Genomic DNA, 286334 nt, shown 5'->3' with positions numbered 1-286334 from the left:
ACCCAGACAGCTTAGAGGTGAGCACTCACTGGGCCCCTGACCAGGAGCTTCAGGAGAAGTATGTGCTGGAGACTGAGTGCATAATAGTGCATAATGGACACTGGTTCCAGCGAAGAGACGGTCACTGTGTCCTTCCCGGTAACCATGTATGATGAGGACAACTCAGCACCCACCTTCTCCAGAGGTGTGGGGCTGACGATTCTCCATGGGACTGGACTCAAAGATGGATTGATTCTAGTAATTTCTAAATGTGACTGGAACAGCCTCCTTTTGGAAATCATCAGCTGTCTTTGGGGGTAGGGGTAGGGAAGGATAACCCTCTCTTAGTTCCTTTAATGGGTTTCTTAACTCTTCTCTCTGTAGGTGTTCTTGTCAGTACTTCAGATAGTAAAAACCTTTTCTCCTGCCCACGAAATTAGTAAAAAGAGACTTTTTAGAGAAATCCCCTAAAACTTTTGTGTTTGCTTAGTAATTAAATCCCCCAGGAACAGTAGCGCTGATCTGCTAACTGCTTTTCTGTGTTCTCAATAAATGTTGGGTTTGACTTAAAAGGGGGGGTTGCCAAACAGGTAAACTTCATAAAGAAGTGCCCTGAGCCTGAACCTTAAAATAAGGTAGGCTTGTTTAAAAACAAAAAGGGGGAATCTGTGGGGCGTACATGAGCTACAAAGATGGTGCTGAGAGGAAGTTAGCCTAAGTTGTTTAGCAGAGATTAGATACAAATGGTGCTGAGAGGAAATTAGCCTAAGTTGTTTAGCAGAGATTAGATACAAATGGTGCTGAGAGGAAGTTAGCCTAAGTTGTTTAGCAGAGATTAAATATAAATGGTGCTGAGAGGAAGTTAACCTAAGTTGTTTAGCAGAGATTAGATATAAATGGTGCTGAGAGGAAGTTAGCCTAAGTTGTTTAGCAGAGATTAGATACAAATGGTGCTGAGAGGAAGTTAGCCTGAGTTGTTTACGCAGAGATTAGATACAAATGGTGCTGAGAGGAAGTTAGCCTAAGTTGTTTAGCAGAGATTAGATACAAACGGTGCTGAGCAGAAGTTAGCCTAAGTTGTTTAGCAGAGATTAGATACAAATGGTGCTGAGAGAAAGTTAGCCTAAGTTGTTTAGCAGAGATTAGATACAAATGGTGCTGAGAGGAAGTTAGCCTAAATTGTTTAGTAGAGATTAGATACAAATGGTGCTGAGAGGAAGTTAGCTCAAGTTGTTTAAGCTGAGATAAGATACAAAGATCAGGAGATGACGTCAGTGCAAAAACAACTTGTAAACAAGAAAATGAATATAGGGTAACCTTTAAAATGATTGGTTGGTTCCTTCACCCCCTCCTAGGGTTCTGAGGTTTTTTGCTATAAAAGATGCTTACTGCCTAACAATAAACGAGTTCTTGCTTGACTTGACTCCTTGCTTAAAAGATGCTTACTGCCTAACAATAAACGAGTTCTTGCTTGACTTGATTCCTCACTGTGTCTGATTGACTCTGGGTAAGAGGAAGGCTGTGAAATGGGTGAGCAGCACACTTACCTTTCCTTGGTTTCAGGCCACCTCTTCAGAGGTGACCTAAATTCCCGGTGGGGCAAGACCCCACAACTGTCCATCTTGATAGGGAAGGCACCACTGCAGAACCATGAGGAGGGTGGTCACATTGTGTCTACAGTCTGGAACAGAAAATACACAAGATGTAGGGCAGATTATAAAACCTTAAGTCATGCCCCCATTGCCCAACTCTTTCCAGCAAAGCTCTACCTCCTAAAGATTCTACAGCTTTCATGACAATTCCTGGAAACCAAGAGTTAAAACCTACGAGCTCATAAAGCATTCCATATTCAATCCACAATAGTGGCTAAGCTAGGATTTGACAAAACTCCTTAAACCAAGATTTTTAACTTGGCATTCTTGCCTCTTAAGTATAGCTGTCCTCTTTCTTCATTTTTTAACTTTAAAGGACACCAAAAGACCGTCTCCTACTGGTTGAAAGAGCAGAAGGGATTGTTTGCAACATATATGGCTTGGGTCCAAAATTATCTTAATTTTTGGTCTGTAAATTTTATTCAAATATAAGAACTCTTTGGATGAAATGCATTGGCAGTTTCAAAGTTTGTATCTAAGACTAAGAAGATGCCTTGGTGGGTAAACATGTACTTTATATAAATATGAAGAAGTGAGTTAGAATCCCTAGTGCCAATGTCAAAAGCCATTCATGACCATAAATGTCTGTCATCTCAACACTGGCTGGAGAGGGGTGGGGACAAGATTGATGGAGCTTGCTGACCAGTTAATCTAACCAGAATATAGTGAGTCCCAAGTTCAGTAAGAGACCCTGTCTCAAGGGAATAAGATGGAGAGTGATAAAGCAGGGCATCCAGTACCCACCTCTAATTTCCAAATGTTGTGCATGCATGGACAAATGTGAGTGCACACACATAAACACACACAAGTGCGCACACACACATTTTAAGTTTTCTTCTGTTCTCACACAGTGTTTGGTTGCAGCTTCTCCATTTTGAATGTGGCTTTTATACACATATTTGGTGTCTTAATTAGGGTTTCTACTGTTGTGAAGAGATACCATGACCATACCAACTCATAAAGGAAAGCATTTATTTGGGGCTGGCTTTTAAAATTATCTTCAGGAAGTTCTTAGGACATGACAAAAGGCAGATGCTTTCTTTGCCAGAATATCAGAATAATGGACCTGGTTGCTAATATTGTTACCCACTGAAACCCCTTGAGATGGGCCTTCCTAGGCCTCATTGCTCTCAGCACTTTTGTCTTGCAAGCTCCAACTAGGATGACCCACTAAACCATGCTTAGAGTGTTCAACCTCTTTCCTAATCCAAAGTCCCCAAGTCTTCCATATTCCTCTCCAAAACAGCATGGTCAGGCCTGTCACAAGCAATAGCCACTCCCTGTTAGCAACTTCTGTTTTAGTTGCTTTTCTATTGCTATGAAGAGACACCATGAGCAACTCACAGAATGAAAAGTTGCTTTAGGACTTACAGTCTCAGAGGATTGAAGTCCATGACCACCACAGCAAGGAGCATGGCAGCAGGCAGGCAGGCATGGCACCAAAGTAGTAGCTGAGAGCTCACATCTCCACTCACAAGTGGATGGCAGAGAGTTAACTGGGAGTAGCATGGGCTTTTAAACCTCAAATGTTACCCCCAGTAACAACCTCCTCCAGCAAGAACACACTTCCTAATCCTTTCCAAACAGTTCCACCAATTGGGGACCAATTCAAATGCATGAGCCTATGGGAGACATTTTTTTCAACATAACATTTTTATCGATTCTCTGAGAATTTCACATCATGCAGCCCAATCACACTCACTTGCTAGTTCTTCCATGTCATCCCCCACCCTTATGACCTCCCCCTACCAAAAATGTAAAAATAAAAAGTAAGAATTAAAAATAACAAGAAAAACTACCAGAGTGATGAATAAAGGTATTCTGAGGAATGATATGGAAGGGCTAGCCAAGATGGCAAACTGGTTAGAAGATACCCTTTTGGGGTGTCAAACCCAAAGAAACTACAGAATTTGAAAAAACACATTCATTTCAATAATTACCTCACTAGTAATAAAAGAGATCAACTAGTGGAAGAAAAGCAACACAGATGAGAAAAGATTAAAACAAAGCTTCATGAGTCAGTGTGCATTTGAGGAGTGAAAGGCCAGCTAAAGAAAACAGGAAGAAACCATGTTCAGTAAAGAACAGGATAGAAGACAGAGACTCACTGTGTCTTGTACTTCAACTCTCTCCAGTTCTTGGGAACTTTCCTTTGTACCAAGTCTGATTGTTGCTTCCAGTGTTCATAAGATACTCTCAGAGCAGTTCAAAAGCCTCAAAGACCCAAGGAATTCATACAAACACATATTCACTGAGCAGCTACCCAGGATATTCATGCCTCTTCTCAACTCCCAAAGAACTGGTGGGTTTTAAGCCGTGATGGTTTTCCCCATCCTAAAGTCTTTCTTCACAAAGTCTCCTAAGTGTTCATGTTGAAGTTGTCCTGGTAGAATAGCAGTGGAAGGGAAGACCCAGTGTACTTGCATGGCAACTGCATCTTTGCCCTTTGACTCACCTCCTTTATTTGCCTTAAGTTACCAGAACTCAAAAAGTTAAACTCCGGCCTTCATTCATTCCCCCATAGATGTTAGAGATTCCCAAAAAGGAGCTTTCAGGACAAGGCCACTAGAAGGTTCAAAAGATAGCTAGAAGACAACAAAGTATACCCTCTGCCAGCGATCAAGAAACACTGATGAATCCAGAAAGCTATAAAATATATGTTGAAGGACTTAAATGGCACTGCTTGAAACACAGAGGGAAAACAAGGGACCATATAAAAGAGCCCAGTGGGACGACAGGTTCTAGAAAGGCAATCGCTGAAGTGATAGTAGGCACAAGAGTGAAAGTAAATACTGTTGAATTAGTGACACGGACACAACTTTCAAATGAATTAATGAAATAGAAAATCAGATTTTAAATCTCTCCAGAAAGAAATTATATTTAAAAAGCAGAATATCAGAACTGAGTGACAAAGATAGAAGCCTCAGTATCTGGCCAAAAGAAGTCCCAAAAATAACACAAAAGTGAAAATAGAGACTTGAACACACATTTATTAAAATGTGGTTGAAAATCCCCACAACTTGATTAAAAGAAAAGGTAGGAAAAAGGAAGTTAATAGAGAAGGGAAAACAAAAATATCCCATGTTTTCTCTCATATGCAGAATTTAAATTTAAATATATAAAACCAAAAAGCTAGATGTAGAGAAGAGAGAGTGACAGGGGGTTAGAAGGTACAGTCAGTAATGGAGAGGTGAATATGGGCAAATTATGAAGTTATTTAAAGGTCACAGTGAAATCTATTAATTTGCACACCAAAAATTTTAATGCAAAAGGTTAAAGACTCTAAAAAGGAATCACTCAAATATTCCCAAATAACTGCACAAAACTAAAACTCTTCTTAATGTTAATAAGATTAAAGTGCAAAGAGATCAATATGACAGACACACAAACCTTTCTCTTGAAAAGTAAAAGCAGAGAAGCAAGTGATTTAGGAAGGAATGTGAGTACATAGATGAATGAGTCCTTGGTCACGTGAGACCATAATAATTATAACAATGTAGTTATGGTCACCAACTAACAAGAGAGAGAATTGCATTTCAAAAATAAAATAAAGTTTTAAAAGCAACAAGAGACACTAGAAAACACAAAAAGAAAACTGAAAACCAAACGGAAATGAGAAAGGTTGTGGCAGAAAAATAAATAAAAGATGGTGTGGTAGTTTGAGTGCAATTGGTTCCTATAATCCCAAAGGGAGTGCACTATTAGAAGGTGTGGCCTTGTTGAAGTAGATGTGGCCTTGTTGGAGGAAATGTGTCACCATGGGGGTGGGCTTTGAGGTCTCTTTTGTTCAAGCTTCACTCAGTGTGGCTCTCAGTCTACTTCCTGTTGCCTACATATCAACATTTAGCAGATACCTCTTCAGCACCATGTCTGCCTGCACACCACCTTGTCTCACCATGATGATAATGGACTGAACCACTGAACTGTAAGCAAGCCACCACAATTGAATATTTTCCTTTGTAAGAGTTGTCATGGTCATGGTGTCTCTTCACAGCAATAGAAACCCTAACTAAGACAGAGGCTGTCTTCAGATAATATCAGAGTACATATAACATTAGGCAAAAAATCATAAAGGGCAATGTGTTAATTCCACTCAAGCAGCTATAATAAAATACTATGGGCTATATAGTCTAAAAGAAAAAAAAAGAATTGCTCACAGTTGTAGAAACTTGATTTCCAACATCAAGATACTCAGCAAAGTCAATGTCTTATAAAGTCTGCTCCTCACAGATGGTAGCATTTCCAATTCTTGACATGGAGGAAAGGAGTTACAGAACTCTCTCAGGCTTCCTTTCATGAGGACACTAACCTGGTTGATGAGGTAGGTGCTTCCATGACTCAGTCACTTCCTACTTCTTGGCATTGTGACATTAGGGATTCTGCCTCAATACATGGATTCTGAGAGGGCACAAACATTCAGACAACATCACATAAAAATGGAAATTATATCCTAGCAAAAGTAATAAGTATATAGAAAATTGATAACTACAATAAACTCATGTATGCCCTAAACTAATGCTTCAAATTACATTAAGCAGCATTAAGGTAACAATAGAAGAAATCAGTGCTATGACAAGGTGCTAATATGGCTGTCTCAGAATATCAAGCAGATATGAGCAGTCTTACAAAATATCTGGGGAAAAGGTATCAATCTTGAGAAATTATAAATACATTAAGCAGTATGCTCAACATATAGAAAAAAACATTCCTCTTGAATATGTAGAGTTATAACACACCCATGTTTAAGAAAAAAATATAAGTTGCAAACGATTGGAATCACACCATAGATTTCTAGCCATTACACAACAGAACCTAACATCAACTACAAAATTATAGTTTAAATAATCAAATGTTGGAAACAGTATTTCTGAATAATGCTTATTTCCAAGGATATCAGTAAATATTATATATATGTATATATACATATATATGTATATATACACAAGACTTATTTGTATTACTGCCACATAGATTTTCCTATTCTATTAATTTGTGGGTGTGCATGTGTGTGTGTGTTTGTGTGTTTGAGAGAGAGGGAGGAGAATGATTTACACATCCATACAAGCACAATACAGTGCACATATAGAGGTAAAAGGTCAACAATATTGGGCCAGTTCTCCTTTTCACTTTTATGAGTGTTTTGAGGATAGAACACAGATAGTTAGCCATCTCTCAGGTCCTTTTGTCTTAAAAAAAATGTATAGGTCCAGCCTTTTTTTCTAAATTTTATTTATTTATTGTGCTTGTGTGAGTATATGCATTCTTGTGTGGGAGCAGGCACATAGGCCCAAAGAGGGCATTGGATGCCTCAGAGCTGGAGTTACAGGACTTAGTGGGGTGGTTGGCTTGTTAAGTGGGTTCTGGAATCAGAATTCTGGACCTTAGGATTGAACAAGTACTCTTAACATCTGAACCAGCTGTGAAATTTTTAAAGCATTATTATTATTTCAATGCTTGTAGTGTTGCAGTTTTAAATGTTTGTGCCATGCTTAAAATATAGAAAGAAACTCAAACATTGGGTATATTGAGAAGAAACAAGAAGTTGATCAACAGAGTCAAACAAAAGAATCAAACATGTTGATTTTGAATTTTTAAGGATAAATTGATAGGGGGAACAACAAAACAAAGACCAATAAAATATTTAAAATAATATGATACCTAGGGATGGAGAAACGGCTCCAAGTTTAAGACTGCTTGTTACTCTTTCAGAGGACCTGTGTTCAGTTCTCAGCACTCATGTGGTGGCTCACAACCACTCATAACTCCAGTTCTAAGTGCTCCAAGCCCCCTTCTGACCTCCACAACATTAGGCATGAATGTGGGGCACATATGCTCATGCAGAAAAAATACTTATACACGTAAAAATGAAATAAAACTAATATGATACTAAAATAAGAGAAGTACCATTCTACAATCCTGAATCTCATTTTAAAGCAGGAGATATTCATAAACATGCTTTCAGTATCAGACTGTTCAGAAGTAATGCCAATTTGACCTTTGGATAATATATTGAAGAAGAAGATCTCTAATGAGATTGATCAAAGAACAAAAATTATTATTTTAAGAATATTTAATAAGAAGATGAACAATTAATATACCACAAAGAGTATAAAACAATGTGGTCACTGAGGTATTTGCATACTCATTGGTAATTATATTTAAAAAAATTAAAGTTTATATCCAAAATTAGATTTTAAACTTAAAATTTAGATTAAAAAACTAATTTTTAAATATGTATAGAAAAATAAACAGAAATTATAAATCTTATGTAAAATAGTAAATAACTACTGTCTCATATGATGTGACTTTACAGATATATCCTATCAAATATATTGAGGAATAATTCATATCAATCTTAAAATTTTTATATATATTCCAAATATTCTACTTGTATAATTAAGGGGGCAGTACAAGTCAGAGAGGCAATGTTTGCCAGTAGTTTTAGAAAAATAGACCAACATAATGGGGCATGTGATGTCTAATCCTACACAAACAGAAAACTTCAGGGCTATGAATATCTAACTGTAAAAGGTGAATCTGTATACTCAGAATGCATAAAGAAATGCTTTAGGCAGAGAAGTAGATCTTGAACACATGTCATAAGTCAAATCCATCATTCTAGTGTCTACAATAAAATCACCTTACCTTCAAAGATAGGAACTGTAGATGTAACCATCTTGTTAAATAAGAAGCACAGAGCTAATGCAGAGATGAAAGCACAAGAGGTCAGAGCAATAGCTAAGAGCTAAAATCCTTACCCTTCACTGCCACTGCTGTCCTCCTCAGCAAGAGAACTACTTCCTGTGTGTTTGTCTTCTTATAGACTTTCTGTCCTGCCTTCTCATTGGTTGTAAACTCAACCACATGTCCTCCTTGTCACTGCCCATCTATACAGACCTCCAGGTCTTCTACGGTTGGTATTGAGATTAAAGGCAAGTGTCTCCATGCTGGTGGTATCCTTGAACACACAGAGATCTGCCTATCATGTGATCAGGATTAAGGGTGTGTGCTACCACTGCCAGACTTCTGCTATGGCTTGCTATTAGCTCTGACCCCCAGGCAACTTTATTTATTAACATACACATAAAATCACATTTCAGTACAAATAAAATATCACCATAAGGAACCCCCTCAAAGTGAGAGGATATTCCAAGCAGATATAGCCAGGAAGCAAGCAGGTGTTACTATCCTAATATCTGACAACATAGACTTCAAACTAAGATTAATCATAAGAGATAAAGACAGACTTTATTTTAATCAAGAAAACAATTAGTCAAGTAGACACTATAATCCTAAGCATATATGCACCTTTATGGGTATAGACAATTTCACAAAGTACACTACCTACTGGACTTAAATACATATATTAATTTCAACTAAGTAGGTGATTTCAGTATCTCACTTTCTCCAATAGACAAGTCACATCTAGATTAAAAAAATAAACAGGAGCTTCAAAATTAAATTATAAAATGCAGCAAATTGATGTAACAGATATCTACAGAATAGTCCACCTGAGCATCAAAAGACACTTGCTATTCAGCAGCCAATGGACATTTCTTTAAAAATAGACCACACACTTAGAAACAAAGCAAACGTAGTGAATTCAAAAACATTAAAATAATTTCATTTATTCTGACAACAACATAGTAAAGTTTAAAAATCAGCGGTAATTATACAAACTCATGGAGATTAAATAACTCAGTATAGAATGATGAATGAGTCAAAGAAGAGATCAAGAAATAAATAAAAAGAAAATTTCAGAATTAAACAAAAATTAAAACACAACAAAACAAAATCTCTGGGACACATTAAAATCAGTCCCATGAGGGAAATTGTCTGTAAGTACCTACATTTTAAAAACAGAGAGAAAAATATCAAAGGAAAAATAAAAACCAACTGCTTCCATGTTCCAGAATTTAGGGTAACCTAAATCTGTGTTCCTGGGCCATGTTCTTTCATGTTTGGCTTTAGAGCAAACTGTCTCTTATTCCCCTTGAGAATAAAGAAAAACATAATTTCATCAATTAAAAGCAAAAAGGACACCATATTAAAGACTCCATTCTTCTAAACCACTCATGGACTACAAAATCAAGGTGATTTTAAACTGCTCCACATGAAACATATGCCAATTTTGTCTGAGGACACACTTGTGTAGCCTTCAGAAATGTTGAAATCTTCAACACCATTTACAAGTGAGTACCCAAAGCAACTGAACATTTCTCTCACTTTTCATGTTTCCTAAATACTTTTTAATTAGACTTTTGAAAATCATTTTATAATATTTGCTATTACACTTGGTTCTAAAGGATAAAATAATGCTAATTTTGATTTAATAAAGTTATAAAGGGAGATAGTGACCACGTTTTATTAACCATGACTTTATTATGATTGTTTAACACAAACCCTTACCTTATTCAAAACTAGTTTTCATATTGAAAAAAGTCAACTATTTTCACTGTCTTGATTTTTAAAACATATTTCCCATTATTCCATATAATTTGGATTTGTTTTTTGTTGAAATCCAGTTTTTTCAATTGAACTTTAACTCCATTTCCTCTAGCTAGAGGTACCCAAAATTTTGGGTTAACTCTTCATAAATGTCTAATAACACATCCCTGATGTTTTGTACCTTAAGTACTGATGTTTCTTAAATTAGAATCTACTTTGTCTAATCTACAATTGTCCTGTAGTACAATTAGCTGAGATTTTTTTGAAACTAGTTAATGTTCAATTTTGCTAATTAAAATAAAAGGAAGTACCTTGTTTTACAAGTCACAATACCACAGTGACTCCTTCTATAGTCCCGTTTCCATTTCTAACTATTAAAAAAATGTAGGACTTAGTTATGCCTGCAAGGACTATAATATTCTGATGTCTAACAGATTTAGGTGTTTTTACCGCTGTTACTGATATTTAGTGCATAAAAAAATCTTAATTTTTAAAGGTTTAAAAACTACTATATTGTTATCTAATTTCTTCTATAATGTGACTTTCCATTTGTCTTTCAAACTAAATCTAGTACAATACCAATATAGCAAAACTGTTCAATACAGTATCCACAGGTAAAAATTATGATAATATGGGGATATAAAAACCAAACTTTCCTAAAATTAGAGTTATCCACGTGAGGCAATAGCTATGGCATCAAACCAGCAACAAGAAAGACTGGAGTGAAAAAGATAATGAACTATTTCAAGTGCTGCAAATATCAAATGAAATGTTCCATAAGGTACAAATGACTGTAGATATCACAAGAAACATATATCATCAGTCTAGTTAAGGAATACTATGACCCATGTGAGAGATTTTTTTCCATTGGGTAGGATGTATAGTTCCTTCATCTGTTACTTTAACTTCATTGGGCAAAATGGTGTTCTTGGTTATTTTAATTTTAAATATAATAGCCTCATTATATGTCAAATGTAAAGCTATGTCAGATACAGAATACACATTTTTTTAAAAGTCAGAACCAGGTCATGATAGCTAGAAGTTTAGATATGATCCAGGAGTTTCTTTATTAATATCTTTACCAGTTACACTCTCTTATGAAGACTACCATTTTGCCTGCTACTCAGACTCATCTATATCAGGTCCTAGGAATGATCCTTCTTAGCTATGTGGGACATTATAATATTTAATAAGTAATGTGTGTTTACCCCTTCACTGCCCACATGCACAAAATGTGATGCTTAGTCAACAGGGGGAACTGTAAACATGGAAGGAAACTCTGTTTACAAAGGATAATTTACTGGTTGAAATTTCAGTGACTGTGGAGAATTTTGCATGTTGCAGCTCCAGAGCCTGATTACAATTTGTTTTGGGCTATCTCTGACCCAATAGTCATCCCTTGCCCACCTCTGTGTCAGACCTATTACCTTTGAAATATATTAACTTTTGTTTGTTTTCTGAGACTGCTTTGACTGACTTGAAGCTCACTATGTGAACCAGACTTGCCTCAAGTTAAAAGATCTGTTTGCTTCTTCCTTTTAGGTGCCATGATCAAAGGTGTGCACCACCATGCCCAGCCCTGGAATGTATCAACTTAACAAACCCTTATCCTCCAGCATTCAAAGGGCAAAGAGTGCTATCAGATAGCATCTGAGGTCTGTAGTTGAGGGTATTCCACCTACCTGTAACTTGCTTCTACGATGCGTCCACCAACATATATTTTAAATGTCTTGATGTATTACTCTCTTTGTATGTTTTAAGAGACTTCCAGGCTGCTGCCTTTGCCATTGGTTGTCTCATACAACTTGTATGTAAGACCCTATTGCTGAAGACACCACACACTTCAGACACAGGACTTGAAGGAATCAAGCTGAAACTGACCTAGAAGCTATCTGCCCGAGAACTAACTCTTAGAGTATCAGAAGGTGCTATGATGCTAAGGGAGAAAAACAATCAGTAGTCCTGCCCAGCTGTGATGCCTACAACCTACAACAATAACCAGCATGGCAAGGTATCCCCAAAGGTACAAGAGTAGCACATAATCAACAGCCATCTAACTAAGGCTCACATAATAGAGAATCCATGCCTGGTGCTGCAACAGCCAACAACCATTGGCCGGTGAACTCATGGAGTGCAGTAAAGAATTTCAAATGCCACTTTCCTAAACCAGTACAACTCCTAACCATGTTCTAAATATTTATCCCTTTACTCCCAGATAAGTGTAGATCTTGCCACTCATCATAAAATCTTATTTTGTAGTAGATGAAAACCATTACAAAATTCACAATTAGTCAAACTACAGAGAACCTGTGGGTTGTGGGTTGTCAAACCCAGTTGATACATCTAAACACAATCCATCTACCCAAGGCTCAGGTAATATCATAGAAGAGTGGACAGAAAGATTGTAAGAGCCAGAGGATTAGGGTGTCTGTTATGAGATAGTATCTTCTATAGATTATAGGAAAGCTGCACTCATGAGATCTCAAGATATGATCACCTCAACAAATCCTGCAAAATGACAACACCAGATGATATGCCAATATTGATGCAGAAAATTCACGAGACCCTAAGCCCTAGATGAAGAGGTACAAAGGACTGACTGATGCGGAGAAAAGGGAAACCAGTCTTTTCCAGGGTGTATCCTCAGATATGTTATCCAATCCCAAGCAACCAGCCCTAAACATATATACATATGAGCAATGCTAAATGTACACAGCAGACTGTGTGGGTTGTGGGGGGGGGTTGTGGGTGGGAATAACAATAATTAAAGAGGAGGTGATGAATTTGAGAGGTAGTAGTTAGGACAGGGGAAATTTTGTAAATATAGTACGTATGTATGTAATTCTCAAAATATTTAAATTTTAAAAAAATGATAGAGTTGGATAAAGCACAGGGACAAATAGCCAAACGAACGGAAACACATGAAATATGAACCAATGGCTGAGAGGTCACCAACTGGATCAGGCACTCTGAGTGGGTGAGACAGTTGATTGGCCTGATCTGTTTGGGAGGCATCCAGGCAGTGGCACCGGGTCCTGTGCTCATTGCATGAGTCGGCTGTTTGAAACCTGGGGCCTATGCAGGGTCGCTTGGCTCGGCCTGGGAGGAGGGGACTGGACCTGCCTGGACTGAGTCTACCAGGTTGTTCTCAGTCCTCGGGGGAGGCTTTGCCCTGGAGGAGGTGGGAATGGGGGGTGGGCTGGGGGGTAAGGTGAGGGGGGCGGGAGCGGGGAGAACAAGGGAATCCGTGGCTGATATGTAGAACTGAATTGTATTGCAAAATAAAAATTAAAAATTTAAAAAAAAGAGTATCCATGCAGTAGAATGCCCTGTATTTCTTAAATAAATGATTGTGTGTGCTTCTATATGATTTTCTTCAACAAATAGTGTTAAATGAAAAGCAAGTCTGCAAACAACACTGTGATCCAAACGTGAAGCATTTGCATAGGCTCCCGTTTGGTCCCCAGGTGGCTGCAATGCTTGAGAAAGCTGTGGGACTTTTAGGGTGTAGGGCTTCGCTGAAAGCAGCAGGTCACTGAAGAGAGGCCTTGAGGCCTTCCAGCCTGGCCCTGCTTTGTGTTCACCTGTGCTTCCTGGGCACAGGTGTGAATTAACCAGGCAGCTTCCTGCTCCCTCCCACCGCTGGGCCTTCACTGTTTGCTGTCATGTCTTCCCTGCCATGACAGACTGGATCCCTGAGGAACTGTAAGCCAAAATAAACAATTCTTCTTTTTGAAAAGGAAAGAACAAAATAAAAGTAAACCAAGAATGTAGATGAAAGAAATCCACCCGTAGTCAGGCAGAGAGTGCAGAAATCAAAACATAAGAACTCTGAAAGAGCAACCAAAATTCACCCGATGGCTTAATCGGGTCAACAAGAGAACCTAAACACTAGTAACAGAAGCCAAAAGGTGGAAAATGATATTATCAATAGTACAAAATGAAGTGAAAAACCAAGCTAGAATGTGAGCTACCTGGAAGGAAGTATGTTGTAAAACTGAGGGAGAAATAGAAGCATACCCAGAATGACAGAATAGACCTTCCAAAACTCTGCTCCTCCATAAAGCAATGAGAAGAGAGGCCACAAATATACCCAAAATTCAACACTTTCAGAAATCTGGAGATTAACCAAAAGCTGAAAGTAACCTCTAGTAGTGAGTGGCAAATCAAAATTCAAAATCTAACCTGGAGCCTCTGTTCTTTATCTTCTGATGTCTCTCAGTGTGTGCTGGCAATGGCATAATCACTAATGCATCTATTTAATGTTCTGATTCCTGGGCTCTGTTTGGGTCTCTGGAATTGGAATAACTATGAAGAATAATATAAATATAAACTTCAGCTTCTTCCTTCTCAAATGATAATGGGCTGAGGAATCATCAAGACCCTGGCTGAAGGGGTAAGGAGGCTGGTGCCTGGGATTCCACTTCTCCTAAAGTCCTCGGATGCTGCAAGTGCACTGAGTGGTTATAAAAATGTACATGCCTGCAAAGAAGTCTATGCATCAGTAGTATGAACAGTATATTATCTACAGCTAAATATTCATTGTTTTCCAGACAATGACAAATAACTTTTCACAAAATTACAAAAATGCTTTGATAAATTTTCACTATTGACTTTATCCCAAATCTTTATATCCCCAAAGCATACTGTTGGGTTGACGGGGTGTTTATAATTCATAGAAATTTCATGAAAAGAAGTCCATTTTATTTTATCCACATTGCATTTGCAATCAGCCCCTAAACTCTTACCTTGTCTCTTTACAATGGTAAACAACATTCACATTGTTCATGATGAAAAATGATAGTATTCAGTCCTCAGAACTGATGTCAGAAAGAGTTTGCTTACAAAAGTTTCTTCATAGAAAAGGGAATAAAGCCACATTTTGAAATTCTTCAGACAAACCCATTCATTTTAGGGTTTATAATTTATGAAAGAAGTGTGATCTGATCTGTGAGTAAATCTCAGCTGTTCCTTCAACATGCAGGAAGCCCTGTGTTTGATTCCCAGTTTTGTGCAAAATGGGCATGGTGGTACACTTCTGTACTCTTAGCACTCAGGGAGGTAGAGAGAGATGGACTGCCTGTTCATCAGCAGCTACATAGAAAGTTTGAGACCACTCTAGATTACATGAAACACTGTAGCTTCCTACAAAACATTGTGACCTTCCTGCTGAGAAAGAATCCAGTATTTAGAAACAGGGGTCCTGTTTGTAGTTGGAAACATCCCCACATTAAAATAAGGCAAAACAGTTGGAACAAGACACTGTATCTTAGCACAAGACTTTCACCACAACAGTGCCACAGATTGCTCTACCAGATGGCTCCAAAGTGTGGTTACAGTATCTGTTTGCAGCACTCCCATAACCAGGTATAAATTTACATGTGGCATACTAAGAATTTCTAAAAGTATAATTTGTTATGACCACTCACCTACAGTTGTAGTTCTGTGTGTTGTTACAATTGACAAAGATCATTTCTGAGTTCTTTAGAAAAAAACAATTTTAAGAGTTTTAATTTCTACATGTTGTAGAAATTGCTAGATTCATCATATCCAGTTCTTTGAGTCATGGGCAGATTGGACATTCTCTTGGTCCCTGTGGATAAATGTGCTATTTCTTGCCTAAGAATGGAAAATGACACCTGTCATGTTCAGTGCAAAGGAGTGAAAGGCTTTCTCTCCTGCTCTTCCTACTATGGAAATTCTAAAAGTCACAGCAATATGATAAAGATGGCTGGCTTAGGGTTTCTGTTGCTGTGAAGAGACACCATGACCATGGCAGCTCTTATAAAGGAAAACATTTGACTGGAGTAGCTCACAGTTTCAGAGGTTTAGTCCATTATCGTCGTCGTGGTGGGACATGGCACCGTGCAGGCAGATACGGTGCTGGAGAAGGAGACGAGAGTACTACATTTGGATCCACAAACCACAAGAGGTGAATTGTCTACCACACTTATTTTTTGTGTTTTGTTTTGAGACATTCTCACTCCTGTAGCCCAGGCTGGCCTGGAACTCATTATGTAGCCCAGGCTAATCTCACACAGCAATCTTCTTTCCTGACCCTCCCAAGTACTGGGATTACAGACATGAACTCCTACATCTGGCTAAATCTATATTTTTTTTTTATAAACTTCTTACACCAAAGTAGAAAATAAAAAGAATGTCGTGGCTTGATATCCTCCATTTTCCCTTTGTCAAGCTATGTCAGTTCTCTAGATATAATTTTTCATATTTGTAACACAAGGGATGTAGAATATGCTAAATTCAACACATGCTTTTGAAATGCATGATATTCTGAGATGAAAGGCACTGTGCTAATGGCTAGACATTGGATGACCGTAATCATTCCTATTTCTAATCTCAAACTCAAGCCTTTCACTCTATCACTAGCTGCCACACCATCTGCACTTTGGTGAGTGTTATGGGAAGCAGCAGCTGGCCTACACTTCGGACAGACACTAATAATAAATCCCTTGTGTGGTTTATTGATACTCATAGGAGACCTGCCCTTTCATGGATGGAGACAGAAGAGGAGGGGATGGGGGGATGGGGAAGAGGGACTGAAAGAGTAGGATGAGGGGGACGCTTCAGCAGGGATGTAAAATAAATAAATAAATAGAAAAAGTGACTGAATAGCACACAGAATCACCATTGGCATTCTCACAATCCCCCAAAATAGATTTGAGTAGGATGGAGGTCAAAATATGAAATAAACTGTGTGTTATGCATGCTTAACAACATGTAATTCAAAAGAAAAAAATCTGTTGTATGAATAAACATACCTTGGGAGTGAAACTACAAGGACTTTCGTTTCCTCCACTACTTTCTTTAAATTCACTTTGTAAATGGGGTTTTCCCCTATGTTCTGTAATGTTTGAAATGGTTCGCTCTCATTCACAAAAATGATGTCATTTTGTGAATTAGATACTCACAAAAATATATTAATCATAAATGCCACATTTCAACATAAAATCCCCCCTCTCTATAGTGCCCTCAGGCTAGACCAAGCAGAGAGCAAGGCAGCCACAGGATGTGGGGTCTGATTGGCTTTCTCTCCTCCTAACCATAACTGTTATCTCTGCCCCTCAAGTGTTGGTCTTTGGGAAGGCAAGAATAAGAGAGACAGTAGAATCTTGCCTGGGTTACTTCTCTGGCCTCCCTACCTCTGGGTTTGCAGAATCTACCGTTTCCTGTGAGGTTCTTGGAAGTCATTCCCTGGGAATTCCTACCCCGTCACAGGATCCTTTCCAAAGATAGCTCCAAAAGGCATAGCTCTCTTACCGGCTGACATTTTCTTACCTGGAGTATCTGACGATACCCACTCTCACGCCAGTGTCTCCTCACTCCAGTGTCTCTTTCATTGGGCCAACATTAGTTTCCTAGAGACCATTCATTTCTGCCTCACTTAATGGAAACTCTTTCCACCCACTGTCAGGCAAAGGTAACTTGGGTCAGTGTCAAAGTCACAGGCTTCTTGATGAAGGTCACAATCAGCCTTTGCTTAAGCCTCATTAGGAATTTCAAGTTTTCTCTAAGGGTGCTCTTTCTTTCCACTTCTATAACCCAAAGCATGTCCATTTGGATTGTAATTGGAAGCATGCAATCATCCTCATTCTGCCATTGATAAGGGCAAAGGAAAACTGTGGAGTCCAAAAAAACAAACTCCCTGAGCCTCTTTATCTCCATTTTTATCCCCTCAAATAGAACAATATTGGGAAAGTTGGTTTATAAGTTTTGGAGACCTCCAGAATAAATCTTGGTTTATGTGTTCAATGGCTATGTAGGATATCAGACATCTAACATTGTTTTTACCCATTGTAGGGTCTGATAAAGAATATTATTTTGACATTCTAAACATATATGTATTTGAATTACCTTATTATTAGAGAGAAATTAATATAAGAAAAATAATACAGCATCCAGATTTGAATATAACTTAGTTCACATGTACCTCACCAGTTAGTAACTGAGCATCACACTATTCATCGGTCTAACTTAGACAATGCCTAATTCAACAGCAATTTGAAATTTAAAATAGGTAGTGTTTACATAACACATCTACATATTAATTACATAATTAACTTTATTGACTCATTGAAGGAAGTCAACAAATCAATTTCATTTCCTCTCCTATCAGATGGATACTCTCATTGTCAACTTTCCAACAGCATTAGTTATGAATACATTGACAGTAGTCAGACGTAAGCAAACTTTCTACCTCAAATTTTTTGCCACAGCAGGTTGCTTTTATGTGACAGAGCTTGAGACATAAATACATAATTCAGATGGACGTTCTCCTCTATTGATCATTCCTAGCTTTTAAAACTTAGTAGAGATGGTAGAAAACGCATTATACTGTATTCAGGTACTTTCCTGGTGGTGAGATATGTACCATACATCCTGAATAAGATAATCTGTGTTTAGAATATTGATTAGTTAGCAAATTAACAATTAGAAGATAATTTAAGATTCAATTCAAAGCTCTAAGGACAGATGTTAATGACTAAATTTATAGAGATTGGTGTGCTGAAAACATGATGAGGGTTTGCTAAGTTCCAAAGACCACCATTAAAATGTATAAATTAGCTTTGTCCCCAGTGTTCAAAATTTTCATGTCTGTAGACATTTTCAGTCAACAAAATAAAATAAACATTGATTTCAAAGGTTTATTTATTTATGCTGTGTGTGCCCATAGTTTTCCAGATTATTTTTGTCATACATATACCCATAATTTTATAGATTAAAAAGAAGTAGAAGATGATTGAGACTTTAGCAGAAATGAGAACATTGCTTTGTCTCTCCTTTAAGAAAGAACTGGCTGTCCAGGTGTGTGGTTAGTGAACAACCAACTACTGTAAACTCCTTCTGGTCCCTTCATTGTTGGAACTGAAAACACACTTTCAATGGTGGTCCTGGCCAGTACATAAACAACATTAAATTGCTTTAAAGAAGTCTAGCCGGGCAGTGGTGGCACACGCCTTTAATCCCAGCACTCGGGAGGCAGAGGCAGGAGGATCTCTGTGAGTTCGAGGCCAGCCTGGTCTACAAAGCGAGTTCCAGGAAAGGTACAAAGCTGCACATAGAAACCCTGTCTCGAAGAAAAAAAAAAAAAGTCTAACGGCTAACTCACAGATGAGAAAAACTCAAAAGAGCACAAAAATCCTTATAAATTTTAGCATTATTCCAAGCTTCACAGCCATCTCACATTTAATGCAGTAATATCTCTGCATATTTCATGCACCATCACGTGGCAGTCACTGAGTTTTATAATTACAATAGCAAAGGTATCAAATGACTCAAGAGTAAATACTTCTTAGACAGGTGTACTCATCCAAGTGCTTCTTAAACATGGGCATGCTGATGAACCATCTAGATGCTGTGAAAATGCAAGTTCTTCATGAGCGAGTCTGGAGCAGGCATTCTATCACCAGGGGATCATCGGGGTCATGCTAATGCTGTTGTTCCTTGACCAAATCTTCTTGGCTATATTTTAGCATGTCATGAGTATTGAAAGTATTTTACAGAGAGAAAGGAACATGGCTTCACAGACAAGTCAATCATGACAAATGGAGCTCTTACTTTGGTCAGAAGCTATGCTAAGCATTCTAGAGCTATCATTTCATTAAATCCTCTGAAAAACTACATCAAAGGAAGCAATGTTTCTTTTTTGTGTGTAACAAAATTAAGCTAACTTGACTGTTGTTCAACAACCACTAAGTGGCATGAGGTGCTGTGACTAGAGGAGAAGCAATTATTTGTTTCTTGTTGTGTGATGTTTCGATTCTATTCTGACAAATAAAGTTTGCTTGGAGTCAGAGGGCAGAGCTAGCCACTAGCTGACCAAAATTAACCATAGAGATTTGGAGGACTGTAAACAGATAGGAGACAGGAAGTAGTAAAGTGGGACTGGGAGAGGATCTCAGACCTTTTTGGAGGAAGGGATGGAAGAGGTAGGAAGTCACTAGTGGCTGTTCCCAGGCTTCTCTGATCTTTCAGGTACTTACCCTGATATTTAACTCCTGGTTTTTTGCTTTTGTTTTTGTTTGTTTGCTTGTTTGTTTGCTATCATGATAAAGAATAATTAGATCTGGCATCCAACTTGGGGCACAAATTCACAAGATAACTGCTTGCCTCTAGCTTTGCAGTCATTGACAGGCAAGAGAGCTGTACCTTCTAGAGCCTCCACACTACCAGCTAGCTTTTCCTTTTCTTTCTCCAAGCCCTCTGAACAAGTCTGGGATTTTCCTGTTGCAGTCTCTCTACAATAGTCTCCGGCTGCCACTCAAACTCCACAGACCCCAAATTCCAGAGGCACCTTGGCTCCAAATGCTGCCAGACTTATCTTCCCATAGCTGGTTGGCTCCTGCCACACATGCTTCTTCTGAAAGATCCCCTGCATCCATTTTTCAGACAGCTGTCTCCCTCTTACCGTGGGTTGTAGGCATCCCATGGACCCCCTCCTCAGGCTGTTGCCACACTAGGTAGCTGTCTTGACAGCCACTCAGGATTCTATTGTTGCAATCACCACACACTCTCAGCTCACAGTCAGGTGGTACACCGTCTGTGTTCTCTGCCCAACTGTGCCACTCAAAGACAGCCACCTTCACACTTCACTGTCATCATCAGCAGATTTGGTGAGACAACTGGGAAATCTTGTTTTTTTTTTTTTTTTTTTTTGGTTTTTTTTTTTTTTTTGGTTTTTCGAGACAGGGTTTCTCTGTGTAGCTTTGCGCCTTTCCTGGAACTCACTTGGTAGTCCAGGCTGGCCTCGAACTCACAGAGATCCGCCTGGCTCTGCCTCCCGAGTGCTGGGATTAAAGGCGTGCGCCACCACCGCCTGGCTGGGAAATCTTAAAGAAGGAAATTAGTTAAAAAAAAAAAAACAAAAGAAAAGAAAAGAGGTTTTTTTCCCACATTAAAAATGGGAAACAATACTGTGATGGAGGCACTTAGGTCTTGGTATGATTCTGCAATGAATGGTTTGAAAATGAAATTAAATGAGGGGATAATTAACTTAGCTGGGATTTATGTAATATCAATTATAATCATTATCACTTTGGTGATTCTTGTTTTATCCCTAAAAATTTAGTTGACATCAGTGCCAAATACAAGAAATTGATTGATAAGTTATAAACCTTAAAAAAAAAAACTTGCTATTCATAAAATACAGGTCTTAGAAAATGTTACTACTGGTAATATGCAATCCCTACAACTAATTACTAAAAAAAAATGCAATTTTGACTGATAAGTTACAAGCCTTAGAAAATACTTACTAGAACAGATCGTTGAGATATTCAGACACAGACAGAGGAATTTAAAGGAGAACCAACCTCACCATTACATTATGAAATTAGAGAGGAGTATCTCAAGGATATTAAAACACCAACCTTAATTTATCAAGTCATCATATAGGAACAACCGCCAAATGGCAGATATCCCCAAGGCTATGGAAAGCTCACTGAATTCCTGTGGAAATGTTAGATTTGAGGAGATTTAAGGAAGAGATAGTCTCATATGGCATGCATTCACCTTTTGTGAGGCACATGTTAAATCCATGGGCAACTAGTAACAGAATTATCCCACAAGATTAGGAAGACTTGGTTACAGCAGTATTGGAACCTGGTCCTCAATTACAGTGGGAAACCTGATGGAAAGATGAGGCTAGGACCATTGGACAACAAAGTAGGCCTAGATATATTGAAATTTCCCAAGACCAACTTCTTGGAAAGGGCGATTATACTGATATACAAAGATAGTCTATATATGATGAACACACATTGCCTCTATGCAATACAGCAGCTTTGAATGCTTGAGACAGAGTTGAAGTTGGAAAGAGTTATTTACCAAAGTTATACAGGGCCCAAAAGAAAACTTCACTGATTTTTTTTTTTACAATGATTGACCTAAGCTTTAAATAGAATGATACCAAATCCAGAAGCTAGAAAAATACTAATTGAATCTTCAACCTTTGAAAATGCTAATTCACAATGCCAAAGGGTAACTAGGTCTTTAAAGGCAAGGTCAGCACCCATAGAGGAATGGATCCAAGATACAGTTAATATTGAATCTCATAGCCATGATGATACTTGGATAGGAGAGGTAATTTCCAAAGGCTTGAAGAAAAATCAAAATTTCAGATGTTTTAATTGTGGTAAACAAGATCATCTAGAAAGGGATTGTAGGCAGGTCATTCCTAGAAACAATATTTTTTCTAGAGATAATCCAAACAGAAGGCCCCTGTGTTCTGGAATATGTAGAAGGTGCTGCAAAAGCAGACATTGGACCAGTAAATGCAGATCAACAAGGGACAGACAAGGTAACTCTTTGCCATTGGAAAATGCCTTAGGGAGCCTCTTACAGGCCCCCATGTCAAATTTTGTTCAATCATTCCCTGTCACCATGGGGGAAACTCCTCCACAGAGCAATTAAAGGACCTAATTCCTATTGTAAAAAACAACATACTGCTCTGGATGATAGAACAACTTTAGAAAATAAAACAAAAATTTCAGGAGAAACCATAAAGCAAATATTTTGGCAAACTTCTACAAATGATCAAAGACCAAAGCTAAAAATGTAAATAAATGTCATTGTAATTGAGGAGTCAGTAGACACAGGGGCAGATGTAACAATAATTGCACCAAAATCCTGGCATCCAAACTGGCCTCTTTATGAGGTAAATGTTCAGCTTTTAGGGATTGGAACTTTGTCTCAGATAAAACAAAGTACAATATGGGTCAAATATATAGGGCCAGAAAGACAGAGAGGAAAACTAAAGCTGTATGTGGCTAACATAGCAAGGAATTTATGGGGACGTGATTTGTAATAGCAATGGAATACCTAGATTAACATTCCTCCAATCTCAGAAACAAACTATAGACTAACGTATGCTTCTGAGAAAAATATTAAAAGGCTTTATAAAAAACAGTCATCAATGATTCAAGTTGTACATAAACAAGACACAACAGCTGTTGATCTTTCAAAGGACCAACAGCCCTACCTTTAAGACAATTAACTGACAAATCTATCTGGGTGGAACAATGGCCTTTAACAAAAGAGAAACTGCAGGCCTTAGAACATCTGGTACAGGAGAAGCTAATGCTGAACATATTGAAGAATTGACCAGTCCTTAGAATTCTTCTGTATTTGTTATTAAAAGAAATCTGGAAAATGGAGGGTGGTTAGAGCTCTAAGAGCTATTAATAAGGTGATTCAGCCAATGGGCTCTTTACAGCCTGGAATTCCCTTGCCTTTTCTATTACCTAAATAATGGTCTATTATAGTGATTGATTTAAAAGCTTGCTTTTTTACTATACCTTTGCAAGAACAGGATAGAGAAAACTTTGCCTTCACAGTGCCTACTTATAATAATTCCCAGGCTATTAGATGATATTGGTGGAAAATTCTTCCACAAGGAATGTTAAACAGCCCTACATTGTGTCAATATTTTGTACAACAGCCATTGGAAATAATTTCTGATCAGTTTCCTCAATCTATAATTTACCATTATATGTATGGTATCTTACTAGCAGATTCAGATGCAGATACCTTAGAGAAAATGTTTGAAAAAGTAAAGAAAATTTTGCCTTTTAGGGGATGACAATTGCTCCTGAAAATATACAAAGAGAGATTCTATTAATTACCTAGGATATAAGATAGGTTTACAAAAGATTCAACCACAGAAAGTACAAATCAGAAGATTAATTACAAACTCATCATGATTTTCAAAAATCTCTGGGAGATATTAACTAGCTGTGGACCACAATTGGATTGACAACTCAAGAATTAAGAAATTTAGTTCAAACCTTAAAAAGTGATAAGGACTTAAATAGTCCAAGAAAATTATCAGCTGAGGCTGAGAGAGAATTGGCTTTAGTAGAAAAGAAATTACAGAATGCTAATGTGGATTGTTTGGATCCAAAGCTTGGTTGTATTTTGGTTATTTTACCTTCTACTCATTCTCCTACAGGAATTTCAATGCAGAGAGAAAATAATATCTCAGAATGGATATTTTTGCCACACAAACAAAGCAAAAAAATTAAATACCTATGTAGAAAAGGTTTCTGAGTTGATTCTAAAAGGAAAATTGAGACTTCTTCAATTAAGCATGAATGGACCCAACAGAAATTGTAGTACCTTTTACTAATGCTGCAATTTCCTCTTTATGAGCAGAAAATGAACATTGGCAAAGATCTTGCAGTAATTTTTGGGGAGATATTAACAAATATCCCAAAGGCAAGAGACTTCAATTTATAAAAAGAACTAATTGAGTAAGTCCTTCCTCACATTGTATGGGAAACACCAATATCTAGAGCCCTACATTCAATACTGATGCAAATAAATCAGGAAAAGCAGATTATAAATCAGGAAATCTAAGTAAAGTGGCTCAAAGCCCTGATGATTCTGTTCAAAAGTCAGAATTATATGCTATTCTCATGGTATTATTACATTTTCCAGAACTACTTAATATAGTTACTGACTCTCAATATGCAGACAGAGTTGTTTTACATAGTGAAACTGCTGAACTTATTCCAGATGATTCAGAATTGACTTTGGTGTTTGTTTAATTACAAGAAATAATTAGAAATAGAAATCATCCCTTATATATAAACCATATCAGATCCTGTACAGGTCTACCAGGCCCTCTAGCACAAGGCAATGATGAAATTGATCAACTATTGGTAGGAAATGTGCTAGAAGCCTCAGAATTTCATAAGAAATACCATGTTAATAGCAAGGGTTTGAAGAAAGATTTTCCATCACTTGACGACAAGCCAAGGAAATGTTCTGCTTGTTCAGGTTATGTGTTTCATTAGAGAAGAGGTTTTGCTTTTGTTTCCACAGGAGAAGAAAAGCTATGAATACCTTCAAAATTGATAAAGATTATATTCAAACAAGAGAGACCTCTTGATTAGAAGAGGCAATAGTTCGTCAAACAGCATGACCATTCAATCTGAACTAATCTACAAGACTAACAAATTCTTTTCATTTGATCAGATATAACTTGTCAAAAGGGAACCTCTCTAAAGTTAGGGGTGTGGCAGAGTTTTTGTTGTTTTGTTTTGTTTTGTTTGTTTGCTTTTTGTTGTTGTTGTTTTGTTTTGTTTTGTTTTGTTTTTTTGTCTTTCCAGGAGCATGAAGACATCCAACTAAGGAATCTGAAGACCACTGGACAAATGGCACATCTGAAGGAAAAGGACAAATCATCCAGAGAAAATGTCCCAAGAAGAAGAGTAAATTGGCCTATTGGAATCTCACATTTTCAACAAGATAAAATTTCATATATCTCCCCAAATGTTTGTTTCTGTGGTTCTCCACAGACACATAATGCAAATGGTCTTTTTGTAGTTCTAGTTCAATTAAAAATTAAAGCTGGCTTTGGAGTTGGAACATGGCTGTCTCCTTCTCTAAACCCAAGCACGCTTGTTAAAGGAAAATCCAAAATCTGTTTCATGTCAGAAGAGCCACCTGACATGGGACAAAAGAAAAGCCAAAATTAAGGGACTATTCTATTGCTACTAATCTCATAATTCTTTGGTTTTATTTTGACTCTTTAAAATTTTTCTTAAGGTATAAAAATTATCTCAAAATTTATAAAATTAATAGATATTTTCAACTTTTCGTCATGATATTAATGGTGATATAGAATAATAAATAATTATAGAAAAAGACTTCATCTAGCTTCTTGTACATGATTTCAGGTTTGTAGTCAGAAGTTTCTCAGGTCCTGCCCAGCCCCAGTGGTCCAGACAAATTTCTCTCACCCACAGTCCTACAGTCACTTAGACCCAAATAAACACACAGAGGCTTATATTAATTACAAACTGTATGGCCTAATGGCTCAGGCTTCTTACTAGCTAGCCCTTATAACTTAACCCATTTCTATTAATCTATAAGTTGCCACATAGCCATGGCATTAACCAGTCTGCTGACATCTTGCTTCTTGGGCAGCAAGCTGGCATCTCTCTGCTTCTGCCTTTCTTCTTTCCTGTCTCTTTCCTTGGATTTCCCATCTGCCTCTAAGCTGCCTTGCCATAGGCCAAAGCAGCTTATTTATTAACCAATGGGAACAACATATATTCACAGTGTACAGAAAGACATCCCCAGCACTTCCCATTTTCTATCTAATCTGAAAGGAAGGTTTTATCTTTAATATAGTAAAATTATATATAATAAAGTTATCAAGAAAGAATTATAGTTACAATATGTAGTCTATTTGTATTTGGGAAAATTAAAGAAAATATTCTATCATCTATCCTATATTTGTGAGTCTAATGCTTCATAGGCTGACATCTTTTTGCTCCTTTGGCAGTGGCCTAGAGTCTCTTTGCCTCTGCTTTTCTTCTTTTGTCATGATATTAATACTCATATAAAGTACTAACTAAATCTAGAAAACAGGCTTCATCTAGCTGACTGTACATGTTTTCATGTTTGAGTCTATATCAGTTTTATGCAGGGAATTATGGCCATGCCTAACAGCAAATTTGAGGTCTCCAAAAAGATGATGGGGCCTCACAACAACGATTCCATCATATGGTAATACCACTAAGCTGACAAACACCCCCCAAAGATCAGCTGTTGACTACAAACTGCTCAGGACAATTTTGAGATGGCTAGCTGAGATGATCCAGCCTCACAGACTACTCGAGCAAGGACTTGAGATAAGCCCTGCACTTTTGAAATTATGCAGAGACTGGACAACAAATAATACCGCTACCTCTCCCAGGACTTGACAATTAACCCAATTTTTTTCTTTTCAGAATCCCCTAAAGATGCCTTCACCCCAGAGAGCAGGAAATTATTTTAAGAACATGACACCCACATTCCCAATAGGTGCGGTGGGTGGTTTTTGGTCATTCAATGGATTATGGATAGTTGTCATTGCTTAGGATGGTTGGTCACATGTTGTTAATTGTTAATGGTCAGGAAAAGGGTAAATAAAGGAAATTAGATTCAGGGTTCTTGTTTGAAAAAAAAGGAGGATATAGATAAGTAGATTATTGAATCTACTTAAAAAAAGATGTAGAAATAATTGATAAAGGGTAGATTATTGAATCTACTTTTAAAAAGCAATGACTTATTTAAAATGTTTTACATTGCTATGGATTTTAGTTTATTGATACAGATTTAGAGTTAATTTTGTTATACTTTATGTATATTTCTACTCTTTTTAATCTATTATGTTTGTATAGCTCATTAGAAATTGTAATGTATAATTAAGAAATACAGATTGATAATTAGTCATCTATGGTAATCAAACTTATAGTCATGTTAGTTAAGTTTTCTAGGTATACATAGATATATTTCAATTAGATAGGTTATCTTCAAACACTTCAAAAACCTACAGAATATGGCATTTAAAATGTTTTCAAAACCTAGATTTTCTTGGACAATAAGACATGTCTGCTCCTGGCAGCACTGATTTACTTTGAAGAGGAGGATGAGCATTGAAGATACTCCATATGGAGTTTATCTTCTTGGCAAAAATAGCCACTTGGGCAAGAAACTGTTCTTGTCTGGACTGATTGACAAAATGTTGTATAGACTGGACATGCAGGACCCATTGAAAAATGACCACTAAATTTTGCCAAAACAAGGCAAGATGGTCCTTCAGGATTCTGCTTCACAGAGGAAACTGCCAGATTGTCTACAGGACACAGGGAGAAGTGACTAATAAACTCTAGGCCTATAGGCTGAAGATGGATGCCCCAACATTGCAGAGAAACGTTGGGTGGCTGTCCAGGCAGCCAGCTGTCTCTGTCATTCTAGATTTTTGGAAGTTGCTTACAACACACTTCCTGTTTATTTAGGTGATATGATATCTTTCTAGGGTCCTTAATGTAGTTGAAGACTAAATAGTATAATTATAATTCTCCTTTGTTATGATAAAAGATAAATTAGATATGAAACTTTAGTCTCACAAATAGATAGCTAGCAAGAAGTCTGAGGCATTAGCTCATACAGTTTTTAAATAATATAGGCCTCTGAATGATCATTTTATAAGCAGCTGCAGGATCGCAGGGCTGGGTGGGACTGGAGAAACCTTCCGGCTAAACAGGTTTGAGTCTCTGTCAGGTACCTAAAAATTAAATTTTTGTACTCTGGAGGAATGTAATGAATTATGGTCCTTTAATCTTTTCAAGATCTGCTGCATATGACGTTTAAAATATTTAAGTTTTCTGCAGTGAACCATGACCATGCCTAACAGCAAACTTTGATGTCTCCAAAAGGATGAAGGGACCCCACAACAATGATTTCACACAGATTGTGGTAATACCACTAAGCTGGCAAACACCACCCAAAGGTCAGCTTTAGACTACAAACTGCTCAGAACAATTTCAAGTTGGCTAGCTGAGATGGTCTAGCCTCATAGACTACTCTAGCCAGGACTTGGGATAAGCCCTGCACTTTCCCATTACACAGAGACTGGACAAAAAATGATACAGCTACCTCTCCCAGGACTTGAAAATTATCCTAATTTTTTTCAGGATCTACTAAAGATGTCATCATCCCCAGAAAATAAGAAATAATTTTAAGAACATGGCCCACATTCTCAAGAGGTAGGGTGGGCAGGTTTTGGTCATTCAGTGGATTAGGGATATTTGTCATTATTTAGAGGGGTTGGTTACAAGTTGTTATTGGTAATGGTCAGGAAAAAAGGAGATTAGATTCAGGGATCCTGTCATGAAAAGAAAAAGGGGGGGAATATAGAAATGACAGTATAAAAGGCTAGATTATTGAATCTACTTTTAAACCAAAAAAAGCAACTACTAGTCTTAAATCTTTTACATTGGTATGGATTTTTGTATATTAATACAATTTTTAGGTTATTTTTTATACTGTCTATATGTTTCTACCCTTGTGTAAGATATTTTTGTATTTTGATACAAATTTAAGGTTATTTTTGTTAGAACCTACTGAACATATGTTTCTACTCTTGTTCAAGATATTGTACCTATACAGCTCATCTAACAATGTAATGTAAATTTCTAGTCCTTGAAAGTTATTATTACAGACTATTAGGATAATAAAGAAATGAAGGTTAATAATTAGTCACCTATTACAATCAAACTTATAGTCATGTTAGGTATATTTTCAAGGTCAGAGATGTATTTTAGATAGACAGGTGGTCTTCAAACACTTCAGAAATCTACAGAATGTGGCATTTAAGATATTTTAATAGCATAAGGCAATGAGATATGAATGCTCCTGGTAGCACCAATCTACTTCAAAGCAGATAATGGTATCGAAGAAACTCCATATGGAGTTTATTTTCTTTGTGGTAAAAGTTAGACTCCCTAGCAAGAAACTGCCTTTGCCTTGACTGCTGGCAGTATGCTGTCCAAATTGAACAAGCAGGACACAAAAGAAAGTGACTGCCGAACTTTGCCAAGACAAGTCAAAAAATCCTGCATCACAGAAAAGTCTGTCAGATATTTTAGACCTACAGACCAAAGATGATTGCCCCTAATGTTACAGAGGAACCTTGGGTGACTGTCTAGGCAGCCAGCTGTTTCTGTCATTTCTTAGTTTTGGAAGTTGTTTGATCTGTATTAACTGTTTACTCAGGTAATATTATAACCTTCTCAGGTCTCTGATGGAGTTGAAGACTAGATAGTTATAGTTTTTCTTGTCACTGTATTCAGAAAAGAAACTCACTAAAGAAGTATGAAGTATATAAGGTTGAGAGACATAAAAGGATGGTTTGGGGTTGGTAATACAAGTTAGGATAGAAAGTGAATTAAGTACAAAAACTTTGGACTCACCAAGATAGGATAGATAATGGAGTATTTTCTCTGAATTTGCCAAATGCAAATGGGCTGGACATTGTTAATGTAATTCTTACCTATATATATTTGTATATGGTTATTGTATTTATTGTATATCATTTTACTATGTTAGTTAAAACCTTCACTTTTTTATTTAGATGGAGAAGGGGAAATGTTGTGTGATATTTTGATTGTGTTCTGACAAACAAAGTTTGCTTGGAGTCAAAGGGCAGAGCTAGCCACTAGCTGACCAAAATTAACCATAGAGGTTTGGAGGACTGTAGACAGATAGGAGACAAGAAGTAGTAAATTATGTCTGGGAGATGATCTCGGCCCTTTTTTGGAGGAAGGGATGGAAGAGGTAGGAAGTCATGGCTGCTCCCCTGCTTCTCTGATCTTTCAGGTTCTTAACCTGATATTTGACTCCCAATTATTTATTGATAAAGAATAATTAGATAAGGCATCAGTTTCTAATTAAGATTTTGAGAACAGACTAAATAGAAGGAAGCTTCATGAGGACTATGCAACTCTGGGATGTTTCCCCCAAAAGGAATGAAAACAACAGAATGAACAGTGGTAAATTCTTAGTCTTCTCAGCAGACTCTTGGTGAGGTAAGCCTGTGACACACGTCAGTTACTAAAGGCATATTGTTATCCTTTTTTATCCTTTTTTTTTTTTTTTTTTTTTTTTGGTTTTCGAGACAGGGTTTCTCTGTGTAGCTTTGCGCCTTTCCTGGAACTCACTTGGTAGCCCAGGCTGGCCTCGAACTCACAGAGATCCACCTGGCTCTGCCTCCCGAGTGCTAGGATTAAAGGCGTGTGCCACCACCGCCCGGCTTGTTATCCTTCTTAATAGAAATACTTTTCATGTGTGAGGTTCTGTCATGTTAATTCATAATGTTGTAAGATTTTGAATGTTCATGAGTAAAGTATACATATTACATTAGCCACAAGATGCAACATCAAAAGTATTACTGGGATGAATCCTATTGTTGTTTTTTTTCTTACTCTTTGTTCTTTGGGGGGCCTGCCACCCAGTTCCCAAATAAATACATGGAGTCTTATTCTTACTTATAAATGCCTGACCTTAGTTTGGCTTATTTCTGGCCATCTTTTCTTAACTTAAATTAGCCTATCTACCTTTTGCCTCTGGGCTTTTATCTTTCTCTATTCTATATACCTTTCTTTACTTCTTACTCCATGGCTTGCTGTGTAGCTGGGTGGCTGGCCCTGATGTCCTCTCTCCTTCTTTTCTTGCTCCCGGATTTTCTCTTCCCAGATTTCTCCTCCTATTTACTCTGTCTTCCAGCCCTGCCTATCCTTTCTCCTGCCTAGCTATCCACTCACTGGTCAGCTCTTTATTAGACCAATCAGGTATTTTTAGACAGGCAAAGTAACATAGCTTCACAGAGTTAAACAAATGCAACATAAAAGAATGCAACACATCTTTGCATCTTTAAACAAATGTTCCACAGCATAAACAAACGCAACACATCTTCAACTAATTTTACACAAAAGAACCCTAAACATTTACATAGTTGCTGAGTAAGTCAGCCTTTACAAAAAATCTTATAAATTCTCTTTTCTTTTAGTAATTATGGAAAATGAAGAGTCACTTTTACATTTTATCCTATTTAAATCACTATCTTTTCATCTAAAAAAGGAAAAAGCAACATAATAAACTAGGACCATGAGCTAAGAAAACAGAATCCAGATGTTTTCAAATCGTTTTTCTTACACAATAGTACAACTAAAAGTAATTTTCAATTTAACAAAAAAACTTCTACTTCAGTTACATTAATTATTAGTTGGCAAACAGTTAAGGAATGCATTTAACTTTATAATGTACTCTCACAGAAAAACATCTTGAATATGGTAATTTCAGTATTCATGGCAACTCTTACTGAAACTGGCAAATTAATTGAGTGTCTGCTATTAACTTAAAATGGTACTACACAATGAGCATTCATCTGTTTTTCAGTCAGCGAAATCTAGGATCCTGCAGACTGCCTTTGGAGTCTGGCTGTCACTTGAATTGTTTTCAGAAAACTGAACAGCACTGGGAAAATAAAATTGAAATTTAGTCTCTTATTTTTTATTGTAGATTATAAAATTTTCTTTTATTTTCTTTTAACACAACAAGAAAGCAATGGTCACTAAACCAGAGGTGAAAGAGAACCTGCTGGAAGGATCTTGAGTTTGGTGTTCAAACAATAATGTTCTGACCCTGTGGCATGCCATGTGTTCATTGCCACAGCTAAAATTAGGCCTATTCTGGCTTTACAGTCCAGGCAACATGGAGAGTTTATTTAATAGTGATCAGAATTTTGAAATTGTAAGTGTAGCAATTGTTTTTATTTTGTAGTAGTCTATGCAGAAATGATTATTACCAGAGATTAACTAATGCTAACTCTGGATGATAGAATATACTATTCAGTGATTTTTATTTTCTTTAATTTCTTTTGTTTCTGAATTTTCATAGTAACCACGTATTTCCCCTCCATTCTGAATATGTTGTTTCAAATTTGAAAAAGAAATCAAGTCACAGTTCTTTCAATAGTGTAAGCTATATGCTATCTCTGAACACTTTCTCCCCTATTTGATTCATTCAGTAAAATGTTATTTATCATTTGGAATATCTTATTGCATCTTTAACACTTCTTTTAATGAGAATATATCAAAACCAGAATGTTCACTTTGTTTGCAAACAGATTACAATAATGGAAGGGGAATAAGGTGTCCACCTCTATGTCCCTGCAAAGACTCCCAACCTTTCTACTCCCAGCTATGAATTTGGACAACTTGGTCAAGCCAACATTTCTGAAGACTGGGTAGATGAAGGTCTGTGGATAGATGTCTCTTGATGCCAACCCTCTATTCTGCTTTTAGATGATAAATCAGAAACTCTGGGCACTACCACACGTATCCCAAATTTCCTTCATAGCTAGGTTCCCATGAGAATTCTGGCTGGTGGTTGAATGGTCAGTGAATACTTTCAGCATCCTCCTGTGAGTTATGGATGACAACATCAATGTTCATCCTGTTTATTCTAGATTCTCTCAGCTCTCTCAGAACCATCTGCACTGAGCCCCATCAGAACTATCAACCAGATGCTCTGCAGCAAAGTCTAAGTACTAAGCAGCTTAGGCTTCAGTCACACCAATAACACCTCTTACTGTGTGTTTCTACACCAAGATATAAGAACTGTGAGGTCCTCACCTCAGAAGGGCAAGCATCAGCTCTGAAGGTAAGATAGGCTATCTCTCCTTTGATCTCCTAGATTCCAGTAACTAACTCTACCTGCCTTTTCCCCATCATATTTCTACAATATCTCAGATAGCTGAGAAAGCCTCTCCATCATCTACTCTTACAATGCCTGTGTAAAATCACACATTTTAGATCTTTTGAGTTGCTTAAGAATGATCAAAATATTTCACATAAAGTCTATCACATCAAGGTCTACCACATTTCTATTAATAAGAGATTGATTAATAAACATGACTATAACTACATATCTGCAAGAATATTCTAGAATGCACAACTTCTGCCCTCATTCCATGGGCAATTATATCATCCTAAGTCAATCAATGAACAGATTCCTTTAAATTAATACACTATCCTCAAATGATTGTGTAGCTAGAGTTTTCCTGCCTGGCCCATAGTCAGGACAAATCTCTCTCACCTGCCAGTCCCACAGCCACTCAAACCCAACCAAGTAAACACACTTATATTGGTTACAAACTGTATGGCCGTGGCAGGCTTCTTGCTAACTGTTCTTACAGCTTAAATTAATCCATTTCTATAAATCTATACCTTGCCACGTGGCTTGTGGCTTACTGGCATCTTCATATGCTGTTTGTCATTGTGGTGGCTGGCAGTGTCTCTCTGATTCAGCCTTCCACTTCCCAGCTTTATTCTCCCCCTTGTCCCGCCTATACTTCCTGCCTGGCCACTGGCCAATCAGTGATTTATTTATTGACCAATTAGCAACACACTTGACACACAGACCATCCCACAGCACTTCCCCTTTTATTTTTTCTTTTTCTTTTTTTTTTCAAAAAGGAAGGTTTTAACCTTAACAAAGTAAAATTACATATAATTTGGGAATTTGGGCATAGCTTCTTTTACTACTTCCTGCTGGAGGGGGGCGCTATATCTTATGGGGACACAAAGAAAATTTTAGGATTATGTAATAGTCCATGAGGCATGCTACATCTAGCACTCAGCATTCGTGGTACGAATTCATGAAGAAGCCTCTTGTCTGGAGCATTGTGGGCCCCAGGCTCAGGCCTGAGCTACCCTCGGCCAGTTGTGGTGGCACACGCTGGTAGGATTTGCTGAAGGAGACAGGCAGGAGGATCCCGAGTTTGAGGCCGGCCTAGGAGGCTTGCTAAGGAGAAGTTTCTGCCCAGGACTGAACCAAAAACAGCAGTGGGACCATGGAGGCAGTGGCTACTACTCTACATTGCCAGCTCCTTCTCATTTTGGTGACTGCAGTGATGCTGCTCCCTGGGATGAAGGGTTTACTTCTGCTGGTTCAGAGAAGAATTGCCAGGACCATTGTGTTACAAGAAAACATCATCAAAGGTCAGTTTGGAAAAGTTTGGCAAGACAAATGGTGGGGAGAAATTGCTGTGAAGATTTTCTGTTCTAGGGAAGAATGTTCATGGTTCTGAGAGACAGACATTTATCAGACTGTGATTGCTCCAAACCACAGAGGAGGCACACACACAAAAAAAAAGTCTGCAGTGAACCATGACCAAGCCTAACAGTGACTTTGAAATCTTCAAAAGGATGATGGGACCCCACAATGATGATTCCACATGGACTATGGTAAAGCCATTAAGCCAATTAACACCATGGAAAAATCGACTTTGGACTACAAACTGGTCAGGACAATTTCGAGATGACTAGCTGAGATGATCCAGCCTGACAGACTACTCGAACAGGGACTTGTGACAAGCCCTGAACTTTCCTTTTATGCAGAGACTGGACAAATGATACAGGACTTGACAATTAACCCAAAAATTTTCTTTTCAAGATTCCCTAAAGATATCTTCACCCCTAGAAAGCAAAAAGAAAAAGAGAATAAGATATGAGTTAGATCATTGAATCTACTCTGAGAAAAAAGATAAAGAAATAATAGGATAAATAGGTAGATCACTGAATCTACACTGAAGAAAAAGGGGAAGATATAAAAATGACAAAAGGTAGACTACTGAATGTATTATGAAAAGAAAAAAGAGAGAATATGGATATGATAAGATAAAAAGGGAGATTATGAAATCTACTTTTAAAAAGGAACTACTTGTTTTAAATAAGATAAGTAATGAAAATTTTTTGGTGTGAGTTTATCAGATGTTACTGGACTGGACATTATTATATATTAATGGAATTTTTTATCTGAATCTGTCAAATGTTAATGGACTAGACATCATTAATGTAATTTTGGCTGTATATATTGTATATACTTATTGGATAGTTTTTATTGTATTAGTTATAAGCCTTTTTTAATTTTAGACAAAAAGAGAGGAAATGTGATATTGTATTCCCCAAAATATTGTGCATGCTAATAAACTTATCTGGGGTCAGAGACAGAACAACCACAATATTAAACATAGAAGTTAGGCAGTGGTAGCACACGCCTTTAATCCTAGCATTCCAGAGGCAGAAATCCATCTGTTCAAGGATACAGCCAAGCATGGTGACTCACACCTTTAATCCCAGAAAGCCAGCCTTTAATCCCAGGGAGTGATGGCAAAAACAGAAAGATAATATATAAGGTGTGGAGACCAGAAACTAGAAGCATTTGGCTGGTTAAGCTTTTAGGTTTCGAGCACAGTTCAGCTGAGAGCCATTGGGATGAGGACACAGAAGCTTCCAGTCTGAGGAAACAAGATCAGCTGAGAAGTTGGCCAGGTGAGGTTAGCTGTGGCTTGTTCTGTCTCTCTGACCATCCAGCATTCACCCCAATAACTGGCCTCAGGTTTGATTTTATTAATAAGAACTTTTAAGATTCATGCTACAGATTGACTTTTGACTTCTTACACTCTCATCCATTTTTTCCTTGGGGGAAAGAAAAAAGTAAGACAAAGAAAAGAGTAAGACAAACAGTATTACTTTTAAAGAATCTTTAATTCCTCAGGAAATTCCCAAGAGATTTTTCAACTAGTAAGACTTCTTTTATAAGAGTAATCAGAATACAAAATTTTTGTCTATACGTTTAATTTTTAGTTGTGACATGGATTGTCACTCAAGTGAAATATCCCAGACAGATACAATTTCTCTCTCCAGGTAAAGAAAAAAATTCAATATATTTCCAACATTTCCTGACAGACTCATTAATAAATGAATAGAAGAAATGTTATCAAGCCCAGAAATTTGGTATTAGTTGCTATAACCTTATGATGAATTCTGAAGCCTCTGAAATTCTTAAGAATAGAGAAGGAACATACCTGAATCTCAGCTAGCTTCTGGGTCCCACTTTTTTTTTTATAGAGAATATAAAAGCATATTATTTGTCTTTTTAAAAATAATCTTTATTTGTATGTTTTGGAGGCTTCTAAGATGATCTAATGGGACACATACAGATAATAAAGTGGTTATAAAAGTGAAACAAATTAATATATACATCATCATATATAACAAAGGCAACTGAAATCTTATTTTTGAAGCCTCAAATACAAGACAATTGTGTTATGCTACATGGATCTTCTCTCTCATTTTCTTGATGAGTTCAGTGTGAATTTTCCACTGCCCCCATCCTCCTGCTGGGTATACAGAATGTCCCTCAGTGGTAAGAAGAGTAAGAACATAACTCCGAGAAAATGTAAAGATGATGTTGTAGTAAAGTAAGAAAGTCAAGACTCAAACCAGATCATCAAAATGCAGCTCTGTCCACAAGTTATCCCAAGCAACAAAATCTGCCATTTAATCTTCAAAATAATCACTAAACCTTAGGGATAAGAGGACTACCTATATGCTGTACCAAAGATAACGGACATCTCAGTCAGAAACATCACATCTTCCATTGTGGGCTGACCAGGGCAGAGAAGCCCACATCCACCCACAAGGCCTGCATTACATTACCAATGAGTACACCACCTGGTTAGCTCTCACAGAGCCCCTGAGTGTTGCCTCTGGTGTTCAGGATCATCACACCTTTTCAGCATACAACTGTTAATATTTCTAAATCCTGGCAAGCAGTGGGGTATCTCAGATTCTACCGTTCTGAAGTAAGGGTAAGCAAAAAGGTACTGCCCGAGCATCAGCAGTAAGCACCTTCCAAGATCAACTCAATTGTTTTATTGTTTGGACCGGGAATGATTTCATTTCCCATCAAAATTATAAAATAAAACATATTGTAAAATGACTAAAATTATCTATAACTTTTCCTTTTTTAAAAAAATTTCAAATATTGCTTCAACTCTAAGACTCTCCCTCAATTACTAGTTACCAGTTGGATTTGTAGCTTCTGTTTATAGTTGGTTACTCACTTTAGACTGATCACCTGAAGATATTATTCTTTTAGGAAATATTTTTAATTTCTTCTCACACTCAGCAAATTTAAGATAAAAGTTGCTTTATGTTACCTGCAAAGCAAGGGGGATTACTCATGGGACTTACAAATTGGTTGTCCTGTCTTCATCTGTAAATTTGCTAACAATGCTGATAAAGTTTTCATTCGAAGATAATTCAGCCTCTTTTCAGTCCCTTAATAATCCCTCCTGGGGTTGGAGAGATGTGTCAGCAGTTAAAAGCACCTGCTGCTCTTGCAAGGGACCTTCGCTCAGTTCCTAGCACCCACATGGTGACTTACAACCACTTGTAACTCCAGTTCCACAGAATCCAAAACTTCTTCTGATCTTCCTGAGCTCCACACATGCACACAGTGCACAGACATACATGTAGGCAAAACACTCAAACATATAAATAAAGTAATCTTTAAAACAAACAAATACTTCATGAGCTGGATTCAGTGCATTACAAATGGAGTAATGTATGCTGTTCTCCATTTTCTCTTGATTATAGCATTTTGCTGTTGGTCTTCTGTCTGCCTGCCTGTCTGTCTCTCTCTCTCTTCACCTCCCCGTGTGTGTGTGTGTGTGTGTGTGTGTGTGTGTCTGTCTGTCTGTCTGTCTGTCTGTCTGTGTTTCTGTATGTCTGTATACATGTCCTGAAGTCCACGTGGCTTGTTATATAAACTAAGTAAGGAAGAAAAGAACCCAATGCATAACATAGTGCTGGCTTCCTCTTCAATGGTACCATCGACAAGGGTGCCACCTCAGAGCTGTCTCCTTCAACAGTCTACCCAGATGCAATAACCCAGAGTAATTTTCAAATAACTCATCATAGCTTAAGTCAATTCTGTTAGGTCTAAATGGGGTTTTTTAATGTCAAGGTCTGCCAATAAAAGCACTGTAGAAATAAAGAAATTAAAGTTAAATATAGCTATTTGCTTTTTACCATAATGAAGGAGACATATAGGCACACTGTATTATCTTTCCAAAACATAATGTTCACTCTTAGGAGATGAATGCACTTCAGACTTAATAGCCCTTGTATTTCTGTTAATCAAAGCAGGGGAACTGTCACAGTTCATAGCCCCAATTCTATTCCATCCTTCCCCAAATCTAAACCTACCATTTGATTGATGTGTGATTTTATTTTTGAGACAGGGTCTCTCTACGTAGTCCTGGCTGTCCTGGACCTTACTATAGAGACCAGGCTGGCCTAGAACTCACAAAGATCCTCCTGCCTCTGCCTCCCAAGAGCTAGGATTAACAGCATGTGCTAGCACATCCAGCCTAGGTTGTAGTTCTTAACACCTAGCCATCAATCAAGGACTACCAAGGCTGACGTTCTTGTCTGTCCCTCTGGCCTTTTCCCTGGTATCATCATATGAGTATCAAGATTGAAAGTTTAGTGATTTCAATCTTTTCAGTTAATCACTTTAGTGGGATATTTTGAGTAGCTTATTCCCTCTGTAATTAATAAAATACTACCCAAGAGAAAACAAAGAAGTAAAATTATCTCTGTGACATAATCTTCTACATAGAAAATCCTACATACACACACATATACAGAGAGAGAGAGAGAGACAGAGACACAGAGACAGAGACAGAGAGAGAACCAGTAAACAAATTCAATAAAATTATTGGATATAAAATCAATACAAAACTCTGTGTGATTTCTATATATTTATAGCAAACTATCCAAAAAGTATAACTGAGATGTTTATAACACAATCCCACTTATCATAAAAACTACAAATAAAATAATTAAATCTAAATTTAACTAACAGTGAAAAACTTTTATACTGAGAAATACAAATATTGGTTTAAAAACACAAATAAATGACAAGATAGTTCTTGTTCATGGATTGAAAGAATTAATATTCTTTAAATGTTCATCCATACTACTCACAGTTAGCTTCATATTTAGTGCAATCTTAATTATAATTCCAAAGCGATTTTTCACAGAAATAGTAAAACAGTATTTAAATCTGCATGACATTACAAATACTACAAGTAGTAAAATCAAACCAGAACAAAGTTGAAAGTATCACAATACCTGATTCAAAACACAAAGTAATTATAAGCAAAACAACATGGAAGTGACATTTTAAAAAATCATCAAGGGATGGACATGGAACAATAGAAACCTACATGTTTATATCCAATTGATTTTTGACAAAGGCACTAAGACATACAATATACAACTGTCACTAAGTCAATGAATGTTGATGAGAAAAGTGGCTATTTATTTTCAGAATAATGAAAGTAGAACATTGTATCAGAGCAGGTATAGTAACTCAAAACAGACGACAGCTTACACATAAGACCAAAACATAGTGGGGCAGCCTCACAATATTGGTCTGAGAAAACTTTGCTTGGGAAATGACCCTCAAAATTCAAGTGACAAAAGTAAAAACACAGTGTGGGGATGCTTTTTCATAGCAAAATAAACATTCAGCTGAGAAAAGAGGCAAACTATATAGGAGAGAAGTATTTGCAAAGGATACATCTGAGAGAATGTTAATATTTGAAATATATAAGGAGCTTAAACAACCAAAAAGCAAGAAAACAACACAACTAAAGTCAACAAAATATCAGAGCTGACAACTCTTTAAAAGAAGACATAATAATGTCCAACAAGTTCGTTTAAAAATGTCCAGCATCATTAGGAAAGATGCAAATTAAGATTAAAGGGAAAATCTCGCCTCAGAATATATATATTTTAAAGAAGATGATAGAAAACAAAGCTTAGAAAGTATATGGAGAAAAGAAGAACTTGGTACTGTCTGTTGAAATGTACATTAGTAAAGCATTGTAGAAAACCACATGGACTTTTCTCAAAAAAAAAAAAAGGCTGTCTTTTTGTCTTGTTGACCATGTCCTTTGCCCTACAAAAGCTTCTCAGTTTCAGGAGGTCCCATTTATTAATTGTTTCTCTCAGTGTCTGTGCTACTGGTGTTATATTTAGGAAGTGATATCCGGTGCCAATTCATTCAAGACTGCTTCCTACTTTCTCTTCCATAAGATTCAGAGTAACTTGATTTATGTTGAGGTCTTTGATCCACTTGGACTTAAGTTTTGTGCACAGTGACAGATATGGATCTATTTGCAGTCTTCTACACATTGACATCCAGTTATGCCAACACCATTTGTTGAAGATGCTTTCTTTTTTCCATTGTACAGTTTTGGCTTCTTTGTCAAAAATCATGTTCATAGGTGTGCGGATTAATGTCAGGGTCTTAAGGTTGGTTCCATTGGTCCACATGTTTTTATGCCAGTACCAAGCTGTTTTTATTACTGTAGCTCTATAGTAGAGCTTAAAGTCAGGGATCATGATGCCTCCAGAGGTTGTTTTATTGTACAGGATTCTTTTGGCTATCCTGGGGGTTTTTTGTTTGTTTGTTTTTCCATATGAAGTTGAGTATTGTTCTTTCCAGGTCTGTGAAGAATTGTGTTGGGATTTTGATGGGGATTGCATGGAATCTGTAGATTGCTTTTTGGTAAGATTGCCATTTTTACTATGTTAATGCTACCTATCCATGAGCATGGGAAATCTTTCCATTTTCTGACATCTTCTTCAATTTCTTTCTTCAGGGACTTAAAGTTCTTGTCATACAGGTCCTTAGTTAGAGTTACGTCAAGGTATTTTATATCATTTGTGGCTATTGTACAGGGTGATGTATCTCTGATTTCTTTCTCAGCCTGTTTGTCATTTGTATATATGAGGGCTACTGATTTTTTTGAGTTAATCTTGTATCCTGCTACATTACTGAAGGTGTTTATAGGCTGCATGAGGACATGGTCAACAAGACAAAATGACAGCCTACAGAATGAGAAAAGATCTTCATCAGCCCAACATCTGACAGAGGCCTGATATCCAGAATATATAAAGGACACAAGAAATTAGACATCAAAATACCCAACAGTCCAATTAAAAAATGGGCTATAGAGCTAAACAGAGAATTCTCAACAGAAGAAGCTCAAATGACTGAAAGACATTTAAGGAATTGCTCAACATCCTTAATCATCTGGGAAATGCAAATCAAAATGACTCTGAGATACTATCTTACACCTGTCAGAATGGCTAAGATCAAAAACATTGAAGACAGCTTATGTTGGAGAGGATGTGGAGCAAGGGGAACACTCCTCCACTGTTGATTAGAATGCAAACTTGTACAGCCACTTTGGAAATCAATATGGCGCTTTCTTAGAAAATTGGAAATCAACCTCCCTCAAGACCCAGCTATACCATTCTTGGGCATATACCCAAGGAATGCTCAATCATACCAAAAGGACACATGCTCAACTATGTTCATAGCAGCATTATTTGTAATAGCCAGAACCTGGAAACAACCTAGATGCCCTTCAACTGAAGAATGGGTAAATAAAATGTGGTACATATACACAATGGAGTACTACTCAGAAGAGAAAAACAATGACATCATGAGGTTTGCAGGCAAATGGATGGAACTAGAAAATATCATCCTGAGTGAGGTAACCCAGACTCAGAAAGACAAACATGGTATGTACTCACTCATAAGTAGATACTAGATATAAAGCAAAGGATAACCAGACTGCAACTCACAGCTCCAGGGAGGCTACCTAATAAAGAGGACCCTAAGAAAGACACAGGGATCGCCCAATGACAGAGAAATGGATGAGATCTACATGAGCAAACTGGGGGTGAGGTGCGGTAATGGAGGGCAAGGGCAGGGGGAAAGAGAGCTTAGGGGAGCGGGAGATCCCAGCTGGATCAGGAACAGAGTGAGAGAACAAGGAAAGAGATACCATGATAAATGAAGACCCCATGGGAATAGGAAGAAGCAGAGTGCTAGAGAGCTCCCCAGAAATCCACAAAGATATCTCCACTATAGACTACTGGCAATGGTCAAGAGAAAGCCTGAGCTGACCTACTCTGGTGATGGGATGGCCAAACACCCTAACTGTCATGATAGAACTCTCATCCAGTGACTGGTGGAAGCAGATGCAGAGATCCACGGCCAAGCCCCAGGTGGAGCTCCAGGAGTCCAGTCAATGAGAGAGAGGAGGGATTGTATGAGCAAGAGATATCAAGACCATGATTGGAAAAAGCACAGGGACAAAGAGCTAAACTAGTGGAAACTCATGAACTATGAACCAATAGCTGAGGAGCCCCCATGTAACTGGATCAGGCCCTCTGGATAAGTGAGACAGTTGATGAGCTTGAACTGTTTAGGAGGCCCCCAGGCAATAGGACCAGGACCTGTCCTTGGTGCATGAGCTGGCTTTTTGGAACCTACAGCCTATGATGAGACACTTTGCTCAGCCTTGGTGTAGGGAGGAGGGGACTGGACCTGCCTCAGCTGAATCTACCAGGCTGGGCTGAGTCCTCAGGGGAGACCTTGCCTTGGAGGAGGTGGGAATGGGGGAGAGGGGGCTGACTGGGGGAGAGGCTGCGGGGTGGGAGGAGGAAGGACAGGGGTATCTGTGGCTGATATGTAAAATTAAATTAATTATAAAATAAAAATATAAAAAAGAATATTCTATGATCCAGCAGTCCTACATCTTAGAATACAGAGGAATTGAAATCAGTTGTGGTCAATGGGATTCTCCTACTCATTCAGCATTGTCTACAACAACCAAGACATGAATTCAAAGGAAGGGTCCCTCAGCAGCTGAATACATGAGAAAGTGTGGTACAAATACACCATGGAAAATTAGCCAGACTTTCAAGAGAATGCAGTTCTGTCATTTGGAAGAAGATGGATGAACCTTGAGGACACAAGAATAAGTGCCAGTCACAAAAAAATGCAGCTTCCACACTGTCTCATCTGAGTGTAGAATGTGAATCAGTAAAACTCATAGCATACTTGGGAGCAGGAAGGAGGCTCTGTGACGTTATTAGTTTAAGCCATGGAAAGTTTCAGCTAGATAGGGGGAACAGTTTTGTGAGATTTTTCACAGAAGGATGACTACAATCAATATCAATAGTACATTTTAAAATAGCTGAGTAAAATTTAAATGTATCATTACAAAAAATGTCCAGTAAATGAGATAAAGCATCTGTTAATTTGCTTATTAATCATTCAACATTGTATACATATGTTGACACTAACCATAAATGTAATACAGTTACATTTTGTCAGTTAATATAATTAAAATTTTTAAGATGCTAACATTGGAAAAAATGGTCAGGTATACACAGAACCCCCATATTATTCCTTACAACTGCATGCCAATCTATAATTATGTCAAAAAATTTAATGTCTTTTGTTTATATATTGTAGTTTCAAATTTTGTTGTATTTTTGTGCGTATGAATATGTGTTTCTCGGTGTCTGTATGTGTTTCTTGTGTGCTTTTCTTTGTCTCTTTTTGTTTTTTCTTGTTTGTTTTGTCCTATTCTGGCTTGGTTTTATTTTTTATTAATATTATTTTTAGATGCCTTGATTGTCTTCTGATGAGAAGAGAAAGAAAAGATGTGGATATGGGTGGGTTGGGAAGTGAAGAGGGAAAATATAATCAGAATATATTGTATAAAAAATCGATTTTCAACTAATAAATAAATCTCAAAAAAGCTTAAAAAATTTTAATGTACCATACCACTGCACAAAGTCACCAACTATATATTATATGGGGACCTAGAAAATAAAGAGTCAACAATCTGGCTATTGCCGAGGCTAATTGGTTGCTCTACACAAACTGATGATAAGACCCTTTTGCTGAAGACAACACCCACACAACTCATTGAACACAGAGAAGTTGAGCTGGTGCCTGCCTAAAGCCTTCCTCCCTGTGGACTAGTGTTCATTGAAGACATTCTGCACATTATCAAAAAGCACCAACCCCGCAACAACTCTTCGATCTACAGTGCTGACCTGCCTGGAAGATGAGCTAGTGCAATAGTGGCATAAAGTTTGTGAGAGTAACAACCACTCTCTGATTGGATGTAAGGTCCACTCCATGAGACGGAACCCATCCCTGACACTGCTCGGGTGGCCAAGAACCTGAGACCATATAGGCCAGTGTCCTAAGGGAAAACCAAATACTAGTGTTCTGCTAAAAGAACATAGCCATAAAATGACTCCTAATGACATTCTGCTGTACTCATAGATCTAGTGCCTTGCTCATCCATCATCAGAGAAGCTTTCTTGTTCAGTAGATGGGAACAATACAGAACCCCAGCTGGACAATGTACCAAGAATGAGAGATCTTAGAACACTTAGTCCTAATGGAATATCTCCATCAAATCTCTCCCTTCTGGACTCAGGGAATACTTCGAAAGAGTAGGTGGAAAAATTGTAAGAGCCAGAGGGGATGGAGGACACCGAGGAACACAGCAGGACCATGGCACATATGAACTCATAGAGACTGTGGCAGCATGCTTAGGGCCCCCATGGGTCTGTATCAGACAGGGTCCCAGCACTGAGTAGAAAAATGGACACATGACCCCATTCCCTAATCCATAAGCCATCTCCAATTGATATCTACTCACAAATAAAACATTAGTTCTTGCCAACAGTCTGATGAAGATACAGACCACTCTTAAGAGCAGGTCTCATACCTAGCAGTAGATGTCCAACCCAAAACGAACTCAGTGACATCTTTGGAGATTGTCTCATTATGTGTTCTAGGGCATTTTCTTTTCTTTTTTTTTTTTAACTTACAGTCCTTTACATATATATTATGGCTTTTGGTTTTGTCTTTTTATGGGATCCCTGTGTGTATAAATATGTGTGTCTTTGTACCTATACGTTTTTCTCATGCTTTTTCATTGGCTCATTTTCTTTTGTTTGTTTGTTTTGTCCTATTCAAGTTTATTTGTTTTATCTTATTTTATTTTACTATTATTTTTTATATGCCTGCTTGCTTCCTAATGAGAGACAAAAAGAGTGTTGATTCAGATGGGAGGGTAGAAGTTAGTGGAAGGGAAACCGTAATCAGAAAAAAAATCAATTTTCAATAAAAGAAAAATAGAGCTGGCCAGTGGTGACAGTGATGCATGCCTTTAATCCCAACACTTTGGATACAGAGGCAGACAGATCTCTGTGAGTTTGAGGCCAGCCTGGACTACAGAGTGAGTTCTAGGACAGTCAGGACTGTTATACAGAGAAACACAGTCTTGAAAAATGGAAAAGAAAAAAATATAAGAAGGAAAGAAGAAGAAAAAAAAGTCAAGAGTCCCCTCAGTGTTGATAAAGAAATTAGGGACAAAAAAGAAAAGAAAAGAAAACCAAACCAAAACAAACAAACAAAAGCCATGAAATAGAAAAAAGAAAAACAACTAAGAAACAAGATAGGAAAAATCTGCTTTCTGTGATTTGACTCACTGTTTGACCCTCATGTGGTAGGTTAGAAATCTAGTGATCATGTTGTACTGCAAGTCCAAGGCAGATTGGAGGTCAATTCTATCTTCCTTAATGGAACTTCATGTCTTTCTCTTAAAGCTTTCCACCAATTAGATAAGGCCCTGCACATTATGGAAAGTGATAATCTTTTATTCAACATTTCAATGATTTAAATATTAATCTCCTGTAGGTGGAGTCTTTTATTGGGACCACTAGCAAGCTCCCAAAATAACCATGCAGAAACTTATTAATAATTATAAATACTCAGCTGATAACTTAGGCTTGTTACTAGCTAGATCTTACATTTGAAATTAACCCATATTTCTCATCTGTGCTCTGCCATGTAGTGGCACCTTTTTTCAGCAAGGCATGTTCATCTTGCTTCTTTCCAAGTCTCCTGGCAACTCCCCATGACTCCATCCTTCTTCTTTCCAACATCCCCTCAGTTTGGCTCTCCTGCCTAACCTCTTCCTCTCTAGCTATTGGCCAGTCAGCTCTTTTATTTAAACCAATCAGAAAGCAGCTTATCAAAGACACATCTTCACAGTGTACAAAAAGGTTATTCCATAACAATCTTCTCTTTAAACATGTGTTCACACAGACAACTAGGCTAGTGCTTGTCCATACAATATGTTATGGCACAGACAAGATTCATAAAACTAGCCACTATGCTTATCTTTTGTGTCTGAGTCCATACTTTGATTCCACAGCCTCAGTCAGATTCCTATTCATCTTCAGGCTGAAAACTGTTATCATGACTGTTCCTATGACCACATTCATCAACCTTAATTTATCCAGCAAACATTTTTATGTATTTTCTCTTGGGTTTTTAACCCTGGGTCAAAAACAGAGCTAGCATCTGCCTGTAGGAAGTGCTCTGATGCACTCATTAGCTCCAGGGACAGTATTCCATGCCTCAGGAGCCCCTCTCCTGCTGCTTCCCAGGTAAGCTGCATGCCTTCTCTCCCTGACTTTGCTGTCTATACAGTGAAACCATTCTGCTCCTTCTGCTATAGTAACCAGAGTTGAGAGTTGGCCCCTTTGAAGAACTCAGGGAATACTCTACTACTTCTAAATACTTCCCCACTGACTCTCTTAAAGGCTGTGAGGACTGCATGTGAATTCCTATCTTTACTTATAGGCAGACATTTCAACAGTTGGGGTCCTGATGAAACCAGACCCCAAAAATCCCCCAAAGCCCAGAGTTAATAACACAAGATCTAATAACACAAGAGTTTCTGTTTACTTATATGTCTAGTCCAGAAAGTTAAAGGAGAAAGGGGCATGGTTTAGATACTGGTTTAAATAAGTCATGCCTCTGGGAAAAGACCCTGCCTTTTGTGGACATAGGAAATGCATGTCACCATCTTTGCATCCTCCATAGTATTTGAATGCCTGTTTTATACAAGCCACATCCATCATGTACTTCTATAGACACAAGGTTTATAATCTATAAATAAAAACAGACATCTATGACAAGATGCTGACTCTATCACCTTTGCTGTGCACAGGTATTTTCCTGGCTTGAAACATTGGTTTAACTCAGCATACTTATTAGTTTTTATGCATTAAAGTGAATGAAGTGTTTAAAATCCTACGAAATAAGTCATCCCTCACCTTGTTGAAGCAGGCCGTAGTCATCAGACAAGGAATCCTATAGTTCTAGGAAGTCTTTATTCCTAAGTGGAAAGGTCACTTTTCCAGAAAGCTCTCTGGCTGTTTTTAAACCGTCAGTTCTTATATTTGTCTCCTACAAATCTCTTGGGTAAAAATCTACTAGACAAAGTGTCATTCCTGTAGGCACCTGAGAGTGATGATTGGCTCAAGAATTTTTCTCTTTACTAATTTCCTCCTATGTCTCCTTATTCCTTCCCACCCCCTTGACCAAGACATTTATGAAACTAGGACAATTTTTCTATTTTACTCCTAAGAAACTCTAAGGGTTCATGATCCAAGACAAACAGAGAAACTTACCTATCTGGTTGCATATCACTGAGATAAAGAATTGACTGCATTTTTTATTTTGTTTCTCTGCAAATGATTCTATTTATTACTGGACTGTTTTCCCAGTATTTTAGAACTAAATTTTTGGTTATAATATCTCACATATTAATACAGTGTGATATTTCAGGCCTTTAAAATGGTTAATTTTAGACTAAAATTACCTCAGATACTTTTTTTATAAATTAAACAAAGATATGAAATGAATACACATTCAAATGCTGTGATAGCTTTCTTGGTTTTGGTCAAAAAGATTGTACACAAAAATCTATAGACAAGTATGACCTTTGGAACATAACTGAGCTGGCCCTATTCATCAGGGTCATCAACACATACAGGTCCTTGAGCCAACTAGGAAAGTGTGCCTGTTCAGGGGGTAAGGGGCAGAAATTGCCTGTCCTTTGCATGATTTCTTAGAACTGAAATCTTTGTGGGAACTGGTCCTGGAAGAAAGGAAGAGCTTATGCTTCTGAAAATTGAGCAGAGAGTAAAATAAAGCAAATCCTTCATTACAATGAAAAAAATTTTATATCACAAGTGAAAGAAGCTAAGATTCTGGCCCTGGGTACATGTTGAAGTTGTTTACTTGGCATCAGGTATAGGGAAGGCCAATGTGTCTGTAATGTGTACTCCTAAGTTTCATTCTCCATGTTTAATTGCTGTCTTGCCCTTCCCACAATCCCACTGAGCTCAATTCTCCACTTGCTAATGAAGCTACTTCTGTCGAACATGTTGATGTCACCACGTGTTTCCTCCTGTGACCCAGCTCTTTCCAAACTGGACACTGGCTTTTTGCTGTGTCTGTCTGTGTAGGTGCTTTGTCATAGCTGGTACTTATCTCTGACCTCCTTCCATTTTCCCTGCAACTTGAAGTTAATAAGGTGGCCAGACTGAATATGTTGCTGTGGTAAGACAAAACAGATACCCTCCCTTCGGCAGCTGTGATGAAAGCCCTTGGACTGTACTTTTTTTAATGCCACAAACATTCATCTTCCATTCAAGATTTGAATATAATCTTCTATCTACTAATAATACCAATTATGTTTCTGTTCCTCAGGTTTATCCCTCTAGAGCAGTGGTTCTCAACCTTTCTAATGATAGGACCCTTGAATGCAGTTCCTCATGTTGTGGTGACCCCCAACCATAAAACTATTTTCTTTGCTGCTTTATAACTATAATTTTGCTACTGCTATAAGTCAATATTGTTGGAGACAGGGGTTCCCCAAAGGGGTCTGGATCCACAAGCTGAGAACTGCCGCCCTAGAAAGTTCCATATTATTTCAACATTTTTAGTGTTTCCATTTTTAATCTGAACATGATGGAAATTTTGTAAGTAAGGAATAAAAAAAAAATACTTTTAAAAGCAAAATTCTCCAAGTTACTCTATTTGCAAAACACCCCATGTAGAAAATGCCAGGCTAAATCTATTTACATAATAAGTTCCTACAGATCGCTTTGAAAACAAACAGGATTACAAGGCATTATAATTATTAACCTTTTGCTTTGACACACATCAAGTAACAAAGCATTTGCAAGCTACATTATTTTGTTAATAAAAATATGTTCTCAAATGTGTCATGTCAAAGGGTGAATTTTCTGTTCTGATAATTTGAATTATAGAGGTACATATAATTTTAGGGCATGTAGGAAATGTGAAGTAAACAATAAAATAATTTCTGAAAAATATCATAAACTCAAAATGTATGTATCCTTCATGATTTATATAAAAAATTTAAAAAAAATAAAAGCCCTGTTATCCTAGGCATCAGAGGAACGCAGATTGAGTTCAGTCCAACAAAATAAAATGTTATTATCCCAAAAGTGAAGAAGTATTCTGTCATTAAACTATCAAAATAAGAAGTTATGCTGTAACAAGGAAAAACTCTAATTGTTGGGTCTTAAAATATTTGTCAGTTATTCCTTCTGTTGGACTGGGCATATTTATGTACAGCATTTTAGAGTAAAGGAAATATTCAGGAGATAAAATGTCAATCAAATGTTTGTCTAAATTTCTCTGAAACAGACTTTTCTTTTCTTTTTTCTTTTTAAATAATTACTGTTTAAGTCCTGAAAACAAAACAAAACAAAAATAGATTCACATCATTTAACTGAAATATTGTCTCATTTTCATCTAAATTTTCTGAGAATATTCAGTCTTCATTACAAAGTGTTAGATCAATGAAAATAAAAGAAACCAACACCAATTATTGCCTTGCATAGACAGTAAGATAACTCATGCCTTTAACACAAATGATGTAATTGATAATTACTTTATCCTTCCCAGGGATGCATTAGGTAGCACACTGTGATTGTAAGTGGCTTACTGTTGACACTCCTATTGAGGAAGGTGGAAAGCATGTTCTAGTTACATATTACTGCTGTGATAAAAACACTGAACAAAAGCAACTTGGGGAGGAAAGGGTTTGTTAGACTTACAGTTATAATTCTTCATCAAGGAAAGCCATGTAGGTTACAGTTCTCCATCAAGGGAACCTACATAGGTTATAATTCTCCATCAAGGGAACCCACAGCAGGAACTAAGAGGCAGGAATTTTGAGGCAGGAACTAATGCAGAGACTACAGAAGAATGTTCCTTATGGCTTTGCTTCCATAGCTTCCTCAACCTCAACTTGCTTCATTCATTTTTTTCTGCCTTTTTTGAGTGGTGTGGTTAGAGACAGGGTTTCTCTGTGTATCCCAGGCTGTCCTGGAACCAGCTCTGTAAACTCGGCTGGCCTTGAACTCAGAGAGCTGCCTACCTCTGCTTCCTGAGTGCTGTGATCAAAGGTTTCTACCACACCACCCAGCTGTTCAGCTTACTTTCTTATCAACCCAGAACCACCTGCCCAAGATGCTGGCACTGCTCACAGTGGAGTGAACCCTCCCCACACCAATCAATCAAGAAAATGCCCACAGACATACTGTGGTGGTTTGAAAGAAAATGGTCCCCAAAGAGCATGGCACTATTGGGAGGTGTGGCCTTGCTGGAGGAAGTGTGTCACTGTGGGGGGCCAGCTTTGAGGTCTCTTTCTCTCTAGCTTCCCTCAGTGTGACAGTCAGTCGACTTCCTGTTGCCTGCAAGTTATAGCACTCTCAGCTCCAGCACCATGTCTGCCTGCATGCTGCCATGTTCCCCTTTATGATCATAATAGACTGAACCTCTGAAACTGTAAGCGAGCCACCCTCAATTAAATGTTTTCTTTATAAGAGTTGCTGTGGTAATGGTGTCTCTTCACAGCAATAGTAAACTCTAAGACACATGCCTACAGGCCAATCTGATGGAGGCAATTTCACAATTGAGGTTCCCTCTTCCCAGGTAAATAGTTTGTGTCAAGTAGACAAAAACTAACCTTCACAAAGCATCTCTGAGAAAACACCAATCAAAAATATTTCCTGTTGAACTACAATGTATTTAAATCTGTTTTTTCTACCTTGCAATGGCTTGATTTGAGGTTTAGCAAGAATAAGAAAATTCCTAAATTTATATATGAAGTATAAAGATGCCATGTGGTTTTTCTCTTCAGCAACACTGAATACAACAGGAGTAGTTTGGACCACATTATTAAGTGAGAGACTTAGTTGCAAGTACAGAAAAGCAAGCCAGTTTAAGGTTAGAAAAGGAGTGCACTGGAAGACATACTGCTAAATGATCTTACTAATTAAAAAAAAAAAAAACTCGGAGCCAGATATTGGGGTGAAAACCGAGAGATCAGAGGAATAGGACAAGCCACAGCCAACCCCACCTTACCGACTCCTCAGCCTCCAAAGAGACCTACTTCCTGTATACCCACACCTATATGCTTTTCTGTCCCTGCCATCTCACTTCCTCTCTCTGCCCAGCTACATCACTTCCTCTTTCTGCCCAACTCTGCCACTTCCTGTCTGTCTGTACAGACCTCCAGACCTTTATGGTTAACTAGTGTTGGAATTAAAGGCATATGCCACCATGCCTGGCTCTGTTCCCAGTGTGGCCTTGAACTCACAGAGATCCAGATGGATCTCTACCTCCTGAATTCTGGAATTAAAGGCATGTGCTACCACTGCCTGACTTCTATGTTTACTACAGTGGCTGGCTTTTTCCTCTAATCCTCAGATAAGCTTTATTGGGGTACACAGATAAAATATCAACACAGAGTATTGGCTCACACAGCTGAAAAGGCTGACATAGAACTGGCTTAGACAGAGTGAGTTTGTGACACTCAAGGTTTCCTTTGCAAGGACTGAGAATGAAGTGGGACAATCCCTAACTATAAACTCAAAGTATTATCACTGGAAAAAAGAGGACAAGAAACAAACAAACACACAAAACCCTTGCAGACGTCGATCAAATGTGGGCAGACACCTTTGACTACATGTAGTGATCCCAGCTCTAACTGAAACCAAGGGAGATTTTTGATTCACAAAATTAAACACAAGCTACAGAGCAGCTGGGCTTCAGGGCCTCAGACTAACAAAGGCTATCTCTCCATCCAACTCTATACTACTCCTTTGAGATGCTGGCTTCCTTGCCAGACTAGACTCCTCTGGAGTGGAACCATGGGCATCTACCACTCTCAGTCTGTTCTCCCAACTCATCCAAGAAAGGATATATGTTAGTCTTCTTTGGATTCAGTGTTTACAACCCTAGCAATGGATTTTAGTCAGTTTAGCTCAAAGTAGGTGCCATCTTGGGTGAGTTATTATATGTCAACCCAGAAATGGTGACTGGATGATACCATGAAACCCCACAATTTGGGGAGTAGTAAACACTAAAGGCTGTACTGCACTCGATATGAAGATCCTCTTTTCTAAACATCCTGTGGCATTATGAAATTCTTCTGCTTATGTCCATCTTTTTTAACAATGCTATTGCATAAGAAATGGTGTGGAAAATGCATGGAAAAGCCGTGTTTTCCACTTGAAAATGTGTGGTCTTCAATTCTAAGAAGTGGGAATAAACTGAAAATCTAACTGAATTAGGAACTCAAATTGGTTGTGGGGGCTGCTTTCGTTGAGGGCTTGTGCTGGGATTTCTTATGGGTGTCCTTCTGAAAGCTTAGGATTCCACAGTCTGGGGGCTCTGGAGGATACTCAGCACTGAACATAAGCTTTCAATGACTTTCTTGTGCCCCCACAGTGACTTCAGATCTACTCTTAGGAGTCATGATTTCTTTTTCCTTCTGACTTTAACCACTCATTTCAGACATCCATTTACCACAAATCTACAATAGACATTTTTACACAAATCTACCACATAGGACATTTTTCTCTCCAAACCTGTGCATTTATTTTAGAATACACCTTCCGACATATTTTGTCTAGAACATCTGGCACTGTCCAACTGGCTCTAGCTGATTTGTCAGTCCGGGAGCTTCAAACCATGCTCAGTTTTGTATTATTTTACTTATAAACTGATATAGGAATAAATGCTCACTGTCAGCAGTAGAATTGGGGGGGGCTATCAATTTGATTAGACATACAGTATAACTCCTTTTGGATTGAAAATATGTCCTGTTTTTCAGGTTTACTCATCTGGGGGTTGAGTTTTCTTCTGAACAGCAAGATTTTCCTGGAGCAGCATGGAGGCAAGGCTTTAGTCAGAGCAGGGCTTTTTAAAATCACGGGTCTGTTCCTGAAACAGCAAATTTCATAGAATCTAAAATTGTTGAGCTCAGCAGGAACAATGACACCAGAAAATCTAACCCATGTTCATCTCTCTACAGGGTCTAGAAGGCATATTCACACTAAGGAAATGTAGAATTGTGCCTTTCCTGAGAAACAAAGACAATGGAAAATGTGTGCATGTGTGTGTGTGTGTGTGTGTGTGTGTGTGTGTGTGTGTGTGTTTGAGAGAGAGGGGAGACACAGAGAGACATGGAGAGACACAGACAGAGACATACAGAGAGAGAATACACAGAAACAGAGACAGAGAGACAAACATAGAGACAGAGAAAGAGACAGGCTAATTTATTACAAGGAACTGGCTTGTGCAGTTATGGTAGGTTGTCAAATCCTAAGATTTGTAGGGCTGGTTGATAAGCTGGAAAGCGAGGAGAGCTGGTGGTATTGCTACACTCAGAATGGCTGCAGGTCTAACTAATATTTTAGTTCAGATCTGAAGTCAGGAAAAGCTGTTGCCTTAGCTCAAAGGCAATCAGGCATGAGAAATCCTGCCTTGAGGACAGTTAAGCAATTTGTTCTAGTTAGGGCTACAACTGATAGGGCAAGACTCAAACACAGTAAAGTGGGTAATATTTTTTATACAGTTGGCTGATTTCAATGTTAATCTCACCCAGAAATGTCAAAAATACTGTTTGACAAGATGTCTGGACACCCAACCCCCACCTAGGAAAATCGATAAAATTGACAGAGAAAATTAAGCATGATATTTCTAAATACAAATATACCTTAAATCAATCACCCAAATCAATTATTTGATGATGATTCCAAAGCAGAAGATTTCCCTTGCTCATCTAATCAGTATCCACTCATGGCATCCTCAGAGGACCAGGAATCAAACTGAAAACAGTAGTTCTGTGCTGTGAGTCTATGTACGTGCTCTGAGTCGTGCCTCGGGACATTTTGCACAATTAGGATTTATTGATATTATTGATATTATTACGGATTCCCTTTATATTGTGTCTGACATTAAGGAACTATATCATAAACCTCCTCCATTAAAGATCAAATAGACTACACCCCAGCTGACCGCTCGAGAATAATGACGAAATCTCAACCATCACCCCTATCTTCGTCCACCTCATTCTTTGGGAGAAACAGGTACATTTAGAGAAGCACAGATCATAACACTTAGTTAAAATACCAGCCCCCAAGAGAAAACAGACACAGTTGATCTCTTGTATTGCAACTGACAGGTTTGAATACTAAGAATTAATTCTGAGAATGTAGTCTTCAATCACTGTCAAACAGAAGACACAAAGACAATCTCCATTAACCCTGCTATTTACTAATGGCAGGAATTGGCTGGACTGAATGAATTTTATTTTAAAATTTATATATTTTTTATTGTGTGTGTGCATGTGTGTGTGTGTGTGTGTGTGTGTGTGTGTGTGTGTATGCCAATGGGATGATCCCTTTGAACTGAAGTTATAGGTGGCTGTGGATTGACCAATATGGGTTCTGAGAACAGAATCCAGGTCCTCTGCAAGAGCAGCAAATGCTCTTCATTGCTAAGCCATCTTTCCAGCCTGGACTGAGAATTTAGAAATATTCTGTGAAAAATCATCAACAGGCCTAGAAATGAAGCTTGAGTCAAGCCATAGAGGACAGCATGATATCAAATGGGATGTTTTGTGACAGTAGCACGTGCCACTCAGAGGCTCTGTGTGCTTTGTCCTAAAGAAAATGCCAACAAAGTGTGGGAGTAATGTTCTGCAAAGAGTGGCTGCCCTTCCCCAAGGAGATTCTTCAAGGTTTTGTGTATCACAACTGATGTAGAAGTTACTGGGTATTGCCTCTGCATAGAGCCTGTTTTTATGCAGGACACAAAATGGTAAAACACAGCAGAGGGCCTTGGGTTGGTGCCCGTGGAGCCCTGTGACACTCAGGAGAACTCTAAGCCTCTTGAATTCATAAAGGACAGCAAACAGATTGTCTCTGAGGTAACTCTAGTATAAGGCACAGTTGTGAATTCTGCATCAGAGTCTGTATTGATGAAATTCAAAGTGAACAGTAGAGACAAGTCCCTCATTCATTTGCAGGAGCCCTGAAGACCCTTATAATTCTTCCAGGTTCTTAGTGGAGGGGCGGGCTGAAGACAGGACAGATGTTAAGTGTCTTTCTATGGCCCCGTTGTCAGTCAGTAGATCTTTTAGAGTGAACTACAGTTTATTCAAATAGTTTGCTGATTTAATTGGATTTTGGCTCCCCTGATTAGAGAACCTGCTTCTATATGACTCTAATTGAAATTCCTTATCAAACACATGGCCTTTTTCTTCATTTGTTTTTTAGAAAGCAGAAGTTTTTTAGGGAAGAAAATGTATAAATATTTCCTGTTTTGAACTTGGCTTAGGACTTTTCTTTAGAGTGAATTTTTGTATGTGATATACACTGCGGATTAAGCCTGATTACTTTTGTTTTGGGGTATGTTAGGCAATCTTTGTGTATGTTCTCTTTGTGTAGAGATATCCACTTTCTCTGAACACTTGTAAAGGGTTTCATTCTTTCTGCAATAAATTATCTTTGTGCTCTGTTGAAAACCCATTGAGTACATATATGTGGGCCTATCTCTGTACTTTCAATTATGTTTCAGTGGTCTATATGCCCACCCTGACAATACTACCAAACCATCTTGATGACTATTTAAATAAATCCCAGGATAACGGTGAGTAAGAGTGTTTAGGGCCAACATCCTTGCTTTCTCCCCAGTCTTAAGGGAAAACAAACTCAACCTGTCACAGTCAACACCAGCATCACTGGTAGCATTTTTAAGGTCAACTTGAGTAGGTTCCTTCTACTTCCTTCTGTGAGTGTTTCTGTCATGAATGGGTGTTGACTTTTTTTTTTTAAATTGCTTTTCTGGCATTCTTCTCTCTGTGCTGAACTGATACCAAGCGGATCAATAGCAGACAAGAATAGAGGTATCTCTAACCACTTGGAAGCTAAGCAGCACACTTATAAACAATCTATAGATCAAAGAAGAAGCTTCGAGGAAAATCAGAAGACAAATTGAACTGAGTGAAAGTGAAAATCGGACATAATAAAACTCATGGATAGAAGGTAAATTGGTGCTGAGTGAAGCTTACAACACTAACTGCCTCCATCAAAAAGGAGGCAGCATCTCATGGTAATAATGTTTGTGCCCAACAAAACAGAAGATCAAAGAAATAAAAGATGGAATATTAAAATTAGAGCAAAAATCAACAAAATTGAATGCATTAAGGTGATTGAGAAAGTCAATACAACAAAACTAAGATTCCTGGCAAGACTGGCTCAATGGGGCTGACAAAGCTCTAGCAAGGATTACAAAACAAGAGAAAAGCTAGCCAAGTATGCTGGTAACACTACAAAGAAAATGGGTACTAGTACAGACCTTGTAGTCGTAAAAGGATAGACGATATCACAAATGATTCTACATGATTAAATTATTTGAAATCCCTCTGTGCATTAAGAAGAAAACTGGAGCCGGGCGGTGGTGGCGCACGCCTTTAATCCCAGCACTCGGGAGGCAGAGCCAGGCGGATCTCTGTGAGTTCGAGGCCAGCCTGGGCTACCAAGTGAGTTCCAGGAAAGGCGCAAAGCTACACAGAGAAACCCTGTCTCGAAAAACCAAAAAAAAAGAAGAAGAAGAAAACTGAATTTGTAATGTTAAAGTTGTGGCAAAAAAGAAATCCTGAGAGCCAGTTTGTTTCTGACTGTAAGCACTGTACCAAATGCTTAAAGGAGAGTTCATACCAACTCTTCTAGAAGCAAGCTCTTCTAGAAAATAAAAGAAAAAAGTCCCCACTTCATTTTATTAAGCTATTAACTGATACCAGAACTGTTCAGAGCTCAGGAAAGAAAAAATACAAACCAATCAATATTCCTCTAGAATATAAATAAAAGACCCCTAAAAATATTACCAAATCAGCTTGGCAAAGAGTGGGAGAAATTGTGTATGATAATAAAGAAGGGCTTATTCCAGGGATGCAATATTTCAATAAACTTAATAGGAAGTCATGTGAGGACTACAGGCCCTCCCTTGCCAGAAACAAACTGTGTCATAAACCTGAGGAAGTTTTTCCTCCAAACCTTTTTGCACATCACTCAGCAAACGAGTTTATCTACTCACGTTTATCATGTTTATCATCTGTCTACCCACCTACTGCATCCCTAGCTGTCCACACATACATAGGTTAAAGCATGCCTTCAAGAGATAGTCTTCAGAAAGAGTCCATGGCGTTCCAGTGAGGCCTTTCTGAGAAGCAGAAGTGAGAAGCTGACAGAGATATGAAGGGAACCTCTGGACAGATCAAATAGCAAATCTTTCTGGGAGTCTGCTGGAGACACCACCAGAGCCAAGTTGCAGAGTGAGAGTTGAGCTGAGCATCAGCGCCAAGTGAAATACTCAATGCTGGATGTAGGACCATAGAGGCTGCAGGGATGGAGGGCAGGACCAGATCCAGAGGGAGCAGATCCAAGCATGGATTCTCGCCTATGGAGTGGGTCTCCAGTGTAATCAGAGAGTAGCCAGTTATCCTGATAACAGCAACACCACCATTTCTCTGTCAGATGTTTAACTAACTGGCAAAGTGTTGCTTTCTTATTGTGTGTATTGCCTTTTCGCTCAGTGGACAAGTCTCCTTTGCTGTCCAGAGCTTATTTATTTCATGAGATCCCATTTGTTAATTACTGGGTCTTATTTCCTGTGCCCTGGAGTCTTGCTCAGAAAGTCCTTACTGGAACTGTAAGTCGACACATGATTCCTACTTTTACCTTGTGCACTTTCATGGTATCAGGTCTTGTTTTGAGGTCCTTGCTCCAACTGGAGTTCAGTTTCATGGATGGTGAAGGATAGGTTCTAGTTTCATTTGGCCGCATGTTAAAATCCAGGTTTCTCAGCACTGTTTGTTGAAAGGGCTCTTTTTTTTCCAAGGCATCTTTCGTCATCTTCAAAAATCAAGTAGCGGTAGTTGTGTGGAGTTTGATCTGAGTTCTCTCTTCCACCAATCTGTGTCTGGTGACCTGCCAGTGCCCTGCTGTTTGTACTACTATGACTCTAGTATCTGGAAATCAGATATGGAGATACTGCCTGCACTGTTCTTTTGCTCAGAATTGTTTGGTGATCCATGAGCTTTGGTGGATCTGTATAAAATTTGAGATTGTTATTTTCTGTATCCATAGAGAATAACTGCAATTTTCATTGGAATCACATTGAATCTGTGGATTGCTTCTGGCAGGATGGCTATTTTTACAATATCAATTCAATCAATGAGTGTGGGACATCTTTCTGCCTTCTTGTATCTTCCTCAAATTCTTACTTCAGCACCTTAAAGTTTTTATTGTAGAGTTCTTTAACTTCCTTAGTTATCTTTATTTCAGAGGTGTGTGTGTGTGTGTGTGTGTGTGTGTGTGTGTGTGTGTGTGTGTGCCTGTGTCTCTGTGTGTGTATTTGTGTGTGTGTTTGTGTGCTTATGTGTGTCTGTGTCTGTGCGTGTGTGTGTTTGTTTGTTTGTATGCCTGTGTCTGTCTATGTCTGTGTGGCCATTGTGAATGGCATTGTTTTACATATTTCTTTTTCAGTATGTCATTGGTGTATAGGGAGGCTACTGATTTCAGTCTGTTGACATTGTATCCTGCTACTTTGCAAGAGGTTTATCAGTTCTAAATGTTTTCAGTGGCATGTTTAGAGTCTCTTATTATTCGAATCACAAAGTCTGCAAATAGGGATATTTCAACTTCTTTTCCCTTTTGCCTATTATTTCCTTCTCTTGATTTATTATCCAGCTAAGACTTAAAGCACTGTGTTGAACACAAATATAATTCCTTACATAAACAGATGTGCAGACAAAAAGCACATGATCATCTCAATAAAGTCTTGTCCTATCTTTGTGGAAATGCTTCAACTTTTTCTTCATTTGCATGATGTTGGCCATAGGTTCATAACATATAGCTTTTACTGTGTTCAGGTGTGTTACTTCCATCCCTAGCCTCTTAAGGACTTTGATCTTAAGGGGATATTGGATTCTGTCAAAGGCCTTTTCTACATCTGTTAAGATGATCATGTAAATTTTGTCCTTGTGTCTGTTTATGTACCAAATTACATTTATTAATTTATATATGTCAAACCACCTCTACATCTCTGGAATGGAGCCTAATTGGACACAATGAATGATCTTTTTAATGTTATCTTGAATTCTGTTGCAAGTATTTTATTAAGAATTTTTGCACCTGAACTGGGCATAGTGGCACACTCCTTTAATCCCAGCACTCAGGAGGCAGAAACAGTTGGATCTCTATGAATCTAAAGCCAGTCTAGTCAACAAAGTGAGTTCTAGGACAGTCAGGGTTGTTACACAGAGAGACTCTGACTCAAAAAACATAAAACAAAAACAAAAAAAAAGAAAGAAAAAAAATTTTGCATCTGTATTTATCAGGAAGATTGGTCTGTAATTTTCTTTTTTCATTGTATCTTTATGTGGTTTGGGTATCAGGATGAGTCTGGTTTTGTAAAAAGAAATCCATAGCAATTAATCTAATACAAGATTTTTCACGTATGTTACTTCTAGGTAATTTGATTGGTACAAAATATTTTAACACCAAATTACTCTTCTGTTACTCTTTATTTTATTTTATTTTACAATACAATCCAGTTCTACATATCAGCCACGGATTCCCTTGTTCTCCTCCCCCCCCCCCCACCTTTCCCCCAGCCCACCCCCATTCCCATCTCCTCCAGGGCAAAGCCTTCCCCGAGGAGTGAGATCAACCTGGTAGACTCAGTCCAGGCAGGTCCAGTCCCCTCCTCCCAGGCCGAGCCAAGAGACCCTGCATAAGCCCCAGGTTTCAAACAGCCAACTCATGCAATGAGCACAGGACCCAGTCCCACTGCCTGGGTGCCTCCCAAACAAATCAAACCAATCAACTGTCTCACCATTCAGAGGGCCTGATCCAGTTGGGGGCCCCTCAGCCATTGGTTCATAGTTCATGTGTTTCCATTCGTTTGGCTATTTGTCCCTGTGCTTTATCCAACCTGGGTCCTAACAATTCTCGCTCATATAAACCCTCCTCTTTCTCGCTAATTGGACTCCTGGAGCTCCACCCAGGGCCCAGCAGTGGATCTCTGCATCCAGATCCCTCAGTCATTGGATGGGGTTTCTAGCATGAAAATTAGGGTGTTTGGCCATCCCATCACCAGAGTAGGTCAGTTCCGGCTGTCTCTCGACCATTGCCAGCAGCCTATTGTGGGGGTATCTTTGTGGATTTCTGTGGGCCTCTCTAGCACTTTGCTTCTTCCTATTATCATGTGGTCTTCATTTACCATGGTCTCCTATTCCTTGTTCTCCCTCTCTGTACTTGATCCAGTTGGGATCTCCCTCTCCCCCAAGCTCTCTTTCCCTCTACCCTCGCCCTTCATTACCCCCACTCATGTCCAGGCTGTTCATGTAGATCTCATCCATTTCTCTGTCATTGGGAGATCCTCGTGTCTTTCTTGGGGTCCTGTTTTCCAGGTAGCCTCTCTGGTGATGTGAGTAGCAGTCCAGTCATCCTTGTTCCACATCTAGTATCCCCCTATGAGTGAGTACATACCATGTTTGTCTTTCTGAGTCTGGGTTACCTCACTCAGGATGATTTTTTTCTAGATCTATCCATTACCTCAACATAAATCCAGCTACTCTGAACCTGCTAGAAGTGAAAGTAGGAAGTAGTCTTGAACTCATTGGCATAGGAGATCACTTCCTAAATATAACACCAGTAGCACAGACACTGAGAGAAACAATCAATCAATGGGACCTCTTGAAACTGAGAAGCTTTTGTAGAGCAAAGGATACAGTCAACAAGGCAAAGCAACAGCCTACAGAATGGGAAAAGGTCTTCACCAACCTCACATCTGACAGAGGACTGATATCCAGAATATATAAGGAACTCAAGAAATTAGACATCAAAATGCCCAACAGTCCAATTAAGAAATGGGCTATAGAACTAAACAGAGAATTCTCAACAGAGGAAACTCAAATGGCTGAAAGACATTTAAGGAATTGCTCTTCTGTTACTCTTGACTTTAAAAGATTAAACATGTTTTAAATTAATTGTCTCAGAACTTGTTTGGAAGGAAATCCTTATCAAAACCTATGTAGCAGTTGTAACATTTCAGGACTTAGGGAAACTTACTTTTGACTCCAATGAGCGCTGTTTTATATAAGCAAATAGCATTTTAAGGTTTCATAAAACACCTAAGAAACTCCAAGTCCCATTTCAATAGGTTTTAAGACATTAGGAGTATCTAAGTTTATAACTATGTTACCATAGGTCTTTTAATATGTGTATCCTCAAAATATTCACATTCACACGTACATGCCTACACACATGCATAAAACAGGCATGCTAAGAAATAAAAAATAAAAAGTAACAATTTCAGCATAAGACAGAACGAATGGGAAGAACAGAAGTGGTCACAGGTTTTGTTACTCAGCTACGTCAGGGAATTTGGGGGGCAGACTGAGGTTTGTACATTCTGTGTCAACATAGAATGACATACAAAGAATTACATAAAAAACAATTACATAAAAAAACACACATGGTACAGTTACCTTAACAAGGTAAAAAGATTTTCTTTCCAGCCATCTATTTTTGGAGAGAACAAGGTTAACTCTTGGTACATCTGTAAGTCTGCCTCTTGTATTTCTGTCCAACAGTCTATGTCAGTGAAGATGTCCAGACTCATAAGGGTTTTTATCTATGCAGTGAGGCCCTTTTTCGTCACGCTATGCCTATGGATCCCTGATGGATATCATATACCCAGGCTGTACAAATGTGGAGTAACTTAGAGCAGGTCACAGCCTGCTCTCAGCACTCTACTACAGCAAAACCACCAAACCACCATGCTCTTCACAGAGCTCCACTGTGATCGACCTGAAGAAATGAGGTTCTCAATAACTCTCGGTGGAACTGAAATCGCTAAGACGCCTCGGACACGCACCAGTCTTGGCAGGTGAGGAAAGACAGGAAGCCGTGACTGAAGTCACACTGCACCTGGGAGGGGAGAGACAGGTGAAGAGAAAACAGTGAGAGGCAGGTCCCTCTGTAGAGAAAAAGGTCTACAAGCATGGGAAAAGTGGCATTGGGTGTTCAGACAATGCCAAACAAGGAGCACTGGATAAAAGGAAATCAGTTTCAACTGGCGCATTCATGTATTAACCACCAAACTACAGGATAGAGAGCTGTCTGCAGTTACTGAACAGAGCATGGCTGGTGTGAGGAGCTGCCTAGAGTACTTTCACATACATTGGCTCAAGGTCTTCGATGCAGATGTTATAATTCTCACATTACAGATGTAAGAAGTATGCTTAGGAACACTTACAAAAGTAAAATTCCCAGAGTGACACAAATAATAGTTAAGTGTCAGATTCAGGCCAAGGCTTTTCCTTAAGAAGACAGTTGTGCAGCTTGACCTGCTTAAGGGGCCCCTGGCAGTGGGATCAGAATCCATCCCTGGTGCATGAGCAGGCTTTTTGGGGCCCACTACCTACGATGGGACACCTCACACAGCCTTGAGGCAGGGGGAAGGGCTTGGACCTGCCTCTACTAAATGTACCTCCCCATGGGAAGTCTTACCTTCTTGTAGGAGGGGATGGGGTGGGTTAGGACAAGGAGGCTGGAGGGGTGGGAGAAGGAAAGAGGGGGATCTTTGATTGGTATGTAAAATAAATTAAAATTTTTTTCTTCATTAAATAAATAAATAAATCAGTTGGGACCTGAAAAAAAAAAAAGAATTCAGGTCCTAATGAAACACACACACACACACACACACACACACACACACACACACACACGCACGCACACACACACACACTCGCACATGCACACACACTCACACATATTCACACTCATTCACTCTCTCACACACACACTCTAACACATGCACACACATTCACATACATGCACACACATTCACACATATTCACACTCTCATTCGCTCTCTCTTCTCTCTCTCTCTCTCTCTCTCTCTCACACACACACACACACACACACACACACACACATACACACATACACACACACTTCTACATAAAGGGTTCCATACAATCACTCTAAATCAGAAGAATCAGCAGAGGACAGAATGTCTGCACAGCTTACCTCCCTTGGAAAGACAAGAAAGCACCAGAAGTGTGTACCTGGAGTCCATGTGAAACACAAATGAGTGGCAGAGACCCTCCAAGGGGATAGAATGTATAGAACTGTCTATGATACAGGAAGTCAGCACAGTTCTCAGGGGGTTGCATGCACCCCAAGAAGGAAAAATGGAGAAAAATAAGTCATAGCTGAAGGTTTATGAACTCATATCAGTTAGGTTTTTTTTTAAAATGAATACTCACAATTAGAAAGGGAATAAAATGCAATTAAGATAAATGAAAGTCAGATGTTAACACCATTTCATTAAGTTAATAAACTGTTGGCTACTTTACATGAATTCAAATCTCCTTGTACTTATAAAAGAACTAGAAATGAGGGCTAGCAGAAACTTCTGCAAATTATATGAATGGAAGAGACTTCCCCCAAATTTGGGATTAATGAATAATGTTCAATTTATTAAGAGGAATTAGACTTCCTGTCCAACTACCTTGTTACCTTCTCATGGAATACTTGGCAGACTTTAAAAGTCAAATATTAAAGAATAGTTCATGAGCATGTATAAAGACACACAGTCAACACTGAAAAGTGAACATGCTGTCAAGTAATAAGAATGTCAGAATATTAGGTGAGGCACAGGAGCCCATACTTGTGATCTCGACACTCAGGAGGCAGAGACAAGAAGATCTTTTGTTTCAGGCCAGCCTGAGCTGTACACTGAGATTTCTCTCAAAAATCTCTGCAGCCCTCCAACAAACCTCACAAAAATATTTCCACTTTCTATATTGAAGGTGTTGTTAGTACTTTATTTTAAGTAAATAATTTTTATCCACTTGAATGAAGACCTAGGAATAAAAATGGGACATATTTCATATTTTGAATGATGCAATTTAAATTTAAAAAATCCTAGATAGTCTGCAACCTGACAAAAGCAGTTATCTTTTCCATCACTTTGACCAGATACTCCACAAAGGCAACTTAAAGGAGGAAGTGCTGACTTTGGCTTACAGTTTGGTTTGTACAGTTTGTCATGGCAGGAAACGCATAACGGTGGGAGTAGAGGCAGCTGACTGCACTGCACCCACAGTCAGGAAACAAAGAGAGATGAACGCTGGTGCTCAGCCTGCTGAGTCTTTTTTCCCTAGTCTAGGACCTCAGCTGCTCATGCTGAAGGTCATCTTGTTTCAGCTAAAATTCTCTCCAATATTATCAACTCCCAGGTTACTCCAAATCCAATCAGGTTGACAATGAAGTTTAACCACTCAAAAAACAAAATGATATTTAGAAGGAAATTACTTTAAATATAAATTTAAGGTAATCCACTCTACAAATAAACAGCAAAAGAGATAGATTTTTCACAGCTCTGATTAACTTAATTTAAGATGTGTAGTTGACCACATGCTCAAAATGGCTAAAATTCTGTATGTGATTTGTTGGCCAACAGTCATTACATTTGTAGATAGCATTAATGGAAGGGAGATACTTCTGGACAGAGGCTAGAACACAGCCAATTAGTGTTGGGACTATGAGGTGCGACTTTATGCCCTCTGATGATTAGGGCTATCCCTGAAAAACCCTCATGTTGAAAAGAAGCAAGTTTACTATCACTGGAAATCCTCAGAAAGTATCTGGGGTTCCTGCAGAAAATACTTTTCTTCCTGGCCATACAGGTCTATGGACATGGGATATCTGATTGCTAAGTTTCCTACCTGCTTCAAAACCTATTTTTGTCTAGAAGCTTCCCAGCACTGTATCTTGTCCCCCTGACAACTGCCTATTTTAGCTGTCTCTGTCATTACTTGATGCTGATGAATGTTATGATATTGAACTTTTGCTTCACAAAAGACAGCCAACACCACCTGCCCTTCACCACTCCCTCCTATATGAATATCCATCATGGAGCTCCCACAGCATGGAGAGGAGAAGAGATCTTGTCCTTTTCTATATTCACAAGAATATCTGATTTGAGTAAAATACTATTTACTGTCTACAAGCAGACAATTTTAGTACAGTAGTATCACTGCTAAACCTGTGCCTTCTACACACATTTACACATTGTCCCCAAAGCATAGAAAACAAGAGTGCAAACAGTCATAGCCTACATGCTTCCTCTCTGGTACAAAGCCTTATATGACATCATCTTTTTTTTTTTTCCAAAATTCCTTTTCATCAAATCCTTAATATAAACTTAAATTCTGAAGGCAGGGGTGATTGGAAGGGGGCAAAGGAAAAGAAAAGAGTTGACAAAACGTATCTGGGCTTAATTTTTTTTTAAATTACAAAGATGCTTTAAGCATTTTAAACCTAAGATCCAAATTCTTATCAGTGTGATTAAATACTAGTCAAACATCTCACACTTAAAAGACACATATAATTCTTTACTATGCTCCAAGTGATTGATGAAATTTAAATTATAAAAATCATAATAGGTTTATTTCCAAAGTGTTCTGAGAAGCATTAAATGGCCACTCAATAAAATATTTTATAACAATAAAGTACTTACTATGTCAGCTTCCAATAAGGTACAACTTACTGAGTATGTCAGTTTCCAGTGGTAAGGTACTCTCTGAGTGCATCAGGTGCTGCCAACGCTGCATCTGTGGATGGTCACTAGTTATAATCTCATTTAGAATTTTATTGACACACACTTAAATCTCAATGACATGAATTGCAGTTATTTTGCTTACAACAAGCCTTGTTGCAAAGATTAATGACTCAGAAGAGGTAACTGATGCACCTCAGCCTAAATAAATTTTCAAATAACCACCCCATTATCTATAGAAACAGATAGCAGGTGGCACATTTGTTTGTTTAGTCAGTGAAGCAGGGAGAAGGAGGGATGTATGTGTAGACATATCAGACTGGAGGGGGAAATATCGAGTCCTTTGAGTTATAAATCTCCAACTATGAAGACTCCTACTGAAAACAGTGACAGACATTGATCAACACCAGCATCGTTTCCCCATCACATGAACGCAACTGCTGACTTTTTGCACATTTTCATTTTCTTTGCTTCTCCCTGGCATTCAGTGTCATTTGGTCCAACTTTCAAAAAATTTGAAACAATGAATCTGAGACACTGTTGTTCTAAGTGTGAGCTAAAATATGTTCTCACACCACCCGCTTCTTCTGTGGCTTTGATCATCAGATAGGGTTGGGGATAGAAGCACAGAACGCAGTAAGATGTCTGGGAAGAAGAAGGAACAGAAGAAACGTAGCAGGAACTGGGGACAAGCCACCATGGAGCAAGGGGACAGCATGGAAGGAACTCATTGCTGAGCTGCCCCAGTATGACATTTCTATTTCCTGCAGGTCTCCTTTCACTCAGCAGCCCATGCTTCACCCCCCTGAATGAAGGTTGGGAGAGGAGTATACCTTAAAGAGAATATTTTCTCCACAACTGAGGTAGAACTGAGCATACCAGTTAGAATTTCCTTTGGAGCTGGTATGGCTGGCAACAGTGACAGTGTCACATGAATTTCTTAGCAGTCAGAAGAGGGTCCTTCAGGGAATTTTCCACAAGAATGCATAAAAGACAATACTCTCGAGCACTCGCCTGTACATGGTGTAACCATGGATTCTTACATTTACAAAGCAAGGCCTGTTATTTTTTTGCTAGCAATAGGCTCTAATATTAAATGTAGAGGCACACAAAATTGAAGGGATCTCACCAAGGATCCACAGGCATTGTGCACTGTGCTAACTAGCCCTTTGGGAAGAAGACAAAGACCCAGCCAGGAAATGGATATGGCCATGAAATTCAAGCACACCAGGTGCCCTGTGGAAATGTGATGAGGCCTGACAGTGGGCAATTTCTGAGTCACGTGGCAATAGATGCAGACAGGAAGAACACTGGATTTAAGCTCTGGTTCCACATTTGCTGAGTGACTTTGGAAAACGAATAACACTCCAGCTGTGATTTCATTGTCCACAAATAAAGTTGATGATGCATATCATTTACTTATATACTAAGCCCTCTTCTAAGATGTTTTCATATTTCCTTTCTCACCCCTAGGAAGCAGGTACTATCCTTCCCATTTTAGAGCAAATAAAATGCTCTCTCACATGATGGCATTAAAAAGGTGACCAGAAACCAGGTAAGGACCTAAGAATGCCATCAACACACACCCAGCTCTCAGTAAGCTAGAGGCAGGAGCAAATCCATATTAGGAGAAAATCCACATTAACTGCATAGGATAAGATATATATTTTCCTAAATTAACCAAACAAAATTCACATACTTGGAATGCTTTATAGGGTAGTAGGCAAACACATAGGTTATGAAATCAAAATAGACTCCTACATATCTTACCTAAGTCCACCTCTGCATTTAACTCATTCTGTAAGAATTAAGCAGAAGTAAGTGGCTCTCCTAGTTTCTTCCCTCGTAGAATCTGGGGAAGACAACAGTGGTCATACCACGCAGATTTTAGGGTCAAATAGATTGGTGACAAGGAATACCAAATAGTCTTAGTGACTGTCAGCTTACATTTTGATTGTTACTATCAATTATAAGTGCATACATATTCTTTTGGAAAAGGGATACATATTTAAAACTCCTCAGAAATTATAGTTCTTCCAATTTGCTTCAGAGGGAAGGAGAATATGAACACAAAACCAAGGGCATACTTCAGGCATTTTCAGAAGTCACTTGTCCCCATGACTCTTTCATCTGTGGAATTTTGGCTGATGCACTGGTGAAGATGGTCATCCTGATATACTCTGTTAGGAAAAAAAAAAATCCTAACAGTATCTATGTGTTGTGTGCTTGTGTGCCCGCATGCACACATGTTCATAGAGCTTTAGGGAACTCTTAGAATATCTTTAGTTTAGCAACCCAACTTTTTTATTTAAGGAGTGAATAGTACTTCAATGGAGCACGCATGCCTCCTGCAGAGCCCAGCTGTGGCTTTGGAATAGAAACAGGTGCCTCCTCAAATGCTGCAGGATTTGTAAGGACAGTTGTGGATGAACCAATCCTGCCAGATGTTTGAGTCCTTCCTATATGTGAGGGACTACTAGGAAACTGAAAATTTGCAACCAGCTGATTCTCAGACAATGGCCATCTGGGTGGTTAGCTACCTCCACCAAATCATAGTTTCTGTCTCTGTCTGATTCACTTAATCAGCGAATCAAAGACTGAATTGCTGTAAAGTATGATACTTCACATTAGCTGTCCTCACGGCTCCACTTGTCACATCACTCATAACTCAGGCATCAGTTAGAACTCCCCCAAGAAGCATCTTTCCCATTCAGCTGTAGTCTGTGCACATGGCAGCCAGTCTAAACACAGGTCAGTGTTCTACGATTCATCTAGTGGAAAGAACTACATTTATTATACTGAACTAGGCAAAAGAGAAATAATTGTTGTCTAAAAATGGAAAGAAAAGTCTAGCAGCAGTCTGATGAAGTATCTGGACTGCACTTTTGTCATCAGAGGGAGGTTCCAGGCAAACAACTTGCAACACGTCCATCAGGCAGCAAGGGTGAAGATAGGTGGGGGTGGGTTATGGTGGTGTGGTTTGGGCCTTAATTTCCTCCTTTATTTAATTTAGGTATTATGTCAAAGTGACAGAAAAGGGACTGGTCAGCACAAGTGGTGAAGCCAAATGCAATGGTTCTCAAACTTTGGTGTACCCTAGGGCTTGATAAAACAGTGCCGAGCTTCTTCCCACAGAACTAGGCAGGGCACAAGAATCTGCATGTCTAACAAGTTCACAGGTAATCTGAAACTGTTGGGTTATTGCTTTTGAGAACCACTGGTCTAGGACAGTCTATTAAAACAAGTCAAGTTTCACAGTCTGCAGACCATAGGTGATTTTAAAAATTAAGGAAGTGAAGTTAGTTATTGTTTCTTTTAAATTGCCAATATTTCATCTTAAATTGCATACACACATATGTGTGTATGTATGTCTATCTTCAATGGGCATGAGAGGATCAATCTTTTTTTTTTTTTCACAATGTTGAGAAGTCAATAAATAAGAGTCCAATCATTGTTAGATCCAGGACAGGTGCTCTGGAAGATAAGTATGTACCTGACCATCCTACCCCAAAGGAACAGACCAGCTGCTCAAGCCAGGTAGGAAGGAACTCCTGTCCAAGGGCCTGGGTGCTTGCATTTCATCCGTCCTAGAGTTTTGAGTGAAGTAAGATTCTGTCTAGATAGATGCTGTTTAGGCTGTACCTTGACACACACATGGGAGCTCTAGGCCATTCTCCTCTATGCACGGCTCCCGCCAGCACACCAGCTGACAGGCCAGCAGAAGTGGTCCCATCTGCTGATGCAGTTCTAAGTGGCAATTCAGTGCTTTAGATATTGCCTGGCCTGCACTGTCCACTTCTCCAAATGCATGCCTGTCACTCAGTACTGGCCTACATCTGCTGTTTACAGACCTATGCTTCCTCCTTGGCTGCACAACACGTTCTCAATACAGCCCTCACCCACCCCCACCCCGGCCTCTTTCTTGGGCCAAGGTACTGGCCTTTCTGATCCTCAAGCACACTTTTTACTTTTGTTTTGTTTGTTTGTTTTTGCTCAGTCTTTTCACCATTTGTCCCCAGGCTCCACCTGAATGGCAGCATTCCTGAGTTACAGCTGGCACTTTGATATATGACCTAATGTAATGGGGATTGTACCTGCTTATCCTACCAGATTTAGGCACCAAGGGCAGAAGCTGTCCAAATGCAAGAGCAATTCAATCCAGATAGTACCTGACGGCAGATGCTCTAGTGTAGCTGCCTCTGGACCTCACCTGGTTGCCTGGATGGCAAAACACGTCTACCCAGAGACACAATGGCTTCTTCCTAGTGAAAGAGCTACAAGGCCCGAGACTCCAGGTGGGCCTTAGGTGGTGAACTGCTCTCTCTCATATTTGCTTTAAAAACAAACAAAAAAATCCTCCCTCCAGCTCTCCCTTCTCCTCATTTTCTGTCTCCACCCTCCTACCTTCCCCCCCCCCGACCATTTCCCCCAAGAATGACTTTTGCTTACCCACTCCTGTGTGATGTGGAGTTCTTCCTGATCAGTTGCCTGGCAGGCAATCATTAACTCAGAAGCAGCGCCTTGGCCAGCTCCACTCGCATTCCTGGCTGCAGCACATTGGCCCCATTCATGCTGGCTTTGGGCCACATTCGAACTCACCTTTGCATTGGCAGCTCTTCCATCTTCTGTCAACTGTCTCAGGTGTCTTCAGCCGCCTCAACACCTCCACCTTAAGTATCTCAAGCTTCCACACCCGCTTGATTTTCAAAAACTGAGCTCTCAAAAGACTTCTATTTTCTCAAGCAAATCTTAAACCAAGTTTAATTCTTCCCCTCGGGCATCAACAGATTCTACTGTTGCTGACTTCCAAAGTCCTCTGAAGTCTGACAGCATCTCACCACACCCACCACTACCACTGTGGCCATACTCAGCCTTACACTCCTATGGTAATCTCGCTTTGCTGGGGACCCTTGTATGGCCTCCTTAAAAACAGTGATTTGCTAAAAACTGAAGTCACCACCTCTTTGGTCAGGTGTTTCGTATTTGAGTCAAATCTCAATCTGTTTCTGTTCTCTACAAAGTTTCACATGGGATCCTTCTCGTCACAGCCTGTCTGCTCATTCTCTTACTGTGCCAGCCACAGGGCCCCTTTGCTCTTCCCTCCACAGCATCCCGATCATGTTCTCTCAGCCTACCACAATCTACCCAACTTCCCAGGGGCAGCCATTCAGCTCCTTTCCCAAGACTCCCCACACACATTAAAAGTGGATTGCCCTAGTGTCCTCCAATGCTCCTGACCCACCTTATTCCATCACACCTGTCCTTGAGAAGGTAAGTTTCATAGAAATGACACATTTTGGTCAGGGGCTTTATTAGTAACACAAGACAACAGAAATAAAGTGAGGTAGACAGCAGGGACCCCCCCCCCAAAAAAAAATGTCTTCTGATACACGATAGTACACTTGTGTAGGCTCTAGAATTGAGCTTTGCCAAAATGAAAATGTTCACTTGTAATGCCAGCACTGGGGAGGCAGAAGCAGGAGGGGCCTCAGTTGGAAGCTTTCTTGGGCTGCATAGTAAAAGATGTAATCTAAAAATGAACTTTCTGATAGCCTTCAAAAAAATCTGTGGACCATTAGAACTGAAATATTTTCCATAAGGAAAAAAATCCATTAGAAGCTGAACTAGTCTTAACATTTACAATGATTACACCAGAGTAATAATAATTCACTAATCATTAATCACTGTCAAGAGCTAAATGCCATTAAATCAACTATAAAATCTATATCAAAGTTAATTTTCAAAGTAATATGATACATGTTTATGTCTCCCTACCCCTCTACCACTTCTGTTGGCTTTGGATACGAATGGAATTCATATTCAGGTTCAATTTTTTTTATTACAGAAAATAACTATGTTTTCAAAGCGAATTGAATCATAAGCCTTTTTATGACTACTTTTCAGTAGGTAAGTGCAAGAAAGCTATTTAAAGTTTCACTTTAGCATTCAGTTAAATAAAAAAAAAATTAAAAGGAGATTCTTCCTAAAGATTTGGTAAACTACACAGGCTTTTCCTCAACAGAAATTTCATTTGTAAGAGGATTAAATGAGATGATTAAGGTGAACATGAGTGCTCTGCAGGTCTTTCTAAATAAATGGATACCAATTAGTTCATTTGATCTGATGTGTATCTTCCTAGCGCTTTGAAATGTGATGCAATATATTTGTGTAATTATAATTTCTCAAAGGATACCAGGCTCCCATATGAAGTTAAGATTCTGAATTCTGCAAGACACTTTCACATACAATCTCTGAATTAAGAAAAATTTATAGACTCTGGGTAGGGGCTACCTGCAGTCATTTTTTAGAACAAATTAATTCCATTTAATTTCTCAGCTTTTCAGTTCTGTTTACCATAGTTCACAAAATATTATAGTGTTGTCACTCAATGTCACCAAATAATGTATTCCAGAAATGTCTGGTAGCTCTCCTGTTATTAGGTAATTTTGTGATTCGAGTCTCCTGTTACTGTTTTGATGTTGAGCTTATTATGGTGCCTTTCAATGCAAAAACAAAACAAACCTTTTTCAAAAAGCACAAAGAAGAAAAGCTCCCACTTTGATTCTGAAGATGGAAAGAGTAAAGCAAGGGTGGACGTACAAGTCTGCAGAGCATGCAGCTGAGTCTCTCGTCTCAAAGGAAGCATTTCTTTTCTATCTAGTCCTGGAAAGAACCAGACTCTAACAGGCAGGTCATTGTTGTTCATTTTACCCAGCAGTAGCTAAAGTAGAAATGAATGGAAATTAAAAATAAAATCCCTATTTTTATTTTTAATTTTTATTTTTTGGTTTTTCGAGACAGGGTTTCTCTGTGTAGCTTTGCGCCTTTCCTGGGACTCACTTGGTAGCCCAGGCTGGCCTCGAACTCACAGAGATCCACCTGGCTCTGCCTCCCGAGTGCTGGGATTAAAGGCGTGCACTACCACCGCCTGGCTGAAAATCCCTATTTTAAAAAAATTAGCAGTTCCTAGTCAATTAAGAAATAAATAAGACTGATCAGCTCTTTATGTGCCTAACTGAATATGCCATTTAAACATCAAGACCAAGGTGATCTCATGTTTGTTTTTAACTAGTTGCAAATAAATGAAGGCTAAAGGGGAATTTACCTTGTAAGTACCCAACTTCCTATCACAAGGAGATCATAGCGCACCAAACTCTTGTTACAAGAAAAAAATTTTAAATGGATGACAGATGAACTGTAGAGCCTAAGGCTGGATTCAAATAAAACGCATCAGTGATACCTCCCTCCCCCTCCCCACCCAGCCAATGCTGAAAGGGTTTCACATCACACTGTTCTGTCTCTTGGCTGAGGGAAATAAGTGGCAACTGTCTTCTTACCAGCCCCATGCCCAACCATATGCCAACCAGTGCTCCTCACCTCATCCCTAGACACAAGGCCAATTTCTAATGAAGTTCCTCAGAGTCCTGGGGGCCACTGATGTCAGGATCCTACACAGTAATCCCTGGCCCAACACCACCCAGCTTAGATAGCTCTACTCCTAGTGAGAAAGAATACACATTCAACATTGACTTTCATTATCAGAAGATGCTCGACTCCAAAAGGTCAGAGTAGCAACACACAGCAATTAGTTGGGTTCTAAAGCTCCGCATTGATACACTCAAAGATTTCACTGGGTTACAAAAAAATATTTAAGGAAGGCATATGTGTGACCCATACTTATACATGACTAACAACAGCTCTACCTTCAGCCATTCAACCCAGATTTTGCTGTCCTAAAAGTTGAATTCAGAGAGAGCAAAGCTTGTGTGTGTGTGTGTGTGTGTGTGTGTGTGTGTGTGTGTGTGTGTGTATGGAAATTTATAACAGTCATTCAACACGCTGCTTGTGCACTGGAAAAGTACGTGCAATGAAATGCCCTCCCACTAGGTGTTTCAGGACAGAAGAGAACTAAAATGAGAGCACAGTAAAAAAATGACATTACTGTTTCTTGAAATCTTCCTGTCAGGTAGAAATATCAAAATGCAGTTCACACAGCCGATCATTTGAGTGTAACATTTATTAAATTTCATCATTTATGATCACTGTTATAACCAAATCAACCCTGGCAGAAGCTCTGACAGTTAAAAACAGAGAACATACTGATTTTCAACTATTTTACTTACATGTTCTTTTGAGATTCTCATGCAATGCTCATAATTAGGAAATACTGTACATTCATCCTCTCATGTTTATTAAGACACTCTCTAAAAACTATTCATAGACACAATAGTTACTGTTCCTTCTGACTATGTATTTATAATACACTCTTCTGTAAAATGTATAACTGTGGCCACATAATAATAAGTATGACAATAAGATAATTTCAGGAAAAGGTTACAACAAAAAAGAGCAAAATTTGAAGAGACTGGGGCATATAAAAGTCACTTGAGAACACCACACACACTTGAGTATTTTCATTTTCCAGTTCAAAAGGACATGCTCAAAGTTTTCTTAGCAGAGAATTGTCAGGAATGCATGAAAACGGCCTTTCATGTCTTATCCGCTGGCAGATCATCAGTGCCTCTGAGGAAAGAGAGCTGTGGCCATTATCTTTTAGGTCTGTCCACATCATCTATGGCTGCTAGGAGCTTTTGTCTTGCTTTCTTATTGATATGAGATCCCAGGCAAACATTCACCAGGTTGGTCAGCTGCTTTGTTGAATATTCCTGCCCAAAGAAAGCAAATTCAAGTTCAACACCCAATCTACGAAAATTGATGCATCTGATGAGTACAAGCGGAGAGCAGGCAGATATCAGATGCCGGTGAGTGGTTCTGAGCACTGTAAGCCAGGGTGAACAGTGGACGGATGACGTTATAGCTGGAGCACCAAAGGCAACTGTCTACTGTGCTGGGAAGGTGGGAGCTAGGGCAGAATACACTGGAGGAGGCAGCAACAGAATCTGTTTTAATACTACAAAGTGATGTAACATGCTGTTTATTGCTTTAAAGGGCACTCATGCTTTATACTTGTTTCTGTGGTAGTCTTTATGTTATCAAAATATACTGCCAGTTCAAATTTTAAAATGCACTCTACATTTTATACTTCAGTTGGTATCTCCAACAGAACAATGATTCCTTTATGATATGAAGACAAGGCAGTGAAGCAGAAAGACACCCTAGAAGACTTAAAAGATTTATTTATTTTATTTTTATGTATATGAGTATTTTGCCTTTATATAAGCATGTGTAGTATACATGTGCTTGGTGTCTGCAAAGGTTAGAAGAGGGTGTTGGAGTCCCTAGACCTGAGTTACTGATGTTTGTGAGCCACCATGTGGGTGCTGGGAGTCAAATCTGCAAGAGCAGACAGTGCTCTTAACTGGGGGGTCACCTCTCCAGCCCAAAGTCACTCTTTTTCAACTTCTCATATTATAACTATTAGGCAATTAGTAAAATGAAGATGAAATATCTTTCACTGTCCAAGTCTATCTAGTTTATGTGTTCAAGAGGAGATTGGGAGGATGGGTAGAGGGTTCCTCAGAAATGCTGCATAGTGTTTTTCTTCTAGAACAACAGGAGTTAAGATAGGGAGGGACAATTGTGCACTTTCACCTGAAAAGAGACAAGAAGGCCTGTTTATAGTAAAGACATTGTTAAAGAGAGCAGCATGGTAAAGTACGAGGAAGAGCTCATTCTAAACCTCAGCAGATGACTTCACATGTACACCTGGCAAGGCATCTCCTCTGTCTGGTCAGCACTCAGTATCCATCATCACTGAGCACTGGACTTGCTCTGGCAATGAGTAGTTCTAGGAGCTCCCAGCTTTTCAGCTGGAAAGAGCCTATAAGAAATTCCCTACTGCTGCTGGGAAAATGTCACTGAACTGCAAATACTGTCTAGTTGAAGTTTCTAAAACGCCAAGCTACAAAGTTTACTTACAGCATTAAAAGAATAAACCCTAAAGGTGGCATCATTTCTGCATCAAGCAATAGACAGGCAAGAGCTGTGCTTCCTTTCTGTCCCTCCATAGGCACTCTGTACATGCTCACAACCCTCCCTCAGCACCAACACTGAACATCAGCAGCTCACTCTGCTAACCAAGTGAACATTTAACAGCCCATCTGCATATAATGGTTTTGGCTCTCAAATATCAGTGGGGAAAAGAGTGCTAAGTTTTTCTCAATTTTGGCTTATTTATCAAAAAGTCCTTAAAAGTAGCATGTACATCTCAACTCGCTTCTAACAAGCACTAGGCATTTACAAAAATTATTTCATCTTTTTACAATGTTAAAACTCAAAAGGATAAACCAAATAAGGTAAATACAAGTGACAACTACTTCCTTACCCAAATGAAATAAAACATTACTCAGCTTTTTCCCATGTTTAGTATCAACTGAACACTGGAGTTATTACAAGTATTAATATTCGGTGATTTTCTTTTCTTTTCTTTCCCTTTCATTCCTTCCTTCTTTTCTTTCTTGTTTAGTTTGGTTGCTTTTATTTTGTCCTATTTGAGACAGAATCTTATGTAGACCAAGGTGGCCCTAAATTCACTATGAAGCCAAGGCTAGTTCTGAACTTAGGAAACCCCTGGTTGGTTGCAGGTTCCCTTAATCCTCTCCACATTTTCCTCAAGACTCCTTCACACACTGTCTATCTAACAAATGATCCAAGGATCACACAGAAGTGCTCTCTGCTGTGTGTGTGTGTGTGTGTGTGTGTGTGTGTGTGTGTGTATGTGTGTGTGTTCGTTCGATTAAGCTGCAGAAATTCAGCATTTAAATAACTGAAGAAAAACAATCAAACTTATATTAAAGGCAAAATCTAATGCTTGGTAAGAGTCTAGCCATATGTACTATTATTTTCAAATCATCCCTACAGGCCACTATGATGAGGATGTTATCATTTTACTGTTTAAGGGTACAAAACTTAGGTTCTACAGCTTATGAATCATTTCAGCGTTACTTCACTCAATTTATTTTGATACCAACCACGTTCAGTCTCAACCTGTGACGCAGCACAGGAAAACCAGAGCTCATGTTCTAATTCTAGGACTCAAAAGGATGAGATGAGGTAAGACATCACATAGCTAGTGTGAGTACGGTGAAGCCAACCTAAGCAGCGTTCCTTCGTATTACTCTCTTGAGTCAGACAAGAACAGCACGATGGAAAAGAACCCAATCTGACCCTGCTCTCACCCTGTGTTCTCGGATCCAGCGCTCCATGTCACTCTCAGTCAGGTAGTAGGCTTTGATATATGTTTCCACAAATTCTTTATCAGGAATGGGTCTAATATCAGTTAGTTTCTCAAGCTTCATTAAAAACTGTTGAAAATCCAATTGCATCAAGGCACGACCCTCATTACTGCACTTCTTGACATTGGCGTATCTAAGAGACACACGATAACATAACAAGTGATGAGATGCTGAGAAAACCAGTACAGCAGCCTTGTGTCCCAGGAATGGGCTGTGCTCGTGCCTATCTGTTTAGTCTTTAGTGCTAGTCCTCGCTACCCTTTGCTTTCCCCACTTGCAAAACACAGAAAGTAAGCCACTCAAAGGTTCTTCTTTGCCCTATGGACTATAGTTTTCTGCATTCAGTTAACACAGTCGTCTGAAAGACAACTAGGTGCTCTGGCTACCAAGAATTATTTTTAAAACTATGCTCAAATACTCCAAAGTCATACAAGTTAGAAAACATTTCAATATTATAGCAATTCAATGAAAAAGGAACAAATGAAATAATTCTCCCATCAACATTGTACATACTTTCCATAATAAAATAATTCATAGATGTATTCTGATACACCTCATTACTGAAATACTGGGTTTTAAGGTGGATGTCTAATAATAATGGATATATTAACCCTACAAACAATATTTTATTAAGTCAGTGATATATTCAATGTTAGGAAGTGAGCCATTTTCTCAAAGAAATTGACCAGAAAAAAAAAATCACAGATTATTTAGTAATCAATGGATTTTTGTATTTTATTTTTTAAATAAAGTGGTTTGTGTGGAAACAACACATATTTACCATTTTTTATTTAAACTAATTTATTTCTAATACTTCTAAGCCGTGGCTGTTGATACGGCCATCTTATATAAAGCATGGTGCTTCTAATAGGCCATCCACATGACTTTCCCACTTTCCAAGGCATTCTTTTCATAAGAAGGAAAAAGGAAAGAGATATCAGATGAAAGAAGATATAAAATTCAATGTGTACATGGTCTTAAAAATAGCTGTTTGCCAATTGAGCAAATTGTCTTCTTTGTGTCAGATGATGTAGGACAGAGTAGGGATGGCGTCAGAGTAGTGGGAGCACTACCACGCACAAACTGGGAGCACTACCATGCACAAACTGGGACTCTACGGGAGATGAAGACAGAACGGGCGATGACACAGACGATCTGAAGACTGACTTTGCCATGGAGCACCAGGAGTTCAGGAGCCCTCTCTGCTGCTGAACACAGCGCACCTGGCCAAGTTACTCAGACTTTCTGACCCAAGATTTCCCAGTGACAATTATAAACAGAGGCAAGTCAGGATTTGCCAACAAAATCTGTGAAATCTTTGGCTTAGTAAATAATATTCAGTAAATGTTAGGAATACTCATAAAACTTATTAGATAATAATTATTAGTTTCACTTTCAGATAATCTAATGGCTCTGTATTCCTCACTCATCTGCTCTCTTGTCCAATATCAAAATCCACAAAACAACCCACAGGGATGGGCACAGTGTGACCTATGGCTCCCTCTCCAACTTGGTTTCAAGCATGTCAGCTACTGATCATTATCTCTATCTAGTAACCAAATATGTCATTCATATACTACATTAGAATTTAAGACACAAGGAATGCTTTTTAACACTTACCCTTCCACAATAGTTCTGTTAGCTAATCGTATACAATGTTCCCAAAGTATATTTGACACAGGCAAGGGTATCCGAACTCTCTTAGAAACTTCATTTAACCGCTTGTTAAACTGCTCAAATTCCTAGGAGGGACAAAAGTTATGGCTATAATTTTAATGCCACAGTATTTTCACACACACACACACACACACACACACACACACACACACACACACACACAAATAAAAAAGATTAAAAAAAAAAAAGATCCAAACATGTAGATTTTAACTAAATGAAGCAAAAAAAAAAAAAAAAAAGGGGGGGGGGAGATTAATGTCACAGACAATATAGACTTAGTATAAAGGTTAAAAAACAAAACAAAACAAACAACAAAAAACAACAGGGCTGGCAAAATGGCTCAGCAGGTGAAGCCCTGGCTGCGGAACACCGACTCAAACTGACCTCATGCCCATGCAGATCTTTCTTCTTCTCCTCTCATACACACACAATAAGTAAATAAATGAACAAACATTTTAAGAAAAACATAAACTATGTTATAGCACAGAACATATTACATTTATCTAAAGAAAAATAACCATCATCAATTGACTAAACAACTTTAACCATGATTAAATACTTTTACATCTCAAAATTTTCTGATTGTCTACTGTGGACTAAAAAAAGCTAACTGACTTAATCTGGAGACATAGTTTTAAAATCTATCTTAACAAGCTTTCAACTCAAAATTAATTATTCATAGTGTGTCGGTATTTACACTCCCTAGAAAATAATCTGATAAGTTGTTTTCGTTCCTAATCATTATTTAACATTAAATACACTATTACATGCAAAACAACTTGAAAGTTATGTCATAGTCACAAAACTTTAGTACAAAGGAAAACCACCATTAAACATTTTTATTAGCTACTGAAAAACTAAGCATTTTTATTGTCTTAACTTTCACAACAAGATTATATTAAAGCTGAAAACATAAAGAACTAATTTAGGAAACACGAGTGACTTCACAACAGCAGTAAATAATTCATCTTTCAGTGGACGGCCTCTTTGGACTACTCTCAACTGAATGTTCACATACAAAAGGAATGCCATTGACTCTTCCCTGGCAATGTATGTCACATAAATTGAAGAATGATTAAGGTGGGATTTTTCTGAACAGAGAAATGACATGATGTTTAGCAAGTTGGGTGCAACATGTGTTCAGAGGTCCTAACGAGACATAGGAGGAAATCACTGGGTCAGGCCAGGTGCGCTGTGTGGCTGACAGCTGTCCTGCCTGTTACTTCTTGGCTACTTCCCAAGTCACAGCTTTCCTTGCTGATTTATTTTTTAACAGTTCATTGCTTTTAATTATTTCTTTTAAGAAATGGGTCTCCAATCCACTAAGCTGACTTTTTGAAATCAAAGCTCAATAAGTAATTGCTCTCCATCAGCTGTTTCATTTCATAGACCTCACAGAGCAGCAGCACTGGCCGTGGTATTTATTCATGCATTTGCTACAGTAAACTACCTCGGATTTCAAGTCATAGTTTGGTCATTTTCATTAATATTTTACTTTAGAAAGCTATAGCCTTAATACACAAACAATATTTTTTGCTAAGTTCAGCATTCACAAGTACAGCTTGTTAAATAAACCACCGAATTTTACTCAGGAACATGTAAAAGCAACAACATCAGGTTTTGTTTTTGCACAATTTAAATTCAGTAAAGTAATGCAAAGAATAGAAAGTATCAGACAACCTGTAAATTTAAAGATGGCCTTGGGCCACTAAAAAGGATGGGTTCAGATTAATAATCTGAATGACATTGGCTCTGCTTTAGAATAATCATTTTTCAAGGAATTAAGGAATTAAGATGTGAAATCAAGTAGTACCTTCTAGCACTGTACTTCTGAGCAAGAAGTCTTTTCCTTTTCCTATGCGTCTGATGTTTGGTATGTTTTGTTACCTCAAGTTCATCTTGTGAAATCCCAACCCCCCAGGATGAAAGTGTTGGAAGTGGGGGCTTTGGAAAGTAACTGGGTATGAGGTATGCCTGGAGATTGATGCTTTTATAAAAGATACCCCTTTTTTCATCACATGAGCATGCAACAGGAAGATGAGATCTGTGAAAATTCAGCCCAGCCCACTCAGCTAATCTGTCTGAGCCTTGACACTAGACTTTCTAGGCATCTGAACTCTGACAAACAAAACACAACACAACAACAACAAAAAAAACCCACCTACCCTACCCTGTGTATTGTCTCAATAAACCAAGGAAATACGTCATAAAAACAGAATAAAAACCATATTGTTTTGAAATGAGGAAACATCATTATTTAAAATCGCACTTATGTTTTACATTCCAAATTTAAAGTGGCAACTGAAATCTCAAAGACAAGAATCTCAGTTTCCGGAGAACAAAGCCAGAAGACTTACACTTGTTGCTCACCCCTTGGATCCCAATGGCACTCCTAGATACAACTAAGCACAGCCTTCCAGTCTGGAGACAGCCTGATAGCCCTACAGAAGGGTGCTGTAAGCTGTGGTAAGGCACAGCAGACCAATCCTACCTAACCCATGTTCTAAACTATGGCTTCATTGGTTCTCAGGTACCCCAGCTACTAAGAATGATTTTAAATGAGATTAAAACCAGGATTCTATGGGTCAATTTCTCTATGCTGACAGGAATGAAAACAATCTTTCTGAAAGTTGCTTTTCCTGGATACTCTTTATTAGATATTCCACATGGTACCTTTTCTTTCTTCCGTGAGTAGGCTCCTGTGACCAGAGCAATCAGGTGATATTCCTCTCCCACCTACTTCCTATCGTTCCCCTCTTGGTTGCTTTGTCCGATGCAAGCATTATATACCCTGGATATTACACACTCATCTGTGGGCCCTCTCTCTACACTGACTAGGATATCCCTCAAAGTCACACAGGTTCCTTGACTGACAACTGTACTGGCAGATTTCTATCAGCTCAGGTACATGTCAGGTGGTCATAAGTATCGACTGATTCACAAAGACAAAAAGGTCAACTGCAATTCTCTTTAGGGAACATACAAAAGCAGGCATCACCCCCACACAGCTCATCACCTAAGACCTTGTAAAAGTGATGTGATTTCTAGAAAACACAACCTGGAGTGAGGAACACGATCCTGTCAAAAAGAATACACACAGAGCTGTAGGAATGACTCGAAGTAGAAACACCTTCTTGGGTTAGAGCTGTGGCTACTGGGGTCCTATCAGGAAGGCAGCCATGGCATGCAATATTCAAACAAATTTAACATTAGAAATTAGGGAGTAAAGTCAAAAAAATAAAAATTAAAAAAACCCACAAATCTGTAAGTATCACAACTGAAAACAAGAACAGAATTCAGAGCCCACGTACCTCAATTGAACCCCATGCCCCATCCCAGAAATGAGCAGTCATTAACCAGAATCTCACATTTTAGAGCCCGCCCACCTCTCAACAAAGTGATCATTAGCAGACAGTTCCCAGAACACTTGCCTTCAGCAATGCATCTACATATACGTTGTGCTGTGACATGATCTCTTTGACATCCCATTTCACGTTAGTCATCAGGAGCAGCATCTGTTCATAATCAATAGCTTTACCAGCCACAATCCAGTAAATGGGTTTGCGGAGTTCACTGGCAGTTGAGACTGTCTGAAATGGTCCACAGAAACAAAAACAATTACTTCTAAAAGTGCTACACCTAAAAAGAATACTTTGTCCTTTTCTATGTACCACATACAAAAATATAAATTATATATTTGGAGATTTCAATTAAGAAAATATTTTAACATGAGATAAAGGCCTTGTTCCTACTTCCCCAATCTCTCCTGGTACCAGTACCTTATTTTGGAATTCCATCCTCACTCACAGCCTACCCCCCCCCCACCCCCCCCCACCCCCGCGCGCCCCTAGGATACCACTTAACATTCTTCATAAACCTCCAAAGATTCCTTCCAAAACACACATGCAGCCAAGCTTTTCACCTCTTTTCAATCATTCCAAGACCCCCCTGGTACCCTTAGAATAAAGTCTAATTCTAGGGTGGAGCACTTTAGGCAACAAGGCTTCTGCTCATCACTCCAACCACCCTCCTCTTCCCTGCTCTGACAACTGTAGTTTTCCTCGGACTCACACGCATCATGCTCTCTTCTCACTGTCTCTCCAACTTGCTCCCTACCCAGCTGGGTCCAGTTTAAACATGACACAGACACACTTCCTCCTGACAGCCTTGCTAGGCAACCTTCTCCCAACTCAGCTCACTTCCAGTCTGAGTTAAACTTATCTCCAGCTACTGATCTTCAAAGCACTTTCAACAGTGTTCTAAATTCTAATTGGCTCACTCTATCTATCTATCTATCTATCTATCTATCTATCTATCTATCTATCTATCTATCTAATCTATCTCACCAGACTAAAACTTGTAATGCTCACTAAGATGTTTATTTAACATAGGAAGCCATAAATAAATAGGATATTTTATCCAGCTCCCCTGGAACTTGATCTCTAGTGATAAACTATCAACTTTAATGATGCCGGCTCTGCCTTGTTCACAGTTGAAATGACAGACCATACCATCTCTGACCTGAGAGTAAAATTGCTGAAGAAAGGGCTTTTTGGCTGCAGGCATCACAGCATCCAGATGTGGCTGAAGGAACTCAAACTGTTCAGCCAGAAACACCCTAAAGAGGATAAATAACCATGGCGTAAACAAACTGCAGGATTTAGAACCTGTCATTGTTGCTGTGCAATGAATCTGTTATGACCAAAACCCAACTGAAAATGCTTTCACTTTAGTGACTTTGTTCTAGGAGCTGGACAAGTTTCTTTAACACCACACTTATCAGTTAGTGGAAGAGTCACTTCAAGGGACACAATCAGGCTCCAAGTCATGGAGATATGCCCTTTCTCATCTAAGATATGAGCTTGTGTAACATAAAAAAGAAAACAAACAAACAAAAACCCTAAAAATGAAATAAAGCTGGTTTTTAAAAAAAGGTTTATTTTATGTATGAGTGTTATGCCTGTATATGTGCATGTATGCTATGTACATGCCTGGTGCCCAGCAAGGTCATAACAGGGCATTGGATCCCCTGAGACTGGGGTTATAGATGATTTCGAGCCACCATATCAATGCTGGGAATTGAACCTGGGTCCTCTGCAAAAGTAACAAGAGCTCTTAACCACTGGGCTAACTCTCCAGTCCGTGGCTTGCCTTTTAGAGGATTTCTTTCAAAGATTCCATTCGATAAATATATACAAAAGACTTGATTCAAAACGGATACTTGTCTTAAGTAACCAAACATTACTAACACAGCACACAGGCTCCTCAGAGGCAGGCACATCTATTCTGGGTGCAGGAGTGGCAGGTGGTAAGTGCACCTGGACTATTTATTGCCTGCAGATGCACTACCACTGAAAAACGCTCTTCTTGGCTTTCTGTTATGCACAAGAGAATATTTACCTTACATTGGGCTGCACTTTATGAACAGGTTATATGCTTTAACTAACTTGGGGGTTTAGAAAGATCAGCGAGCATTCTTGCTGATGCCAAAAGTAAATTCTATGTTAACAGTTAACAATGGACTACAGTTATTATAGATTCTCTGGCCAACAGGGAATAGAAATATACCATTCACTTCTTAAAGTTTCACTTAACAAGGATCATCTTGTTAACTATCACAATGTAACATATTCCCTTACGTTCATTTATACAGTTAAAGCCAACCACAAAAAGCTAAGGTTGGTGGTGCACTGTAATCCCAGTCTGGTAAGGCAGAGGCAGGGGGATCTCTGGGGCTCACTCTTCTCCTGATCTACCATACTTGGCAATCTCTAGGCCAATGAGAAACCCTGTCTCAAAACCCAGGTTAACAGCATCAGAAGAATGATACCCAAGAGAGTTATCTGGCTCTTATATGTACAAAGACACATACTTGCACAAATATGAACACTTCCATACACATGGATGGATGGACACACACACACAAACACACACACACACACACACACACACACACACTCCCATGCAATTAAAAAAACTGAATTAGTAGTTTATGCTAACATATATTTCACAATAATGCTTAAGTGGTTTAGGAGTAGTAGTATTATATAGCAATAAGTATAATTACACAAGGCTTACTTTTAATAATTTTCCTTAAATAGTTATGGCAAAGTAACTTGCTTTCAACAACTTACAAGGATTCTGTGGCTACCACTCTCTCTGCCAACCCATATAATGTATCCCCAGATGTCAAAATCACTAGTTGATTGAGGTGTGGGCTGGGTACCTTCTCCTTTCTTTCTTCTGCTGCTGTGAGTGTGGCAGTAGGATCAGCTGAAACCTCCTAGAAAGACAACACACACACACAACACCTGAAACAGCAAGTCTACTAGTGCTAAAGCATGGCTCTGATGACGGAACTATAGTGAGCACACTCACAGGCACACGCATGCATTGGATACACACTGAGCTTTAGCCCTTCTTTCTTATTGTTATATTTTGCAACTACTAGAATTTTTCTTTTTATACTAAACTAAAATGATGACACAGATCACCCAACACTGCATGGCACAATATGTACATGACTCAAAGTTGGCCAATGCAGGGAATCTTCATTAACTAACAGCTGTTTCACAGAGAAATATCTCTCAAAATCTGGAAGGCAAGGGACTGATCCTTAACAACTAGTGATAACACTGTGATGTATGGTTTGAGTAACCATTTCACAATCAAAGCTTAACCAAGGTAATCTTGGTATAATCTCATGAAGGCAGGACTAGAATGCAGTTATAAACTTGAACAAAACTAACTGCACTGTATACATCTGGTTCAGATTTTTATGAGAACAAAGATGGTCAGTGTGAATCTAGGTGAGAGATGTGGATGGAAATGCTGCACTCCTTGGCACTGTTGAGAAGAGCGGCACTGAAACAGATAAACGGCCATGTAGCCAACAGCACTGACAGTTCAGTGGTCAGGAAAATGCTCAAGTTCAAATCCTTTTCACCTTCACCTGACACCAGGCTCACATGCAATCTTCTCATCACTAAATGATCTTTGCCAGCACTCAGGTGCCAGGCAAGGAGTAAGCAGGGTACACGTTACACACATTCCTGAACATCACAAAAATGTATTTCATATCATAAGCGGTCTAGAGGTGAGAGTGCCTTGAGATCTTAGCTAGGGTGCTTGACTGGCAACTTGGAGTACCTGGAGACCAGAAGTTGGCCATTCTGAGTCCTTATCACTCCAAATAGTTGAATAGAGTTACATCTGGGTGGAGAAGCTTTATGAAACAACCATGAAAAACTGCTGCAGAGAATATTGTCCTCACACCAGTCACTTAAGTAGTCACTACAGTCAATGTCAAAGAAAGATAAATTCATTTGCCCTTTTTGAGGGGGACTCAAGGGGGCAACATTACAATTGCATTAAAAAAAACTCCATAGCTCACAAATAATGCCCAACAATGCTACTGATATTAATCAATTATAACCTTTGCCTGGCTTATAGCACCTTTTCTCACAATGACTTTGTAACAACATGCATTTATTATATTTTGAAAAAGCTCCTAGAAAAGAAATTGAGAGTTTAATAGAACATAGGTTGTGCCCACGAGCAGTGGCAAAGCACTGTGGGGAGAGGCTGAAGTGCTTGCCTAACTGCTTCCTTGGTCCTCTCAACACAAACGTGTCGGTCTCACCCTTTAGTTACAAAGCTGCCACAGATACACGCAAAGAACACTGCAAAGTTTTTACGCTAGCGCTTTCCTTTGCTCCTGGTATCGCCGACGTATTAGGCATCAAGTTTTCGGCAATTTTTTGTTTACAATGAGTTACACATAAGAAAATACACTCAACTGCACTATCGACCCACAGAAGTGGTCAGGCTGACATAAATGAATGGAGTGCTTATCATGCATGGGAGCCGTAGTGCTGCAGTTTAGCTTACAGCAGCCTCATGAGCAGAGGAAGAGAAATTTTAATCTCTAATCACATCAGAAGTCCTGTTTTTACCCTTTGCTGCTGTTATCCTACCACTATAAAAAAAGAACTTAAACGAATAGATTTTCTGGGCAAATTGAAAATAGTGTTTTCAAGTTTTTAAATAATGTTCAAGCTGGATGTCGTAGTGCACACCTGTAATCTCAGATTTAAGAGGCTAAAGCAGGAGATCAACAGTCTGAAGCTAGCCTGGGCTACACGGCAAGGCTCTGTCTCAAACAAACAATGGAAGTTGGCCACAGGTTTTAAAAAATTTAGTTATCATCACTGTGGTGGTTTAAATAAGAATGGCTTTCACAGGCTCATATGTGAATGCCAGGGAGTGGAACTCTTGGCTAGGATTAGAAGGATTAGGAGGTGTGGCCTTGTTGGAGGAAGTGTGTCATTGGGGGTGGGCTTTCAGTTTTCAAAAGCCTATGCCAGTGTCTGTCTCTCTGTCCCTCTCTGTCTTTCTGCACCCACCCCCTCTCCACTTGTGGATCAGGATATAAGTCTCAGCTATTTCTCCAGCCCTATGCCTGCCTACTGCCATGCTCCCTACCATGATGAGAATGGATTAAACCTCTGTAAGTAACTGTAAGCAAGTCCCAATTCAATGCTTTCTTTTATAAGAGTTGTCTTGATAATGGTGTCTCTTCACAGCAACAGAAGAGTGACTAAGACAGTCACTGAAGAGAAGATAAAAGACCTATTTCTGGCCAGGGATCAGCAGCAGCCACTTCCCCATGAACTTTTCCTCTATTAGACCTTACAGATTTTCCCTTGATGTGGAAAACACATTTTCTAAAATTTAAATTGAATTTCTATGATGCTGCAAGCCACAAACATGTACAAAGTAGAATTTCAGCTGATTATGACAAAGCTAATACCTGGAAGAAGCCAAGGGCCTTCCAGAGGTCAAGTTGAGGCTCAAGGAGCCCTGGTGATATTTGGCTTTTGATTATCAGCCATTTTCTGCTATGAGTTTCTTGTGTGCTATTGTAGCTTCTTCATCATTTATTGGGCACCATTTCCCCGCTACTAAAAGAATATTTAGAAAACCTTGTGCTCTTACAGCTATGCTCAGCCAGAACCCCAGTTCAAGCCTCCCTGTAATTATCATCATTGGCAGCATCGGGCCAGGTCCATCCCCAGACGGAATTAAGCACCATATCAGAGATACCTCTGTATTCCCTAAGAACAGACTTTAGTGTCCAGGCTACCTGTTTGAGAAGGCCTGGTGGATGTGCCAATTAAGCTTAAACTTCCTCCTTTTCCAAATCTTACCTCTAGTTTCAGATCTCCCTTTAACTATCACCAGAGGCATCTAGCTGTACACAGGTTGCCTAGCGACCGAACACACTTTCCCCCACTCTGCAGAAAAACAGCAGATAGTTTGGACAGAGGAGCCACAGGAAAAAAGAAGGCAGTTTTATTTTCTCCCATTGACCTAGCAACTTGTAGATTCTTAACATTTTCTACCAATCACGTTTAAGACTATAGTGGAGCACATAAGATCCTTCTTCTTAGATATTACTCAAATTTAGCCTTTAGTGAATTCATTAGTCACTTCCCCTTTGGGTTGCAAATGATAATTAACAATTACTGTCCCTCTATGTGAGTCTTATCACCCCTCCGTATGACCCTGGAAGCCTGACAATCACTACCTGAGGAAACTCTTACCTGCCTTTACGACCACACAGGAATTCAAGCCTGGTGATCTTGCTCGACCAGGGGACTGCTATTACTTGGGTTTCTAACTGGATTCCTGAGAGACTTAGGAGGAATGTGGAGAACAGAGAGACGGAGAATGGAGAGGGATAAGGAGGATTTTGACCAGAGAGTACGTGTGGACAAGATGGAAGATGAGGAAAAGTCAGATGGGGAAGTACTAGCTGGGTAAGAATAAGATGTAAAGGACCTAGATGAGGCAGAATTAAGACGAGAGAATTAAGACGAGAGAATTAAGACAGAACTCAGAGGGAACAGTAAATTAATAGAGAGAGAAATCAAGCAAGAAAGGAGCTAGGCATGAGAGCAGAATAGAAGCTGTGTAGAGAGAGATAACCATCACAAAATAATAAAATGTATGGACTTAGGAGTTTCATGTACATAGATTTATTTCTTCTCATCAAAGATTAATTATCAGCTGGTTATAGATTCTTCCCAGACCCTGGGAGGGGACTATCAAGGGGCTGGACCCCCATAATCTCCAACACTATGATAAATTACTTCAGGTAGCATTTTTAAGAATCAAAATGGTTCTATTTGCCATTTATAATTTAAAAGTGAAAATCAGAAAATATGTATAGAGAAAATAAAATTTAAAAAGTCTAAGGTTTTAACTGGCATGAGGCGTAATATAAGAAAAAGCAGTTCTACTTAGTTCCACGTTGATTGGGCTGTTATTTGCCTATCTAAACAATGTCCACTATATTTTCTGTCGCTGTGGAAGTGAATTAAAGTTCATATGCTAACTTAAAAACAATCTTAGATCAAGGTATATTAAAGAGCAAACCAGATTTTCTAAAACAATAAATCAAGGCTTATCAGTGCAAAAATATATAGAGACTAACAGGGAAAGAAAAATACCACCTAGAAACAAATGTAAAATGCCTTGAAAACTTCAACTGTATTCTAGGAAGTGCTTTCCTGAAGTGGGAACTAGGCAGAGCTTCACGAACAATCCTTACAAACTGAGGACCAAATGAAGGCTTGATGGTTTCCATATCCTACAGCCAATCTGCTCATTTAAGAGATGGTAAGGCTAGCACTTAAAATTAGAACATGTTTGTTGGGGATATTCAGTCATTTAGCATTTGCATTAATTAAATAAAATTAACCTTACATCAGGAAGCTGGGTGAGCAACTAGTTGACAGAAAGTAATCATAGAGCATCAGAGGACATCTGGAAGAGACAGAGACACACGAGGGGTAGTAAGTGGTGCAGCTCCCCCCCCCCGCCCCCCGCCCCCGCCCGAAGAATGGCCCTTTTAGGAGATATCAGCAAGGGAAGAAGGTCAGCTAGTTGCTACTCAGCCTCTCCAAACTAGCAGGTTTTCATCCCAGCCTTTGACTCTCAAGCCTTAATTATAAATAGAAAGGTAGAGATTTAGTTAAAGCTACCTGTAGCAGCAGCAACAAAGCCAGTGCCTGTGGTAACAGAATTACTGCCAGGCTATGGCCTGAGTGGTCAGGCCACTGCCAGAGAAGCAGGCCGGCCGTTAACTGCAGAGTCACAATTGCTGGCTGAAACAGCCGTAGATTAAGACACAGTCACTGTGCCGAAGATAAAGCAACACGTTAGAAGGAAATATGCTCAAAAAATAGTTAGGAAGAAAGGGAGGCATACTGTTTTTTAACATAAGACTGTAAATTTGACAATTTCACCACGTGGGACACAAATTCATTCAGTTATCACCACAAGAATTAGGCAAATGTCATGGGCATTTTAATGTCAGGAAGATGAATAGCAATGTGTTTCAGAGAAGAACTAGCTTGGGACCACTGTTTACTTGGTTGTGTGATTCCATTATACACCTTATGGCAAATAAGCAGGAGTGATAGAGAAATGACAGAATGATTTTAATGAAGAAGTTAACCCATCAATGGTCTTGAGGCATTCTATCAGTAACAAGAAAAACTTTAGTTGAGTACTAAGATCTACCTAGAATAAGATCTGATGGCCAAAGCCATTCTAAAGAAAATGCATAATGAAACATGGAAAACTATTCAAGTAGGCAAAAGCTAATTGACTTTAAAAACAAAGGCAAGCAGGTAAGAAGGAAATAAATGCTGGGTCAAAAAAAGGAGCCATTATCTGAAAATGAAGATTAAAGATTAACGAATAGCAAAACCTAAAGAAGTCAAACTAAACCAGGATACAAAGACCCTAGGATAGTCTATGCACACTTCCCAGGAGAAGTCAAGGTAAATGCAGTACTACAGCTACACTGTCAGCCCTCCATATTCACAGGTCAGCCAATCACAGTTCAAACATACTTGAGGGGTAGGGTACACATCTGTACTGAATGTCATTACTTCGAAAGGACACAACATACTACCATTTATAAAACATTTACATTGTGTTAGGGATATATGTCAAATACAGATGATATACAATACATAGTTATGTGTAGGTTATATACAAATATAATGCTATTTTTACATAAGGGATGTGAACACAGGTGGTATATGTGGGATCCTGGAATTAACGACCTGCAAATACTTCAGGATACAGATGTGTGAGACCAAATTATCCCAAAAAGGTAGACACTACTTATTTCTTCTACTGTTAGCAATGGTTATCAGAGGCAGCAACACTCAGATACTCCATCACTGCTCCAGGTCACCATCTTAGCACTCTCCATTTGATTTCATCATAGCACTCATCAGGGCCTGACATGATATTATCTATATTACAGGATATTTTTTGTCTAAATGCCTTCTCATGACAACAAAATATACAATTTAAGAATAAGAGATAAGAATTGCTGCTTTTGTACACTGACAAATTCATAATACAATAATAATGCTTGGCATATAACATTTTAGCTTTACTTTCTTTTCCATTTTGTTTTACTATTTCATCATTTATATACCTAAATACTTTCTAAGACAGAGTCTCACTGTATAGTCCATGTTGGCCTTGAACTCTCAATAATCCTTACTCAGCTTCCCAAGGACTGGGATCGAAGTCATGCATGTCCACACCACACTTAGTCATTATTTCTTAAAAGATACATTACCATTGCTTTATAAAAGTTCCAATAACATAAGTATGTATGCAATGTTAACATTATGAAAAAAAAAAGAGGAATGTGAATACTTGTTTTGAGTAAGTTAAAGGAAAAAAAGAAAATTAAGATAATACTGGGTCAATGTAGAGGCTGACAGATGTCTTGGCAAGATATTTCTTACTACAGTGACTAATCAGAAGAAAGAAGTTTCTTTCTAGTTTTCAATACTTATGCTTAGCTTCAAAACTACTGAGGATCACCTTCACATTGCTATATAATCTTAAACCATGCATTCCACCATCTGACATGCCAGTCAAAACCCAGTAGTTCCTGCTACAAAGAAAACCACACCCAAACTTTGCTCTTGAATTTCAAGATGACTGTAAGTGAAGTAGGACACTTCCTGAACATAGATCTTTGGTTTCTATCCAATCAGAGATCAGTCAGACTATTAGCAACAGATTCTTACTTCCTATAAGACTAAACATTGTAACACTAAAGAGCTCAGATACTCCACAGGTGTAGAGATGCACATTTATATACAGTTGATTTACGACTATTTGTTTCACAAACTCTAGTGAATTAATTCCAACTCATTACTTACCAGGTCAATAAGGCTTTCTTGTATTCTGTTGAGCGTTGTTCTTAGTCTGCTACTACTGAGGCCAAGTCCTGTGGATTCCAACTGAAAATGAGGAAAAGCACGTCACACAGCTCTGCAGGTGCTGCTGCAGAAGATCTGAAGTATTAATGGGCTTTTTAGCTCAGACACTGAGCGTCTGCGGGTTTCTAGAATTTAAAGTTTAAATGCCAACACATCCAAAAGAAAAAATCAAATCTTAGCTCAAAATGAAACAACAAACTATCCATGGCCTTGAAAGTCACAATAACACCTAAGGAGCCTGTGAATTATTAGGAGAGAGTGCATCAGAATTTTTTTCCTACAAGTTAGTATTTTGAGTAACAAAAGTTAAGGTTTTAGATTCTTAAAGATGGTTCACATTGATATGTATTATCTCTGGTGTTTATATAGAAACAAAAGCAAAGCATTGCTATTTTTTTATACACAAATTAAAGAAGTCTATTGTCACTTGGAATGAAATCTTCTTGGGCCTATCAAACATTTGACAGCACTGAATTCTGTTCATTACAAAGAGTCAAAGCACTCACAGCCGCCATCCCATAGCACATAAATGAGAAAGCCTGAACGCTAAAACATAAAGTTAGTCAGTCCCTTGTATAATAACTCAATGGATGAAATTAAATTTAATTGAAAGATAATAATAAATACATACAGGTATTTGGAAAAAAGTTACACCATCCTCTGTGACCCAAGAAACTAAAAATGTTCTTAGTAGTAAACTATAAAATACAATCTCATTAACATAGCCACAGAAATAATGAGTGTGTGATTATGTGAACAGACACATGCACAAATATGCACACATGTTTATTCTTACTTTCCTCTCACCCAAGGTACAAGACTAAAAGGCTCAAACTAAAGCAGATGCGTGACACACCGTGTGAGCTGATTTACTTATTCAGGCTTTATACGCTTCATTAATTCATCTCTCCCCTCTTAAAATTTATATGAAACTAAATCCATCAATGTAAGTGTGTGATATTCAATAATTGTTATGATCTTTCAACCAGTGCAACTAAACTAACGTGCAGAGTTCTCTCCCCTTGAAAATGCCACCACAGGCCGGGCGGTGGTGGCGCACGCCTTTAATCCCAGCACTCGGGAGGCAGAGCCAGGTGGATCTCTGTGAGTTCGAGGCCAGCCTGGGCTACCAAGTGAGTTCCAGGAAAGGCTCAAAGCTACACAGAGAAACCCTGTCTCGAAAAACCAAAAAAAAAAAAAAAAAAAAAAAAAAAATGCCACCACAGGCTATGCATTTATCTCCTCCCCATCCTTAACCTCTGACCTCCCTGTATCGCTATGGTTTGTGTTTTCCTAAACAAACTCAGAGTGAATTTTATTTTTGTTGACTTTTTAAAACTTAGTATGCCTTTAAGATTATCTGTGGTGTGAGACAGTTGGTACTTTGAGTTGCTTAATTCTAGCTGACACTGTAAACATAACACAATCTCCAACTGCACATCTGAGTACCAGTTTGGGTTTTTGCATAATGCTATCTGGTCTTTGTCTGACTGTTACATTTATTTTCATTTATTGGATAAATATCTAAAAGTGAAATTTCGGGGTCACATAATAAATATAATTATAATTCTATAAGTTACTGCCATGGCAGTTTCTAAACTAGCTATGTCTTTTTTTTTTTTTCCTACAAGGGAAGAATATGAACTCTAGTTGTCCCAAGTCATGAACGGAGTATTTCTCCCCACTGCCCCTACCCTTACCAGTATGGTCAGCATCTTATCAAGTTCCACTTTGTATAAGAACAAGCTTTTGGTTTCAAGGACTTCTGTCCTCTTGCTTTCAATTTCTCTTTACTATTGACTTCCTTCTGTTCTTTTTTGGGTTTAATTTGCATTTTTCTACTTTCTTTTTTGCTTGTTACATTTAAGTCTAGGCACTTCCCTCAAAGCCCTAGTTGAGATGCCCCACAACATTCAGTATGTTATGCTTTCATCATCATCATTCAGTTCAAAGAATTTCTAATTCCCTTGTGATTTCTTCTCTGAGCCATTCATTTGGACGTACGTCATTTAATTTCCAAATATCTGGGGTTTTCCTAGCTATCCTATTGTTAGTTATTTCCAACCCAATTACACTGTCATTAGATTGCATCCTGCACAATCAAGTCTTTAAAACTATTGGGATATGCTTAGTGGTCCAGATCTGAAGATCAAGTTTTCATCTGGCATCATTACCCTTTAGTCTGAACGCTTCTTCAAGGAAACACTCTTAACTGCTAAACCATCTCTCCAGCCACCAGTTTCTAAATTCTGACTGACGCTTAGTATACTTGAAAGTAACAAATTCTGGGGCAATGGTTTGTTGATACTTTGTCTCTGACTGCACTGGCATCCTTTCCAGGAAACATTCCAGAATTAAAAATATGGGTCATCAGAACCTATATTAAAGGATCATGTCATTGGTATACTTGTGGCCATGACAAAGATGCAAATATTCATAGAAATGATGTAAGTATACATTAAAGTTCACACATCTTCAAAAAGGAAACACATCAATAACAAAGTTCTTTCTATGAATCAGGGGTCCACTCTCACACAGAAAACTTGCACAAATGCAGGCAGGTTGTGCAATACTTTCCAGCATGAAATAAGTCACTAACATTCAAGTAGAAAGAGATAAACTCAGGAAAAGCCTGAAACATGAAAAGAAAGTATAGGAGACATAATTCTGAGGAAGGCAGATGTACCAGTTAGTAAAATTAATTCCTTAATAAATATCTATGCTACTGTTGTGAGCCAATACTTAAAAAGCTGTCTCAATTGCAGTGCAATAATTATACATAGGTCCAAGTTTACATAAAGAAGTCTGCACATTTTTCATTGCCAAAATATATCAAGATTAGAAAAGGCTGTTTCACTTTTTCTGCCAAAGATATGAACAATATGTAATATTTATCATATCAAAGATTAAAATTAATATATAAACCACACAATCAGACAGACATCTGACAACAATTCCAAAATTTATGAATAATTCTCAATAGTGTTACCCACTTATACAGAATATGAAACTTACACATATATATGTAATTAAATACATATATAACTTAAATATAAAAAACTTCACATTTGAGAAAATGAATGCATTTGAAAAGAGATTTTTTTTCCCTCCAAAAGTTGACTTACTGAATCATTCCGACCAAAAAAGGTATATATTGCATACAAGTAATAATCAAACAGCTGGGACATAAAATGGATAACATCAAAGGCGATTGGCTTAAGAATGTTCATCATCTGCATGTACTTCCCTGAAAGGAAATGAGAACCCAAAGATTAATTAGAACAAAATTAAATCGTTACTCTATAATTACTGAAAGGCAATAAGAATGTTACATTAAAATATTTAAATAGTGAAATATTGCATTCCTCCTCACATGAGTGGAATTTAGTACTTGGCAGTAATTAAAACGGTTCCAGGACCTCTGCAATGTTCTACAAGGCAGCTCTTGGAATGCTCCTACTACCGTGCCTCCCTGCTATTACACTGTATTGCTTGCTTGTCAAATTCTGATGGGCTCCTTCACTCTTCTGCAGATGACACTGTAAAAACACACAACCCTTGTTCTCAATGATTCTACTGAAAATAATGTCTTCAAAAACATTTAACTGCAGTAAGGTAATATACAAGATACTTGAGAAAAAGGTTGTTTGTTTGTTTGTTTGTTTTTTATCCAGAAGATCACAGACACACAGGAAGTGTGTGAGAAAACTGAGAAAAGTGTCCACGGGAAGCAACACCCATGCCCTTCAAACTTAGCCCTGTGAAATTATGTGTCAAAGGTCAACAACATTTATCACGTCACAGCCACGTAAGTTCAATAGCCTCAAAGTGTCAATAACACAAACTCTCATTCTTTCCTTTGAGGGAATCTTATGTCCTCTTCTAAACATCTGCTCAGACTGAGCTTTCCCTCAAAATTAAGAGACAAATAGCATTTACCAACTCATCTGAAGGACAGAAGAGGAGCAAGTGCAGTTTTAACTATCAAGAACACAACTCCAAGTCTCCAGTTAGGTTTCTTTTCTAACAGGAAATATGTAGACCCATGAAAAATGCTTTATCTATACTTCTTTTGTAGACATAAAATATTAAACCAGACCATGTGTTGAATTTCAAAATAACGCAGGTCCTGGCTCAACTCCATGTAACCTGTAGCTATAGATTTTAAATTGGCACTATTAAAGATAACAAGACTCAAAAAACAAAAACAAAAAACCATACATTAACTGCAGTAGAGGAAAAGAAATGTCTGCTATCTATGCATTTCTTCAAAGTGAGAGTATATTATCTTAACTTTTACAACAGAAAGTTCTAAGAATCAGATGGTCAGGAAGAAAATAAATGCAAATATATCAAAGTGAAATAAAACCCATCAATCGCCGGGCGGTGGTGGCGCACGCCTTTAATCCCAGCACTCGGGAGGCAGAGCCAGGCGGATCTCTGTGAGTTCAAGGCCAGCCTGGTCTCCAAAGCGAGTTCCAAGAAAGGCGCAAAGCTACACAGAGAAACCTTGTCTCGAAAAACCACAAAAAAAAAAAAAAAACATCAATCATCAATCAATCAATCTATTCGTATGCCTGTTTGCAACTCTTTTGTTTAAAAATAACTTTCACAATCATTTCATACATCCAGACCTTTCCCTAAAAGTCACATTTGAAAAATACCTGAAAGACTTGCTCCTTGAACATTTCAAGGTCACTCTGCCAGCATCTACTCAGCTACAAACACACAATTTTCTAAGCAGCAACCTGGTAACAGGTAAAGTAGCATGACCTCAGAAAGGAAAAGTATAAATATAGCCTATTACTCCAGTCATTTAAAGAAAATAATAGGTGGTTAATTAGAAAATCAGGGCTCCTACACATCGAAAGAACACAGCTTCTCTTCATCTCTACTAATATGAACCATTGCTCATGTAATCCTAAGACACATAGATGATTTCTCAGTGGGTAAAAGCAATTTAAAATGTATGCCTAAAAAAGCAAAACCATTTCTCCTTCAATACTAAAAAAGCAAAAAAGCATGAATCAATAAGCCCTTTTGGAGTACAACAATGCATTTGGCCTTGTGTTAAAGTATGAAGAACTACACAGAGTCCCAGCTCTCACACTTCAAAAGACTGCAGGTGAAAGCATGGATCAGAGGCCCCCAGAGTATCACAGTACACAACAGGGAGAACTGTCTTTCCAATTCAAGGGGGCAGAGCCGGCCCACAGTCTTTGGGTTCTGGGGGAAGCTCTCATATATCCTCAGATCTAACGAAATTAAAGACTTTACAATGAATTAAGCCCATGTCTATGAAGAGAAAGAAGTAGGAAGGAAAAGAAAGGTAGGTTTGAAGAAAGAAAAGAGAAACAGACAGACAGACATACACACAGAGGGATGAAGGGTGGGGGAGAAGAAAAGTCTCAAAATATCAGAATGGGTTGGTAAATCTTTGCCACAAAGGACCAAGTGGTAGGTAATTTCACCTTTGCATACCACACAGTCTTTATGGCAAATGTACTGTGCTACTGGTCTTTTTTTTAATCTGCTTAATTCTGCTAATATAAAACAATAGAGGCCAGCCACAGTTGGCAGTGTGTAAACAAATGAGTATGCCTGTATTCTAATAAAACTTTATTTACAAAATGAATGTGGTCCATATGTAAGAGTTTGCCAATTCCTGTTCTAGAAAAAAAAAAGATGATGGATGGACAGAGCTGGACTGCTCTTGTAAAGTGCCAGAGTTCAGTTCCAAGGATACATGTTAGGAGACTCACAACTCTATAAATCCAGCCCCAGGGGGATCCAGCAGCCTCTGCAGACACTTGCACAAGCAAGAGCGTGAGCGCACACACACACACACACACACACACACACACACACACACACACACATTATTTAAGATAATCAAAATGCATCTTAAAAATAAAAATGATAGAAACAGGTTGATGGAAAACATTAAGATGCCAAAAAGCCATTGAAGGCGGCATGGGGAAGGTGGAAGGTACCCAGCCGGGCAGCAACTTCAGAGTCAAGCTAGCATAGAAAGTGAGGGACAGGCTGAGAGCGATGAAAGAGATCCATGGGAGACACACAGCACTGGTCTCATTGCCCACCCCCAATGTCCTCCCATTAGCAGTTGGAGAAATGACTGCCAAGCTTACCCACCTAACAAAACCAATGTCCTTACGATTTCTCTCTTAAAAACAAAACAAAAAATTAAATAGCAGGTGACATTCTCAGTAGATGAAACAAGGGTTAACCAAACAAAAGGGCTAGAGGAAACCAAGGGTTCTTCCTAAGCCCAAGAGGTACCTGAAAATCAAACCCTTAAATGACTTTGACAGGAAAGGAAAGGAGGAAGGGAGGCAGGCAGGTAGGCAAAAAGAAAGAAAAAAAAAAGAGAGAAATGTTAATTTTGACCGCATACATTACCTGGTTTTAAATTCTCAACAGGAAAGTAAAACCAAGGATTAAAAAGATTGGTATGATCTTTAAAAACCAAAGGGACTGTACTCTGTAGACAGAGGCTTAAATTCACATTCACTAGTGAATCTCTTTTTGATAAGGAAAATGCTGCCCAGACATAGGGTATCACTTCCTTGGCTCAATTCCAATACTGTGGTATCTACAAACCACTTGAAGTCAAGAGACATGCCCTCTGGTGTTTTAATTTAAAACTCAAATGATGGGTAAATCTCCCCCACACCCCATCCCCTTCATGCCATTTGAGAGGGACTTCACACTGTGATTCTAGCCACTTTACCAATAAGCACCTGAAAGTAGATTATTACTCTCAGACTAGTGTAACCTTGGAAGCAGAAGGAAAAAATACCCTGAGAATGAACCCAATGGATAGACAGATGTCTTACGAGCCCATCCAATGATCCTAATAGACTTTAATTAAGACATCTGAGAAGCTCTGGCATCTCCTGGTTCTCTGCCTCAGTCTTATAATGGTAAGCCACTGCATTAACACATGCCTACCCCTAGTATGATGAATACTTTCCTTTGCCTAAAGGGCTCCAACTTCAGTTCTCCTAAATGCCCTCTGCCTTTATGTCCCCTCATCCAGGCACCAGCCAACAACTTCCTTTGTTCTTTACACCAGCTCATTAGACAAATGGGACTAATGGTTCACTTTCAGAGTTACCTAGACAGCCCCATTTGAGGGGTACCCCAAAAGCCACATCTGACAACCCCATTGAACTTGAAGAAACAAGATAGATGGACCACAGTGCCTAAATGTCAGTTAGGGAATCTTCAGAGGGGAGACTGATGAGAACAGGGGCTAGAACCTGGACAAGCAGACTTGGTGATAGGGTCACCCAAATTACCAGTTCCATGGATGTTTTTTGTTCTCTGGTCAGCAAAGACAAAGAGAGCTGTTTCCTTGTCTCCCTCTAAATGAACACCCTGCCTACAGACAGCTAACTTTTCCTTTGGGTGCTGGCCAGAGCCTGAGTATGCTTTCTTTGACATTTTTGATGTTCTCACCATTTCTCTAAAGTGCCTTTGCACTCCACGTGGCTGCTTCTCTGCCATGTGAATGACCTCCGTAACTAACCCAAACATCGTGCTTCTTTTTCTCCCTCTTAGGCTCCCATTTAGGAATCTATAATAAAGCTCTCTAAACTCAAACAAGACAAACGACCAGCTGAGCAACTGAACTTATTAAGAAAGCCAAGGCTTATGAAATGGGTACAGGCACCAGATTACAATCTACCTTACCTTGGGATTCAGGGCTCTGTTCCCATAAAGCAAAGGTTGCCAGGACGCCGGCTGAGCCTACTTTATTCTACACAATGCTTCTAAGCACAGATTTCACTGAGAGGCAGCAACTAGACCAAAGCAGTTCAAATTACTGGGAAGATTCCTATGACAGCTGTCCAGACCTTGACCTTAGACATGAGTAGATAATCAAACACCACCAAGGGACTGACATTACAGAGAAGCTGGTGACAGAAAACAGAGTAAGATATGCAGCCACAGAAGAGTAGTAATCATGGAAGTCGTAGAGAGGACGGAGAAAAGCAGGGTGAATATGGAAGGACTCTCAGGGACTAGAAATAGAATTTTAAAAACAAACAAGCAAACAAATGGAATGGACAACAGAAGTCTCCTAAAAGGTCCTGGAAAATGACAAGAATGTGGGAGAGGATTTAAGGGAAAAGTGAGAGTGCAGGGCCAACTCAAGAGACTAGGCACTAGTGCAACCGTGGGAAACAGGAGTTCATCTACACGGGAACAAGGAGAACGCTCAGAAAGTTCCAAAGAAAACCGACTTTTCATGGAGAGTTCTGTTCACAGATGAATTGTCATTCAAAGGAAGGAGCAGCAACATCCCTAATCATCAGGGAAATGCAAATCAAAACAACTCTGAGATACCACCTTACGCCTGTCAGAATGGCTAAGATCAAAAACACTGAAGACACCTTATGCTGGAGAGGATGTGGAGCTAGGGGAACTCTCCTCCACTGCTGGTGGGAATGCAAGCTTGTACAACCACTTTGGAAATCAATATGGCGCTTTCTTAGAAAATTGGGAATCCATCTCCCCCAAGATCCAGCTATACCACTCTTGGGCATATACCCAAGGAATGCTCCACCACACCACAGGAGCACTTGTTCAGCTATGTTCATATCAGCATTGTTCGTAATAGTCAGAACCTGGAAACAACCTAGATGCCCTTCAACTGAAGAATGGATAAACAAAATGTGGTACATATACACAATGGAATACTACTCAGCAGAGAAAAACAATGACATAATGAGGTTTGCAGACAAATGGATGGATCTAGAGAAAATCATCCTGAGTGAGGTAACCCAGACTCAGAAAGACAAACATGGTATGTACTCACTCATAGCAGGATACTAGATGTGGAACAAGGATGACTGGACTGCTACTCACATCACCAGGGAGGCTACCTGGAAAACAGGACCCTAGGAAGGACACGGGGATCGCCCAATGACAGAGAAATGGAATGAGATCTACATGAACAGCCTGGACATGAGTGGAGGTAGTGAAGGGCGAGGGTCAAGGGAGAGAGAGCTTGGGGGAGCGGGAGATCCCAGCTAGATCAACAACAGAGAAGGAGAAATAGGAATACGAGACCATGGTAAATGAAGACCACACGAGAATAGGAAGAAGCAAAGTGCTGGAGAGGCCCACAGAAATCCACAAAGATACCCCCACAACAGACTGCTGGCAATGGTTGAGAGACAGCCCAAACTGACCTACTCTGGTGATGGGATGGCCAAACACCCTAATTGTCGTGCTAGAAACCTCATCCAACTACTGAGGGATCTGGATGCAGAGATCCATGGCTAGGCCCCGGGTGGATCTCTGGGAATCCAATTGGCGAGAATGAGGAGGGTTTGTATGAGCGAGAATTGTTGAGACCAAGGTTGGATAAAGCACAGGGACAAATAGCCAAACGAATGGAAACACATGAACTATGAACCAATGGCTGAGGGGTCACCAACTGGATCAGGCCCTCTGAGTGGGTGAGACAGTTGATTGGCTTGATCTGTTTGGGAGGCATCCAGGCAGTGGGACTGGGTCCTGTGCTCATTGCATGAGTCAGCTGTTTGAAACCTGGGGCCTATGCAGGATCGCTTGGCTCGGCCTGGGAGGAGGGGACTGGACCTGCCTGGACTGAGTCTACCAGGTTGTTCTCAGTCCGCGGGGAAGGCTTTGCCCTGGAGGAGGTGGGAATGGGGGGGTGGGCTGGGGGGAAGATGAGGGGGGCGGGAGGGGGGAGAACAAGGGAATCCGTGGCAGATATGTAGAACTGAATTGTATTGCAAAATAAAAATTAAAAAAATTAAAAAAAAAAAACAAAGGAAGGAGCAGAACAAAGACATTGTCAGACCAACAGGAATGCAAAACATTTAGCTCTCACATTCCTTTTCTGAGAAATGTCAAGACCAACAGACCAAGAGTCTACCTCTGCACTGCTGTCAGGGAGCTTCAGGGTAACTCCTGCTTTTTCTCAGGAGCCACAGTATTCAGGGTGCTCCTGTGAGATTTACTACCTTGACAGATGCAGAAGGCATGGCCCTGAAGTCAGCATGCCAGCTTTAGAAAGAGTGGCCATTGCATCTGATATCCACTAAACAGTTAGCTAACACAACCCAGATGGTCAGGAGAGGCTGTGAATGCCATGCACTATGGGAAAGTCATATGTCTTCTTCCAAGCTCTATGATCTCTTTTCTAGTCTGGGAATAACTTAACTCTGTCCAGAAATGGGAATTAGTATCCATGATTTCCCCTCTGGTTGAGAAGCATGGAAGTTAAGAACTTGTTGGCTTTAGGAAAGGACAGCCTGGATTCTCCCACCTACCCAACACATCCCATAAGGTCTCTGAGTTCCATATGTTTAAAAAGGCTATTACAAAGAATTCCAAGACATCAAACATTCTCAGATGATACACAGGTTAGAATCTCAGCTGTTGGTGTTACTTTAAGAAAATTATAATTATGATGAATGCATTAGAAAGGAGCATGGGAGCCGGGCAGTGGTGGCGCACGCCTTTAATCCCAGCACTCGGGAGGCAGAGCCAGGCGGATCTCTGTGAGTTCGAGGCCAGCCTGGGCTACCAAGTGAGTTCCAGGAAAGGCGCAAAGCTACACAGAGAAACCCTGTCTCGAAAAAAAAAAAAAAAAAAAAAAAAAAAAAAAAAAAAAAAAAAAAAAAAAAAAAAGAAAGGAGCATGGGATGCTGCCTAATGGAAACCCAGTCCAATCTAAAGATAGGGAAAAGCTTCACAGAAACACTTCAACACTTCTTCACAACTCCAGACCTAGGATAGAGATACAGAAGGACAGAAAAGAAACCAAATGTAAGCATGGACAGAATCTAGAATTAAGAGACATAGCAGTCTGCCTTGGCCAACTCATCAACAGAAGACACAGAGAAGAATGTGGCTACCTCCAGAGTGACACAGACAAGGAAACAGGACCTCCTCAATCAATATCCACACCTCCTATGTGGGAAAGGGAATGCAGAGGGTAAAGGAAGCACCCAGGGTGGAGGGAATTCCTGGCACTCGGGTAATGACCATTGGGAAAAAGTTTCCCTAAGAGTCAAAATTTTAAACATTAAGATTCTATAGATACTGGAGATCTACAAAAGTGAAACAATCTAAAGCTGTTTTTAAAGCAAATTTATATATTATAATAACATATATGAAATACCAGTATTAATGTTAATATTGTATACAGTCTAAAGAGAGCATACATTTTTCCTTACACATCATGTATGAAAATACTGCTTTCTAATTTTAAAATAAGCTTATGTCTCCACCATAGGGTCTTTATCAGTAGCTCCTACCTACCTTTCGGCCACATCTTCCCTGATCTTATTCCCACCCCCACCCAACAAGCTTGACACACGCCTACTAGCTGAACCACAGTGCACTCTAAACATTCCATGTGTTGCACACATTGTTCTTTCTATCTAGAATGGCTTTATCAATTTCCTCATCTATGAGAATATAATCAACTTTCAAAGTCCACTAGAATGTCAGCCCATTCCCAATAAGTCATTTAATCATTAAATGAAAGGGGAAAAATTAATCATTCTTTCTCCCTGTCTCTTCTCTGCTTATTTATGCTGATAAAACAGCCTAAGTTTTCTCTTTGGTGTGTTATTTCCTATGATGGTCTCATTAAGTGCAAGGACTAAGTCCTTTCCATGACTCTTATATCCAGTAGAGAGCAGATTGCCTGAAACAGAGACACTCAAAAGAAGAGTAAGGCCGGGCGGTGGTGGCGCACGCCTTTAATCCCAGCACTCGGGAGGCAGAGCCAGGCGGATCTCTGTGAGTTCGAGGCCAGCCTGGGCTACCAAGTGAGTTCCAGGAAAGGTGCAAAGCTACACAGAGAAACCCTGTCTCGAAAAACCAAAAAAAAAAAAAAAAAAAAGAAGAGTAAAAAGATTAAAATATAACTTTCTTATTATAGAAAAGTGGGTAAGAGATATAAACAAGAGTTCAAAAATAAATAGAAATGTAGTTTAACATACGACAAGAGGCTTGAACTCAAACATTCTTAAATCCATATCTGAATGAGATGTCACTTAGAGTATTGGACAGACATCTCAATCTATGGGATGAACAGTGTTAGTGAGACTGAGAAACCAGTCCTCCCAGATTGCTGGCAGAAGGGCAAACTAATAGAACTTCTGCAGTCAAACTGAGAATGACCGTCAAGCTGACAAGGTGTACACTCTTTAATCCAGTTTGTCCTAAAGTTGTATTTTCACATGAGCAAAATTATTTCCTCCAGAGTACTTGCCGTGCCACGGTTTGTCATGTCATGTCATGTCAAATGAAACAACAAATGTTCAAAGATAGAGTGGTAAGCGAAGTTACATACATCTACACGTCAGGAGCATGAAGAAGAGAGAATGGAACACACTGCAATATACCCTATCAAGATATTGTCAACAAAACCTCACGGAATATGAAATGGGGAAAGGGCATGATAAAGAATAGTATGCACAGTGTGACGGAAGTCTTGAAACCAAAGTAAAACCAACCAAATAAGGAGGTGTATACTACACACACTTGGAAAAGCACATGAGCACTTCTAGTAGAAAACAGGAGAAAGTGGGGTGCTTTCTTCAAAGAAGGGGATCTGGACTTCAAGGGCTTTGTTTAAACTTAGAGGCATTTTAATTTTAAACCTCTTCTATACATTATCTTTCAAATGAAAATCCTCAGTAGTAAAATAAATAAGAAAATAACAATGGCAGTGAAAAATAGATGTGCCAATGAAGGAATGGATCTCTTCCATCCTATGCACACCATACTAGCCACACCACAGCCACACTCTACCGCAGTATCCCTAAGACCAATTTATTTTGCTTTCATTTTAAATGCAGAGGTCTGAGTGTGTATTTGTTGTTGTAAGCTCTGAAGAAGTATGGCCTCTGCCAACGTATCTCCTGTCTTTCAAACCTATCAATCATGTTCAAGTGAAAGCTGCCTCAACGAGCAGACCCTTGAGTGCCAAAGCCTCGGTGAGACAGACAGACAGACAGGCTCTCTAAAAGCGTCTCACAGGAACACAAGCCTTTCTGCTCACATCGCACATCCAGCCATCACTCCTCCCTATCAGTAGGAAGTCTCCCCAGCCTCTGAAATGGGGAGCCCCACTAACTTTTTTTCTCTTATTTACACAAGGAGAAGCACTACCTTTGCTATTCAGTCTTCAATCATTCAGTAGTTAGAGACACCCCTCACCTCCCTACCTCCCAGCCCCCACCCACCTCTAGCCTCTCACCCCCCACCTCCTGCCCCTCCCTGCCTTGAGTGGCTCTCCTCAAATTCTACTTTACGTGTATTCACAAACTAATGAGAAAGGCACCCTCAGGGAGACAGAAAAGTCCACAGAGGGGAGATGGGGGTGGGGCAATAAGAATAGGAATGACTTCTAATAGACACTGAAGAATACACACCTTCAAATTCCTACATCAACCAAAAAGGGAAGAGTTGTGTTTGATGCTTGGATTTAACAGAACGAAACATGACAGCACCCTTGCTCATTTTGTTTTAATGTAACAAAACATTCAGACTAAGATACAATATGACTCCTCTAGTCACTTGAACTGGGTAAGGTTTTTTTTAAAAAAAAGACCCTTTATATGTGCCCAGCGGCATTACTTTCATTATGTTTCCCCATTCCCTATCAGGATATTATCCACATCTCTTGGCTACAGCACTGCCCCAAACACTTCCTGTGGCTAAAGCTGATATGGCACAACAGCTTCTAACTTAACACATTCAGCAAAACCAGACAAACTATCTCAAGCAGTGTATGCAATACATCAAAAACTTCTAAGTCCCAGGATGTTAAGAAGGACGACAAGGCTCCTGCCAGGTTTAGAGTACCTATCATAAAGAGCACAGAATGAGTGTGAAGGCTGGGGGTGGAAGGCAGCAGGAAGTACAGACAAAAGACTACCTTCACATATCTGAGAAGTGACAGTGCAAAATCTCCAGCACAAAAAAGGCTCTTTTAGTCAGACCAATTCTAACAAATAGAACCAGGAAAAGAATCTGATTCAGCACAGGGAAGGGACTTTTAGCAATAGATCAGTCTAACAGTCGAATAAGTAGCCTTGTGATTAGCTTCGAGCGACTCTGAGTCACCAAACAAAAGCTTGACAGGCATCACATATTATGGACAACCACTGAAAGAAAATCTCATTTGAGGGGACTTATACCAGATGACCTCTCAGCACCCTTCCAATTCTGGTTCTGCAAATTCTAAAGAGTTATTCATGCCAATTCTGCTACTTCTCCTGGATAAAAGAAGAAAAGCTAATTCCCCTGACAATAATTAGCCACAGAATGGCTTTTTAGAATCTGTCTTTTTTCTGGGGCTTGAAAATGTATACCTTTTCTTCTTATTTCAATATCATTTTTGCATATTTTTCTCTAAAGAAAGTAGGACCAAAGTATTTTGAACATTTTATCATATTCATTGATGATATTTAGAAATTATCTTAAATAACACAGAGCATTTCATCTGAACTGAAGTTACTCAAACAAGGCAATAGATAAATGGCATCTTCACAAATAGAACACAGAGATCCTGCAGCCACCTGCTAAAATCCCTGATTGGTGTAGACAGCCCTGTGAGAGAAACTCTCTTAACTTATCTGTCAAATGTATGGACCTATTTGTGAAATATAAAAGCTGAAAGAATGCAAGATGTTGATATACCGACATTAAAAACCGATATCCCCCTTGGAGCTGTATGTTTAGGATGACATTTGTTCCTGTTCGCCTTCGATGAGATCATCTAAAGGTCTCATCTGTAACGAGACACATCCTGCAATTGGGATGTTTCCTCTGTGAAACCCTCTGTCTGAAAAGAGCAGGCAATCACTATTCACTCTGCTTATCTGACAGGAAGGCTGGGAAGCTCTATGAGGCAATTAAACTGAAAAATATGGTGCTGTGAAACTGGCACTATCACCTTGTACACAGACCTCTAACTCAATCAACTGGAATGCTTCAGAAAAATTAGAAGATACAAAAACTGGAAAAGTAGCTAACTGAAGAAGTGAAACTGACAGTATCATTTGTGTACTACTGTGTGAGCATTCACAAGATAACAAGCACTGACATAGAAGATTCTTAAGTCCTTCCCTGCAGCAGACACTAAGTAATCGTCCAAGGAAATTTAAGTAAGAATAATTCAGTAACTAGAGCAAACTAATGTAACTGAGATAATTTTTAAAAATAGAAAGGTACAGCTACTCACCAACAAGTCTTATTACATTCAATGTTGTATTTGTTAAGATGGGCGCGTTCACTTTATTTAGACTGTAATCTGATTTCTTCCTGCTCTTAAAGGTCTCTCGTGAAACACTTCATAAGGAAAACAAGGGAGAAAGGCCTTTAGATTGCAGACTAATAAACCAATCAGTTACTCCGCTTATCGTCTAGCTCCTACTCACAAATTAGTTACTGAAATCCTACACACAGGTGAACTCACAGCCCAGAGGGAGGAGAAGTAATAAACAAAGTAATGAAGTTCTAGAAATTTATTTCTTTGATTCTAGGCATTCTGAAGACTCCACCTTAAGTACCTGTCAACATTTGTATCTCTTTACTGAATTCAGTTTTCAAATTCCAAATAGTCTGCTATTTTATTCCACTTAATGTCTGTGTTTTTTTGGATACCACTGTGCTGTAGAACAATCTTTGTACACTGTAAATATGTATTACTCTCATTGGTTAATAAAGAGCTGACTGGCCTATAGCTGGGCAGGAAGAGATTGGGCGGGAGAGCCAGGCTAGGAGGATACTGGGAAGAAGGGCGGAGTCTGAGGAGTCCCAAGCCAGGTGCAGAGGAAGTAGGATGTACAGAAAATGAGGTAACAAGCCATGAGCCACGTGGTAGAACTTAGATGAGAAATATGGGTTAATTTAAGTTGTAAGAGCTAGTTAGTAACAAGTCTAAGCTATCAGCTGAGCATTTATAATTAATAGTAAGTGTGGTTACTTGGGAGCTGGCTAGAGGGACAGAAAATTCTGCCTATACCACTCAATCATTTACTGTTCTCTTCTTTTAAATTCCTTGAGTTGTTTGTTACTTTTTTAACTCCTTAGGATCCTCTGATGAAGTGAGTGTTCTTTAAAGTTCTGAGTCCTGGGGTTCATCTAGAGGATTCCAGTTGTTTTTGTGATGTGCCTTAGGCAGATGGGCTGCTTTTATTGTGTGTCTGATGTGAGGCTGAGCCAGTATAGGAGCTGTGCACTAAGCCTGGTGTGTGGGAATGGCAACCATTCTAAAATCTGCATCATTTCTGAAACACAGGTTTTTCTATGAAAGTTGTATGCCTAGGCATAAATGTATCAAATCTATGGATTTCAGAAACTTATGAGAAAAATACATCCTCTATGGAATTGGAATTAAAGGAAAATATGATGACTGAGTATGAGGTTAATGGGTGACAGTATTTTCAAAAGCAAAGCAGAATTTATATGGTAAGGCCACTTTTTAAAGGATATGAGGTGACAGGGAAAGATGAATATAATCAAAATGAATAAAATTCTCAGAAATTAGTAAAAATACTTTGAAAGGGTGTGGTTATGTAACAGGTAGAGAAAACAGAGTTGAACAGAACTTCACCATGCTGCCATGTACAATACATGGGCAAAGGCAAGTGCCAGGGAAGAGGCAAGCAGAGACCAGGCCACCAAAAGCATCAAGCTCCAGGAGTATAGGGGTTCTCTAAATGCAAAGGTGAGCCAATAAAATATAAACCAGAAAAAACACCATGGAAGTGAATCAAATTTATATCTAAGAAAAAACTCTAAATGCACAACTAGGAACAGTTTAAAAGGTGAGAAAGTCTAGAGACAAGGAGCTAAAGTAACTCCAGCAAAAATGGAAATTCAGATCCATGAGCAGCAGACACTAACTTACATGTCAATTTCAACTAAAACGGAGCTTTCCATTTGGCCAAAATATTTCCTAAACATATCCAATAATAAATTCAACAAAATCATCCTGTTCAGCTTAAAGATCTGTTAATGTCTTAAATATGCAAAACCCAATAAAACCAAACCTTCCCAATCAATATATTTACAACTACATGGACTGCTCACAATTGAAGAATTATCTCAGTCAAGGTTCCAAGTTAATCAATTATTAACTAAGTGTAAAGTATACTTACATCTATCATTTAAATATATGTGTGCTATTAACTAAAAATATCTGACATTAATTCACTTAAGCATAAAAATACCAAGTCCATTTAACTGGATAGAGGTGACAAAAATTCTTAATAAAATTATCATAGTTTTGAAGAGTAAAGGTTATCATAAAACAAAACCTAATCCTAGCAGGGAAGCTTAATAAAAAAATCAAATACAGACTCCAAAAGACTGGAAAAGTAGAGGAGACACTGTATTTACAAGATCAGTGCAAAAATGATTGATCTCTAAACTGAAAGCTCTTTGATTAGGCTCAATATTTTCATGAGATGATAGAGTAACTTTTACGATTTGAGAAGAGATTAGCTTGTGGTAATATTTCTTATTCTGTTAATTACATTTATTTGTTGGGGTGGCAGTGGCTTGAGTGCCACGGTGCATGTGTGGAGGTCACAGGGCAACCACAGGAACAGGTTCTTTTCTACCATGTGAACCTGGGGCTCAAACTCAGGTCATCACACCTGGTGACAGATGCCTTCACGTACTAAGCCATTCCACCAGCGTGATTCTCTAATTTTTTTAAAGAAATGAGCACATGGATGGAGAAAATTTTATGAGACCCCAGTGCCAGACAAAGAGCTTCAGACAATTATTGGTTACTAAGAGAGTGAAATCAGTCTGTCTCAGCGACAAGCCCCTTAGAGGTTATGTAATCCCAAATGGTCAGCCCTAAAGCCATGTCTCAACGATCAACATAAAATGGACTAAGCAGACTATATTGTGTGCATGTGTGTATGATGGATGTGTGTAACAATAATACTTAAAAAAGATTTCATGGATTTGAGAGGGGTTGAAGAGAAACATGAGAAGACTTGGAAGGGGAAGAGGATGAGTTGGAAATGATGTAAATGTTAAATGTAGTACTCATATATTAAATCCAATAAAATAAAATAAAAATTAAAAAAGAAATTAGAATAATGCTGAAAAAAATCAATGGCAATGATACATACGCACAAAAATATGATAAGACTTATTGCTCTATGCAATCAACATACAAAAAAAGAAAAACAGATTGATACCTGTGAAGGAAAGTGTTCTATGGGACAGAAGAATTGACAAAACCATTGACTGAATGAGCAAACTTCAGAGTAATTTTTATAATGTTAAATACACTATATAAATCAAAAGAAAAGCTACATTTAAGCAAGTTTAGCAAAGTAGGATCAACTAATACTTTCTGAGCCAGTAACAGTCAAATTTCATCAAGTAAATTGATTTGTGGAACACCAAGTTAGGCTTTGCTTAACTTGAGTTTTTCATATAAGTATTTTATTCTTTTTCCTGAAATTTCACTATTATTGGGGGAAACCTACATACTCAAGTCTTTCAGAAATCATTTTTTTAAGGTACATGAATTGCCACATTATCAGCAACCACTTAAAATTTTAATTTTTGTTCTCTCTTAACCTTCAAAGGAATGTAAAAACCACCCAGTCCCCATCAGTCACCTCTTCACGGGCACATCGCCTGTCTGCTCATCCACGTAATCCCGCTTGAGCTCTTCGGGAACATCACTGTCGCTGTCATACTCCTGATAGGCACTCTTCTCCTGCTCATCAGACTCATACTGAAGAGAACACAGTGGGATATGCAACAATGGCACACAGGATAACTTTACCTCAGTCTCTTAACACAAAAACGTGTGCAAGTTTAAAGAAATGGCTAAAGGAAAATTCTTAATGTAGTTTTAATTTCACCATGAAGAATCAAATTCCCCTCCCATTTTTATTTTTCATCTTACTTTAACCAGCTCAAAAGAAAAGGAAAACAAAAATATCATTTGTGCTGTTTATTTGTAAAAGAAAACTTAAACCAAATATTCACAGCCACAACTAATACCCTACTGGACCTCAAAGAAGGAAGAATGTATGTATTTTAGACTTAAACTATCTTCTGGTGATTTTGTAATATTTGCTTTCAAGTTGTTAACTCTTTATAAGGTTGAGGATCCAATTCTAGCCCTAACACCACTACTTCAGCTTCATAAATACACTCAGCATACTATGAGGCTGTTCAGCTGCATGAAGAGCTGAGAAGGTAACACTTAGCAGCAAGAGGCCTCCTGGGAGGCTCACTCCTGAGATAAGGGTTCCTTCCTAACATCTTCCTTGCCCTTATGGCACTATGGACCAATACAGCAGGGAAACAGTGGTAACACACCATCGTCACCATCAGTGTCAGACATGCACTGACTAAATATTGGCTAGCAGCTTTGACCATGTACTGTGCCAAGTTCTCTCAGGAATTCTATCTCTTGAATCCTAAAAACTCCATATATAGCTTAACCATATACATAGTTAAGTCTTAACCCCATATGTAGCTGAGGAGACCAACATGATGACAACATGGACAGAAGTTTGTGCCCCTAATTCAATTACTTTTGGATAATCTGTTCCTGGGTTAAAATGTCAGGCCTTATTCAGATATGAACCAGAGTCTCAAGAACTTAGATTGTATCTGGAAAGATTAGATTCTACACTAAAAATTGTTTTTTAAAAAATCATGACATTTCCCTGTATTTAGACGTAAGGTGATCCTATTAACATGCCGACAAAAATTCTGCTCAGGAGGCAGAGGCAGGTAGATCTCTGTGATTTCAAGACTAGCCTAGTCTACATATTGAGCTCCAGGTCATTCGGAGTCAGAGAGGAACGCTGTCTCAAAAACCTGCCCAAAATAGGTTTTAAAACTAAAATAGAAAAATAAAAATAGATTTTCTCAGACCTAAACAATTCTCATTGGGTTTCATCAAGTATAAAATTAAAAATCATAGAGGGTTCCTCTGGAAATTACAGAGAACAAAAGGACACACCAAGTAACATCCTGGGTCAAATGACATGATTTTGAAAGCAGGCTACAGAAGCCTGTGAGACAGGAACTGCTCTCTACTACAAATACGGACAGACCAGGAGGCACACATGTAAAGGAAGTAGTCAAGGCCCACACAGCTAACAAACTGATGTGATGCCACTGCATCTAAACCCTTCCTACCAGCTAAGCAATTTCTATACTGAACATTATTTCAAGCTGCTCAAAGGATTGCTAAAAGATCACACTTCGGAATCCTAACTGCTAAAACCCGTCAGGCAACTAGGCTGTAATTCTGTGGTGGTTTGAATATAAATGGTCCAATATATTTGAATGCTTAGTTATCAGGGAATGGCACTATTTTTTTTTTTTTAACTTTTGGGACAATGTCTTATGTAGGCTGGCCTCAAACTTTTGAACTCCTCATGTACCAGAGGGTGACCTTGATCTTTTTTTATTTTATTTTATAGTTTAATTTAATTTTACATATCAGCCCTGATTCCCCTGTCCTCCCTCCTCCTGCCCCTGACCTCCCCCCATTCCCATCTCCTCCAGGGCAAGAACTCCCCTGGGGATTCAGCTCAGCCTGGCAGATTCAGTCCAGGCAGGTCCAGTACCCTTCTCCCTTCACCCGGGCTGAGCAAATTGTCCCTGCATAAGCCCCAGGTTCCAAACAGTCAACTCATGCACTAAGGACAGGTCCCAGTCCCACTGCCTTGGGGCCTCGTAAACCACTCAAGCTCATAAACTGTCTCACTTATCCAGAGGGCCTGATGCAGTTGGGGCTCCTCAGCTATTAGTTCATAGTTCATGTGTTTCCACTAGTTTGGCTATTTGTCCCTGTGCTTTTTCCAATCATGGTCTCGATATCTCTTGCTCATATAATCCCTCCTCTTTCTCGCCGATTGGACTCCTGGAGCTCCACCTGGGGCCTGGCCATGGATCTCTGCATCTGCTTCCATCAGTCACTGGATGAGAGTTCTACCACGATAGTTAGGGTGTTTGGCCATCCGATCACCAGAGTAGGTCAGTTCAGGCTTTCTCTTGACCATTGCCAGTAGTCTATTGTGGAGGTATCTTTGTAGATTTCTGGGGACCTCTCTAGCACTTTGCTTCTTCCTATTCCCATGGGGTCTTCATTTATCATGGTCTCCTATTCCTTGTTCTCCCTCTCTGTTCTTGATCCAGCTGGGATCTCCTGCTCCCCTAAGCTCTCTTTCCATTGACCCTTGCCCTTCATTACCCCCCCTTCATGTCCAGTTTGCTCATGTAGATCTCATCCATTTCTCTGTCATTGGGCAATCCCTGTGTCTTTCTTAGGTTCCTCTTTTCTAGGTAGCCTCCCTGAAGTTGTGAGTAGCAGTCTAGTCATCCTTTGTTTTACATCTAGTATCCACCTATAAGTGAGTACATACAATGTTTGTCTTTCTGAGTCTGGGTTACCTCACTCAGGATGATATTTTCTAGATCCATCTATTTGCCTGCAAACCTCATGATGTCATTGTTTTTCTCTGCTGAGTAGTACTCCATTGTGTATATGTACCACATTTTGTTTATCCATTCTTCAGTTGAAGGGCATCTAGGTTGTTTCCAGGTTCTGGCTATTACAAATAATGCTGCTATGAACATAGCTGAGCATGTGCCCTTGTGGTATGATTTAGCATTCCTTGGGAATATGCCCAAGAGTGGTATAGCTGGGTCTTGGGGGAGACTGATTCCAAATTTTCTAAGAAAGCGCCATATTGATTTCCAAAGTGGCTGTACAAGCTTGTATTCCCACCAACAGTGGAGGAGAGTTCCCCTTGCTCCACATCCTCTCTAGCATAAGCTGTCTTCAGTGTTTTTGATCTTAGCCATTCTGACAGGTGTAAGGTGGTATCTCAGAGTCGTTTTGATTTGCATTTCCCTGATGATTAAGGATGTTGAGCAATTCCTTAAATGTCTTTCAGCCAGGAATGGCACTATTTGAGAGTTATTAGGAGTTGTGGACTTGTTGGAGAAAGCCTGTCACTGTGGGTGGGCTTTGGAGTTTCAAAAGCCCATGCCAGGCCCAGTGTCTCTTTTTCTGCTACCTGTAGATCTAGACGTAGAACTCTAGGAACTTCTCCAGCACCATGTCTGCCTGTGTACCACCATGCTTCCCACCATGAGGACAATGGACTAAACCTCTGAAACTGTAATCCAGCCCCAGTTAAAGCTTCCTTTATAAGAGTTGCTCTGGTCATAGTGTCTCTTCACAGCAATAGAAAACTGATTAAGACAATCTTACTCTCAGATAAAAAAAGACATGGAATAAAATACCAACTTGGTTACTCAGAAGTGGAGTTATGACAGAAGTACAGGTGCATTAGTCCCTCAGTCATCTCTGTGTAAGCTACCAAAATATTTCCAGGAGAAGACATATACCATGACTAGGTAAATACACTGATAAGAATATCAAGCCAACAAGAACAAATTTATAGTTCAAGCCACCATTGTGAATAAGCACAGTGTAGAGTCATTATCTACACAAGGCAAGGCATTCTTAGGGACACAGTATACGGCAAGAATGTAAATAGTAAACAGATAAGCAATCCAGCAAGTTAGCAGTTCACTTCCGAACACTTTTAAAAAGAAAACTCACTTCTATTTCACAAAGCATTTTAAAAACATCACATACCCCATTAGAAGCCAAGACATCTTCTGTTTCTTCATCTTTGTGGTTGGCTTGAATTTCAAATGGATTCCCACCACTACAGTACTGCTCAAACAAAGTCACAGGTTTTGAAGAAGTTGTCAATGGCTGCTTACTAGGTGAAACTGATGGGGAGCGAGACTGTTCCAGGAATTTAAATTCCTACACATTGAGAAAGGATGAAATAGCTGTTAGAAAAATAATAAAATCTAAGCATACAAACTTATCCCCTTAATGTAAATGTAGAGTTAGAACAGGGGAAAAAAAATGATCTTCAAGTTATTCATCTTTACATCTTGCAAGTCATCTGAGATCACAATCTTGGAAACACATAACCATTCTAAAAGACAGCTTAGTCAAGAGTGCCACTTAAGTCAGAGTGGCCTGGCCAAGCAACTCCGGCCTTCCGTGAAGGAAAGTTAGAGACACATTCTGAAATGACAAGAAATCTGAATGACAGAGCCACAGAAGTCCGGGTAGGATACTTTTTAACCCACAATATCCTTCAAAAGAGCAACTGCTAAGACACTGCTGACTCATGCTTGCACCGTGTAAGACATTCTTACCACCACACCAAGAGGATCAAGTACATTTCTATCTTTTTATGTTGGTACCTGTAACTATCATTTACTTTCCTTTATAGACCAAGAAGCAAAGAGCACAAACATTCATTTGGCCAGATGTGTCTTCTGCTCCTAGACTGCTATATTCAGGCCATTATAAATGCCACCTGCCTTCTCTTTGCGTCCATTTCCTCATCTTTAAAATGGGAGGACCAATCCGGACTGGAGAAAAAAAAAATGACAGAGCTAAAAGGATGCAATACCTGATCCAACTTCCACATTACAAAAATGAGCAAACTGAGGCAGTCTGGAAGGACTGAGTGCCAAGTTCAAGGCTACAGCTAATTGGAGAAAAGAGTCAAATAATCTCTAAAGTTCATCTGAATTACAAAGCTCTTGACTTGACAACTTACCACAAAAATAAACATTTTTCTACACCTAACAATATTTATCGCAAATTTAAATGACTGTCATACTCAGTATTAATCTTAAAAGGTCCAAGGGTAGTATTAAAAAGTTCCTTAAATTTCTACAAAGTACATTGACTTGTTCACTCTGTCATTACACCATGTCTCAGCCCCAGCTTTCTTTATAAATTTCAACTACATCTTAAATCAGATCCAAAACAATGCTTGAAAATCATGACACTTTTTATAATTCTAAACAAGTGTTTAATATAACAACATGATTTTTTTTACAAATCCACAGGAATGCATTTGAATAATAAGTTTTAAATGTTTTTTTAAGGCAACCATTTTGAAAAGAAAATGCTTGCTTAGTCGGAAATGACATGTTTCTAGTAAAAGTTCTCTTAAAATTATACCAAGTACACATTAAAATATGCAGCATCAATCTATTAATTAACCTATTAAATAAAAATTCAATAAAATTATTTAAATAGGTACTCTAAAATGTTAAGCTTAAAATCTTAAATGTTAAGGAATTATAACTATTTTAGAAGTCACAGATTCTGTTAATTTAATGTTATTTCATTGATGCCAATTACAATTTATGTTACTCTTGTCATCTTTGAGCACATACTAGTCACTGCTGTTAGTATTTTTACTATTGTCATATTAGGAAAGCAATATGATAGGACTGGATATGAAATTACAGAACATAAAGACTATCTCCCTATTAAAATTAAATATAGGGAGAAATGGCTCAGCAATTAAGAGCACTAGCTGATCTTTCCGAGGATCTAGGTTCAAGTTCCAGCAGCCACATGACAGCTAACCACTGTCTTTAATTCCAGATCAAGGGAGTCCATGGCCTCCTATGGCTGCCACATGTGGTACACCAACATACATGAAGGCAAAACACCCATATATAAAATAAAATTGAAAACTAATAATAATAAAGTACTCTTTAAATATATCCACATTTTTTTTTTCTTCTTCTAGAAGCCATTCCACCTGAAGAAAACCACTAAAGACAATGTACTCAGGCCATGGACTACAACACAATCTTTGATGCAGGAATATTTATGACACTGTATTTCAATCAAACCAATTAAAGAGTTTTTCACAACTGTTCTTTCCAAAGAACCTAACTAATAAAATGTGCATTTCTTATAAGTGTCCCTTTCATTTATGAAACATTTTGTCAATACAAGCAAATCTGTAACTGTGCTATAACTTAAATGCCCATTCATGCCTTCAAAAAATTGCTAGTATTTTATATATATATATAAATAAGTATTTGTGTGTGTGTGTGTGTGTGTGTGTGTGTGTGTGTGTGTGTTCAGAAGCCTTTATTCAACATATTAGTAAGCAGAAATTTTTAAAGAACTTTAATGGGTGATTGCTAATATATTTGAATACACATAACGAGAGACCTTGAAGATAAGAAATCAAACATAAAATTCATTTAATCTTCTTAAATACCCTGCAAAATTGTCAGAAAAGTGTCAGAAAACATTCTAAAATATTTTTATTTATTTATCTATCTATCTATCTATCTATCCATCTGTTTATTTATTTATTTATTTATTTATTTATTTATTTATTTTGGCGGGGGGGTGTCAAGACAGGGTTTCTCTGTGTAGTTTTGGTACCTGTCCTGGATCTCACTCTGTACACCTGGCTGGCCTCGAACTAGTAGAGATCCACCTGGTTCTGCCTCCCGAGTGCTGGGATTAAAGGCATGCACCACCACCGCCCAGCTTTAAAATATTTTTTTAAAGGAAACAAAAGTTTCTTATGGTGGAATATCCATTTGTTATGCCAGAAAACAAAACAAAACAAAAAAAAAAAAACCAACAACACTTTTTTTGAATACAGAAAATGAAAGTAACAGTAAACAAGGAAAACTGTACTATTTTTTTAAAGTACTAAACATAGATCATCATTTTCTATTTGATCTAAAACAGACATGAGAATGAAATTACTCCTTATGAATTTGACAGGATTATTTAAACATACTTCTATACTTAATAATATGGATCAATCATGGTATTAATTATGGACACTTACATTAAGCATCCTTAATCTGAGTGAAATTCAAAATGCCTCCACATTTGAAATAAATAAGCATTTTTATCACATGGTACCAAAATACAACTGACTCATTTTCTGAAAAACTTATATAAAACAGTGAGTTCCCTTCTGAATTCAAAAGAAAATTCATTGCAATTGTTACTTTCTTTAGTCAAAAGTGTTTACTGAAGCATGTTAAGATCAACATTGTAAAGTAGACTTCAAGTCCATCAGCAGTTAATTCTTATCAAATGGCCACTAGGAATCCCTTTCAAGGAAGGAGCTCAAGAAGTTGTTATTAAAAGAAAAAACTCAAAGTAGTTACTAGAAGACACATTCCTTAGTTCTTAAGAAAAACTTACATGAAGCTGCAAGATGCTGAAATTTGACTTAACAGGGCAAAGCTCCCATGTCTCATTCTCTAGAAACATTCTCAGTTCATCAAGTCGTATTCTTAAAGAAAAGAAAAGAACACAAATAGTCTTAAGGAATAATGGAACAGGAAATACAAGAACTGAGGTAACAAAATACAATATAACAACAGAATTATCATTATCATAATCACCTACAAAAACCATTCACATTAGCATATAAACTACAAGAGCTTGCTTTTGTTAGTTACCCTATGATCCTTAAGAGAAACATAATAAACATATGTCAAATATTTACTAAGCTGAATATTTTTGAAAGTGTAAAAATGATGTGTAAGAAATACGATTTTTATTAAAGAAATAAATTAAAACCTGTCACCAACTCATGCACTTAAATTTGTCTTAACTATTCATATACCAAATCTGAAATAGAAAAACAACTATCAGGTCACATAAAATCACAAATATTTATGTATTAGTGTATCATAATATGACAAGTGTCAGGCTACTAAGCGACAATACCAAGATAAATATCATTCTGAAAAGGCCTTTTACAGTGTCTATCTCTACAATGCACTTAAAACTTAGCAGGTCAGCACTTATACTCCAGACAGTCTACTAACTACCGACACCACATGGATTGCTTTAAATACTACTCTACTGCTCTCACTTTATGTTCCGAGTCATCATTATATTATATAGAAAGATGCAGAAAAACAAAGCTTTACTTCTGCTTGAATAAAGTTGCATTATATAGAAAAATGTAGAAAAACAAAACTTTACTTCTACTTGAATAAAAGCCTGGTGCTTCCCCTTTTTTTTTTCCTCCAATACACCACCAGCTATTGCTACCACACCATGCTAAAACAAAGCCTAGACTTTTTTTAATAAATTCAGATTTGAAGACAAAGAGTGAGTAAATAGATGGATCTAGACACACAGGAACACTTCTAAACATTGGGATAACTAGGCAGGGACTACAGCTCATAAATATACTCAGCAAAGTTACAGGCTACAAAATTAACACTTAAAAATCATGAGCCTGCACAGCAAGGAGAAAATACTATTCACTATCCTCGGCATCCCCTGTCTCTCTCTCTCTCTCTCTCTCTCTCTCTCTCTCTCTCTCTCTCTCTCTCTCTCTCTCTCTCTCTCACACACACACACACACACACACACACACACACACACACACACACATACACACATACACCCAAAGAAGGAATCTGGAATAAATCTAATCACAGAAGTGAAGAATACCCTGTACAATGAAAAAGTTAAGATGTGAGAGAAAGAAACTGAAAAAGATTCCAGGCAATGGAAGATGTCCCATGCTCCTGGGTTAGCAAGACTAATATTGTGAAACTGGTCAACCTACCAAAAGCAATCTACAGATTCAACACAACCCCCATGAAAATTCTAAAAGAATTCTTCACAGAAATTGAAAAATTTAAATTTCATATAGAAATACAAAATATCCAGGAATCTGCTCTGCTGGAGGTATCATCACCTGATTTCAAGTTATAGGTATTTATTCAATAATTGTAATGCTAAAGAACAAACAAGGACAGACATCACCTGTAATTACAACACTCAAGGGGTGTGACACAGGAAGATTATCAGTTCAGGACAGCATGGGCTACACAGAGAGACTTCATCTCAATAAATATACAAATTTTAAAAGCCAAGCATCAAAAAGACATTTGAGAACTGAAAAACAGGATGCCTTCAGTTAAAGCCTGACTGGATAAGTAAACTAGCACAGCAGGGTTATCAGAAGAAGGATCAGTAGAAAATAGCTACAAACTGTAGCACAAGTTGTAAGTAAAACGAGTCAACAGAAAGGATCTTAACATTAGGTAGAGAGTTGACAGATAGATGAGAGAGACAGAGGGAGAGACAGACAGATAGACAGAGTAAGTGAGCATGCGCCAGAAAATGGCTCCATTGGTAAAATGTCTGCTACACTAGCATGAGGAACTGAGTCTGTATTCCCAAGCACCCAAGTAAATAGCCAGATGGACACCTGTATTTTAGTGTTAGGGAAATGGAAATACGGGGCAATCTTCCAGAATTGATAAGCTTTGACTCAGTAAAAGACCCTGTCTCAAAAATACAGTGAAGAGTAATTTGGGGAAGACAATCAATATCAACCTCAAGGTGCGCGCGCGTGTATGCGCGCGCGCACACACACACACACACACACACATACATACACACACACACACACACACAGAGGCAGGCAGGGAGGGAGGGAGACAGGGAGGGAGGGGGAGGGAGGGAGGGAGGGAGGGAGAGAACAAAAGATCTAGTGTTCATGCAATCACATGGAGAAGAGAAGAAGAAGGAGCTGAAGCAGTGTTTGGACAGGCAATAGCTAGTAATTCCTCAAAATGATTGCGTCCATGCGTAAAACCACAGGGGAAAAAGTGAGTCTAACTAGGAACTAAAACTATAAAATTTTACAATTTAACAATGAAAAGACTAATAATCCAGTTAAAAATGGGCAAGGGGTGGGCTGGAGAGATGGCTCAGCCGTTAAAGGCTAGGCTCACAACCAAAAATGGGCAAGGGCTTTAAAGACACTTCTGCAGAGAAGATATACAAAAAGCCAATAAGCACACAGGAAGCTGGCAGTATCTTCATTCATTAAAAAAAAATGCAAACAGAAACCACAAGATACCACTTACCTCTACCAAGACAGTTACAAACAAAAAGACAGAAATACTGTGGGATAATCCTTCTGTACACTGTGGATATATATTATTCTCATTGGTTAGTGAAGAACTGACTGGCCGGTAGCCAGGCAGGAAGCACAGGCGGGACAGCCCTGAGATGCTGAATAACCTGTCCACTGAGAGCTGGCACACACCAGAGGTGGAACAAAAACCTGAGCCTCCTCTCTCCTAGTCCAGTTCTAACAACACAGTGTAGCTTAATCAATGAGAAGCTGGCTCTGAACATACGTCTAAAATCCTGAAACTTGCTGAGTATTTAGGAAATAATAATTAACTCTTTTCTGGATTCTCTAATTTCCTCAAGATAAACTTCAGTGGGGAATTTCAAACATGATCAGAGTCTAAAGTCAAAATGTCTACATATGGTTACCAGAGAGGCAGACACCCTCTGATAGTCCCAACAGTACAATGCAGAATGGACACCACTCCCCAGATCAGCATTTGACAGTGCCCATACCTCCAAACACTAGGAACAGCAGAAGTCTTCCAGTGATTATGCTAGGTATAAGGCACTCTGGGAAGGCAGACAACTGGCAGAGAAATCTAGGTTTTTATCAAAAAGCCTTTTCTCTTTAACATAAATATATTTAACAATCAATCTTTTGACACCCAATAATCTCACTATTAACAGGATACATAATCTCTGTACAAAGGTATCGACAATAAACAAGGAGAGAAAGAAGAATTTCAAACAATGACACTCCAAATAAAAATAACAAATAAAAATAACAAACTCAAAACTTGGTTGTAAAAATGAAAAGTAATTTATAAATAATTTAATGGTAAAATATATAAGAATACAACTTGGGAGCTGGCTTACATCAAGAAAGATCTAGGGGTTGAGATGGGTCAGTGGGTAAGAGCACTTGCTGCCAGGCCTGAGAAGGCAAGTCCAAGCCCTAGCACTCACACACACTGGAAAAGGAGACTGGATGCCCTCCTGTAAGTTGTCCTCTGACTTCCACACATATGCCATGGCATGTGTGTTTGCACTCTCTCTTCCACTCTCTCTCAGTAAAACAAATTTTAAAAATGAGAGTATAATCAGTGCTTTCCCTTTTTCTCTCCATCTGGTATGGCTTGGGTAAATGATCACAGTACATGGTAACATTCCTTCCTTCCACTCACAGAACACCTAATCACCCTTTCCATCTTAGCAGTGATGGTTAAGCAAAGCAATGTGGCATACAATCTTAGCTTTGCAGCTAGGGTCTGAGTAGCACATCAGCTACAGGCTTTCTTATTCCTGGAATGCAGATGCGCAGAAGCATGCCACACTGAGTACTGCCTCTATATTCTCACTTCCTTACTACTTGCTCAATACGTCTAAAGACACAGACCAGTGACTAGAGTCTTTCAGTAACCCTGATGTAATGATCAACTTTTACTTCTAATGAAACCAGTTCAATGTTCACTTCAATATGTTTAACTGTAGATTATTCCTTTACACTGTGTGAATATATGTTGCTGTGACTGGCTTAATAAAGAAGCCGACTAGCCAATAGTTGGACAGGATAAGGTTAGGCAAGAGCACCAGACTAAGGACACTGGGAAGAAGGGCAGAGTCAGAGGAGTTGCCAGCCAGATGGAAAGGAAGCAGGATATGCAGGAAAGGTAAAAGCCACGAGCCTCAAGAAAGCACACAGATTAATAGAAATGGGTTAATTAAGTTGTAAGAGCAAGTTAGTAATAAGCCAATAGCTCATATCGGCTGAGCATTTATAATTAATATTAAGTCTCTGAGTGGTTATTTGGGAAGTGGCTGCCAGAACATATCCTACATTCAACCCACTCACAACCAAGAATTTTAGATTTACAATGAATAGTGAATACTTTCTAGTACATTCTTGATGAAGTATCCCTAACTATCCTACGAAGAGATACAATAAATTTATTTATTAAAAGTTAAAAATGGCTTTATATCAGTTAATCTTATAAGAGGAAGTCTTAGATAAATATTTTATTGTCTTTCTTACCTGTGGTGGTTCTTGAAATAATTGATACTTTGTTTCCTAATGGACTCCTGCAAAACTTCAGACTTGCTACCACAAAATTCTTCTCCAACTTGCATCAACCTAGTTGGTCAGAAAGAGCTATATAAATTTCAGGACCATCCTTATTAAAAAACAAAAACAGTTCAGGTTCTTTCTTTAACAATTATAACTCACAGGAATTTAAATTTGGGTATTTGAAAAAAATTATAAAGACCCTACAAGCCCAGTCCATCAGTCATGAGTAATTACATCCTCTTCCATGAAGAATTTAGACAGAAAACTCATTAATTTCTGATTTTTTATTCTTATGGTTGAATGAATTAAGCCACAGAAGACAGTATCTCACATTACCTGCTGACTATATCCAAAACAAAGATAAAATCATCATATTTGAATATAGATAAATCAGTTCCAAGCAAGTAGGTTTTTACTTTTAGTTGAACATCCTGTAAGACACAAACAAAAAAGTAAATTTATTCTGTAGTAACATATTAAAATGAAATAGTGGATTCTTAGTTTGATAACATATCTACATAGACAAACAGCCAATTATCTTTAAGACTAACCTAATAAGGATAGTTTCATGAATGTTTTAAGAAACAGTAATGGCCACAATCTCACTAAAACTTGGCATAGCTATGTTAAATTCTACTTAATGTAAAGGCACACATATATACACACACAATTCTTATAAGAAGGATATCATGTGCTGAAGAGATGACTCGGCAGTTAAGCACAAACACTACTCCTGCAGAGAACTCAAGTTCTATTTCCAATGCCCCAAATGCTCACAACTGCCTTTGACTCTAACTTAAGGGATCCCATGTCTCTGACTCTGAAGACACCTACTCTCAGGTGCATATAAGCACACAGACACATATACACATAATTAAGTATTAAATAAAATCCCTTTTCATAAAATTATATTCTTATAAGAGATGGAACAAAAATCATTATGTATACATGGCTTTGGTTCATTAGAAACACAAATATAATGCATTTAAAAATGAGTAACTGTAAAATAAGCATCAGGCAACTGAGAGTAATGGGCCTGACTGGATGACTAACCAGTAGAAACCAATTTTCCAAATTCATGAAATTCCAGCCAAAATCACAAGAATTTTTCTTCTAAACAATTATTCTAAAATTCACCTAGCATAGGCAATAATTGTTTTTAAAAGTGAAACTATGTAAGGATGGAATAAAAGTTATGAGGAATCTTGAAAGACTTGTAATACATTAAATATACTATAAACTATTTAAAATAAATGAATGAAATGTTCAGATAAATAAGCCAAATAATTCAGTAACAGTAAACAGTAAACATCTAACATATACAGTGGTTGAACTTTTTTAAAAGTCTGCTTTGTGATTATTTAACCATGTCAAAAACACTACACTAATAACTTTATATATGGGATCAAACCAGCTTTGTCTAGCAGGCATTTCTACCTCTGAGAAGCAGAGTCTAGGGGGCTCAAGTATTATTGTCTGAGCTCTTGTGCCTGCTACATGGCAAACCTAAGGTCTATCTTCCTTCAAAGTCACATTTTTATCTCTATGCTTTGTAACAAATGAAGTAGACAGTAGAACTATCCAGAAAGTGGTGAAGACGAAACTTAACTAGTAAAAAGAAAACGTTTACTGTTCAAATATCAAACAAAATATACAATGGATTAATGATTCCTATATATTTTCAGAAGGTCAAAATTAGAAACTATAGAATAATTTAATACAACAAAAACATTTCCTGAGTGTCTATTAAACACTTCAGGTAATATTCTAGGCATTATGGATAGAACAACTAATATGCAGTTTAGAGGCAGATATACAAAATTGCCACGTGAGCACTAGGCTAATCTCTACATGGGCAAGGCTATATGTACAGCATAAGACAAAAAGATACAAATCACAGTATGGCATCATAAAAATACTATCTGCACTTAAATAAGTAAAAAAGAAAAATAACAGATAAGGGACTACTCATTACCACAAGTCACTAAGAATCTATAAAACCAAATAATTCACAAAAGAAGTAATAATAATACAGAACAGGCTGAATACTGGAGTAGAGGAGGCAGGGGTTGGCAAGGAGTAGAGGAAATAACAACACACTAAAACTTGAAACTGGAGTATGATAGGCAAGAACACAACAGTCACATTTAAAAGGACAATGACTTCCATAAACTGGCCAAATACTTAAGTGGGAATGGTGTACTAAATTTCACATTGAATAGATTTTCATTTATCAGGAATACCATCAGGATGTCATGTCAGATGAGACTAACTGCATAAGATGCCAGGCATTACAAAGGGCACCACTGATTACCAGAAATTCTACCATGAATATGCTAATTTCAATTAAGTACAATAAAGGTCTATAAGGAGACTAAATCATAAAAAATTCATGCCTGGCCCTGGGTGTGTATTTAATGAACATGAGCATATATATTCAAATATAATGTTCAAACAAAAAGAGCCCCAAATCACAAATAATTGTTAAATACATAATAGTTTAATATTGTCCTAAGAGACAATATAGAAGTCAAAATAATTATAACTACAACGTAAATATATTTAAATGCTAAAATATAAATTCAAATTGTGTAATCCAATATATAATTATCATAAACCAGAGCACTAAATTACAAAGATTAAGTGATTCTTGAGGAAATTTACATTTTTAGGATGTTTCCCTAAATTATTTTTTAAAGAAACCCTATATTAAATAATTAAACTGAAAAGCAACCTAACTGGGGGCGTGAGTAGTTTTTCAAGGCTTCAAAGATTCCAAAGAAATTACACTTTGATCTAGGAAGAACCAAATTTTAAGTAAATTTCAGATTACAACTGAACCAGTCAACTGAAAGAAAATGTAAAAAGATGTCTTCCAGTCTCACATTTAGGTCTACTTAAAATTCATGTGATGCTGTCTGAACCCTCAAGGTGAGAGCAACAGAAAGGCAGGCCCTCATAAGGGCTGTAGGTCATGGGGGAGGGGTCCCTGTGACTAGGACTTAGAGTGATGCCCCAGGGACAGGCTTTCCAGTTCTACCAAGTGCAGGCACAACAAAAGGCACCATCTGTGAAATAGGAAGCAGAATTTCACCCAACACAAAGTCTGACCTTAAACTTCCCAGACCCAGAACTATAAGAAACAATTCCTATTCTTTTGAAGCAGCCCAGTCTAGGGTATCTTATTATATATAGTAGTCCAAATGGCGTACACTGACAGCAGCCCAAATTAAAACAAACAAACAAACAAACAAACAAAAAAGAACACTATAGAGTTTTCCTCAAAGAAGCTCGATGAGGAACTAAAATTTATTCTTCCCTATATTCTGACCCAAATGTCACCTACTTATTTCTTTCCTAAAATTAAGCAAAAAAGGAAATCAAGAAAACTAAAGAAAATAAAAATAAACAGGACAGCTCAATAAAAAGGGCACAATTTTTTTTAGAAAAGCACGAATTCCTTAGTCATGCAACACAAGAATATTTCTAATGGAAATTTTCAAACTAAGAGACTTTTTTTTTCTATTGCTCTTGGTAGTTAATATAATTATCAACTAATTACAGAAATTAAGTTAAATGATAGCCTTGTTCCAAAGACGAGTGAACATATGATTAAGCCTGCAGAGAGTACAAACACACAAAATTTAGAAAAAGAATTTCTACAGCAACTATAACATGAGTGTTTTGGAGCCCAGCTTGAGCACAGCCTCTGTGAAAATCAACACGAAAATAAACCAAACCTGCCATATTCGAGTAAGGCCATGCTCCAGCTTCTTTTTTACATAGCCACGATCAAAGTTGGTCTCTTCAGCACTCATCACATGACTTCCTTCTGAAAACAAAAAAACGGCATATTTTTAATTCAACCTATTTTTTCCCTCAATTTTTTTTATGAGCCAACCTAAGATAAAATACAATTTTTTTCTGGGCAGGAGATGTGGCTCAACAGTTAGGATCACTGGCTGCTCTTCCAGGGGGTTAGATTCCTAGCAAATACATGGCTCTCACAACCTTCTGTAACTTTGGTCCTGGGGGAAGCCCACACCCTCTTCTGGTGTCTGCAGGCACCAGGCATGGTGTACAGGCACACATACACATAAAATAAAAAAGAAAGTATGCTCAATATATGTGCATTCAAAATAATAGTAAAATCAGGCATTGGGATTAAATCCCTTTGATACAAAGATAACTTAGAGAAATGATAAATATACCCAAGACTATGCACTACACGTGTGAATGGGCCCAGGAGTCCAATGAAGGCAGTGCAGCCCCAGAGCCACACACCACCTACTTCACGACAATGTGACAGGCTGATGTCAGAGCACTAGAAAATCAATTAATTCAACTGTCAGGTAATGTGTATGCCAACAAGAAGAGAGACAGAAGGAGGTAAATCTGCATGTCTTTATTTTCCATAATTTATATTATATTTTTATAATGAACTATAATATTAATAATTCCAGATGAACAATTTAGCAACATTCAGTCCAACAAGCAAGATCAATATTGTTCCTCAAAATAAGTTTCCCTCCTGAAAACACAAACACACATCTGTATTAAAGAGACTGTAGTTTTAGTATACAGCAGAACAAGAGTCTTCTCCCAGGTTGGCAAGGTGTCCAGTGATAACTAAGAAAAGACCATCCTTGCCAGTCAACAGACATGCTTGGTCTACCTTAGCGCTGCTAGAGCTTGACTGCATACATGCTCTAGCTGTGGTGAATCAGCAGCTTAGCTATGCATCTAAACTACATCTTTAGTGGTTTCTTTAGGACATAAAGTATTAGAATGCCAATCAATACTACTACAGAGCTACAGAAAAGGAATTCTAGAGGCCTTCAGCTTTACAAAGGGACTGGAAATAATTTCATATCTCTGCTTCTTACCACTGTATTCTTGCATGTCTGCATGTAACTATTCAGAGTCCTAGATATTGCTGGTGGAATTAGTCAGAAAACCCAAATTCTCTTAAGATATAGATTAGAAGAGGGAATTTCAGCAAAACAGTCTAAATATTCAAGGCCAAAATCTGGTGTGACTCAGTATTTCATCACCATAAAGGTCATATCTTGTTCTCTATATTTTTTGTTTTAACATTTGTATTGAGTCTGTAAGTATGTATATCTAGGAGTTCTTCTATCTAACGTATATGCTAATTCTACCTGAAACCTGTCCTTAGGTTTATCTTTAAATAATGTATTAGAACCATACCTAGAAAAATGTCAAAGAGTAACAAAGCAGAATAAGTGTCATGAAACCCTGGCTCAGTGAGCCTAGGAATTCCAGCTTTGACTGAACCCCGGCCCTGCACATGCACAGCAGGCACTCTACCACTGAGGTGCACTCCTAGTCCACTGGCTTGCAATTCTGGCTTGCCTCAATGCTCTCTCCTTTCTCCTCCCTCTCTCTTTACCCTCTCCTACAAAATTTCTAGTCCATGATATAATTTTCCCCTCTTAATTTTTACTGTCTATATGTATGATTAGATGTGTCTTCAAAACATGGCTTCAAAATTCTGTTTAATCAAACAGTAAGATTTGGATATTTCCTGTTTGACCAAATCACAGAAACCAGGTACCCCAGAGACTGGAAGTTATCAAAAATAAGTTCAGAAAAAAAAAAAAATAACTGCATTAAATTGCATGACACAGCATGATTTATGCTGTATTAAACAAATGCTAATAGAATTATTTGTTTTAAAAGTAATTGTGTGTGTAGGTGAATGTGCATGGGCATGCAGGTGCACGTGTGTATGTGCATGTGCTTGTGTGTGCAGGTGCACATGTGTGCATGTGCTTGTGGAAGCCACCCGGTTGTTGTGCTTCCATAGGCTTGTATATTTAAATGCTTAGTCACCAGAGAGTAGAACTCTTTGAAAGGATTAGAAGGATTAGGGGGTGTGGCCTTGGTGGAGAAAGTATGTCACTGGTGCAGGCTTTGAACTCAATGCCAGGCCTAGGATCTCTCAGATCAGGATGTAGCTCTCAGATACTGCTCCAGCACCTTCTTGCTTGCCATCATGCTCCCTACCATGATGATAATAGAGTAAACCTCTGAAAGTGTTAAGCAAGTCCCAATTAAATGCTTTCTTCCATAAGAGTTGCTTTGGTCATGGTGTCTCTTCACAGCAATAGAACAATGACTAATGTAGAAGTTTCTGTGACAGGCCTGACCATGCTGCTTGTTGGCAGAATGCAGACTTTGGGATTTTGGATTAGGTAAGCAGTTGACTTCATAGGCCATACCAGTAGAAGCATGGAAGACAATGGTGCTGAGAGTAATGTAAATTATGATACCCAGGCTCAAAAAGTTTCAGAGGGTAAGAATATTGGTAAGTAGCCTTCAGACCATTCTTATTATATTTTGGCAAAGAATGTGGCTGCTTTTTGGCCCTGTCCTAATAATCTGCTTGAGGCTAAATTGAAGAGGTTTTGATTGATGGCATTGGCAGAGATTTCATAACAGCCTAGTAGTATTGACTATTTCATATGGTTATTAGTGATTGCTCTTATGCAGATTTATAATAAAAAGAAGCAAGTAGGGCAAGAAAAATACAGAATGTTCAGTTTGAGGAGAAAAGGAACACCAGGGAATGTTTTATTAGAGCCAAATCCAGTGCTCAAGGAGATAAAAAGATAAAAGCCTGATAATAATGGAATAAAGGGAGTAGTGAACTCAGGGCAAGACCCCAAATGGCTAAGCTTCCAACTTGTGAAAAGGAATTAAAGAAAAGCTTAGGCAGAGAAGGAAACCATCAACAACAGAAAGCTGATGTAGATGTAATTGAGCATGGAGGCTATGTTCCAGCCCTAGCAAGCAGCAGAACCTGTCAGCTTTGGGTACGTGGTTCTGGATTTAGACACAAGGATACAAGAAAGGGATTGTGAGAACATCCTCTTTGGCTAAGCAAAGCCTCTGAGGCCAGGTATGTGTCAAGGGTGTCCCTGCATGGAGGCCTGGAGAGGCCATTGTGTGAAACTATGAAAGTGAAGCCTGGATTGCCTTGGAGACCTGCTGAGGGCTGTGGCAGTATAAAGCAGGCAACTAGTGTTTGACAAGTCCACCCAACTCCCTGATGGGGAGCCCAACCTGGCAAAGTCATGAGGTCACTGGCTGTGGAAACCAGTTGTTTTCTGTCTGTGACTTTCTTGGGTGCCACTGCTGTGCCTCCCTAATAAGAACAGCTGTGGGGTGCTTTCCCCAGCCCTTTGGTGGTGTGTTTTACATCTCTGGGCACACATTTAGCTGTGGATTTCTGTTTAAGCTGTATAATTCTTATGAACAAAAATATTACCAGAATATTCTTCTTTACTGACACAGGAAAGTAACAGCATTCTCAGTCTCAAAGACACCCTTTTACACATTTTGCAAAGACCTTAGAACTAGTCCAAAACAGACTAAGCTGCCCCTACAGAATGTACGCAAAGACTAATTCCCAGGTGTTGTTTATTGCTAAATCAAGGCCAGGCTATTTACATCAAGACACAGTCCTTGCAGTAGCTCCCTTTCTGCACGTACCCTGACAGCTCAAGGTTCAGGCAATTGTTTAATGTCCGGGACCCCTCACCAACTTTGAGCTACATGCATGGGTCAGTGTGACATTACTAGCCTAAGAGAAACTATGTGACTTACACCTTGTGTTTTGAGAATGGGTAGGGCCCTGAAAATATAATTGTCCAGAGTTTGGCTGTGAAGGAAGAGCAGCCACAATGTGAAGAGAGATGGCTGTGTAGACCTATGTGAGAGCTGCTGCAGAATGTGAGTGAAGAGTGTGTGTGTGTGTGTGTGTGTGTGTGTGTGTGCTGAGAGATGAAGAAGCATGAGAGAAGTGTGAGGGAGCGAGTGGGTGAAAGACTGAGTGAGTAAAGAGTGAGTGAATAATCTAGAAGAAGTATGTGTGTGAGTATGAGAGAGAGAGTTGTGTGAAAGAGCTGCTGCTACATAGAGGAGCCGTGACTAGGAACTGTGTAAGTGCTGTATGCTGAAAGAGCTATGTAAATGAGATGTTTAGCTGTGGCCGTGTCGAGATTTGTAACTGTGTGGAGACAAGGAAGACGAAGCTGTACAGAATAAAGATATAGAAGAAAAATATATGTAAAAGATGTGTAGACCTGTGACAACATATGTAACTGTGTATGGAGATGTATGGTCGTATGGACATAAAGAAAGACATAAAGCTGCATGTATAGAATGTAGCAATGTGGAGATATGTAGCTGTATGGAGACAAAAGAGTCAGAGACCATTATTAAGATGAAGTAAAAGAGAAAGTTAACATCAGAAAGCATGCGTGTTTTCTTATTTTACCAGTCAGACAGATAGCAACTTATTTCTAAAGACTCTCAGATAGAAAAAGTCTAGCCCTTGCTGCCTTTGTGGATTTTCTTCCATTACCATAGAGGTGGCCTTGGAGCAGGCTCTCCATAGGCCCCCAATAAAGACCCCAAGATGTTGGAGATGCCAGAGTCCTGGGATATCTGCTAAGAACACCTGAAGACTGGGTATGAATCCAGCCCAGGAGAGAGAAATGTCTTGCAGTCAACAAAGCTGAAAGGAATTAGAGATCTGAAGAACACTTCAGTATCAGACAAGAAGATGCAAAATTTTTTAGTTTGCTCTGCTGGTTTCGAATCTTGCTTTGGTCCAGTATTCCCACACTATGCTCCCTTTCTCCCTTTTAGAATGGAAATGTATATTCTGTGTCATTGTATGTTGGAAGTATGTAATCTTTTTTATTTTTATTTTATTTTATTTTTGGTTTTTTCAAGACAGGGTTTCCCTGTGTAGTTTTGGTGCCTGTCCTGGGTCTTGCTCTGTAGACCAGGCTGGCCTTGAATCCACAGAGATCCACCTGGCTCTGCCTCCCGAGTGCTGGGATTAAAGGCGTGTGCCACCACTGTCCTGCTTGGGTTTTTTGTTTGTTTGTTTTTTGTTTTTTATTTTACAAGGTCTTAAAATTAAGAGAATGCTATGAGTCCCAGGAGACTCTGAACTTTGGACTTTTAAACAGCGCTGAGACTGTGATAGACTATGGGGACTTTTGAAGTTGGACTAAATGTATTTCTGCATTATGATATGGCTACAAGTCTATGGGAGCCAGGGGTAGAATATGGTGGTTTGTACCAGAATGTACTTCATAGGCTCATATATTTGAATGAGAGTGGCTCTATTTGAGAAGGATTAGGAGGTGTGGCCTTGTTGGAGGAAGTGTGTCCCTGAGGGTAGGCTTTGAAGTCCCACCATGCCAGGCCTAGGCACGCTCCCCCCGCCTGCCTATAGATCAAGATATAGCTCTCACCTTCTGTTCCAGCACCTGCCTACATGCCACTATGCTCCCCATCATGATAACAGACTAAATTTCTGCAACTGTAAGCAAGTGCCTAATTAAATGTTTTCCTTTGTAACAGTTGCATTGGTCATGGCATCTCTTCACGGCAATAGAACAGTGACTTAAGACACCGGTATCTTCCTCAGTTGTTTTCCACTTTATGTTTTGAGACAGGGTCTCTCCCTGAACTTGTAATATGCTGACTTGGCTAAGTTGACTGACCAATAACTCCAGCTATAATCCAGGGACTACAGCTACCCACATGGCTTTTTACAGTTACAGGGGACCCAAACTCAGGTCCTCATGCTTGAGGGCAAGTCTTTTACTGACTGAGACATCTCACAAACCTCTAATTATTTGAAATATTTAATTTTGGCTATTGTTCGAAGAGGATCACTTAAGACATAAATTTAAAAAGAATGCCTAGTAAAATTAGAAGCTCTTACTTTCTTTATTACTTAGCATTGTATACCATAACTACTTAAAAGTTTATTTTCCTTACAAAAATGAATGCTTTAAAGGTTTTTTTTTTTTGGTTTGGTTTTTTTTTTTTTTTAAATTTCAGGTGAAGGTGCATTGGTGTTTTGCCTCCATATACATCAGTGTGAGGTGCTGGATCCCCGGGAGCTAGAGTTACAGACAGTTGGGAGCTGACATGTGGTTACTTGGAATTGAACCTGGGTCCCTGGAAGAGCAGTATATGTTCTTAACTGCTGAGCCATTTCTCCAGCCCTGTTTTAAATTTCTCATGACACTGTCTTCATGTATTTTAAAAAAGGAAAATATCAATATAACTATTAATTGGAAAATATCAATATAACTATTAATTCTTAGAACCTAACGTTATTTTCACAACTTGCAAAGTAGAGTAATAGTGACTATTTAGTATTGCTTTCCTAGTAAATCCAAAAGGACCAATGTCTTACCAGGTTTACAATCAATAACACTAAAAAAAAAAAAAAAAAAAAAAAAAAAAAAAGCTTTTTCAAAACAATTCAGCACTATAGCCATCAGCATGTACCTTCAAAAATGGAATTATGTGCCACTTGAAAAGTCCTTTGGACCAGTTAACCCCCAAAGAAAACTGAGCTTTCATAGTGTCTGAATAACCTTCTCTGCTGAACATTTAATCTATGGCAGAAATGCTGCACATGTTGCAGCTCAGTCTTACAAAGAGTCAAAGCTATCTCCTACCAGATACTGAAGCTGTCTCCTCCTCACTGTCATGCTTCTCGTGCCACTCCATTGTCCTGTAATAGCTGAGCATCACTTCCCACAGTGCTTTGCACAGGTCCGCCAGGCATGGAATATAGCTGTCTGGTGTTACATGCTGAAGAAAAGGAGTCAATTCCCAAGAATGATATTTTCTTAAATACTCACAGCTAATGAAAATGAAATGTTCTATTATTAATCAGATTCAAGTAAAATTACAAGTAAGGAAATTTCTTCCACGGATATAGCATAAGAAGAAAATCAATATAAGAAAAAAATTTCAAGTAATTCCCATTTCAACATAGCTATTTATTACTCGTTAGTAATAACAGTCCACACAGTACGATTCAATTGTAGTCCCTGAACCAATCCAAGAAATTATTGAACTGATAAGTGTTCTCAAAACATACATTTAACTTCCTCAACGTCAGAACACAGCCCAAGAATGGAGTCATGTGAGATTTCTGAGACCTTGTGAGAAAATTCCAAATGAACAAGTCTTGTAACCTCTGTTCTTCCACAACATGGGTTGCTCTTGGAATGTGCTCTCGTGCCCTTCCCGGTATAGGAGTGAGTTACTTCAGCAGTTGTTATTCATATGCCTCTCTGGAAAAACATGGCTTTTCCACGTGTGGCTTGTCCTTGTGATTGAACACCTTACTCATGTGATTTTCTTCACCCTCAGAGTATCAACTCTCTGGATAAAGCTGGCTATTGCATGAGACTTTAGTCCACCTCATTTTAGGCCTCACTTTCCCAGGTTCACACTAACTAGAGTGGTAAACAACCAAATATATATACTTTTTCAAATACATGTCTAAACATTTAGACATGGCTCTATATTTATTCTTGGAGCAGAGTCACAAACGGCATAATGAAAGCTAGATTTACCATCCAATGATTTCATCTGTGTAAATGAGTAAACATTTTGACAATCTCTGAATTCTACAGATGTACCAGTAAAGTAAAACATTTTAAAGCAAGTTATTACACACAGAGATTATGGAACACTGCAAAGCTCTAAGGGATGCACACGAGGGCCCTGCTCCCATCTTTCTGCATCTATGAAAACAAGCCTTCTGCCTGCCTTCTTTTTCCTGTTTTACCTTGCAAGCTTCTCATCTGACATAAGGCAGCATTTGCTCCATTGTTAGATTTTCTACATCCTTGAAGTCTGTTATCAACCCACCAGAAAGGACTCTTCTGATGAGCACAGAAGGGCTCAGGGACTGGAGTGAGTAGTCCTGCAGGAGGAAGTGCTAGCAGAGCAGAGCTGCTCAGGATACTCACATGCCCACGGCCTTCATGGGGCTGCTCAGGAAGCCTGCATGGCCATGACCCTCACAAGGTTGATGCTCAGGATGCTCACAGGCCCACAGGCTTCATGGGGCTGGTTAGGATGCTAACATGCCCAAGGCCCTTGCCAGGCTGCTGCTTGGGATGCTCATACATCCATGGTCCTCACTCTCAAAAGGCCTGTTAGTCTCAGAATGACTTCACCCCCACCAATCTCCGAACATTTACCGAACACTAACCTGGATGTCTCAGAATACTTTTGTGGAAGAACGTCAAATTTCTCAAACTGAACCACAAAGTAGAAGACTTAACCTCTGGAATCATACTGCCAATGTAAGACTTATGACAGAAATGTTTGACTGGTTTAATATTACAAGACCAATTAATATTTGCTCTATTAATAGATCTAAGAAGGAAAAAATGACTACCTCACAGATACCAAGACAGAAAAGCTGACCATCATTCATTCAACAGCCATTCCTAATTAAAAACTTATGAATAAATTAAGAATGATCTCATAATTCCTTAAAGCACAACTGCTATGGTCAAGAAACAGTTAAGGCTACTTCTACCTCCAGTACTGTTTCACAGTTTTGGGAGACAGTGGCCAATACAATTAGACCAAAGGACTAGAGCTACAAAGACTAAAAACCTTCTTCAATCTACTAACTGACACGGTAACTACAAGCTCCTACAGTCAACAAAACTCACTCTGTAATAACCCAGCAAAGCCATAGGTTATAAAATTAATATGTAAAAAATAAGATTCACATGAATAACAATCATTTAGATTTACACTGCATGGGGCATATCATTTACAATAAAAGAGACAAAAAGCTTTAGGAATAATCTCTGCAATACATGTTCAAAGACTCCATGAGGAAAATCATGAGACACCCTGAAAAATGTAAAAGACTTGAGCTAACAGAGAGTCAAGCTTATTCTTGATTAAAATATTTCAGTGTTTATTAACATACCATACAAAGCTAATTCATTACCTTATTATGATACCAACTGTTAAAGCCCCAGTCTCTCAGAAAAACCTAGTGTATGATGGAGGTGGCACCTCACATCATTAGGCAGTCATTTTCAGAAATGGTGTCGCACAACTAGACAGCCAACAGAAAAGACTAAATGAGACCCGCTTCCTACCGATACACAAGAATATACTCTAAATAAGAGATCTAAACAACAACAACAACAAAAAATACCACTATAGAGCATTAGGAAAAAATTTCCTCTCTAGTGTTACTACAAACAAAACTCTCCTTTGTACACCTCAAAACGCAGAGGGAACAAAACTAAAACCTGACAAATTTTTACATTAAAAAAACAGAATTTGTATGACTATAAACAAAGACAAAATGCAAAGATACACTCAAAAAAATTCACATATATCATAAAGAATTAATATCCTACATCTAGACATAACTCTAAAGAGTGTGAAAAGCTGGATGTGACAAACAAAGTATGTCTGCAGTACTAGCTATTTGGAAGGTTGAGGCAGGGGGATGAACCTATGAGTTCGAGGCCATCCCAGACAGTACAAAAAGACCTCCCTCTCAAAAACAAGAATAGTAACAACGAAGTTTGGTGGGGACAGATCAAAAATGAAAGATTATCACAAACAGAAACGCAAAATATAACCTGAAACCTGGGAAAGAATGCTCACCTGTTTGTTTTTTGAGACAGGGTCTCAGTATGTATCACTGGCTGTCCTGGAACTCACTCTGTAGACCAGGCTGGCCTTTAGCTCAGAAATCTGCTGACGTCTGCCTTCCGAGTGCTGGGATAAAAGGCGTGCACCACACTGCCCTGCAGCTCATCTTATTTTAACTAGACAAACTAGACAAAGAAAGCCACAGCCAAACATAACTCCACTCCACTGCTGGAAGGAACCTAAAACGGTATAATCTCATGGAGCAAACAGGAACCACCTAACAGAAGAGCAAATGTACTTCCACTTCAACGGAGCAATCGCCCCTCTAGAAATTTATCCCGATGATGTACCATAACGAAATGTTTAACTAAAAGCTATTGAAGTCTACCTAAATCCCCAAACACAGGAATCTGCAGAAAAAACTACATTCATACACATAGAAGAATACCACGTAGTTATGAAGAATAATTTCACATGCTTATTTTATAATTGCTAGCTAATTGTTTTTCTCAATTTATTTTAGCACATCATTATGCCCGACTCATCTCCTACCACATACACATAAGAAAGAACAAGATCAGGAAAGATGAAAAGTGTATGGCCAAGTAAAACAAAACTCAAAGAGTTCCAGGCTATACCTTGGCAATCATTCACCCAATACAAGAACTCCACAGAGATCAATTTTAAAAATTTTCAGAATCTACATTGCTTAATTTACATTTATATTATGCAAATGTATTTCATCAAAGTATATCCCAACATTCTCCCTAGAAGATGAGAGGATGATAGCATTAGGTGTATTTTTTTCTCTAAAAAATAATAAACAGAGGCCGGCCCCCAGCTCCCATCTTGCCCCGGACTTCCCTTCTGGAACACAGGTGAGTCCCCCAGCTTGCCCCGGACACCATCCCTGGGCACCAGCCACTCCGGGGAAGACCTGCCCAACTTGGCCCCAGGTTCTGGCCACCAGGCAGGCTCCCTTCTAGCCCCACCGGGAAGGATCCCCTTCCCCAAGACCCCTGGCAGACCCTGCAGTCTCCACGCCCTGCCCCCACGCCCATCCGCCCGAGCCCCAAGCCTCTTCCTGAGACTTAGAGGCCAGCCCCCAGCTCCCATCTTGCCCCTGACTTCCATTCTGGAGGAGGGAGGGAGGGAGGGAGGGAGGGAGGGAGGGAGGGAGAGAGAGAGAGAGAGAGGGAGGGAGAGAGAGAGAGAGAGAGAGAGAGAGAGAGAGAGAGAGAGCGCTCCCATCCTGCCCCGGACTTCCCTTCTGGACAAGAGCTCCCATCCTGCCCCGGACTTCCAATTTGGACAAGAGAGCTCCCATCTGGACAAGAGAGAGAGACTTCCTGAATCTGTCAGCTCTGTCTGAACCAAGTGTGCGGATAAGGCCAAGAACAAACCACAAGGAGATGGGCAGACGTCAAGGCAGAAACATATACAACAAAATGAATAGCAATACAGCATCACCAGGCCCTAGCCCTCCTCCAACACCTAGACCTGAACATCAGAAATTGGAAGAAGAAGAAGAAAACAGCCTTATGAATGACATCATGAAGAAGCTAGAGGCTCGGGTAGAGGAAAAGACAAAAAAATGTGAAGAATGCTGTAAAAAACTAGAGGAAAGGGCAAACAAATTAGAAGAAATCAATAAAGTCCTGGAAGAGAACAATAAAGTACTGAAAGAAAATCAAGAAAAATCAATGAAACAAATGAAGGAAACAGTCCAAGACCTGAAAAGGGAAATAGAAAAAATGAAGAAGACACAAACAGAGGGAATGCTGGAAATAGAAAATCTGAGAAAACGATTGGGAACTTCAGATGCAAGTATAATCAACAGAATGCAGGAGATGGAAGAGAGGATCTCTAGTGTTGAAGATACAGTAGAAGAAATAGATTCATCAGTCAAAGAAAACACTAAAGCCAACAAAGTCATGAACAAAAATGTCCAAGAAATTTGGGACACCATGAAAAGACCAAACCTACGAATAATAGGGGTAGAAGAAGGAGAAGAATACCAACTCAAGGGCACAGAAAATATATTCAACAAGATCATAGAAGAAAACTTTCCCAACTTAAAGAAGGAAATGCCTATGAAGATACAAGAAGCCTATAGAACACCAAACAGACTAGACACCCCCAAAAGTCCCCTCGCCATATAATAAGTAAACAATTAAACGTACAGAATAAAGAAAGAATATTAAGAGCAGCAAAGGAAAAAGGCCAAGTGACATATAAAGGCAAACCTATCAGAATAACACCCGATTTCTCAATGGAGACTTTGAAAGCCAGAAGGACCTGGACAGATGTAATGCAGACACTAAGAGACCATGGATGTCAGCCTAGACTAATATACCCAGCAAAACTTTCAATCATCATAGATGGAGTGAACAAGACATTCCATGACAAAGCCAGATTTAAACAATATTTATCCACAAACCCAGCCCTACAGAAAGCACTAGAAGGAAAATTCCAACCTAAGGAAGTCAGAAACACCCTCGAAAACACAGGCAATAGATAAAGCCACAGCAGTAAACCCCAACGAAGAGAAGTACACACACATCACCACCAAAAAATAACAGGAATGAACAATCACTGGTCATTAATACCCCTCAATATCAATGGACTTAATTCACCTATAAAAAGACATAGACTTACAGAATGGATACGAAAGCAGGACCCATCTTTCTGCTGCATACAAGAAACACATCTCAAATTCAAAGATAGACACTACCTAAAAATAAAAGGCTGGGAAAGACTTGCCAATCAAACGGTCTTAAGAAACAAGCGGGTGTAGCCATCCTGATAACCAGCAAAATAGACTTCAAACTAAAATCAATCAAAAGAGATCAAGAAGGGCATTACATACTCATCACAGGAAAGATCCACCAAGATGAAGTCTCAATCCTGAACATTTATGCCCCAAACACAAGGGCACCCACATATGTAAAAGAAACATTACTAAAGCTTAAATCACATATAAAACCCCACACATTAATAGTGGGAGACCTCAACACCCCACTTTCACCACTGGACAGATCTCCTAAATTGAAACTTAACAGACAAATAAAGAACTTAATTGATGTCATGACCCAAATGGACTTAATCGATATCTACAGAACATTCTATCCTAACAAAAAAGAATATACCTTCTTCTCAGCACCCCATGGAACCTTCTCTAAAATCGACCATATACTTGGCCACAAAACAATTGGAATAACCTCCTGTGTTCTATCAGACCACCATGGTCTAAAGTTGGATTTCAACAACAACAAAAACTACAGAAAAACTACAGTCTCATGAAAACTGAATAATACCCAACTGAATCACCAATGGGTTAAGGAAGAAATAAAGAAAGAAATTAAAGACTTCTTAGAGATCAACGAAAATGAAGACACCACATATCCAAACCTATGGGACACTATGAAAGCAGTGCTAAGAGGGAAATTCACAGCACTAAATGCCCACATAAATAAGCTGGAGAAATCTCACTAGTGACTTAACAGCACACCTGAAAGTTCTAGAACAGGAAGAAGCAAAGTCTCCCAGGAAAAATAGATGCCAGGAAATTATCAAAGTGAGAGCTGAAATCAATAAAATAGAAACAAAGAGAACAATACAAAAAAATTAATGAAACAAAGAGTTGGTTCTTTGAGAAAATCAACAAGATAGACAAGCCCTTATCCAAACTAACCAAAAGACAGAGAGAGAGCATCCAAATCAACAAAATCAGAAATGAAAAGGGGGACATAACAACAGACATTGAGGAAATCCAGAGAATCATCAGGTCATACTTCAAAAACCTCTATTCCACAAAACTGGAAAACCGAAAAGAAATGGATAATTTTCTGGATAGGTACCACATACCTAAATTAAATCAAGACCAGATAAACTATTTAAATAGTCCAATAATCCCTAACGAAATAGAAACAGTCATTAAAAGTCTCCCAACCAAAAAAAGCCCAGGACCAGATGGTTTCAGTGTAGAATTCTACCAGATCTTCAAAGAAGAGTTAATACCAATACTCTCTAAATTGTTCCACACAATAGAAACAGAAGGAACATTACCAAACTCCTTCTATGAGGCTACAATTACCCTGATTACTAAACCAAACAAGGATACAACAAAGAAAGAGAACTACAGACCAATCTCCCTCATGAACATTGATGCAAAAATACTCAATAAAATACTGGCAAACAGACTCCAAGAACACATCAAAACAATTATCCACCATGATCAAGTAGGATTCATTCCAGGGATGCAAGGATGGTTCAACATACGAAAGTCTGTCAATGTGATACACCATATAAACAAACTCAAAGAAAAAAACCACATGATCATCTCACTAGATGCTGAAAAGGCATTTGACAAGATCCAACACCCCTTCATGATAAAGGTCTTGGAGCGATCAGGAATACAGGGAACATACCTAAACATAATAAAGGCAATTTACAGCAAGCCAACAGCCAACATCAAATTAAATGGAGAGAAACTCAAAGCAATTCCACTAAAATCAGGAATGAGGCAAGGCTGTCCGCTCTCCCCATACTTATTCAATATAGTACTTGAAGTTCTAGCCAGAGCAATAAGACAACAGAAGGAGATTAAGGGGATACAAATTGGAAAGGAAGAAGTCAAGCTTTCCCTATTTGCAGATGACATGATAGTATACTTGAGCAACCCCAAAGATTCCACCAAGGAACTGATACAGCTTATAAACACTTTCAGCAACATAGCAGGATACAAGATCAACTCAAAAAAATCAGTAGCCCTCCTATATACAATGGACAAAGAAGCGGAGAAGGAAATCAGAGATACATCACCCTTTACTATAGCCACAAATGACATAAAATACCTTGGGGTAACATTAACCAAGCAAGTGAAGGACCTATATGACAAGAACTTTAAGTCCCTGAAAAAAGAAATTGAAGAAGATGTCAGAAAATGGAAAGATCTCCCATGCTCATGGATAGGCAGGACTAACATAGTAAAAATGGCAATCTTACCAAAAGCAATCTACAGATTCAATGCAATCCCCATCAAAATACCAACACAATTCTTCACAGACCTGGAAAGAATAATACTCAACTTCATATGGAAAAACAAAAAACCCAGGATAGCCAAAAGAATCCTGTACAATAACACAACCTCTGGAGGCATCACGATCCCTGACTTCAAGCTGTACTATAGAGCTACAGTAATAAAAACAGCTTGGTACTGGCATAAAAACCGACATGTGGACCAATGGAATTGAATTGAAGACCCTGACATTAATCCGCACACCTATGAACAAATAATTTTTGACAAAGAAGCCAAAAGTGCACAATGGAAAAAAGAAAGCATCTTCAACAAATGGTGCTGGCAAAACTGGATATCAACATGTAGAAGGCTGCAAACAGATCCATATCTATCACGGTGCACAAAACTTAAGTCCAAGTGGATCAAGGACCTCAACATAAATCCAGCTACTCTGAACCTGCTAGAAGAGAAGGTAGGAAGTAGTCTTGAACGCATTGGCATAGGAGACCACTTCCTAAATAGAACACCAGTAGCACAGACACTGAGAGAAACAATCAATCAATGGGACCTCTTGAAACTGAGAAGCTTTTGTAGAGCAAAGGATACGGTCAACAAAGCAAAGCGACAGCCTACAAAATGGGAAAAGATCTTCACCAACCCCACATCTAACAGAGGACTGATATCCAGAATATATAAGGAACTCAAGAAATTAGACATCAAAATGCCCAACAGTCCAATTAAGAAATGGGCTATAGAACTAAACAGAGAATTCTCAACAGAGGAAACTCAAATGGCTGAAAGACATTTAAGGAATTGCTCAACATCCCTAATCATCAGGGAAATGCAAATCAAAACAACTCTGAGATACCACCTTACGCCTGTCAGAATGGCTAAGATCAAAAACACTGAAGACACCTTATGCTGGAGAGGATGTGGAGCTAGGGGAACTCTCCTCCACTGCTGGTGGGAATGCAAGCTTGTACAACCACTTTGGAAATCAATATGGCGCTTTCTTAGAAAATTGGGAATCCATCTCCCCCAAGATCCAGCTATACCACTCTTGGGCATATACCCAAGGAATGCTCAACCACACCACAGGAGCACTTGTTCAGCTATGTTCATATCAGCATTGTTTGTAATAGCCAGAACATGGAAACAACCTAGATGCCCTTCAACTGAAGAATGGATAAACAAAATGTGGTACATATACACAATGGAATACTACTCAGCAGAGAAAAACAATGACATAATGAGGTTTGCAGACAAATGGATGGATCTAGAAAAAATCATCCCGAGGGAGGTATCCCAGACTCAGAAAGACAAACATGGTATGTACTCACTCATAGCAGGATACTAGATGTGGAACAAGGATGACTGGACTGCTACTCACATCACCAGGGAGGCTACCTGGAAAACAGGACCCCAAGAAAGACACGGGGATCACCCAATGACAGAGAAATGGAATGAGATCTACATGAACAGCCTGGACATGAGTGGGGGTAGTGAAGGGCGAGGGTCGAGGGAAAGAGAGCTTGGGGGAGCAGGAGATCCCAGCTGGATCAACAACAGAGAGGGAGAACAAGGAATAGGAGACCATGGTAAATGAAGACCACATGAGAATAGGAAGAAGCAAAGTGCTAGAGAGGCCCACAGAAATCCACAAAGATACCCCCACAACAGACTGCTAGCAATGGTCGAGAGACAGTCCGAACTGACCTACTCTGGTGATGGGATGGCCAAATACCCTAATTGTCGTGCTAGAAACCTCATCCAACTACTGAGGGATCTGGATGCAGAGATCCATGGCTAGGCCCCGGGTGGATCTCTGGGAGTCCAATTAGTGAGAATGAGAAGGGTTTATATGAGCAAGAATTGTTGAGACCACCAAGGTTGGATAAAGCACAGGGACAAATAGCCAAACGAACGGAAACACACGAAATATGAACCAATGGCTGAGGGGTCACCAACTGGATCAGGCCCTCTGAGTGGGTGAGACAGTTGATTGGCCTGATCTGTTTGGGAGGCATCCAGGCAGTGGCACCGGGTCCTGTGCTCATTGCATGAGTCGGCTGTTTGAAACCTGGGGCCTATGCAGGGTCCCTTGGCTCGGTCTGGGAGGAGGGGACTGGACCTACCTGGACTGAGTCTACCAGGTTGATCTCAGTCTGTGGGGAAGGCTTTGCCCTGGAGGAGATGGGAATGGGGGGCAGGCTGGGGGAAAGGTGAGGGGGGCGGGAGGGGGGAGAACAAGGGAATCTGTGGCTGATATGTAGAACTGAATTGTATCACAAAATAAAAAAAAAAAAAATAAACAAATAAATAAATAAATAAAAAATAGAACTATACATATAGCTGCTAGAGTCCACCAATGAATTTCTACATCACATCATAGTTTATCAAACCACAAACTTAAAACTTAAATCTACTACCTCTGCTCTAAACAATGTGCTATCCTATGCTATGTTTCGGGACTCCTCTCCAATGCTGTCTCAGGGCTCCTCTCCTATACTATAGTTACAGCTCCTCTCCTATACTATGTCTCAGGGCTCCTCTCCTATGCTATGTCTCAGGGCTCCTCTCCTATACTATGTCTCAGGGCTCCTCTCCTATACTATGTCTCAGGGCTCCTCTCCTATACTATGTCTCAGGGCTCCTCTCCTATGCTATGTCTCAGGACTCCTCTCCTATGCTATGTCTCAGGGCTCCTCTCCTATACTATGTCTCAGGGCTCCTCTCCTATACTATGTCTCAGGGTTACCCCCCTATATTATGTCTCAGGGTTACCCCCCTATATTATGTCTCAGGGCTCCTCTCCTATACTATGTCTCAGGGCTCCTCTCCTATACTATGTCTCAGGTTCCCCCCCCCCATACTATGTCTCAGGGCTCCTCTCCTATACTATGTCTCAGGGTTCCCCTCCTATACTATGTCTCAGGGCTCCTCTCCTATACTATGTCTCAGGGCTCCTCTCCTATGCTATGTCTCAGGGCTCCTCTCCTATGCTGTGTCTCAGGGCTCCTCTCCTATGCTATGTCTCAGGGCTCCTATACTATGTCTCAGGGCTCCTCTCCTATACTATGTCTCAGGGCTCCTCTCCTATGCTATGTCTCAGGGCTCCTCTCCTATACTATAGTTAGAGCTCCTCTCCTATACTATGTCTTAGGCCTCCTCTCCTATGCTATGTCTCAGGGCTCCTCTCCTATACTATAGTTAGGGCTCCTCTCCTATACTATGTCTTAGGGCTCCTCTCCTATACTATGTCTCAGGGTTCCCCTCCTATACTATGTCTCAGGGCTCCTCTCCTATACTATGTCTCAGGGCTCCTCTCCTATGCTATGTCTCAGGGCTCCTCTCCTATGCTGTGTCTCAGGGCTCCTCTCCTATGCTGTGTCTCAGGGCTCCTCTCCTATGCTATGTCTCAGGGCTCCTCTCCTATACTATGTCTCAGGGCTCCTCTCCTATACTATGTCTCAGGGCTCCTCTCCTATATTATGTCTCAGGGCTCCTTTCCTATGCTGTCTTAGGGCTCCTCTCCTATGCTATGTCTCAGGGCTCCTCTCCAATGCTGTCTCAGGGCTCCTCTCCTATACTATGTCTCAGGGCTCCTCTCCTATACTATAGTTAGGGCTCCTCTCCTATGCTATGTCTCAGGGCTCCTCTCCTATGCTATGTCTCAGGGCTCCTCTCCTATACTATAGTTAGGGCTCCTCTCCTATGCTATGTCTCAGGGCTCCTCTCCTATACTATGTCTCAGGGCTCCTCTCCTATACTATGTCTCAGGGCTCCTCTCCTATACTATGTCTCAGGGCTCCTCTCCTATGCTGTGTCTCAGGGCTCCTCTCCTATGCTATGTCTCAGGGCTCCTCTCCTATGCTATGTCTCAGGGCTCCTCTCCTATACTATGTCTCAGGGCTCCTCTCCTATACTATGTCTCAGGGCTCCTCTCCTATACTATAGTTACAGCTCCTCTCCTATGCTATGTCTCAGGGCTCCTCTCCTATACTATGTCTCAGGGCTCCTCTCCTATACTATGTCTCAGGGCTCCTCTCCTATGCTATGTCTCAGGGCTCCTCTCCTATGCTATGTGTTAGTCTTCCTCTCCTATGCTATGTCTTAGGAGCTTACTGTTGTTTAATAAATGCATCAAGCCAGATATAATATATGTAATATTTTTCAAAAACAAGTGAAATTATAGCAAACCTGTCTGTCACTGATTCAAGTATAAATGAATCACAGATCTAACTAAATCAATGACCTTGTCTAAATGTCTACCAAAAGAACTCAAATTTTATTATAATCCAATACATCAATGTCTACAAGCAAATAAGACTAATAAATTTAACACCAGACATTAAGATAATTCTCATCTAAGTTTATATTCTAAAAGTACAAACTACAGAGACCATTTTATTTAAAAAAAAAGTTTTAAATGGTGTTTCCAATATATATAAACTCTGACATATTAAATCTCTGTGCTCGTAATATGCTGGGAATAAGACTCATTTTGCAATAAAATTGAGCCATTTCCACTATACCATGCAAGCAATTAGCATCTACTCTCAAAAAAAAAAAAAAAAAAAAAAGCTTTTTAGACATGTACTTAAAAACCTTTGCAAGCCAAGCATGGTGACACACACCTATAACCTAAGTGAAGAGAGAGAGGCAGAGGCAGGTGTGTTACAAGTTCAAGTCCAGCATAGGCTACATAGTGAGACCTTGTCTTCAAAACACAAATCAGTCCGTAGATTAAAAAAATAAAAAAAAAATCACTTGTAACCTGTATATTCTAATTAGTTTATGAAAAGCACCTCTAAAATTAAACTGGGGCTGATATGGAAACATCCTCTCTGCTGACTAGATTTCACAGTGTTGAAAGGTGCTATGCAGGTCACTGGGGGAGAAAAGTCATGAATTTATTCTGTGGTTAAATCTTCATGCCGCTATAATGACCTGCCAGGCAAGATGTGCCTATAGACCTAATAGTGACAGGACAGTTATCGGAGTAACCAACTGCTTTCCAATTAGATGTGAGCCTGTTCCTGATACAGAAATTCATGCCTGATACTGTAAACCTACCCAAAAGCCCACAGCTAGGTAGGTCATAGGACCTGGGCAGAGGAGGGACAGAAACCTTGTACTGTTGTTTTGTTAACTGGGTATGTTATCTGCCTTCTAAATATTAATGTTTATAGGTACTGCTTTCAACCTTGGTCAAAGGAATTTCAGTTTTGTAGTGGCAGCAATCAATGGAGAGACTCATAACTGGTCAAAAAGCTAGTAAGTGACTCTGAGTGCTCAGACCTAAATGGGACATCTGTATCAATTCCCGCAAGGCTTAAAGGAATATCACAGGAGAGAGGCTAGAAAGAATGTAAGATCTCTGCATGAAACGCTATCTTCTCAACATGACCTGGCTCTTTCTCTACCAAACTCGTGGCAGCTAGCGGTATACAAGGCCTGCACAAGATCAAACCAGTCAACAATTCCACATGGACAGGAGAAGGGAGGGACTCACAGACTTCCACCCTTAGCTGAGGGGCTGTACTAGTCTTCATGATAATGGATATTTTAAGGCTTGATCTGCAGTTGGAAGGACTAAGAGGTATGGCCTTGTTGGATATGTGTCATGGGTGAAGGATGTCTGAAGTTTCAAAACCCCAACCTAGTTAGCTCTTTCTCTGCCTCCAACTTATGGATGAGATGTAAATTCTCAGCTACTGTTCCATGCCATGTCTGCCTGCTTGCTGCCACGCTCCCCAGCATGATGGTCATGCACTTACCCTCTGAAACAGTAAACAAGCCCCATTAAATACTTTCTTTCATAAGCTGCCTTCTCTCGTCATGGTGTCTCTTCACAGCGATAGGAAAGTAACTGAGACAGGGGCTATTGTCTACTTGCTGCTGGGAAGGAAATCCTTTATTTACAGTCAGCACTAATCAAATTCCTCAAATTATCACAAAGAAGACTGTAGTTAGGAAAGACTAGGAAAGGGAGGCTTATATTGGGGGTCTGGGGAAAGTGAGATGGGGAATTAGGTATCTATATGACTAAGATACAATGTATGTATGTATGAAATTGTCAAGGAATAAATGTTTTTAAAAAGCATTTCCAGATTTCACAGAAAACCTTATTATATTACACAGGCATGTACAACCATGACCAAAGAGTCAAAACAGAAAAAATAGGTAGATAACAACATAATCACATACAATCATAAAACAGGCAGGCAAAGAAAACAAGCGGCCAGACAAAATTACTGTCTGCATTAATAGCCTATAAAACTTCCACCTAGAAATCAAATCTTCAGCCCTCTAAAGCATGATGGGGAAGACTCACCTAAGAAACTGGAGGCCCTGGTTCCACACGGAACTAGTTCCGTATCTGGCCAGTCACTTCTCCTTACACAAGAAACCACTTGGGATCTGTTTCACCTTCCATAAAAGAGAGAGAGTACCAGACCTCCTACCTCATCATTTGCTTAAGTAAGTCATCAGTTACTAAATGTCTAACAAGGAAGCTCAGCTCCAGTTCTGACTGAAGGGCTCATTTACTTCAGGCCAGGTAGACTGTGTGTGGCTGGACATTGTAATTCCAGTTCTATGTTCACAGATGGAAAAGTGAAGTTAATCATGAATGAATCAATTCAGAAAATACTAACCCAGTAAAATACCTCTTCTTGAACTGTCTTTAAGGATAGGAAACAGAAGTGCAATTTCTAGTATCTCTCCATGTTCTACAGTTATTTTCCACGCTCACCTCAGGGAAGGTGGTACAGTGAGAGGAAAGAAAAATGCAGTCTCTGAGAAACAGTGTTTGGTATAGAAAAGGATTATTTTAAATAACTATTAAAGGAAAAACTTCCACATCTACAGAAATGATTTTCATGTCTCCTAACTTGGATGAGTATAAATAGCAGTAAGTACCCTGCCACGGGACCTGGATCTGAACCTGGCTGTCACAGTACACAAGTGTTAAATACCATGAAGGCTCCTTAATCTAATCTTGATTAATGGCTTAAATTCAACAGATCTGGCCTCTCATGCCACCTCAATCAGTTCAGAGAAACCCAAGGACCTCCCCTCTCTAGTATTAACCACTGCCAGTAGCCTACCTCATCAGAATTCAAATGAAGAAATTAACTTCTCAAAAGCAGTGACATGTTAGCCTTGATTATAAACAGTGAATTTAGGTGATTTTCAAGTGTAGTGTACATCCAGCCATAAATATAAGCAATCTTTCTCAACTTTAAGTATACAATGGAAGAATATCATCTTTTCAAAGTTGCTACAGTAAAAAGTAAGAAAGAGACTAACAGTCTTTTATTTATTATACAACTGTACTCATAAGAAAATACTATTAAGTATCTACTCAAAAAACTCAGAAAGATGCTTTACTATTAAAACACACCACACATGAATTCTTAGGAGGTCCTTACAGAATTCCTGTTGTTTCACACTTAGATTTAGCACTCCACTCACATCCTAACAAACATGCAGAGAACAGATGCTCTGGTATCTTATGGAGACGCAAAATACACACACACACACACACACACACACACACACACACACACACACACACGCAGAGTCACAGATTTAAGCAAACACCAGAGCCTGGAAAAATGCTGCTGCAGCGGCAATGCCTAGTCAAAACATCATTAAAGCATCTATGCAGATCCTGAACTCCATCTCTAAGTGCAAAAGACAGCTCTAAGGTTAAAAGACAGTTCCTCTCAGCTGCAGATCTCTAATGATTTCTGCATGTTCCAGGCTGTATGTAATGTCAATATCATATGCACTTTCTAATCACCAGAAACCTGAGCAGTCGCAGACAAAGCACGGAACTGGATGGGACATGTTTGGGCTTGAAGCCATGACTCCTACACAACACCAGAGACAATATGACGCTCCATAGATTATGTTTTCTTAAATAGAACATTTGACAAATATTCCTAGCACCTGACTAGCTTCCTGACTAAAAACACAAACAGCTCGTAGGGAAACACTACCATTCCCCACTATCGAGCCCTTGTTCATCAGCGCTGCACAGGCATGCAAACAAAAAGATGATGTAAGAGTGTACTGCATAAGAACAGCTGGCAGAGAGGGCCTGAGTACCAGTCTAGGTGTTTCTAATTGCTGGTAAGTAGCCTCAATCGAACAGATACCAGCATTATAAAACAGGCAAAGCATGCACCCTGATACATATATTTCAAAGTTTCAAATGATAAAGTGTGTTATGGTGTCTGAAATGACCATAAAAACAATTATTTAAATATAAGAACACTGTTGAATTAAGAATGGCAATTTTTTAGCAGGTTTCAAATAGTTTTCTACCAGTAGATTATTTCATTTCTGCTGACAGCACACTGAGGAATATTTCACATGTGTGTATGCTTTCTTTTTTTTTGTAATTTTCACTATCTTACTTTATATACATATATATATTTTATAATTAATTTAATTTTACATAACAACCGCAGATTCCCCTGTGTTCCCTCCTCCCACCCCCTAGACTTCTCCACCAATCCACCCCCCAATTCCCACCTCCTCCAAGGCAAGGTCTCCCCTAGGGATTCAGCTCAGGGTTAGATTCAGTTGAGGTAGGTCCAGTCCCCTCCTCCCTATGCCAAGGCTGAGCAAAATGTCTCAGCATAGGCCCTAGGTTCCAAAAAGCCAGCTCATGCACAAAGGACAGGTCCTGGTCCCACTGCCTGGGAGCCTCCCAAACAGTTCAAGCTAATCAACTGTCTCACTTATCCAGAGGGCCTGGTCCCGTTCCATACGGACTCCTCAGCTATTGGTTCACAGTTCATGTGTTTCCACTAGTCTATTTGTCCCTGTGCTTTGACTAAGTAATTTTAAAAAGCATTTATCAAGAGGCAATCCACAATGATATTTGCAATCTGATAATTTAAAAGCATACAGCAACTTCGAAAGATCACTTATCATCAGTTTTTTTCTCAGTGAAAATAATCCAAAAGAAACACAAAAGGGAATTAAGCATAACGTTACGTATAACTTTTCATTCATCAAAATACATTAAGCCTAGTCCAAATTGCAGCCTTAAATAATTTGAATATAGAGGACCATCTCATGAAGTCTTGACTTTAAAAAGCATATGAAAATACACAATATGCACAAACCTATACAAACAACAGAGCTAACCAGTGTAAAAAGACCCTTCTTTGTCTAAAATACCTTTTTTAGTTAGTAGGAATTATTTTCTGTTTAATAGAAATTGCAAACTTGTAGTAACTTGCTTTATCACTTAAAGTCATCTATCAATTATAGCCCCACTAACAAAATAAAAAAACAAAGGTGACTATTTTGCTAATAAAATACATATGATTAAAAAAATAAATGTTTCAAAGTTCAGAAACATCAAATGATGGCTCTATTTAAAAGTGGACAAGTATGTAATTATGTAACTATATCAGACTTAAAGTTAATAACCACAAAATGGGCAAAACAGTCCTTAGAAAATTATTTTAAAAAGATATTCCAACCGCATAAATGCCTGTCATTATTAACTCCCTAATATATCAAATACACCTTCTAGATCAGCTGTTCTCAACCTGTGGGTTGAGATCCCCCGGGGAGTCGAAAAACTCTTTCACAGGGTCACCTAAGACCATCAGAAAACACAGATATTTACATTACGATTCACAATAGTGTTTACATTATAATTCACAACAGTAGCAAAATTATAGTTATGAAGTAGCAATGAAAATAATTTTATGGTTGGAGGTCACCACAATATGAGGAACTGTATTAAGGGGTCGCAGCATTAGGGAGGTTGAGAATATTCTAGAATATTCAAAAGTAAGAAAATTTCTCTAGTTCCCAAAAGACGTGTGTGTGTGTCCGTCCTGTACTTTTCCTAAACTTGTTGAAGAGTGAAGATTAGTTGATTCTTCGTGCTAATTCCTGGAAATATTTTTTTAAAGCAGCTATCTACTTCCTAGAAGTGTTAGCGTTTCCTTCTCTGAAGTCTGAAGAGGCTCCCACTGTCCAGGAGAGACCAAGCTGGAATGAGTGACCACAGTACACAACGGCATCCACACGGCAGCCACTGGGCCCATGCATTGCCACTGCATTCAGCGTCCAGTGCCATCCTCCAAACCCTTCTTGCACACTGCTGTGACGCTACCCTCTAGGCTGCCCTCCCACCCTGCCAGCTACTTTTTCAGATTCTTTATCCCCTTTCCATAACCTAGACCCAGAATGCCACAAAGCCAACAGCTTAATGTTTTCTTCATCTCTCTTCACCTTTTACCCAATCATATCTGGTCTCAGGGCTCTAACTACAAGCAGATTCCAATGACTTCCAATTCTGCAGCTGCAGCCCTGACCTGCCTGAGCTCTTTCATCCAACGGCCTCAGCAAGGCACCTGACATTTAACAGGAACCAAACAAGCTAAGGTGGTGGCATGTGCCCACAGCTCTGAAGCTCGGGAGACTAAACGAGGGAATCACAAGCTCAAGACTACTTTGGGCTATAGAGTGAGATGCTTTAAAAACCAAAAGGATGAGTAGCCAAGAGATGCCTGGTTCTGTCTGTGGTTCTGCTGCTCCCCAACCTGCCCTGTAAAAGCAACTGACACTACCATTTCCAGCAGTCAGCCTCTGTTCTTCACATTCCGAGCTATGTCAGCCAAGCCTCCTGCTAAAGCACACTCTCAATACGTCCACTCCTGACCTGCCTTGTATGAAGCACCACATTGGGAAAGAAAAGGAAGATACACATGTTTGTTTTTTACTTCAGTGGCATCTTCGGAGAGTAGGTACAAAGAAGTGGGGAGCTACTGCCTTAAAACCAAAGGGAGTGAAGAACAATGGTGAAATGAACGCATACCGTACAGAGATCTTTATATTGCAGCTTCTGGAACTTTGTATCTGTGTTTCCTGCACACAGCTCCACATAGCCAAGCACAACTTGAAACACAGTGTTGTGAATGGCTTGAGTGAAGTGCATATGAAGTTGATCCATTGCAGTCTAGGAAAGAAAAACACATGATGTAATTCATAGTCTTAATAAATGTCAAATGATTTGACAAAACATAGAAGAAAACCCTCATCAACTATAACTATAACATAGAGATCATTATCATCCTTACAATTAACTACGGTATAAACTGTTTGCAAAGAAGCTCTCACATAGCCACGGCATCCCCCCACTCAGGCTGAGTGTCAATTGTGAAACTGCTCCTGCTCTGTTTGCTAACTGGTATTCTTGTCCATTCTCAACCATGTCATTTATAGTTGTAGCTCTGTGTCCTCTGTCCTACCAGATACACACTCCCTTATACTGTTCAGGACATTCCTCAATGGTGAGCTTCCTGACCAACGTATTGAAATTAGCACTTCTCACCACTCTTTTTGCTTTCTCTGGTTATGGATCTTTGCAGCATTTCCTATAGCACCCGACAGCATCTTCACTTACAAACTTAACATGTGTATATGTGGTGGTCTGAATTAAGAATGGCCCCCACAGGCTCATATGTTTGAATGCTTAGTCACCAGGAAGTGGAACTGTTTGAAAGGATTAGAAGATTAGGAGATTTGGCCTTGTTGGAGTAAGTGTGGTCTTGGAGGTGTGTCACTGGGGGTGGGGTCTGAGGTTTCAAAAAGCCTGACTCCGACCTAGACCCCCCTCTCTGCTTGCTGTCTACAGATCAGGATGTGAAGCTCTCAGCTACTTCTCCAGCTTCATGTCCATCTGCACGCTGCCATGCTCCCCATCATGGTAACAATGAACTAACCCTTTGAAACTATAAGCAAACCCTCAATTAAATGTCTTCTTTTATAAGAGTTGTCTTGGTCATGGTGGCTCTTCACAGCAATAGAACACTGAATAAGACAGCACCCCTGACCAGAACAGAACATATATGATAGTCTATTTTCTGGCACCTGGAGCAATATGGCAAGTAGGTACAAATGTATATTTAATGAACACAAAACAATCTTATGGAGGAAATTAAAAGTCATAATTCTATTTCCAAAGGTCTTTACACATGCCACTCAGAAAAGCCAAGCGACTTTCTTCTTGCAGTTTTCCCAAGACACAGCTTAAGATAATGGAAATTAACAAGATACAAAAAGTAGGCACTTTAAATGGTAAACAGAATTTAAAACATTTCGTAAAAGTCTTATATTTCCTTCCAAAACACGGCACCATTTAAAAGAAAGAAAAAGAAAAAAAGCTTGTGTCTATCATGTTTAAAAGTTGACTGAATACATGCATCATTCTAGGCACAGAGGACATGCATGACCCTTGTTTCATGTTTTTCATGGAAGACTTGGGATAACGAGTGCACATTACATGGCAAGCGTCGGTATTGGGGAAATCTGCTAGATGAACGGACCTATCTGACAAATGTACCCAATGAGTAACAGCTTATATACTGTTTGAGGGAGTCAGGCTAGACCATCTAGGAACAAACAAAGCCCCAGATTAAGATCCACATCAGAGGACCAAGACTTAAGGTACAAAACACTACATGTAACCTCTCATTGAATTTGAATTTGCTTGTACTTTTCTTTCCTTCGTTTGCCATTGTTTGTTTGTTTGTTTGTTTGTTTGAAAACAGGTTTGGTTTTTGCTGTGCAGCCCAAACTTCCCTTGGTGTGCAGTCTTCCTGTCTCAGTCTCTCAAGTATAATATACTTCCTTAAATCCTACAGAAAATTGTGAAAATATTAAACCTGGCAAACATCATTCAAAACAAACTTTTAGGCTGTTTCAGTCACATTATTTACACTCTGAGACTCTGTTAATATCATGTTACCCCTATTAATTCAGCACTAAAATATACTTTAAGTGAAATTTTGTAAGGACCACATTGGTAATATTCAGACTCAGTCATGAAGGTTGATGGGTTCCTAATTATGAACTCTGTTTAGAACTAACCTGTGTTTTTCCAAGAAGTCGATAAGCTTGCTGAACCTTAGTATAATGATTAATGTCAAAATTCTTGCAGATTTTGGAAAGAGCTACATCCAATTGTTCCTATGCAATCAACAGAAAAAGAGGTGATGAGAAAACTGTTTTCAAGCAATAGAAAGAAAATATTGAGACTACCTTCCCCTTCCTTCATAATTAATAACTATTTGCCATTATACTGGATTAGTCAAAACCAAGTATAAGTAAATTATAATTAGCCATTTAATTAAGTTTTATATAAAAAAAATTAGCATTATTATCAATTTATTTGCCTTGAAACCTATGCATTTCAGAAAAAAACAAAGTAAGTATAGTTTTTCAAGAGACCTTACTTTATAGTATTTCTTAGCTTTATATTTCCTCAAAGATCTGCTAAAACTACATAATTATATAAACTGAATGTGTGGGGTTATAAAAAAAAAACAAAAATCACTTTGCAATCAAGAAAAAGTAATTCTCAACCAAACACTGACTTTGAAAATACACACCCGATTAAGTTTTCCTTTTTTTTTTTTTTTGGTTTTTCAAGACAGAGTTTCAAGGAACTAGATCTATAGACCAGGCTGGCCTCAAACTCAAGAGATCCACCTGCCTTTGCCTCCTGAGTGCTGAGATTAAAGACATGCACCACCACCACCCGGCTAGCTTTTCCATCTTAAATGCACTTTTTATTGAGTTTCTATTACAATGATTTCATTTTTAAACAATGATTTTTTCTACATGCATATAATAATATTTTGTATTAAGAATTAATAGAGAGCCCAGCAGTGGTGGCACATGCCTTTTATCCCAGCACTTGGGAAGTAGAGGCAGGTGGATCTCTGAGTTCCAGGCCAACCTGGTCCACAGAGAGAGTTCCAGGACAGCCAGAGCTGTTACACAGAGTAACCCTGACTCAAAGTAGCAAAAGAAAAAAGAAAAAGAAAAAAAAGACTGAATAAATACTGAGTTCTCAACAGAAAGTCCTCATTAAAAATATTGAGTACTATTTACTTACATAATTCAAGTCAGTTGCTTTTGTGATTAACAAACAAACAGACATTGTTATAATTAGCAAATAACTATTTATGAGCAAGGACTTCTTTAACAAAAAGTCATTTGACAATCTAACTTGTACAATTATGGTACCCGAACCAGGAAAGCGAAAGATAAGAAGAGAATCCAGTAACTTATTGCTTATTAAAATGAGCCCCCTGCTTTGGAAATACTGCCAACAAGGCAGGAGGATTCTGATGTAAGCAGGAGGATGAGGAAGCTTCATGATAAACCCTTTTCTTCCTACTTACACATTTTTAATCTGAACATGGTATTAGGAGGTTCTGGAATTTAGGAGGGTTTTTAACCAGTTAATAATTACAATGAAATCAAGTTACTGGGCCAAAGGATAAGTAATTTACAAATTACTGTGGAAAGTGTTTCTATTATACTACAACATGACAACACATCTATCTCCAATTTGGAGATTACTATTTCTAGAAACAGTGACATTTCCAAATTCTGCCTTCAGGCCCCTAATTCTAGAAACATTATTTAGTTTACAAGTGAATTACTCTGACTATACATGGACATTTCAAATAAAACACAAGAGATTTGAATGTAGTGATCTAGGGGTGAGAGAAAGAAAACAAACGTAGAAAAGAATGCTGTGACTGCCTGGACAAACACCCCCAAAAGGAAAATGCTGCCCAACTTGTTGTAAAGCTCCTTACCTCAATTTGTTCCAAAGTGTCCTGCAGCTTTGAATTCAGCTCACTACCAAAGAAAAGAGTGTTAGAGGTATCTGTTTTTAAAGATTAAATGCTAAGTAAATATGGCTGATGAGTGAAGAACAAACCAGTACCTCCAGTATGTGCAGTAATATGGGCTACTGATGACAAGCAGTACAGTTAGATAAGAGAAAGAAATAACTAAAGAATCTATAGAGAATTAAGAATTAAAAGTTCACAGTACATTTTAAAATTAAAAGGCATAATTTAAATAAAAAGTAAAATTTCACAAATAAAGTTAATTTTTACAACACAGGAATAAAGAAATAGAAAACAAACTTTTTAAAAATACAATTGAATGGGACCATATACCTAGAAAGGTTAACAAAAGCTATGTAATACAATGCCAAGCTGAAGTAAACTAGGCTTAAATACATGACAGAGCACAGCATGATAACAGATAAAATCTCCACCAATGTGCTCACCAAAGTGATCTCCTATAACAACCAACTCTAATCAAAAGCTGAGCAAGCCTTCTTTTTTATTTGGAGGAACCAGTAAGTGGCTTCTAAGTCTCTGTAGCAACTTAAGAGCTAAGAGCAGCTGAGACAATCTCACAGGACGAGGTTAGCAACGCCTCATTGTAAAGTCACAGCAATGAGACTGTGAGGCTGAAAGGACAAAGGATGGAGGGGACATATGGCAAATGGCTCCAACAGACACTTGGCAAAGGGGATATTCAAATGCACAGAAACAAAATAAAACAATAAGTGGCACTTGAGTCCATCAGTCATTCTGGAAAAGCAGCTATGAAAGACAGCAAAGTAACAAGCAGAATGGCCAGAAGATATTTTTAAATCAAGATTGCATCCTCCAACTCTGGCTGGATGTGCAACAAATGGAACATTCAAGCAATGCTTGAACGAGGGGAACATTCCAATAAGCTCTCTGGAAAACTTTAAAGGCTGCTGTGGTCCACACTCAGGCAGGCTATCTCTCAGCTGTTACAGGGCTGTACACACATCTAGTCAAAGTGCACACATAATTCTTGGAGCCTATTTGTAACAGACAAAAATCTTCAAGTTGATACTATTTTAATTATATATTATCAAAAAAGGGTCTCTGAAGTCCAATAAAATAAATTCAATCTCAAAAAACACTGACAAATTTTTTAAAGTAATGAGTATAAGATTTAGTTCAACACACTGAAATCTTAGGTTATTTTCAATGTTATCTGCTAATGATAAACTTGGCTCTCAAATTCCTAGTAGCCCATGCAAATAGGGAGGATCACAATGCACAATTCACCATGCATAAGATCAAAGCACTCTAGTAGCTGAAGGGCAGAAAAACATACAAAAAAGAAGAAAGTTTACTTCTGATGTCACTAGCCTCTGGAAGAATTTTATAATTTTTTTTAATAAAGAGGAACATTCATTGCCAAAGCACCCTTGACAACCCTATTCTCATACTATAGACCTACATGGGCTCCTTGTCTTGCTCCTTCCAGAGCCTCTCAATGCACACCAAGGAGCTAACATCATAAGGAGCCAGGTATACAGACAGCCATAAAGGTACAAAGCAATCCACCAGAAAGGAAACCCAGCAGCATGAAGTCTTTGACAGTCTAAAGGATAAATGTTCAAACCTAGAGAGAAAATTTTACTTTTTTAAAAACATACCAAGCTTATCATATATATTTTTTCACCTAAACTCAGATGCTGGCAGTTAAATTCTCTGGTAAAGCCAACAGTGAGCAAAACTAGATCCTTAAGCCCCCAGTATTTCAGGGTTTATGCCTTAAAAATATTCAGATTTCTAGCCAGAACTGACTCATGTTAGGATCCACAGCGATAGGTTAAAGAAATACTTATAAGCAGAATGCAGATTTTCTTCAATAAATAAATAATAAATAAATAAATAACCACTCCAGAACAAGTTCTCCCCGGCCCATGGGCCCTCCTGCCCTACTCCCTGTGGTCTTTACCCACACTTTCACATTGTTGTTGCCTGCCTGGTTCTTAAACACAAGGAAGTTTGCAGTACCTAAATCAAAAGTAAGATGACAACAACGTCCCATGTTCAATATACACTTTGGTAGCTTCCCAAAAAGTAAGGACAAAGCAAAAGTCAGCATGGAGTGTGAGACCCTGGACCTCCCATTCACTTTTCAACGCTTTATCCTTTATCCATATGGACTGCACGCACTTCCCTGACCAAACCCCAGACTTTCACAACCTCTATTCCTGCTCACAGTTTTCACAACTAGAATACCTCTTCTACCAAGCACCCACCTAGCTTTCCAGTCCCAAACGTCATCTTCTCTAGGAGATTCTCTTCTGCTCACTTCCTGTTCCCCAAAGATATCATTACTCTGTTCATCGTCCCCTCTATTAAACAATGGGGACTGTGACTGTGCCTCCAGGAGACAAGTCCTTCCTCAGTGACTCCCCAGGACTAAACTCACTACCTGACTTGGCCAAACAAAAATCTGTGGGTCATATCTGCAATGCGAAGAAAAATCATTCATTAGCTCCCATTTCTACTTTAATACCTAAGACCATAAAGACAGAAGGAGAAGGAGAAGCAAAACAGCCCATTAGACTCTGGGTCTGCAGGTGCTTCGGCAACAGAGAAATAGGCAGAGCTAAACCTAGAGACTCTCCTCTGCCATGTGAGCTGGAGCTGGAGCTGGAGCTAGAGCGACAGAGAACAAGAATGACAACACGGTGGCATTGCAGAACTAGTAATCACTTCCTTTAGGGAACAGTCTCACTTGGAGAGAAAAGAAGCGTCTCTAAATCCATTCATACTATGCAGTCACTATAAAAACGGTTATTTGCAAAACTGTAAATCTAGCTGTTGTTTTACTGCAGTTCTTATTTACAGCTGCAACATTCTCTTTCTGTGAGCATGATATGTAAACAGCATGTAGAAGCCTATAAATATAAAATCTAGAAATCAATTTCATTTTATTAAAGAGGCTCTCAAAATCTCCAACTGCAGTTTGCCCACAACTGACTACTAATTAAATATACAGAGAGAAATTAGTGATAAAGGAGTGGGCATTAGCTGTGCAGCTTTTAAAGAAGTCCTTGGGTATCACTTAGAAATGCTGAGTTCAAGTCATTTTAGTCACTTAATCAAAGTATATTAAAAAGATTTACCCATAAACATTTTGATAAATAACAGCTACATTGTGGTTTAAAAAAAAAAAAAAAAACAAAACACTAGTTCTAAGATGGAAGGCTAAGAGCTTTTAAAAGCTCTCTGCAAGCCCAACAGAATGGACTGAATGCTTCTGCTGAGTCCAGGCATCACTAGAGAAAACGTAAAGACAATGTACCCATAAATAACTAATTAAGTGCTTTTATGTACCTGCTCTACACACACACACACACACACACACACACACACACACACACACATCTTAGGAAGACTGAAAATAAATCAAACCTTTACACAAATCTGATGATACAAAAAGACAAGATAGTATACAGAAAATCAGCATTGTGCTGAACTTTGCCTGGTCTGGTTTCAAGTCAATTATTCCCTTAAAAATCTCTGGGCATCAGTTTGTATAGAAGGTAGGCCAACTCCAATAGACTTCTAGCTCTAAGATTTCCTGAGTCTAACACATACTGACCACCTGTTACTCAATTATCACATCTTCCTATGTGGTTTGGGCAAGTTCTAAGACTTTTAGAATGAATATAAGTAAATGGAATTCCAAAATTTATAGTTTATATCCATGGTCCATGAAAATATTAGTCTGTTTAGCTTAGAGCCATCCTAGAGGGTTCCAAATCTGCTCATGGGAAGGAGAATTTATCCACAAGCCTCAAAGAAGACCTAACTTCCCAACACTGTAAAACTAAACCAACAACCCTGAGAAGCCATGGAGTGTCTCTACAACCTCCCAAGGCAGGTATGATGACTACAGCAGAACTGGTAAGATGACTTTGGCTATAATCACGTCTCTGTCCTCAATTCATCCAGAAGTCCCCTGCCTAACTTAACACAATCAATCAGAACAAGTGTGAAGTCCACACCTAAGGATGCTAAACAGTCAAACATCTCCAAACATTATGAATTCTTATTCGTAATGATTTGGGAAAACAAAGAAGGAAAATCCTCAGCACAGATGTGTCCATAGCTAAAAGCTGTGGACATTTACTATATAACTGAAGTTCAGAAAACTGTCGAGATCATAGTCTGAGAAAAAACATATAGGATTCTTTAAACATTGTGTTATGGTAAAGTGCAGTACTGAACAAACTAGTTCACAAACTTCCCACACATAACACAGAGCTCTCAGGGTCTGTCAAGAAGTTTCTCTCCAATGAAATAAAAAGTAATAAAGTAGTTATGACTTTCGGGACAACTTTTCTTGAAACTGATTTAGATAAATTTCAAGTGAAAAAGAAATTAAATACTTCATTCTGATACACTTTAACATAAGCACATTGTGAATCTTATTCCCAGTAAATTTCAACTATATGACTCCATGTCAATCAACTCAAGAATTTTCAAATAACATTGCAGAGGTTCTCTGTCAATCATAAAGTGAACAAAATTGGTATTATAGTTTATTTTATTAAGGATTCTGAAACACAGCACATCTCAACAAAGACACAGAAGAGGCGCTTGCTGCCTTTTACTTTGTAGCCAATGGAGTGCCTCAAGTCTCACTTGGAACAGTGAATGTTAAACTGCAGGCATCTTAGGTGAGGTCTCTCACACAGGGCCAGTTTCCTTACGCAAAAGCAAACTGTGAATTCTAGTTTTCCTGCTTTCAGAACCTCAAGAGTCAGCCCAGGTTGTCTCTAATCTACTCTGCACCTCCTCTTAGCCCACTAGACCTCTTTGCTCAACCTCAATCTTTCCATTTTACTTCAAATCAAGGAGTCATGTGACAAGAACCCTCAAACAATCAAGACCAAATTATGACATGGAGATACATAGTTCATACAAACTTAATTGAAACTTAAGAAAAAAAATCTATCAGAATGAAGAAATGTTCTAAATCATGAAGTAGTTCTTTTAAAGACATTTCTACTAAGGGAAGGAGGCAGGCATGGTAGCACACACCTTCAATCCCAACACTAGGGAGGCAGAGTCACAAGTTAGAGACCAGCCTACATACGTAGCAAGTTCCCGGCAACCTCTGTCTCAAACTAGATAGATAGATAGATAGATAGATAGATAGATAGATAGATAGATAGATAGATAGATAGATAGAAAGAGAGAAAGAGAGAGAGAGAGGAGAGATAGAAAGATGATAGCTAGATGGATCAATAAATAAATAAATGGATAAATACAAATAAATAATCATAGGAGAATATTAATGATCTCTAGTATTCAACAAGAATCAAAGACTTAAATAGTACTTAAAATTCAAGTATAGAGATTCAATTGTAAATTAAATATTACTCCTAAGATTAATAGAGTGTCAAATTGTTTTTTACTGATTCTCAGGTCTACACACTGGGGATTCACTGGATCATCACAGGACACAAAGCCTTAGTAACACAGAGCAAGTTCTGCATTTTAGAGATCTGTTGCACAAAAGACAGAATGCCACTAACTGAAGACAGTCTACTTCAATATTGCTATAGGAATAAAAACTCAAATGTTTTTAATCACAGAAAATCAAATATTTGAGGTCATAATAGGTTAATTGGATTGATTTAATCATTCCATGCCTTATAGGGAAATTATAATATCACTTTGTACTCCATAAATATGTAACTGTTAATACATAAAACTATAAATCAATCTCAAAACTGAGTAACTATTTCTTAAAGAGAAAGAAACATGTTTCTCCCAAACAGGAACAAGGAGTAGTATAGAGAGATGGAGTGAAATGGGAAGTGGCAGAGCTAGGCAGGACAAAGCAAACTGTGCTCCTGTGGGCAGAGAGCAAACAGCCCTACAGAGCTGCACAGTTAGAGAAATCACATGGTAAAAACCCAACTCCATTCAGCAGTTTTCTTAGGGACCTAGGGTGAACTCATGCGACCCCAACTTTCTTGGCACATACAAGTGTACCTCTACCCATTTATAGAAAAAGACAAGCCTCACACACATCACTCTCTCTCACGTATACAAACAATGTGTGCTTTCTAAGATCAAGCAACTATTAATTGAGACTATCATTCAGATCAATTTCATGTCTGATAACACCCCTTCCGTCTATCACAATATCCATTAATATATAAAAGTTCTTGAGAGGCACTTCCTACTAACTTTAAAAAGCCCAAATCGGAATTACTTTCAGACATTTTACAGCCAAATCTTGTTATATAAGACATTTACTTTAGCATAACTAAAATAGAATTTTTAATTAATGGAAAGTATAGTTTCAACAGCTAACTAGCTTCCTCAATTTCCTGCCTCCAAATTCTATGCTCACCCTTTCCTCCTGTAATAGACAGTGACCTTTGCAAAGTCAATCCTTGCAAAGTCCTGGCATTTTATGTTCTATTTTACTTTCCAGTTCTTACTCTTTTCCATCATCTTCCAAATATTCAAGTTTCTTTCTTAATTCCACATGTTTTCACAAAATTTCCTCATTTTACACCTCCACTTCAGCCAACTCTCCCTAAATCTGACCCCAAAATGGTTGGTTATGACTGCTTTGTTGATAAATACAACAGATATTCTCAGTCTTCATTTTGCCTGGCAAATAAAAATAAGATTTCACTCATGGTGTAGGAATTTATCATCCATGGCTCTTTTATTTTGTCCTAACAATTCCTCAGTCCCTTCTTCCTTCAGGTCCTCCTAGAAGACCCCCAAGGGCGACTCCTGGAAAAAAGTGAGATCTCAGTACTCCTAGTGCATGGGCACTGTTGGCTTTGCATGCCCAGTTCTAGCTCTGTCCAGTCCATGCAAGAGCACACAAAGGTTTCTACTGGCTGCACTGTGTATGGTCCCCCACAGTCCCTTCACATTCAAAGCAAAGAACCTGGTATAAACACTCAGTAGATGCACAACCGCCTCCCAAAGCCAAGTTATTACCACCATAACAAATGTACCAAAAAAATAACTAAATGGGCACTCTATGCTTTTTTTGGAACTCAGAACATGTCAGAAGGTTCCAAGTATCTGTGCAAGGCCCTGGGTTCAATTCCCACCTTTGCAAAGCAAAAATATTAAAAAGAATGGAGGGAGAAGGGAAGAAAGGAACTCCTGAGTTTAGTCAACATACTAGAGGAAATTCTATATTCACTTAGATAATCCAGTTAAGTGGAAATGCTGTTGTCAAATTTTTTAATAATGACAGTTAATAATGGCAGCCAGTTCAGCACTGTATATTTTTTAAATATCCACTTCAAACAAGAAGCAAAACACATTAAAATGCAATCATTAAATACCACAAAGATGGTTATTATATAAACTGAAATAATATTTAAATTTTCCAAAAGACTAACCATTTGAACCATCTGGATCTTTAAAACAAGCTGAAATAATACTCTCAATATTTCCATGATGGACAAAGCTTAGTCCAGTGGTTTTCAACCTTCCCAATGCTGCAACCTTTAGTACAGTTCCTCATGTTGTAGTGACCCCCAACCATAAAATTACTCCATTGCTACGTCCTAACAGTAATTTTGCTACTGCTATGAATCACAGTATAAATATCTGAGATGCAGGCCATCTGATATTAAATATCTGTGAAATGACCCCAAGGGGGTCACGACCCACAAGCTGAGAACCACTGGCTTAGAGGAATAGTCCTCAAGAGACCCAAGGAAGATGGGAACAGATTTATTCTCACCTATGTGTACCAAAATGACATCACTAAGACTGAAAAGACCATGAAAAGAGTTTCCAGAGGTAACAAGGGGAAGGACTGAAAAGCATCTGCTCTTCCATACCTTAACAGCTGTGCATTACTTTACTGTAGTGCCCATTAAGAACACAAGTGTTAAACCAAGAACTCCATATTAAGCCTCAATGCTTATTAACATCATATGCTGAACAGGCCCTAAATAAAATGACAGACAATAGAATCAGGTTAAAATGTGTATAGTGCCTTACCTTATACAGCTGTAGTGTTTGAAAGTGCTGGCAGCCTTCTGACACTCTAGGCACAGCTGAATAGCTCCTGGGTAGTCCTCCTCCTAAGACAGAGTGGAAGACATCAGACTAGAAACACGGCGTTAAAAGGCCTGATAAGAACACACTGCTGCTGATAACCCGACAATATGCCTCTAATCAAACAGCAAACTGCTAATGACTGATGACTAACACAACAGGCAACTAACCTCAGGTCTAAAATATACATAGAGAAAAACTGTGCAACTACTCTGCTCCTTCGAATACTGGGTAACAGCTTCCCCAGATAATGACTTACAGAGTCAGAGATGCTTCCCAGGGAGGATTTTCTCTAGCTGTGGGGTATCTTCTTGTAATGTTTCTAAAAAATGTGCCAAACAGTCTGCATTCTGCTATGGATGACTGATTGATAAATAAAATACTGACTGGCCAGTAGCCAGGCAGGAAGTATAGGCGGGACAAAGAGAGAGGAGAATTCTGGGAACAGGAGGGCTGAGTCAACAGCTGCTGCTAGCAGCTGCGATAAGAAGCAGATGTTAAGATACCGGTAAGCCACGAGCCACATGGCAACTTACAGATTAATAGAATGGGTTAATTTAAGATATAAGAACTAGATAACAAGCCTGAGCCATGACCATACAGTTTATAGGTAATATAAGCTTCTGAGTGATTATTTTATAAGTGGACTGCGGGACTGTGGGGGCTTGGCGGGGCCCGGAGAGAAACATTCCAGCTATAGAATTCTATTCACAAGTAAGTTTCAACTATTTTACCACCAAGCGATCAATAAATATTTCTGAAAAAATATTGATAACTGCATAGCTTAAAACTGAACTATATCCCAAAGACCCATGTGATAGTCTTGGTGGCCAGCCTGTAGTGCAGTCTTCAAGAAGTAGGGCCAACTGGAAGGAAGGTCACTGTGGATGTGCCCTCCCCTCAGCATCCCTCTCCCCTTCCTGGCTGCCAAGAGACGAGTAAAGTGATATGTATCTGCTAGGTCCTCTGCCATGCTGGACTGCCTCACTACAGCCTTAAAAACAACAGACCCAAGTGACCATAAACTGAAACCTTGGAAACCCTGAGGAGAAAGCTCCCTTCTATTAGTTTATTCTCTCAGGCATTTTGTTATAGTAATTAACTAATTAACAGAGTAACTTAAGAACATGCTGTTAGCCAAATAGCAATTTAATGTCAAATGAGTATTTCCCATAGATGTCTCAGAGCCTAGTGGAGTAGTTATGGTTTAGAAGTAACACTGGTTATACAGAAAACCACAAAAATATTTCTTTATGCTTGTATTTAAATCCAGTAGATATAATCCAAACACCATGACGCTAAGACAATGACAAAGTACTTATCCCAGGAAGATCAAGTGTAATTTTCCATAATATTTGTCATTATGCTTTATTAAGGCTTACTGTGACAGAGAATACCAAAGAGAAACAGACGGCTAGCTAAAAAAACTAATTACTATATGAAATACCAAATATAAGGAAAATATTACTCATTTCAGAAGTCACTTCTATAAGTTCACTGTGAAATTTAATTTGATTGTTTGGACAAAGGCAAAAGCCTAAAGCCAGCATGCAAAGGCCACTACAAAGTAAATGTTTTCCTAAACAAACTTCATTTTCCAAATATGTTGACAAAAAAGGCTCGAGTACCTTTCCTGTTAAATGTTCCCCTTATGGAAGATACCAATCAAATTCAATCAGAATTTTATCCTCTATGATTTTTCTTTGTAATATTAATTTAGCATCAAGAAATTTACAAAGTTTGTTAGCTTACCTCTAGCATTTCACTTAGGCGTACATCAGTTCTTTGCTGAAAAGGAAAAAAATCAAAGGTCAAATCTGTTTCAACTCTGAAACTATTATTTTTTTGAAGATTTTTTTAATTTAAATTATGTGTACGTAGGAGTGGGGCAGTATCAGCATGTGAGTGCAGGTGCTTGACGAGGCTAGAGGCTCCAGACTCCCAGCCACCTAGAGTCACAGGCAGGTGTGAGCCACCTAAAGTGGGTGCTGGGAACTGAACTCAAGTCTGCTAGAAGAGCAGTTCAGGCTCTTAATTACTGAACCATCTCTCTAGTCTACAAGTTTTAATTATTAAAAAGTGACTCATACATACCAACGTTTTTATGGTTCTCAATGACTTCAGAAGTCCAATCAGCAATTGACGCTTCCTTTGATTTGCAAGAAGGCCCAAGCTGGCCTGAGTAAAACCTTCCTTCGCAATATTCAAGTGTCTGAGGATGGGAACAACAGCATGAGAACTTCCTATACAACGGGAGTACTACCCACACAGCAGTTAGGCACGCAATGAGCTAGAGACCTAGGTTACTACTGAAATGAGGAGCGTCACTCACATACGTGGGTGGACTGGTGCCAACCCATCAACTCTCATGGCCATGGTAAACAAAGTACAGCGATTAAGAACAGGCATCTCAAAACAGTGCAAAAGTTGACAGAATAATCTTATTATTTGTAAACCTAGTAATAAAAAAAAAAACTGGAACTGATGTAGCGTTTGTTGTTTCTTTTTCTTTTCTTATAATCTGTTTCTATTGTGTATTACAAAAATAGCCTATAACAGAGAGAAGGAAGGAGGCAGGGAGAACGCACTGGTTCTTCACTACAAACAGTGGGGGTACTAGTTTCATCGATTTTCTAAACTATAAGAAAATCTGTGGGTATTCAGCAGGTTTAGATTACCTGTCTGCTTACTGAAAGGTACTCTACATATTATGGTATCAACAATATCAACAATACCACAGGATCAACAAGAGATCTCAGAGCTGCTCTTGAAATAGTTCTGAGCTTAGCGAACAAACTCATAGAAAGCAATACCTCCTCCCATTTGTGCAGATAACAGCAGCCAGCTGAAGACCTGTCTGCAACGAAGTCACTCTTTCAAGCTCCTGTGGCAAGAGAAGACAGATTATGGTCTCAGGCATTTGCTGTCTTCCTACTCATATGACACTCTAGCAAAGACTCTAGTGTTTTCAAAGAAAAGCCAGCTTTGAAAACAAACTAGTAACAAAGATACTTCAACTTGAAAACTGTTAGAACATTACATGAAAATTAATTTAAAATACCTACTTCCAATTGATTTCCACAATGACAAATGACAAAATATTTAGTCAGTATTGGAAGGAAATCTAAACCCAATCTGTTTCAGGCAGGAATACATACCAATAATATATCCATTTATGTATGTTTCTGCCCAACATAACTTTACAATGTAATTAAGGATATGACAAACCTGATTTCTGTTTGCTAAGGGGTTTCCATGAATTTTGAAAGCTTTTCATTTCTTTTTTTCCTCCCTTTTCAATATATGTGTGTACTATGAGAAATTGTGCATGCACACAGAAGCCAGAGGATACTGGATGTCCTGCTCTGTCACTCTTCCATGGTCCTTTTAGACAGGGTCTCTCACTGAACCCAGAGCTAGGCTGGCAACCAGCAAGCTGCAGTGATCCTTCTGTCTCCAAGTCCCACAGCACTGGAGTTACAGGCACACATATAAACAACCCAACTCCTCACATGGGTACTGGAATCCAAACCCATGCATATGCCTCAAGCATTCTTATCCAACAAACCTTCTCTCCAATGTAAGGCTCTCTGTTTCTTGTGAGGACAGAGATCCAGCTATACAGATCGAGTTCCAATAGCAATGTACTTTCACAATGACCCAGATTGAATTACCAATGTATACAACTGACACAAAGTTCATGAGAGCAATTTTCATTGGTTCTTCTATATTCAATTTAGTAAAATGTTACAAATATACACATACACACATGTGTACACATGCACACACTATATTGCTATAGAATACAGACAAAAGAATAACTTTTGTATATCTTAAGTTTCAAGTAAGTCACCCAAACAATTTTAAAATTTTACTACAATAAGTGGCAAAGAGTTTCCTACCTTTACATAAGCAGGCTGTTTTTCAAGAATCAAATCTGCTACTTTTTTAGAGACCTACAACAACATACAATCAAATAGAAGAAATAATGAAAAACCTCTCACACTTTCCATTATACTATATACTTCAAACTTTAGCCAGTAATACAAGTCTCCATGATAACTTCTGGAACAGTATTAGAATGATCATCCTGTAAACATTTACCTAGGCTATGAAGTAAGTATAAATTAGCATAGTAGCAACATAAGACATAACCTCACTAGAAACTCAATGCAGGGCCCTATGAATGTTGGGAATATGTGCTTCATTTTCTGACTTAACAAACACCAAGAAAAGCACAACCATTTTCAAGGGGAAGGGTCTGGTTTGGAAAGATGAATGAATTTGTTCAGATAAAACTTAATTAACTGAGTTTTCAGAGATAATTCATCTGTAGGGAAGAGAAGCTGCTTGCCACTTACACCACATTAGAAAATAAACAAGTCACTTCTTGCCCTACTTTGAAAAGCTAAAAATACATGGGTTTCCTCATCAGTTTGTTTGGGTTTGTTGGTTACTTGGAACACTATGAAGGTTTTGTTCTCCAACTCCATGAATAATATCAATGTGCACAGGTTAATAATATAATGACTTTGAACATAAGGCTCTTAAACTTTAGGGGCCTTTTCAACTATTCATAACATCTAGTACCAAGCTTGGGACTCATAACATCTAGTACCAAGCTTGGGCCGGGCAGGTACTTAGTGGGTGCACAGTTAGCTCCCCTTCCCCAGGCCATATGAGGACAAACTTTGAAACTTATTAAATAACTCCATTTACCCTTTAATGTTCGTTTGATCTGCATATAACAACTTTGAAGTGATGTAAACTATTTTCTATATACACTAACTATTTTTGTCTAAGAAGTATTTCATTAAAGTTAACACAAACAAGCTTTAAACAGCTTTAGACTAGATAGTGAAGAAACCTCAATGTTAATCCTCAATATTGTTTTAACAATTCTAAAGACTCTGCAGGACTAACAATAGCTTAATTTAGACAACACAATTCCCATAAAAAAGTGTCAAGGAGGAGCCATAAGAAAATGAAGTCAGGAAGCTCTAGCTCTACATCACAAAATCTGCCACATGAAAATGTGTACAACGCGCAGAAAGAGCCCTTCTAATTTTATCCCGCTGAGTTCACAAGGAAGACTGGTGGTATGGTTACTGTTAGTCTGCACTGTACACACCACTGCTACCCTACCCCCAACAAGACCTCCTAGTGCTCCTCTGTGTGTAAGAGACAAGAGGAGCATTTATTTCCTTGACTTGGAGATGTGTTATTAACAATCATGTGTTAAATCCAAACTCTAGCCTAAAATAATTACGAGACCACTGTATCATTAACTAATCTTCCAGTGAACTTCATAAAAGTTCAGCTTCACACAAAGGAAGTATAGAATCGCAGAACTTCATAGCATTAAAGGAAATGTGAGCCCACCTATCACTGTACAAGAAAAACAAGAGTCAGTGAAGTTAGGCAAGCTGCCCATTGTCACAGTTACATAGTGACAACTATGACTTTTTGTTTCGTAGTTCTACATTCTCTTTACTATATTTCAACTGTAAGTGAGACTTTACTTTGAGATTAAGAGATGTTTCGGCTGGAGAGATGGCTCAGAGGTTAAGAGCACTGGCTGCTCTTCCAGAGGTCCTGAGTTCAATTCCCAGCAACCACATGGTGGCTCACAACCATCCGTAGTGAGACCTAGCGCCCTCTTCTGATCTACAAGCATACATGCAGGCAGAATACTGCATGCATAATAAATAAATCAATCTTTGGGGCTGGAGAGATGGCTCAGAGGTTAAGAGCATTGACTGCTCTTCCAGAGGTCCTGAGTTCAATTCCCAGCACCCACATGGTGGCTCACAACCATCTGTAATGAGATCTGGCACCCTCTTCTGTGTACATAATAAATAAATAAATCTTTAAAAAAAAAAAAAAAAAGAGATGTTTCACTACAAAATCCTGGATAGGGAAGTCATAGAGACAAAGCAGGCACCTACAGGTGCCTCCTAATCTGAGGGTAAGCTCTAAACCCTTTGAGTATATCCTGGAACTAGACAGCGCCTCAGTCTCCAAAAGGAAACCTACCAAAGCAACAGCAAGAAAAGTGCAGCGACATAAAACAATACAAACGTGTCACTGGATCATGACAGACAACAGGATGTGTATACATTAATCTATAGGATTTCTCTGTAAACATTACATCTCTTTTTCATGTACAGTTTCACCAAAAACAAATGCTTGTACTTACTGCAGCTTGTTGTTGTTTTAATTTGTCTCTGTATTCCTCCAATTCCTGCAGATTAAGAACAGGTGGAAGCTTCTATAGGAAAAAAAAAACAAAAAAAACTTAAAAGCTGAGCAGTTCAACAAATTTGGTTTCCTTTCCCAGAACACCTCCAACTAGAGCACTGCAAAGTGACGTGCAACAGTGGCACATCCCACATCCTCCAATGTTCGCTCAACTCCAGGCACAAAGCCTGGGAGCTGTCTTACCCAAGCCTCTTCTGCTTCCACCTTGTCCAGTCTTGCCACACCCTCTGCTGCTACCCTTCCTCCAGGAAGCCAGACTCCACCAGCCTCCCAACAGGGAGTGTTTACAAATGATCCGGGCCAGAAGAAATCAAGAAAAAGTTCTAACATGGATCCCCCACTCTACCTGCTACCCTTAATTATAAGAAATCTCAACGTAGACTTTGGCCTCTGGAATATTATGAATAAACTGAATACCACAGTGACGGGCAACACTCTGAATTAAGTCAGCATGGAGAAGCAACAAGAGAACACGCAACTGTATATACTGGGAAACGGATTCCAAGTTTAAACGCATTTTGCTATTCTGACTTTTCTTACGGAGTCCCATGAGTTTATACTGTCAGCATTCAGACAGTTTTGTACAGAGGCTTTTCAGCACAATACATAGTCATGATCAAAAGAGTCAGTGCCCTAGCCAAGCTGGAGTAGCAAGGTCACTTAAACCTAGGAGCTGAAGTCAGTCCGCACACCTAGAGTCAGGCCCTGTGTACAAACAAAAGGTCCTACATAGCTTTTCTAAGCATTTATTTTAAATCTTAAACAACTACATTTTAAATTTCACTTGAGTTAGCATTTTCTGAACATCTCAGGTAATGTGGAAAACATGATGAGAAGCAGCACTGCAACATGCTGCTCACTAGCAATGAAAACCCAAGGCACAGCAGTGCTTCCCCACCCAGCACTCTAGGGCCGCACTTAATAACACAGGCTGATAGTTCATATCATGATCATCACAGACCCATTAGTGTTATTAAGAAATATTAGTTCCCTCCAAACTTCCCATCTCACAAAGTCATTCCTAGGCACTGAGAAAATAAGCTTTAGATGTGTTTTATTCAAAGTTTCTTTTTACCTCCAGCTCATATTTAACAATATCAAATGGGTCCGCAGAAAAATAGACTTGCTCGATACTATTAATTAGCTCTTGTTCAGCTTGAGGGTCGCTCGGCTGTTCTCGAAGCTCCCTGAATTCCTCCTTAAAAAAAAAAGTCATAATTATAGTATGTATAACTGTTCAAATCCCATCTACACAGAACAAATGACCTGTGTCTCCAGTCATGCACCTCGGAGAGCCATTCTGACCAAGGACACAAGCTAATTAGGAACCAGAAAACTAGGAAATAGCCAAACACTAAAACACTGCTTTTCTACTGGAGAGGAAGAAAGAATTCCGATTGTATTCTGAACTGCTCGTATGCCAAAAAGGTTAAAAGAACTTAATGTTTAAGAAAAGAAATGCAAGCAACTCCCTGAATCTATCATAGGCACATATCACAGACACACATTTTATCCCATCAATAATATTCTGTGATCTGTCTAATCACACGTAACACAACACCTTCTCAATGACCTCTGGGACACAGTCAGCACCGGAACTCTGGCAGCCAGCATCTAACCCTGCTAGAAACCAGAGAGGGCAGCTCAGAGTCACTGGCTCAAGGACAGATTTCAAACTTCCCACTGTGTTCAGGATGCTTCCTTCAATGTGTACTAACACTGCAACTCAGGACCTGACTGTGTATCAAAGCTGAGTATTAGATAAAAGGTCTTCTTTCTCATGATACAGAATGAGGCCTCCAGCGATGTCCTCTAAAGACACTTGACAGACAGATGCCTATCTCTAATATTAGTGTCCCTATGCTATGCAATTTTATTGACTTATTTTGACAAACCCTTGGTTAGCTGAAAATGTCCTCAATTTATCAATATCTACTTCTTCCCACACTGGTTAATCAAGATACTACACTAAGCTAGGTATGGTACACATGCCTATAATCCCAATCCTTGGAAGGCTGAGGCAGCCTGAGCTATCCAGCAAGACTGTCTAAGAGAAGCCAAAGACTTCGTCACACACAACAGCAAAACAAAGACATTGTTTTTAATTGGTTCTTTGACTATTCCACCTAATGTGTTTTGATCTTTCTCAGCTCCCCGCCCCTCCTCCTAGATCCACCCCTCTTATCTACCTGCCCAACTTTGCATTCTCTCTATATCTGAAACCCATCAAGTCCAGTTTGTGCTTTGCAAACATCCTTAGGCGTGAGGCCTGACAGACCCTGGGCTGCACTCTTAAGGAAAACTAACCCTCCTCCTCCTGACAGCTATCAAATGCCAAAAGCCCCTCAGCTAGTATAAACATCCAACTTTTCAGAGTTAATATCAAATATATTTAAGTACAAAAAAGAAGCAATTGTTTTAAAAACTTACCATCATTAACATACTGTTTAGCAAAAATCTTCAAATCATCACTAACTGTGTTTGCTGGTTTGTTTACTTGGAGGGTGTGCCACCGCACACACATGCAGGACAGGAGACGACATGCAGGAGCTGGTTCACTCCTTCTACTATCCCCTTCTTCCACATGGATCCCAGAGCTCTAACGCAGCCTACCAGCCTAAATCATCACTAAGTAAATCTATAAAATCATTAGACTATTTGTAGCCAATTAAAGGATACAGAGTGATGTTCTATGATTTATTGTGGGCATACTTTTTATTTATTAAAAATAATTTGCTTGAATGTTAAGGCATAACATTTTATATTTTTAATTTATAAACTAAGAATTAATTCCTATTGTAAATTCAAGCTAAAAGTGTTAGAACACTATGTCAGAAATTTAAAAGAACAATGTAGTATTTAAATTTAAAATCCTACTACATTTGAAAGAGAACACAGGAATAAAAAGCAAGCCTGTGTACATCAAACTCAATTTATAAAATACTCTAACAGAAAGGGCCGACAATATGCGTACTCTGGACAACAGTATGTGACAGGTACCATGAGCACAGCAAGAAACCCAGCATCCTGGGCCTGAGAAAGTGCTCAGTTGCTAACATGTTTTCCTCATAAGCATGGAACTTGAGTTTAATTCCTAGAACCCACAGGGCTAGAGGTTTGCACCTGTAACCTCAGCAGCAGGGAGGTAGAGACAGGCTAATTCCTGGGCTCTCTAGCCATCCCACACACCCTACTTAATACAGTCCGACATCCAAGTGAGAGATCTGGTCTCAAAAAATACGGTGGAAGGCTCTTGAAGAACAACAAAGTTTGGCCTCTGGTCCATACCCATGTGAACATTTACAAGCACCCGAACACACACACACACACACACACACACACACTGGTCCATACCCATGTGAACATTTACAAGCACCCGAACACACACACACACACACACACACACACACACACACACACACACACGTGAAAGCTGCACTTCTGGGGTAGTAGCAGATGGGAAGGAGAAGTTATTTGCAACTCTAACACCCAGTGAGTGGTGTTCAAATTTGGCATAGGGTGTGGATGTGTGTGTGTGTGTGTGTGTGTGTGTTTGTGTGTGTGTGTGTGTGTGTGTGTGTGTGTGTGTGTGTTCCACACCACCTGTGGAAGTCAGGCAGCTTTCACTCATTCGATACAAATATAAAGTGAGAGGGATGGAAAGGAAAGGGACTCAGAATTCTCTAGCAAACCTCCCTCCCTTAAAAGGACACAGGCATCTGAAATACAAGCCTCAGGAGGGTAATGTTGCCTAAACACCACAAACAAATAAATGCAGTTCGTACCATTCAAAAAGAAATGTTGCACATTACAAAATCAGTAACATTAGAAACTACCATTTGTAGCTAAGCCAGAAATCCAGTACACGAAATGATCACAGGTATCATCTTAAGGGTTTGATTGGCACTGGCACACGACACCATGCTGATGGTCTCCAGCAGTCAGTACGGGGTGGACGACCTGAGGCCAGAGACTCTACCTTTAGTTACATCTCTAGAACCTTGGAAATATGATTTAGCCTCTTCAAACCTACACTTTTAATTTTTCATCTGTTTTAAAGTTATTAAAATTGCCAAAGGGAAAATGTGATTTCATTTAAAAATACCTCACAAATGTACATTTCAAAATGTGATGAATTTATAAGAACAGTACAATCTGTATAAGTGCAAAGGTCAGACACTATTCCTTCCTGGAGATCTACTCCATCAACATCAGAGAACACAAAGAACTACCATGGAATACTTCATACTCTAATACAACATTCTGAAAAGGGCAGCGATGAAACCTAGCAAGGCAGGAAAAGACACAGAACATACAATGGAGAACTCCATCCAAACTAAAAACCCAGATATGCCACTGTATCCCAATAAAACAGCCCTCCTTTCAGCCTATCTAGCGAGCTCCCTGTGAAACACACAGCTGAGCTCATTCAAACTGTTCAAAGGCGACTGTCTCTTGTGCCGCTGCATGTGCAGCCGTCAGGCTCTGCTTCCACCTTCCACCTCCCTAAATGCTTGCTCGGCACTAGGCTGCATGCTCAGTCAGACCCCACACTTCAAACTGCAACCGCCCCTTAGTCTTCATCACTATGCTCTGCAGCGCCAGGCTTCACAGCACGCCGATAATTACAGATCAAACTATATTCAACAGTCAACTGTATTCAAATGGAATAGGAAACAAAAAACAGTTTTGGTAGGCAACACGGTGCTTAAACTCTTAATGCTTCTATTAGCAAGAAATAACAAAAGTATTAGATGACTTGGGAGTATTTTATGTATGCAAATAAGAAAAATAAACAGAAAAAGCTGTATTTCATAGCTTTATGTAACTGCTGCATAATTCTGCTAGAATTAAAAACTCACTTCCTAGCATTGGAGATGTATAAAAATATGCAATTCTTTATCTAAATCAGAATCTGACAAAGTAATTTATAAGTGAGATAATACTTTATTCACAAAATGAACAAAAGACTTCCTACAAAAAATTTTAAGGCAAACTTGGAAAAAAAACAGAACCAAATAAAATTCTTCACGGCATATCAAAATATGTTAAGAAAAAAGGTTACAATAATGAGACAGTTAAACTAAGTTTAGAATTAAATAGTTCAGTCTTGCCAACTGTTTATTATTAATGAAGTGTTTAAAGGATTTATTTTATAGTAAGTGTTCTGGTTTATAGTATATGATTAAATGAGTATTAAGACTAATGTAGTGTAAATGCTCTCTAAAATGTGAAAATCCAAACCTAATCTGCCAACAAGGCTATATAAAATGCAACAACACTTAACTGCTAATCACTAAAATACAGAAAATGTACATCAATGCACCTCAGAATTAAAGCTGGAAAGGAACAATTCAAGTCACAGATTTAAATGCAGACAGAGGAAGCGAACGCAGAGAAGCAGAAGAGCAAACCAGCTCGCCCCACACTGCCATCGGGAGCTGGCGAGCCTGCTTCACAAGCTCCACTGCCTTCCCTTGCTCAGTCGGAGGAGCTACAGCCAACAACAGCCATTTTATTCTCAACATGTTAAAACTCTCCTGGATGACAGCAGCCAGGGGTGAGTGAAATTCGGCGTCGCCCTAACCGGTTACTAAAGAGGGACCACGAACAAATAAACAGCCTGGAGAGGCTGAGCAGAGGGAAGGACAGAGACAAAAGACACCTCTCAACCTGACAGAAGAACAGAGAGAAATTCAAGTCTAAACCGAGGAACAAAACAAAATGCAACTCTGAAATCAAGCAATAAAGAGCCCTGATTTAAAAAAAAAAATACATGTTCACCAAGAAGCAAAACATCCGTGTATGTATATGCATCAGAATTATGTATTCCCCTAGTTAAAATATATAAGATATGCCATTGTGTCAGACACTGTACCAACAGTAAGCATAAATGTTCAGTATTTTATTAACGGCATAAAGCAAGCAGGATTCTTTCAGCAGACTGTCAGGCCAACAGTTCCTTGATGTTTTAGAGCTGTTTCGCCAGCAGCCTCACACGGGTTGAATACATTACCACCTAGGCTGCTCTTCCACTTTTATTATCTCGGAGGTAGATAAAGCTACATGAGCAAACACATAAAATGCACATATGAATGTAACTTTATGAAAAACGATCATAACAGATATTTCAGTCAATATCTCTGCTTTAGCCAGGCTACTTCTTATCTCAACATAAAAACAAGAGGTTTTATGGGGATTCAAATCCATAAAACAATTTAAGCCCTCAAATGAAAGATGTTATGAAAACATTTCTAGAATATTTATGGTTTCTAAGGAACTAGACGATCACTTTACAGAGCAATTTCATACTAAGGATTCATCTTAAGAGAATGCATCTGTGCTTAAGAAAAAAATAACTAAGTTTTGCATTTAGCTACTACTTTCAAATTATCCAAAACTTCATACTAATTGAGCCAAAGTCAATCCAAAAGTAACTAGTTGTAACTGCACAACACCCCCCTCACAGTTAAAGTCAACACACACAGCAGCTTAAACACCTAACAGTTAGTTTTAGGTTTTTATTCAAACAAATTACATAATTATATCATGTAAATTGACATGAAACTCTTCAGTTCATAGGCTATAATCAAAACTCTGCAGAAAATTAATAAATACTGGAACTTCAACTCCCCCCTTATCACACCACAGTTTACATATGCTTGATTATGTACCTAGATGGCAGGGTCTAGAGGCAGACGGACAGAGGCAGAGACTGACTGTATGTGCTGGAAGGACAGTGGAAGGAGAGACCCTGTTCTTCTAAAGCCCACATTTGCCGTTTGTTCCCTGTCTTGCTCGGCTTTCTTTTTTGAACTGTTAGCTTTCTTCTACCAGCCAGGACGGCAACACAAAAATGACACTCTGTTATAACTGCTGCAGCCAGAAGCTGCAGTCTCATAGAGCTAACATCACGTTAGAGCTCTAATTGAAAGCAAAAAATAAATTTAGTTGCCAAAATCTATACACAAAGAATAGGAAGAAAAAAAATACGATTCTCAATGTTCGATCAGTATTATTAAAGTCATAAATCACTGAACAGATAGATATAGGTTTGATCTACTTCCAAATGAAACAATTCAAAACCTATTTTCAGATCTCAGATACCCTAAAACCATGTACCACATAAGATTATAATGAATTGCAAGATGTTTGATTACATGGGGAAATGGCACATTTTCTCATATTCCCACTAGAACAACAGTAATAATCTATCAAATGCAGCGGCTTCCTCAGTTTGTCTCTGTGCTTTACATAAGCAGGCTTTAAAGCCTACCCTGTTTTCTTCAGGTTCTCAGTGCCATCTAGTGGAGGACTGGTTACATTACAATTTGGAAGGAGGACTCAGCTAAATAATTTATGAACATTTGTACAAGGCTGTTAAAATATGACTATTTTAATCTAGACTTAAGTAAAATTAGGTAATAAAAGAATTTTAATCAGTTTATGCAAAAAGTAATGAATAAAAAATGATTTTAACCACACAAATTTATTGCATTTAATAGTTTTAAAAATCACAAAAAATAAACAAAATTTTTATTTGATCCTTATGTGTACTTATTTCTTGTAATCAGTTAAAAATGTCAACCCAATGTCTAGTGGTGGTTGGTGGTGGCGCATACCTTTAATCCCAGCACTCAGGAGGCAGAGGCTGGTGGATCTCTGAGTTCAAGGCCAGCCTAGTCTAAAGAGCAAGCTCCAGACAGCCAGGGCTGCACAGAGAAACCCTGTCTTCAAATACCAAAAGAAAGAAAAAAAGAAGAAAAAGTCAACCCAAGTCCAGGATTTTATTATATTTTATTATATTTCTAAATCTATTATATGAAAAACACTGAAGATAATGACGTTGGAAACATTAAAATTTTTAAGCTATCTTTAAAAATAATTCTCAGCTTCAATGAATATTAAACTGTCTGCCAATGAGACCCTTAGGCTGGAGGGAAGGGACAGCACAAACAGAGAATCAGGCAGAAAAAAATCCAGTGCAGACCCTCTTTGTTTTTCGTTAGTTGCAAGGTCTTTCTAAACCCTCTTAAAAGAATAAGCTCTGTGCTGAGAAAAGCCACCACAGCACCTCCAGCCTCAGTGCTTTCGTCTTTCACATCTAGTGAGGTCCTCCGTCTTGGACTCTGTATTTTCAATGTCCCTCAACTCAACGCTTCTGCACTTCTCCACCTCAGGTCTGCATCACCTTATCAGCAGGCTCGCCTTCAATCCGAGTAACAAACCAGCACAGACCCATCACCCTCTTCAGTCAGTCTCTAGAGGACCCTGCATGAGTGCACTGCCCTGCACTGCTCCTTGCTCTCCACCACCATGAAGATGATTCCCAACCACCAACAGTACTTACACAAGTCTCAAAAAATACAACTAAACAAACCAACAAACAAAAACAAAAGAAGCAGGTCTTCTGGCTCTTCAGTTCTCCTTCACTGCCCTCCTTTTCCTAGGGAATTGAACCAGCATGGAATCTGCAAACATTAATCATTTTTAACCTAACCAACAGTAATATGATCCATCCTAATAATCCACTCCCTTACACTCTATTCTTTATTCTAAAGCCTTGTAATATATCACAACTCAAGCTAATCTATTTCTTTCCTGAATTGAGAGTTTCTTCTTCCAACTTGAACGATATTATAATAAAGAAAAAAGAATTCATGCATTAAACTTGTAAACGGAGCTGAATATTAGGGGATGCAAATCTACAATATATCAGACTTAGTATAAATTGGGTTTCACTTGTTTATTCAAATTCTCTGCCCAAAGGAAAAACGTAATTAAATATACTCTGGGGTTCGGGAATGCTATAGCATTAAAAAGAAAAAGAAACAAGCTCATTCTTGAACAGAGGGATTATTTTCAATGTTCTGCCTATATATTTATGTGTGTGGTGATGCCATTAAGTGGAAGTATTTAAATGTTTCTTCACTGCATTTAAATCACATAAGTAGCATAAACTAAGTATCAACACATCCATCTTAACCCACCACTAAGTAGCTTTAACCCCAGTGATATACTGTATTTTCCATGCAAGAGACAGATTACAGAATTTGAAAATCTCTGAAACATATACCACTCTTGTAAAACAACATGAGGGGAACACACTTCAAGTAGAGCAACCCAGCCTCTCTGAGTTCATCTCATCACCTACTCTCCTTCAAGGTTTTTGTCATAATTTGCAATCATCTTGTTTACTAAGTGCCTTCTCTGACATGAATGTAACAAGAGCAAAGCCTCAGCTTTCCTGAAGGACCTGTCTTTCCACTGCTGTACTGCCAGTTCCTACAGTGTGTCTAGAACACAGTTGATGCTCAAAATTGTTAATGAAAATTCACAGGGAGACTACAAGAAGAAAACATCAACCTTCAGAATGCTGAATAATATAATAATATATATATACACACACACACACACAGATATATAGATATATATGTGTATGTATGTGTGTGTAATGCTCTACATTAAAGTTAAAGTAAGCTACACTCAGTAAGCAAGCCCAGAGTTCTTTTAGCTGTCAAGCTCAGTAGTGACTGCAAGCCTGATTCACATCAAATTCAGTCTACCAACCAGAGCATCACCATTCTGGACTGTACGGCTCTTGTGTGTGTAGAGCCATTCAGAGAGAGGGTAGCAGCCCTGCAGTCCCTAGTTCTTGTGATGCTGTCAACAAGCAGAGAATGAACAGGCATGAGGAGCTTGGGAGGCTTTCTTATCATAAGGCTAGCTGCAGCTTACATCAGAGGCATCACTTCCTATTAGCTACTTTACCATCCAGGAACTCCTTAGTATGTGTCAAAAAGACTGGTGCTTAGATATGACATTCACCTGAACCATTTTCATTTGCTGATCTTGTGACCCCAGACTGTACATTCTACCCAGGGCCAGATATTTCAAAGAAACACAGTAAAGGGTCCATAGGAAAACTATATGGAAATCCACTGCCACCACTATTGCAAAAAAATCGGATCTTGAGGTTTAATGACAACAGACCATTTCTATTAAGAAATTCATATATTTTTACTGAGATTCAATCATCAACCTGACACTGATTCTGAAACATAAACAACTAAATTCAAAGTATGTCCATAATGTATAATCATCTTTTTTCTTCATCAAATAAATAAAGACAATTGCTTACCAGTTACAATGTATGGTTAGTCCTTACTTCCTAACTGTACCACATCCATTTATAACATATTTTATAATTTTATATACATATATAATTATATACACATATACATGATGCCCAAGTCTTTGTCTGAACTACTTCATGCAAAAGGATTATTGGCATTTTATCATACTAAGACACTATGCTTGTGTATGAACTCCAATAAAGACTAACAGTAAGTGCAGATGTTACTCCAATGGTGAAGGTGTCTGAAGGAGATGAGAGTGGACACTGGGGTGTGAGAGGCCTGGGATAACTGAACAAGCAAAGTCCTGTATTAAGGAAACAGCACATATGTTGACAAGGATGGGAACTGCTAGTGGACTGTAAACCAGTCCACCCATAATCAACTAAAAACTGACCTACCATGCAATTCCGTAGACAGTTTCTGTGCATTTACCCAAAGACTCCGGCAACACAGTAGAGACAAACTTGCACCTCAATGTTCGCTGTAACATTAGTCACGGTAGCTAAGCTATGAGGCCAACAGAGGTTTCCAACAAGGAATGGATGAAGAAAATGCGACTGACGTACATAATAGAAGGTTCTTGAGCCATTATGTAATTTACAGAAAAACGGACATAATGATCATATTAAGCAAAGTAACTCAGTCTCAAAGACAGCCAGTGCATTCTCTCTCATTTACAGGTCCAAGACTCTAAAAATACATAAAATTGGTTACGTACAAATGGCATAAAAGCAGAAGCTAAACCATCTGGACAGCAAAAGGGACTGCTAAGGAGGTGAAGGCTCAGAGGGGCAGATAACGGGCTGTGGAGAGGGATGTACCCAAGTGCATTACAGAGTTGTATGAAGATGCCCTTATGTAACCCCGTATAATAAAATAAAAATGTAAAAGAAACTATAGTAAGAGAAAAAAAGCTTCTTGTATTGAGATGCCAGACACAGCAGAAGAGTGTTTTTAATTATGATGCTCAGGGGCTGGAGGTTTAGTTCAGTGATAGATTACTTTCCTAGCAAGCAGGGGACCCTGGGTTCAAAAAAAAAAAAAAAAACACAGCTGTTTAAAAAAAAAAGTCACACACACACACACACAAATCCTCCAATTAAAACCCTTTGAAATCCTTTATCTGTGGTGGAGCTGTGATCCACAGCACAGCTCTCAGCAGCAGCAGGGTTAACAATGGCTGACGGTCTCCAGGGGAAAGCCAGCGAGCTTTCAAGTGGCAAACATTAAACTTGTAAACTGAGATGTTCACATGAATATTAGGAAATTAAAATCTGAAATGCATCAGACTTAGTATAAGTTGGGTTTCACTGGTTTATTCAAAATTCTCTGCCCAAAGGAAAAACATAATTAAATATACTTCAGGGCTCGGAATGCTATAGCATTAAAAAGTCAGTTAATAAATTACTTTAACTTTTTAAATTATAGCAACAAAGTAAGCAAAATATACATATACATCTGCCTTCAAGCCAGGAATTTGATATAATAAACCCTAACTTTATTAATTTGGCAGTGTGGACTCTACCACTGACTCCCCTCATAATGAAAGCACAAACATCACCTGGCTTAGCCCAGCAACCACCTGCTGTGGGAAGCAGAGCTTCAGGGAAGCAATTAGTACACAGAGGCAGTAAGTCTGCTCTTGTGGAGGTGAGAAGTCACACCACACATGTAGATCAATACCTTTCCAGGGACCCGAAGACTCTCAAAGGCACCAAGATCACTGAGGCTCTCCGGAGGGCTTTTCAGACCCTTAAAAAAGACAAAATGAGACAAACACAATTTAATTGTGCTAAAGAACTGTAAAAGGATTGAACACACCTAGTGAGACAGCCATGACAGTTTTAAAATGAGATTTACCTTCTTGAAAATACAGAGAATATACATTGTAAGACCAACTATCACAATACATATGGTCTGCTATGAAAGCAAGGATGTGCTCTTAGTAGTTTAAAATAAGAGTGTCATGTGGCACTGTCAGCACAGAAGCAGAAGTCTAACTTAACCACAACTTTAAAACAACCAAAGGAAGGAAACATGACAAAGCTGTCTATAAACACACCATTATTTAAATCATTAACAAATTCACCTTAAAAAAGGATCCAAGCAAGCCACAGTCTCATGATTTACAGATAAAAATACACTAACCAACGGATCTAGTTCAACACTTTTAAAAATGCTAATTAAAGCACAGGTAAGCCCTTTGTTAACCTTGACTATTTCTCACCAATGTAGCCAATTCTTGCTGCCTAAGATAAGACATAAACTCCATGTCTCATTGTTTCCAGCCATTCTTTAGCACTGTGGTACCTTCTATATGCACATCAAGTAAAAGATTCTGAAAGCCTTACATATACCAAGGAAAATTAGGAAGAAAGAAAGAACTCGGCATTTAAACTCCATTTCAAAGCCCCATCTTTAAAATACGCTATTTAAGGAACTGACATTAGTCTTTAGGCAAAAGCAGCTAGATGTTATTTTGAGGAGAGATTTCTAACATAGCTGCACTGCCCTTTAGGTGCCTCATACTGACCTTTTGGGGTCCTCAGTCACCAAAATGTATGGTGTGCTTCTGTCAGTTACTTCAGACTCAAACACTGTTCTCTGTAAGATGTAGGGTGCTTATCTTGCTTGCAAGGAAATAACACCAGCCACATCTGCAGGTTTATAACAATATTTTCTACCATTGTTCCAGAGGATCCAGTCCACCCATCCTTATTTCCTGTTATCACTCTCTCTCCTGTCTCAAAAAATAGAAAACCAACACACCACCAGCTTCAAAAGTATCTCATCTTAGGAATCTTCCTAAATCCCTATGTTTCAAGGCATACAGTACTACCCAGCATAACTAAAGATTGTGTCCAGTAATATCATCCAGGGAACTTTTAAAGATCCCAGGGCCCTACCATGAACCTAAGGAATAGGTACTTCTGGACTGGGATCAGGAATTTGCATTTTAACTAGCACCTCAGGTGACTCAAAGGATTGTTAATGCTTCAGAAACACAGTTATAGACATTTTCAAAACAATCTCTCAGCCCAATCAGTGAAGTTTTAAATACTAAGTGCACATATTTCCTTCACACTTTAAGTCTCAGGTTAAAGGAGAAAGCAAATGGTATTTGCCTCTATTGCCCAATAGCTAGCAAAGTTCCTAAACAGAGCGCCTGAGCGCGCGCACACACACACACACACACACACACACACAGAGAGAGAGAGAGAGAGAGAGAGAGACTGACTGACAGGCAGGCAGGCAGGCAGAATTACTGGGTAGAAATTATTATGCAGGCTCCAATCTCCAACTACTCAGCACTTTGTTCTCATGGGAGCATGCAACTGACTGCAGTCTGCAGTTTCCAGGAACACTATATTAAAGTTTACTGTAGTCTAATATGCCTTGCAATGGAGTACGTGTTGGAGCCTGTGGCAAGGCTGTTTGTCCTACACTGGGTTTTACACTGGGTTTCTCACATAATGGCACAGCATCAAAAATGGCAAGGCTGACTTAGACAACTAAACTTCCACAGACATATATTAGCTATACACTACACACATAGGAAGTAAAACTTCATTAATGATACTGTTACTCAATGATAATTCAAACGATACTGTTACTCAAATACCATTTTCAAAGTGTAATTAGCATGTCTTTAAACATGTTTTCAAGGCTAACTAATCTGACAGAAATCCTTGCATGAATATAGCATTTCTGCCTCTTTCCCTAGATGCTAGAATGCAAGTGTGATATATACTTGTATCTAGAAAAAGGTTTCACCTCTAACTTACTACATAATTATCAAGAGTAAGCATGGCAGCTTTCTGCCAAATGTACAAAATAATAATAAAAGTTGGAAGCCCTATGTCAGGAGCCAGGAGAATGGAAGAGACCACCTGGTTTGTACCCTGACTCTCCTGCAGCCTTGCACAACCTTCCCAGCCAGCCATGTTTTGTGATTATACCCCAACCATGGGATAACTCAGGGATTGTTAGAATGAGAAAGCTCCCATGAGAAACCAAAGTGGGACTAGCTACCTTGCAACATTCCTTGAGTTTTAACCATTATTCTTAGTATTACTAGGATCACAGAAAAAAAATGGCTTTTCTTTCAACAAAACAGAAATGAAGAAAAAAAATAAGGACCTAGCTGTCTATAAATATATCTGGCACTCAACTGTAATTTAAGACTATAGGCTATTAACCCTTTCATCATCATCTTTTTTTTTTTTTTTTTTTTTTTTTTTTTAGTTTTTACCAAAATAAAGTTAGTTTTCTGCTACTTTCATCTAAGGCACAAATTCACTGCTGTAACTGTGGTGCTCTACTTTTAGTAAACAAAAACATTTGTTATCATCACTATCCACTATCTTTTATTCTCTTCTTTGCTTTTTTTTTTTTTTTTTTACAATTTAAGCATATATAAATTTCAGCATCAATACACCTGCCTTTGCACTTTCTCTGTCCAAATCAGATCAACAACAAAGACACTTCCATTACAGCTATACGAACCTCTGTTCCTCTTATGAGACTAGCCATTATGTTCTATCAGAACAAAAGGACATTTGCAACTATTTGTGTTTCCTTCTCTTTTTAGCAAGATTTGAGTGTTCATAATTTCTCTCCAACTCTCTCCCCCATGTTTCTCTTGAGCCTACCCTAGCCAGAATTTCTTCCCTACCACTTCATAAGTGCTGTTGTCAGGGCTGGAGAGATGACGGCTCAGCAGTAAGAGCACAGGCTGCTCTTCCAGAGGACCCGGGTTCAATTCTCAGCAACCATGTTGCAGCCACAACTGTCTGTAATTCCAGTTCCAGGGGATCTGACACCCCCACACAGACATGAATGCAGGCAAAACAATGGACATAAAATAAAAGTTAAATAAATAATTTTTGTGAAAGTAAGTAAGTGCTGTTATCAGGTTCCAAATCTAACTCTCACCCAAGTCTTACCTGGTTGATCTACAGCAGCTTTCAAAGCCTTGTTCTTTATGTTTTTCTCTCTATCTAGCTTAATGAATATTCAGTAATATTTATTAAGCATCTGCTACATGCTGGTGGTCATTCGAGTTGCTAAGACTTCATAAAACTGACAGCTCCTTCATATTCTACTCTGCATAATCTATCTCTCAACATTGAGTGAAAAAGGCTTTTCATATATCTACAGTCACTCCACTTGACTTCAGGCAATGCTATCTGTCTGTCTGTTTTTCTGTAACTTAAGAAGTTACAGCCACAGACTTGTAACTCCTGAATGTTATCTATGCCTCAGATTCCTGCCCATAAACTCAGATACATTTAGTGAAGTCTCTCCTTTTTCTCTATTTAAATATCTAAGCAGCGTTTTACAAGTCTAAAAGCCTCTTTACTCAAATCACTCCCCCTCCCATTTCCTCCATCTCAGAAAGTGTCAATTTCAGTCGTCTATCTACAGGGGTTAAACCAACTTGGACCATCCTTGACATTTACACACACATAAGGAAATTTTTCTAGCTCTCCATTTACAACAGGTCCACAATCCAGCCTCTTCTGTGCACCTCCACCCCTAGCACCCTGGATAGGGCCCATACTCTTTACCACAGGGGTCACTGCAGTAGTCGCTCAATTCTTGCTTTTTCCTATTACTAAAACAGGGGCCAAAATGGTCTTTCTGGAGTGCTCTATCAGATTACATGGCTCCTCTGTCTGTCATTTCACTCAGAATAAAAGTCATTATTTCTATTACCTTGTTCAGTGTGATCTTGCTTCCTGCCTTCAGCTCTATGCCCTCATCCTTACCTCATCTCCTAAGGTCTTTTCCCTTCCTCCCTTTACTCTGCCCACATTGGATCCTAACAGTTCCTGCCTCGGGGCATCTGAATTTGTTCTTCTGCTGGTATTTGCCCACCTAGCTCACCCCCTCACTTCTTTCAGGTCTTTTGCATTATCTTCCCACTGAGGCTTTCTATGCCCACCCTGCATGTAAAGATGTAACTGACCCTAAATTGTCAAAATTCCCAAGCCTGCTTACCTTCTTTCCCTCAAGCACTGCTCACCATGTCTGCCTTAGCACTTGTCTATTCTATTCACTGACGCCTCTTTCAAACCTGGAATAGTGCCTGGCACATAATGCTCAATTCAATTTGTTGATTGAACTGAAAGAACAGAGGCCAGCATAATGGGGAATGGTGAGTAACAGATCTCATCTAAATAAGGCCAGATAACAAAGTGCATCCTTCCCTGTTAATCTTCTGCAAAGAAAGATCAAAATGGCCAGAGAGAGAGAGAACACAAATAAAATTAAAATTTCATACACCAGAATTTCATTTCTCTTTAATATTCATTAACAGCATAATTATCAAATATGTAGAAACCTTAGATATGTAGAGCCTTAAACACATATAATTAGGAGCGCCACACATTTGTATAAACCTCCTAACTTTACCTTACTTTTTTTTTTACAGTATAGCTCCAGCTTCCTGCATATGATCTGAAGATTTTTTTCCTCTCCAATTAAACAAAGATATAACCTACTATAATTCAATAAATTGACTGAGGTTTAAGAATTAGCAGGATCAGCACAGTCTGCACTACATTTACAAAAACTATAAATATATTATCATCAGTTATCTGGGATTTTTTGGTTCTTCTCTCCCACTCATTCACAAGGTAAGGTTCAAAACCAAAAAAAATCAAATCACCAAAGCTACTACATACTTCTGGTAACCCAGGCACCAAATAAAACTGAGCACCAGCTTTAGGGACAGCAGCCCCATGGCAGTTTACAAGTGACATAACAGACAAATGAGCATACTGCTTACCAAGCAGGACCAGACAGACAGAAAGAAAACCAACACGTAACTGGCTAGCACCTGATGGGCTGCATGTCAGCTCTGAGTGTATCTGCTCTCTTTCCTCCCCCCTCAGGATGGAGCAGCCTCCAAACTCCTTCTCAGGTTAGAAGCAACAGGAAGCACCAGTGTTCAAATGTGAAGGACTGCTAGATGCCTCTACTCACCTACTTCTTTGACTTTTATTATTCACAGAACATTTTCTCTACTTTCTTGACATCAATCATATTTTCCTCAAAAAAGGAAAACTGTTATACCAGGATCATGTAAGTACTGTCTATCAGAAATTATATGAAACTGTCCCACCATCGCTAAAATTCTGAATTATCAAGTATGTAAGGAAGTCATTTGTATTCCTGTTCTCTTTTGTTAGGAAAAAACATGACAAGTGAAACCTTAGTGAAAGGATTCTACCAACATTTTAAGCCACACTGATTTAAAACTTTCATCCAAACTCTGCTTGTTTCTTATTAAAATGAAGAAAAAATAGCAAATTATATATGTGTGTGTATATAAGTATATATACATATATATATATATATATATATATATGCTACAGTCAAAACAAAGGTTTCTGAAATAAAGTTACCAATAAATACCTAAAAAAAATAAATTTCTGCAGCTTCTTGAAGCAAGTTGAGACAAAAAAGACACTGTTTTGCCATAACAAGGATTTTTTTTTTAAAGTAGCAATACACAAAGAATGTTCGCATACACTAACTTACTGATGACCTTCACAGCGGTACACTGAGATAGGAGGAACAGAAAAGCAACTGTCACTTTCATTTTCACATCCAGAAAACATCTACAAGGTTTGGAGAGTTGCCCCCGAACCACAACGGTACTAATGTTGTCTACAAATAGCCGTTTCTTCACTTTAGCTCTTTTCCAGTCTTCTCTATTGCACAGACCCATGTCCTTTCCCAGGACACCTACTGGCAAATCACCACCAGTCAGGACGAGGGGGATGCTGCAAAGCAGCTGAGGCTGTCCTGGAAAGGAAGCAAAAGCACAGGGGAGACAAAGACAGCCCAACTCCCTGGCTGGCCTTGTCTAAATGACTGTGTCTAAGAGGACACTACCCACAAAAAGTCGAGGTGGGATTAAGGAGGCTCAGGTGAGTTTTCCAGGGTACTACTTTGCTGCCCAGCGCCCCTAAGACCTACCACCACCTCTAATTTAAGCCTCCGCCCACCACGGCCGGGGGTCTGGGCGCTCGGTTCCTCTCCCAGCCAGGAGGAAGGACCTGTTTGCTTCAGACTACAAGACTCACCTGCCGGGTCATTAGAGATTTGATTTTTTGCATGTCGAGGTCGAGAGACGATTACCCTGGCGCTGAGAACTAACAAATCAGACAAGACCACCAGACACCCGGCTACAACACAGGGAAGCCATAGTGAGTAGTCACGTGGAGCTGCCCGCCTGGGTCAGCCTTCCTTTCGCTGAGCATGCTGGGAAGTGTAGTCTTCCGGCTGCAGTCGTAGAAGAAGGCCGGCCTGGGTACTACATTTCCCAAGAAGCAACTCTTTAGCCACCAGCAAATCTCGTTTGGTCCGAGTGACCACCTGTACTTGGAATGGGCTTAGCCGAGGCTGGTGCCTAAGACTTTGGTGTTCCGGCCAGTCAGCCAAACAAACTCTGAGGAGGCCATAGATAGTCCAGACTGACGAGACGCCCTCTAGGAGCGCTAGAGAAGGCTCTGGGTGTGGCCTGGGGCAAGCGGGGAGGCAGGTACCCTAAGATGCTGATGGCCAGCCGTAGGTTCTTCTTCATTCTTGGCATTCCCTGTAAAGAGCTCTAATAAAATCAAAGGATTTCGTCGAATCCTCAACTATCATTTTCCTACCTGCTTAAGCAAAGACAAGTCATGACAGCTGTCAGTCATTCTGAGAGCACGTGTCAATTTAACGTCATCTCTCCTCGTTAGTGGTTACAAAGGAGAAAGTAATAGGGGAGCTTAGGAGACTCAATTTTATAAGGATTTCAAATCATGAGACTGGGGGGGCCAGCAAACTCAGAGTTAATAATAATAGGTAACACTGAAAATTTACAAATTGGAAGGGACTCTGTTAATGGCTTCATGTGTATGACCTCATGTATCTGCATGAGAACCTTTTTCTCCTCTTTTTCAATTACAAATTTTTTTCCATACAATATTTTCTGATCAGGTTTTCCCGCCCTCAACTCATCCTAGATTGGCCCTGCCTCCCCACCCACCAACTCCAAGCTTGTTCGCGCTCTCTCTCTCTCTCTCTCTCTCTCTCTCTCTCTCTCTCTCTCTCTCTCTCTCTCTCTTTCTCAAAAATGCAAATAAACAAACAAAAATAATAAAAATAAAAAGAAAGAAACACACACCCAAGCCCATATGCACGAGCACCTTATGGAGTTACTATTATTTCCGTGTTAAAAATGAAGAATCGGGTGTGGGGAAATTAAGGAACTTGTCTAAGATTATTGCAGATTGTAAACTGATTATTCAGATGCTTAAAGGTTTCCTGTATTGTGCTGAGGAATGACTCCTAAATCATGACACCAGTGCCTTTTATCAGTTTAACGTTTATTAGAAAAATAGGCCTGCCAGGCAGTGGTGGCGTACACCTTTAATCCCAGCACTCGGGAGGCAGAGGCAGGAGGATCTCTGTGAATTCGAGGCCAGCCTGGTCTACAGAGCAAGCTCCAGGACAGGCACCAAAATGACACAGAGAAACCCTATCTCGAAAAACAAAAAACAAAAAAACAAAAAAAAGGAAAAAAAAAAAGAAAAGAAAAATAGGCCCTCTGGGAGGCAGCAGTTCTCAACCTAACTGTACAGAGGCTTGGTGGCTACCACAGGAATCTGCATATGCAGTTGCCTCCTCTAGGGGTCAGCTCTTCCTGCAGACTGTACAACTCCTCAGAATCAAATGTACTTACAGTATTAATTATAATAATGAATGCCTTCCCCTCCCCAGTTCATCTTATACACAACCGTTCCTGTCATCTTAAGGATGTTACCAACTCTCCTCTGTTGTTTTTGCTATTCCATTAAGGGATCTGTATTATAGAATATAGCTGCTTGAAATGCATGTAATAGATGTCCATTGTGTAAAACAAAACCAGCCTAATCATTTAAACGAACTGGACAGTAAAGGATGTGTGACTGGAGAGGCCAGAAAGCAGTCATGCTCTAATCTCTCTCTCTCTCTCTCTCTCTCTCTCTCTCTCTCTCTCTCTCTCTCTCTCTCTCTCTCTCTCTCTCTCTCTCTCTCCTTCCCTCCCCCCCCCCATGCATTCCCAGTGACTCCTTGCATCCCTGGGAATGCAATCATCATGGACAGAGATTGTTGTAGGTTAATCATTTTTAATGCAACTGTAACTATGACCAGTAAACAGTGAGGATATAGCCCCCCTTTCTTTTAAACCAAAACAGTTGATAGATTATGAACTTGCTGTAAAATACTGTGTTGAGACAATCCCATCCCACCCCTGTCCCCAGCCCCAGACAGGCTCTCCTCAAACTCACAGAGATCTACCCGCCTCTGCCTCCGAGAGATGCCATGTGTCTGGGAGAATTTTTCTTATACTGACAAAACACTTTGGAACTATTTTTAAGAATTCTGTCAGTTTGGCAGCACTTGAAGTTAAATTTGCTTGTGTGAATTCAATGTAAATTTCCTGAATTCACAAATTATTCTCGTAAGCCGTTATATTTACAACCTACCACTAGAGGGCGCTTAAAATACTGACAAAACACTTTGGAACTATTTTTAAGAATTCTGTCAGTTTGGCAGCACTTGAAGTTAAATTTGCTTGTGTGAATTCAATGTAAATTTCCTGAATTCACAAATTATTCTCGTAAGCCGTTATATTTACAACCTACCACTAGAGGGCGCTTGGTCAAGGTCTACAGTCTGTACAAAACAAGTACTGCAAATTTTTTAATGTATTTAATGACAGGAAAAACAGCACAAGAATGGTTCATTCAGGTATTTAAATTCTTATTATAACACCTATTATCTTCTGTCACAAAATGTATATTTTAAGGTAAAATGAGGAAAATACTGGAATTTTTACAAATCCCTTAAATGTACATTTGACACTAGGAAAAACCCACTCTACTGTCTTTGTTTCTTACATTTTGGCAAGGATCCTGGAGCCCTCATAACAAATGATCCTTTGGTTTAAGGACACTATAAAATTTTGTTTAATAGGAGCAGCTTGTGTTAAGTATGATCTAAGTGGAGTGAGGGAGCTTGTGTGCTATCTAAGTCCAATGTTTCTTTCCAATGGGTCGTTGCACCGTTTAATATGAAAACTAGTGTGCATTTCTTCTTTTTTTTTTTCTTTCCGGAGCTGAGGACCGAACCCAGGGCCTTGTGCTTGCTAGGCAAGCGCTCTGCCACTGAGCTAAATCCCCAACCCCTAGTGTGAATTTCTTAAAGGAGAAACTAAGAAGAAGACAGCTTAGGCTAAAGAGTGCAAGGAGTTTATTTCTGGGAAACATGTTAAGGAAAATGAGCACTATGCTTAGGTGCCAACTGTCCATGACTGAGACGTTCACTGTAGTCAAGGACCTGAGAAGTATACATCTAAGCAAATGAACTGAAGCGAATATGGTTAAAGCTGCAATACATGAGTGTGCGAGATTCAGAGAGTGCAGAGAAACTTGTCATTGCTTGGGCTTGAGGATGCTCTTGACATACTTCTGGGGAATGGAGCATTGTAAAATGACTGACTTGTATAAAGGAGTTGGGTTTCCCAACAGTAGTGTCTTTGCCTTTAGACACTTTCTTAACAAGTTGGGAGCTTTGATATAAAGAGTATTTCCAAAGTTGGTTTCCAGAATAGCCATTGTCCCTTTTTTATTTTTAATAGTTGAACAACAGTCTTCCTTTAAGCAGTTAGAATGAAAGTCTATGCCTTCCCTTCTTCCTCTTGTCACTGAATTCCTTCAGCGGAACTTCACTGTTGAAAACGACTTGTGCTGAAATTCTACTAGCTTTTTAAGTAAGTTTTTTTTTTACATATGTTCCATTTCACACAGAAAGCTTGGGCCTTCTTAATGATAGCTCACTTGTAACTTACCAAATTAAGCAGCAATTCTCAGACCATCTACTTCCGTGATAATGAAAGGAATTAGGATGGGAAGATGTAGACAGAACACACAGGTAAAGATTTTATAGATTGCTGGTTCACTTCTTCTAAGATTCAACTGAGAAAATTTGGCCTCAGGTATTATCTGTTGGCATATGCTATACATTATAATAATACACAATGTATGCCTCGTCCCTACTTAGAAACATACCTGTGATTTGTTTTTAAATCTATGAATCTGTAGATTCAATAAAACTATCACAGCCATTTGTAATAGAATATATAACAAAGAAAAAATACGTTTAAAAAATACTCTAATTATCTGCTTTGGTTCTTTGGTACAGTCCTTACATGATAATCAGTAACTTTATGAAGATGAATAGCTACATGGCAAATTCATAAAGTACTTCAATTTTCAATAGAAAGTAATTTTTCAAATTTCAAAACAATGACATAATTTTTCATGATATGAAACCAGATTTGGGATTTATATATCATGAGGTCACCCAAAGAGAGTGTCTTCCTCCTCCTGATTATGAATAACTCAGTATAATTTTTAAAGCTATACTAAAAAATTACTGAGAATCACTAAGAAACTATTCCGAAAGCCACAGCCCTGTGTTCTTGCAAAGCATATAACAGGTGTTCCTACTCCCTGTGTCCTTTGTATACACATTCATTCTGTATTCAAATCACAGAAGCAAGAGGCAGGATAGGGTCTGTTACCTCACTGCTAATTTCCCTAGCAAATAAACCAGCAGCTGCTGGTCCATGAACCTACTTGCCACTGAGAACAGGGCGCCGTATGCATGGGGCAGGATGCTCTCATGGAGCCCCTCAGCAGCATGGTTGGGATCTTTCTTTGCAAAATATACTTTCTTCTTATAGGTAAGGTCCTGCATGAACTGGCTTTTAAGTATCTGGAGTTTGGGTTATGGGGTTTTGTTGGTTTTCTTTGTGGCTTATTTTTGTAGGCATAAGGCAAATATTTGCTTTGGGCTGTAGATTTTCTCAGATAATTGAAGAACAGTTCAGAACCTTTTAACAATAACACACTGTTCCAGCAAAGAAAGAGGAACATGTAAGAGAAATGAGGTTCAAGAAATGATTGCTTTTGTTTCCTTGGAGCAACAGCTATTGTCAATGGGACTCGCTAAGAAAGTTAAGGCAGTATAAAAAGCTGGGGGGGGGGGGTCTTCTTTTGCCGGGGCTTACAGATAGGCTCAATAATCTTTAATAGTGAATTTTTAATTGACAAATATTCTAATAGTGTATTAAATTAAAAACACACAATGAAATTCATAGCAATTCATAGTGGTGTTTTTCTTTTAATTAAAGGTATTGCTTAAATTAAAGATCACACCCAAACTGTTCTTCTTTCATATAAATGTGGGAAAATGTGAAGTTCTGGCTAAACTGACAAAACAGAGAAATGTGTTTAAGAGGCTCAGTGCTCCAAAATGACTTTTAGCTTTTCTCTTTGTCAATAACTAGCTCTATTTTTTTGCTGTATCTTAATATTTTTCTCTCATTCTTTTTTTATCATAATTTGAACTCTCTATATCATTCTGTGCTTTTATCCATCAGTATTCTTTTCACCAAATGTCCCATTTTTCATCTTTGCTATTATAGATTTAAAAGGTTAAGTTAGTTTCTTGTTTTGTTTACATTGGTCTGATACAACTCTAAGGGGGGCTTTATTCTTTAAAGAATAACATAGATACATAAAGCAATTTGAGCTTTGGACTTTTGGGGTATTTAAAGCCTTACTGTCACTAATATATTTTGTTAGATTTCATTATTAACATGATTATTATTCACATTTGTATATAATGTATATAAATATCACTGACATAAAACTACCTGACATAAATTTTTAAGGTGTCTTTTCCCCAAAACTGTGGTCATCTCAATTGCTATATGGTCACATTATCAAATTTAAACATGCAATATGTTCTACATTTTAAAATGGTTATAAAAACATCTGCTACCATAATTTCAACATCATCCTTTCCTAATAAGTGATCCTACGTTGGTTTCTCGTTTGCTTTTCATTTTCAAATAGTGGGACTCTAGCTTTTCACAAATAATAATTTTGTAATTGGCCTTAAGAAGAACTCAGGAACCAATTCAATTGAGAAATTTGACTGAAATAAAATTAAAATACACTTGGGAGAAATCACAAATTGAAAAATAGTTATTATCGACCACGATTCCCCTGTTTATGTAAATTCACTTTCTCTGAAGGCAGAAAGTGGTAAAGGACATGAGGAATATGCAAATCCTTTTACTTTTAAAGTACTGAATTTTCTTTGTATTTTTAAAAGATTTTAAAAGTAAGCTCCAAATGTATGAATAGTCTCTTCAAAATACAGATTCCTAATTTCTATTTTTTTCTAAAGATGCAAGAGTTTGTTTTCAGTCAACAACAGTTGTGTTATGTTTGCTAATACTGTGTGTGGTAATGGGGAAATAAATACCAACTATTCAGAGCTGCTGTAGAGGTCACTTTGTAAAACCTAATGTTTGTATTCAATACAGTAAAACTGCTCACAGAAGCCCTCTGTTGTTGGTACATGGATAATTCTTACAGTGTACTTTCAAGTATTCCTAACTTTATGTATTTTTGAAGGTGCTGTTACTATATATCTTAAGAAGTCTCTAAAGTGAGGTTATTGCTGTAATTTTGAATGCCAGGTTATGAGTGGTATTTCCAATGTTTTCCCCAGTTGCTATTAGTGCCTAAAAGGCAGAAGGTCTTAACAGCTCTCTTAAAGCTCAGGACGTATTTGTCAACCTAATAAAAACAAAAATTTTCATTTATGTACAAACGTTTGGAATACCAATTGAAAATTAAAATTCCATTAATATTGCTTTCTTGAAGTTTATCTGCTCACACAGACAGAGACTGAGGAAAGCTTTAGTCCTTTATGTTTTCTCATGCAACTAGAAAAGAGCAATTAAAATTTTCTCAAGGTGAACCTCATTTTTTTTTAAATTAGTAAACCACTGTGTTTGAAGATGTGGGTTTGTTACATTTATAGCAAGAAACATCAATAGAAAGAATGTGTGCTTCCAAAACCACAGAAAACAATGTTACCTGTTTAGTCTCAGAATCTCTCAGTGCCTGTGTCATATCAGTGGATTCATGCCTTTCCTGATATGGAGATTTTAGGTACTGATACAAGGAAACTCATTCCTTGCTGACACTCGGTACCTATAAATTGTCCTGTAAAAATAATATAGGCATTGGGCATGGTGGCACCTACTTTTAATCCCAGCACTTGGAAGGCATAGGCAAGAAGCATATCTCTGATTTTTATGTCAGCCTGACCTACATACTAGCCAAGATCTCATAGTAAGATCCTGTCCCTAATAATAAAATAATAAGTAATAATAATAATAATGTAAGCAATCTCTAAGCAAACTACTATTGTAAAAGCTATATCACCTCTCACTATACTGTACATATTTAAAAAATAACCATATATATTTGGTAAGGAATTTTCATTTTATATGAAAGCACTGAATATATTCAGAAATACAGTTAGCAATGTATTATTTAAGACTTGAATATATGGTTCATTCTCTTAAATAGCCCAGTGAACTAGTTTTCCCCATTTATATGGTGAGTGAAAATGCCACATGAATTTGTCACTTTCACCTGTTATGATGATGCATACCTCTAGCCTCTGCATTCAGGAGGCTGAGAAAGGAGACCCTTGAGTTCCAGGCCAGCATTTTAGTGAGGTACATTTAACAACCTCTGTCTCAAACAATTTTATTGTTTGTTTGTTTGTTTGTTTGTTTGTTTGTTTGTTTGTTTTGGGAGGGCTGAGGGTTGTATTTTAGACAGGGTCTCACTGTGTAGCCCTGGCTGGCTTTGAACTTATTATGTAGATCAGACTGTACTCCACCTCCCAGAAATCCACCTGTCTCTTCCTCCCACGTGCTGGAATTAAAGTCATGTGTCACCACTCAGGATCTACTGAAGTAGCTTATTTGTCTCCAGACTGCAGTATCTGCATTGTATTTACTGTCTTGTGAAGTATAAGTCTCTACTCATAACTTATTCAGAATCTCTAAATCATCCTGCTCATAGTTGAGAACCAACATTCGAGATTCAAAAGTTAGTAACATTTCTATTCTAGTGATAGTGTCACCACATAGTAATGCAGTGCCTAGCAACCACTCCCAGCATATTAATGTAATCTCAACTTGTCTTTTCCAACTATAATTACATAGACTAAATTATAGAAAAATGAGAAAAGCAAGAACCTCTCCCAAAATAGAGAAAAATGGAGCGGCTGAAATGGCATTGAAGATTCATATATCCATCCCCACCTCAGGTCTAGCAGGGATTCCTAGGCTGAGCTGGGAAATGTCTTAAACGCACCAGTAAGCCGAGTGACAAAGCTGCTCTGTGCCAGAGGCAATCACCTCACTTATGTCAGCAGCCACGCAGCTCTTCTCAGTGCGTTCTCAAGGCGATGATGTGATTCCCACCATAGCCCCTTGATTGCTTTGGTAACAAACATGGAATTGCCAATTTGTTAGAGGACATCCAGGAACTGACAACTTAATACGTGGACTAAATGCTGTGACTCGCTGTTTCAAATCCTTTGAACCTTTCCTCTTGAAATGGTAAGTAGTGGCTACTCTGAGAAAAATACCTCAGGATATCGAGCATCTGAACAATTAGAGAGCAGAGTAGAGGGTACAGGCATCGTCCAGTATTTCTTTTCGCGCACAAGACAATGAGCAGGGACTTAAAACGGCTTGCTTACCAAGGCCATGTTTGCCGGCTAAGCCACTATTGTAAGATTAAATGATGGTGTCCTTTGCTGCAACTTCATATTTCCAACTTTAGCAAAATGTCCAATAAAACATCCCCTCCGCAAGTCTAGAAAATGTACATGTTCCTGAGCAGCTTCACTTCAGGGCGACGTGCAAGTGAGCAATCTAAGAATTACTGGAGAACACAGTTCCAAGGAGTCGAAGGTCAGACACGAACCCTGACACATGGCTGGTAGATGTTTTCATACACAGTCAAGTTTAAAAAAAAAAAAAAAAAAAAAAAAAAAGGACAGCAGCCCAACAGGCACAGTGCAAGTTATGCTTGGCATTCCTAAAGATAGAAACAATGAGCTAACAACTAGTTTTTATTTATTGCTTATCAAGAAACTCTGTGTCCCTATTTTCAACTAAAGGCACAGAGGTGCATTTTTATTTGTCCAGCAAACACACATCTGAGGCGGGACCTGCTCCTGTCCAGCTCCCATCCCAAAGCCTAGTGTCCTTTTTTTTTTCATTTTTCTTTATTAAGAAATTTTCTACTCACTCCACATACTATCCACAAAACCCCCTCCTCCTCCTCCCACCCCCCAGCCCTCTTTCCCAAGCCACCCCGCATCCCCACATCCCCCAAATCGAGCAAATCGAGGTCTCCCATGGGGAGTCAGCAGAGCCCAGCACACTGAGCCTAGGCAGGTCCAAGCCCCTTCCCTCTGCACCAAGACTGTGCAAGGCGTCACACCACAGGCACCAGATTCCAGAAGCCCTGCCCATGCACCAGGGACAGATCCCGATCCCCCTGTCTTGGTGCCCCACAAACAGTTTGAGCCAAACAACCATCTTCCGACGTCGAGATCATGATGGGAGGACGTGCAGAGATGACCGGCCACACTAGTGGAAGCCCATGAACTGTGGACTGGTGGCTGTGGGGCCCCATGGGACTGGACCAATGTCTTTCTAAGTGTCCGGCTGTTCGAACTTCTCCCTATCTCAGCCTCTGCATCACACATCTTTGACACCACTAGTTTAAGACACTGGTTTACTCACCCATCTTCTTTTTCCTCCTACAACTTCCTTGAAGAATCCACTACTCCTTTGCTTCAAGCAACTCTACTCTTTAGATAATTCCAACACCCTACTCCCTCTTTTTAATCTCTCAAGTTGGGAGAACTCCAAATTTAAACAATCTTGTACTGTTCCGTGCAGAAACAAGTCATGCACCTTGTAATACCTTTGACGTGGATGGACTAAAGTGAATGAGCAGTGTGTGTTTATCCCAAGTCCATGTAGAGGCCCGGGAGCCTGACTGCACTGCGTGTCTAGCTCTCCACTCTGGGAAGGGAAGAGAGCACTCACTGTGGGTGGAACTTGATTCCTCACAGGATGGGATCAACATGCATGAGCTTCTCCATGGAAATCACACGAAAGACAAACAGACCTTTGCACCATTTCCTCTTTTGTTACAACTGCCTTCCATAAGTTGATTTAGATGAGGTTTCCTGGAAACAGTGAAAACGGAAGGCAGTTGAAGAGGATGATCATTTTATGTGTGTAAGAAAACCGAAATGGAAAACCTTTGGCCCTAACTCCCATCTCCGAAATGGAAAACCTTTGGCCCTAATTCCCACTCCGCTCACCTGCTCAGTTTCATTCTACCTGTGTCAATCACTCTTCTGCTTCACCATTTCTATTTCTGACTAGTTCATACCCAGTGCCTACAAACGTAATTTCATATTCCACATTCCTGCCCAGCCTACACCCCATTTCTCTCATCCCCTTTACAACAAGGTTACTCAAAGCATCTACGCTTACTGTTTCAACCTTCTGCACCATTATTTTTAAAAAATTGTTTTGACCTCTTTCTCTCTCTCTCTCTCTCTCTCTCTCTCTCTCTCTCTCTCTCTCTCTCTCTCCCTCCCTCTCTCTCTCCCTCCCTCCCTCCCTCCCTCCCTCTCTCTCTCTCTCTCTCTCTCTCTCTCTCTCTCTCTCTCTCTCTCTCTCTCTCTCTCTCTGTGTGTGTGTGTGTGTGTGTGTGTGTGCATACACATGCTACAGTGTGAGAGTGAGTCAGAGGACAACATGAAGCAGAGAGCTCTCTTTTTCCACCATCTGAGTCTTGGGGATTGAACTCAGGTTATCAGACTTGATGACAGGTACCATTACTCACTAGTCCACCTCACTGGCCTTGTGCCATTGTTTTTTTCTCTTGGTGTTCAAAATAGTCTACATTTAAATCACACACACAACCCTATTATTACAAATGTTCCTCTGATGGTGATTTCATACCAATATCACCCACATATAAAATGAAGCAAAGAGTTTTCAATTAGAGTTCTAAAAATATAGTATCCTGAAAGGACTTTTTTCATTGCTAATGGTCCATTTGCAGTGTGTGTGTGCATGTGTGTGTGTGTGTGTGTGTGTGTGTGTGTGTGTGTGTATGCCATTTGCAATGTATATATGTGTGTGTGTATGTATATATGATATATATTGGAACATCTACAGGTTCCAGAAGTTAAAAAGCAATATGCAAATATAAGATAAAGGCGTATCAGTGAGTTCATGGACCCAAACAACACAAGTGCTGCACAAGACTGTATACGGGGAAAACTCCATGCCTCACATCACTTCAGGCCTCTGATTCTATCCTAAACTACCTTTAATGAGTTTAACAATGAAAACATAACCACTATATTCATTCAGCATTGCCTTTTAGATGTCTAGTGAGCATCTAAAAATGAGTATGCCCTAAACTGACTTCTGATTTCCCCATCCCACTCCCAAAACTAATAGTTCTCTGTCTCAGTCCCATGATGTATCTACTGCTTACATCTCCATTCTCCCAGATGACTCAAGAGCATGAAGACATTCCTCACTCCTCCTTGTGTTATAGATCCCACCCTGCAGTGCAGTAGCTGATCTTTTAGGTAGAGACAGCTGTTTCTCGTGTTGCTCAGTACACCATGGCTGGGTACACCCCCATCCCAGTACACCATTACTCGGTACACCCTTATCTCAGTACACCATGGCTCTGTACACCCTCATCTCAGTACGCCATGGCTCAGTACACCCTCATCTCAATACAGCATGGCTCAGTACACCATCATCTCAGTACACCATGGCTCAGTACACCCTCATCTCAGTACACCATGGCCCAGTACACCATGGCTGGGTACACCCCTATCTTAGTACACCATAGCTCGGTACACCCTCATCTCAGCACACCATGGCTCGGTACACCATCATCTCAGTACACCATGGCTTGGTACACCCCCATCTCAGTACACCATGGCTCGGTACACCCCCATCTCAGTACACCACGGCTCAGTACACCCTCATCTTTTGCCTGCCTTGGTACGCTCACTTCCTGAGATACCTTGGTGTTCCTGCTTTTCTCTTTGTTCAGTCCATTCTCATCCCAGCTAGTGGAAAACAAATAAATCATTAGAAAAGTCATGTCCCTCTTCTGATAGCAAAACTCCAGTTACATTTTCATTTCATATAAAGTGAAATTTCCCAGACTCTTGCATTCTTAAAATCCTTCCCCATTTGTCCTATCACTGACTTCCTATCTCTCTGAGCTCCTCCTCCCACTCTGTTAAATCCAAGCCTGCCCCTTGTTGTTCCTCAAACACCAATCAGAGTCCTCTATGGACAAAGAATGACTGGTTTTAACTGAGTGTAGTTTATTGTGCTGTTTACTAGGTGACTCAGATTTGGTGTGGCTTTGACTAAAAGCAGGGAGGGACTTCCAAAAATGGAGTATTAAGCTAATTCAGAAGGTTTTGCAGAAATTTCTTGCAAGGAAGTAATCCCTTAATATTGCAGGAATTGCATGATTTCATCAGAATATGACAGTGACATAGTCTATTTTCAAATGTGTTTAATGGTTTTATTGAACTTGAGAGCTCATAATCTTTCTCGGTTCTCCTTTCTCTATTATTCTGTAATGATAGGAGATAATAGCTTCTGCTTCTCCTTTTTGCCTTGTTTTTATGGAAGTCATGCAGCCAGCATAGTCACTGGGTGTAGTCTTTCAAATGCAGAAGGTTTCAGAGACAAATATTTACCTCTCCCTGTAACTGGTACTAGAATAGTCAATACTTAGAAGCCTTCTTCTTTGAAAGGGATTATCATCTGACTGAGTTCTCGCTGCAACTGTACCTTTGTATTATGAGATGTGGCTCAGGGTACTCACAGTTTTCTTTCCCTTTATAGCAGGTGTTTGTTCGGGGCTGAAGGTGACCGTGCCTTCACACACTGTCCATGGCATCAGGGGACAGGCCCTCTACCTCCCCGTGCACTATGGCTTCCACACTCCAGCATCTGGCATCCAGATCATATGGCTGTTTGAAAGATCCCACACGATGCCCAAATACTTGCTGGGCTCTGTGAATGAGTCTGTGGTTCCCGACTTGGAATACCAGCACAAGTTCACCATGATGCCACCCAATGCCTCTCTCCTCATCAATCCGCTGCAGTTCACCGATGAGGGCAATTTCATTGTGAAGGTCAACATCCAGGGAAATGGAACCCTGTCCTCAAGTCAGAAGATACAAGTCACTGTTGATGGTGAGTCCTCTGTGGTAGTAGATAGAAGGCTAGGTCGAGTCAGCGGAGGCTCAGGATACCAAGCTTGCTGGGATTTAAGGTCCTGGCTCTACCCACTCTGAGTGAATTAATTAATGTTCAAAGTTTCCCTAATACAATCTCCTACCTCATAAGGCTTCCTGAGATTTAGTTATATATGTATGGAAGGGAAGTGCCCAGTGCACAGCAGCAGATCTTCAAGCAATAAATGAAACTTACTGTTTTCTTAGGACTTATATAAAGCTGCTGGAAGAGTGAGACATGAACACTTTATTTTCTCATTTATAGACTATATCCTGGGAAGGCCCCTGTTTTTAATCACATGAAGATTTTTATTTGGTGCAACATTAAAGATGAGTCAAGGGCTTTATATAAGGACAATAGAAGTTGGGGTAAATGTTCTCTGAGGGAGACTGGAGTTAGCTAACCATCAGGCATTTGTTTTTAATTATTAAAATTTATAAGTGGCATAACTTGAACATACTATGTAAAAAATTCAATTATTTTTCTGTCTCCTCTTTCTTTGACAATGTATCTCATTTTAGTGAGCATTAAATTGATTCTATTACTTCCTCAGGCTTTGCATACATCACTGACCATCCCATCTTCTCATAACATACACCCAGTCTGAAAGAAAACCTTATTGGCTAAGCTTAAAAATAGACTCCAGCTACTTTCACCTACCCTTTACCACTGCCTTGCTCACACCTCTGTCTCCTAAACTGCTATAATAGCTTGCTCTCTAGCCTCTGTACTTCTTCTCTTGCTGCCTCCTGTCACAGAAAACACCTGTCATAGCTTCCTACCGCACTCAAAACGGGAGTCAAAGTACTAACAATAATCTTCAAAACCATCTGACCCAATTCTTTGCCTCTGACCACTATACTCTCTGTTCTGGCCACACTGGTCCCTTGCTTTTCCTTGAGCAGGACAAATACACTCACACCTCGGGTCCTTTGTTCTCACTCTTCACTCTATCCAGACAACTTTTACTCAATATCACGTCCTTTATTTCTTTTAGGCATCATCTTAGTTGTCATATCTGTGAAGCCTTTTCTGACCACTCTCTACTCTGTATAAAAATGTCATCCTAGTCTCACACACACACACACACTGTTCATTCTCTTTAATTTTACTTTTCTCTTTGTTCATCGAACTTACTATCACCTGAAATAGTATCTGTATTTTTTATTGTTTCGCTTCCATAAGTAGAATATGAAGTCTATGGAAAGAGGAGCCTTGTTCTGTGTTCTTGCTGCCTTCTTCTCGGTGCTCAGAACTGCACTGGCCGTAGCCGACTCGGCAGCCCCTGTGGAGTAAGGAGACAGGCAGAAGCAGAAGGGGCTACAGGGGACTAAGACAATGGCTGTGGGACCAGACGTCTACAAAGCAATTGTAGGGAAAGGGAAGAAATCCCTAACAGGAACTTTCATAAAGTTCTCCTGCAACAGTTTTCATACAAGTTTTAATAGGACAGCCCTTACCTGTGTATTGTAATGTTGGATTTATTTAGTGAAATGGAACCAAAAACTGTAGTAAACAGGCTTTAAGAACCTAAGCCTGCTCAAAAGGAAAACTTCAGGTTTGTTCCAGGCAAGTGCATGATATGGATGACTATTCCATGTCACAGCTGCCTAGTTACCTCTTACCACATATATCCCCACACAGAGATATCTGGGATGTGTTTATCTATAACCAGTGTACACAATTCATTTTTCTTTTTAAAACATAATAACATGCTCAAGATGGTATTGCAAACCCTTTGCTCTTGCCAGGGAAGACAAAGGACTGAATTAAATGAACAAACCAGTAGACGACATCCACCTTGAAAAATGCCAGATGTTCCCAAGTTGTTCAGCTCCCCTCCTAGTTTCTTCAACCTTGTTTTTCCTTATCTTTCATTTGTTTCTATTTGCCCTGGGCTGGAGAATTGGGTCTGTTTGGGCCCTCATGCAGTTTCCATTGTAAAAAACATGTAACAATAATATAAGAGAGATTTGCCTGAGGAAGAAGCATCAAACTCAAGTGCAGGCTTGATGGGAAATCAACACCTGAAGTACTGGATCCAATCACAGGTTGCCTAGGTGTTGCAACCTTGGCCTCTCTGTGCTCTGTGAGCTTACAGAGATAGAGACTATTAATGTCTATCTTTTTAAAATGCAGGAACAATACATTGACAAGTGTAAAGGTCTCTTCTCTTTGCTGTTTAACTCTGAACAAGTAACTATTTTCTTATGTCTGTTCAGTTTATCTGTGTGTGTGTGTGTGTGTGTGTGTGTGTGTGTGTGTGTGTGTGTGTGTTCCTGAACATGCCTCAGAGCACATGTGGAGGTCAGAAGAAACTTGCTGAAGTAGTTTCACTCCTTCCGCCATGTAGGATCTGGAGATCAAACTCTGGCTTGACAGAAAGTGCCTTTACCCCTGAGCCATCTCGCTGGCCCACAACTCACTATTTTATCAAACAGGGTAAAGAACTTTGAAGATTGATGATGTTGCTGAAATGATAGTGAATGCATATGTGATTACCAATTCTATCCATATACTTAGAGCTGAAAGTCAGTGAAGAAATGTTTGTGTTCCTTTACGTTTGCCGACTGAGTGCCACATTCATAAAATAAAGCTAGTTTCTTATCGCTTCACTTTCTAACAGGAATTTCTTTTACATTTCAAGTTTAATAAAAATCTCAATACTGTATCATATCCTCCTGTCAAACTGATTCAGTGTTGACTGAAATGTAGACTTTAGCTTGTTAATGAAATTGCATATATACCACTCTCCAAAAATTCCCCTACATGCTTTCAAACATATACCATACATGAGCTGTATAATCTACTTTTCAGATGGTGAATAAAAATGTAAGGTTGCTACATCCCTTCTTGCCAGGTGCTTTTGGTACATTACAAGTCAGGAAAGGGAAATAACTGTATACATTTTGCCTGTGAGAGTGTACCTTTACGGCAGAGAAGCATTTGCACGATCCCTTAAGTTCAGAGATGGTGAGGGGAGAGAAGCTTTGGTGGTAGAGAAAGCATGATGAATAGAAAAGTGGAATTCTGGGCTTTCAACCATTAACTATATACAAAGTAAATCGATTAATTGGCAATACTTGAATTCAAGTTCTAGAATTTGATTAGCTCTAACTGTATAAAGATATTTCGTATTTTACCATTTTTAAATTTCTGTGACTGTTTAATGTCCTCTTTAACTGTTATCCAAACTGTTTACATTTACAAAACATTAAAATGTTGGAATCATTTTCCCAGGACTCAATATTGGAAAGGCTTCTCAGAGTTGTACTCTAGCTCCATGGATGAAAAGTGATGATTTCTATGTCTCTTGATACTACAGATCCTGTCATGAAGCCAGTGGTTCAGTTCCATCCTCCTTCTGGGGCTGTGGAGTATGTGGGCAACATTACCTTGACCTGCCAGGTGGAAGGGGGTACCAGGCTAGTTTACCAGTGGCGAAAAAATGGGAAGCCTGTTTGTATCAACTCCAACCACTCATTTTCTCCCCAAAACAACACCCTTTGGATTGTTCCGGTGACAAAGGAGGACATTGGGAACTACAGCTGCCTTGTGTCAAATCCTGTCAGTGAGATGGAAAGTGACATCATTATGCCTACCATATATTGTAAGTAACTTCCTTTTTTTCTTATGTCAATATTTATGGGAAGATCTCATAGGGATAGGTATAGATAATATCAGCACCAGATGTCATTTGGTCTTTACCAGTATTGTAGCTCAGTACTTGGTATAGTCATGTCACCTAGGAATTGTCTGGCCCAGAAATATATCTACTGACACAACTTTACCTTTTGAAGATCAAGTGAACCACTAAATTCAAGGCATTCAAAGTGAAATTTGTGATTCTAACCATTGGATGATCTCATGTAGTGGAATTCTCAATCCCAAGAATCCAGTACCACAAAGAGGTGCTGATTCATTCATCTCCCTTCAGAAAGAAGGGGAAATGATGGGCTCCTGGGGATGTGAGATGTGCTCTGTGGACTGCACGGAAAAGGAGCACTCCTGGGTTATGCGTGGAAGAGTGCCCTGAAGGACAAGGGTTCCATACACCTGTTTTCTCTCCAGCATTTCTACACTTGATCTTAGCCAAAGGCCAAGAAATGATTTTCCCATTTCTGAAAGAAGGGTTCAGGAAGGATCCTACTCAGAGCAATCTCAAGTGTTTTCCCAAGAATATTAGTAATTACTTCTGAATTTTCATTCTCTTCAGTTACTGTTTTCATTGTTGATATCGAATCTCACGTACAAAATAAAATGTGTCAAACTCTTCAGGTTGTATCATGTTACCATCACAACCCCAAGCAATGTTCCTCCTTTTCCTTATTCTATTATTTTTCTAGTCACTACAGAGCCATAGCACTACCTTTAATAGGATTCCATTTTATTTATGTAGTGTGTGTGTGTGTGTGTGTGTGTGTGTGTGTGTGTGTGTGTGTGTTGTGTGTTTAGGTGTGCACATGCCACAGCACGCCTGTGGAAGTCAGAGGACAATTTTCGAGAGTCAGTCCTCTCTCTCTTTCCACCATGTAGGTCCTAGGAAAGGAAAATCAAATTGTCAGGCTTGAGAGAAATCAGCTTTACCCACTGAGTCAACTTATCTACCCTCTAAGATGCTTCGTATTGTATGCAAAGTTTAACATAACACAGAGTTTGTCAACTTTTACAACAGTGGCATTGGGGGACTGGATAACTTTGCTGTGGGACTGTCCTGGACAATTTAGAGCATTCTGAAGCCTCTCTGTCCTCCATCAGTGCATGCCAGCACTAACTAAAACCTATCTCTGAACGTTGCTGTATGACCTCTGTGGGTGGGGCAGTACCCCTTCAGCTGAAAGCCAACAGCCTACCTCTTTGGGAAGCCTTAGTGTAAGACTGCAAAAGCAAGTATGCAGCTAAGAAAAGTGAGATGTGGCCAAGGAAAACTTGTCTGCTCTGGCCTGAGGGTGCAGCTTTCATCTTCTAAGAGGAGAACTGAGCCTGGCACACATATCTGCACACTCATCAAATACATCTTCATAACAGCAGAAGACACACAAAACCCTGCACCTAGTGCTTACAAGTCAGACAACAGGAATGAGAAATGGGGTTGATAATGACCTACGTGACCTCAGTAAATCCTCTGGTCTTTCTGGGCCTCGTTTATAAAATGGAGACATTTGAAATTACCTCACTGTATTCCTGAGGTTAAATGAGATATTGTCCAAAAAAAATAGACAAAGAAGCATACAAACAAGCACTCACTAAAGAGAAGATGGTGCTATTATCAATGCATCTGTTTTCATCTGCTTCGTATATGTGCATCTGTTTTCTCCACTAGAACACCGACAGAGTTCTCTCAAGAACATGTGTCAAAAAAAAAAAAAACTTTAGAAAAAAGTACTAGCATGTGAATAAAATGTAGTCTTCTGCAACCAGGTAATACTTGAAATAAAACCGAATACCAGCACTGAGACAGGGAAGGGAGCTGCTGGGGCTGGTAGGAAGACAGAGGAGTGATAAAGATATACCCAGTGGCTTTGCTTGAAAACTGGCCAATTCAACTGAAGGAAATAGAATTACTGGATCTTAAAACTGGACGTTGATCCTATGTTTTAGTAGAAGACAGAAGCTGTGTATGATAAAATGTACAGAGTAAAATATCATGGCTACTTTAGATATGTGTCATAAGAAGCATAGCAGACAGGAGTAAGAACTATGGAGTCATGGGCCAGGGTTCAAATCCTGGGTTGGCAAGCTTATCTCTCTGAACATCGCTCTCTTCATTCATTTAATGATGATCTTGGAAACTTACTTCAATGGGTAATTGTGGGGACTGAACTGCCACTGAATGTAAAGTGATAGAACCCTTGACTGGACCATAGTCAGTGCTGTAGAGTGGTCCGCCAGTGTTTCATTATTATGTTATTATCCCATGTGAATACAAAGACTGAAAACATTGCTTCCTACTAAAGAAAAGCCTCCCTTCATAAAGTGACATTTGAGTCCATGTGTAACAATGAATATGGCTGAGCAAGTGGAAAGGTCTGGAAAACCATCACATGCCCAGGCAGCAAGAGACCAGACACAAAGAGGAAGTAAATGTGTTTTTCAAGGACTGAGACAGATCATGGTTTGTTTTGTTTGTTTGCTCATCTGTTTTAGAGACAGCATATCATTCTACATTCCAGGCTGACCCGGGACTTAATACGTAGGCTGGGCTTGAGTTTAGGGTAATCTCCAGAGTCAGCCTCCTGTGTACTGACATTGCAAGCATGAGCTATGATACCTGATTTGTATTTATTTAACCATGGCAAATTATTTTTATAGCTTAATTCATAGCTATATTTGAAAGGTTTTAAAAGGTTTTTCCAGATAGCCCTATGAGAATGTTCTGTCTGTTTTTAAAGCAGAGGCAACAGATGCACAGAGAAAGCCTAAGCTATAGCAGTGCTACACGGCTAGCAGAAAATTGTAGCGAAGATTCAGAAACAGTGCAGCCAATTTAGATCTGTATTTCTTTACTAAGCAAGCTATTATGACATTAGTTAAAACTTTAATTCAAAGACAAGTAACACAAAAATAAATATGTGAGCTATGTGAGCACTGGGAAAGGAAAATATGAACAGACAAACTGAATCAAAGGTAAGCCTTGTCACCAGGTTTTTCTTGCCTTAGCAATGATCTAATCATATGACCTAAAAGCACAAACCTACACTCACTATTAGTTTCTCTTGCTATCATGACTCCAGCCGTGCTTTATTACTAGTTTTTGTTTTGCTTGGTTTTCTTGGTTTCAGGTGACAAAGTTTAAATAGCGTTTGTCACTGATCTATAGAGGTGGCATCGAGGTGTTTGCAGTTTACACTGGGAATATTTTCCTTGTTTGATGCTATTCCCCAATTCTCCCTTTGTATGTAATTACTCCTCTTCCTTCATTATCTCCTACTGAAAAGCCCATCTGTCCTGGCCTGTTCTCACCTCCTCAGTGTCACTAAGAAATTCAGTCCTCTGTGCAGAGACAGCATCCTGGACATGTCTCTCTCTGGTCCTCACTACAGTACATCTTCCTTGACTCTTCTCCATTCATAAGTACCAGCACAACAAGCTCTCCTAGGAGTTCCACACGGCTTAAGCATCTTTAATTTTATAGGGCAATACTCGACACCATTAGGAACTCAGTTTAACCTGGCTAAAATGGAATAGACTCTTTTGTTCACATCATGCTTCAGATCCCCCTTTTACTCCATGGCTCTGTGGTCAGACAAGGATCAGTAATCAAGTGACTGTCATAGTCTAATCATCTCCCATAGATATCCACATAATGACTTAGAGTTCCATCATGAATTATCTATTCTGTTTTCATTGTTTCCATGACATTTTCTTCTTGCAAAGCAGGAATTGTGTTTTTGTTGCTAGAAAAGTTATAACAAAATCTATCAAGATTGATTATATGTTCATTGAGTCATGATGTCATAATCTGGTGTTAGCCTTGGTGGAATACAATGACAAGTAAAAAGTCAGCAAATATCTACTTATGGCTTACAAAATGTAAATGCCTTCTAGCTCCAACTGTAAATAATAACCCAATAACCACTACATTTTGTGTGAAACACATGGCACTGCTGCGGGGAGTACTCTAAGTGATAAAAATTAAAGGGAAAAAGGTCATTTACAGTAAATACTTACCATCTGCTCCCTCGCAGGGTGGCAAGCAGCATCATGATGGAAACTTAGGTACTGTTCCCACCCAGTCATAAATTGTTAAAGAGAACAGATGATATGTGATTTTACAAGTCATTTAGTAAACAGCCATCCCTAAGGCAAAGAGTTCATTTCTATTGAGAGTGTTCTGCCAAAGGCAAGACGGTGAACCATAATCCAAAGCCAAATGGAATCATCCATCTGCTTTTATCTGTATCAGAGGCCACTCTAGTTGAACCACTCTGAAGGTCTCCTACAGGGCTGCCTGTTCATTTGAATAATATGCTAATTCTCCATCAAAATAGAAGGATGTTCTATCTGAAGTGCTGAAGTGCTAAGCAGTGTAGAGAAAATCACATCATAGTCTGATCAGGGGAGAATAGAATGTAAACAGTTTGAGATGAAGTGGATGCCTGTGTGTGTTTATGTGTGTAAGAGGAAGAAATATGGAGAAAGAAATGAACACAGACCGAAACACAGCCACAGAGAAAGGGGTGAGAGGAATAGGAGTAGCAGAAAAGAGGAGGTGGAAGAGAATAATGGAAAAGAGAGAGATGTAACTAGAGAAATTGATGATTGTTCAGATGTTGGGTCTTTAGGAAATTAAAGATAGCTTTTCATTGGTGTGATTCTCTCATCCTAATAAACTTATCTGGGTCAGAGAACAGAACAGCCACTAGCTAGACATAGAGGCCAGAAAATGGTGGCACATGCACCTTTAATCCTAGCATTCCAGAGGCAGAGATTCTCTGGGTCTCTGTGAGTTCAAAGCCACACTGGAAACAGCCAGGCATGATGACTCAAGCCTTTGATCCCAGGGAGTGATGGCAGGAAGAAGAAGGATATATAAGGTGTGAGGACCAGGAAGTAGCCCGGTTAAGCTTTCAGGCTTTTGAGCAACAGTTCAGCTGAGATTCATTCTGGATGAGGACTCAGAGGCTTCCAGTCTGAGGAAATAGGATCAGCTGAGTAATTGGCGAGGTGAGACTGTGGCTTGTTCTGCTTCTCTGATCTTTCAGCGTTCACCCCAATACCTGGCTCCTGAGGTTGTTTTTATTAATAAGACCTTTTAAGATTCGTGCTACACTCTGTTTTATGATTTTTTGCAATAAACATGCATTTCCTTTTTATAATCAGATAAAATATAAATTTTATAAAATTATATCAGAAGTAATGAATTCAAATGCCTCAAAGTATTAGTTTCTAGGAACTGGAAGAAATGCTTAGCAAGGAGGGCACATAGAGGGTTAAGAGATGTGAAGCTGATGCTGGGGAGCCAGATACGGCATATGTTAAGACAAAGAGAAAAGATGATGCCAACCGTGAAACCCAACAAATAAGGAAGTAGCAAAATCAACAGACGTGAGGAGAGAAGAAAGCTGCATAATAAGATTCTCTTCTTTCAAAGTATGTTTTATTTAAAACTAGTTATTTTATTAAATTATTGACCTTACTCATCTAACCGTGGCTCTACGTATGGACTTCCTCTACAGAGTCAACCCACCCTCCAAGATTAGAGAAATGCTTTCTGTGGGAATATTCAAATATATTGCAAGATCTTAAGACAATTCCAAGGGGGAGTTCCTCCCAGGAAGAAGACCAGCACACTTTGAAAGGCACCACCATCATTCACATGTGTTTATAGGCATATTCTGTAACCCCTGAAAGGCAGTGGGAACATGGGGGTCCAAACAGAAAGACCTATTTTAATGATCACTCTTGTGTTTCTTTTCAAATCTGCGTTGCTCTGCTCTACAACGGTTCTCAGATTTCAGATCGTGCACAGGAACATAGGTCTCCTGAGCTTCCAAACCACACACATTCCTTCCATTGCTTTTCTTCCATGTGAAGCAGTTAGTGGCCCCTGGCTACACACTGTCTTACATCTCATCAGTGCTGACAACAGGAAGGAAGAGCCCCTGCTGCAGCATAGAGAAAAAGACATAGTCTAAGGAGCCATTTTTTCAACATCCCAGTTCCTCCTGTGATGCCTAGAACAGTACTGTGCATAAGAACACCTTGATGTTGATTTTTTTCTGAATCAGTAAAAGCAGCTTTTCATTCCTGACATACTGCTCACTCCTCAGCCGAGCTCAGGATAAGAGGCTGAGTGTCACTGTTCTTAGCCCCTTGTCACAGTGACTTGTCCCAAGACACAGCCTGGGAGAGGGCAGTGTGGTGAGCCCTAGGTCACTCACAGAAAGGGGCATCCAGGCTTCCTCATTATCGTCATCTATCCCCATCCTCCAATTGCTTTCAATTTGAGGCAAGCCAGCACTCCACATATACGTATTTTACATCATCAGATACAGCCAAAGTCAAATTGAAATACTGAAAAAATTGCACTGTGGGGGTCCAAATTACTTAGAGTCAGAGAATCTGAGCTTGCTTTACCCAGCAGGGCTGCCTAAGGAGATGATTTGGCCACAGATGTGTTTACCAGGTATTTGGAAAGGTCTACACTTGACTGTATGATCTTGTGTTTTGATCTTGCAAGGGGGAGATCTTTTGCCTCTCCCTTTGGCATATTATAAAAAGCCCTTTTGAATAAACCTTTGAGTGGCTGGATATTGACTCAGGGCCTTCCTGAAGCTATCCTGTGTCTCTGTTTTTCTCCTCATCGTCTAGGTCTATCGTTCTACCTAATATTTCTTCATTTCTCTCTCCTCCACCCAAGAATCCTTCAAAAAGTGGGAGCTAGACTTCCACATTGCACCTGTACGGAACATACACACATGTTTTTTTCACATCATCTCCTAGAGATGAAGCATAACAACTATTTGCAGAACGTTTACATTGTATTCAGTGTCATAAGTAATCTAGGCATGTTTAAATTTTACAGGGGGATATATGTAAATAATATACTATTAGTATACCATCTTCTATATGTGACTTCAGCATCTACTGATTTGTGTATCCAGAGTGGGTCCTGTAAACCAATATTTCAGGATACTAAGGACTGACTAAGCTAGCTTCAGCTTTCTTTCTAGTAATAGATTTACTGGTATAACCATAGTAATATAATGCTGTGGGGACAACACATTTTCCTATCTCTTCAGAAAGAAGACATGCTATATAACTAAACATAACCTATAAAGTAGTGTTTCCAGTTTCTGTTATATCTTATGAAACTTGTCTTCACAATGGTAGATGGGTCAAAAAATTATGGCACAGTGGAGAATCACTCTGAGGAATCTACAAACTTAATTAAGATCAGCTTGCCAATAGCCTCAAATGCTAGGGTGTAATAAAGAATTTTTTTATAATTTCAAAGGCATTAATAATTTTGGCAGTTAGTTTATCATATTTTTATATTAAAAGATGAAAAGATCCCAAAACTATAAATAACTTCTAAAGAACACTTAATTCATGATTGAGAAAAATGTTACCCTAAAATCTGGTCCTTTCATCCACACAATTATACATTTAGAGATAGTCATTTAAAAAAATGAAAATACTGAGCATTTTACCCAGTTTATAAATTCCTTAGCAATGCAAATTGTTTATGCCTCTTGTGCACTAAATATATTATAATTTTTATAATTACATTTTTCCCCTTTTACTTTCCTACCTCCAACCTCTCCCATGTACCTCCTTGATCTCTCCTCAAATTCATGGCCTGATTTTTTAATGGTCACAAATATACACATATATTCCTAAATATATAATTACAAATTATTTTATACTTATCATCTCTCAAATATTTGTTTATTAAATGGTTGTTTGACTAATTATGTAATTATATGAGGCAGTAATTTATCATAAAACAAATGGTTAATCAACAATCTTCTGACAGAGAAAAATTATGTAACATAAACCTTATTGCTTTAAGTGTCTTAATACTGCTATCTAACAGATATGTGACTATGGGAAATTACATTTAAGAACGTTATAATGAGAATATTAACATCTTTCATGAAGTTTTATCAAAATAAAATGTAACTTATATGTCTGATTACAAAGAGTCCCTTCCCATGGCCAGTGTCTAGTGAGTGTCAGTTAATGTAAAGTGAAAAGTGAGTGTAGCCATGTCCAAAATGACTTAGACTAGAGGAGAAACTTTGTATCTGGGAAGTATTTTTAATATTGTTCTTATTCTCTACGAGAAGCCATGTGGCACGTGTCATCATCTGGTCTACTGCCTTAGGGATTGTCATAGGTGTGGAACTGTGTGGGAAAACACCGTCAAATAGCCATCTTTAAATAGCTTTTTAATTTTTCAGTGACTATCTGTTAATGACACAGATGTGTCATTGAGTGTGTGGGTGCATGTGTGTGAGTGTTGTGTATGTAGTGTGTAAGTGTGTGTGTGTAGTACGTGAGTGTGTGATGTGTATGTGTGTATGTGTGTGTGAGTGTTGTGTGTGAGTGTGGTGTGTGTGTGGAGTGTGTGAGTGTGTGTGGAGTGTGTGAGTGTGTGTGTGTATGTATGCATGTATGTGTGAGTGTTGTGTACGTAGTGTGTGAGTGTGTGTAGTGTGTGTGTGTAGTGTATATGTGTGTATACGTGTGTGAGTGTTGTGTGAGTGTGGTGTGTGTGTGTGTAGTGTGTGAGTGTGTGTGTGTGTATTCCAAATGGAATCTGAAGCTTAAAAGGATTTTTTAATATGTTAAAATCTTAAGAAAATCTGAAACACCTCTCTACCTATTTGCACAAATCTGTGTTCCTTCTGAAACTCTGTCTTCAATAAATATTTGCATGACCTGGCATTAAGAGGAAAAACAGACACTTCTCAAAGTATGCTTGCCAATGAGAAAGTAGTATCTATTTGTTGTAAAAGTATTTTCAAGCGTAATTCCTATTCCGGAAAGACAGAGGTTGCCTAGCAACAGTGTGCATTTATCAATATGGCACTGAAAAAGCTTAGCTCCACATTGATGATGGCAGTGTCTGTAAATCTGCAAGCTAAGTTTCAGGCTTTAACTATCACAAACATGTCCAATCAAGTACTTTGCATTTTTGCAAATATCAGAATAAAACAGAGAGAGATCTAATTGGGGGTTTAAATGAGGACGTATTTTCTCAAGTCCACATGAAGACTTTAAAGAAAGTAAACTGACTCTAAGCTCTTCAAGCCCTGAAACTGTGCTGTGACTGTTTATGTGACGCACACTCTCCATCTCTTTTTGCTCTAATACAGATGGACCTTACGGACTTCAAGTTAATTCTGACAAAGGGCTGAAAGTGGGAGAAGTGTTCACTGTTGACCTAGGAGAAGCCATCCTGTTTGATTGTTCCGCTGATTCTTATCCCCCCAACACCTACTCCTGGATCCGAAGGTCTGACAATACAACGTATGTCATTAAACATGGGCCTCGTTTAGAAGTTGCATCTGAGAAGGTGGCCCAGAAGACCACTGACTACGTGTGCTGTGCTTACAACAACGTAACTGGAAGGCGCGATGAAACTCATTTCACCGTCATCATCACTTCTGTAGGTAAGTGTGTGAAAGGTCAACCCTTTATAAAACACAAAAGCATGCCAGCCTCGATTTCCCAAATGCTTATGGAGAAGAGAACAGAATTTTGCGGTTGTTTGAACGGTCTCTTTTCTCAATTCACTAAGCCATGAGGCTCGAAGAATGAAAACTCAAAACAAAATAGAGGGAAATACAAATGCCAGCTTTTGGGGAACTATGAAGAGCCAGCAAATTACTTCTAAGTGTGTGTTATTGCTTTCCTGATTTGACAAGCAGGAACATAAAAGGAACAGACTTCTCAGTTAAGAGTTTATGTATACTGTTAAGTTGGGTTAGAAGGACAAATAGGGATGAGTTGGGGTCTTGGTTTTCCATTTTTTCCACTTGTTCCTTGGTCTTCATTGGTTCCTCTTCTTTTTTTTTTTTTCATCCTTGACATACCTGAAATCAATAAAGTATTTACCAAGAGCCTCATCTGCTTGGAAACGACTTTCATAAGTCTAAAAAATTTGACATCCTCTAGAAGTTGCATCTCAGAAATGCCATGGCCCAAAAGTCAAGAATGGCAACTTGTTAGGGACTTGTAGCAAACTCCTATTGCAGAGCTTCTCTGTGGAGCATGGTTCTGTTCTCTGGCACAGTTTCTTGTTCCATTTTACTCATTCCCATAATGTCTTGTAATGCTAGCCGCCTTTACATCTTCATCTTCAAAGCTCTAAGGCTGTACTCTCATCTGTCTTCTAGATACCTCTTTCAGAGGTTCTAAAGGCAGAAGATAAGTCTAAATTAGCAGAAGTGCACCATTTCCCTTCTTTCTCCATAATTATTCTGCCTGTACTGCCCCATTTTTAAAGTGAGTTTCCCTATAATCTACCAGCTTAGCAGAAAACAAAATGTCACCTCAAACTCCTCTTTCTTGTTACTTATGCCCTGTACTGCACTCAGTCACCAAGTTCTGTCTAGTCTACATTTCTAGCTCCCAAATCTACTTTCTTCTCTCCTTTCTTCTACTTTGTCTTCTTTTCTATTGCCCTTCATCCTTTCCTCTTCACCATTTCCTGTTTTTAATCTCCCATTATTATTTCCTCTATTATGTTCAGTATCCTTGCATACAGAAAAAAGACAAACCAGATTCAACTTAAGGAAACACCCACAGGTCTGAATAGGAAAAGATGATTTGGATGTTTGCATTGGTGAAGGAACAAGTGTACAAAACATTAACAACCGTGAATTCACAGATGTCTTCTGTTCCACATCATTATCCCTGGTGCCCAAAATAAGACACACAACACAGAGAAGCTCAGTATATTGTGTTCAATAAAGGAAGCAAGAATAAAAGGCCAATTTGCACAGGTATTTTTTGTTTTTTGGTTTTTTTATAATTTATTTTTATTTTATGTGCATTGGCATTTTGCCTGCATGTACATCTATGTGAGGGTGTCAGACATTGGAGTTACAGACAGTTGTTAGCTGCCATGTGGGTGCTGGGAATTGAACCCGAGTCCTCTGGAAGGGCAGTCGGTGCTCTTAACCACTGAGCCACCTCCCCAGCCCCAGGTATTGTTTTAATCCTTAAGCTAAAACATGCAATCTACAGCAATTTGGCGGCTTGCATCAAAATCATCTAGGCAGTAGTTCCTCAAGTGGCTGCGGCAGGAGGAATCCTCTGTCAGTTTCAAGGCCAGCATGGAGTACATAGCATGATCTTGTCTCAAAATAAACAGATAAACAAACAAATTGTCTTTTAAGACACTCCAGACTGGCAGGGTTGACATTTGAACTCAAATATTACTTAATGCCAGTGTGGCAGCTACTTGTTTAAGGTTTAATTTCCCTCCAGTGGATTTTAATTCATTAAAAAGATCTTAGAGAGTCACAGACTTATCAAAGTGTACAAAGACTACAGGTTGATGAAGAAATGTGTGCTCTCTTAAAACTATTTGAGATTTAAGATATCCATATTTGTAAAATCAAGTATATCACAGCTCATATACTATCTTATGAACATCTTTATGAGGAAGACTATACTGCCTAAAATATTGTTGTCCAGTAGAACTTTATGCAAGGAAGAAACTGTCAATATTATCACTTTCAACATGGCAGCCACTAACCTGCCTTAGTTTTTTGCAATTCAACCATGGTTATGCAACTGAGGATTAAAGTTTTAATTTTATTTCATCTTTGTTCATTTGAATTTGAATTATACATAACTACCTCATTCTAGTACCTAGTATTATTAGAGAATAAAGCTACAAATTCTTACCTAAATTGTGCCTCATTGGGGCAGTAAAAGGTAACATATTTTCTTTGTAGACCTTCCAAAGAGTATGTGTTCAAAATGATTAAAATTAGCATGTATTCAACCATTATTTGGCACCTATTATGGGCCAATTAAGAGATAAGAACTGAGAATCAAACAACCCCCAATAATAATCCCTGATCAAAATGTAATATGTCAAACATACACACAACTAAAGAACATCTTTTGCCTTATAATTTACTATATTTTTATAGACTCAACCAGCTTTTCGTCATGTAGCTAACTGAAACTCAGTTCAAAACAAGCTGTGAGTGAGTGAGTGAGTGAGTGAGTGAGTGAGTGAGTGTACCAAAGCATATATGGGATTGTTTGGTGGGATCTTGATATCATGTTAGACTTGTTCTCTTTACTCACTGCAAGTGAAAATACAGATATACTATGGAGTAGTATATTACAGTTGAGACTTACTTCCCCACTTCTTAAACTTTCTGCATTAACACTCAGCCAGGAAGTGTTCATAATATCAGAAGCCCTGGGTATTTGACTGAGATCTTATTACCAAAGACAGCTACAGTCTTCCTGTCAGGTAATTGTCTTTAGCAAAGTCTCAAAAACCTGTTTGACCTGAACACAGACTAGCATTTGTTATTGCAGTAAATAAGGAGAACAGGTGCTGATTTTCCAGAGTGATCCAGGATTGTCAACATTAGCGGCCTCATTGCAGTCTCCATAGCTGTTTCCCAGTCTTCAGTGTTCACAGAGCTTTGACTCCAACAACAGTAAAAAGAGGAAGAAAATCACTAGTGTGGATGTGATGTGTTCAATGTTTCTGTTTCAAAATGAATGGATTTCTGCAATACAGATTAAACACACACAAACTGACACATATGACCATTGCTTACAAGGTCATCTGAACACGGATAGAAAATTCATTCTGATAAACAAGCTGTATTAAGACTTGTAGGGAATTGAAAATCATTTGTAAGGGTGAGATGTTTGCGTTTAAGATTTTCTAGAGTCAAGTTGAAGTTTTGTGTCTCCAGAGGCAACTTGCAGGAAATAGATGAATCTCTTTATTTTTAATGAGGCAAAACTATATAACTGCTTTGAAGTCTCGTCAATAAGATGTAGAGGAGAAAGTAAAAGGGGGTCAAAGATGACTCCAGGGTCACAGACATGGAAAGAAAATAGCCAGGCCAGAAAATAATCAAAAGTTTTATTGGCGACTTTCAGTTAAGGAGAGGAAAGCTAGAGAATGTGACAATTAGCTCTCTGTCTTCAGCCTGTGTGAAGCTAGGCAGATGGGGACTTCCACTTCTGCGGGCTATGATTCACATCTAATTTGAGATATGATTAATTGACCTTTCTGTGACTTAGTGCAGATATCTAAAGAAAACAGAGGCAATTGGCAGAGTCACACCGCAAATGCATGACAAAATAGCATCTGAATTCAAAGCCTTCCTTTTTAATGATCTTAAAAATTCTATTCTTTTTAGGTCATTAAGCTATTTGTGTGAATGTTGTCCTTTTAATCAATACATATAGGATCATAAGTATAAAGCAGAGTGAGTGTGTGTGTGTGTGTATGTGTGACAGTAGTGATTTATGTTCAGTAAATACTTTAAAATGTGGATATCTATATTCAAGGTAGTTTTCTTTGAATAATTTTCTCAGCTAATTTAATGTATAAACATGCAAATACTTTGTCCACAAGATATACTCTTTCCTACTTATGAGAAACAGTGAAATATCTATAGCCAAAAGTAATGTCTAGTTTTTTCAAGGAAATAATAGGCATTAAAATAACAAATTAGCATTTATATTTGAAAGTAGTGATTTTCTACTTTAATTAAGGACGTCTTTGGATACAGCTATCCATATTTTAAAGTATTAACTGAACCTAAATTACAACCGTGAGATATATATATATATATATGAATGTAGCCATCAACTTGGAATGTAAAGTTTTATATTTAATGAAGATGTTCAAGTGTATAATTACAATTCCCTGAGGACATGTGGAACATAGTTTAAGAAGTATCTTTAATACATGTGTTTTAGATTTATATGTAATGTGGATAAATCAATTATTCCAAAATTATAATCCAAATCTTTTCATTAAAAAGTAAGAAAGAACATGAGATAGAAAGAAAAAATGGTTAATTTCCCCTATTTAGCTACAAGTTTCTCAACTCTGGGTCAGTTAAGATACAGATTGAGATACAACCTTAACCTTGACTTCTGGATCCTGAGACCTTTGATAATAGCTGCTTGAGGACCTACCACAGAATATCTGTCAAGTGGGGCCATGAATAGTGTGGAGGTAACACAGCCCAGAGTACGGCATCTTCATCTCCATAGGGACATGAGGCAGCTGCCATAATTAGTGAACAGATTGGATGGAAGAGTTCTCGGGGCTCCATTCTCATCTAGAAATAGACACACTGCCTATGTAGCATATGGCTGTCCTGTGTGGAGTGCAGCCTCAAACAGCAGGGTAGCGATACCATGGATACCACACCTCTCACCTATATTTACACTTAACATGTTATTCCATTTTATTTGTTTGCCTAGGGAGGGGGCAAATATCATTTGCACTCCGGCTTTGGTAAATGAGTCCATCGTGTTTAACTAGTGGGAAGGATGGTATGCTACGTACAAATGAATAACATAAACTCTGAAAAGAGAGAAGGGAGCTCCTCCAAGTACTCAGACCCGCATTGCAGGTCCCGATATACTACTCCCCAAGCTATAAGACTAGAATTTCCCTACTGTTCTATTTTCAAGGCGTAGTTCTAGAAGCTCATCTATCCAAAAGCACCCTTGTCTAGGGCTGAGACTGCAGCAACGGTGCCCTTTGATGTGTATTCTAGATGGAGAGACGGGGACAAGAGCAGAGACCTATGGCTCTTTAGATAAGGGAGCCAAGAAAGATCATTTGTTTTCAGAAAAGGGCCTTTTGCTTCCTCCCTCTCTGTGGAGAGGATGCTGGCCTTCACTACAGCCAAGCTTTGGGATTGACAGGAATTGGTCACAACAAGGTGAGTTTCTAACTGCAGAAGAGTAGAAGCCAATGGGAGGCCATGAGAGGGCAATAAGGAAGAAGTCAAAGGAAACAAGGAGGAATGAGAAATGGGAAGGTTGTGACCCTCTGTAGAAGAGAATCAACAAATTGAATTACTTGTCAAAGGAAGGAGAAGTTAAAAATGAAGGACAGAAATATGTGTCCTTTGTGTCTTAGGGTAAGACAGCCAATTATTTTGTATTAAACCTGTTGCCAGGTTTAAGAATCATAGAAGCACTTGGCAAAAGTGGATGCCACAGTGAATCAAGCATAGTCTGAAACAGTCATCATTGACATTTTTTTTTTTTTGGTTTTTTTTTTTTTGAGACAGGGTTTCTCTGTGTAGCTTTGCGCCTTTCCTGGAACTCACTTGGTAGCCCGGGCTTGCCTCGTACTCACAGAGATCCTCCTGGCTCTGCCTCCCGAGTGCTGGGATTAAAGGCATGCACCACCACCGCCCGGCTCATATTTTTATTTTAAGGAAAAATTTAAAAAGAGCCAAAAGTATACTAAAATGTTTTTCTGAATAATTAAATATATTAGCACTTAATTATGTTTAGAGGTTCTGAATTTTAATAGTGTGGCTGTTGTGAAGTGAAAAGGCTAAAACATTTGAAGTTTGGTGTTAAAACTTGGAACTTTCTGGGGCTGGAGAGATGACTTGGCTGTTAAGAATACTTGCTGATCTTCCAGCGGACCCAAATTCAGATCAGAAAGTTCACAACTGCTTATAACTCCAGCTCCAGGAAATTTGATGGTCTTTACTGGCCTCCAGAGACCCTTGTACAGAAGTGGAACACACACACACACACACACACACACACACACACAGTAATAATAATAATAATAATAATAATAATAATAATAAATCTTTTTAAATTAGAATTTTCCCAGAATCTCATGACAAAAGAAGGAAGAAGCTAGGGCCTTGGTACTAGCCTAGGGGAAATATGTCTCCCAAAGGGAGAATGATTCTTTCAACAGAATGCTTCGACACTGGTGAGTTAACCTATGGTGACATTCAACCATGATGTGACAAAATTAGACTTCAGATAAATGTGTGATTAAAATCCAGGTCAGCAGAGAAATCACTTGCCTCACTAATAAACAAGCAGGTTATTCATATAAACATTGGTGGAGAGTTAAAAGGATCACGGTGACCCCAAGATGGCACAGAATTTTCATAGTAGGAACTATCCTTGTCTCAGACTTAAAGAGGTTATGAGAACAGCAGTGCATGGTCAAATCAGAGGGGATAGCATGGTTTCCGAAACCTGTCTGCTAGAATCTGGAATTGACCAGCTATGCTACAGCCGAAAAAGATGAGACATTTTTAAATGATAGTATTCTACAGGGGAAAATCAAGAGAATTTTAGATAGCCCCATATTGGGAACAGGAGAGGATTAAGGGCTCCCCCTCACTTTAACTCCTGGAGTCCTCAACAGAACCTTTATGGGGGAAGAAGAAGAAGAAGAAGAAGAAGAAGAAGAAGAAGAAGAAGAAGAAGAAGAAGAAGAAGAAGCTAGAAGCTGCTGCTGGCTTGGCATTTATTGCAGACCTGAGTTGCCACTATATTCCTCATGACACCCAGATTCCCAGGCTGTGTCTGCAATGGAGGTAGCATTACATAAATTCAGTCTCCATCAGTCTGGGCAGACAGGCAACTGCCACCAGTCATTCCCACATCAATATCAGAGCTGCTTGTTAAAGGTCACAAACTACTTCCTCCTACACAGGTTAATAAATGACTAGACATGTCATACCCCACAGCTGATATTAACGTAACCTCAGTCAATACGTTGTGTCAAACAGCTTTGGAAAGAGGCAGAATGCAATACTAAAAGCCTGAGATTAAACCCACCATTATAACCTAGGTGACTTTTGCAAGGCTCAGCTTCCTCATCCAGAAGAGATGATAATAGAATTGCTCTCTAATAACATTACCAAGGTGATTCAGCAGTGACTATGGATCATGCATCCTGAGAACAGAGCTCGGTTTGCTGCAAGCATTCAGCATGTGTATTACAGCTATTAGCACCATGCTTAATACAGTTCTAGTAATAAAAGGAATGGCCTACAAAACAAAGTGACTTTTAGTTGCAAGATGGAATTTTACATTTTAAATTGTATTGTATTGGTGTATGTGTGGTGTGTGATGTGTGTGTGTGTGTGTGTGTGTGTGTGTGTGTGTGTGTGTGTGGCACTGCACATGTTCCACAGTGCTCATGTGGAGGTCGATTTTCAGGAGACAGGTTTCTCCTTCCACAGTGGGTTACAGTATTAATCTCAGGTAGGTCTTCAAGTTTGTACCGAGTACTTTTACCAGCTGGGCCAAGCCAGCTTTAAATATTTTATTGAAACTTGCACGCACATGTTATTTGGGAAACTGGCATTTTTTGATTGGTTAAAATTGGTAAAGTATATTTGAAATAAGCACCCTTCTTCTCACATTCTTAAATATGTACCACTGTGTCCCTGGAAAGATCACACCCCTGAATCATTAAAACAGCAAGACTGAAGGCAGGGAGAGCATCCTGCATCCGAGGGTGGAGAGACAGTGAGCTGGGACGGACACAGCAAACACAAATGAGAAGTGTGACAGGAACAGCTGTCTGTGACTAGGACGTTACGTCAGTATTTCCTGGGTTTCTTGCCACATCTCCGAGCACAAATGTCCCCAGGGAGTTTGGAGATTATGTTTTAAATCACTGTGTCCCATCCATGTGGGGATGAAAGAGAGAATAAGGGAGGGAGGGAGGGAGGGAGAGAGAAAGAGAGAGAGAGAGAGAGAGAGAGAGAGAGAGAGAGAGAGAGAGAGAGAGGCAGGCGATGGTGTCTTACTTAAGTAGAGAACAGTCCTAAGCATTTCAGATTATATAGTAATTTATTACTATTTTTTAGGGCTGGAGAAGCTTGCACAAAAAGGAAAATCACTGTCCCCATTAGCAAGTATAACTGGAATATCGCTGTTTTTGATTATATCCATGTGTCTTCTTTTTCTGTGGAAAAAATATCAACCCTACAAAGGTAGGTTAAAATTAGAAAAAAATAGTAATACATTTTAGAAACATTCCAAAAATATACCTTACTGTGTTCCGCCCTCTCTTTTGCTTTTAGCTATAAGGCAGAAGCTAGAAGGCAGGTAATGTATATATTTCTGTGAAAATAACTTCAAATTTTCCCCTCAATTATAACCCCTGATTAATACATCTACTTATCTTTTCAGACCAGAGTCGGAATACAGAAAAGCTCAAACCTTTTCAGGTAATGGCCAGGCTGGAAAGGAGTGTTATCCACAGCAATGTATGTTATTAACTAATCATCGGTGTTTACTGGGGATATTTACAGCTATGTAAATGACTGTAGTAGAATTCATAGAAGCTGATGTTAGCACAGCCACAGTCCCTACATTGTTCAGTGTCTCCCCTTTACAAAGTGTTGCCTCTGGAGTGGTTTTCTGTGAGCCACACAGGTCTGTAGGATAAGCTCAGGAGGGACTTTCAACTCCCTACACAGACAGGGCAACGGAAGACCAGAGAAATGAAGATGAGTTCTGCTCCATTCTCTCTCCTTAGCCCTCTCATTATTAGTCTGTAAAAGCAGAGAGAGCCTTTTGTGGTTTCTGGAGGATGTACAACTCTGGCAGCCCATCCTAAGGAGAGGAAGAAACGGAGGTGTGATCAGGGGCAGGGCTGCTCCTTTGTCCCCAGCCAACCCTCACTGCCTTCATTGTTGGCTCCGTCCTGAGTTGTTCAGAGTCAACAGTGGAGCTTATGCTCAGATGGCGCTGTCACCAAGAGTCAGGTTTCAGTCCTCTATCTGCCACATTTCCCTTGGGAAAATTATTTTTCTTAACCTCAAATTCCTTATCTATATAACAGGAATAAAAACTTCCTCCTGGAGCTGCTATGAGAATTAAAATAAAATGATGTGAAGAGCCTAATGTGACTCTTTAAAAAAAAAGAAAGAAAGAAAGAAAGAAAGAAAGAAAGAAAGAAAAGAAAATGGCTCTTCCTCTTATCTAGTCCTTTCTCTCTTACTACAGTAATTGGGTGTCACAGAGGGGAAGGGTCCTGAGACCGACCTTCTGGCTCCTCCCAGACACTCCCACCCTCTTCTTTTCCCAGATAAAGTTTGGGTAATGTCCCCATTGTGCTGCAGCGGGTTTTATGTGTCTGTGTAGCTTCTGGCCTTACTCACTCTTCTCTAGTGTCCCCTGTTAAATCTATCGCAGCACAGTAGATATCATGGGTGGATCAAGGGTTGCTATGACCTCGAGGCTAAGTCCTCAGTGTTCTTGAATCCCTGATCTTGTCCGTATATTTAAGAATGGAATACAAAAATCCACATCAGACCTTAAGAATAATTGGTCAGCTTCAGTTTCTTTTTTCCTCTTGAGAACTTGTTCCCCAAACCATTCAATGCCAGTAGGCCCATATGGCACTAGGGAGTATTAAATGGTTTCATGCAAATATCACTTGAAGCAGACAATGAAGATAAGTTCTGCGACTATTCCTAAGAAATGGAAATAAAGGCATGAATGTTTAAATATCAAAGGAGAGCATTGCATCTCTTAGTCTGTCATTTTTCCTTTCAGGCCATGAAGATGCTCTGGGCGACTTCGGAATATACGAATTTGTGGCTTTTCCAGATGCGTCTGGTATTTCCAGGGTTGGTTTTCCTAGTGGCTGATTAACCGAGAAGTAGAATTCTGCTTCCCCAGAGGTGTAAGCAGCATTCGTTGAAGGAGGAGGCCAGTAACGTCCAGTGGCTTCGCTGGGCCTCACTGTATTCCAGTGTGGCCTCACTGCGTACTGAGATTTGTGGAGCTAAGGCATTTTTCTTACTTCTCTTCTTTTATAGAGACAGTAAAAGTGACACAAATAAGGAGGTTACACTACTTAATAAACACTCTTTACCTGATATAGTCTATGAATAAAGAAGTAGCTAGGTTGACTAGAGAGAGAAAAGAAGAACAGGGGACCAGGAGTCCTTGGCTTAAATTATTTCATGCTGTTTCAGTGACCTCAGCCCTTCACTTTCCAGAACTCACTCTATTCCTCAGTTTCCTTTCTTTCTGCCTCCTAACTCTCAATAACTTTTCAAAGATACTCAATCACATCCTTGCTTGTCATAAGGGCGTTGTCGTAGAGTAAAAACCTAATAATAGATAGGTTTATATCTTTATTATTACCCTAAAGGAGCACTCATTTTTAAAGGGGCGTTGTTGTAGAGTAAAAACCTAATAATAGATGGGTTTATATCTTTATTATTACCTTAAAGGAGCACTCACTTTTAAAGGTAGGGGCTTTTACAGTTGGAACCATTTGTTTTCAGTCAGTCTCTTTTAAAAAAAAAAAATTGTAAATAATCAGTTTCATGTAGAATGTGTCCCTGAATTATTAGCTCATGAGCACTCATAGATTTGTAAAGGACAGGTTTTCCCTCTGTCTCCTTATTCCCCTATAATAGTCCACTTGGATGGAACCAACAATGAATTGCTTGCTTCTGGGTGTTCTTTCTTCCATTTTTTTTTAGAAAAGACCTATTTGCTATTAGGAAATGGCCCCTTTGTTCTAAGCATTCTATCACCCTGTGTGCTTCATCCGGTGAGTTTCCTGGCCACAGACTTTCTTTCAGAAATGTCCTGTGAGTAATGGAGAGGAGTTGATTGGATTTCCTCCTCCCCGAGGGTGAGTCACCCACACTGTCACAGATGAAGAGGAGACACATCTGACAAAGGCTTTGCAGTGCCCTATTCAATCTTAGACAGGAGTGTTTCCCTCTTCACATCTACAACCAAAAAGACGAAATAAATAATTTGTTGATCTGTTAACTAAAGACCTTCCACAGTGCCATAAAACCCCCTTCCAAGGTGTAGCTTCAGAGAGTAGAGCAGTGGGATGAAGAGCTAAAAGGGCATACTGAGTTTTGAAACGAGTATCTTTATTCAAAAATGCACACATTTTATTCCTAGTACTTCATTATAAAGGAGTGAGAGCTATGTAAGAAATTTACATTTAGCCTAGTGATTAATCAGTACACCGACTGGGGTACTATGTGAAGCCCCTGCTGCCTCTAAGTACCTTAGTGTCCAGGAACTTGAAGCAGAGAAATGTGCCCCTGAGTTGCATCTAAGAGGCTTGGCTTAGTTCTGTAACCCATGGCATAACTTGATTTGGAACCATACTCATATCGAATCAGAAACCTCCTGAGAATTTCGCTGACATTCTAAATTGACCATGTCATGTGCTTTGGGGATGAAGTGAGAAATCAAAGCGAACAGCTGGAGGAGGAAAAGAGGACAGTGGTATGGGGAGAAGGAGCTGAGTGAGAAGCCAGGATGGCATCTACTTGGGAAGATTGGTAGACCAAGGCAATGAACATGAGAAGAAAACAACAATTAATAAAAGAAAAACATCTCAAATTTGTCAATAAGAAGGGAAATCAATGTAATTGTTAACTTATTTGGATCTTAAAAACCAAAACCACCTCTTTGGTTATTGCAGTACATGTAAGATGGATTACTACTCTCTTTCCCCGTTGTGCATTTCATTATCCACTTAGCACTTCTTCCAGGAGTTGGACAGAAGACAAAGGCATAAAATTAACAACTGTGTTCTTATTCAACAGTTCTAATATTATATCATATATGTTAGCATACATCTACCATAGCCCCTGACCATCTTCATGTCAAGGAAAGTGAAGTCAATCTCAATTGTAAATTCTATCAAAATCTCAACATAAAATGACCAGAGAAATCATGGCCTGTGGCCATAGGACTTCCCATGAGAACTTTAGGAAGAGGAATGAAAAGTTCCCCAAACCACATACAATGAAGGCGTCCCAGTATAGCATGGCAGCTCAAATTGGGAAGTGAAAGTGTGCCTCAGTCTTGCCCAGGGTAAACACATCCTAGGGGTGCTGTGTAGATATGAAGATATGTAGAAGTGCGATTAAACTGGGGGGTGAGAGGGAAGGAAGACCGGACTGGCAGTAATCCAGAAAACAATGTTTACAGAAAGAAAGCAGCTATAGAATATGAGGGATGGGAGGAAAACACGTAAAATGCAGGCTTCAACAAGGTATAGGATGACGTTGAGCAGATAAATACACTACATTCTTTCCATGTTCAGCCAAGCCTTTAGTTTTCAAAGCCGTTACCGTAACATTAAAACCAAAGTGTCACTCTGTCATTTTACTCACTTGCGATATGACGAGGACTTTTGACCTCACATTATTCTTTCTGTTAAGCCACTCTTGCACGTGTGATTGGCAAAAAGTGTCCAAAAGAACAATTAAGATATAATATAACGGTTACATGTGCTCTCTGATTCTAAGCTGCCAAGCTGGTTTTTTTTTTTAATTTCTCTTTTTGCTACTTTTCTCCCTATTATTTATTTTCTGTACAATGTTTCCAGCTTTCTTCTTAAATGATGAAAATGTGGTAGGATTGCCAAGCTATTCCTGAAATAAATCAACAACATAGCGTGAGTGCAGGAAACTGTAGCAAGGAGGCAATCACATTCCAGAGGTGGTGAACGTTCATTCATCTGTTCTGTTGTCCTCAAGATGTGGCATGTTTCCAGCTAATCTTGGGCTAAGTTTTTTCTTTTAATGTGCTGTGTTTTCTAGATGCCAAGTAGGTCTGCCCCAGCCTCTGATGGTGTGACAGGGCAAGATTTTCACGGAACCATTTATGAAGTTATTCAGCACATCCCTGCCCAACAAGACAATCTGGAGTAAGTCTGAATCTGCATTGGTGGGTGCAATGGAGGATCTCAGAGGTCAGCTTTTGCTTTCCTGAAGGTTTATTGGAAGCTTTCCCGCCCCCCCCCCCCCCCCGCCAAATACTAAAACAGGAAAGTGTAGCTTCAAAACATGTGAAATTCTTTAAGATACATCCTCATTTGAAAATAACTTTGAGAAATGGAACAGGCAAGTATAGAAATATCACCTAGAGTCATGCACATGGGCAGGTAGACAAGAGGCAGAGTTCTGCAATTGCCTGTCTGTTGCGTGTGTTTCAGCTGTTCGGTGTGTCTCCGAGAAGTCCACATCTGAATATGAAAGGCTCAGTCAGGCCAGGGCTCAAGCCATCTTACTTATCCTCATGACTTTGCAGTGACCATCATCATTTTATAGCCACAATGCTCCGTCACTAAAGATGAGGCTGTCAAAAGGCTACCAGGGGACAATGGTCCAGGCACATCTTTCCGTTCAAGGCTGACTATTTCTGGGTACATACAACTGATTCCTCTGAGGACAAAACCTGTGTTGAGACTAAAGGCAGCAAACCACTTACCCAGTTAAGCTCAAGGCTGTTACTAGAAGACCTGTCTCTTCTCTGCCATGGAAGAGCTAAGCCCACAGTCTTTTGAAATAATGAAATCAACTTCTGTTTACGTGTGTGTAGCTGCCTGCAGGCCTAACTGCCACAAATCATCTTCCACCCTTTCTTTAGCTGTTATTTGTTGACTTTGAAAAGAACGTCAATAACCACAGACAGGAACTTCCCCTCTGGCAAATGGAACAGTTCCAACGTCATAATTCCTGTTCACTTCTGGGTGAATATTAAAAATAACAGCTAAGAGTACAGGGGTGCAGTGAGAATTTTCTGATAGAGAAAGAACCCACACACAGGGCCAATGTAGTTGTTTCAGAGTTAAATATGTGATGAGAAACTTCAGAGGGCCCCATCAGAGAAAATGCGTGTGAAGTCAGGTAGATGAAAAATAGCTTGACTGATAAGTATTAGCTGTGCTTAGTTAGGGGGTACAATATAATGTTTTGGCCCATGGCATAATGATCAAATCAAGTTAATTAACATATCTATATCCAGCACTCCTGAGATCATGTCTACTTTCTAAGACTGAATCCAGTAAAAAATAAACATAAAACTTATCCCGGAGCTGGGGCATGGTTCAGTTTGTAAAGGGCTTGCTATGAAAGTGTGAGGGCCTGAGTTTGGATCCCAGAACCCACGTAGAAAGCCTGGTAGAGCAGCAAGCACCGGGAACCACAGAGCTCTAAACCAGAGACAGGAAAATCCCAGGAGTTTGTGGGCCAGGCAGTGTGGCCAATCAGCAAGCTCCAGGTTCAGGGAGACCTTGTCTCAAATACTTATTATAAGTATTTATTTATAAGTAAATAAATAAATAAGTCAGAAAAGCAATTGAGAAAGACACTTGATGATGACCTTCCCCCTTGCATACACACACACACACACACACACACACACACACACACACACACACACACTTGCACATGCACCCACCCAAATGTGCATGATAACACACAGGAACACATCACATTTATACATCACATACATACACATATACATGCACACACACAAATTTTTAAGATAATTTTAAAATCTCTCCAATTTAAATTTACTTGTTTTTCTACATACTCTGTGTTCTAAGTATCTACTTTTACTACTAGAAAGCTAACAAACCAATAGAAACTCAAGATTTGTCTTTTAAGAAAGGCTCCTAACACTGAAATAAATGTAAAGTTGTGAATATAGCAGGTACAACTTCAGGATACAAAATAAAGTAAATGAGTTAATTTTACGTCTCAAAAAACTAATAGTTTTAAAAATCGCTCTATGTAAACAGATGCCTGTCTGAAATGAGAAAATCCTCAAAAATCCTTGGTCCAATAAAAGTTTATTTCAGAAACAATTTCTGATGGTTGAAAACAAAGTGAATACTTTCTCAAGCAAAGAACTATTTTAAATTGCCACTGAGGACTCGGGGCTTGAATAGGCAATCACCCCCAGAACATCAGGTCCTGCGCCACTCCAATCCCAGTGCTCACCCTCCACACTGTGCCGCCCAGACCCCCAACTCCGCTCATGCATCCCCTCAGAGGCCCCCTGTCTTCCAAAACCTGCTCTTTTGTTTTGTTTCTCCGTATGTGCTCCAATGGCTTTCTCTTCCCCTTGATGTTTGAGTTTGCCCTCCCTCTCTCTCTATTTTAGTAAGACTATCCCACTCCCATCTACAATTCCTTTTTAAAGGATGTGAACATGAACAGCATCTCTACTACACCAAGTAATAAATTATCCCTTTCAAGTTTTTCCTTCTAACTCATACAGTCAGGAAGCCAACATTTCAAAACTTTTATTTTCTTTTTAACACAGACTCACGATACCTATTCTAAATTTTTAAAAAAAAATAGAATACTTTAAGGATTTTTCACCAAAAATTATTTTGTACCTATTTACGTAAATCCACAAATATTACCAGAGTCTTTGGGCTGTCCCAATGAGAAGGATTAAAGAACACCCAGTCTTTTCAGGATTTCGTAATTTTGTAGACTCCTTTTTGCTTAACAAAAGAGCTTTCATAAAGTAAATTCTTTCATAGTGTAAATGTTGCCTGCAGATACAGAGATGGTTTTTGTCTTCTGCTTGCTTATGGTTTTGTCTATGTATCAATTTCATTAATAATGAGCATATAAGGTATTGGCTCTGTCCCATCCCTCTCTTCCAAAGTGAATGAGCTAGTTCTAGGGGAAGAATTCTAACTAACTGGTTTCTCTAACCTTTACTGAAAATCTTTTCTAAGGTAGGAAAGCTGGTTAAGTAATTTCATTCTTTGACCCTTAGACTGTTTTGGTTTGTTTGTTTGTTTGTTTGTTTGTTTTTTAGCACATGTTGACAAATTGGACTCCTGTTTAACAAATCAGTAAATTGGTCTATTCATATGCTAGTACTCAGTTCAATGATTTGTTTATTGAACACAGAGTTGCATTTACTGAAATATTATTCATTGATACCATTAAATGATCTTGGCCCAGTATGTTTTAAACCCAAGTGTGGTTGTTAGTATGTTTTCAAAAATTTTTATTCAGTTTTTTACATAATATATTTTGATCATATTCTTTCCAACTCCTTCTAGATTCTCTCCACCTCCCTACACATCCAAATTCATGCTCTCTCTCTCTCTCTCTCTCTCTCTCTCTCTCTCTCTCTCTCTGTCTCTGAAAAAAAAAACAACAGAAACAAAAAGATCAAATAAAAAGATAAAAAATCAATAAGACAAAAAACAAACAAACAAAAAATCCGGAGTCTGCTTTGTATTGGCCAACTACTCCTGGGCATGGGGCCTGCCCTGCAGTGTGGTTGATATACCAGTTACACACCATTGGAGAAAGCTGGTTTGCCCTTTCCAGCCAGCATCAATTGCAAAGAGCTTCTTGGCTAGAGGTGAGACTTTGTGTGTACTCCCCTTCTCGGTGCTACAGTTTCCCCTGGTTTGAACCTGTGCACAGACTCCGCAAGTTCACAAGTGCATCAGTCCTGTTGTGTCTGGAAGACGCTGTTTTCTTCGCATCATCCACCACCTCTGGCTCTTAGAATCTTTCTGTCCCCCCTCTGCTTAGTTCCCTGAGCCAGGAGAGGAGAGGTTTGATAAAGACATCCCATTTAGGGCTGAGTTCCCCCAAAGTCTCTCACTCTCTGTACGGTGTCCAGTTGTGGGTGTCTTTGTTATTTACCATCTGCTGCAAGAGAAAGCTTCTCTGATGGGGTTGAGCAATGTGCTGTGTGTGGATATGGTGATATATCATTAGGATTCATTTGATTGCTATGTTCTTTTAGCAGAATAACAGTAGTAGGTTTCCCCAGGCCCATCACCTATCTAGTATCAGACTCTGGGCTACTTTAGCAGGTAAGGATTCTGTCTCACAGAGTGGGCCTTAAAACAAATCAAAATGTGGTTGGCTACTCCCATGGTCATTATTATCTTGAAAACTAGACATTTAGATAATTAAACCTTAAGTTCCAAAATTTAATTATCTACAAAACTATTTTTTACCCTTTATACTATTGATTGATATAGTTTTCTTTCTTTTTTTTTTTTTTTTTGGTTTTTTGAGACAGGGTTTCTCTGTGTAGCTTTGCGCCTTTCCTGGAACTCACTTGGTAGTCCAGGCTGGCCTCGAACTCACAGAGATCCGCCTGGCTCTGCCTCCCGAGTGCTGGGATTAAAGGCGTGCGCCACCACCGCCCGGCGATATAGTTTTCTTAAATCAGCTGAAAACACTCATATTCTTCATCTTCACAGCTATGGAAAGGAATGAAAGTAGTTAAGGTTCTTTTACCCATAACCCTAGAAATCTACAGAACATTTGATACATTTCATGTATCTCTTCACCAGGTGAGATTCCATGGGCAAAATGGTATATTGGAGTGAAATAATGAAGAAACATTCTGAGAGAAAATCTGGAATCTGTGAAGAAATAACGCCCCGGCAGCCTCAGTCACACTTGTAAATGCAGAGCAGGGGCGCCTATGCCAGCTCACAGGCAGGTTTTCCGACACACAGGTAATGGGCTGTGTGACCGAGGAACGTGGTGGGACTACTCCTCTGTGGACGCTGCTTATCAGTTAGACTGGGAGGAAGAAGGTAACGGAGCTCCTCAGCTGCTCTGTAGGCGAAGGCTTTCAAGCATTCCAGTTAGCGCTCATCTAGGCTCCACCCTCACGCACGCTGGCACTGCCCTGTGCCACCTACGAACTCGGAGACTTCACCTTTGTATATGTTCGTGATAAGCTTTGTTCTGTCACATGCTCATTACTGTCGTGATAGCAAAACACCTTCTTCTGTCCCAAACGGATTTCTTGCTATTTGTGTCACAAACAATTGAGGATGCTTAACACAAAAGTAAGTCTGTGTTGTCAATAAACTTTGTTATCAATGGTGTTTTTGAGAGGACTGGCAAAATGTTTAAGGAAATGGCTTGGTAAAGTCTCATTTTCATTTGCGTTCAAGGAAAGAATAAATTGAAATAGATTGTTCTGCTTTGCTGTTACATAGCCTTGATTCTTTAGATTGTAAGGTCTTATTCTAAAGTCAGATTGAAGAGTTAAATTTTTTTATTCTTATTTTCCATTGTGCAAATAAAATGAACATTATGGAAAATTATTAAAAATCAAAACCTGTTCTCTCATGGTTGGCTACTTTATGCAGAAAAAGAACATTTTAATTTCTTTTTTTAAATATTTGAAATGAACCACTATGCTTTTTCTGTCTTATATTTTCGTAAAGGCATATGGTAAAAGTAAAATCAGAACTGAATCTCATAGCTCCTCTCTGTCTTCCAGCTCTGCCACATTTACAGATCTTTCTGATGAAAAAGTCAATCCTTGTTACCACAAATCCTTTCCTCTGTGCTTAGTAAAAACATGAACTAGCCCATTTGATTAGAAAATGAATTCATGGTCACCATAAACATAGTCATACATCTGGGTATGCAGAACACTGGCCCTCACACAATTAAAATCCCTGTCTTACCTTCCAGAAACAACCTCTCAGTATTTCCCAACATTATTCATATGTGTAACATACTCCTTCAAGCCCCAGAAAAAGTTTCTAATAGTTCATATAAATGTGTAGATTACAAGGTCAAATGTAACTCAAAAACTAATGGTGTGGAGAGAACCAGATGAGAGATACGAGGGAAGGCAGAAGCGAGGTCATAAGTGGTGTACTGAATTCCCCTTCTTGAGTGACTGTTGCTTTATGCCACCAAGATCAAGACACAAATGCAGGTATGTCTCTCCTAATGGCCATCTCAGCTGCCTGTGCTTTGTTAAGTGCCACGGGCAGTTGTCCATATTGGCAATCAGCTAACTGCCTCAGCTCTACCCACCTCTCCCCCACCCCTTTCTCAGTCTCCTGCCCTCTTTTCCTGGGGGGCGGGGCTGGCGGCCTTTATCTGCTGATACATCTCTCACTAGGAGGGCAGACTGTAAGCTCTGGGCATCCCTGACTTCCTCTTTCCAAACCCTAAACACTTTAATCCACAGAAAATCTTAAACAGCCCTTTCTTGTAATGCATACACATGATTTGAAAAAAAATTGTTTTTTTTTCAAGCATGCACCAAGAAAACATGTTTACTAGTCCTGAAGTTAGCTTTTTTTGTTCTTCTTTCGAGATTTTCTCACCCAAACCAAAGGAAATACCAAATAATATTTTTTTCAAACTCACTTTCCAATCACTTGTAATTCCTCTCAGTTCTGTATCTCTCTCTCACACACAGACAGAATCCCTTAGCGCCTGGTTCCACTCAGAGCAGCAGCAAGGAACTGCTGGAGGGAGAAATAGGAAAAAATCTCGAATCCAATTAACTTTTGCCTTCATTGGTGTGGAACGCCGGACGACGACTCGCTGCTTTTTTAGTAAATGGGGATGAAAATCTCATAAATTAATCAAGGTTTCCAAGGGAAGTGATGAACCAAAACCCAGATGTTCACGTAATTAACAAATTAATCTTTAAAAAACAGCCTAAAATTCTCTTCTTATTACTAAACACAATCTTAGCTCTTGCTGGATTTTAGCTTATGTTACCAATGATCATTTGGAAAAGAATCTTGACCTCAGTGCTTATTATTTTCAAACAGCACAACCTATGGGTGGATTTCAAGCAACAATCAGAAACAGGTAACATACAGTTTTCCTTGGTTTTCTGTTTGTATTTCCATGTGAATAAGGAGTTTCAATTAAATTGGCACAGTCTCAGAAAACAGGTCCACATGAGTCTTCATCCCGGGAGATTATATCCCTTCAAAAGTTTTGCTACAATAATAAAATTTGAGTGACAACACAGTAAATACTGAGCAGATGGGTAGCTATTTTTACTGTGTTTTCTCCCAGTTTTTATTTATTTTCTCCTTCTACATTGTTGTATATAATCATGTTTATTCATGTCATCTTTTTTATTCACCTATAGTTCACATTCACATTTGCATAAATATGTTTTAGTTTCATGAGACAATAAGAAAACAAAGGCAAAGACATAGGAATTAGCTGTGGGTTTAAGTCTCTTACCCACTCTTCTTCTCATGTTATAAACACACTGTGCATTGTGACTATGAACTTAGCCTTGATTTCTTTTCTTTTAGCCCAGTGCTGGAAATAAAATCCAGACCTTGTACATGCGAGAGGAACGCTCTGCCTCTCAACCGTACCCTCAGTCCCTTAACCTTGACATCTGTAAGCACTTTCGCATACCTACTGTCCCCGCCCTTCACAGAGAACACGGCAAACCTGTAGACTAAAACAAGTATGTTCACTTTCCAGTGAGAGGAACCTGAGACCGTGAGGCTTCAGTGATTCCCTAATGACAATGAGTGACAGAGCTGATCTTGTAACTAACTTCGCTGTCTGGCTCCAAGCCTGGGGCAACGGTCCTTTCCAAGACACCACGTGATTCGCCGGACGTGGCATCCAGAAACAGAGCACAAAGCAATGTATCTTCTGTCAGCCTTTCCTTGAGAACTGTATTAGCTTCGAATCCAATTGGGTTTCCGGAAAACAGTTTACTCACTTGTTTATTTGTTTATGTCTAAGAACTTTCACATTTCAATATGTTCCCAGGAAAGATGACAGCCCAAGGGCTTTCCCTTGACAGAGGGTAAACTGATAGATTGTTTTCATGCCTGAAAAAATTCCCAGCAGACGCTCTCCTCACATCTAACATAAGCAATTGTCTCAGGAGCTAGGGCTTCAGCGACCCGACCGCAGGCCTGCCCTTCTGAGAGTCCCCTGTGGCCTTTTCCTGACATACACATTTTAGAACCCACACAATAAGTACCTTTTGAACTTCACTGAGCTGAATTGCATGCCCTCTCCTCTGTATGTTTAATAAAAATGCCATCTGCAGGAGACAAATAAATTACCTTGCTTCCAATAACCAAGCTCTTTTGACTCCCAAGGTCACTTAATAACTTTGAGAGCTGTTTTTTCCTTACAGTTCACCAAGACCCTATTCAAGTTGTTTGTTCTTTAAGTGGCATTTTGAAAGTGTGATTGCACATATATATGTTATTTTCATTACTTATAAAATAACGTTCACTATTTTGTAAGTTACAAATCGGTGGTCACCAGACATTTTATGGATAGTAAAACTGAGACTCAGATACCTTGGGCCTCAGTTTTGCTCTCAAAACATGCAGAAAATAAAAGGTCTCTGCCTAGTTTTAATTTATCCCACAGTAGACTGGGGTTGTGATTCACTGGTATAATACCTGCTGGGTATGTGCAAAACCCTGCATCACACCAACAGGAACAATAGGTTTTCCTCACAGGGAATCTTTCATGCAGATGGCTCCAAGCTGACCAGGTACTTTCTTATGCTCTCATTACACATCTATTGAGTCCTTGTCACCTTACTGTAGTTATGCCATGGGTCAGTGATATAGAGCGTTCATTACAATGTTGTGCTCTAAATATGGCTGCAGCAGTATGTGAGAACATCAAGGCAAGCAACGCAGGAAAAATGTTCACAGCATATATGGTATCACAGTTAAAGAGGAGTTGATCAGCTTTAGAGCATGTGACATGAAGCACTATTTGTAATATACGATGAGAAAGTATGGCAGGCAGATGCAATGCAAGGAACACGTGGAGGGGTAATTTGGAAATTTATACAAGCACATAAATCTAGTACTTGGAAAATAAATTTAAACTCAATTATGCTGGTAGTATTCTGTTAACTATCTTCAATGTGCCAAAAGACAGAGAAGGATCAACTTTGGTCCACTCTTTACCTTCTAAGAATTTATAATTGATCAGAGAAATAGGCAGTGTTTGATAGTAATACTAGGAGTGCATACATACAACATGGCACACTAACTATGATGGAATACAGTAATAAATACTAGGAGTGCATAACATACAACATGGCACACTAACTATGATGGAATAGCACAGAGCACGCCCCAGAAGCTTCTGTGAGTGTACCAGATGGAGTTCAGAGGATTCAAACATACATTCCTGAAGAAAGCTGAGCTGAACCTCCAAGGACCAAGAATCAGCCAGGTGAAAACATGTGAGTGAAGCACTTGAGGGAGAGAGAACTGCTTGGGTAAAGTCTTTTTTTTTTTTTTTAAGATTTATTTATTTATTATGTATACAGTATTCTGCCTGCATGTACCCCTGCAGGCCAGAAGAGGGCACCAAATCTCATTACCTCATTACAGATGGTTGTGAGTCACTATGTGGTCACTGGGAATTGAACTCAGGACCTCCAGAAGAACAGTCAGTGCTCTTAACCACTGAGCCATCTCTGCAGCCCCCAAGGGTAAAGTCTTGATGACAAGTAGCATTGTGGTTCCATCTGAGTAACTGTCAACAATATCATAGTGATAAGAAGTAAGGCGAGGCATAGTCAAGGCAAGGACCAATGAGCAGAAACCAGCATCCTGTAATTGCCCTAACCACTCATTACAATGGCACCGGCATGCTAAGCCTTTCTCTGTGTTATTTTCTTGGGTATGAGGAAAATGTTCCCTGCAGCCTCTGCTGGAATTTCAGTATTTGTTTTCTTCTTTCTTTCTTTCTTTCTTTCTTTCTTTTTTTTTTTGAGACAGGTTTTCTCTGTGTAGCTTTGGAGCCTTTCCTGGAACTCACTTTGTAGCTGGCCTCAAACTCACAGAGATCCGCCTGGCTCTGCCTCCTGAGTGCTAGGATTAAAGGCGTGTGCCACCACCGCCCAGCTCAGTATTTGTTTTCTTGACCAAACTAGTTACATGTCCTTTCCCAAAGCAACTGTTGGCAAAGGAATGGGACAAATTTGCTTAAAATAACACTCAGAATTTAGTCCTTGGAGATGAAGAGAAAGCCAATATCCCCAGGAGCACATGGCCAGGGTTGGGGAGGAGAACAACAGATAAAATGGAGGCCTTTATGGAAATAAGGAAAGGGAATAAACACATCAGAAGATGAGGTGGAAACCAAGTTACAAGGAAGCACTAAGGGCCCTTGAAAAAAAATGAACTACAGGTGTTGTGGATATTGCTCTGTATAAATAAACACTGATTGGCCAGGTAGCCAGATAGAAGTATAGGCAGGACTAACAGAGAGGAAAATTGAGGGAACAGGAAGGTAGAGGAGGAGACGGGCTGGAGCCACTGCCAGGACAAATAAGATGTAAGGTACCAGTAAGCCACAAGCCACGTGACAAAGTATAGATTAATAAAAATGGGCTAAATATAAGAGTAAGAGCTAAACAATGATAGGCCTGAGTTAATGGCCAAGCAGTTTAAATAATGTAAGAGTCTGTGTGTTTATTTTATAAATGGCCTCTGGGACTGGAGGGACTTGGTGGGGGCTGGAGAGAAATTCTCCAGCTACAGCAGGAATCAAAGTAAATGAGGAAAGGTTAAGAAGTCATAGTTAAATGAGCAGGAGAGAAGCTTGGAAGGAAACGTGAAGTGAGATCAGGGAGGGATTCAGATTCTGGTAATGCGTAGCCACAAATAATTAGGGAAAATAAGGTTCCTGTGTTTTTGCTGGCCTCCCAAAGCCACTTTCTCAGACAATTCTTTTTTTAGTGAAATTTTATTAGTCTAATGAATACATGTATATTATATAATTACTTTTGTTGTGACTATTATTTTTCCACATTGAGAAATATTAACAATTAGAAATCCTGATTCTCTATTTCAAAACAACAACAACAAAAAAAAGCCCACGGTAATAGAGGCTAACCTGCCAGGCAATCAGAAATGGATGCTCACAAACATGTTTGCTTGATGCCTTGTCCATCAAATAACCTCTGACCTTAGCCTAGTTTCCCACACTGTGGAGGAAATTGCCTATCATCCTCCTACTGCTCCAACAGAGACTCTTAACACACCTGCACTTCAAACCTCCACTACCAGAAGGGTTCCAATTTGAGCGATAAATTGTATCATGACCGTACATGAGAAACTCTCTTTTGTCTCCTTCTCCATCTGGAAAAGCCTGGAGAAACTCTCTTTTGTCTCCTTCTCCATCTGGAAAAGCCTGTTTATTCTTCGAGACTATCTTACCATCGTCACCGTTGCTGTGCAGCTTCTCCAGCAATGTCCAAGACAACGTGTCATCATATTGAGGCTACGAAGCTTCCTTGGAGTCCTAGTCACGTGTCTATTCCTCCCTATTTTACAATATATAAAGTTATTTAAAAACAATGTATCAGTTGTAAGATTACAAACCTATAAATTATATTATCCCTATCACAGCATAACTGTCCATGTAAACCCACATACTTTTTGGCGCTTATCTAATTTGATTGGGAAATATGAGCAGACCACACATGCTCTGGGATTCCTCAAAGTCCCGTAGCCTGTGACTACATTTCTTTTCTAAAACTATCAGTGTCTTCTCAGCAAGCAGATGCTACATGGTTCAAATCTTCTACCCAAACTACAGCCTCTGCTTCAGGAGCTGAATCAGGAACTGGATGTAAAAGGTTTGCTTTCTCACGGGAGGGCTAACACAGAACCTTGCTGGGACCATCCCCATCCCTAGACAGCACCAGGTACTGTAAACACCATCAAATCATTACAACTGAACAACTGCTGCCAGATATCCTCTACTAAATACAACATTCAAACTTCTCCCAATAATTTCTCATTCTTAAACATATATGTTTAAAGGAAGGAAATTAGAGACCAAAGCAAAGTGATATCAACTGGAGATTTAATTTAATTTAATTTAGTCTATTTAAATAAAGTCAAGAAACCCCAGCTAGTAAAAGGTAAGAGACAAATTTGATTGTAACAATGTGGGAAAAAATAAGTGCCATGGATCAGTTTTATGTTGAGTCCATGTGTGAATTACAACTTTTATTTCCATATACACAGAAAATATTCCATAGCTAACTCTAGGAATAATAAAGGAACCACAGGGAGGAGGCTTAACCACTTTTCAGTTTGATTTTACAGAAAATTGTGCTGACACTAAACACTCCGGGATGGAGAGGGGAGTGGCTTACAAGCCCCCACCCCAACTGAGGTGCTATTGGCAGCTGATGGGTGCTAAGGGAGAGCCAGTTTTCTCAAGTGATCTAGTCCGTGATAGGACTACACTCCAGTGGGTGGTGCCGAACACCCATGCACATATGGACGGGAGTAACTGGACACAGTGGGTTATAATGAGGGAAGAGAAGGGAGGGAAGTGAGGCAGGACGGCAGGGAGACATGAGGTTTGGAGGGGGCTGTGGAAGCAGAGTCTGGAAGGAGTTGGAGGTGGGGGGAAAGCGGATATTACCCAAATACATTTTATTCCTATATGAAATCACCAAAGAATAAATCAATTTTAAAGCACTTTGTTATGAATATATATATAATAAAATGTAAAATGAATATTTGGCATTATAAAGCACACATTTCGTGTGTGTGTGTGTGTGTGTGTGTGTGTGTGTGTGTGTGTGTGTGTTCTTATTTTCCTCTTCATCTACATTCTTTTTGTTGTCTCTACATTTTTTTTGTCTCATTCCTCCTTCTCTTCCCTTTGTCCTGGTTTCATTTCTCCTGGCTTACATAGTGTTTTCATTTCCTTTCTCTGTGATCTAAGCTGAGTCCCTGAAAGGTGAAAGTCTGAGAGTATAAATGGGTGGCATTTGTGTTGAGTGGTGACTCAGAGTCAGGCACAGGTCAGGGTCAGTGATCCTCAAATAAAGAATTTTGAGCTGTGTAACCAGGAAGATTCAGTAGCTAACCATAGACATTTAGAACAAAGCTCTCAGCTGAAATCCATAATATTTGATCTTTGCCAAAGTGTATACAGTTGGCTTTAATGCAGTAGCTATCTGTCCCACTGGGCTGTAGAAAGAAAAAGAGAAACTTGGAATGAAAAAGCTTCCACGACCCTCGCCCTTCACTACCCCCACTCCTGTCCAGGCTGTTCATGTAGATCTCATTCCATTTCTCTGTCGTTGGGCGATCCCTGTGTCTTTCTTGGGGTCCTGTTTTCCAGGTAGCCTGCCTGGTGATGTGAGTAGCAGTCCAGTCATCCTTGTTCCACATCTAGTATCCTGTTATGAGTGAGTACATACCATGTTTGTCTTTCTGAGTCTGGGATACCTCACTCAGGATGATTTTTTCTAGATCCATCCATTTGTCTGCAAACCTCATGATGTCATTGTTTTTCTCTGCTGAGTAGTATTCCATTGTGTATATGTACCACATTTTGTTTATCCATTCTTCAGTTGAAGGGCATCTAGGTTGTTTCCATGTTCTGGCTATTACAAACAACGCTGATATGAACATAGCTGAACAAGTGCTCTTGTGGTGTGGTTGAGCATTCCTTGGGTATATGCCCAAGAAAGAGAGCTTGGGTGAGTGGGAGATCCCAGCTGGATCAAAAACAGAGAGGGAGAACAAGGAATAGGAGACCATGGTAAATGAAGACCACATGAGAATAGGAAGAAACAAAGTGCTAGAGAGGCCCACAGAAATCCACAAAGATACCCCCACAACAGACTGCTGGCAATGGTCGAGCGACAATCCGAACTGACCTACTCTGGTGATGGGATGGCCAAACACCCTAATTGTCGTGCTAGAAACCTCATCCAACTACTGATGGACCTGGAGGCAGAGATCCATGACTAGGCCCCAGGTGGATCTCTGGGAGTCCAATTAGTGAGAATGAGGAGGGTTTATATGAGAGAGAATTGTTGAGACCAAGGTCGGATAAAGCACAGAGACAAATAGCCAAACAAATGGAAACACATGAAATATGAACCAATGGCTGAGGGGTCACCAACTGGATCAGGCCCTCTGAGTGGGTGAGACAGTTGATTGGCCTGATCTGTTTGGGAGGCATCCAGGCAGTGGGACCGGGTCCTGTGCTCATTGCATGAGTTGGCTGTTTGAAACCTGGGGCCTATGCAGGGTCCCTTGGCTCAGCATGGGAGGAGGGGACTGGACCTACCTGGACTGAGTCCACCAGGTTGATCTCAGTCTGTGGGGAAGGCTTTGCCCTGGAGGAGATTGGAATGGGGGGCGGGCTGGGGGGAAGGTGAGGGGGGCGGGAGGGGGGAGAACAAGGGAATCTGTGGCTGATATGTAGAACTGAATTGTATTGCAAAATAAAAATTAAAAAAAAAAAAAAAAAAAAAAGAAAAGAAAAAGCTTCCATAAGAAAAACTAGGCTTGAGATACTGTAGCAATAAGTTTTCAAAGGGGTTGGTGAACAGTATAAAGTATTGGGGAGTCTTGTGTCTTATGACTTGAAATTGCACTGAACTGACTTGAACTACACTGAGTGGAACACAAAATACAAAGACTTTTCATGAATTTATTTAATTGACTTATTGTTGCAATTGGTGGGCAATACCAAACAAACTCTGCCAAGTACTGAAAACGTCTTCTCTTTTAAGCCTTATAATGGTTTGTAGAATTGTCCCTACTTATAAATGAAGAGCTGAGGTTCTTGGAGGCCAGGGAACCATACGGTGTCATCAACTAGTGAACAATGTGTGCTCCACTCTCTGGTCCTGCCAGCCGTTTCCAGAATGCTCTGTTTTACGTAGTTATAGATGCATCTTCTGGAGCAGTAAGTTTACTGACAGAGGTCCCCAGAGCCTCTCAGCTATCTAGATTTATATCAAGTGCTAATTTGTCTGAGGGTCCAAAGACTTCTACTGTATGGAAAGAAACAAAAGTGATGGACTTTTCCAGAATTATGCTTTTGTGAAAGAGTATGTATGTCTCTGCTGGCACATATTTAATTCTGTGCACATACATACATGCATTTGTTCATTTGTATCAACATTTACACACATGTTTATTGCATTCCCATGATGTTTTCATGACTGTGAAGCAGATCAGAAACTTCTCTTCTGCAGACAAAGGTGAGGTAAGGTGGACTTTCCATTTCTAGAATTGAACAGGCAGGATTTCACTCAGCTCCTGTCTCTAATACAGAACTGTTTCAATAATATTAATGATGGGGGTTTATTTATATTTGAAGGCCCAGAAGAAGTGTGTGTGTGTGGGGGGAGGTCTGAAGGATTTCTGAAGGAATGGAATTTGTTTAAACTAGCATAAACCAGTTTTAATGAATACACCCAACTCCTTTGACTTCTGCATCTAAAAAACACAAAAATAAAATGAAAAACTTTACTGTACTTTACTGTAAGTGGCAAGTACTCAAGATTCACATTTAATGATTTTTAGTTAATTTATTAGAATTTTATGCAAAGTTCAAAAATCCCCAGTACAGGGAAATGATAGCACTCTAAGATGGATATGCTAATTGCCCTGACTTGATCATTATGTATTACATACACATAATGTTATTATACTCTACCCATAAAAATGTATACTTCAGTGTCAATTAAGACATTTTTAAAGTTTAATTTTTTCTGGTATCATTGTTGAAGAAGGTTACAAAATGGAAGCTATTCTCCAATTTTCATTTCAAGCTAAATCAGGGCAATTTTCCAAGTTAAGTACGTCACATAAATTCTTGGCCAGTGTCATAGTGCTAAGCTTTATGACCAGATGGGAGTGGCTTACCTTTCTGACTTATGACCCATGTGCTTCTTCCTTGAAAAGAGCTACAGTATAGCCAAGATTAGATATAATGTTAAAAACATCTTTCTCTATTACAGCTGATGGCTTACCTACTTTAAAAGAGTGTCTGAGATATCCTTTTTAAATACTTTTTAAACCTGAGTGCCAGATGCTCACATTCCTTAATCTTTTAGTGCCACCTAGGGTCCCAATTTGGAAAGTGTTTGTGTGAGGCCAATTATAAATATTGTGAGGTCTCCTGGTGTAAAATTAATGACTTCATCACTTGATTATCTTTTGCCTTTTGGCTTTAATTCCATGATCTGGACAAAATTCAGGAAGGTGATTTGATGGTACAAAATCAGAAGATATTTAGACTCTTTGTCCCAGTTATTGGATGTCTAGAAAATGATGAAGGTACAAAAACATTTAGTACAGTATTATTTAGAACAAATGACTAATTATGAAACATGACATAATCACCTTGAAATTTATTATAAGAAAGAAAATCCATTCAGTTGAAATCTCTAATTTTTCTCCTTACAGAAAGATGTTAGGTCTTCATAAACTTCCAAAGCCAAAATCACCATATAATTCTACAACACACAATAGCACCTCAAAATAATATGATTCATAACCCTCAAAACTACACGAATGCGAACCTAGAAAGTAGACTCTCTGGATGTACTCGGAGAGACTGTAGTGCTTGACACATTTTCCAGCCAAGATAAATGATATAAAATCCTTTACAAAGAAACACAAACCTTACCCCATATTCCCTCCCCCAACACCTTCTCCCTAACCTCTCCTCACTTGACCCTCCCATTCCAGACTCCCCCCACATCCACCCACAACAATCTCTTCTCTTTTCAGTTCCTAACAAGACCCATTTGTGCCTTCTAGTTCCTTACTCTCTACCTACCCTCTGTGGTTCTATGGACTGCAGCTTGGTTATCATTGATTCAACTGCTAATATCCACATTTAAGTGAATACATACTATATTTGTCTTTTTGGGTCTGGGATACCTCACTCAGGATATTGTTTTTTTCTAGTTCTGTTCATTTGCCTGCATATTTTATGGTGTCATTTTTTTAATATCTGAGCAATATTCCATTGTGTAAATGTACCATGTTTTCTTTATCCATTCTTCTGTTGAGATACATCCACGTTGTTGTGGGGTCTCCCTTTTCTTTGTGGTCCATTGGCCACCAATCCAAGAGAACAAAGGAAGCAGAGGTGGCTTGCAGGGCTTTGTACAGCCTGTGAGTACAATGGAAATAGCCTTTTAGGAGTCTGCCTCAGTATTACAGCACAGCTCTATTTCAGAGTAATGGGAATATATAGGAGGGGTGTTGTAGAATATTATTTTAAGATGTGTTACTTCTGTTTATGTTGCATTTGTTTAACTCTGTGAAGCTGTGTTACTGTGCCTGTCTAAAACACCTGATGATTTAATAAAGATCTGAACCACCAATAGCAAGGCAGGAGAAAGGATAGGTAGGACTGGCTGGCAGGCAGAGAGAATATATAGAAGGAGAAATCTGGGAGGGGAGATCAACAAGGAACCAGAGAAGGAGGAGGACTCCAGGGGCCAGCCACCCAGCTACACAGCAAGCCACCGAGTAAGAGTAAGATTTACAGAGTTAAGAGACTGGGAAAAGCCCAGAGCCAAAAGAGAGATGGGATGATTTAAGTAAAGCTGGCTAGAAACAAGCCAAGGTAAGGCCAGGCATTCATAAGTAAGAATAAGCCTCTGTGGGTGATTTATTTGGGAGCTGAGTGGCGCCCCCCCCAAAAGAGCCCCAAACCCCCAACAACAGATGGGGACAGTGACTGGGGCACTGCCCCAGTCACTAATTTACATTTGGCAGTGTGGTCCTACCATACAGCTGGAGTACATACCTAATTATCATATGGACAGCAGAGGGGAGGCATTTGTAGGGAACTGTGTCAAAGGTCATGCTTACATCTGGCATCCAGGCTCAGGGACAGCCTCCAAATAGGCCTCCGGGGCCTAGAGACGCATCCAAACAGGGTCAGGAGAGAGTCCTGCTGCGAAGGGGGTCCCCACATTATGTCGAGCTCAGAGAGCTGTCTGGACATGGTGAACTGCAACCTTACAGCAGAGCCTTCCAATAGCTTATTTCCAGTTCCTGAAGATTACAAAGACAGCAGCAATGATGGGGAGATAGAGCTAAAACTAAGGAGCATTTTATGATTAGTATGGTAACAAAATGCAGTAGAAACCTCCTTGTAGCTAGAGTTTTTTTGGTCCTGCCTGGCCCACGGTCAGGACAAATCTCTCTCACCCGCCAGTCCCCCAGTCGCTCAGACCCAACCAAGTAAACACACAGAGACTTACATTGTTTACAAACTGTGTGGCCGTGGCAGGCTTCTTGTTATCTAGTTCTTCTGTCTTAAATTAACCCATTTCTATTAATCTTTAAGTTGCCACGTGGCTTGTGGCTTACTGGTATCTTAACATCTTCTCATGGTGGCAGCTGGCAGTGTCTCCCTGCCTCAGCCTTCCACTTCCCGGAATTCTCCTCTCTCCTTGTCCTGCCTGGCTACTGGCCAATCAGTGTTTTATTTATTAACCAATCAGAGCAACACATTTAACATACAGAACATCCCACAGAACCTCCTAAAATATATATGTGTATATACATGAAGGCCATTTAAATGAAATCACCAAATAAAGAGGGAGACAGAGTCCCAGCTTGCCATCTCTTGTCACCAAATGAAGCTTCCAGTACCAGGTTTGGGTTTCATCTGATAGAATTGTTGACCAAAGGTGCCCCACAGGAATCCCCAAACAACCCAAGCAGTTGCTCTCCACAAACTGATCGCAAAGCTCCATTGCAAAGAAAGATCTTACTCAATCCATTGAATGTGGCTGATTTCTGTATAGAGCCTTCACCTCTATGTTCCAGTGTCTTTGCTACAGAAATGTACTCTGCACATTATCAGAAGAGAAATGGAAACACCAAACAAGCCACAAACCCTTTGTCTAAAACAGTGTACTACCTGTAAGATGTTTGTGGGAGTAACCAACCAATAACTGATTTGACTTAAGGCCAACTGCACAAGATGGAACCCATACCCAACTTTGTTTGGGTGATGAAGAACTTGAAACTAGATAGTCCAGGGACCTAGGAAAAAGACAAACATGAATGTTCTTTTAAAAAAATGAAGAAAGGAAAAAGAAGGAAGAGAGAGAGAAAGGAAGAAGTAAGGAGGGAGAGAGGGAAGGAGGGAGGAAGGAAAAGAGAAAAAGGAATGGAAGAAAAGAAGAAGAAAGGAAAAGATGTAGGGATAAAATGGCTCCTAATGACATTCTGCTGTATTCATAGGTCAGGTGCCTTGCTCAGCCATCTTCAGAGATGCTTCCTCCTGCAGCAGAAGGGTAAAAACACAGAGACCCAGAGCCACATACTATGCAGAGAATGATTGACCTTGGAACACTCAGCCCTAAATGGGATGTTTCCATCAACTTCCTCCCCTCAGAACTTGGGGAACCCTATAGAAAAAGAGGCAGAAAGAGTGTAAGAACCAGAGGGAACAGAGGACACCAGAAGAACAAGCCCTCTAAATCAATTGAGCAAAGTTCATATGAACTCACAGAGGCTGAGGCAGACAGGGTCTGCATGGCTCTGCATCAGGTCTGCTGTGTTTATAGTATGGCTTCCACTTCAGTGTTTTTATGGGGTTCCTGAGCATGTGAACAAGCGGGTCTATGATTCTTGTGTCTTCTCTTGGGCTCTTTCTCTTCTCTTGGTTTGTCTTTCTTCAATTTCAATGTGGTAGCTTTTGTTTCATCTTACTATATTTTATTTTGTTATATTTAAAATAAAATGAATTAATGAATGAATGAAAACCTAGCCACTAAGGTAAATACTAACAACTAAACTGTCATTTATATCTGCTGAAAGTGGGGAATATCAGTTTTCTCCAACAGAATGACAATGAGTATATCAACCACTCCAGGACAGGTTTCATGTTCAATAGTTGACCAACAAATAATGAACTCCACAGTTGTGTGTGTGTGTGTGTGTGTGTGTGTGTGTGTGTGTGTGTGTTTATTTGGTTACAGTTTGGTCTTTTGGGGGGATTGTATTTTATTTTCTAGGTTTTAGGGATTTTTGTTGTATTGAGTTTTGTTTTGGTTTATTTTTTCAGAAAGAATTTAAACTTGGGTGGGTAGGAGGAGAGCATCTGGAAAGACTTGAGGGAGGGAAAGAATATGATCAAAATATATTTACATGTAAAAATTGTTTAAATAATAAAAAAATTAGAAAAAAGAAAAGGAAAACACAAACATCTTCAAATAAAACATTGTGCTTTGTATCTCATTTCTGATTATTGTCTCTTGAATTGTCATAGATGGGACTAATGGCTGTACCTCAGCTTTGAATTCTGCCCTGTCATGTAACAAGAACTTTTCACTACCCATAATTCCTTTTCTTCTTGTTGTATAAGTAACCTCTCCTCTCAACTCACAGTTTGCTGTTGCCTTCAAAACAAACTGTAGTGAATGGTATTTTAAATAAAATACAAAGAGTTCCTCATTCAAATCTCCATCTCCCATACTTCTGGTAAACTATAATCCTATTCTTACAGCTGACATCATGGTTGAACGTCTTAGTATTCTCTATTTAATGCCACAATTTTCACACCTTCTACTCAACCTTAGATTCATTCTTGTGTGGAATATGGCTTCATCACTCAATCAACACAGCTTTCTGGACAGTCACAGCCAATCTCCATGTTGATAAATATATGGGCTGGTCAGGTGTGTGGCTCAGTTGGTATAATGCTTGCCTAGTGTAATCCTTAGTTAGGGTTACAATTGCTGTAATGAAACATGACCAAAGGCAACTTGGGAAGGAAAAGGTTTATGTCACTCACAGTCCCATGTAATAGTTCATCTTCAAAAGCAGGGCAGGAAATCGAGCAGGGCAGGAACCTGAAGACAGAAGCTGATGCAGAGGCCATGGAGGGGTGCTGCTTACTGGCTTGTTCCTCATGGCTTGTTCAGCCTGCTCCTTATAGAACCCAGGATCACCAGCCCAGGAATGTCACCGCCCACCATGGGCTGGGCCCACTCCCATTGATCACTAAATGAGAAAATGACTTACAGCTGGATCTCATGGAGGCATTTCCTCAACTGAGGCTCCTTCCTCTGATGACTCTATGTTGCAACAGATTGACATAAAACTAGCTAGCACACCTAGCATGAATATCCTGGGTTTAATCCCCACCACCAGATAAGCTGAGTGTGGTGGCACACACTTACAATCCCAACACTCGGAGGTGAAGGCAGGGGCATCCGAAGTTCAAGTTCAGTCTCGGCTCCACACACTGTCTCAGAAATTCACTAATAATGTGAGTGTATTAAAAACTAAATGAACAAAATTAATTTATGGGCTAATGCCCAGTATTCATTGGACCTCAGAAGCAGTCAACACTCTCAGCCATGGTCCTCCCGTCTGTTCTCAGCTCTACCTTTGTTCACCTTCCTCTCATTGGCCATAAAATACTCAGCTAAGTCCCAAGCACTCTTCTTTTCCTTCGTTTTAAGATCTATTTATTTGATATTATACGTATGGGTGGTTTGTCTACATGTATGTAAGTGTACCACATGCATACATAGTGCCCACAAAACCCAGAAGACAGCACTGTATCCTCTGTAACTGGAGTTAGATATTGTTAGCTACCATGTGGGTCCTGGGGACCAAACATGGGTCTTCCACAAGAGGAACAAGTGCTCTTAACTGATGAGCCATCTCTCTAGACCCCTTAGAGCTTTAATCATTTTCTAGGTAATTTCTCCACAGAAATGCTTTCAGTTACTATTTACAAATAAATCTTAAACTCCAATTTCATACCCAGTGCATTTCTCTGGGTTCCAGGAAAGCACCCTGCACCATACACACACACACACACACACACACACACACACACACACACACACACACACACACTGTACTAAAGACTTCATTCCTTTAAGGCATCTCAATCTCTGTGAAGCCACGTGTTAACTTATTTCCCTTCCAAATGTATTCTTTCAGTGTTCCCTTCCAGTTCCATAAATGACCTCACCAGGCATCAAACTATACAACCCAAATATTAAAAGTCTAAGACTCTCTGTCTTCATGTGACCCCTTCATTTATCCTCCGACACTGTTGGTTTTGCTTTTCACCTCTCAGATGCAGCTTCTCTGCATCTCCACTACCACACTCATCCGGATCACTATTATCTCTCAACAATCATATTAGTTTGAATCATGTTAATAATTCTACTTTTAATTTCCCAACCTACATACCTTCTCATCTAAATGACCTCCTAAGAAATCCAGGCCAATGTTGAATCAAAGCATGCTGCTGTGTCCAGCTTTTGTGTGTGTGCTGGTGCTCAGAGCTAAGGTCCTCACTCTTCCTTGGCAGACACTTTCCGGGCTAGACCATCTCCCCAGTTTCCACATCTTTTCTTAGGAGATGTTCCCTGACATATATAACACAAGGTAAAGGGATCCTCACAGTGGGTAGTCATTCCCAAAACTCTGTCGGTATGCCTTTTCCCTAAATGTCTTTGTTTCCAGTATTTCCATCTTGCTCCCCCCCAAAAGACTACGGCTCAAGGTCTTATGAATATTCATACTTTGAATAACTTAGTCCTACATATGAATGAATGATTAGTGTCAGTACTCTATCACTGGATCTTCTGATTTATTGCATTGACAGTAGTGGTTATGATGCTTCTACTCAGCTTCCTGAAACTTCTACTCAGCCCTATCTACTAGTGGCTCTGGTCCTGTAAGTGGTGAAATCAAGTATGAATATTGTGAGCCTGTCACATTTGCTTAAGAACAGGAGAAATAACCAATGTGAGTTTGTGAATTGATCTCAACTATAAGATGGACTGATACTGGCACTCCACTACCCTCCCTCTTCTATGGCCCTAAGTCTAATCATATTTATTTGCTGGGGCTTGGGATCTGGATCTATTAACTAGTTTAGATTTTGACAATAGCTATAGCATTATTACTGTCCAATGACTTCTATCTTACTTGTAATCTTTTTAACCAAGTGGGTCTGGCTATATTTTTTTATATACTTTTGTATATATTTTGTATAGTTTTGGATTTGTATGCATCTTATTTCTAGGAACACACTAGAACCCTAGACAACCACAAGCTTGTCCTCGCCAATCTGCTCTTGTGATTCACTCTTGTTCTACACAGCTTCCTCATTTAAATGCTGTCCTTTGGACACTGCCATTCTAAGACACTATTAGCTTTACCTAGCCTAGTTCTATGCCTATATCTCCTACAACTGACATTGAACTTCACTAAACAGCCATTACTGAGCTTCTTAAATTGCTGTAGAATATCCTCTGAGGAGTTGTCAGGAAAAATACGTCAGTAGTGGAATTTCTGGGGGGATAAAATATGTCTATTATAAATTATTCTCCTCTAAGTCTTGTGATCACTTTTTAAATATTCTTCTAAGGCATCTCCATAATCTTGACATGTTTTGAGATATTATATCTGGGCCGTGGCATTAAGTCATGAATGAAATCATTAATCAGAATCATGAAAGAATGCTTCCTTGGCAATGAATTTATCTTGTTTGGGTTTACATTCTGTGATTTTCACACCACAGTCCAATGTCTTTTTTTGTTTGTTTGTTTGGCAATTCTTATACAAGAAAGCATTGAATTGGGGGCTTGCTTACAGTTTCAGAGGCAGTTCATTTTCATTCTAGCAGTGAGCATGGAAATGGAGCAGGACCTGAGAGCTGCATCCTAATCCTCAGGCACAAACAAGGAGGCTGGGCCTGGCATAGGATTATGAAACCTCAAAGCCCACCCTCAGTGACACACTTCTTCATACAAGGCTACAACTACTACAACAGGGCCACATCTAATCCTTCTAATCCCTCTCAAATAGTGCCATTCCCCAATGGCTGAACATTCAAACACAGGAACCTATGGGAGTCATTCTCATTCAAACCACATTTCACTCCCTGGCCCCCCTAGGCTTATAGCCATATCATAATGTAAAATGAATTTAGTCCAACTTCAAAAGTTCCCATAATCTTCCACTTTCAAGTCTCAACACTTTAAAAATCCAGTCTCTTCTGAGACTTAAGGCAATCTCTTAACTGTCACCCCTGTAAAATAAAAATCAAAAAGCAGATCACATACTTCCAACATACAACGGCACAGAATATGCATTACCATTCTAAAAGGGAGACAGAAAGCGTAGTAAAGAAATAACAGGCCAAAGCAAGGCCAAAAACCAGCAGGGCAAACTCCAAATTCTGTATCTCTATGTCTGATGTCAAAGTATTCTTCAGATCTCCAACTCCTCTCAGCTTTGTTGACTTCAACACACTTTTCTTTCTTGGGCTCCTCATCTGGTCTATATCTCTTCTTGTCAGGTGTTCCAGGACTCTGGCATCTCCAACATCTTGGGGTCTCCTACACAATCCAGTCTTCCCCTTCATAGAGCTTCATAGGCTTCTATGGGCCTCCATGCAGGGACACCCCTGACACATTGACCTCAGTAGCTTTCCTTGCCCACAGAGGAAGATTCCACAACTCTTTTCTTATATTTTTGACTCTAAAGCCAGAACCACACGGCCAAAGCTGTCAACTTCTGCTGCTTGATGGGGCTGGATCTTGCCCACCTTGTTCAATTACATTTATAATTATTTTCTGCTCTTTATAGTTTCCTTCACTGTTGATACTTTTTTTAATTCTTCTTCATAAGTTGGAAACTTAATTGAGTTGACTTTGCCTTGAGGTCTCTACCCCCTTTATTTCTTTTAGCATCAGGCTTTTCTTTATATTTTTGTCTTCTTGAGCACTAGACTTTGCTCCATTACACTTCCTGGTGCTCCCTTTTTTCCTCAAACTGTACATTTTATATTTTTCTTTGCTCAATTTGATCTTTTTCATTATAGAGCTATATAGGAGTGATTACGAATAATCAGAGGATGCAGTCAATACTAGGCTGTCTTAAAATATCCTCTCCCAGTGCCATTAATACAAAACTCTTAAATTTAGTCTCAAGTAGGTTTTTAGGAAACAGGCAAAAAGCAGCCACATTCTTTGCCAAAATATCACAAGAACAGGTCTCTAGGCCGTTTACTTCTTCCCCTTGGAAACTTCTTGAGCTAGGGCCCTACATTTCAAATTGTCCTCACCAGTGTCTCCCATGCTCCTACTAGAATGGCTCATTAAGCCCTGCTTAAAGCATCCAAACACTTTTCTAGTCCAAATTTCCAAAAATCTTCCATATTCGTCCAACAAACAGCATGGTCAGGTCTGTCACAGCAGTACACCTCAGTCCCTGGTACCAAGTTCTGTCTTAATTAATATTCTATTACTGTGAAGAGACACCATGACCATGGCAACTCTTATAAGAGAAAGCATTGAATTGAGGCTTACTTACAGTTTTAAAGTCTATTGTCATCATGGCAGAAGCATAGTACTAGAAAAGTAGAGAGTTACATCCTAATCCTCAAGTAGAGACAGAGATACTGGGTTGACATGGGCTTTTGAAACCTCAAAGCCCAACTCTAGTGACACACTTCCTCATACAAGGCCAGACCTACTCCATCAAGGCCATACCAACCAATTCTTCTCAAATAGTGCCACCCCCTATGACTAAGCATTCAAATATACGAGCCTTGGGAACCATTCTCATCCAAACCAGCACATTCCAGGTGTAGCCACTATACTGCATATGGCTTCATAGCTTAAACAAATTAACACATCTCCTGGTATCCTGTATGAAGCTTTTGATATGACGAACAATGTTTTCTCTGTACCTGACCCTACATTCCAATGAGGCAGTTTGCATTCAGTTGTCAGGGCTAACAATATAACTTCACTTTCTGACCTCAGGAATATGTGTGCTCTCCAGTCTTATGTCATAGTTTAATCAACACAAGATATTACACTGGTCCACTACATTGATGTCAGAGAGTAGAAAACAAATACAACAAAAACTTAGAAGTCTTTTATCCTAAAGAAATTTCTAAGAGTCCAAAAGTTTAGATCATATCAAGTTAACTTTTCTAAACTAAAGGACACAGTATTAGAGCTGGTCATAAAAGAGGCACAGTGTCCTGTGAATGGATTTCTCATCTGGATATATACCTAAAGTTCATGTATTCACTACCCTGAAAGTCTCCTATTTTTCAGTGGGCACAGACCAAGAGATGGTTCTGTAACTGATCCAGACTACTGTGCAAATTGTCCTGCCACTTAGGCCGTATAATCCAGCAGGTCCAAAGTTGCTTGACAGTGGCTGATGTAGACACTGTTCTGTCTTTGGCAGACACATACAGGTGAATAACAGTGCAAGTCTTCTAGATTTTGGAGCAAAGCCCAGATAGCCTTCAAAAGTAACTACTCTACTTTTGAGAACTAACTTTTAACTTACTACTGGATATTTACAGAGACTAAATGTTTAAACATGTGACACTAAGTTATCATGAGACTTGAATTGCCCAGCATGAACTGCATGTCATTTGACTTAAGAAGATAAAAGTTTGAGTAAGTATGACAATACTCTATCATTAAATTTGAGGTTGTTAAACAAACAAAAAAAAAAAAGGGCAATGCAATCCAAGAAAACCCTAATAGCACAACTATTCAAAATGTTCAGCGTATTCTTTTTTTTTTAATTTTGCAATACAATTCAGTTCTACATATCAGCCACAGATTCCCTTGTTCTCCCCCCTCCTGCCCCCTCACCTTCCCCCCAGCCCGCCCCCCATTCCAGTCTCCTCCAGGGCAAAGCCTTCCCCACAGCCTGAGATCAACCTGGTGGACTCAGTCCAGGTAAGTCCAGTCCCCTCCTCCCAGGCCGAGCCAAGGGACCCAGGTTCAGCGTATTCTTGACAACCTGCCTTCTCTTTCCTAGGCATCACAGGTGGCCTTATATAAATTTCTCTACAATCAACTAAAAAAATCAGATATTTGGGTCTGATCTATAAATGGTTCTGCTCTGTGTGAAGGCATCACCCAAAAGTGGACAGTTGTAGCATGACAGTCCCATTCTAAACAGCTGTGAAAGAAAATCTTCCCAGTAGGCAGAACATTTGAGTAACACACCTGGTTTTTAACTATGCTTGGAATGAGAAATGTCTGGATATGTAGTTGTATACCTATTCCTGAGCTGTGAACAATGGTTTAACTGGATATTAGAACTTGGAAGGAATGTGATTGGAAAATCAGTTTTTAAAAGAAAAAGAAAGAAGGAAAGAAAAATTTGGTGATGCCTTAGTTATTTTTTATACTGCTGTGGTAAGACATCATGATGAAGGCAACTTACAGAAGAGTTTGCCTTGGACTTGTTTCCAAGGGTTAAGAGCCTAACACCGTCATGGTGGGGGGGGACGACAGCAGGGCAGGTACTGGTACTGGAGTAACAGCTGAGTGCTCACATCTCCATCCACAGGAAGGAAACATACAGGGAATGGCATGGAATCTCAAAGCCCTCCTCCAGTGACACACTTCTCCAACAAGGCTTCACCTCCTCCTCATCCTTCCCAAACAGTTCCAACTGGGTACCAAGTATTTTTAATCAAGAAACTGTTGTGTGGCAGCTTTTTTTTTCTCCAGAGGTAACATGACCCCACTGGGGATTTTCCTCTGCTAGCCTTCACAACTAGAGACTATTACACTAGCCAAGTCCATCGGAATGGCAACAGAGTTACTGACTTTGCCCAGGAAGTGGATAAAGGTGGAAATGATCAGGAGTCTCATACCTGAGATTCTCCCTCCCCTGGCTCCAAGTGAAAAATGCTAGGAAGTGGAAGATTGGTCAAAATTGGAATCCCATCAGTTAGTTTCCATGACAGTTATACCTAATGGGGTGGGGCTTTACGGTGATGTAGTTGTTTAGGGGTTACCCATGCTCCTGTAGGTAACCCCTCATGCATGCCCTATAAGCAAGCTCAAAATACTCTGGTCTTACTAAATTGAATGTTGGTGAAATCATACTTTGGTCTACCATTGGTGTCTATCTGGAATGATTTAGCATTTGTTCACATCTCCCTAGAAAAAATTAATACAGAAATAAGTGCCCAAACATGGTAATACATAAATACTGGGGTGTCTTTAAGAATAAAGGGGCATTTCCTGAGAAGCTAGTGTTTCAGAAATTAAACACCCATCAAAGTCTCCCAAAGCTAATGATTTTCAGGTTCTTGTCTTATGAATTTATAGGGTGAAATTCATAGAGCCATGGTATAATGATTTAGCAGCTGAAGGTGCCTAGGTGGGTTGGAGACAAGGGGTACCACCAAGTCACACCATGCAACAGATCTCACTCGAGAGGTTTATTGCAGGGGGGAGTGCAGAGGCTGCCTCTGAGCAAGAGTGGAAGTGAAAAGAGTGGGGAGAGAAGATACTTGCCTTTTATAGCGCATGCACATAGGGAGAGTGTGTGAATCCTGGCGACAGTGTCGCATCTTTAGTGGCTGATGATGACCTGTCCTGCTGTCTCTTGGTCCCTAATGGCATGCTGGTGGGAATGCCTGAATGCTAGCTAACGCATAGAGGGTGAATTTTAGGGAGAAGTTTGTTGTGGATTCATAGGCAGGCACTTAAGAGAGAAGGTGAGAGAGAACAGAGCTCATGTATAGCAGGAGTGTGAGAGGTCCCAGAAAAAAGGGTGCAACTGAACCACTGCTCTAGGAGTCTTTTAAAGGACTTGTTGCAGAAACTAGGGTAAATATAGGGAGGGGATGGGCTGATCAGTCCAATTGGTCTAACAAGGTGTCCAGGTGAATCCTCTCAGCTTTAATCACATGGGCATATATGGACTTTAAGTGGGGGAGTGCTCATTGAGGAGATAACAAGGAAACAAGACCCCTCTTCTGGCACTCCTGCCCTCTAGCAAGGTCATTCTCAAAACTGTTGTTTTGGGGTCCCTGCCATACTTGCTTGATTTCTATATCCTGTTTTCATCAGTGTGTTAAATATGACAAAAGATGATAGCTAACAACACTGGTTAGTCTAGAAAGGAAGCCGAAACATAATCCCCAAATCTGCGGTTGTACTTTTTGTCAGGGCAGCCAACCCTCAAATAATGAAATGGAGACTTATTATTAATTATGAAAACTTGGCCTTAGCTTAAGCTTATTCTCAACTAGCTCTTATAACAAATTAACCCATATCTTTTAATCTACATTCTGGCACATGGTTCATTACCTTATTTCCATACTTCCCATCCTGCTTCCTCTGTGTGTGGCTGGTGACTCCACCTTTCTTCTTCCCAGAATTCTCTCTGACCTAAAGTCCTGCCTATACCTCCTGTCTAGCTATTGGACTTTCAGATTTTATTACACCAATCACAGCAATACATCTTCACACAGTGTACAAATATCTTCAGGTATGAGGTTTATCAAAAATAAAAGGGTTTCTTAGTCAGTGTTCTATTGCTGTGAAGAGACACAAAGACCAAGAAAACTCAAAAAAAAAAAAAAAAGCATTTAATTGGGAACTTGCTTACAGATTCAGAAAGTGAGTTCTTTGTCATCATGGTGAGGAGCATGGCAGCATGAATGGTGCTGGGACAGTAGCTGAGAGCCGCATCCTGATCTGTGGACCAAGAGAGGGAGACTCTGGGCTTGGCATGGGCTTTTGAAACCTCAAAGCCCACCCAATGTGACATACTTTCTCCATCAAGGCCACATTCCCTAATCCTAATCCTTTCAAATAGTGCCACTCCTTGGTGACTAAACATTCAAATATATGAGCCTATGTGTGCCATTATTCAAACCACCACAAAGGGCCTGAGTCATGGCTGGACTTCAAGGTGCATGGGGGAACATAGGACAGAAACAATATAGTACATGGAGATCTAAATGTAACAGAGCTGTAAAGGGAAAGAGAGGCATACCCTCAAGCTTAGAGAGGAGCTTCACTGAGAGTAAGAATAAGCCCTTCTACTCGGTCACATTCAGCCGCGCCCAGGCTTTGCCTCAGGTCTCCACCGTCGCCCACCGCCTCCAGCCTCCTGCCTCCCGACCATGCAATGCTAAAAAAAGGTTCAACCTCGGGCTCAAAAAATTGCTGAACGTCGGAGAAAATATGACCGAAAGCGTGAAGAGCGGGAGATAAAAGAAAGGATAGAAAGGGTGAAGAAGGCTTGAGAAGAGCATGGGAGAGCCCAGAGGGAAGAAGAAGCCAGAAGACAGTAAGGAGCTCAACACGGCTCTTTTTCCAGGTGGTGTTCCTGGGGGAATGCCTGGTAATTTCCCTGGAGGAATGCCTGGAATAGGAGCCGGCATGCCTGGAATGGCAGGAAAGCCTGGACTCAGTGAAATCCTCAGTGATCCAAAGGTTCTTGCAGCCACGCAGGATCCAGAAGTCATGGTGGCTTTCCAGGATGTGGCCCAGAATCCAGCAAATACGTCGAAATATCAGTGCAACCCAAAGGTTATGAATCTCATCAGTAAATTGTCAGCCAAGTTTGGAGGTCAAGCGTAATGTTAAACAGAACCCTTGCTGAATGAAGAGCAGCTTAGCTCACTTACTGGATGTTGCAATAATACAAACCAGTGTACCTCTGACCTCATTGGGAGAGCTGGGGTGCTTCAAAGATTATCCCTGCCCTTCTGCATCAACTGCGGCGGAAGCATTTTACAGTGGTTTGCCATTAGGGTCTTCATTCAGATAATGTTTTCCTACTAGAAAGTACAAACCTAAAACACTTTTCAACTTTAAACATATTTTTAAAAAATTTAGGGGGTGTTAATTCCTACACTTTTCTTTACTAATCTTTTTGGGGTTTTCCTTTGAATTACTGGGCAAGGAAGCTGAATATGGTCAACTTACGGCTCTCATGAATGGAAATAAAGATGTGTTAGTGGGAAGCAAATAAAACCCATTTAAGCTAATTGAGTTGGGAAAAAAGGAGTAAGAATAAGAGGGGTAGATGGGTAGGAAGGGAGACGAGGAGAAGCCTCTGTGCTAGGGTTGCTGGAGAAGGCAGAGGAGCAGTCTCCCAAGCAGTGCCCGGAGGAGTCTGAGAGCAACTCAAGAACAAAGGAGAAACCGATTTTCTAAAACATTCTAGGAGTGGAGGGAAGTTTTGTATCTTATGTTTGGTTCAGCATAGTATATGTACAAGGAGCCTGGAGGAGCCAGATACCAAAAATTGAGAGCTTTTGAGCCATCACACAGATGGCTTCTAAACTCTGTCCCCAACAAGGCTACGGGGATTCGGTCGATGGCCTGAAGTTGCAGGCCCTTGTCCTAATACATTGGGGGCACAGAAGAACCAAAGATGAACTTGTGGGAGAGCAATTGTATGGTCCTGATTCTAGATAAGATGAGAAACTATTATTATTTTTTAATCAAAAATGGTCAATATTTTATAAATTTCCCCCACACTGTAAAACTTTTATGCAATGCTTTTAATCTTCCCCACCTACTACAACTGCTTACGCAAAGGTCCTGTTGCATTCCACCCACCTTGCTTTATTTCCTTCGTGCCAATTCTTTTAAAACCAGCCAACCGTGAAAGACTATGAGGCTGGGTTCTGGCGAATGTGGAAAAGACATAGTTACTACGTGCTTTAAAATCAAATCAAGTGAACTTCCTGGCCTGGTGTGCTTGCTCGCCTGGTTTGGGTCATAGTTCACCCTTTTTTCAAAAAGAGCTTGCCTTGCCTCTGTACTTTCGGTCTGCTCATGTGTTTACTGCATAACACTGATGGTACTCTTGCCCACCAGTAGCAAGAGAAAGGAGGAGAGTGTCAGCAGGCTACTGCAGAGGTGTGGCCACTGCTGTGTGTTCCGAAAGATGAAAGTGTGTACCCAGGCCAAGATGCCGCCCGCTCAGCAGGAACTGGCTTGTGGAAGGGGGGATTACAAAGGGAAAGGAATATGCAGCTAGCATCCTCCTTGTTAACCTCTGACCTGGAAGTTAAACTGTATAAAAGAAGATGAGATGGAGGTACTGTTGTGAACCAACAGGAAAAGAGAGCACAAGTTAAATCCACGCTAAAAAGCCTGCTGTGAGAGCACTGTGCCAGAGACATGAACTACTATGTGTCTTTCTCAAAGTCAGAATTTACTGGATAACAATAAATTCATAAGGTTTATTGGTTTCAATGACAGAAATCTGTCACATAACATTGCTGGTGCACACCTTTAATCCCAGCACTCAGGAGACAGAGGCAGGCGTATCTCAATGAGTTCAAGGCCAGCCTGGTCTACAGAGCGAGATCCAGGACAGGCACCAAAACTACACAAAGAAACCCTGTCTCAAGAAAGCAAAAACAAACAAACAAACAAAAATATTGCTAACCTTGTTAGCCTAGCCAAGATGAGCACAGTTCTCAATTACAAATATTAACTCTCACAGCATGCAATAAATATATCTATTTGCATATATGCAGTGTGAGAGTGAACACATCTTAAAGAGGCTGCAGCAGAGTTCTAGAGGTTTCAGAAGTGACCCAGGAGAGAGTCTTTATTGGTAAACTACTGAACCAGACCAGTGCCAGGAGGGAATTGCTGCTGGGGTTGCTGGAGTAAAGGAAATGAGGGGTTAATGTCCAGGCTGGAAAACAGGAAGATTGGCAGACAGTCAAGTAGGCCATGCAACTAGTGGGAGATCAAGCCAAGCTGAAAATCCAGGGACAGCCCAGGAGTCCCTGCTTGCAGCTCTTTGATGCAAACCCAGGCATTAGATGGTGGGTTGTGAATGAAAAAAAGAAATGGAAAGGGAAGGGAAGGGAAGGGAAGGGAAGGGAAGGGAAGGGAAGGGAAGGGAAGGGAAGGGAAGGGAAGGGAAGGGAAGGGAAGGGAAGGGAAGGGAAGGGAAGGGAAGGGAGGGAAGGGAAGGGAAGGGAAGGGAAAGGAAGGGAAGGGGAAAGGACATGACCGCTCCTAGGTATGGTGGAGGAGAAGGTTTATTATAGATATGTGGGACAGCGTAGTCCAAGGCAGGGACATCTGGGAGAGTCCAGAGTGGGCATGACCAGGTTGAGCTGGGCCATGTGGGGAGAGGGGGCAGGAAAAGAGGGGAGAAGGGGAATCAGGTGCAGCAGCCATGATGCCAGAGGTACAAAAGTATTATCTGGATTATATAGGGAAGAGCCTCTGGGAGGAGGGCAGCCCAACCCCTGGGCTGGAGAGTTCAGGGTAGAAGGTAGGGTTTGAAAGCCATACCCTATAACTGGTAGGGACTGAGGGATGCTGGGAGAGCCTGGCAGCCAGGTCTACTTTGACGTGTTAAATAGGCACCTCAGCCTTTGTCCAGAGTTTGGAATTTAACAGATTGATGTGGGACTGTGTCATCCCCATGATAGATGTCTATCACTTTATAGAATCCAGACGAAGGAATAGTGCTGTGGGATGTTCTGTATGGCAAATGTGTTGCTGATTAGTCAATAAATAAAGCACTGATTGGCCGTTGGCTAGGCAGGAAGTGTAGGCGGGACAAGGAGGAGAGTAAAGCTGGGAAGTGGAAGGCTGAGTCAGAGAGACACTGCCAGCCGCCAAGATGACAAACAGCATATGAAGATGCCGGTAAGCCACGAGCCATGTGGCAAGGTATAGATTAATGGAAATGGATTAATTTAAGCTGTAAGAACAGTTAGCAAGAAGCTTGCCACGGCCATACAGTTTGTAACCAATATAAGTCTCTGTGTTTACTTGGTCGGGTCTGAACGGCTGTGGGACTGACAGGTGAAAGAGATTTGTCCTGACTGTGGGCCAGGCAGGAAAACTCTAGCAACAGAATAGATACTCTTTCCTTAGTCTGGCATGTCTGGTGAACTATGTGACTCAACGGGCCACACTATAACTTCTACAACAAGATTCTTCTAATCTCTCTCTCTCTCTCTCTCTCTCTCTCTCTCTCTCGTTTTTTTGTTTTGTTTCTTTGTTTTGTTGGTCTTTCTTTAAATTTGGTTTTGTTTTAGGGGGAGTTTGCAAGGGCAGATGTGAGGGGACTGGGAGATAAGTAGGATCAGAATGCATGATATGAAAGCCACTGAGAATCAACCAAAGTTAAAATTAAATAAAAGAAAAAATTCATTCATGGTTTTCCAGGAAAAGATAACATGGCAGGAAACACACTTCATAGAGGCAGGGGAAGTCAAGCAGTGGGTGTTGTTCATGGAAACCATGGTCTTACCTCCTAACATGCAGAAGCAGCTGGACTGATAGGACACCAAGGACAGCAGCAGCTGATGCAGTAGAGACAGCTGGGCCTATGAGATGAGCTGTGTGTTGTGATTGGCTGAACCAGAGAGGTCCAAAAGCCCTTTACTAGTATAATTCCTTGTGACTTTTTCAGACATTCTCCATGTTATATTACCCACCTCTTTCCTTCTTCTACATTTACCTCTCTTCCCCTTTCCCCAAAAGTCTTCTCTTTTCCCATTTTCTTTCTCAGATCAACTCTGTCCTGCTAGTCGCTTTCATAACTCCCTCCCACCTTCTTCTGTTTCTTCTATTTACCTGCATCCCCCCTCCCTAAGGAGTCTCTCTCTTTTCCCATTCTCCTATTAGATCACTTGTATCCTGCTATTGCTGCCATCCCTAAAGAGCTCTCCCTTCCCAATGGACACATCCACAAAACTCCTGTATCTAAAGCTCACAGAAGTACAGGCAACTGAGGAAGTCTGGGAATGAGAACAATGGCCTTCCCCAGGGAAGAGCACACCAACTGATTGTCCAATGACAAATGGTCACCCCTGAAAGCATACATACAGGTAGCATTATTATGGACTGGACAGGTTATATTTAGGAATACATATGTATATGCATATACATGCAATAAAAAATACATGCAATAAAAAATACTGGGAAAAAAGAGGCCATGAATTTGAAAGACAGCAGAGAGCAGTATAAGGGGAGATTTGAAGGTGAAGGGAGAAATGCAATTGAATTATAAACTCAAGAGGAAAACCCACAGTAAAGGGCATCTGCATCGTTTCAGATTCAGCTTTGTACATAAATCAGCCCTAAAAGATTATCAATAATGTAATTTCCATTTGTTGTCCAAAGTCTTTTAAAAAGGAAAATAAACTTTACACCCAAACACAGCCATGTTCCTAGAGTCAGAACTTTGGGGTGTGAATTTGGGGGAGATGGAACCTAAGCCATAACTGGTGCTCAGCTCACACCAAGACTGTGCTTTGTTCCTGGAATTTCTGTGTTCTTCGTATTTGTGTTCTCTCCTATTACTTTAGCTCTTGTGACTTAAAAATACAGCCGGGGGAATAATTGCTCTCCACGGTTCACATTTACTGATAATTTTTTGTAATGTATTTATTTATTTATTTGTTTATCTATTAAAGTACTGGGCACCAAACCCGGAGTCTCACGCATGCTAAGTAAGTGTTCTACCACGGGGCTACAGCCCTACCAAGAACTCCCCTCAAGATTGTGCACTAAAACAAAACTGAAACCACTTCCTCATTCTGATTCTGCTCCAGAGGCGTCAGAGGCAGGGCTTGGAAGGCAGAGCAGCTGAACGGCTCCGATGTTTTCCTTAGAATTGTATCTGAACAGAAAATAAGAAAACACAGCTTAGAGTGACCAGTTCCAAGTTTCTGGAATAAAAAAGTTTTCAGGGAAATTCTGGTAAGTTTCTCAATTATTAAATCTTTCCTCATTTTTATGCCTATGATGGGAAAGCTATAAGCTATTTCTTAAAATCCTAGCTGTACTTTTTATATCAATACAGTCTTATAAATGAACTATTATGTACAAGATATTAAGTTAATTCATAACCACAGCACATTACATATATATTTATATGTAACTGAATGGAGTACATTTAACTGACACTAATTTGTAAATACTTTCTGGATGGAAATGCTCCGTTAAGTACAGTTATGATGATGAGCACTGGTCGGGGTAATGTGTGGGTTTCTCATTGTGTCAAATGGGCAGTTAAGAAACATAGAGAAATAACTCAAAGGGAGTCAGGAAATTAAACAATAAACAACAAAAAAAAGCTGTAGTGGAACCTACAGTCCAGTGTGATTATGTCAGTTTCTACCTTCTACATAATGTAAGATGTCGTTTAAAGTTTTGCTTGTGCTCCATCAAAGGCAACGCCCTCCTGAGCTAGCCATTTAAACTCTCCATTCATGTCTATTTCAGGCAGCTGCAGAGCTGAGGAACTGGTGGGGTCTTTGTTGCTGTAGTTTTGTTTTGTTAGGAAAACAAACTAACTTGGTCTGTGTTTAGCTGCAGTTCCTTGGACCTTCAGAAAGTGTGTAGCCCTTGGGGCTTCAGCTATGATTGGGAAGTTTCTTTTTCGGTCCTAAAGAGCGAGTGAGGTCCTCCTCAAGGCTTGGAGATCAAGGGTGCTGCCCAGGACCCCTGAGGTGAAGGTATGCTTGTCTGTCTTGCTCAGCACCAGAGAGTGAAAAAGGCCAAGTTCTCCGGAGCCAGCCTCCTGTAGCTGCTTTGAATAATTAGCACGGTTAATAATAATAATAATATTTGTGTTCACTCTTAACAACAGGAAGCCAAGGGGTTCTAAGCAGCAAAGATTTACGAGTTGATATCTCAAAAGTTGTTCAAACCACTCATAGCAATTTTGCTTCACTCCAACACTACACGTCCAGATGCTCTTAAAATTCGCCAAGCGCAAAGGATTTTAAAAGCTTTGCTGAATATCAGAGATTTGAGTCTTACATTCTGAACTGCTAGAATGCTGGGGGAATTTTTGACGTTTTCATATCATATTGAGGCAAGGTGTTCCACTTAACAGGGTTGAGATTCAGGGAGTTGACATGTCTCCTATCTGAGAATATGTCTATCCCTTTGGTGTCTACTGGCAGACTCTGGTTTTGAGTGGGCAAAAGCACAGCGGTTTTTCGGCAGCACTCACTGCCAGATAGAAGGGATGGGCTGCAGAGGAAAATTCCTGATGTGCAGTACTTTCTAGAATACTGAGTCTTGTTGAAATTTGTTTCCATGTTTGACTAAACTCGAAAAGGAAATCTGTCCCCAACCTTCAAGATAAGCAGAGGGAGAGTGGATGGTTAAATATTTAACCGAGTGTTCTTGACAGGGAATGGACCCTGCTTTTGACCCTGCCTGGGTGAGCCTGCAGGCAAGTCCCTGGCAAGGAGGTGAATTAGTCAGAGGGCACTGAGGCCGGGAACACCAAGGGGCCTCTTCCAGGGCTACCTTGGCAGAATAGTGGCCTTCCTCTGGGACTAAGTACCCTAAGAGGGCCCCAACAGGAAGCTGTGAAAGTGTATTGTGAAACTAGACGCTGGCTTGTAAGCACTTCAGGGAAAAAAAAAATATGTTGGCCGGGCGGTGGTGGCGCACGCCTTTAATCCCAGCACTCGGGAGGCAGAGCCAGGCGGATCTCTGTGAGTTCGAGGCCAGCCTGGGCTACCAAGTGAGTTCCAGGAAAGGCGCAAAGCTACACAGAGAAACCCTGTCTCGAAAAACTAAAAAAAAAAAAAAAAAAAAAAAAAAAATATGTTGATTCATCGTCTTACCTTTTCCTCAAACTTCCTTTTTGGGTGATCAGTTGATAGAATCTGGAGGCTGTTCTAGTCTAATGAGTGGAACACTAAAGACATCCCAGATAGCTAGATCCCATGCTAGCCAAGTTCAGTAATTATCTGGTAAAAGGAGGGAAATCCTTTGACCCATAGAAGGCTTTCAAAAATGCATATTTTCACTGTAAGAATTTTTTTTTTTTAAGTTTTTTAAGATTTTTAGGAAGCCAGTATATGATATGGTATTATTGATGGTGGACAAAAAAAAAATGTCTCATGTAGTACATAGAATAATGGGTGAGACAAATTAAATAAGACAAATAAGTTAAAATGTATGAAATATTTGTTTGTGATAAGTCCTCGATAAATAAAAATAATTCTAGAAAAGGAATAGGAAATACTGGGAAATGGGGCCAGTAAGCCAGCCAAGCAGTGCCCCATGGGAGGCTGCTGATATTTGAAAGAAAAAAAAAAAGACCCCAAGAAAGTATGGAACCAAGAACTATGGGTATCCCAGGGAATTCCAGGGAGAGGAGGAGCCCCCTACAGGAGCTTGCACTGTCTGCAAGAAGAGGGCCAAGCAGCCAGATCAGGTGTAGAGGGGTGGGAAGGAAGGAAGCATAGTAGCAGAGGCGGAGCAGCATGCCTGGGCATGTAAGGCCTTACACTGTCAGTAGATGGAAGCCACTGAGGAGAATGAACGTCGCCAGTGTGATGTTATTAGCATTGGTAACCCAGGCCTTCCGGGAGGATTTTAAAAAGTCTCTGAAAGGATTGAAAGCAATGAGATGGAAATTTGTAAGGGAGCTATTGAGCTCTTCCTGCAGTTTGGGAGAGACCAGAGTGGGAGCTTGGACCCAGAGGGAGAGGCGGCAGGTGATGCCAGATGTCCGTTCGCCAGCTGAAAATTTACCTCACAGTGCAAGTAGCATGTGAGAGAGGAGAAGAGCAAGCTTGCAACATGCTTTTGGGTGTTTATTTTTATTAAAATGGTTTAAGCATGGGAAAAGATGCCATCTGGGGAAAGAGAATTCCTTTCATTATTCTATAAAGTGTATGTTTAAAAGTGCTTGGGATAGAACATTTAGAGGAAATACACACCATAAATACTTCCTAAGCAGCAATCTATTTGGTTGCATTTTAATTTACTGTAATGTTAATTTTGCTGGTGTTTTTGTTTGTTTGAAGTAATGTGTTCTCAACAAATATACTTTTAGGAAAACTGTGTAAGGACCAGCTCTCTCCCGCGTACATATCTGCTTCCTGGTGAGTCACAGAAGGTGACTCTTCCACATTCCTGATCAAATAGCTCCAAGAACACATACCTCAAGTTCTAATATAAAAAGAAGATTCCAGAAAAGCCCTGGTAAGTTTCTAATCCTTAAAGGCTCCTTTCCCCTCTTTAACATCTACCTTTAAAAGCTAGTATATAGAGCCAGTTGTGGCACCAGCATCTGGGAGGCTGAAGCAGGAGACTCAGGAGTGTGAAGGCAGTTCTGCTACATAGTGAGTCTGTGTCCCATCCTAAGTTATAGGCGACCCTGTCTCAAACAAACAAAACCCAATTCTGAAAACTAAAGCATATCTTCAAAAATGCATATGCTATTTCTTATTAAATATTCTAGAAGGAAAAAGAAGTATCATATCACTTCTTTCATGCATGTACTATTAGATGGGGCTGGTGCTGACTGCAGATACCCTGGTGAGTGAGCATGCGCAATATTCTGGAGGTGGAAGTCTAGGCACGGTCAAGAATCTGAGCATAGCAAACCATATAGAACAGCACAACCAACTACAAACTACATACTATACAATATGTCAGACGTTACATCTAAGCCAAGAGAAACTTGCAAAGCTGAGAAGTTGAATCACCATTGCAGTCAAGTCTTTCTTTTGCAGCCAACATGTAGTGACTATGTTAAAAAAAAAAAAAAAGCACTGCTGTAATACACCCTTCAGGAAAATGAAACCGACTGCTCTGTGGTTTCATTTCCTCCCAATGTGAGAGCAGGGTGTGCCCTGTTGGGCTCCAGCCAGGCTGAGGCCTGGGCTGCTGCTTGAAGTCAGCAGCCATGACAACATGCTTCTCTTACACGGCTGAACCAGGCAGATATCAAAGTGAAATTCTTTGAGAACAGAGCGTAGAACTGAGTACTAGTAAGAAAACTGAACCCCAGAATTGCTCAGTCCACCTAAGTATACGGTGGAAGATTCTCCAAGCTACAGCCGGCATCCCTGTCCCATGTGAACACAGAGGTTTCCTGTGCATTTCCTCTGAAGCAGGTGAAGGAAAACAACACTGGTTTTCCTCCCATTGTCCCCTACTGTGAAATAGCCTGGCTGGCAAGAGAACTACTGTGACCATTGAGCAGCTTCCTGATCACACTCCTTCCCCCATATTCACGCAATGTGGCTTTCTGCTCAGTATCAAAGGCCCATATGTTTAAAAATATGCCTGCAGCCCTGGATTTAAAGTTGAAATCGTTAAAAGAGCCAAGGAATTATGCCGAGGTATTAGTAACACTTCTCTACCAACACGATTGTCACCCTAAACTAAATGCATAGCTTCTGATTGTGTTGCATGGACATATAAGATGTTCTTCAGACTGACAGAGGGCAAAAGTCACGTGCAAGTGTCGCAAATACAGTAGCTGCAGGGTTAGGATGTAGCTCAGTGTAGAGTATGTGTCTACCATGTGGCTCTATGGCCAGCGCAACAGAGAGGGAGATGGGGAGGAGGGAGGGAGGGAAGGAGGGAGGAAAAGAGAGAGACAGAGGGGGGGAGAATATGAGGGAGGAGGGTATCATACAAAATATTGCATTGCTTTTCAATGTTATAAGGGGTTACATCTTTCTTTTTTCAGTACTGGGAGTTGAATCAGGACCTTGCACATGCTAGTCAAGGACTCTGCCATGGAACTATACCCCATCACTTTTTTAAAAACGTTTTAATTTTAGTGAGAGTATCACTAAGTTGCCCAGATCGTCACCCTTGAATTACTTCCTGTAATAAGGAAGAGATAACGTGATGGCAGGCTAGGGGAGAACAGATGGCAGTCGTTGTCTTTGAGAAGGATGCTTCTAGTTCCCTGTAATTCAAACAGCGGAGAACACAATGAGGGGAAGCTGTCATTGTGTGAGGTGATACAAAGACAAAGGTCCCACCAGCCCCCTCATCTCACACACATGCCACATATATGTATACATACATACTACATAAACACATATTCACCACACAAATACACCACACACACATACCCTATACCATATACACCCAGCACATGTGCACTACACCACACACATACCACAGAAACACACACCCCATATATGCAAACATACACAGCAGTCACTAGGTATACAGTAGCCAGTAAGCAGGACATCCTAATGTGTTGCCCTTATAGGTGGCTAGGGTATATAAAAATAGCTGTAACTGCTGGGGAGCCTGCATGGGACTGTACTAGGCCCCTTGAATGAACGTGACAGATGTGTGGCTTGATCCGTTTGTGAGTCCCCTGACAGTGGGACCAGGACTCATCCTGAATACATGAACTGGCTCTTTTAGAGCCCATTCACTGTGGTGCCATGCCTTACTCAGCCTTGATGCAGGGAGGAGGAGCTTGGGCCTGCCCCAACTTGGTATGCCAGCCTATGTTGAATACCCAAGGAAGGCCTTACCCCCTATGAGGAGTAGGTAGGGGTGGAATGGGGGAGCAGCGGGAGAAGGGGAGGGAGGGGGAACAGTGGGTGATATATAAAATGAAAAAAAAACCCTTTAAATAAACAAGTAAACCTTAAAAAAAATAGCTGTAACTACTGGTCAATAAAAAAGAGGAAGCTCGGAGCTTGCTCTTACAATCTTTGTGATATTATAAGGAAGCAGTTGGTGCATTAAGTTACTGGGAAAGGTTTCTGGCCAAGAGAAGATACCACTTAAGACAGACCAGGGCCAGTATATCAAGCATGACAGGAGCATCTTCAGAGGAGGGTCCATTTTCCTGGAACTGCAAGAGTCCTTGGAGTTGTAGAGAGCTGAGAATCTTGGATAAAAAGAGACCCCCCTCCAAAGAAAAGCCCATGTGATAAACATGCCCATTCAGGAGCAATAATTAAGGCAACCACAGATGATAAAGAAATTAGGATTCATGGCTGGGCTTCAGGGCCCTGAAGGATATATTTTTATTAACTTCCTTTTCAAAAAATAAATATTCTTCTCTTAGTCATGGTGAATAGTTAACTTAGAAACTGCAGTTAGGTCTGGTCTCTGGATAATAAAATGAAGAGATCTCCCAGTCTTTTGCTGCACAGATATTGCTAAACCATGAATTTTCAAAACTGAAATATAATCGTTTTGCTATTCAGGAAAATCTCATTTTCTTCATTCAACAACTATTGGACCCTAGTGATTCTCCCATGAATGAGAAATAAAAACTGTTTATATCTTAGTTTCTGGAACAGAATGAGAAAGACTGATTGTAAAACATATGTGTGTAGATCTCAGAAAGAGAAATTGTAACAGGCAAGAGTGGATGAGAGTGCTGGAAGAAGAAGAGAGTCTTATTTAATGTTAAGTGTTGACAAAGGCACCAACAGTGGCCTCAGTGAGTGTGAGTAAAAGGCTGAAGGGTGAAGATAGGAGCAATATAGGCAGGGGGAAGAGAGCAGTCTAAGCAAAGGAAATAGCCAGTACGACCTGTTCTGCAGCAGGTGTGTGTGTGTGTAAGGAGCAGTAAGGCAAGCCAGTGGCTGCACCGGACAGAGCATTTGAAGACTGAGACTTCAGCTTTTACCTCAAGTGAAATGAGAGGTCATCGGGAGGTTTTGAGCAGTCTGGTGACTCCACCTACATTAAACAGAATCGTGTTAATTACTATCCGGTGATAGAATAAGACAAGGAGTTGGACAAAACCAGAGCATAAAAATAAATTACTGTACAACTGGTTAGACTATTCAAAGCAAAAGCATGTGGCTTAGACCAGAGTGATATCAGCAGGTTGTGAGAAATGGTGAAAACAGGATGTACCAGGGAGCTGAGGCTGCAAGTATTACCTAACGCAAGAAATATGAGTTGTGAAAGCAGCCAGAGGCACTGTTATGAGAACCTAGTGCCAGAAATATAGACTAAAATATTTGTGCCTTTCCATGGTGTCAAATTGAATTACAATAAATTCACAAGGTTCAGTGGCTCCAATGGCATCGCTTTGCCAGATAGCCCTCCCTACCTCAGTAATCTGGCTGAGGCAGGTGCAAGTTCTTTTATCCCAATCTTAATGACTAATAATAACTGCCATATCACACAGCAAATTTAGCTCTCAATATGTATGCATGCAGTTTACAGATTGAATACTAGTTAAGTAGAGTACAGCAGAGTTCAGGAAGATTCAGAAGTGGGCTGAGAAAAATACAAGTAGATTCTGCATTGATGAGAATCTGCTGCTGTGGAGAACAGGCTTCAGGGGAGTAAGAATTGAGAGCAAAACTGTAGTTAACTGCAAAGACAAAGCTGGACTGGAACAGAAAATGATGGGTTCCGGTCCCCATGGCAATTGTAGACAGCAGGAGGATGGCACAAGGCAGCTGCCTCAGCATTGGGGAATTGAGAAGAGATGCAGCCTTAGGATAGTTGGGCATTTGTAGCCAGAAGTTTCTCAGTCCCCTGCGGTCCAAACAAAACTCTCTCACCCATGGTCCCGCAGCCCCTCGGACCCAAATAAACACACAGAGGCTTATATTATTTACAAACTGTATGGCCTATGACAGGCTTCTTGTTAGCTAGCTCTCATAAGTTAACTCAACCCATAACTATTAATCTATGCATCGCCACGTGTTCCGTAGCTTTACCTGCATCCCATTACATGTTGTTCCTTCAGTGGGTGGCTCAAGTATCTCCAGACTCTGCCTTTCTCTTTCCTGTCTCTCTCCTTGGATTTCCCACCTGCGTCTAAGCTGTCTTGCCATAGGCCAATGCAGCTTATTTATTAACCAAGGGGAACAACATATATTCACAGCGTACAGAAAAACAGCCCACAGCAGGCATCCTCTGCCTGTTAGCCCTGATCCACTGACTCGTCGGGTATCAGATGATATGTTGGCATGGGGTCATTACCATTTCAGTGCTAGGTGTCTGGTCCCCTTCCTCAGTTCCCTCTACCCTTTCCTTCCTAAATGCATCCCTAGATGTCAAAATGTGCTCAAGTTTACTCTATGTATGTCTTTACTTTTGCTCTTTTACTGGAGCCAGGTCAGAGTTACACCCTTCCCCTGGTCAAGCATGTCTTAAGTTCCTGGGACTGGTTTAATATTCCCATGTGTCCCCACAGTCTCAGTTCCTCCCTGTAACACGAATTTTAAAAGGTCTTATTAATAGAAAACCCAGAGTCAGATATTGGGGTGAAAACTGAGAGATCAGAGAAGCAGAATGAGCCACAGCCAACTTCACCTTGCCAACTCCTCACCATATCCTGTTTCCTCAGACTGGAAGCCTCTGAGTCCTCACCAGAATGGATCTCAGCTGAACTGTTGCTAAAAAAGCCTCTAGTTCCTGGTCCTCTCGCCTTATATACTTTTCTGCTTCTTGCCATTTCTTCCTGGGATTAAAGGCTTGTGTCCTTCTCAAGTAAAGACATGAGATCTCAAGGGCTGGGATTAAAGGCATGTGCCACCATGCCTGGCTCTGTTCCCAGTGTGTCCTTGAACTCATGGAGATCCAAGTGATAGGCTTAATGGCATGTGCCACCACTGCCTGACCTCTGTGTCTAAGTCAGTGGCTGACTCTGCTCTCTGATCCCCAGATAAGTTTATTAGGGTGCACAATATATTGGGGGGCACAATATATCACCACACCTCCCAGTAAACTTAGAGGGTGGCACTCTTTCTACTCCCAGGAATAAGTCATTTATCAATCTGTGCAGTATGGGTGGTTTCAAACAGATGTGTGATTGGATGGTCCACTAGGGCTGCAGCCAACTCCTCCCTCAAAATAGAGTTAAAGACTGCTTGAAAAGTGCCTGTTTGATACAGTGTAGAGTAACTTAGAGCAAGACACAGCCTGATCGCAGCAATAGTTTGTTGCATGAATCTTAAAAGTTCTTATTAATAAAATCAAACCTTGGGCCAGGTATTGGGGTGAATGCTGGAAGATCAGAGAAGCCGAACAAGCCACAGCTTCCTCACCTTGCCAATTTCTCAGCTGATCCTGTTTCCTCAGACTGGAAAACTCTGAGTCCTCATCCCAATGGCTCTCAGTTGAACTGCTGCTCGAAAGCCTGAAAGCTTAACCAGCCAAATGCTTCTAGTTTCTGGTCCTCATGCCTTATATATCTTTCTGTTTTCTACCACCACTCCCTGTGATTAAAGGCTCGCTTTCTGGGATTAAAGGCATGTGTCACCATTCCTGGCCATTTCCAATGTGGCCTTGAACTCACAGAGATCCAGAGGGATTTCTGTCTCTGGAGTGCTAGGATTAAAGGTGTGAGTGCCACCATTTTCTAGCCTTTGTATCTAGAGGCTGTTCTGTCTCTGACCCCAGATAAGTTTATTAGGGTGCACAATATTTTGGGGAACACAATACCACCACAATAATTTTACTCTGTTTTTTGTGCTGCTGTTAACAAAGTATCAAAAATTGAGTTACTTCAACAACAGAAATGTATCCCTCTCTGGCAATGATACCAATTATAATGGATTAGGCTTTGTCTTTCTGACCTCTCGTGTTAAATAATGGCATATAAAACAACTTGGTCCTCCAGTAAGATCATATTCTTAGGCAAGAGAAGCTAGACTCTGAGCACAGGAACTTGTGTGCAGAGGACAGAGTTTGGTCCATAAGTCCGTAATAACAATGGCAAGGTCAAGTGTATGAGCATAGGAGTGTAAGTGAGTTGAGGCTGAGACCATTAAACAAGGAGTTAGAAAGCTGATAGGCCAAAAGATTAGATGGGTTAACTCTGTCTGTCAAACTACCAATAATTATGATAAAAATAGCATTTGTGAGCATGAAAGTCCTCTTGAACTGTCTGATATATATATAGGTGAAATTATTAAGGCCACTCCACGTAGTTAAAAGGAGATTTATTTAATGGCGTAACTTACAAATTAAGGGATAGGTAGGTCGCGGGGTCTGGGGAAGGTGTATCGCAGTCCAGCAGTGTTCTCTGGAGCTCTGCTTGGCCCACCTCCACTGTCCAGGGTCCCGGAACAGATAGAGCGCTGGCCGATCCAAATCTCGGGTCTCCAGGCACCTCCCTTGGCCCAGCCTTGTAGGCATGACAGTTGCCGAAGTCTCAATGGGGGTTGGAACTTCCAGATCAAAGCTGGAATGGCTACCCACTACATCTCCCCCTTTTTGTCTAAATAAGAAAGTTCTAACCTAATACAAGACAATATACAAAGGAATGGTTGTCAAATATTGTTCAGGAATAATGAGGGATAATGACCTAGATAAGATGGAACTACAACCAATGCAAACAATATCAAGCAAGAAACACATACTAAAATCCAGAGAAGTCTAGAGCATAGGTAAATGGCATGTTACAAAGATCATTCCAAAAGGTGTCCTATCCTAAAGAACCTGAATCTAATACTTAATATGTTCTATCTACTAAGTTGTAACTATAACTGCTAGTCTTCAATCCCATCAAAGACTTGAGAAGGAATATAATGGTACCTGAGAAATGGTAGATGGATGTAAGCAACTTTGGGAACCTTGCAAGAGTAGACCGAGACAGCTGGCAGCCTGGACAGTTACCTAATGTTTCTCAGCATTGTTGGTGCATTCAAATTGGCTACAGGCCTAGAGTATCTGACAGACCATTTTCAGACGCAGGAATTCTGAAAGACCATCTTACCCTGTCTTGGCAGAGTACAGTGGTCGCTTTCCTTGTGTCCCGCTTGTCCAGAAAGGACAGCATTGCATTTGTACTGTCAGCCATCGAGGCAAGGGCAGTTCTTTGCCAGTAGGCCATTTTGTGCCAAGAAGACAAACTTCCAAATGGAAATGTCTTAGAAGCCCAACATTCTCTCGGGATTAAATTGGTGCTGCCAGGAGCAATTGTGTCTCACATCAAAAGAATTGTAAGTTATTTAAATGCCATATTTTTAGGTCTATGAAGTGTTTTAAGATTACCTGTCCATCTGGCCTATGTATCTGTAAATCTGGATAACCTAACTAACGTAACTATAGAGATGACAAGCATAGGTGACTATAAATCTATAAGTCTTATCTACTGAAATAACTTAAGGACTAAGGCTTCACATAAACAAGGTAAACAGTCTATAAGCAAATGTATGGTAAAGAACGATGACTTCAAAATTGTGACAATACACAAGATATTTATAACAGAGGTAGGAGTATATAGTGTGATATGCAATATGACAATAATCATATATATATATATATATATATATATATATATATATCATGAGCATGGTGGAATACCTAAATCTCTGGCAGTCAGGAGGCTGAGGCAGGAGGTTCTCAAGTTTCAGTCCAGCCCAGCTACATATAGACTTGCTATTATTTAGTAAATTATCGTGTGTACAAGTTGGTGTATGTGTGCATGCCCATATGTATGCACCTGCGTGTAGACATCATGCTGTGGGATGTATGGCAAATGTGTTGCTAATTAATCAATAAAACACTGATTGGCCGTTGGCTAGGCAGGAAGTATAGGCGGAGCAAGGAAGAGAATAAAACTGGGAAGTGGAAGGCTGAGTCAGAGAGACACTGCCAGCTGCCACGATGAGAAACAGCTTGTGAAGATGCCGGTAAGCCACGAGCCATGTGGCAAGGTATAGATTAAAGGAAATGGATTAATTTAAGCTATAAGAACAGTTAGCAAGAAGCCTGCCACGGCCATAAAGTTTGAAAGCAACATAAGTCTCTGTGTTTACTTGGTCGGGTCTGAGAGGCTGTGGGACTGGCAGGTGAAAGAGATTTGTCCTGACTGTGGGCCAGGCAGGAAAACTCAAGCTACAAAAAGGAAGGTTTTAACCTTAACAAAGTAAAATTACATATAATTTGGGAATTTGGGCGTAGCTTCTCTTACTGCTTCCTGCTGGAAGGGGGCGCTGTATCTTATGGGGAAACAAAGAAAATTTTAGAATTATGGAATAGTCCATGAGGCTGTATCGTCTGAGTCAGTTGCCTTCAAATCGTTCTGGATGTTGGATCATCTGGGCCATGGTGTCATCGGAGACCTTCAGGGGGTCTTGGCTGGTCAAACCTGATGTATCTTAATCTGGAACAAATCCATAGCCTCTGGCTTTCTGTGGGAACAAAAGCAGAGTCTTCTTTCCAAAGTAACATATCCTTACATCGAAATTTTGAAGTCAAGATATCTTTAAAATATACATTTTGGCATAACTCAACAGCTTTTACAATCAAATGTTTTTCTGCAGTTAGAAATCCCAAAGACAACACAATCCAGATTTTCTGTGTAATATCCATTTTTACGTGGCTTATTTTTTATACTACCTTTACTGTCTCTTTAAAGACTTTATTTTTAAAAACTATGTATTTGTTTCTATAACTGTATATATCACCTTTTTTATCTCTTTCAAGCCTACGTATATTTTACACACATTGTAAACTATTACATCTGAATCTGTCTTATTGTGAATCTATTGCTTTAAACTGCAGCAGCTGTGGCTGCTGGCTCCGCCCACCTCAGCTTCCCAACATGGCTACGTTTACCGCCAGCTCTGGGAGCTATCGTGGGTCTATGCTTTTATCCAAGCAGCATGTAGCCCAGAAACCTTTTTTTTTTTTTTTGTACCTGCAAAGGCTAAATCCACCACGCAGCTTAATGTGCCACTTGCAGAGGCCTGATTCCCGCCATACTGCAGGTTGAACACGCACGCCAGGAACCCACCAGTAGCTGAAACCAGCAGCTGCCGCTCATTTGAGAGAGACAATTAGGAAGCTGTTTTTAGCTCCGTTTTAGAATCTTTTTTTCACAGTTTTTAGGTGGAAACTCTTGCCACCACGTTGGACGCCATTTGTAGCTTGAGTTTTCCTGCCTGGCCCACAGTCAGGACAAATCTCTTTCACCTGCCAGTCCCACAGCCTCTCAGACCCGACCAAGTAAACACAGAGACTTATGTTGCTTTCAAACTGTATGGCCGTGGCAGGCTTCTTGCTAACTGTTCTTATAGCTTAAATTAATCCATTTCCTTTAATCTATACCTTGCCACATGGCTCGTGGCTTACCGGCATCTTCACAAGCTGTTTCTCATCGTGGCAGCTGGCAGTGTCTCTCTGACTCAGCCTTCCACTTCCCAGTTTTATTCTCTTCCTTGCCCCGCCTATACTTCCTGCCTAGCCAACGGCCAATCAGTGTTTTATTGATTAATTAGCAACACATTTGCCATACATCCCACAGCAAGACTTGCTATTATTTAGTAAATTATCATGTGTACAAGTTGGTGTATGTGTGCATGCCCATATGTATGCACCTGCGTGTAGACATCAGAAGTTGATATCAAGTATCTCCAGTCATTCACCAGTCTTAGCTTCTGAGACAGGGCCTCTCCCTGAACCTGAGGCTCATCAATTAAACTAGATGGTCTGACTAACAAGCTCCAGGATTCTCTTGTCTCCACTCCCCTAGTGCTTGGATTGCACATGAGAGCCCAACTTTTTTTTTGGTTACCAGGACCCTTTCCCTACTAAGCCATCTCTCCAGCCCTACAACAGACTAAAGTTTAAAATAATATGAGATTTATATGTGCAACATCCCATATAAAGAAGAATGATTTTTAAAATTAGCCTCTTTTTTTTTTTTTTTTTTTTTTTGGTTTTTCGAGACAGGGTTTCTCTGTGTAGCTTTGCGCCTTTCCTGGGACTCACTTGGTAGCCCAGGCTGGCCTCGAACTCACAGAGATCTGCCTGCCTCTGCCTCCTGAGTGCTGGGATTAAAGGCGTGCGCCACCAACGCCCGGCCAAAATTAGCCTCTTTTCTAAGTGACTTCGTTAAAACCTTTAAGAAGACATTGTATAACTGCCTATACTATCAGTGCTATCTAGTGCTGATAATGGGTATAACAAGGCCCCTTTCCCCAGTATTACCAAAAATGACTGAATTGGCTGTTTTTGTGCTGTTCTAACAAAATCCTAACAGAAACAGTTTAAAGGAATGTGTATTTTGGCTCACAGTTTCAGAGATTTATTTGGATTCTTATTCTTAGGCAGGACCTTGTGGCAGTAGAAGTCTAGAGAAGAGAAGAGCTCTTCGTACCATGGTGGACCAGGAGGCAGAGATGAAAGCAGGAACTAGGGGCCAGAATTAAACTTCAAAGGCCTGTTTATAGTGACCTACTTCTGCCAAATAAGCCTACTCGCATCCCGTAACAGTTTCCCAGTCCTCTCAAATATTTGAAACACTAGATTCAAACCAGATCATGGGCACCGTGAATGTATATAGAGAAATAGGACAGTCAGGGGTGGGCCCCTCTGTCTCCAGGCTAAAGAGTCAGCTACTGGTCTGCATTTCTTTGTCCTGGACAACTCCAGAGCAAACCAATGCCTCAACCCTTGGTTCAGAGGCGACTGTCCACTGCTAGAGCACACATACCATGTTCCTAGAACTACCAAGAGGACCCGTGGAAGCCTAAGGTAGACCATCACTCAGGTCCTTCAGTCAGCCTTCAAGGCATGTTTCCCCTCCTCCAACCCACCTTTAACTGCACGTAAGCCAGGCTCAAATTTTCTCCTGCTCATAGTTCACCCTCCTTACATATCCCAGTCTGATGCCCCTTCTGGTGTCTTACACCTACTACAGCTTATTACTATGAACATCTTTGAGTATGCTTGGGTAATGTGTATCATTTATATCTTTAATCATTTTAAATGGAGTATGAGTATCATGAAAGAACTTCACATCTGTTTGGGTTACCACTAATTTTCTTGAACATCATGCCTCATACATAATAGATACTCACAAACTTCTTACTGAGTGAATAAGAGGAGGCAAGCACTGATCTCTGAGTACAATACATACACTGTGTTTTGTGGAACTTCTGAGACCATACCCAACTGCATTCCAAAGGAACAGAGTTGATCATCTGAAATACATTTATAGGGTTTGCTGTGCCTATTGCTCATAATTCTGGTTAGCTTGGGACTGATAATGACCTCAGATTGAAGCCAAAAATAAGAGAATTCAAGGCACTAAAACAACCAGGGAGAAATTTAACAAAGTTAATAGAAGCTCCTTGGTGGCTGGAAGGCTACAGCCTATGCCAATCATTCTGATAAATATTCTACCCATCGATAGTGTATTTCCTCCTTTGGCCCATCCCAGGCCTGTACTCTCAAGACTCAGTTCTTTTTCTCTAGTTCCCTTTTGAGGCTTTGAGAAGAGACTCTGGGTGAGTCTTTGCAAGAAATGCCAAACACGGTTAGGCTAAATTTATATTCTGTTAGACTTTAAAACTAGTGGTTTATACATTAATAATTTAAACAGACCTTCCTTAAATATCTTTAAAATTAGCTTTGTTCAATTAGCACACAAAGTGATTTGTTTCATGACGGCATTTTCATATTCTTAGTTTACATTGATTCCCCTCCCCAGCAGTCTGCCTGATCCTCCTTGTCCCTCTGCTGCTGGCTTTCTCAGACCCCCTGGTAGCCCTCCCTCCACTTTCCTGTCACATGTGTTCTGTCACCTCCCCATTGTGTCCCCTTCTCCTCTGTCAGTATCTCCGTTCCTTCTCGTGTTTCCCTTTCCAGTTACACACACACACACACACACACACACACACACACACACACATACACACACACTTTATAAAAATTAAAATCTAAGTTTCTCACTTGAGAGAAAATGTAGCATGTGTCTTTCTGAGCCTAGGTGACTTCATTCAAAGTTCCATCCATTTTCCTGTAAATGTAATGGTTTTTTCTTTACCACTAAATAAAATTCATTTGTATATGTGCTCCACAGTTTTTTTAAATCTGTTCATCTATGGATGTACATTAGGCCGGCTCCATTTCTTAGCTATTGTTGTAGTGTAACAATAAACAAAGGTGTGCAAATACCTCTGTGAGACTTAGAGTCCTCTGATTACCTCAGGGTCATAGGACAGGGTCATAATGGCAACTCTGTTTTTAGTTTTTTGATAAACTGATTTCCACAGTGGCTATACCAGTTTTCATTATCCCACTCCCACCCCCAGCAATAAAGGAGGACTCCTCTCTCCCTCCACCCTGTCCAGTATCTGTGTCATTTCTTTCCTCAATGATACCCATTCTAAATGGGGTGAGATGGAATCTCAAAGAAGCTTAAATTTGTAATCCCCTGGTGCCTGATGATGCTGGCAATTATTTTTCAAATATTTTTGGTCACTTGTATTTCTTCTTTTGAAAATTGTCTATTCAGTTCATTGGCCCATTTATAGGCTGGATGATTTGTTTGGGTATTTTAAAGTTGTTCATGTATTCTAGATAATCCCAGGTCTGATACATAGTTGCTAACAACTGTCTCTTCCCTCTATTGATTGTTTCCTTAAATATGCAGAAGATTTTAAATTTCTTATCATCCCATCTGTCAATCCCTAGGATTGTTTGTGTGTGTGTGTGTGTGTGTGTGTGTGTGTGTGTGTGTGTGTGTGTGTTACTGGAGTCCTTTTCAGAGAAAGGTATTGATTATGCCCATTATCAAACTTAGGGATCACAGCCTGTGCCCCAAGTCAGGTCCTTAATAAGCCAATTAGAAGAGCCAAAAAGAGTGGAAAGCAGAAAAATAGCATTTATTCAATGTAGCCTCATTATTCTTTGTCAGGGTCCTAAAGTGAGGTTAAAGTTAAGAGAGAGGGCCAAGGATTTACACCTGTAAGCAGTCACAGTGTGGTCCTGCCCACCACTGACCCATCACTGTCAGAGCTTGAGTCTTAGACTCCGACCACCACTCACCCATCACTAGGTTTGAGTTTCAGACCCCGTCCACCACTGACCCATCACTCTCTGGGCTTGAGTCTCATCCTGTAAGGTGTTCTGACAAGTTTTTAGAATTATGTGACTTTCTTTCTGGGAGGCACATTCTCTCTCTGGCTGGTGCCTTTTTCTTCTCCCAGCATGAGATTCCTGGAAAGAAATTCTCATTTCTTTGGGATCCTATGTTCCAATAGTTCAATAGTAAAATTGAGAGACATGGGTATCTCTTTAAAATACGTTCATTCCAAACCTGTCCCATGCCTAAATCTTGCAGTATCTTAGGTATGTATTCCTCAGTCAGTTTCAGATCTTCCTAAAGCTTTTGATTCATTTTCAATTGGATTTTGTGCTGAGTTAGAAATACTCACCTTCTTCATGTGAATGTCCAGTTTTCTCAGAGGCATTTGTTGTTGAGGTTGTCTCCTTCCAATGTATCCTTTTATCACTTGGGTGGAAAATTAGATTACTGTGGCTGTAGAACTTATTTCTGGATCCTCTGGTCTATTCCAATGGTTTATGAGTCCCTTCTTGTGATAAATCCATGTTGCTTTTGTCACTATGGCTCTGGAGTATAATTTGAGATCAGGTATGACAGTACCACCACATTGTTCTGTATGCTTAGAGTTGCTTTGGCCTATTCAAGTCATTATCTTATTTGCTGATCAATTTGAGTACAGGATTTTTGTGGCTGTTCATATATTTAAAGTTCAAAAAATTCTACAAAAAGTGATTCTCTTCCTGGAGACTCTAGTTTTAAATTACAGAATCCTGCTTCCACACACGGAAGTCTGAAAAGGAAAGTTATCACAGACAAAAACTTTGTCACCTAGCTAGCACGTACTGCTTATTCCAGAATCACAGTCACAATTGCCTGTGAAATGGACAATAATTGGAAATGACTACCAAGGAGTTCTAAGTTATTCTAGAAAACTATCATCTTTCTATATATACTTTGTATGAGGTAATAATTGGCTATGGGATTTCAATGATAAAATATAATGCTAAAATATTATTGTATTATGTTTTCAAGGAACATTGAAGCTTTGACATGAATGAACAAGTAACTCAACCTGAATTGATCAAAGACTGGACCAAAGAAAATGTGAAAAAATGGATAACTGAAGAACTTAACATTGATGAGAAATATGCTCAAATCCTGCTCCATGAAGAGGTGACAGGCATGGTTCTTCAGGAATTAACTGAAAAAGATCTTAGAGAAATGGGGTTGCCACGGGGTCCAGCACTTCTGATAAGACGTATGTACAACAAATTGAATAATTCCCCTGAATGTGAAAATCAAGATTCCAGACCATCAGGTAATACAAAACTCTCAATAAAAGAACACCAAAAAAAGACCAAAAATGAGGAAGAGAAATCAATTTCACTGAATAGTAATCACGATCTCAGAGTGATGGGACAGAATAAAGATCAAGACCCAAGTCTTCTGAGAGAAAATGTGTTAAGTGACATAGTGACTAAAGACACAGAAGGTGATAAACCTAAAACAGAACAGATGTCTTGCATGCCGCATCCTTTTGATTCTTTCCATGATGACAAACGCTACATAGAACATTCTGTTCTCCAAGTTCCTGAAACAGGGCCGCTCAATCTCATAGACCCAGTACATGAATTCAAATCCCTCACAAATACAGAAACAGCCACAGAAGAGGACATTAAGATGAAATTTAGCAATGAAGTTTTCCGATTTGCATCAGCTTGTATGAATTCACGCACCAATGGCACTATCCATTTTGGAGTTGGGGACAAACCACATGGACAAATTGTCGGTGTGAAAGTCACCAGTAAAGATGTCTTCATTAATCACTTCAATGTAATGATCACAAAGTATTTTGAAGACAGTGACATCAAAGAAGCCAGGGCATGTATTCGGGAACCAAGGTTTGTGGAAGTCCTACTACAGAACAATACATCATCTGATAGATTTGTCATTGAAGTAGATGTTATTCCCAAACATTCTATATGTAGAGAAAAGTATTTCTACATTATGATGCAAAGTTACACAGATAAGACATGGAAGCAAAGCAAAGAGAATTCACTGTTTGTGAGGGAAGGGGCTAGCTCTAAGAATATCCTGGCCAATCCCAAGCAACGGGATAGAGAGTTCAAAAAATTTCTAGAGAATATAAAGACATGGGCAGCATCTAGAAAAGAGGCTGAAGAGGAAGACAGGATGGTGACTAAGAAGGAGAGTGAGGGGCTAAAGCTAGGTAAACTTTTGACCAGACACCAAGGCTCACTGGATAACTCTTACTATGACTGGTACATTCTTATAACAAATAACTGTGCCCCAAATCAAATAGAGCACTTAGATTTCCTAAAGGAAATTAAATTGTTTGCTGTGCTGGATTTTGATCCTTGCTCTCAGATCAAGGGAGTGGTCAAAGCTTACAGAGAAAGTCGAGTCGCAAACCTCCACTTACCTAGTCAGTATGAAGAAAAAACTAGCATGGAAGAGAAAATTTCTACTCTTAAACTTTATGAGCAGCCCAGCTGGATATTCTGCAATGGCAGATTAGACTTGCAGAATGACTCATGTCAACCTCTAGAGCCACATTTATGGCAGAGAGACAGAGCTTCTGGGGTCAGGAGATTGATTTCATTTCTCACAGATGAAAATATAATGGTAAGAGGGAAGTTTTTGGTGGTGTTTCTCTTACTTTCTCCAGTAGAAAACCAGAAAGACCCACTCATTGAGACTTTCTGTGCTTTCTATCAAGTTTTCAATGGAATGGACAACATGTTGTGTATCTGTGTCAACTCACATATCTACCAACGGTGGAGTGATCTGCTACAAGTAAGACTGGAAATCAAAGAGGATTTAGCAGAACATAGCATTTCCACTTTAAATATAGAACTGGTCAACAATACCATCCTTAAACTGAAATCAGTGATTCAGTCTTCAAGAAGATTCTTGCCCTCCTGTGGATCCTCCTCAGTTATCCTGGAGAAAATGGAGGAAGATATCCTGTCTGCACTAGAAATCCTCTGTGAAAATGAGTGTAGAGACACAGACATAGAGAAAGATGAATCTGAATTCCTAAAATTTAAGAAATCAAGAGAAGAACACTTTTATCGAGGAGGCAGAGTATCCTGGTGGAACTTCTATTTTTCTTCTGAACACTATTCCTCAGCTTTTGTGAAAAGGGATAGTTATGAAGAACTTACTACGTTAATACAACAGTGTGCAGACTCTCCTAAACCTGTATTTGCCAAAGTCATCAACCTGTACCATCACCCAGGCTGTGGAGGCACTACGTTGGCTATGAATGTTCTCTGGGACTTAAAAAAGAAGTTCCGGTGTGCTGTATTGAAAAACAAAGCAACTGATTTTGAAGAGATTGGAGAACAAGTAAGCAGGCTGATAAGCTACAGGGCTACCAGCCATCAGGATTACATTCCTGTTCTTCTCCTTGTGGATGATTTCGAAGAACAAGAAAATACCTACATTCTGCAGAATGCCATCAATTCCTTTATAGCAGAAAAGGGTCTGAGATATGAAAAAACATTAGTAATCATACTGAACTGCATGAGATCTCAGAATCCAGATCAAAGTGCAAAATTAGCAGAAAGCATTTCACTAAAATATCAACTTTCTACCAAAGAACAAAGAGCCTTTGAGGCCAAACTTCAGGAAATCGAAAAGGAGCATAAGAACTGTGAAAACTTTTATTCCTTCATGATCTTGAAAGGCAATTTTGACACAACTTACATAGAAAATGTAGTGAAGAATACACTAAAAGACCTGGACACCCACAGCAGGAAAGCCCAGCTCATTTCTTACCTAGCATTACTCAACTCTTATGTTACAGATTCTACCATTTCAGTATCACAGTGTGAAATATTTTTGGGAATCACTTACACTACTAAACATGGGAAACCAGAAAGTATAGAAGACAACATGGGAACCTATTCCACACTTCTAATAAGAACAGAAGTTTCAGAATATGGAAGATACACTGGTATACGTCTCATTCACCCTCTGATTGCCATCAACTGTTTAAAAGAACTGGGAATGAGCTATGGAATGGACAAGTGTCAAATTGCATTGAATATACTAGAAGAGAATGTATTCTATGACTCTGGAATAGGAAGAGACAAATTTAAGCATGATGTGCAAACTCTCTTGCTTACAAGACAACGTAAGGAACATGGAGCCGAAACAGACACTCTGTTTTCCCCATTAATTGAAGAATTGCAGAATGAGGAAACTGAAAAGATCTTGACTGCAGGAAGTGATAGATTCCCACAAAATGCATTCATTTGTCAAGCTTTAGCAAGACATTTCTATATCAAAAAGAAGAACTTTAGTACTGCTCTGGTCTGGGCAAATTTGGCCAAAAGGAAAGCACCTAAGAATTCCTACATTTCAGATACACTTGGTCAAGTTTACAAAAGTGAGATCAAACAGTGGTTGGGTAAAAATAAGACCTGTAGAAATATTAGTGTGGATGATCTAAAACATTTGCTAGAAATCGCTGAAAAGGCCTCCAAAGCGTTCAAAGAGTCTCAGCAGCAAACCGATAGTAAAGACTATGAAACAGAGGCCTGGTCACCACAGAAGTCCCAAAGAAGATATGACACATACAACACAGCAGGGTTCTTCGGTGAAATCGAAGTAGGTCTTGACACTATCCAGATTCTTCAACTCACACCCCTTTTCCACAAAGAAAATGAAATGTTGGAAGACGCTATGGTACAATTTTTATCTGGAAAGGGGATCACCCCTCCAGACCCAAAAGATGAATATTATGCTGTTCTCAGCAACTTTACATCCCACCTACAGAATTTACAGTCAGATTTGAAACGATGCTTTGTGTTTTTTTTGGATTATATGGGTCTTCTAAAGCCAAGGACCACCCCAAAAGAAATGACAGAACTCTCACTAATTAAGAAAGTCAGCAGGTGTTTCAAGAAATACGCAGAACTTTTCTGCCGATTGGACACCAATTTGTTACAGGGCAAAGAGAGCCAGTTACTCCTAGAGGAGAATTGTAGGAAACGCATAGAAGCATGGAGAGCAGATACATTTTCAGGACTCCTTGAATATCTTAATCCAAACCATAAAGAGGCTAACAACATGGAAAATATAGTGAAGGACTACACCTTCCTATTACAGGAAGGCCTAACCAAGCGAATGACCAAGGGGCTGACAAAAGAGACACAGAATTTCATTTTGGCCAACATTATTCTCAGTTGTCTAAAGCCCACTTCCAAGTACATCCTGCCATTTAACACACTGAAAACAAAGCTCCGAGAAGTCCTGCAACTCGTGGGACTAAGTCATCCATATCCTGATCCTTATTTCCTGGCCTGCCTCCTATTCTGGCCAGAAAACAAAGAGCTAGATCAAGATTCCACACTCATAGAAAAGTATGTCTCCTCCCTGAATCGATCCTTCAGGAGACAGTACAAGCGCATGTGCAGGTCCAAGCAGCCGAGCACACTGTTCTACCTGGGGCAGAAGAAGGGGCTGAACAGTCTTGTTCACAAGGCCGAAATTGAGCGGTACTTCAGTGAAGTACAAGATTCAAATTCCTTCTGGCAGAGTGGAGTAGTGTGGGAAAAGAGGGAAGTCAAAGATCTCCTTCGCCTACAGTATGGTCAGGCTGAAGGCAAGCTAATCTCTGTAGAATATGGAACAGAGGCAAAAATAAAAATACCAGTGACTTCTGTGTACTCAGGTCCACTCAGAAGTGGAAGGAACATCGAGAGAGTGTCCTTCTACCTAGGATTTTCCATTGAGGGCCCTCTGGCATATGGTATAAAAGTGATCTAATAAGGTACATTAGTCCAAAGGTATAAATTTACATCTATTATTGTAATCACTCTTTCTAGTCCATAGCATTTGCATAACATTATTGGCTTGACTATAATCACAGTTTGCTTCTTTTTCTCTAATCCATCATGGAAAACTTTGTAGGACAGCAAAGAACTTGGCCCAAAGCAGCTTCAATCATTCCATATCCTAAATACGCATTCCCAGATTGACATATTTAGTTAAGATGTTTCAGTTGGTTTCTATGAGTCACACTCCAGATGGTCAATAAAGTCTGTGTAAACTAAATCACCTTTCTGAATTATTTCTTCACTGTGACACCCGAG

At 39.5% G+C, this 286334-nt stretch overlaps 3 protein-coding genes and 1 long non-coding RNA gene across 5 annotated transcripts; 3 read left to right on the top strand and 1 right to left on the bottom strand.

Moving 5' to 3' along the window:
• Positions 1-73995: 73995 nt before the first annotated feature.
• Positions 73996-188984, bottom strand: Vps50 (VPS50 subunit of EARP/GARPII complex). Of its 2 annotated transcripts, XM_059257341.1 has the most exons (28): positions 188824-188984; positions 182411-182479; positions 171664-171786; positions 170527-170598; positions 168230-168283; positions 167141-167211; positions 166422-166539; positions 166080-166115; positions 164271-164353; positions 156228-156270; positions 154486-154584; positions 152432-152572; positions 133580-133715; positions 126800-126891; positions 123396-123490; positions 123027-123125; positions 118304-118394; positions 114887-115063; positions 110868-110986; positions 107459-107565; positions 95319-95440; positions 92134-92214; positions 85003-85151; positions 83390-83486; positions 82300-82458; positions 78812-78933; positions 77135-77324; positions 73996-74662 (listed from the first exon to the last, which is right to left on the bottom strand). In XM_059257341.1, exons 1-28 carry the CDS (start codon positions 188854-188856, stop codon positions 74543-74545), a joined length of 2898 nt encoding a protein of 965 aa, XP_059113324.1. In that variant the 5' UTR covers positions 188857-188984; the 3' UTR covers positions 73996-74542. The 2 variants fall into 2 exon arrangements, with proteins under 2 accessions (XP_059113324.1, XP_059113323.1); XM_059257340.1 differs by lacking the exon at positions 73996-74662 and having other exon boundaries at positions 76845-77324.
• A 12611-nt stretch (positions 188985-201595) lies between these two features.
• On the top strand, positions 201596-228208 carry Hepacam2 (HEPACAM family member 2). Its single transcript, XM_059256496.1, has 8 exons — positions 201596-201989; positions 205357-205641; positions 214859-215155; positions 223364-223489; positions 223580-223604; positions 223689-223726; positions 225060-225133; positions 228098-228208. The coding sequence occupies exons 1-8, from the start codon at positions 201596-201598 to the stop codon at positions 228206-228208; spliced, it is 1350 nt and encodes a 449-aa protein (XP_059112479.1).
• Positions 228209-263257: 35049 nt separating this feature from the next.
• LOC131905659 (uncharacterized) lies at positions 263258-266643 on the top strand. Its single transcript, XR_009378007.1, has 3 exons — positions 263258-263393; positions 264006-264151; positions 266500-266643. It is a non-coding gene; the product is annotated as an uncharacterized LOC131905659 (long non-coding RNA).
• Positions 266644-281252: 14609 nt separating this feature from the next.
• Positions 281253-286296, top strand: LOC131905658 (sterile alpha motif domain-containing protein 9-like). Its single transcript, XM_059256495.1, has one exon. It carries the CDS (start codon positions 281260-281262, stop codon positions 286006-286008), a length of 4749 nt encoding a protein of 1582 aa, XP_059112478.1. The 5' UTR covers positions 281253-281259; the 3' UTR covers positions 286009-286296.
• The last annotated feature ends 38 nt before the right edge of the window (positions 286297-286334 follow it).

Source organism: Peromyscus eremicus, chromosome 3 (genome assembly GCF_949786415.1).
Source record: "Peromyscus eremicus chromosome 3, PerEre_H2_v1, whole genome shotgun sequence".
In the NCBI taxonomy this organism is placed as follows: domain Eukaryota; kingdom Metazoa; phylum Chordata; class Mammalia; order Rodentia; family Cricetidae; genus Peromyscus; species Peromyscus eremicus.
Note: the sequence above shows the minus strand (reverse complement) of the source record. Positions and strands in the feature narration are given on the sequence as shown.

Coding starts and splice junctions, on each gene's coding strand:
- LOC131905658 (XM_059256495.1), top strand. CDS start 281,260: ATGAATGAACAAGTAACTCAACCTGAATTGATCAAAGACTGGACCAAA.
- Hepacam2 (XM_059256496.1), top strand. CDS start 201,596: ATGTGGCTCAGGGTACTCACAGTTTTCTTTCCCTTTATAGCAGGTGTT. Junction 223,490..223,579: donor AAAATATCAACCCTACAAAG/GTAGGTTAAAAT, acceptor TTTTGCTTTTAG/CTATAAGGCAGAAGCTAGAA. Junction 223,727..225,059: donor AAAAGCTCAAACCTTTTCAG/GTAATGGCCAGG, acceptor TTTTCCTTTCAG/GCCATGAAGATGCTCTGGGC.
- Vps50 (XM_059257341.1), bottom strand. CDS start 188,856: ATGCAAAAAATCAAATCTCTAATGACCCGGCAG. Junction 182,480..188,823: donor AATCTCTAATGACCCGGCAG/GTGAGTCTTGTA, acceptor GTCTTTTTTAAG/GGTCTGAAAAGCCCTCCGGA. Junction 110,987..114,886: donor ATGTCTTGGCTTCTAATGGG/GTATGTGATGTT, acceptor TGTTCTCTTCAG/TATGAGTCTGATGAGCAGGA.